Genomic DNA, 271,919 nt, shown 5'->3' with positions numbered 1-271,919 from the left:
GACTAGCAAAAGGGAAACGCAAGCTTTCTTAGGCATTGTGGGCTTTTGGAGAATGCATATTCCAGATTACAGTTAGATCTTAAGCCCCCTCTATCAAGTGACTTGGAAGAAGAACGATTTCAAATGGGGCCCTGAGCAACAACAAACCTTTGAACAAATTAAACGGGAGATAGTTCATGCAGTAGCCCTTGGGCCAGTCCGGGCAGGACAAGATGTGAAGAATGTGCTCTACACCGCAGCCGGGGAGAATGGCCCTACCTGGAGCCTCTGGCAGAAAGCACCAGGGGAGACTCGAGGTCGACCCTTAGGGTTCTGGAGTCGGGGATACAGAGGATCCGAGGCCCGCTACACTCCAACTGAGAAAGAGATATTGGCAGCATACGAAGGGATTCGAGCTGCTTCAGAAGTGGTTGGTACTGAAGCACAGCTCCTCCTGGCACCCCGACTGCCGGTGCTGGGCTGGATGTTCAAAGGGAGGGTCCCCTCTACACATCATGCAACCGATGCTACGTGGAGTAAGTGGGTCGCACTGATCACACAACGGGCCCCAATAGGAAACCCCAGTCGCCCAGGAATCTTGGAGGTGATCACGAACTGGCCAGAAGGCAAAGATTTTGGAATATCCCCAGAGGAGGAGGTGACGCATGCTGAAGAGGCCCCACTGTATAACAAACTGCCAGAAAATGAGAAGCAATATGCCCTGTTCACTGATGGGTCCTGTCGCCTTGTGGGAAAGCATCGGAGGTGGAAACTTCTGTATGGAGTCCTATACGCCAAATTGCAGAAACTGCTGAAGGAGAAGGTGAATCGAGCCAGTTTGCAGAGGTGAAAGCCATCCAGCTGGCCTTGGACATTGCCGAACGAGAAAAATGGCCAGTACTTTATCTCTATACTGACTCATGGATGGTGGCAAATGCCCTGTGGGGGTGGTTGCAGCAATGGAAGCAGAACAACTGGCAGCGCAGAGGTAAACCCATCTGGGCTGCCGCGTTGTGGCAAGATATTGCTGCCCGAGTAGAGAACCTGACTGTAAAAGTACGTCATGTAGATGCTCACGTGCCCAAGAGTCTGGCCACTGAAGAACATCAAAACAACCAGCAGGTGGACCAGGCTGCTAAGATTGAAGTGGCCCAGGTGGATCTGGACTGGCAACATAAGGGTGAATTATTTATAGCTCGGTGGGCCCATGATGCCTCAGGCCATCAAGGAAGAGATGCAACATACAGATGGGCTCGTGATCGAGGGGTGGACTTAACCATGGACGCTATTGCACAGGTTATCCATGAATGTGAAACGTGCGCTGCAATCAAACAAGCCAAGCGAGTAAAGCCTCTTTGGTATGGGGGACGATGGTTGAAATACAAGTATGGGGAGGCCTGGCAGATTGATTATATCACACTCCCACAAACCCGCCACGGCAAGCGCTATGTGCTCACCATGGTGGAAGCAACCACCGGCTGGCTGGAAACATACCCTGTGCCCCATGCCACTGCCCGGAACACCATCCTGGGCCTTGAAAAGCAAGTCCTATGGCGACATGGCACCCCAGAAAGAATTGAGTCAGACAACGGGACTCATTTCCGAAACACCCTCATAGACGCCTGGGCCAAAGAGCACGGCATTGAGTGGGTCTATCACATCCCCTACCATGCACCAGCCTCCGGGAAAATCGAACGATACAACGGGCTGCTAAAGACAACACTGAGGGCAATGGGTGGTGGGACATTCAAGCATTGGGACACACATTTAGCAAAAGCCACCTGGTTAGTCAACACTAGGGGATCTGTTAATCGAGCTGGCCCTGCCCAATCGAGACTCTTACGTACTGTAGATGGAGATAAAGTCCCTGTCGTGCACATAAGAAATATGCTGGGGAAGACAGTCTGGGTTACTCCTGCCTCTGGCAAGGGAAAACCCATCCGTGGGATTGCTTTTGCTCAAGGACCTGGGTACACTTGGTGGGTGATGCGAAAGGATGGGGAGGTCCGGTGTGTACCTCAAGGGGATTTGATTTTGGGTGAAAATAGCCAATGAACTGAATTTTATGATGTCAGTTGTTATATGATATTGTATATCATTATTTCTATGGTTGCTATCAATGGTATAGCAGTGAAAATCACCCAGATTAATGAAGAATGAGCTGACTCCGATGAAACCGAGCAAAGTGCAACGATGATAGAACTGAACGAGTGCAGCAGTACCGAAATGAGAACTGGCTTCAGGATGCAACAGCCCAACACCACACACCATCCTTCTGGCCCTGAAAGACTGTTATGACAGATGGACCCCAAAGTTGTGGACTAAAAGAACTCAATGGACATTTGTATATATTTATGTATATATATGTATGTATATGTATTATATGCATATATATGTATGTATATGTATTATATATGTATATATATATAAAAGATAGTGGTGATTAATTGAAATGTATCGAAAAATGTGAGACCTAAGCATAACGTAAATGGTATGGAATAAGGGGTGGATACTGTCCTGGTTTCGGCTGGGATAGGGTTAAATTTCTTCCTAGTGCTGTGTTTTGGATTTAGTATGAGGAGAATGTTGATAACACACTGATGTTTTCAGTTGTTGCTAAGTGCCCTCCTAGTCCAAGGACAGCTCCCGTGCCTACTGACTGAGCTAGGTACACAAGATGGGAGGGAACATAATCAGGACAGCCAGCCCAGCTGGGGGTATTCCATACCATGTGACGTCATGCTCAGTATATGAAGGGTAGGCGTGATCCAGGAAGTACCGATCGCTACTTGGTTATCGGTCAGCGCGGGTGGTGAGCAATTGCATTGTGCATCACTCATTTTGTATATTCTATCATTATTTATTATCATTATTTTCCCTTTTCTGTTCTATTAAACTGTCTTTATCTCAACCCACGAGTTTTTCTCACTCTTACCCTTCCGATTCTCTCCCCGTCCCACTGGGGGGGCGGGGGGAGTGAGTGAGCGGCTGCGTGGTATTTGGCTGCCTGCCAGGTTAAACCACGACACCAAGGAATACCAATAGATGTATCTTAACTACCCAGGGATGTTCAAGGTACTGACAAGTTATTTTAACGAAGGAGAAAACATCATAGAAGAAGGTAGCGAAGGTGCCATTCTGTATTTCCTCCATAAAAAACCTCTCAGAGGAAGAGGTATAATTGCTAATTGTCTCCATGAGGTGGTACCCAAAGTACAGTAATGGCTTCAGTGCAAAACCCAAATACCAGATAACACCCAATGCCAGTGTTTTAGTAACAAATCTCCCAGGCAAAACATCACTAATCACTGCAGAGCACAGCAGACTGCAAAACCCAACACCAATCTTTAACAGGCACAGCAAAAACAAGAGCATGGTGCAGATCAGATAAATTAATATCGGGAACAGATGAATCAATATTGTGACTGGCAACTGTTAACAGATATAAATTCCTTAATACGCTTTAGTTAATCTGTTGTTATCTCAACCCTTCGTGTCCCACGTTGGGCGCCAAAAAGGACTGTCGTGGTTTAACCCCAGCCAGCAACTAAACACCACGCAGCCGCTCGCTCACCCCACCCCTCCGGTAGGATGGGGGAGAGAATCGGGAGGGCACAAGTAGGAAAACTCACGGGTTGAGATAAAAACAGTTTCATAATTGAAATAAAACCAAGTAGAACACTAGTAATAACAACGATCACAACAACAACAACAGAATACACAAAGCAGGTGATGCACAATGCAACTGCTCACCACCTGCTGACCGACACCCAGCCTGTCCTGACCCGCTAGAGCCCCCCCCACTTCCCAGACCACCCCTCCTAGTTTATATACTGAGCATTATGTCATATGGTATGGAATACCCCGTTGGCCAGTTGGGCTAGCTGTCCTGGCTATGCTCCCTCCCAGCTTCTCATGCACCTAGTAGAGCATGGGAAGCCAAAAAGTCCTTGACCAGGGTAAGCACTACTTAACAACAACTAAAGCATCGATGTGCCATCAACATTCCTCTCATACCAAACCCAGAACACAGTGCCACACCAGCTACTAGAAAGAGAATTAACTCTATCCCAGCCGAAACCAGGACAACATATGCACTAGTAAAGTTCGTATATGAGTAATTCTTCTGGACTCAAGATGCATAAAAAAAAAAAAAAGGACATCAGAAGACCACAGCAGTAGATGAAAAGGATAAAAAGGGCACAGACAGACATGATGTCAATCTCCAGCACTTATTGGCTTATCCATTTCATAATCATGGAAAGTTTACTTTTAAAAATTAGGTCTTTGAGGAAAGGAAAAAGGCAGGAATGTGTAGGTTTCCATCTTTCAGGAGCAAGAATAAAGGAGTTTCTAAACCACGACAGAATAATACCCAATAAACTTACTTTCCCTACCTGTTATTTAATAATGATGGATTCTTCAAGAGACAGCTATCAGTTCATGAATTCATGATCATTCCCACAGACCACGAAGGGAAATTCCCTTCTGACCCAACTGGTGATCAGTATATTTGCTGAAGCATACTGACTATGAGCAATTAGCCATCTACTATGCCTTCTAAAGTCCCTTTATTTGAAAAACATCTACCTTCTTTACAACCTCTGCTGTGTGTGGACAGTTACTGTAGGGTTTACATGGGACAAAGGTCAGTATTGTTGCTGTCCCTGAGCTCACACAGCACAACCAGTGGATAACAATTCTGTGAAATTAATGTATGTGAAAATTATCTGATGAGTGTTTTCTCTGACTTTCTATTCTGAATTGATAAAGTGAAAACACTTCTCTTTTCATTTCTCCTTTTTCACTTGGACCAATACCTAGGCATCCTAATGCATTCTCACTGCTAACAATGTGAGAACAAAAATTAAATTAGAAAAGCTTGTTACATAAGGCAATTTGGGGTCATTCTTCCAATTCCAGGGCCACCTTTCTGTTATCATTTCCTGGAGACAAGAATAACAGCAGCACAAACTACCTATAAAAGATGCCTTTTCTCCCACTTTTACATCTCATTTTATTGTTATTTTGTAATTCTCACACAACTGCATCCTCTATATTCTATTAAAGTATAATTACTGCAGTGGCTTGAAAGGACAGGTCTGCTGTCCTGTTTGCCTTGTGTGAGTCAGCAGGTTCCTAGCCCTGCTCATTTTAGCTCTGTTTCTCTAACATTCAGCATATGAGATACCAGCATGCTGTAAGGTAACAAACCAATTGCTTACATAAAGGCACTAGCTGTGCCCTAACCTTCTGCTGTTCACCTCTGCATTGGCTTCTTTTGCTGAAATCCCTGCCTGCTTCCTTTACTATCAGCCAGCTTCCCCAAAGGAGCTGTTGTGATCCTTGCTACAGCTGTGGCCACTCATCTACAGGAGTTCTGGCTTGAGTGCAGACTGCATCTCCCAGCAGGGCAGTACCTTGTGCAATGTCATCAAATGTGTTCTGATTCACCATCCGCTCCATTATTTTAGCAGCCTTTGAGATCTTGGTTATATCGTCACTGTTGAAAAGAAAAACAAGGAAGAGAATATGTATATCCTATATGTTTACAAGTCCTTCAGACCTTGTGCTACTGAAAAACTTGAGTCCATTGATCTTGAATACAGGATAATTTGAAGCTCCTCACACCAGCACCTAATGATAAGGGCACTTGAATTAAGGCAAGGACTTTATTATAAGTTTAGCAAGATGCCATTCACAGCTGAGCTGCAGTAACTTCAGTGATCAATCATGTTTGATCATGTATCAGCATCCTCCTGTTTCTACCTGGAGAGCTTTAAGGTCTCATGTGTTAATTACAGATCACAGGGTTTAGGAATACTTCAGTCAATCACTGGGTAATTCCAACTTGATGCATACACAGATCCATAAGCTCATACAATATATAACAAACATGCAAAGGGCAGCTCACTGTCCGGCATAGTTTCCTAGGCAATCTTAGCCTTACATGATATTACTGATACAGTTACCTAGGGACTGCTGGCCTTGTAGAATGCCACTCCCCAAAAGGTTTCCAATACTTGCATACCTGAAGGTATGTCTGCATACCTTCACATATGCAGGCTTGCCTGCTTGTGGTGTTCCCTAGCCAGGAGGATGGGATTTTCCACAGTATCAAAGCAATTTCTACAAGAGCCGGACAGATTGCCTAGGAAACAGCTCCTTTGGGGAAGCTGGCTGATAGTAAAGGAAGCAGGCAGGGATTTCAGCAAAAGAAGCCAATGCAGAGGTGAACAGCAGAAGGTTAGGGCACAGCTAGTGCCTTTATGTAAGCAATTGGTTTGTTACCTTACAGCATGCTGGTATCTCATATGCTGAATGTTAGAGAAACAGAGCTAAAATGAGCAGGGCTAGGAACCTGCTGACTCACACAAGGCAAACAGGACAGCAGACCTGTCCTTTCAAGCCACTGCAGTAATTATACTTTAATAGAATATAGAGGATGCAGTTGTGTGAGAATTACAAAATAACAATAAAATGAGATGTAAAAGTGGGAGAAAAGGCATCTTTTATAGGTAGTTTGTGCTGCTGTTATTCTTGTCTCCAGGAAATGATAACAGAAAGGTGGCCCTGGAATTGGAAGAATGACCCCAAATTGCCTTATGTAACAAGCTTTTCTAATTTAATTTTTGTTCTCACATTGTTAGCAGTGAGAATGCATTAGGATGCCTAGGTATTGGTCCAAGTGAAAAAGGAGAAATGAAAAGAGAAGTGTTTTCACTTTATCAATTCAGAATAGAAAGTCAGAGAAAACACTCATCAGATAATTTTCACATACATTAATTTCACAGAATTGTTATCCACTGGTTGTGCTGTGTGAGCTCAGGGACAGCAACAATACTGACCTTTGTCCCATGTAAACCCTACAGTAACTGTCCACACACAGCAGAGGTTGTAAAGAAGGTAGATGTTTTTCAAATAAAGGGACTTTAGAAGGCATAGTAGATGGCTAATTGCTCATAGTCAGTATGCTTCAGCAAATATACTGATCACCAGTTGGGTCAGAAGGGAATTTCCCTTCGTGGTCTGTGGGAATGATCATGAATTCATGAACTGATAGCTGTCTCTTGAAGAATCCATCATTATTAAATAACAGGTAGGGAAAGTAAGTTTATTGGGTATTATTCTGTCGTGGTTTAGAAACTCCTTTATTCTTGCTCCTGAAAGATGGAAACCTACACATTCCTGCCTTTTTCCTTTCCTCAAAGACCTAATTTTTAAAAGTAAACTTTCCATGATTATGAAATGGATAAGCCAATAAGTGCTGGAGATTGACATCATGTCTGTCTGTGCCCTTTTTATCCTTTTCATCTACTGCTGTGGTCTTCTGATGTCCTTTTTTTTTTTTTTATGCATCTTGAGTCCAGAAGAATTACTCATATACGAACTTTACTAGTGCATATGTTGTCCTGGTTTCGGCTGGGATAGAGTTAATTCTCTTTCTAGTAGCTGGTGTGGCACTGTGTTCTGGGTTTGGTATGAGAGGAATGTTGATGGCACATCGATGCTTTAGTTGTTGTTAAGTAGTGCTTACCCTGGTCAAGGACTTTTTGGCTTCCCATGCTCTACTAGGTGCATGAGAAGCTGGGAGGGAGCATAGCCAGGACAGCTAGCCCAACTGGCCAACGGGGTATTCCATACCATATGACATAATGCTCAGTATATAAACTAGGAGGGGTGGTCTGGGAAGTGGGGGGGGCTCTAGCGGGTCAGGACAGGCTGGGTGTCGGTCAGCAGGTGGTGAGCAGTTGCATTGTGCATCACCTGCTTTGTGTATTCTGTTGTTGTTGTTGTGATCGTTGTTATTACTAGTGTTCTACTTGGTTTTATTTCAATTATGAAACTGTTTTTATCTCAACCCGTGAGTTTTCCTACTTGTGCCCTCCCGATTCTCTCCCCCATCCTACCGGAGGGGTGGGGTGAGCGAGCGGCTGCGTGGTGTTTAGTTGCTGGCTGGGGTTAAACCACGACAGTCCTTTTTGGCGCCCAACGTGGGACACGAAGGGTTGAGATAACAACAGATTAACTAAAGCGTATTAAGGAATTTATATCTGTTAACAGTTGCCAGTCACAATATTGATTCATCTGTTCCCGATATTAATTTATCTGATCTGCACCATGCTCTTGTTTTTGCTGTGCCTGTTAAAGATTGGTGTTGGGTTTTGCAGTCTGCTGTGCTCTGCAGTGATTAGTGATGTTTTGCCTGGGAGATTTGTTACTAAAACACTGGCATTGGGTGTTATCTGGTATTTGGGTTTTGCACTGAAGCCATTACTGTACTTTGGGTACCACCTCATGGAGACAATTAGCAATTATACCTCTTCCTCTGAGAGGTTTTTTATGGAGGAAATACAGAATGGCACCTTCGCTACCTTCTTCTATGATGTTTTCTCCTTCGTTAAAATAACTTGTCAGTACCTTGAACATCCCTGGGTAGTTAAGATACATCTATTGGTATTCCTTGGTGTCGTGGTTTAACCTGGCAGGCAGCCAAATACCACGCAGCCGCTCACTCACTCCCCCCGCCCCCCCAGTGGGACGGGGAGAGAATCGGAAGGGTAAGAGTGAGAAAAACTCGTGGGTTGAGATAAAGACAGTTTAATAGAACAGAAAAGGGAAAATAATGATAATAAATAATGATAGAATATACAAAATGAGTGATGCACAATGCAATTGCTCACCACCCGCGCTGACCGATAACCAAGTAGCGATCGGTACTTCCTGGATCACGCCTACCCTTCATATACTGAGCATGACGTCACATGGTATGGAATACCCCCAGCTGGGCTGGCTGTCCTGATTATGTTCCCTCCCATCTTGTGTACCTAGCTCAGTCAGTAGGCACGGGAGCTGTCCTTGGACTAGGAGGGCACTTAGCAACAACTGAAAACATCAGTGTGTTATCAACATTCTCCTCATACTAAATCCAAAACACAGCACTAGGAAGAAATTTAACCCTATCCCAGCCGAAACCAGGACAGTATCCACCCCTTATTCCATACCATTTACGTTATGCTTAGGTCTCACATTTTTCGATACATTTCAATTAATCACCACTATCTTTTATATATATATACATATATAATACATATACATACATATATATGCATATAATACATATACATACATATATATACATAAATATATACAAATGTCCATTGAGTTCTTTTAGTCCACAACTTTGGGGTCCATCTGTCATAACAGTCTTTCAGGGCCAGAAGGATGGTATGTGGTGTTGGGCTGTTGCATCCTGAAGCCAGTTCTCATTTCGGTACTGCTGCACTCGTTCAGTTCTATCATCGTTGCACTTTGCTCGGTTTCATCGGAGTCAGCTCATTCTTCATTAATCTGGGTGATTTTCACTGCTATACCATTGATAGCAACCATAGAAATAATGATATACAATATCATATAACAACTGACATCATAAAATTCAGTTCATTGGCTATTTTCACCCAAAATCAAATCCCCTTGAGGTACACACCGGACCTCCCCATCCTTTCGCATCACCCACCAAGTGTACCCAGGTCCTTGAGCAAAAGCAATCCCACGGATGGGTTTTCCCTTGCCAGAGGCAGGAGTAACCCAGACTGTCTTCCCCAGCATATTTCTTATGTGCACGACAGGGACTTTATCTCCATCTACAGTACGTAAGAGTCTCGATTGGGCAGGGCCAGCTCGATTAACAGATCCCCTAGTGTTGACTAACCAGGTGGCTTTTGCTAAATGTGTGTCCCAATGCTTGAATGTCCCACCACCCATTGCCCTCAGTGTTGTCTTTAGCAGCCCGTTGTATCGTTCGATTTTCCCGGAGGCTGGTGCATGGTAGGGGATGTGATAGACCCACTCAATGCCGTGCTCTTTGGCCCAGGCGTCTATGAGGGTGTTTCGGAAATGAGTCCCGTTGTCTGACTCAATTCTTTCTGGGGTGCCATGTCGCCATAGGACTTGCTTTTCAAGGCCCAGGATGGTGTTCCGGGCAGTGGCATGGGGCACAGGGTATGTTTCCAGCCAGCCGGTGGTTGCTTCCACCATGGTGAGCACATAGCGCTTGCCGTGGCGGGTTTGTGGGAGTGTGATATAATCAATCTGCCAGGCCTCCCCATACTTGTATTTCAACCATCGTCCCCCATACCAAAGAGGCTTTACTCGCTTGGCTTGTTTGATTGCAGCGCACGTTTCACATTCATGGATAACCTGTGCAATAGCGTCCATGGTTAAGTCCACCCCTCGATCACGAGCCCATCTGTATGTTGCATCTCTTCCTTGATGGCCTGAGGCATCATGGGCCCACCGAGCTATAAATAATTCACCCTTATGTTGCCAGTCCAGATCCACCTGGGCCACTTCAATCTTAGCAGCCTGGTCCACCTGCTGGTTGTTTTGATGTTCTTCAGTGGCCAGACTCTTGGGCACGTGAGCATCTACATGACGTACTTTTACAGTCAGGTTCTCTACTCGGGCAGCAATATCTTGCCACAACGCGGCAGCCCAGATGGGTTTACCTCTGCGCTGCCAGTTGTTCTGCTTCCATTGCTGCAACCACCCCCACAGGGCATTTGCCACCATCCATGAGTCAGTATAGAGATAAAGTACTGGCCATTTTTCTCGTTCGGCAATGTCCAAGGCCAGCTGGATGGCTTTCACCTCTGCAAACTGGCTCGATTCACCTTCTCCTTCAGCAGTTTCTGCAATTTGGCGTATAGGACTCCATACAGAAGTTTCCACCTCCGATGCTTTCCCACAAGGCGACAGGACCCATCAGTGAACAGGGCATATTGCTTCTCATTTTCTGGCAGTTTGTTATACAGTGGGGCCTCTTCAGCATGCGTCACCTCCTCCTCTGGGGATATTCCAAAATCTTTGCCTTCTGGCCAGTTCGTGATCACCTCCAAGATTCCTGGGCGACTGGGGTTTCCTATTGGGGCCCGTTGTGTGATCAGTGCGACCCACTTACTCCACGTAGCATCGGTTGCATGATGTGTAGAGGGGACCCTCCCTTTGAACATCCAGCCCAGCACCGGCAGTCGGGGTGCCAGGAGGAGCTGTGCTTCAGTACCAACCACTTCTGAAGCAGCTCGAATCCCTTCGTATGCTGCCAATATCTCTTTCTCAGTTGGAGTGTAGCGGGCCTCGGATCCTCTGTATCCCCGACTCCAGAACCCTAAGGGTCGACCTCGAGTCTCCCCTGGTGCTTTCTGCCAGAGGCTCCAGGTAGGGCCATTCTCCCCGGCTGCGGTGTAGAGCACATTCTTCACATCTTGTCCTGCCCGGACTGGCCCAAGGGCTACTGCATGAACTATCTCCCGTTTAATTTGTTCAAAGGTTTGTTGTTGCTCAGGGCCCCATTTGAAATCGTTCTTCTTCCAAGTCACTTGATAGAGGGGGCTTAAGATCTGACTGTAATCTGGAATATGCATTCTCCAAAAGCCCACAACGCCTAAGAAAGCTTGCGTTTCCCTTTTGCTAGTCGGTGGGGACATGGCTGTTATTTTGTTGATCACATCCATTGGGATCTGACGACATCCATCTTGCCATTTTATTCCTAAAAACTGGATCTCCTGTGCAGGTCCCTTGACCTTACTTTGTTTTATGGCAAAACCGGCCTTCAGAAGGATTTGAATTATTCTCTCCCCTTTCTCAAAAACTTCTTCTGCTGTGTTGCCCCATACGATGATGTCATCAATGTATTGCAGGTGTTCTGGAGCCTCACCCTGTTCCAGTGCGGTGTGGATCAGTCCATGGCAAATGGTAGGGCTGTGCTTCCACCCCTGGGGCAGTCGGTTCCAGGTGTACTGGACGCCCCGCCAAGTGAAAGCAAACTGTGGCCTGCACTCTGCCGCCAAAGGGATGGAGAAGAATGCATTAGCAATGTCAATGGTGGCGTACCACTTGGCTGCCTTTGACTCCAGTTCGTATTGAAGTTCTAGCATGTCCGGCACGGCAGCACTCAGTGGCGGCGTGACTTCGTTCAGGCCACGGTAGTCTACTGTTAGTCTCCACTCTCCATATAGACTTTCGCACTGGCCATATGGGACTGTTGAAGGGTGAGCGAGTCTTGCTGATCACTCCTTGGCACTCCAGTCGACGAATCAGCTCATGGATAGGGATCAGGGAATCTCGGTTGGTGCGATATTGTCGCCGGTGCACTGTTGTGGTAGCGATTGGTACCTGTTGTTCTTCAACCCTCAACAACCCCACAACAGAAGGGTCCTCTGAGAGACCGGGCAAGGTGGACAGCTGTTTAATTTCCTCTGTCTCCAGGGCAGCTATACCAAAAGCCCACCGGTACCCTTTTGGGTCCTTGAAATACCCTCTCCTGAGGTAGTCTATGCCAAGGATGCACGGAGCCTCTGGGCCAGTCACAATGGGGTGCTTCTGCCACTCATTCCCGGTCAGGCTCACTTCGGCCTCCAATACAGTTAACTCTTGGGATCCCCCTGTCACTCCAGAAATACAAATGGGTTCTGCCCCTTTATAGCCTGATGGCATCAGGGTGCACTGTGCACCAGTGTCTACGAGAGCCTTATACTCCTGTGGGTCTGATGTGCCAGGCCATTGAATCCACACAGTCCAGTAAACCCGGTTGTCCCTTTCCTCCACCTGGCCGGAGGCAGGGCCCCTCTAGTCCTGGTCATAGTATCTGCTTCTCACTTCTTGCAAACATGAGTCAAGAATTCCTTCATTACAGTCCAAAGTAAGATCAGCCCTTCTCCTCTGTCTGGGGAACTGTTCACTGGAAACTGGACCGTTGTGAGACAGGTTTTTCCTGAAAACTGGAGCAGCATTTTTCCTGGGAGAACCCCCTTGTGTGATTGTTTTTCCTTGCAACTCACGTACCCGTGCCTCTAGGGTCAAGGTAGGTTTTCCATCCCACTGCCTCATGTCCTCTCCGTGGTCACGCAGGTAAAACCACAGGGTGCCCCGTGGTGTGTACTTTCGATATCCTCTCTCTTGAGGAGAAAAACGCTGACTCCTAATGGCTGAGATACTGGTCCGTACAGGTGGGGAATAGGACATACCCTCTTCGAGTTGCTGGACCTTCCGGGACAGCTTCTCCACAGCCGAGACAAGGGAGGAGGAGATAGTTTCTTCAAAATCCCGAAGTCTGCTAACTAAGACATCCACTGTTGGTGCTTCTTCCTCTGCCCAGGACGGTACTGCCAACGAACTGGCATACGATGCTGGTGCGCTCCGTACCAACTTCCGCCACATGGGTCGCGTGCACTGAACGTCATCTGGATCTTTGGGCGTTTGGTTGTTGTCCAGGTCACTATAAACCACCTCCAGCACGCCTAGTTCTCTCAGGTACTGGATACCTCTCTCCATAGTGGTCCATTTGCCTGAGCGATATATAACATCTTCCTTGAAGGGATACCTTTCCTTCACACCTGATAGCAGTCGCCTCCAGAGGCTGAGGACCTGTGTCCCTTTTCCAATCGCTTTGTCAATGCCTCCTTCCCTAGCAAGGGATCCCAGCTGTTTGGCTTCCTTCCCCTCCAATTCCAGGCTACTGGCCCCATTATCCCAGCATCGGAGCAGCCAGGTAACAATATGCTCGCCTGGACGACGGCTGAAATCTTTCCGCATATCTCGCAGCTCACTCAGGGATAGGGATCGGGTGGTTTCCGTCTCGTTTATGAGTTCTTCCTCTTCCTCCTCCTCTCCTCGTGATGGCCCTGGTCTTTCATCATCCCTTTCTAAACGACCTGATCTCCGCTTCCAAGATTTCCTCTTCTGTACAGGGGCAACGGATACCAGCAAGGGTTGGTCCTCTGGTTCAGCTGTAGTGCCTGTTGCTGGGGTTTGGGTAGCTGCAGTGCCTGTCGCGGGGGCTGGAGTAACTGTAGTGCCTGTTGCCGGAGTTTGAGTGGCTGCAGTGCCTGTTGCAGGGGTTGGAGAAGCTACGGTGACTGTTGCCGGGGTTTGAGTAGCCACAGGGGTTGTCGTGGGGGTTGGAGTAGCTGCAGTGCCTGTAGTGGGGTTTTGAGTAGCCACCGTGTCTGTAGCCGCCCCCGAGACTCGCCGCTCCGCCCGCCCCAATGAGGCACCGCTGCTTGCCCTCTCTCTTTTCTTGTTCCTGAGGGTTGATCTCTGGACAGTATTCCTGAATAGTTGTTTAACCCTAAACAACACCTGAACCACATTCAGGAGACATAGTAGCAATATGAACATGCTTGTTTGAACATCCCAAGGATATTCAAAATTCTCAGGGAATATTGTGGACATCTTTGTGAAGAGGATAGAAGAAAAAGGAGTTTCTGACGATATGGAAGGGAAGATGAACAAGTGGGAGAGAGTGTCCCATCCCGTCTCCCCCTTAAATTCATTCTCCGAGGAGGAACAAGTGCAATTACCAATAATTTCTAAGAGGTGGTTCCCGAGGTACAGAAATGACGGCAGTGCCGAGTACAGATACCAGATTAGACTTACGACCAATGATTTTATCACCTCATAAAACAGCAGCAAAATGATAATCTTGGCCCAGTTCCGAATAATGATAAACAGCACAAAAGGGAACACATACTGCAAGCAAGGTATTACATGACCCAACATTGAGAGCCAGCCCCACAACTTTGACAGCCAATACATCAACATTGTGACCAATCAATATAATGGATGCTTATAACAATTTTGCCTTAACACACTTTGGTCAGATCTATCGTTATCTCAACCCTTCGAGCCCCACGTTGGGCGCCAAAAAGGACTGTCGTGGTTTAACCTGGCAGGCAGCCAAATACCACGCAGCTGCTCACTCACTCCCCCCGCCCCCCCAGTGGGACGGGGAGAGAATCGGAAGGGTAAGAGTGAGAAAAACTCATGGGTTGAGATAAAGACAGTTTAATAGAACAGAAAAGGGAAAATAATGATAATAAATAATGATAGAATATACAAAATGAGTGATGCACAATGCAATTGCTCACCACCCGCGCTGACCGATAACCAAGTAGCGATCGGTACTTCCTGGATCACGCCTACCCTTCATATACTGAGCATGACGTCACATGGTATGGAATACCCCATTGGCCAGCTGGGCTGGCTGTCCTGATTATGTTCCCTCCCATCTTGTGTACCTAGCTCAGTCAGTAGGCACGGGAGCTGTCCTTGGACTAGGAGGGCACTTAGCAACAACTGAAAACATCGGTGTGTTATCAACATTCTTCTCGTACTAAATCCAAAACACAGCACTAGGAAGAAATTTAACCCTATCCCAGCCGAAACCAGGACACTTGGGAATATTGTTTCAGTTTTGTCCAAGGTTAATAAGCAATTTCAGAATATCATCCAGAGATCTGCCCCGAGGCTGGATAGTTATGAGTGGCAGGGTGAGTGGAATAGCATGGACAAAATACCTAGGATGGTGGGCACCCCCAGTGTTTTGGAACTTCACCCCTGAACAAGTGCAGAATCCTGAAAATTTAGTAGAATATTTGGAAAAAGTATGCTGTCACCCTGGCAATTCTAGGGAGACACAAATCACTGCAATGTGCTGGGGCCTGGCCCATGGCTACCGAGCCCTGCTCAACACTATTCAGAACCCTCAAGGGAAAGAAAAGGTCTCTGGATCTGATGACAAAACAACAGGCCCGGCGGCTACCCCAACCCCCACGGCAGGCCCGGCGGCTACTCTGCCCCCTGCGACAGAGAACCAACCCGTGCCGGTATCAGTCGCCCCTATACAAAAAAGAAAATACACAAGAAAATCAGCACGTTTAGTAAGGGATGAAAATGAACCAGGGCCATCACAAGAACAGGAGGAGGAAGAGGCAGAACCCATAAATGAGATGGTAACCACCCGATCCCTATCTCTGAGTGAGCTGCGAGATAAGTGAAAAAATTTCAGTCGTCATCCAGGCGAGCACATTGTCACCTGGCTGCTCCTATGCTGGGATAACGCGGCCAGTAGCCTGGAATTAGAGGGGAGGGAAGCCAAGCAGCTGGGATCCCTTTCTAGGGAAGGGGGCATTGACAAAGCGATTGGACAAGGGGCACAAGTCCTCAGCCTCTGGAGGCGACTGCTGTCAGGCGTGAAGGAAAGGTATCCCTTCAAGGAAGATGTTACATGTCACCCAGGCAAGTGGACCACCATGGAGAGAGGTATCCAGTACCTGAGGGAATTAGCCGTGCTGGAAGTGATGTATGATGACCTGAACAACGAGCAGTTACCCAAAGATCCAGATGAAGTCCAGTGCACGCGACCCATGTGGTGGAAGTTTGTACAGAGCACACCAGCATCGTATGCAAACTCATTGGCAATAATGACCTGGAAAGATGGAGAGGAACAAACAGTGGATGAACTGGCTGGCCAACTCCGGCAATACGAAGAAAGTCTCTCTTCCTCCCTACGGGCCTGTGTCTCAGCTGTGGAGAGACTGTCTCGGGAGGTCCAGCAACTCAAAGAGGTTATGTCCTACTCCCCACCTGCACGGGCCGGTATCTCAGCCATTAGGAGTAAGCGTCCCTCTGGTCAAGAGAGAAGATATCGTGGGTACACACCCCGGGGCACCCTGTGGTTTTACCTGCGTGACCACGGAGAGGACATGAGGAAGTGGGATGGAAAACCTACCTCGACCCTAGAGGCAGGGGTACGTGAGTTGCAAGGAAAAACAATCACACAAGGGGGTTCTTCCAGGAAAACTGCTGCTCCAGTCTCCAGTGAGCAGTTCCCCAGACAGAGTAGAAGGGCTGATTCCACTTCCGATCTTAATAAAGGGACTTTTGATTCATACTTACAAGAAGTGGGTAGCGAATACTATGACCAGGACTAGAGGGGCCCCGCCTCCAGCCAGGTGGAGGAAAGGGACAACGGGGTTTACTGGACTGTGTGGATTCGATGGCCTGACACATCAGACCCACAGGAGTATAAGGCTCTCGTAGACAGCGGTGCACAGTGTACCCTGATGCCATCAGGCTATAAAGGGGCAGAACCCATTTGTATTTCTGGAGTGACAGGGGGATCCCAAGCGTTAACTGTGTTGGAGGCCAAAGTGAGCCTAACCGGGAATGAGTGGCAGAAGCACCCCATTGTGACTGGCCCAGAGGCTCCGTGCATCCTTGGCATAGACTACCTCAGGAGAGGGTATTTCAAGGACCCAAAAGGGTACCGGTGGGCTTTTGGTATAGCTGCCTTGGAGACGGAGGAAATTAAACAGCTGTCCACCTTGCCTGGTCTCTCGGAGGACCCTTCTGTTGTGGGGTTGCTGAGGGTCGAAGAACAACAGGTGCCGATCGCTACCACAACAGTGCACCGGCAGCAATACCGCACCAAACGAGACTCCCTGATTCCCATCCATGAGCTGATTCGTCGACGGGAGATCCAAGGAGTGATCAGCAAGACCCGCTCACCCTTTAACAGTCCCATATGGCCAGTGCGAAAGTCTATATGGAGAGTGGAGACTAACAGTAGACTACCGTGGCCTGAACGAAGTCACGCCGCCACTGAGTGCTGCTGTGCCGGACATGCTAGAACTCCAATACGAACTGGAGTCAAAGGCAGCCAAGTGGTATGCCACAATGGATATCGCTAATGCCTTCTTCTCAATCCCTTTGGCGGCAGAGTGCAGGCCACAGGTTGCCTTCACTTGGAGGGGCGTCCAGTACACCTGGAACCAACTGCCCCAGGGGTGGAAGCACAGCCCTACCATTTGCCATGGACTGATCCACACCGCACTGGAACAGGGTGAGGCTCCAGAACACCTACAGTACATTGATGACATCATTGTATGGGGCAACACAGCAGAAGAAGCTTTTGAGAAAGGGAAGAGAATAGTCCAAATTCTTCTGAAGGCCAGTTTTGCCATAAAACAAAGTAAGGTCAAGGGACCTGCACAGGAGATCCAGTTTTTAGGAATAAAATGGCACGATGGACGTCGTCAGATCCCAATGGATGTGATCAACAAAATAACAGCCATGTCCCCACCAACTAGCAAAAGGGAAACGCAAGCTTTCTTAGGCGTTGTGGGCTTTTGGAGAATGCATATTCCAGATTACAGTCAGATCTTAAGCCCCCTCTATCAAGTGACTCGGAAGAAGAAGGACTTCAAATGGGGCCCTGAGCAACAACAAGCCTTTGAACAAATTAAACGGGAGATAGTTCAAGCAGTAGCCCTTGGGCCAGTCCGGGCAGGACAAGATGTGAAGAATGTGCTCTACACCGCAGCCGGGGAGAATGGCCCTACCTGGAGCCTCTGGCAGAAAGCACCAGGGGAGACTCGAGGTCGACCCCTGGGGTTTTGGAGTCGGGGATACAGAGGATCCGAGGCCCGCTACACTCCAACTGAGAAGGAGATATTGGCAGCATATGAAGGGGTTTGAGCTGCTTCGGAAGTGGTTGGTACTGAAGCACAGCTCCTCCTGGCACCCCGACTGCCGGTGCTGGGCTGGATGTTCAAAGGGAGGGTCCCCTCTACACATCATGCAACCGATGCTACGTGGAGTAAGTGGGTCGCGCTGATCACACAACGGGCCCAAATAGGAAACCCCAGTCACCCAGGAATCTTGGAAGTGATCATGGACTGGCCAGAAGGCAAAGATTTTGGAATATCCCCAGAGGAGGAGGTGACGCGTGCTGAAGAGGCCCCACTATACAATAAACTACCAGAAAAATGGCCAGTACTTTATCTCTGTACTGACTCATGGACGGTGGCAAATGCCCTGTGGGGGTGGTTGCAGAAATGGAAGCAGAACAACTGGCAGCGCAGAGGTAAACCCATCTGGGCTGCCGCATTGTGGCAAGATATCGCTGCCCGGGTAGAGAACCTGGTTGTAAAAGTACGTCACGTAGATGCTCACGTACCCAAGAGTCGGGCCACTGAAGAACATCAAAACAACCAGCAGGTGGATCAGGCTGCTAAGATTGAAGTGGCTCAGGTGGATCTGGACTGGCAACATAAGGGTGAATTATTTATAGCTCGGTGGGCCCACGACACCTCAGGCCATCAAGGAAGAGATGCAACATACAGATGGGCTCGTGATCGAGGGGTGGACTTAACCGTGGACGCTATTGCACAGGTTGTCCATGAATGTGAAACATGCGCTGCAATCAAGCAAGCCAAGCGAGTAAAGCCTCTCTGGCATGGAGGACGATGGTTGAAATATAAATATGGGGAGGCCTGGCAGATGGATTACAGCACACTCCCACAAACCCACCAAGGCAAGCGCTATGTGTTCACCTTGGTGGAAGCAACCACCGGATGGCTAGAAACATATCCCGTGCCCCATGCCACCGCCCGGAACACCATCCTGGGCCTTGAAAAGCAAGTCCTATGGCGACATGGCACCCCAGAAAGAATTGAGTCAGACAACGGGGCTCATTTCCGAAACACCCTCATAGACACCCGGGCCAAAGAGCATGGCATTGAGTGGGTATATCACATCCCCTACCATGCACCAGCCTCTGGGAAAATCTAGACTCTCCATTGGATAGTGGCACTGTGTTTTGGGTTTGGTATGAGAGGAATGTTGATGGCACATCGATGCTTTAGTTGTTGTTAAGTAGTGCTTACCCTGGTCAAGGACTTTTCGGCTTCCCATGCTCTGCCAGGTGCACGGGAAGCTGGGGATGGGGGAGCGTAGCTTGGGCAGCTGACCCAGCTGGCCAACGGAGGGTATTCCATACCATATGACATCATGCTCAGTATACAAACTAGGAGGGGTGGTCTGGGAAGTGAGGGGGGCTCTAGCGGGTCAGGACAGGCTGGGCGTCGGTCGGCGGGTGGTGAGCAGTTGCACTGTGCATCATCTGCTTTGTATATTCTGTTATTGTTGTTGTTATCATTGTTATTATTACTGTTCTACTTTGTTTTATTTCAATTATGAAACTGTTTTTATCTCAACCCGCAAGTTTTCCTACTTGTGCCCTCCCGATTGTCTCCCCCATCCTACCGGAGGGGTGGGGTGAGCGAGCGGCTGCGTGGTGTTTAATTGCTGGCTAGGGTTAAACCACAACATATGTTCAAAGGGTCAAGCCCTCAGACTGTATGCAGTCCTGTGAGAACGGACTCTGATGTTAATGTGTGAAACACTGTGCATTTCTGTGGAACTATATGGTTAATAATAAATGCAATCTTATATATGTTTTCTCATTACAGGAATCCAAAGTACAAGGGCCTTTTTTCAGTGGGGTATGGCTCTTGTAAGAAAGAAATGCAAAAAAAAAAAATCATTGAGAGATTTAAAATATTAAACTGGTGCACTGAGATCAAATCATATAATACTCTGGGGCATGGATTGCATCTCATAGCAAGGACTCACCTAATTTCAAAGCAGTATATTGAGATTTAACTCAAGATAGGGATAAGGCCTTTGCATTCCATGACATAAAGATCCAGAAATGCTTAGGCGTGGGCAGCGTTAGCCAGGGCTTTTGGCTTTTGACAGTGCTGACTCTCCCTTCGGTCAGGAACTTGCCTCTAGAAGCACTGCTTAATCCTTTTTATCTTACTTGATGGGCTCTGATTTCTCTGTTCCTGCCCTTCTATTTGCTGATAGACCAGATCTGTCATGTTTTGCCAGAAGCTAATCATGAGAGACTTCTCTAAGTGTAAACTCATTGCTTTCTTGTTAGGAGACACCTTCTAGGGATGTCTCAAAGGATAAGCTCTCCATTAGGGCACATCAGGCCTGGATATTGTGAAAAGGCACTTCCCCTGCTGTAGTGTCTGGGATTGGACATGGGATAATTATGAGCAGCTATGAACATAAGGTTCAGGGGTTGCTGTGTTACTCTATATTAATCTCTATCCAGTATTACTGCTCTCATGTTCAGGAAATGGAAAAGAATTCTAACAAGTTGATGTTTTCTCACCTTTGTTGTTGTTGTTTTGCTGTGTGCGTTACATCTACCTGCTCAGTTTATCTTTTTTTTTTTTTTTTTTTACAACATGGGAATCCATATCAACAACCTTGCATTTCCTCCTGTTCAGTATCTCTTGTCGCTTACAGACAAACTGACTGCTGTATTCTGGATTCTTGTCTTCACATCTCCCCCTTTACTCCTGTGTAGACAGGATAGTAATGTCACTGCAAATAAACATTCTCTCTTCCATTCTCCTACTCTCTTCTATTTTCTAGCTCTACCTGAAGTGCTGACTATTGTGAATAGCTTCTTAGGCAGGGGGCAGCATTCTGGTAGTTTCCCCCCCCAGGACCACTGCTTCCCAGGTAAATTCCCAAAGGGAGGAGACCAGTTGTGAGACAAGTTTTCCTGGGGTCTTTCTCACCCAGGTAGCGTTGGCTCCTTGTCGTGGTTTAACCCCAGCCGGCAACTAAGCACCACACAGCCGCTCGCTCACTCCCCCACAGTGGGATGGGGAAGAGAATCAGAAGGGTAAAAGTGAGAAAACTCATGGGTTGAGATAAACACAGTTTAATAGGTAAAGCAAAAGCCGCGCACGCAAGCAAAGCAAAACAAGGAATTCATTCACTACTTCCCATCGGCAGGCAGGTGTTCAGCCGTCTCCAGGAAAGCAGGGCTTGGGTTTGGTATGAGAGGAACGTTGATGGCCCATTGATCTTTTGGTTGTTGCTGGGTGGTGCTTGCACCGGGGACTTTTTGGCCTCCCATGCTCTGCCAAGTGCAGGGGAAGCTGGCAGGGGGAGCATAGCCAGGGCGGTTGACCCAGCTGGCCAATGGGCTATTCTATACCATGTGACGTCATGCTCTGCCTAGTGCAGGGGAAGCTGGCATGGGGAGCATAGCCAGGGCGGTTGACCCAGCTGGCCAATGGGCTATTCTATACCATGTGATGTCATGCTCAGTATAAAAACTGGGGGGGGGCTCTCACGGTTCGGGACAGGCGGGGCGTCGGTCGGCGGGTGGTGAGCAGTTGCATTGTTCATCGCCTGCTTTGTATATTCTATTATTGTTGTTGTGATCATTGTTATTATTACTGTTCTACTTTGTTTTATTTCCATTATTAAACTGTTTTTATCTCAACCCGCGAGTTTTCCTACTTGTGCCCTGCCGATTCTCTCCCCCATCCTACCGGATGGTGGGGGTGAGCGAGCTGCTGCATGGTGTTTAGTTGCTGGCTGGGGTTAAACCATGACACTTACTTTACTGTGTTATTAAAGATGAATGCTAGATCCTGCATCATCTATAAAATCTTTTTTTTTTTTGTCAGTGGAAAGCAGGCTTTTAAAAAAAAAAACAAACCCTGTAAATACAGAAACAATTATTATTCAATGGAATTTTTCCTGCAGTGCAGGAAACTCTCCAGATGAATTGAAAAAGCTTTAAGCCAGCTTTCCTGTTAGGTAGCTATGCTGTTAGCAATGCAGCCATGCATAACTATATTTTTGGCATTAAACTGGATCAGAGTAAGTTATTTTCTCATTGGATCCTGTCCTATTTCAGGTTTGATTTATTCTGTATGTTACTGAAATAAATCTTCAGTGGAAGTTATAGGCCTAATTTCTCTCTTTTTAAAGATCTGTTTGAAACTCATTTTTTCTTTGTAGGCCAACTCTGGGCTAGCTAGCCAAATGTAACGAGAGCTCATCAGCTAACAAATTTGTTTTGTTTATTTCTGTGCATAAATTATTTTTAGAACAGCAATAATGTTAATGGAATCATATGTTAAGATGGATAATGGACTAGTACTTTGAAAATAAATGTCTTGGTCTTGCTCTACTATTCATTAACACTAATTGCTTCACATCTGCCTCTCAGCAGCTGGCCAGTTGCAATGTGTAACTCCACTAAACTGGAGCATGACAAAAGGCTTCTGCTGGTGTATAACTGCATATCCAGAAGACAAACCCCACCCTAAAACCAATGCAGTAACTGCTTGTATCTCTGGTAATACATATACTGTGACTAGAAGAACTCCTGACTTTCAAAGAAAAAAGCATGATACAGGTGTGTTGTCATCTGTTGCCCAGCCAACACCTCCATGCACTGCAAACACCCACTGCAAATCCCAAATAAAGTCCCCCAGGTTGAATCCTGTCAAGTAGTTATTCATTTCCAGAATTGTACTCATCTGTTCATTTTCACTATTTGCTTTTAATACCAATACGCTGTAAACAGCAGAATGAAGACGAGGGAGTTGGTAACAACTCATCCACTCCTTGAGATGACCAGGAACAGGTGAACAGGAACCAGGAACATCTGCCATAAGCAGATGGCTCAGGAACAGTAAGAGCAGGACAAGCAGATACAACACTTCTGCCTAGTTCTCTCTGCTTCCAACTATTTTCAGCTCAGAAAATTTCATATCATTCCTCTTTGGTATTCTATGTTCTCCATGCTCTGTTTGCTGCCTTTATTGAAAACTGAGGAAAAGTTTCAAATGTTGTATCACTGCTCTTGGATGTAGCACATCCTCTTCTCTCTAGATCCATTTGAATGACAGGCATATTGAGAGATTTCCAAGAGTCCCTCATCACAGTCTCCAGTCAAATACTTTCTGTCATTCTGTCTTTTATTCACTCATATTCTTCTTTACACCATTCTCATCCTTCCTTCAGCTGGAATCCCTGGTTATCTCCATTCCCTTTTCTGTTGGCTGCCTCTCTCTTCTGCTTTGCCAAACCATGTCTTCCTTGCTTCTTCTCCTCATTCTTCAGTGCAGTACATGGCTTAATTCTACTTCTTTTCCCCTAGTGAGGCCCTTCTGCTCCACTGTCAAGGCTCTTCCTCTTCTCTGCCTTTGGCCACATTCTTCCATGGATCATGTTCTTCCTCACCCAGTCATCTGTTCTCTTGACTTCTTATTCAGTACCAGTACTGTTTTCTCTTTCTTTTCATCCATTATGTTTTCAAATCCTCATCTGATCCCTACCATCATCTCCATCTGCAGCTCTAGTTCTTGGATCTTCTCTTTCATGGCCTCTTACCATGGTAAAAGCTTCCATCAGAGATCCACCTCTGGTAATATCCACTCACTTTCTTGTCTTCTTCCCTTTGGGTTGAATCCAGTACTATCACTATCGATCAGTAGCTATCACAGTCTTTTTCTTCTTAGTCCCTAGCCTGATGGAAACAATAATGGAAATCAATTGCTACTTCTAGCCATTGGATTCTTGATTTTAGCCTTTGTACAGATCAGCCACATCTCCTGCTTGATGTTCCACAGCTCCTGTTCAGCAATCATCAAAGGCAGAATGTCCTCAGAAAGTGTTTAGCTGGAAAAGCTCTGTTCCAATTACTATGTGTAGTCCAAAGTATGTAACCTATGAGTTGGAAGCTCCACAAAACCCACTTCTTCATTTGCTGACTTAGAATCATAGAATCATTAAGGTTGGAAAAGACCTCTAAGATCATCGAGTCCAACCGTCAACCCAACACCACCATGCCCACTACACCATGTCCCTAAGCGCCTCATCTACACGTCTTTTAAATACTTCCAGGGATGGTGACTCAACCACTTCCCTGGGCAGCCTGTTCCAAGGCCTGACAACTCTTTCAGTAAAGAAATTTCTCCTAATGTCCAATCTAAACCTCCCTTGGCGCAACTTGAGACCAGAGGTACAGATTCTGATGCCATCAACCTTTAATTTCTATAGACCTACACATGACCAGATGTAATGCCTATTATAAGTCTGATTCTAGCCTTGGATTACTTCAGGTTGCATGTTTCCAGTTAATGACTGGAGAATTCAGCAGGTTTTTCATACACTTCAAGCTGACCCACCAGTCTCGCAGTGGGTCTCAATTTGGGAGACTGGCTCTGCATAAAGAAGCTTTCCCTTTCACTTTTTCAGTGTATTTTTCTGGCTACCCTGCAATCCCCCTGGAAAGTGCTAAGAGTAAAAACCAAAGCACCAAAGGGAGGGATTATGGGTGCCTGGATTTCAGCTTCCCACTGTTGTCAGTGGAGCATGCAGCAGGTTTTTTTAAAATATGGTGTGCTGGTTTTGGCTGGGATAGAGTTAATTTTCTTTATAGTAGCTAGTATGGGGCTATGTTTTGGATTTGTGCTGAAAACAGTGTTGATAATACAGGGATGTTTTCCTTATTGCTGACCAGTGCTTACACAGAGTCAAGGCCTCTTCTGCTTCTCACACCACCCTGCCAACGAGTAGGCTGGGGGTGCACAAGAAGTTGGGAGGGGAGACAGCTGGGACAGCTGACCCCAACTGACCAAAGGGATATTCCAGACCATATGACGTCATGCTCAGCAATAAAAAGCTGGGGGAAGAAGAAGGAAGGGGGGGACATTCCGAGTGATGGCGTTTGTCTTCCCAAGTAACCGTTACGTGTGATGGAGCCCTGCTTTCCTGGAGATGGCCTGCCGATGGGAAGTAGTGAATGAATTCCTTATTTTGCTTTGCTTGCATGCACAGCTTTTGCTTTACCTATTGTCCTGGTTTCAGCTGGGATGGAGTTGATTTTCTTCCTATTAACTGGTATAGTGCTGTGTTTTGGATGTAGTATGAGAATAATGTTGATAACACACTGATGTTTTAGATGTTGCTAAGTAATGTTTACACTAGTCAAGGACTAGTTTACACTAGTCAAGGACTTCCCGTGCCCTGCCGGGTGCGCGGAGGGCTGGGAGGGAGTGTGGCCGGGACGGCTGGCCCAGCTGGCTGACAGGGTATTCCATACCATATGACGTCATGCTCAGCATATAAGGCTGGGGGAAGAAGAAGGAAGGGGGGGACATTCCGAGTGATGGCGTTTGTCTTCCCAAGTCACCATTACGCATGATGGAGCCCTGCTTTCCTAGAGATGGCTGAACACCTGCCTGCCGATGGGAAGTAGCGAATGAATTCCTTGGTTTGCTCTGCTTGCGCACGCAGCTTTTGCTTTACCTATTAAACTGTCTTTATCTCAACCCACAAGTTTTCTCACTTTTACCCTTCCGATTCTCTCCCCCATCCCACCGGAGGGTAGTGAGCGAGTGGCTGTGTGGGGCTTAGTTGCTGGCTGGGGTTAAACCATGACACCTATTAAACTGTCTTTATCTCAACCCACGAGTTTTCTCACTTTTACCCTTCCAATTCTCTCCCCTATCCCACTGTGGGGGGAGTGAGCGAGCAGCTGTGTGGTGCTTAGTTGCCGGCTGGGGTTAAACCATGACATATGGTTTCATTGGTAGAATTTTTATTTCATTTTCATTATCAGCTTTTAGCAGTCCACCCTTTAAGCCCATAATTGTATCATTGACTTCAGGCTTAATTCTCCGAAACATACTCAGGTGAAAGGTTTACTAGTTTCAGAAAGGATTGTGAATTTCAGTGGCACAATTCACAGGAAGAAGCCTGTCAGAACATGTTCCTGGTCTGTTTATACTATAAGGCTTTTGATGGCACAGTGCTGCTGGGGAAGTTAAACCAGCCAAATCCTCTACAGTTGAATCAGCCGTATGGTATGAAAGTGCTGAAGTCAGTTTCAGGAGCCAGCTTATATTACATAGCTATATCTTAGTTACGTTGATATATCTACACCTATTCTAGGAGCAAGCTAAGAATTGACTTTCTGTATTATAGTTCTCAGTGCATTTTGCTCCAGTCATTATAGAAATTATTTCTGTTTGCCTTCTAAATGGTTAAACTTAGACTGGGGGTGGGGGTGGAGGTGGAAAGACCCACCCACAATTCTGTATAGATCAAACTCTGTTAAACCCTAATAGAAATTTCCTGAACCCCCTGAAAACGTTCTGGAACATGAAGCAAATCTTTCAGGGTTGCTGTATTGTATTCTCAGTGCTTGAAGTGGGATCACATTTTTAAGATGGGGATATTGCCACTTTAGGGGAATGGACTGTGGCGTCCCTGCAGGGCACTCCTAGGCTACTCCTGACAGGGCAGCCTGGATTAGGAACCAGTATCACCCTCACAGCAAGATCACAGCACCAGCTCGGAGCTTGGCAGGAGTTATGATACCTGTTACTCTGAGAAGCCAGACTAATGGAGGCTACTCCAGTCCAGCAGCCCTTGCCATTCACCCCGCTACTTCATAGGACTCAGGGTGGCTGACCTCCTCTTGGGATGATCACATCACCATGACTGAGGTATCACCATGCTGTGTAATTACTGACCGTGGCATAGCACTTCAAACACTGGAGAGAGACTTCTGTCACTTTCCAACTAAATGAATAAATGATGCATCAAAGATCCCCCCACAAATCAGGTCAAGCCTCCCAGAATCATTATTCAATTTTAAGTAGGTAGGCTTCCATTTCAATTAACTATTATTGACTTTTATATAAATTATATATTATATACCATTTATATGTATATAACTATAAAATATATAAATTATAATTCTATAGCATTATCATTAAAATAATAAAAAATAGTGAAATGTGTTTCACTACAGTGCTTTAGTAACATTTTGAAAGAATCCTAAATTTCTTTGCCTTACAGATTGGAAGATTATACCTAAAACCTCTGCATCACTTAGAATTCTTTGAAAAATCACAGTGTTTCTACTTATTTCATTCTTTTATCCCTCACATGCTAATCAAAAATGAGACACAAACATGATAATGCACAAAAAAGAAAGCCATAAATCTCACTTGGAAATCAGGTTTGAAGACAAGATTATGGCTTCACACTGTTTTGTATTCCCATAAAAAGTACAGCAATTTGAAAATAGAAATCCTGTTTTGGAAATACAGTTCCTAGCAAAAACTAATTTTTGCTTTTCTTAGGGTTGTTACTTGCCAACTGAGACAACTAGCTACATAGCCAGCATGAGTTGCCAAATTTCACCTGACTTGCATTATGGATGCATCCACCACCACTCTGAGCAGGCTTCTTCCAGCATTATGAAACATACCTGTGATTCCAGAGAGGTTAACTTTCTTCCCCTCTTCTTCTCTTCTCTCTTTGCTATCTGAGCTTTTGGGTTTTCTTTCTCTTTTGACTTTTTCATTTTCTGAAGCTCCTCCACATAGGCATCATAGATCTCCCACTGAGACAGACAGAGGCAGGATTTATCAGGACCTGATTACACTCCAGAAAACAGCCATCTACACCATCACAAAAATATGATAGTCCTCACAACAGTAACACTGCCACTGGAATCAGCTGAAAGACAGCGGGCTTGTTACTTACACAAAAAGTGAAGGATTGAAGCCCAGGATTTTTAAAGCTTGATGGGGCATGCCTTACTTTTTAAGAACACAGTATTGCATTCTTAACAATTTCCTTTCCCCAACACTCTTCCTGGTGCTTTGTATCTTTTTTGTAGGACTTTCTGTTTGGCTAATTTACCAGTGTTTAATAGGAAACATGTATCAAACATCTGCTTTATGACATTTCTCATGTAGTGTTGGAAAATTAAATTGTAGCTGCTTAACACAATTTAAATCTTGGACTCCAACTCTGCAGCATATGATCAAATGGAAACTAAGAGCAGTTTTACATCTTCTGCTATGCCACATGCCAGGAATGTCTTATTTGAGTAGATCCAAAAGTAATTTTTCTACTTAAGAATTATTCATTAGCACTGGAGTGCTAGTACTGTATCCGAAGCAGGTATATTACTTTCAGGACAAAGAAAAGGTGTTCTAATTCTGACACATCAGCTTAGGAGAGGGAGTATGATTCAAACACAAAATATAGACTAGAACATTGGAATAAAGAAAGGTACCGGAAACCGTTAGCAAAAAAACTGCATTGTGTTATAAATTTGCAGGCGGAAATGAGATGGAAAGATGTTCCAAACATCAGGGAAAGGACAAAGAAGATTTTATGAGAAGAGTAGAAGAAGGAGCAGAACAGAAAACTTTGGAAGAGGAAATTGTAAGCATAAGGAAGAACAAGAAGGAAAAAGAGTTGAGGAAAAAAAGAGATTACGTTAAAATATTATTTTATATCCATTCAAATTTTCAACAGAATAAAAAGAAAACAAGGGGAAACTTTTCCTCTTAGTTTTCAAACATTTCACGCAAAACTTCAGCAACAGCCTGATTATCTTAATAGCACTGTTCTCTCTAACTCTCAGGTCATCTCACTGTCAGAAAAAATGAAAGGAAACTCCAGCTGGAGGGAGGGAAGATCTCAGGCCAATTACTCTGTGATTTCAAGTTCAGGAATAGACTGGGTTACAGTTTTCAGCTTGACAGAGACACCTTCGCTCCCCTTCCTATCACTTTCCTACAACAACATTTTTTAAGTTGCTGCCACTACCTTACACTTTTTCCTGTGTGTTCCTGTGGTACACTGGTAACAAAACAATATTTCAATACCATTTTGGTACACTGGTTTGAAACAATATTTGCATCAGTGACAAACACAAATACATTTTGTAAATATCTCTGAGAATTAATCAGCGGAATTGGCTGGATTCCCTTTCCAATGAAAGCTATAGCATATTTCATGTGTAAAATGTCATGCAAAATATTTTTTTTACATTTTTAAGAGATGGAGAAAATACCGTATAACAATTGTGGAACAGTTCTTCATCGTGAATAAACAGGCACATTCCCACTACCTAAAAGAGAGCTAAGTCTATTGCAACAGGCTTAGAGTGGGCCTTCCATGTTCCTTATGCTGTAGTTCTCATTGTGTTCAGCTTCAGGCTTTAGAAACCTGCTTTCCCATAAAGCTAAACTTAGACAAAGTAAAAACCACAATGCTGCAAATATCAAATTCTTGACAACACTCCTGAAAACTCCATGAACCCTTGTAAATTTCTGGCTGTACAAAATCTTCAGAGGTCTCTACTCTCTATGCACAGTGCTCAAAGTGGAGCTAGCATGCAGATGTGCCATAAGTGCTTTTTCATTATTTTGTTCCTGCACTTTCAGACCCCATTGAGCCTGCCTCTGATGGGATCAGCTGATGGAGATATCCTGCAGCTGACCGGGTACTGAATGCTGGATCACAGCTCCTCCTAAATGACCAGTTCATCCACCACATACTGACGGAAGACCTTAAACAACAGAGCAGTTGAGAGCTGTGTCCCTGGAGGAGTCAGTGCCTGCAAGAGGCAGTTGCAGTTGTGTCCCTGTTCCTGCAGAGTTCAGCTGCAGCCCAGCTCTTGAGCCCAGAACTATTCTCATACTGTGGTTTCCCCATTTCCACTCCTTTTAAGACTCTCTAAATGAGACTGGCCAGGGTGGCTGGCAAGCGATAGATCAATCTAAAGCAGCTAAACAGAAACACTTGACCTTAGAAATATAAACCATTAGCAAGTTCACCCATTAAGACAGAAAAGAGGGCCACAATAGTTTGCTCTCAGATTTAAACCAGAGATCAAAGCCACAGTATGGGAGTGTGGTGGGTTGACCCTGACTGGACGCCAGGTGCCCAACAAAAGCCGCTCTATCACTCCCCTCCTCAGCTGGACAGGGGAGAGAAAATATAACGAAAGGCTCGTGGGTCAAGATAAGGACTGAGAGATCACTCAGCAATTATCGTCATGGGCAAAACAGACTCGACTTGGGGAAAATTAATTTAATTTATTGCCAATCAAATCAGAGTAGGGTAATGAGAAAATAAAACCAAATCTTAAAACACCTTCCCCCCACCCCTCCCTTCTTCCTGGGCTCAACTTCACTCCCAATTTTCTCTACCTCCTCCCCCTCGAGCAGCACAGGGGGATGGGGAATGGGGGTTGCAGTCAGTTCATCACACGTCATCTCTGCCGCTCCTTCCTCCTCAGGGGGAGGACTCCTCACACTCTTCCCCTGCTCCAGTGTGGGGTCTCTCCCACGGGAGACAGTTCTCCACGAACTTCTCCAACATGGGTCCTTCTCATGGGCTGCAGTTCTTCATGAACTGCTCCAGCGTGGGTTCCTTCCATGGAGTCACAAGTCCTGCCAACAAACCTGCTCCAGCATGGGCTCCTCTCTCCATGGGTCCACAGGTCTTGCCAGGAGCCTGCTCCAGCACGGGCTTCCCATGGGGTCACAGCCTCTTTTGGGCACATCCATCTGCTCCAGCATGGGGTCCTCCACAGGCTGCAGGTGGATATCTGCTCCACCGTGGACCTCTATGGGCTGCAGGGGGACAACCTGCCTCACCATGGTCTTCACCACGGGCTGCAGGGGAATCTCTGCTCTGGCGCCTGGAGTACCTCCTCCCCCTCCTTCTTCACTGACCTTGGTGTCTGCAGAGTTGTTTCTCTCACATAGTCTCACTCCTCTCTCCAGCTGCAGTTGCTGTTGTGCAGCAACTTTTTCCCTTTCTTAAGTATGTTATCACAGAGGCGCTACCACCATCGCTGATTGGCTCAGCCTTGGCCAGCGGCGGGTCCGTCTTGGAGCTGGCTGGCATTGGCTCTATTGGACATAGGGGAAGCTTCTAGCAGCTTCTCACAGAAGCCACCCCTGTAGCCCCCCTGCAGCCCCCCTGCTACCAAAACCTTGCCACACAAACCCAATACAGGGAGTTCATTCCACTGCAAGGAATGCAAACATAACAATTTGGTTTTTCCTTTCTCATATCTCAGTTTCCTAAATATACTCTAAAAAAGCTTAAAAACTAAAAAGGATATACCTAGTTAGCAGTGGCTGAGAAATTTTTACAAGGTATAGGCTCCGATTGACATGCTCTTTCCTGAATAAAGAAAAAGCATAAAGAAGTGTAATCTTTGCATTGAAACTCTGCAGTGACATAGTCCAGCTGTGGAAACAGCCTTCTCATAGCAGGTAGTTAGAATAATATTGATTTTAGATTAATTCAACATCCAAATGACTCCCAAAGCACTGCACAAACATTATCAGTGATCAAGCAACTACAACTAGATTTTCTTGTGGACCAAAAGAAGGTTCACAAGACCTTCTGTTTTTTTCGAATATACTTAAAATATTTAATTTCAGTATTTAATTTTGAAGGAGTTGAAATGGTTTGTTTCACCTCTGCTACCAGTTATAGTATCAGTTATGATACGCTACCAGATTTGAAAAGTTTTGACCTATATTTTAAAATCCCACTTGGGAGCTGAACAGAATGATAACCTATAAACAATTCATTTGATCTTACTGAAATAATATTTTCATCACCCTTACATCAAAATTCTGAATGAAATTAATATATTTCTGTGAAACTTTCATTTCATGGAACAGCATTTTCTTTAAAAAAAAACATTGTGTCAGGACATTTTTAAGAAGCTGCCTGTAGCATTTCACTGACCTCTGAAATGAAGCAGTCTCAGAGGTAGAAACTGCACATCCTGTACAGCACACAGCAGTACTTCACAGCTATTTAAGGGTTAGATTCTGCTTTCAAAGGCAGAATCACAGAGAGGCATACAAGCCTCTCCCAGTAAAATCAATGGGAAGAGAATATGCAGATCTGGGGACAGAGAAATAACAAATTCTGTGGCCTCCAAAGGGATTTTTGAAAGATGCAGAATCTTAGCTCAGACTTTGCAGTAAGCACCCCACTGTTGGATGAACTCTCCTGAGATTCTCCATCTCTACTAGTGGGCAGAGATGGTATTCCTTTTAGGAATAGTAGCTCCAGCAACACAGTAACTCTTAGATCTCTCCAAGCCCATCAGATGTAAAGGCATCTCACTTCAGATGTAATGGCTGCAAGAAGGCAGGCAGGCTCTCTGAGGAAGCTGTATATACTCTGATTCCAGGGCAGCAAGGAAAACAAGAGAATTTTCTCTCTGAAACTTGTATCTCTGACTCAGAAAGGTCTTTTTTGAGCACTCAACTGGGGGACAACATCACCAGTACTGCTCGGTCAGGAGGCCCTGTGAAGACATGCTCACTGGGAATGGCTGCAGGCTCAGCAAAAAGCTTAGGGAAGGAACATAAGGTCTTGAGTCTGTACTGATCGGAAAGTGCATGCACAGAGTGGGAGGGAGATGTATCCTGTAGCAGCAGTAAAGATTTGTCATACTTACATGGGTCTGTTACTGTAGTACCTGTGCTTAACACAAGCGTAAATACCTTTATCCTTTTAATATAGGGGCACTTATATCCCTGCTCCATGGGTAAGAATTGAAGTACAAGGCCATAAAGGGACTCTGTGGCAAAAGGAAATTGAATTCAGGGATTCCAACCCCTCAGCTACTACCCTAGCCATTGCTCTATACTTTTTCAGATGAGAAAATAGACATGAAAAATGTTATATCTAAGTAGAGGTGTAAGGATTTACAGTAGCACCAAAACTTCTTGTAGGCTGTCCAAGAGTCCATGAGGCAAGAATTTTTCTGTCACCATTTTCATCACCCCAAATGTTTTACTATAGTAAAACACTGGGTTTTTTTCTCCTAATAGTATCTACAGAGATCACAGGATATGACACAAACACAATGCTCCACATGCCCTCCCAAAAGAAAGATCCTTCAAGTCACTGAAGGAAATGGCAGCAGCAGCATACCCGCAAAGGGTTGTTGAGTGTCCTTGAAGCTCTCTCAATGAAGTTGAACTAATTTGCAAGCTTCTGCTCCTTCACTCTTGGAGGAGGAGGCTCTTCTGCCTCTGCTGCCTCAGCTACTTCTGCTGTTCCTGCCCCCTCTGCCTCTTCCTCTCCTGCAGCCTACAAGAAAATAGAGCAGTGACTCCACCCTGAAAGAACCAGACATCTCTTTCCTTCTTCAGAAGCACTTCTTCTCAGACTGATGGATTTCTGCTGCCTAGTGAAGGAGAATTGAAGATTCAATATTTAAGATGGAAATTAGGAGACTTCCAGCTATCAGAACAAGGAGATTCTGGAACGGTATCTAAATGGGAATATGGAAGACCAGGAACTGAAGTTACTTTAAAACAGAGCCTGACATGAGTGGGATAATATAGCATGACTGCCTTTGATAAAATGAACTGGACTCAGGGACCAGAAGACTGTGTTAGAGGCCCACTACCCTGTGTTTTCATTTCCTTGCTAGACAGTCAGCTTTAACTGAAACTAGTCTGAACTTGATTCCAGGGTCTGACACTGTGTGGATAAGAACAAACTTCTCACAGCATACTCCTTTCCTGATCAGCCAACTGCCTTTAAGTCAGGCCACTGCTTATTTCAGGTAGTTAAGCCTGCTGCTTTTATCCCTCCACACTTTGTTTTTCACCAATTTCGCTTTCAGGGATGGACATGCTGTCCAGGAAGATTCCAGACCCCAGCAAATTACACTCTATCTTGATATAATATCTGGATGAAGATAGACCTGGTGTGTAAGGACCTGGCATCCCCCTGCACAGCTTCTCCAAACCGAAAAATGGCAGGAGGACCCCAGCTGTTCAGTAGAATCTGCAGAATCTCACCTACAGCAGAGACATCTCAGGCATAAAAGAATCAATCACAGAAGCTTCTCAGCAAGCCCATTTTATAATAAAGTGAATTTCAAATCTAATATTAAAAATAAAACGGACAGCTCTGAGCTGACTATGGAGAATTACCTGAGTATCCCTGTATTATCAACACTGTTTTCAGCACAAATCCAAAACATAGCCCCATACTAGCTACTATGAAGAAAATTAACTCTATCCCAGCCAAAACCAGCACAAAAGGATAAGTGAATAAGCCCAGGATAATAGGATATGTTATCCCATATTCTGCAGATCCTTCTGTCTTCTGAATCATTAATATACAGATGCATCCTTTTCTAGTGCTATCTCATTAGACAACTGTGCTGGTTTTGGCTGGGATAGAGTTAATTTTCTTCATAGCCTACTCGCTGGTGGGGTGGTGTGAGAAGCAGAAAAGGCCTTGACACTGTGTAAGCACTGCTCAGGAATAATGAAAACATCCCTGTATTATCAACACTGTTTTCAGCACAAATCCAAAACATAGCCCCATACTAGCTACTATGAAGAAAATTAACTTTATCCCAGCCAAAACCAGCACAACAACACAGTAACCAATCCACAATTTGCAGGGTAATTGTTTATTTAAAGCCACAAAAGGAGACAATGTTATTACTAGAATGAAACTGCAGTAATTCTGGCTGGACTGAAATAAAAAATCTGATTTCCACTCAAATCAAACTTCTGAAATCCACTTCTGATCTGAGTAGCTTTGTTTCTGGGTATCCTTTCAGCTCTGGACCTTTCTACCCTCCAAAAATGGCTGCAATTATGTCCAGCCATGAAGAATGCTTTCAAGGTACATAAAAGTTATAATGTGGTTTGTTCTTGATATATGGATAAAAATGAATATACTAGATGGATGTCTACATTCCAATCACAGCCTTGAGTGTGTAGTCACGCTAGCATCAAGCTGCTTCAAACTAGCTGGTTTGGAATCTATAAAAAGCACTGCCAACAACAATCCATGCTTTCATGGCACTGAAGATTCCATTTAGCACTTTGTCCTACCTCAAATCATCCTGCACATTTTGTTAAGTGTAAACTAAAAGAGGCAGTGACCCTCAGAATCCACAAGTAACAACTATTCTCAGGAACTTATGCAGTGGTATCATTGTGCCTGACAGTTACCACCTTGAAAGGACACTCTTTGTGACACAACTTCTCCTTTCACAAACAGCAGAAATATGAGAAAAATCACTAAGCAGTACATCTTTCCCTGCTGAAAATTCAAACCTAGAACTGTTTACTAACAACAGAGCTTTTCAGCCTCTGATTAAGATATCTTTGACTGAAAACCTAAGAATGGTGATACTAGCTCAGATCAAAGGTCCAACTAGCTCAATATCTTATATCGCACATTGTCCAGAAGAAGATGTCCTGGTAAGAGTGTAAGAATGGGTCAAGTATATGATAGTTTCCTGAATGCTCACCCAGCCTCCAAACATTTCTGCTTTAAGACTTTAAGACTTTAAGTCATGGCTGAAACTTTCAAAGCAGGCTAAGGAGTTTAGACATGTATATCCAACTATTTGTAGTGGAAGATGTTTAAAAGACACTAAATCGCTCTGAAAATTTCAGTGTTAGTGTCCACCTGGCTCAAAAAGCATGCACTGTTTTCTACACTGTGGCAAACATCTGGCTGATTGTTTTTTTTCTGTTTTTGTTTCCCGAGAAGGATGCAAGCCAAAATAGGAGCTGTTCAATTCTATGGTGATGAAGCATGATCGCTCCCTCATGTTGAGGTAGTGGTACCAGTGCCTAGCTGAAAATTATTGTGGTTTCAGATAATAAACCTACCTGCTGCAGTGCTTAATCTGATACTCTGCCGTCTGCCTTCATAGTTTCTTCTTAAAAATATGACTGCTTTCTGTACCAATCACAGCATAGCATCGAGCCTACTTCAGTCACTGTGGAGGATTTGAAGATATGGATCATTCATCACCTGTTTTTATTCCATAAATATGGAAAACATCAAATCCAAGTAGAAGAGAAAGTGACCTTATTTGCTTCCACAAGACTGATTTCCTTTCTCTGGTGATCTCCTGTAATGGTTGGTCAAACTAGTTACAGTAGCACAGAGATGAGACAGGCTCAGGAATATTTCACCAAGTTGTCTGTTCTCTGCCTAAGGTTGGGGATAATTCAGTGCTAGAGCTGGAAGAGTTGTCCCTGTGTCCTTTCTTTCAGGGAGTGTAACCCTTCCAAGGGAGGGGTAGGAGGCAAAGCCATCCTTCCACTCTCCCACTGTGGCAGCCTGTGTTGCTAGCTGTACATGCTAGCTGGAGGAGGCTGCTCCAGGGTAATGCAGCATATGCTCTGCACACAGAAACATGAAGGTGTGACTCTTGGATGTTTCCTGGCAGTCTTTGATGCACCCTCCCCTGCTCACTCCTGCTCATCATGAATAGAGCTCTTGTCACTGATTTCACAAAGCACATTTCTGAGCTTGCCTATAATTCAAACAACTGAATCTTGATGTGAGTATACTGAGGCATAACTGTCTTAAAGACTGAATAAAGCATTGCCTTTTGTCCTCTAACCACCACAGAATGGAAAAAGTTATCACCTGAGATTAGCTGCAATAATTATGTTTGCTGCCAGAACTAGTTGAGTAATTGTTATCTCCTACTTCTGAATAAATATGTCAATGCTTTTAGACTTTTACCCTCTGCAAAAACCCTTTAGGAACCATTGGCAGTAAGTATGTAACAAGATGAAGCCACATTAAAAGGAAATTTACCTGGTTATAAATCAAAGGAAACTACAAAACCAGCTAATTGCAAAAAATCTCATCCTGGTTTTACAGGTCATGCCACACTTACTTTAAAGCTGTATCTGACGATATTCTGGGGAGCATGGGGATTATTAGCTGTCAAGGTGCATGTAAATTCCTCTTTTAATTCCTTTGGAATGGAAACAAAATAGTATCATAAATAAAACTCCACTGTTAATACAACGTGCAGCATACAAAAATCACCAGGTTCTTTACGCTCAGTTCTGTGATGTTCAGTTTCTGATACAAGCCAGGATGCTATTGGCCTTCTTGGCCACCTGGGCACACTGCTGCCTCATATTCAGCCGGCTGTTGACCAACACCCCCAGGTCCTTTCCCACCAGGCAGCTTTCCAGCTGCTCTTCCCCAAGCCTGTAGCATTGCATGGGGTTGTTATGACCCAAGTGCAGGACCTTGTTGAATCTCATACAATTGGCCTTGGCCCATCGATCCAGCCTGTCCAGGTCCCTCTGCAGAGCCTTTCTACCCTCAAGCAGATCAACACTCCCGCCCAACTTGGTGTTGTCTGCAAACTTACTGAGGGTGCACTCAATCCCCTCATCCAGATCATTGATAAAGATATTGAACAAGACTGGCCCCGTACTTATCATCTCTGGTATTTTGTACTAAGAAAACTCCAACCGCCCCCCTCCAACCCTAACAATTATGCCTTAGGGCTATGTGGCTATCACACAGATCCTTGGCCAAGTGCTGCATAGTACGGACAGAGTTAGCCCACTCCAAAAGGGTGCTAAACCTGAGGAGGGAAGACAGGAACCAGTGTGCACTGACCAGTGTAGGCCCTGGGCTTTCTTCCACATGTGGTTCACAAAGACAGGACAGACATACCTGGAGCAAGTGAGTGCAGGTTTGTCTGGCAGGTGGTAGTAGGGACTAGGAGGACGTTGGTCCTTAGTTTGTTCCAGGGTCCTTCAGCAAAACTCTCATCTCCTGCCTACACAAACCATCCCTCACAGCACAGAGACCTACTTCAACAATGACAAAAGTTGAATATCATATTTGTTGGATATCCTGGACTCTGGCCAGTGAAGGTAAAGACTGCAACTCTACTTGACTTGATACTCTACAGAAGCCAGTATAAAAAGCAGAAGGCAGCCTTTGGGATGCAAGCATCATTCCTGCAGGGATGTGCTGTAGCCTATGCTAGCAAAGTGCCTGAGGTGACGGAAGGTTCATGCCAAAGTACCTAAAACTGTTGGAATCCAGCTCGAAGGTGACACAAACATGAAGAGATGAGATGCTAATATTTTGGCAATATTAGCACTAGGGAATACTCATCAAAACTAGTAGATCTGTTTAAAACTATTAAAAGAAGCAAGGTGGGGAACAAACATGGGTCAGTCAAGAATAACCTTTTACACCGCCTCCTAATTCAGATAATAGCACAAAGTCTACTGCTGTGCCACTTGCTGAAAAAGGCAGTCCTGACATTCCTTTTTATTGGTGTGTCTGCGCTTTGTCCTTTTGCTATTTCTTTTGCAAGCTCCTGCTCCCTGTAAATCTTTCCAAAGCCAGCACACTGTCCTTTTTCATACCTTTCCTTAAAACACCTCTGCCACATTAGCTGTAAAGAGTCCTCAACAGCACCCAGGTAGTTGGTGTCCTGCCACCACGGCTCAGAATGATGGCCACTGCTTCCTCATTCTTCTTTTTACTATATCAATGTGTTATCCATAAACTATTATTTAAGATGTAATCCTTTTGCTCTGACAGCTATTTCTTTGTTCCACATTGCACAGTGTTTGTACAACAGGGAAGGGGTCACAAATGCATCCACAATATAAATAATAAATAAACTATAACTGTGAATCAACATAATGATCGTATATTCACTAGCAAGATGCTCATGACAAGGACTGGCCTTCATACACATCTCTCAAATTCAAGCACATTTTTGCTGTTACATAATTAGCTACAGAAAAAAAAAGTTAACAGACTATTATTAGCATCTCAAAGAGAAGCATTCAGAAGTTAGGAAATGCGAGAATTAAGGTTGCTGGGGCAACCTTCAATTCATCCCATTGGGCACAGGCATTATGATACAGAGCTTAATTCCATAATCACACACCTTGTTTTTTGTAGGTTCCCTGCCTTACTTAAGCTCTCCCAGGCTTACAAGCATGGACAGGCTTCAGACAATAAGTTGTTACTAGTATTTTGGTTTATGTTGTTCAGCATCTAGAATCTTGTTTTTTTTTCCTGATTGTCCTGGTTTTGGCTGGGATGGAGTTGATTTTCTTCCTATTAACTGGTATAGTGCTGTGTTTTGGATGTAGTGTGAGAATAATGTTGATGACACACTGATGTTTTGGTTGTTGTTAGGTATTGTTTACGCTAGTCAAGGACTTTTCATCTTCCCATGCCCTGCCAGATGTGCAGGGGGCTGGGAGGGAGCGTGGCCGGGACGGCTGGCCCAGCTGGCTGACAGGGTATTCCATACCATATGACGTCATGCTCAGCATATAAGGCTGGGCGAAGAAGGAGGAGGGGGGGCGTTCGGAGTGATGGCGTTTGTCTTCCCAAGTAACCGTTACGCGTGATGGAGCCCTGCTTTCCTGGCGATGGCTGAACACCTGCCTGCCGATGGAAGTAGTGAATGAATTATCCACGGCCACATGCTTTGAGGTGTTCCAGCATGACCTCATGCACAGCCACTGACGCTTCAAGGTGTACCTGCTGCAGCATGGACTTATCCACAGCCACAGATGCTTCGAGGTGTACCTTCTCCAGCGTGGACTTATCCTTAGGCCACAATCCCTTCAGAGGTATACCTGCTGCGGCACGGACATAATCACGGCCGCAGACGCTTCGAGATGTACCTGCTTGGGCATGGGCTTATCCTCGGTCACAGACGCCTCGGGGTGTCCTGCTCCCGCGTGGACTCAGCCACAGGTCACAGTCCCTTCGACTCGAGTTCACACTGGAGTTCCAGCCTGTCCAGTGCAGCAGCACAGAAGCAGCAGTGATGCCCTGGCCATCTGCCAGCCCAGGCGCATCCCCATTGCTGTTATCAGAATGTTCCCAGGCACAGCACAGTAAGACGATAAGCAGTGCAGCAGTACAGCAAGCAGCGAGAGCAAAAAAGCAGCCACTAACGAGCACTAGACTCTAATACACATTAAGGCAAGCAAGCCCCATGGCAAGCACAAGAGCCTGCGAATTAATAGCTAAACAGCAGTAACAGCTATAAATTCAATCTAGCACATTCCAATCAAACCTGTCGTTATCTCGAACCCTTCGAGCCCCACGTTGGGCGCCAAAAAGGACTGTCGTGGTTTAACCCCAGCCGGCCACTGAGCACCACGCAGCTGCTCGCTCACCCCCCCCGCCGGGTGGGATGGGGGAGAGAATCAGAAGGGTAAAAGTGAGAAAATCTCGTGGGTTGAGATAAAGGCAGTTTAATAGGGAAAGCAAAAGCCGCGCACGCAAGCAAAGCAAAACAAGGAATTCATTCACTACTTCCCATCGGCAGGCAGGTGTTCAGCCATTGCCAGGAAAGCAGGGCTCCATCACGCGTAACGGTTACTTGGGAAGACAAACGCCATCACTCCGAACGCCCCCCCTCCTTCTTCTTCACCCAGCCTTATATGCTGAGCATGACGTCATATGGTATGGAATAGCCCATTGGCCAGCTGGGCCAGCCGTCCTGGCCACGCTCCCTCCCAGCCCCCTGCATATCTGGCAGGGCATGGGAAGATGAAAAGTCCTTGACTAGCGTAAACAATACCTAACAACAACCAAAACATCAGTGTGTCATCAACATTATTCTCACACTACATCCAAAACACAGCACTATACCAGTTAATAGGAAGAAAATCAACTCCATCCCAGCCAAAACCAGGACACTGATGTAGCCTAAGTCGCTCAGCAAAGAACATTTCAATCCAAACAGTAAAATTTTGGCAAATTCTATATAAACTGAAGATGGTCTTGCTACAGAAAGAATCAACAGTCTTTGTAAATCTTCCTAATAATGGTGCTACTGTCCCTGCCTTTAATAATAATAATTAACAAGAGGAGGAGTGTGAATAATTATGAGGAATTTATATTAGGAAAAAAGAGACATTGTTGCTAGGGAACTAAGGAATGGGTAGGAGGCATTAAAGAGTTATAAGGAGTTTCTCACCTCCAGGTCATCATCATAACTCTGACCACCCTTGGAGGTGCTCTGCTGCTACAGCAAAAAATGCCCAAGTGAGAATTTATGCATGCTAAACATGTTTTACTCTGATGGCTGTCGTACATTAAATAAATGAACAGATTATCATAATTCCCACAGTGAAAAGACATTAGAAGCCCATAACAGTCATAATACCTAAATTAAGGATATAGAAAACTCAAGTGACTGTTCTTTTCTGGACCTTTCTTCCAGGATGTGTTTATGATAGCAGCACTTAGAAATTCCTCCCTGGGCCAGGCATAGACTATGCTACAAGACAAATTGACCATTGACTACAGCAAAGATACAGTAATCCAACAGGATGATACAGATGAAGAGAGGAAACAGCTGAAAAGTGATGCTTTAAATGCCATTTAATTTTCCTTTCCCTTGCCACAGCTCCCTCTAATGCAGACAAGCCATCAGGAGATGCAAATAGTTGCAAAATCAAGTCCTTCAGCAGGAAGTTTTCCTGTTGCTGGCCTATCCAACAAGCATTTCTAATTGTATTTTTAGGTAGGATGTTTGGGTTGTCTCCAAATGAAATTCCTCTAAATATTTTTTTTTGAGTTATAAAACAGGAAAATTAAAATAAAAATAAACTACTGGCTACTTTCCAAAGTATATTGCTGTAAATGAAAAAGGCACTTCCAGGCTGGCATTAGGAATTTCTGCATCCCAGAAACATGTAACTGGAGGGCAAGCATCAGAGATGCAATGTCTGGTGGAAGTTTTGCCCTCAACACCCTAGTAATGTGCTTCCAGCTTGGCCTGAAATTAGGAAAATAAAGCATCATACTCAACCATCCATTCAAGTCTTGTCCTTCTTGCTTACTCTGATAGAGAGAGATTACTCTCTCTTTTTGTTGGCAATGTGACAGCCACTAATTGCTGATCTGAGACTCATTAACCAATTTTATACAAAATAGACAGGACTATCAGTACCTGCCTTCTTGACTAAATAGCAAAAGCTCTGAAGCTTTTTCCAAGTCTTGGAACAATCATGTCTGGTTCTTTTGTAACAGCTATTTTCTACGGCCCTACTTTTCAACTATTTCATCCTCCACTGCAGAAAACCTCTGAATTGTCAGTAGCAATGCTGACGGTACATAAATCATCCTGGTGTCCTAGGAAGCAGAGATTTACTCTCAAGAGCAAGAGTTCATTTAAGAATCAGGTCAAATCCTCAATTTGTGACTGCAGAAATCCTTCAGGAAAAAATGTGTCCATCTCTCACGTTCAGATCCAAGGCCTGCCCTGACTAATCAAGTAGTAGATGCAGTGATGCTACCACATCTGCTGTCCTGTCAGCCAGGATGAGGCTCCTCACTATAGCCTTTGCTGGATGGTACATCCTTCTCCTATACTGTCAGAATAGACTACCCCTTTGTCCTGGTTCTGGCTGGGACAGAGTTAACTTTCTTCCCAGTAGGTGGGGATGTGCTGTGTTTTGGGTTTGGTATGAGAGGAACGTTGATGGCTCATTGATGCTTTGGTTGTTGCTGGGTGGTGCTTGCACTGGGGACTTTTCGGCCTCCCGTGCTCTGCCAAGTGCAGGGGAAGCTGGCAGGGGGAGCATAGCTGGGGCGGTTGACCCAGCTGGCCAATGGGGTATTCTATACCATGTGACGTCATGCTCAGTATAAAAACTGGGGGGGGGCTCTGCCCCCCGTTCACAACATGTGGTCGGCGGGTGGTGAGCAGTTGCATTGTGCATCGCCTGCTTTGTATATTCTGTTATTGTTGTTGTTGTTGTTATCATTGTTATTATTGCTGTTCTACTTTGGTTTATTTCCATTATTAAACTGTTTTTATCTCAACCCACGAGTTTTCCTACTTGTGCCCTCCCGATTCTCTCCCCCATCCTACTGGAGTTGGGGGGTGAGCGAGCAGCTGCGTGGTGTTTAGTTGCTGGCTGGGGTTAAAACACGACACCCTTCCAGACTAGCTCTTGCAACTGGTCACTGCAAGGTGAGGAGCCAGACACACCACTATACAATAACTACTTGAGTAACGTGAAATTTCTCCCTATGCTTAAAGCATAAGGTGGGCTGAGCAGACCTGGATTTACAGATCCAGCTTAAAATACCAGAAAACCCAGAGGCAGGGATGATGCAGGTAGATTACTTTGCAAAGCTGAACTGTCAGTTCACATTAAGCAAATTTTCCAAGGGCTGAAAATCGATTACATATTAATGAAACACTCAAAGGGCAATGACAAACACAGACTATATTTTTTTAAGATCATTAAAGAGACATTCCTGCAGCCTTTCTGCTCCCCATGCTAGCTGTCACCATAAGACAATCAGACTACAAGGCTGAGCAATCACAGAATGCTCCTGCTAAGTTTATTTTATCTTCCTGAGCAGAGACATTATCATTCCCACTTCCTCTGGAGCACAGCACAGAGGTTAACACGTAATCTGAAAAAAAGAGAACAACAAAGCCGCTTGTAGGATTCTAAGGGGAAAAGGGAGAGTCATTATAAGAGCTAGGCTTGACATTTCTCTAAAACTGTTTAATAATTTCCTGCTAGCTTTTTATTCTTGTTTTGAATATTAGCAATCTCCATAGTAAACCACCATTCAGCAGAACGAGCAGAGAAGCACGGCATGGAAACAAAGCCAAAGGAAGCAAAGTGACTTCTAGCCTTGTCGCGAATGAGTGGTTTAGAGGCCGCTTAAAGAATCACCGTCAAAGAAATTAGCAGAAAGTGATTTTAATAGAGATTTATAAAAGTGCGACCTAACAGAATTCGACGGCAAGGTTCACTCTATTACTTATTACACAGATGAAACATATAAAGGGAAATCCTGTAAGGGTTTATATTTGAGGGACAGTCTAGGTTTCATTCACAATTTAGCAACACTTAATTATCAACTAATCACTAACAAACTTTAGTAACGCTTAATCATTAACTAATTCAATATTTGCAAAGTGAGTTAGTAAGTCTACTACAATCACAACTTAATTACAGATTATGCTTACTATTAGTTCACACACACAGGGAAACATATATATATATATATATAAAAAAAAATATACAGAAGGTACCTGTTAAAAATTCCCCTCGATTTCAGTGAAGAAATATTCACGTCGAATGTCTAGGCATTCCCTCTCAACGGGCAAAGGGTTGAGCTTCAAAAGAGACTCACCCAGGACCCAGCGGTCCTCCGAATATCGCAGGCCTGAAAGATCACAAGGTTTGAGAGGCGTCCCACTCAGAGGGAGATGCTGGGTGCAGCCCGCTGCGGTCCAGGAGAGCTCAAAGGGCCTCACTTAGGACCACCGTTTATAGGTTCGCATATCCTCTTCGAGTTGCTGGACCTCTCGGGACAGTTTCTCCACAGCCAAGACAAGGGAGGAGGAGACAGTTTCTTCGTATTTCCGGAGTCTGCTAACCACGTCATCCACCGTTGGTGCTTCTTCCTCTTTCCAGCACAGTACTGCCAACGAAGTGGCATACGACGCTGGTGCGCTCCGTACCAACTTCCGCCACATGGGTCGCGTGCACTGGACTTCATCTGGATCTTTGGGTACTTGCTCATTGTCCAGGTCACTATAAACCACCTCCACCACAGCTAATTCTCTCAGGTACTGGATACCTCTCTCCATGGTGGTCCATTTGCCTGGGCGATATATAACATCTTCCTTGAAGGGATACCTTTCCTTCACGCCTGACAGCAGTCACCTCCAGAGGCTGAGGGCTTGTGCCCCTTTTCCAATTGCTTTGTCAATGCCCCCTTCCCTAGCAAGGGATCCCAGCTGCTTGGCTTCCTTCCCCTCTAATTCCAGGCTACTGGCCCCATTATCCCAGCATCAGAGCAGCCAGGTAACAATATGCTTGCCTGGACGATGGCTGAAATCTTTCCACATATCTCGCAACTCACTCAAGGATAGCAATCGGGTGGTTTCCGTCTCGTGTATGAGTTCTTCCTCTTCCTCCTGTCCTCCTCATGATGGCCCTTTCTAAACGACCTGACTTACGCTTACAAGATTTCTTCTTCTGTACAGGGGTGACGGATACCAGCAAGGGTTGGTCCTCTGGTTCAGCTGTAGTACCCGTCGCAGGGGTTGGAGTAGCCGCAGTGCCTGTCATTTTGTCATCAGAACTGGACACCTTCTCTTCCCCTTGAGGGTTCTGAATAGTGTTGAACAGGGCTCGGTAGGCATGGGCCAGGCCCCATCACGTTGCAGTAATCTGGGTCTCTCTGGAATTGCCAGGGTGACAGCATACGTTTTCCAAATATTTTACTAGTTTGTCAGGATTCTGCACTTGTTCAGGGCTGAAGCTCCAAAACATTGGAGGTGACCACTGTCCTAGGCACTTGCCCATACTATCCCACACACCCTGCCACTCATAACTATCCAGCCTCGGGGCAGATCTCTGGGGGGTATTCTTAAATAGTTGTTTAACCTTAAACAAGGCCTGAAACACATTCAGGAGACATAGCAATAGGAACATGCTGGTTTGAACATCCCAAGGATATTCAAAATCCTCAAGAGCTATTGTAATCAGCCTGGAGGAGAAGGGGAAGGTGAAGGAAGCTGTCTCCCCCGTAAATTGGCTCTCTGAGGAGAAGGGGTAAAAAGTGTAATTATTAATAGTTTCCATAAGATAACTTCCGAAGAACAGGAATGACGGCAATGCTGAATACAGGCTCCTGATCAATATTTTTATCATAACATAAACCAGTGTCACACAGTATAGCAAAGCGATGACCTTAATCCATTTCCCAGAGATGACAAACCGCACATAAATACTGATAATCAGCAGTATAGACAGCCAGTAAGGTGCTACATAGCACAACTCCAAGAACAGGTCCAACAACTCTGAGAGCAAATAAACCAACATTGTGACCAGTGACTACTAAACTGATATAATGAATGCTTATAACAAATTTGTTTTAACCCGTTCAGGTCAGTTGTGTCGTTATCTCAACCCTTTGAGCCCCACGTTGGGCGCCAAAAAGGACTGTCGTGGTTTAACCTGGCAGGCAGCCAAATACCACGCAGCCGCTTGCTCACTCCCCCCACCCCCTGCAGTTGGACGGGGAGAGAATTGGAAAGGTAAGAGTTAGAAAAACTCGTGGGTTGAGATAAAGACAGTTTAATAGAACAGAAAAGGGAAAATAATAATGATGATAGAATATACAAAATGAGTGATGCACAATGCAATTGCTCACCACCCGCGCTGACCGATAACCAAGTAGCGATCGCTACTTCCTGGAACACGCCTTCTGTTGTGGGGTTGCTGTGGGTTGAAGAACAACAGGTACCAATCGCCACCACAACGGTGCACCAGCGACAATATCGCACCAACCGAGATTCCCTGTTTCCCATCCATAAGCTGACTCGTCGACTGGAGAGCCAAGGAGTGATCAGCAAGACTCGCTCACCCTTTAACAGTCCCATATGACCAGTGCGAAAGTCCAATGGAGAGTGGAGACTAACAGTAGACTACTGTGGCCTGAACGAAGTCACGCCGCCACTGAGCGCTGCCGTGCCGGACATGCTAGAACTCCAATACGAGCTGGAATCAAAGGCAGCCAAGTGGTACGCCACAATTGACATCGCTAATGCGTTCTTCTCCATCCCTTTGGCAGCAGAGTGCAGGCCACAGTTTGCTTTCACTTGGAGGGGCGTCCAGTACACCTGGAACCGACTGCCCCAGGGGTGGAAGCACAGCCCTACCATTTGCCATGGACTGATCCACACCGCACTGGAACAGGGTGAGGCTCCAGAACACCTGCAGTACATTGATGACATCATTGTGTGGGGCAGCACAGCAGAAGAAGTTTTTGAGAAAGGGGAGAGAATAGTCCAAATCCTTCTGAAGGCCGGTTTTGTCATAAAACAAAGTAAGGTCAAGGGACCTGCACAGGAGATCCAGTTTTTAGGAATAAAATGGCAAGATGGACGTCGTCAGATCCCAATGGATGTGATCAACAAAATAACAGCCATGTCCCCACCAACTAGCAAAAAGGAAACACAGGCTTTCTTAGGCATTGTGGGTTTTTGGAGAATGCATATTCCAAAGTACAGCCTGATTGTAAGCCCTCTCTATCAAGTGACTTGGAAGAAGAACGATTTCAAATGGGGCCCTGAGCAACAACAAGCCTTTGAACAAATTAAACGGGAGATAGTTCAGGCAGTAGCCCTTGGGCCAGTCCAGGCAGGACAAGATGTAAAGAATGTGCTCTACACCACAGCCGGGCAGAATGGCCCTACCTGGAGCTTCTGGCAGAAAGCACCAGGGGAGACTCGAGGTCGACCCTTAGGGTTCTGGAGTTGGGGACACAGAGGATCCGAGGCCCGCTATCCTCCAACTGAGAAAGAGATATTGGCAGCATATGAAGGGATTTGAGCTGCTTCGGAAGTGGTTGGCACTGAAGCACAGCTCCTCCTGGCACCCCGACTGCCGGTGCTGGGCAGGGATGTTCAAAGGCAGGGTGTCGTGGTTTAAGCTGGCAGGCAGACAAATACCACGCAGCCGCTCACTCACTCCCACCCAACCCCAGCGGTACGGGGAGAGAATTGGAAGGGTAAGAGTGAGAAAAACTCATGGGTTGAGATAAAGACAGTTTAATAGAACAGAAAAGGGAAAATAATAATGATAATGATAGAATATACAAAATGAGTGATGCACAATGCAATTGCTCACCACCCGCGCTGACCAATAACCAAGTAGCGATCGCTACTTCCTGGAACACGCCTACCATTCATATACTGAGCATGACGTCACATGGTATGGAATACCACATTGGCCAGCTGGACCAGCTGTCCTGGCTGTGCTCCCTCCCAACGCTTGTTTTGTTTTTTTAAGCTGAATGTCCTTAACTAGCAGGTACTTAGCAACAACTGAAAAAATCAGTGTGTTATCAACATCCTTCTCATACAGAATCCAAAACACAGCACTAGAAAGAAATTTAACTCTATCCCAGCCGAAACCAGGACCGAGGGTCTCCTCTATACATGATGCAACCGATGCTACGTGGAGTAAGTGGGTCGCACTGATCACACAACGGGCCCCAATAGGAAACCCCAGTCGCCCAGGAATCTTGGAAGTGATCACGAACTGTCCAGAAGGCAAAGATTTTGGAATATCCCCAGAGGAGGAGGTGACGCGTGCTGAAGAGGCCCCACTGTATAATAAACTACCAGAAAATGAGAAGCAATATGCCCTGTTCACTGATGGGTCCTGTTGCCTTGTGGGAAAGCATCGGAGGTGGAAAGCTGCTGTATGGAGTCCTAAACACCAAGTTGTTGAAACTGCTGAAGCAGAAGGTGAGTCGAGCCAGTTTGCTGAGGTGAAAGCGATCCAGCTGGCTTTGTATATTGCTGAATTATTGGAGTGACCATGGGTCGGAGTGGGAGTGCGTTCCCGGAGTAATGATGAGTCCCAATATGGGTATGATCATTCTCGTTTATTTCAAAATACTACGCTACTTTTATAAGCCAGCCACGTTAACACGCGCACCTACAAATCCTCTATTGGTTACAGTCAGCAAGCACACGAATCCTAATATACACAGATTGGTCAAAAGCAGGTGTCCACATGAACGCTTCCTGCGCCTGTATTCCGTTACCTAATCTACTGATAGTTACATTCCTCAGCCTGTTTTCCCTATTCTGCTATCGCTTCAAAGACTCTAAAACTACAATTGCTCTTTAGCAACCCTTTGCCTTATACTATTGCTAACAAATCTTCAGTGCTTGGAATGTTCATAGGATGTCCGTTATTTAATAAAAATCCTTCCACAATGAATGAGAAAAATGGCCAGTACTTTATCTCTATACTGACTCATGGATGGTGGCAAATGCCCTGTGGGAGTGGTTGCAGCAGTGGAAGCAGAACAACTGGCAGCGCAGAGGTAAACCCATCTGGGCTGCCGCATTGTGGCAAGATATTGCTGCCCGGGTAGAGAACCTGGTTGTAAAAGTACGTCACGTAGATGCTCACGTGCCCAAGAGTCAGGCCACTGAAGAACATCAAAACAATCAGCAGGTGGACCAGGCTGCTAAGATTGAAGTGGCTCAGGTGGATCTGGACTGGCAACATAAGGGTGAATTATTTATAGCTTGGTGGGCCCATGCCGCCTCAGGCCATCAAGGAAGAGATGCAACATATACATGGGCTCATGATCGAGGGGTGGACTTGAGTATGGACGCTATTGCACAGGTTATCCATGAATGTGAAACATGCGCTGCAATCAAGCAAGCCAAGCGAGTAAGGCCTCTTTGGTATGGAGGACGATGGTTGAAATACAAATATGGGGAGGCCTGGCAGATTGATTCTATCACACTCCCACAAACCCACCACGGCAAGCGCTATGTGCTCACCATGGTGGAAGCAACCACCGGATGGCTGGAAACATATCCTGTGCCCCATGCCACCGCCAGGAACACCATCCTGGGCCTTGAAAAGCAAGTCCTATGGCGACATGGCACCCCAGAAAGAATTGAGTCAGACAACGGGACTCATTTCCGAAACACCCTCATAGACGCCTGGGCCAAAGAGCATGGCATTGAGTGGGTCTATCACATCCCCTACCATGCACCAGCCTCTGGGAAAATTGAACGATACAATGGACTGCTAAAGACTACACTGAGGGCAATGGGTGGTGGGACATTCAAGCATTGGGATACACATTTAGCAAAAGCCACCTGGATTGTCAACACCAGGGGATCTGTCAACCGAGCTGGCCCTGCCCAATCAAGACTCTTATGTACTGTAGAAGGGGATAAAGTCCCTGTTGTGCATATAAGAATTATGCTGGGGAAGACAGTCTGGGTTACTCCTGCCTCTGGCAAGGGAAAACCCATCCGTGGGATTGCTTTTGCTCAAGGACCTGGGTGCACTTGGTGGGTAATGCGAAAGGATGGGGAAGTCCGGTGTGTACCTCAAGGGGATTTGATTTTGGGTGAAAATAGCCAATGAACTGAATCGTATGATGGTAATTGCTATATGATATTGTATATCATTATTTCTATGGTTGCTATCAATAGTATTGCAGTAAAAATCACCCAGATTAATGAAGAATGAACTGTGATGAAACCGAGCAAAGTGCAATGATGATGGAACCGGACAAGCGCAGTGATAATGGAATCAGAACTGTCTTCAGGATGCAACAGTCCAACACCACACACCATCTCTCATGCCCTGTGTCCTAGTTTCAGCTGGGATAGGGTTAAATTTCTGCCTAGTTCTGTGTTTTGGATTTAGTATGAGAAGAATGTTGATAACACACTGATGTTTTCAGTTGTTGCTAAGTACCCTCCTTGTCCAAGGACAGCTCCCGTGCCTACTGACTGAGCTAGGTACACAAGATGGGAGGGAACATAATCAGGACAGCCAGCCCAGCTGGCTAATGGGGTATTCCATACCATGTGACGTCATGCTCAGTATATGAACGGTAGGCGTGATCCAGGAAGTAGCGATTGCTACTTGGTTATCGGTCAGCGCGGGTGGTGAGCAATTGCATTGTGCATCACTCATTTTGTATATTCTATTATTACTATTATTACCATTATTATTTTTTTTTCCCCCTTCCTTTTCTGTTCCAGTAAACTGTCTTTCTCTCAACCCACGACAGACTCTCTATCTCAACCCACGAAAGACTGTTATGACAGATGGAGCCCAAAGTCGTGGACTAAATGAACTCAATGGACTTTTTAGAGGGATGGCCCATAGACTAAGGGAATGATATCTCTGTGTGTGTGTATATATATATATAAAGACAAGAAAGGTGGTGGTGATTAATTGGAATGTATTAGAAAATGTGAGACCTAGGCATGACGTAGATGGTATAGAATAAGGGGTGGATACTGTCCTGGTTTCGGCTGGGATAGAGTTAAATTTCTTTCTAGTGCTGTGTTTTGGATTCTGTATGAGAAGGATGTTGATAACACACTGATTTTTTCAGTTGTTGCTAAGTACTCTTCTAGTTAAGGACATTCAGCTTAAAAAAACAAAACAAGCGTTGGGAGGGAGCACAGCCAGGACAGCTGGTCCAGCTGGCCAATGTGGTATTCCATACCATGTGACGTCATGCTCAGTATATGAATGGTAGGCGTGTTCCAGGAAGTAGCGATCGCTACTTGGTTATTGGTCAGCGCGGGTGGTGAGCAATTGCATTGTGCATCACTCATTTTGTATATTCTATCATTATCATTATTATTTTCCCTTTTCTGTTCTATTAAACTGTCTTTATCTCAACCCATGAGTTTTTCTCACTCTTACCCTTCCAATTCTCTCCCCGTACCGCTGGGGTTGGGTGGGAGTGAGTGAGCGGCTGCGTGGTATTTGTCTGCCTGCCAGCTTAAACCACGACACCCTGCCTTTGAACATCCCTGCCCAGCACCGGCAGTCGGGGTGCCAGGAGGAGCTGTGCTTCAGTGCCAACCACTTCCGAAGCAGCTCAAATCCCTTCATATGCTGCCAATATCTCCTTCTCAGTTGGAGGATAGCGGGCCTCGGATCCTCTGTGTCCCCAACTCCAGAACCCTAAGGGTCGACCTCGAGTCTCCCCTGGTGCTTTCTGCCAGAAGCTCCAGGTAGGGCCATTCTGCCCGGCTGTGGTGTAGAGCACATTCTTTACATCTTGTCCTGCCTGGACTGGCCCAAGGGCTACTGCCTGAACTATCTCCCGTTTAATTTGTTCAAAGGCTTGTTGTTGCTCAGGGCCCCATTTGAAATCGTTCTTCTTCCAAGTCACTTGATAGAGAGGGCTTACAATCAGGCTGTACTTTGGAATATGCATTCTCCAAAAACCCACAATGCCTAAGAAAGCCTGTGTTTCCTTTTTGCTAGTTGGTGGGGACATGGCTGTTATTTTGTTGATCACATCCATTGGGATCTGACGACGTCCATCTTGCCATTTTATTCCTAAAAACTGGATCTCCTGTGCAGGTCCCTTGACCTTACTTTGTTTTATGACAAAACCGGCCTTCAGAAGGATTTGGACTATTCTCTCCCCTTTCTCAAAAACTTCTTCTGCTGTGCTGCCCCACACAATGATGTCATCAATGTACTGCAGGTGTTCTGGAGCCTCACCCTGTTCCAGTGCGGTGTGGATCAGTCCATGGCAAATGGTAGGGCTGTGCTTCCACCCCTGGGGCAGTCGGTTCCAGGTGTACTGGACGCCCCTCCAAGTGAAAGCAAACTGTGGCCTGCACTCTGCTGCCAAAGGGATGGAGAAGAACGCATTAGCGATGTCAATTGTGGCGTACCACTTGGCTGCCTTTGATTCCAGCTCGTATTGGAGTTCTAGCATGTCCGGCACGGCAGCGCTCAGTGGCGGCGTGACTTCGTTCAGGCCACAGTAGTCTACTGTTAGTCTCCACTCTCCATTGGACTTTCGCACTGGTCATATGGGACTGTTAAAGGGTGAGCGAGTCTTGCTGATCACTCCTTGGCTCTCCAGTCGACGAGTCAGCTTATGGATGGGAAACAGGGAATCTCGGTTGGTGCGATATTGTCGCTGGTGCACCGTTGTGGTGGCGATTGGTACCTGTTGTTCTTCAACCCACAGCAACCCCACAACAGAAGGCGTGTTCCAGGAAGTAGCGATCGCTACTTGGTTATCGGTCAGCGCGGGTGGTGAGCAATTGCATTGTGCATCACTCATTTTGTATATTCTATCATCATTATTATTTTCCCTTTTCTGTTCTATTAAACTGTCTTTATCTCAACCCACGAGTTTTTCTAACTCTTACCTTTCCAATTCTCTCCCCGTCCAACTGCAGGGGGTGGGGGGAGTGAGCAAGCGGCTGCGTGGTATTTGGCTGCCTGCCAGGTTAAACCACGACAGTCCTTTTTGGCGCCCAACGTGGGGCTCAAAGGGTTGAGATAACGACACAACTGACCTGAACGGGTTAAAACAAATTTGTTATAAGCATTCATTATATCAGTTTAGTAGTCACTGGTCACAATGTTGGTTTATTTGCTCTCAGAGTTGTTGGACCTGTTCTTGGAGTTGTGCTATGTAGCACCTTACTGGCTGTCTATACTGCTGATTATCAGTATTTATGTGCGGTTTGTCATCTCTGGGAAATGGATTAAGGTCATCGCTTTGCTATACTGTGTGACACTGGTTTATGTTATGATAAAAATATTGATCAGGAGCCTGTATTCAGCATTGCCGTCATTCCTGTTCTTCGGAAGTTATCTTATGGAAACTATTAATAATTACACTTTTTACCCCTTCTCCTCAGAGAGCCAATTTACGGGGGAGACAGCTTCCTTCACCTTCCCCTTCTCCTCCAGGCTGATTACAATAGCTCTTGAGGATTTTGAATATCCTTGGGATGTTCAAACCAGCATGTTCCTATTGCTATGTCTCCTGAATGTGTTTCAGGCCTTGTTTAAGGTTAAACAACTATTTAAGAATACCCCCCAGAGATCTGCCCCGAGGCTGGATAGTTATGAGTGGCAGGGTGTGTGGGATAGTATGGGCAAGTGCCTAGGACAGTGGTCACCTCCAATGTTTTGGAGCTTCAGCCCTGAACAAGTGCAGAATCCTGACAAACTAGTAAAATATTTGGAAAACGTATGCTGTCACCCTGGCAATTCCAGAGAGACCCAGATTACTGCAACGTGATGGGGCCTGGCCCATGCCTACCGAGCCCTGTTCAACACTATTCAGAACCCTCAAGGGGAAGAGAAGGTGTCCAGTTCTGATGACAAAATGACAGGCACTGCGGCTACTCCAACCCCTGCGACGGGTACTACAGCTGAACCAGAGGACCAACCCTTGCTGGTATCCGTCACCCCTGTACAGAAGAAGAAATCTTGTAAGCGTAAGTCAGGTCGTTTAGAAAGGGCCATCATGAGGAGGACAGGAGGAAGAGGAAGAACTCATACACGAGACGGAAACCACCCGATTGCTATCCTTGAGTGAGTTGCGAGATATGTGGAAAGATTTCAGCCATCGTCCAGGCAAGCATATTGTTACCTGGCTGCTCTGATGCTGGGATAATGGGGCCAGTAGCCTGGAATTAGAGGGGAAGGAAGCCAAGCAGCTGGGATCCCTTGCTAGGGAAGGGGGCATTGACAAAGCAATTGGAAAAGGGGCACAAGCCCTCAGCCTCTGGAGGTGACTGCTGTCAGGCGTGAAGGAAAGGTATCCCTTCAAGGAAGATGTTATATATCGCCCAGGCAAATGGACCACCATGGAGAGAGGTATCCAGTACCTGAGAGAATTAGCCGTGGTGGAGGTGGTTTATAGTGACCTGGACAATGAGCAAGTACCCAAAGATCCAGATGAAGTCCAGTGCACGCGACCCATGTGGCGGAAGTTGGTACGGAGCGCACCAGCGTCGTATGCCACTTCGTTGGCAGTACTGTGCTGGAAAGAGGAAGAAGCACCAACGGTGGATGACGTGGTTAGCAGACTCCGGGAATACGAAGAAACTGTCTCCTCCTCCCTTGTCTCGGCTGTGGAGAAACTGTCCCGGAAGGTCCAGCAACTCAAAGAGGATAGGTCCTATTCTCTACCTGCACAGACCAGTATCTCAGCCATGAAGAGTCAGCGTTTATCTGCTCAAGAGAGAGAATATAGAAGGTACGCACCACGGGGCACCCTGTGGTTTTACCTGCGTGACCACGGAGAGGACATGAGGCAGTGGGATGGAAAACCTACCTTGACCCTAGAGGCACGGGTACGTGAGTTGCAAGGAAAAACAGTCACACAAAGGGGGTTCTCCCAGGAAAAATGCTGCTCCAGTTGTCAGGAAAAACCTGTCTCACGACGGTCCAGTTTCCAGTGAACAGTTCCCAGACAGAGTAGAAGGGCTGATCTTAATTTGGACTGTAATGAAGGAATTCTTTACTCACGTTTGCAAGAAGTGAGAAACGGATAGTATGACCAGAACTAGAGGGGCCCTGCCTCCAGCCAGGTGGAGGGGTTTACTGGACTGTGTGGATTCAATGGCCTGGCACATCAGACCCACAGGAGTATAAGGCTCTCGTAGACACCGGTGCACAGTGCACCCTGATGCCATCAAGCTATAAAGGGGCAGAACCCATTTGTATTTCTGGAGTGACAGGGGGATCGCAAGAGTTAACTGTATTGGAGGCCGAAGTGAGCCTAACCAGGAATGAGTGGCAGAAGCACCCCATTGTGACTGGCCCAGAGGCTCCGTGCATCCTTGGCATAGACTACCTCAGGAGAGGGTATTTCAAGGACCCAAAAGGGTACCGGTGGGCTTTTGGTATAGCTGCCCTGGAGACGGAGGAAATAAAACAGCTGTCCACCTTGCCTGGTCTCTCAGAGGATCCTTCTGTTATGGGGTTGCTGCAGGTCGAAGGACAGCAGATGCCAATTGCTACCAGGACAGTGCATCGACAACAATATCGCACCAACTGAGACTCCCCGATTCCCATCCATAAGCTGACTCATCTACCGGAGAGCCAAGGAGTGATCAGCAAGACTCGCTCACCCTTTAACAGTCCCATATGGCCAGTGCGAAAGTCTAATGGAGAGTGGAGACTAACAGTAGACTACCGTGGCCTGAACGAAGTCACGCCACCACTGAGCGCTGCCGTGCCGGACATGCTAGAACTCCAATACGAGCTGGAGTCAAAGGCAGCCAAGTGGTATGCCACAAGTGATATCGCTAACGCGTTCTTCTCAATCCCTTTAGCAGCAGAGTGCAGGCCACAGGTTGCTTTCACTTGGAGGGGCGTCCAGTACACCTGGAACCGACTGCCCCAGGGGTGGAAACACAGCCCTACCATTTGCCATGGACTGATCCACACCGCACTGGAACAGGGTGAGGCTCCAGAACACCTGCCGTACATTGATGCCATCATCGTATGGGGCAACACAGCAGAAGAAGTTTATGAGAAAGGGGAGAGAATAGTCCAAATCCTTCTGAAGGCTGGTTTTGCCATAAAACAAAGTAAGGTCAAGGGACCTGCACAGGAGATCCAGTTTTTAGGAATAAAATGGCAAGATGGACGTCGTCAGATCCCAATGGATGTGATCAACAAAATAACAGCCATGTCTACATCAGCTAGCTTTCTTAGGCGTTGTGGGCTTTTGGAGAATGCATATTCTAGATTACAGCCTGATTGTAAGCCCTCTCTATCATGTGACCCGGAAGAAGAATGATTTCAAATGGGGCCCTGAGCAACAACAAGCCTTTGAACAAATTAAACGGGAGATAGTTCATGCAGTAGCCCTTGGGCCAGTCCGGGCAGGACAAGATGTAAAAAATGTGCTTGTCGTGTTTTAACTTGGCAGGCAGCCAAATACCACGCAGCCGCTCACTCACTCCCCCCACCCCCAGAGGGACTGGGAGAGAATCGGAAGGGTAAGAGTGAGAAAAAACTCGTGGGTTGAGATAAAGACAGTTTAATAGAACAGGGAAAAAAAGGGAAAAATAATAATAATGATAAAATATACAAAATGAGTGATGCACAATGCAATTGCTCACCACCCGCGCTGACCGATAACCAAGTAGTGATCGGTACTTCCTGGATCACGCCTACCCTTCATATACTGAGCATGACGTCACATGGTATGGAATACCCCATTAGCCAGCTGGGCTGGCTGTCCTGATTATGTTCCCTCCCATCTTGTGTACCTAGCTCAGTCAGTAGGCACGGGAGCTGTCCTTGGACTAGGAGGGCACTTAGCAACAACTGAAAACATCAGTGTGTTATCAACATTCTCCTCATACTAAATCCAAAACACAGCACTAGGAAGAAATTTAACCCTATCCCAGCCGAAACCAGGACAGTGCTCTACACCGCAGCTGGGGAGAATGGCCCTACCTGGAGCCTCTGGCAGAAAGTACGAGGGGAGACTCGAGATCGACCCTTAGGGTTTTGGAGTCGGGGATACAGAGGATCCGAGGCGCGCTACACTCCAACTGAGAAAGAGATATTGGCAGCATATGAAGGGGTTCAAGCTGCTTCGGAAGTGGTTGGTTCTGAAGCACAGCTCCTCCTGGCACCCCGACTGCCGGTGCTGGGATGGATGTTCAAAGGGAGGGTCCCCTCTACACATCATGCAACCAATGCTACATGGAGTAAGTGGGTCGCACTGATCACACAACGAGCCCCAATAGGAAACCCCAGTCGCCCAGGAAGCTTGGAAGTGATCACGAACTGGCCAGAAGGCAAAGATTTTGGAATATCCCCAGAGGAGGAGGTGACGCGTGCTGAAGAGGCCCCACTGTATAATAAACTACCAGAAAATGAGAAGCAATATGCCCTGTTCACTGATGGGTCCTGTCGCCTTGTGGGAAAGCATCGGAGGTGGAAAGCTGCTGTATGGAGACCTAAACACCAAGTCGCAGAAACTGCTGAAGGAGAAGGTGAGTCGAGCCAGTTTGCAGAGATGAAAGCCATTCATCTGGCCTTGGACGTTGCTGAACGAGAAAAATGGCCAGTACTCTATACTGACTCCTGGATGGTGGCAAATGCCCTGTGGGGGTGGTTGCAGAAATGGAAGCAGAACAACTGGCAGCGCAGAGGTAAACCCATCTGGGCTGCCGCATTGTGGCAAGATATTGCTGCCCGAGTAGAGAACCTGGTTGTAAAAGAACGTCACGTAGATGCTCACGTACCCAAGAGTCAGGCCACTGAAGAACACCAAAACAACCAGCAGGTGGACCAGGCTGCGAAGATTGAAGTGGCTCAGGTGGATCTGGACTGGCCACATAAGGGTGAATTATTTATAGCTTGGTGGGCCCATGATGCCTCAGGCCATCAAGGAAGAGATGCAACATATAGATGGGCTCGTGATCGAGGGCTGGACTTGACCATGGACGCTATTGCACAGGTTATCCATGAATGTGAAACATGCGCTGCAATCAAGCAAGCCAAGCGAGTAAAGCCTCTTTGGTATGGAGGACGATGGTTGAAATATAAATATGGGGAGGCCTGGCAGATTGATTATATCACACTCCCACAAACCCGACATGGCAAGCGCTATGTGCTCGCCATGGTGGAAGCAACCACCGGATGGTTAGAAACATACCCTGTGCCTCATGCCACCGCCAGGAACACCATCCTGGGCCTTGAAAAACAAGTCCTATGGCAACATGCCACCCCAGAAAGAATTGAGTCAGACAACGGGACTCATTTCCGAAACACCCTCATAGACACCTGGGCCAAAGAGCATGGCATTGAGTGGCTCTATCACATCCCCTACCACGCACCAGCCTCTGGGAAAATCGAACGATACAATGGACTGCTAAAGGCTACACTGAGAGCAATTGGTGGTGGGATATTCAAGCATTGGGACACACATTTAGCAAAAGCCACCTGGTTAGTCAACACCAGGGGATCTGTCACTCGAGCTGGCCCTGCCCAATCAAAACTTTTGCGTACTGTAGTTGGAGATAAAGTCCCTGTTGTGCACATAAGAAATATGCTGGGGAAGACAGTCTGGGTTACTCCTGCCTCTGGCAAGGGAAAACCCATCCGTGGGATTGCTTTTGCTCAAGGACCTGGGTGCACTTGGTGGGTAATGCGAAAGGATGGGTAAGTCCGGTGTGTACCTCAAGGGGATTTGATTTTGCGTGAAAATAGCCAATGAACTTAATTGTATGATGTTATTTGCTATATGATATTGTATATCATTATTTCTATGGTTGCTATCAATGGTATTGCAGTAAATATCACCTAGATTAATGAAGAATGAACTCTGATGAAACTTAGTGCAATGATGATAGAAGCAGACGAGCGCAGCAATAATGGAATCAGAACTGGCTTCAGGATGCAACAGTCCAAAACCATATTTCCTCCCTTGATAGACTGTTATGACAGATGGAGCCCAAAGTCGTGGACTAAATGAACTCAGTGGACATTTTAGAGGGATGGCCCATAGACTAAGGGAATGGTATCTCTGTGTGTGTATATAAATATATATATAAAGACAAGAAAGGTGGTGGTGATTAATTGGAATGTATTAGAAACTGTGAATCCTAAGCATGACTTAAATGGTATAGAATAAGGGGTGGATACTGTCCTGGTTTCGGCTGGGATAGGGTTAAATTTCTTCCTAGTGCTGTGTTTTGGATTTAGTATGAGAAGAATGTTGTTAACACACTGATGTTTTCAGTTGTTTCTAAGTACTCTTCTAGTCAAGGACATTCAGCTTAAAAAAACAAAACAAGCGTTGGGAGGGAACATAATCAGGATAGCTAGCCCAGCTGGCTAATGGGGTATTCCATACCATGTGACATTATGCTCAGTATATGAATGGTAGGTGTGTTCCAGGAAGTATCGATCACTACTTGGTTATTGGTCCGCGCCGGTGGTGAGCAATTGCATTGTGCATCACTCATTTTGTATATTCTATCATTATTATCATTATCATTTTCCCTTTTCTGTTCTATTAAACTGTCTTTATCTCAACCCATGATTTCTTCTCACTCTTACCCTTCCGATTCTCTCCCCGTCCCACTGTGGGGGGTGGGGAGAGTGAGCAAGCGGCTGCGTGGTATTTGGCTGCCTGCCAGGTTAAACCACGACAGCAACGCATGGTGCTGTAACGTGTGGTGGTGCTGGGAATGGTGATGTCAGTGTGGGCCTAGTGTCACACCAGTGACACTGTGGCACCCACTCAGAGCAGGACCTGAGGGCGGCAGAGCCAGAGCAAGGCCACAGAGCGACGCTCCCTCGCGTGAACCGCTATCCCTTCGCAGCACGAGGCACTGCAGTGATGCCATGCGGGGCGTGATATCACGGTGCCGGTGGTGATGTCACCACGGCGTTATCACACGGGAGGGCGCCGCCGCCCTGCTACGATGCCCGCTCGGGACAGACCCTTACCTATCGGTGCCTGTCGCCCACCTTAGCTGACATGGCGGCTGTCGCAGCGCCTCTCCGCCACCGAACGCTTCTCACGACAGTCTCGAATCCTCTCGGCTAACCACCGGCCGGAAGTTGATAGAGGCAACCATGGCAACGCCGCCGGAAGCGCCGTGCGGCTAATCCGGCCGCAGAACGCCGTCGGTGTTTGCTATTTCTTCCCCCCCCCTCTACTCGAAGTGTCCCCGCTTTTCTTGAGGGAGGGAATGGTACGTCCCAGCAGCAGTGGGGTGGAGGTCACGGGGAACTGAGCATCCGGGCCCCGGAATTATTGCCATAGGCCCCGCCCTCTTCATGATACGCAAATATAGGACGAGGCGGTGGCACCTGTAACCGGACCCGGAAGTGGCGCAGCTGAGTCATTTCGGTGGCGAGTGGCGGCGGCGATGATGAGGCAGCACTTGTGGGCGTCGGCTTCGGCTTTTGGCGTTTGAGTCGTCTGCTCGCGTTCGCTCTTCTTTCTTCTCGCCTCATCTCCACCACCATGATGGAGGAGATAGATCGGTTCCAGGTGCCCGCCGTTCACGCAGATATGCAGCTGCTGGTGAGGGGCGCGTGGGGCCGCGCTGTCCGTGGGAGCCGCCGCCTCGGTAGAAGGCTGCGGGGTGGTGTTGGTGCTGTGGGCGCGGCGGCGCTGAGGTCGACCCCCCGCGCCCCCATCGATATGTAATAGGTCTCCCCTCAGCGCCCCCACCGGGGCCGTGTCCAGCGGCGGCTGTTGTGTCATTTCGGTGCGCCCGTGGTCACGGCTGCGTGCCCGGCCTTTCCGTCGTGCTTTTCTCCTTCCCCGCCATCTCCCTGGATGCTGTCGGTAGCAGCGGTAGAAGCAGACTGCGGGGAGGGTGGGGCCAGGCGGGCGGCAGCGGCTCTGCTTCTGTCTCCGTTGAAACGTCGTTTCTCCAAACGCAGTGGCGTTCCGGAGCGCCCTGGCCTGGCTGGCGCATAGGGCGGGCGTTTCCCGCCGCCTCGGCCGGTGGGTTTCAGCGCCGGGGAGGGGATTGCCCCGGCGGGTGGGAAGCGGCGGTTAGACTGAGGAGCCTGTCCGGGGAAGGACGTGCAGCCAGAGCATCTGAGCAGCTGGAGGCGCAGAGGACTGCTGGGGTTTTAGTTGACTCTTACAATATACGTGAGATCTGGGGTAAGAATTAGGCAGTGTTTGTGCGCAGTCCGGTCTGAGAGGTGCTCCCCAGGGACGGGATACCTGCACAGGATGGATGTTAAATACGTGTGTCTGGAGTGAGTTGTGGTATGAAGCTGCAGGATGCGCTCTCCATGGCTGATTTTATAGCCATTGCTCTTAGTGCAAAATTGCTATTAGATAATCGTTGTGTGAAAAATCCAGGTGTTTTGCAAAGAAACATCTCTGTCAAACTATAGTTTTGCTTACATAAAATTCTTTATTTAAAAAAGCTATCTGTGAGGGGTTGTGTTTTGGGTTTTTTTTCCCCGTGCCAGGGCATGTGTTTTTCATTTCAGGATGTTTTTTCACTTCACAATTATACTTGGTTAATGAGCTCTGAAGAAGTTGATATAATGGTTACACTACTACATGGGACCCTGGGGAATCTTGCCAGAGAAGGAAGTATACAGGCTTGTGGGACTTCGTGGTTGCATATATGGGCAGGTAGAGTGGTCCTGGGCTTTTGGTAGCTTCTGAAATGATGCTTATGAAGGAAGGCCAGCTGGCTGGCAGCCATGGGAGATGCTAGATCATCACCAAGTAGTCCAAGATTTCTTATGAGCATGTAGCTGCTTTGCTTTGATGCTACAGGCTTGCTTGTGTGTGTTGTGCCCCAGCTGCATTCTGCAGAACGCTTGAATGTGTTTATCTGTTTATGTTTCTCGTCTGGGAAAGGTTTCCTTGTGTGTTCCTCTCTGCTTACTCCAGTCTGCCTCACTCTCTGCTTGAAGGTTTATTGTTATGTGTTACCTGGGACCTGTTGAAATACAGTTCACCTTGGTATTAAAGTGAAAGCTGGATAATGGGTTGACTCACTCAAGATGTTGATTCCCTTTGGCACCTGGAGTAAGCAAATTCCATCTCAGCATCCGATTGTGTGAGACGGTGATATGAAATATTTGGAGAAGTGGAAAGAACTTTAATGAAATACTTGTACAGATCCTTTTGACAGCAAGTGAGGATAGGTTATTAGCAGGTTCATGTTAGCACTGAAGATACTACTGAGATTTCCAGTATATCAAACTGTACATTATTTAGAGTTGATGTACCAATCCTTGGTTTCTTGTTGCAGCTAGTGTTTGCAAAAAGTTGAGAACAAAATAATTGTCTTGTGAACAGAAAGACTCTCCTATGAAGGTCTACAAACTCAAATTACCCCTCAGTGGCAAGAAAAACACTTTCCTTATGGTGGGAGTGTTGAAAAATTGTGAAAATATTTTTAGCTTCTAACCTTTGTGATGGGGAAGAAAACTGTCCATAAAAGCTGATGTAGACTTGTTGCATGCTGTACTACTTGTGTGTGTGTTTTTTGTCAAGCAGAGGCAGCAGACATGCTAAGGCTGTCCCTCTTTATTAATTTTGAGGGCAGTAGGCATGGTAGTGAGATTAGCAAGTTTGGAAAAGCTGTTGGCAGACAAAAAAATACACATAAGTATTTTCTAGAAACCCCATGATAATAGTAGAGGAGTGGAATAGGCACATGCATGCACATTTGCATGGCCATGGAGTGACCAGAACCTGAAGAGATTGTCTGGTCCAGCCCTGCTGTTGCAGGGTAGGATGGTATATTATGCAGCTGTGAAAGTAAGCTTAGGAAGTAGGTTTCCTTCCCCTCTTCAGCAGCCAAGAATTAGGAAACTTTAACAAAGGGGTTTAACACTTGCATTAAAAGAATACTCTGAACCTGTGCTTTGGGGTTTCAGTTGATTTTTAACTAATGGAGTTCATAGTGAAACCTTGTGTATGTGAGGGGCTGTTGCTGTGACTCGATGTGTGGGATTCTTCTGTGTGCCTGGAAATGCTGGCATCTGGCTCATAAATGGGACAGAACAAGTCTGGTACAGCATTTCCAGTGGCTTTGTCTGCTTTGTAGCTCCTGGTCTGTATCTTGCAAGTAGGGACTCGATGCTTGCAAGAATCCTTGCAGTTCAGAAGCCGTCTGGGGTTTATCATAGTAGTTTGCTTGGGTAACACAATTCTGCCCAATACTGCTGCTTTGTTCTATTACAGTTACCATTTGTCCCTTCCCTCTCCCCCCCATCCCACACTTTCAAGTATAGAATAACCTTAGCATCTCAGGACTTTTTTTTTTTCTCTTCTTCCCAGTGTAAAAGCTTTCAGTGCCACATGGTCTCAGGGACAGATGGGTCATCTGATGTTGAAGGCCAAAGGAGTCTGGCAGTGTTTTCCCCATCCAAAGGGCTGAGGTAGAAGTCTGTTTTCCAGGAGTAACCTGAGAGCTGTTGTGAACTGCCACTAAAGCCATCAAAAACAGTTTTGAAACATGATCCCCTGCTGAAAGCAAATAGAGAAGAGAAGGTCCCTTGCCTGGTCTGATGTGCACACACGATAAGAAATGTTTTTTCATCCTGTTTAGGCAGGAGGGTGTCCTAGGAGAGCACTGAGCACTGAGTCTGGCCAGTACCTGGCAGTGTGAGAAGGGTCCTGAAGTGAGGCTTGTGAATCTAGGCTTGTCTCAAAATCTTGAAAAACTTTGTGTTCTTGACCAGTATGCACACTTCTGAATGTCCTGTTCATCCGCGTAGATAAAGCGTCGTCTTAGCTTTTGATATCTTCATGCTGAACTCTAGGATAACTGCTGGAGAACTACCTAGAAACCGTCTGACAGACAGGCCTGCTGATCTGCTAATCTTCAAAATTAAGAGATAGGTATGGCTGTTAAATGCTGAAGGGAAGCCATTCTCAGAAAGTAGTCTGAAGCCTTTCTGAGCCCCTCAGCCTCCAAATGTGCCACTGATACTGGCACTATTGATCAGCTGTCCAAAATCCTCCTGAGCCTGTGTCTCTAGCATATACCAAGCACTGGCTAGTGTATGATGGCAAACTGACAGATGACGGTGTTGGATCACACATTGCTCCTGTACACTGATGCAGGCAGTTTCTGTTCTTAGCACAAAAATGGAAGTAGGGTAAAAGTGCTCTTGCCCACATGGCACCAGTATGACTTTTCCTAAGAAAAAGCACCTGACAAAGTGCAGCAGCTTCAGAGGACCTTTGCCACAAACTCCTGAGACTTTGGCTTGCTTTCTGAAAGTGGCAGGTGTAACACAGTATTTTAGTTTACCAATTCTCTGCCCATGTGAAAAGTGGGAGCTCTTTCTGGAGAAATTGGGTTGATGGTTCTTATATCTTGTTCTGAAGCATTGTGGCCAGGCTGGTTCCTTGCAGATGTTTGCCAGGCTGTGGGACCTTGGGCTGGTAGCTCTAGTTGTGATGAATACAGCCAACCTAAGGATTTTGCTTAGCCACATCCTACAGTGATGTTGTTGGCTTTCTAGCTGAGATGCCAAATCTACGCTGGTCCTGGAGGTGTAAAATTTCCAGAAACTTTAAAGATACAGAAGATGCATTTCTCTACAGCTTTTTTTGAATGTTAGAAAAGAAAAAACTAGACTATCTACTGAATACTTAGTTTTTAAAAAATGAACTATCATTTTAGTCAGTGGACAGTATGAGTGTCCAGCATGCTTATAAAATCTGCATTCTTTATTTTTGGAAAATATTGACTGTCTCATCCTAGGGAAGTTGTGCTATGTGTTAAGATATTTTTGTTTTGTCTGATGCATCCCTAAAATAGGGAAATACCTGAAAATAGAAAAGCAAGAGTAACTAAGAAGCAAAAAGAAAGGTTATACCTGTAGGGCTTAGAAAGAGTATGTTAATATAACATTAGGTCTCCAGTGTAGATACACAAGAAACTTATCTTTCTAGAAAGAAAAAGCTTCTAAAATGAAAATGTCATCCCTATGTATATTCATTGTAATGTAGCCCAGGGGTTACACAGCTATATGTTTTTTAAATGCCTACAGTACATGAGACTTGTAATGTCACAGTACTATGGGTTCTGAAATTGAACTAATTCAGATAGTGCTGCTTTTAGTTATACAGCCTGTTTTGATGTCCTGCTGTGTCATTTATAGCAGTAGCCTAAAAATTACCTCCCTGAATACTTCAGTTCTCTGTCATTGGGGTTGTCTTGTCCCTCCCCTGCCCCCTGTATCAGGCCTTCAGTGCAGAGGTACAGGAGCATTTTTATTATCCCCCCAGGCCAGGGAGAAACTCGAGCAGTGATTCCAGCACAGGTTCACGAACTGCTGTGGTGAGGGATGCAGCTGCTCTTGCTAGAGGATGACTTGCCAGGACATGGGAGCATGTTCTGGCTGGCACTGTCTCTGCAGGCACGCTGTTTCTTCTTCTACACTTCTTTGCACAAAATCTTATATGTAGTTGTTGTGTCAGTATGTTTGGAAATCTTGAGTCAAGAAAGGTGTTTAAAAAGGGGCATTGAACTCTACAAAGAATTAAACCTGCACATTCTCCTCTTGGGATTCTTCCATAACTCCCAGGAGCTTGTTATCTGTAGCTTGATATTAATGTCTACTCAGACACCAACTTCTGCTACAGAAATAGCCATATACTCTCTCTGCCAGTAGATAGTGGCAGGTCTGTAAGGAGTCAGACAAGGTGAGCGAAATGACGGGTGAGAGAGGAAAACAATGTGTGCCTTTTAATTCTGAAAGCTTTCATTCAAGGAAAGCCCTCTGCCTACCCACGGGACTGTAAGGCCTTTCTGGAGTTGCATCTTCCTTGCTGTGAAATTGAAGACTGAACCTGATAAGAAAAGAGGAGGGGACCCCATCACTGGTTTGATCTGTGGGGCAGGAGATTAAGAGGGGAGCTGGCTGACAGGACTGGGAGTCAGTCAGTCATGATGGTGTACCTGTTTCTTCGAGACATTTTAAGACCTTGACTGGAGTAGTTGTCTTTCGCCTTCTATGCAGATTGATTATCTGTCACTTTGCACAGACAGTCTGTAGAAATGCATCTCCACTCTCACCTTGCTCGCGCACACCATGCATCTTCAGTGAAGTCTTGTGCCATTTTGAATATAAGGTCCCTGTGAGGTTATTCTGTGTCTGGCACAATAAAACTGACATTGTAGTGATACAGCCACTTGCAACTAGTAAATCCATCAGTTCCAGCTCTAACCCTGTGTGATCACCCTGACTGTTGTTATTCTTTTTGAGGTTAAAAGTGTAGTCTTGTACAATGGATCGGTATCCATTTTGGAATATGTAATAGAAAGTAAGCATTTGCTTCTCTGCTTTGACTCTGAGGATAGCAAGTTGGAGCAAATGAAACTCTAGGTGGAAATTTTCTTCAGTTTCGAAGAGTACCTGCTTTTGGACATATCCACCATTGATCCATAGGATAACAAGGTTTATCACTTCTCTGGGAAGAAATGTTCTCCAATACGTGCAGAGTATACTGGCTATATCCAAACTGCTTTTATGAAGTGAGTTGCAAAGACTTCTTACTTAAGGACTGAGTGTCCTGGTTTCAGCTGGGGTAGAGTTAATTTTCTTCCTAGTAGCTGGTATAGTGCTGTGTTTTGGACTTAGTATGAGAAGAATGTTGATAACACACTGATGTTTTCAATTGCTGCTAAGTACCCTGCTAGTCAAGGACTTCTCAGCTTCCCATGCTCTGCCAGGTGCACAAGAAGCTGGGAGGGAGCATAGCCAGGACAGCTGACCCAAACTGGCCAATGGGGTATTCCATACTATATGACATCATACTCAGTATATAAGCTGGGGGGAGTTGGCCAGGGAGGAGTGACCGCTGCGTGGGGACTGACTGGGCATCAGTTGGTGGATGGTGAGCAATTACATTGTAAATCACTCACTTGATATATTCTATCATCGTTGTTGTTGTTATTATTTTCGCTTCCTTTTCTGTTCTATTAAACTGTCTTTATTTCAATCCACGAATTTTACTTCTTTTTTCCCCAATTCTTTCCCCCATCCTTGTGGTGGAGGGGGAGTGAGCAAGCGGCTGTGTGGTGTTTGGCTGCCTGCAGGGTTAAACCATGACAGTCGTTTCTGATGCCCAATGTGGGGCACGAAGGGTTGAGATAACGACAGATCTGACCAAAGTGTGTTAAGGCAAATTTGATATAAGCATTCATTATATTGGTTTAATAGCTGCTGGTCACAATGTTGATATATTTGCTCTAAAAACTGTCGTGCTGGCTCTCAATGTTGTGTTATGTAATACTTAACTTGCAGTATATGTTCCCTGTTGTGCTGTTTATCACCGCTCGGAACTGGGTCAAGGTTATCATTTTGCTGCATTGTGTAACACTGTTGTATGATATGGAAACGAAGAAGTTCCTGACAAACTCTAAGACTCAATTTGGAGTTTTAGAAAGCAGGTATTCTTTATTGCAGCGCTGGATGCACAGGGGATTGCTCCACCTAGTGTGCGTGCCAAATCACTTAACCATAGGGGTTAAATACAATTAGAATATACATATTCATTACATTTATGAGAAATAATCTAAATATTCATGTCATTTCCTGGAATTCATTAACATATGCAAGTATCTCTGACGCATGTGCCCTTGTGCTCTTTGGTGGTCTTTCGGGTCCTCTGGTGGTCGTCGATAGTCTTTATCACAGTGCCCTCTGGTTGAACTCAGTCTTTACGCATGCTCCGTCTATCCCTTGGCTTGGTTTACATGTTTTTCACTTGTAACAATACGATAAAATCATTGGTCGTGAGTCTAATCTGGTATCTGTACTCAGCATTGCCGTCATCTCTGTACCTTGGGAACCACCTCTCGGAAACTATTAATAACTACACTCTTTACCTTTTCTCCTTGGAGACCCAATCTATGGGGGAGACGGGGGGTAACTTTCCCCCACTCCTTTACCTTCCCTTTCTCCTTCAAGCTATTTACAATAGCTCTTGAGAATTTTGAATATCCTTGGGATGTTCAAAAAAGCATGTTCATATTGCTATGTCTCCTGAATGTGGTTCAGGTCTTGTTTAGGGTTAAACAACTATGTAGGAATACCACCCGGAGATCAACCCTGGCGAAGAAGCAGCACACGGGAAGAAGAAATGTGTGGGAAGACAACCTCGTTTAGTAAGGGATGAAGATGAACCAGGGCCATCACGAGAACAGGAGGAGGAAGCGGCAGAAGCCATAAATGAGATGGTAACCACCCAATCCCTATCCCTGGGTGAGCTGCGAGATATGCGGAAAGATTTCAGTCCTCATCCAGGCAAGCACATTGTTACCTGGCTGCTCCGATGCTGGGATAATGGGGCCAGTAGCCTGGAATTAGAGGGGAGGGAAGCCAAGCAGCTGGGATCCCTTTCTAGGGAAGGGGGTATTGACAAAGCAATTGGAAAAGGGACACAGGTCCTCAGCCTCTGGAGGCGACTGCTGTCAGGCGTGAAGGAAAGGTATCCCTTCAAGGAAGATGTTATATATCGCCTAGGCAAATGGACCACTATGGAGAGAGGTATCCAGTACCTGAGAGAACTAGGCGTGCTGGAGGTGGTTTATAGTGACCTGGACAACGACCAAGCACCCAAAGATCCAGATGAAGTCCAGTGCACGCGACCCATGTGGCGGAAGTTTGGACAGAGTGCACCAGCGTCGCATGCAAACTCCCTTGGCAATAATGACCTGGAAAGATGGAGAGGAACAAACGGTGGATGAATTGGCTGGCCAACTCAGGCAATACGAAGAAAGTCTCTCTTCCTCCCTACGGGCTTGTGTCCCTTCTGTGGAGAAACTGTCCCGGGAGGTCCAGCAACTCAGAGAGGATATGTCCTACTACCCACCTGCATGGGCCAGTATCTCAGCCATTAGGAGTAAGCGTCCCTCTGGTCAAGAGAGGAGATATCGTGGGTACACACCCCAGGGCACCCTGTGGTTTTACCTGCGTGACCACGGAGAGGACATGAGGAAGTGGGATGGAAAACCTACCTCAACCCTAGAGGCAGGGGTACGTGAGTTGCAAGGAAAAACAATCACACAAGGGGGATCTTCCAGGAAAACTGCTGCTCCAGTCTCCAGTGGGCAGTTCTCCAGAAAGAGCAGAAGGCCTGATTTTACTTCCGTTCTTAATAAAGGGACTTTTGATTCGCATCTACAAGAAGTGAGTAACGAGTACTATGACCAGGACTAGAGGGGCCCTGCCTCCGGCCAGGTGGAGGAATGGGACAACCGGGTTTACTGGACTGTGTGAATTCGATGGCCTGACACATCAGACCCACAGGAGTATAAGGCTCTAGTGGACACCAGTGCACAGTGTACCCTAATGCCATCAAGCTATGGAAGGGGCAGAACCCATTTGTATTTCTGGAGTGACAGGGGGATCCCAAGAGTTAACTGTATTGGAGGCCGAAGTGAGCCTAACTGGGAATGAGTGGCAGAAGCACCCCATTGTGACTGGCCCAGAGGCTCCGTGCATCCTTGGCATAGACTACCTCAGGAGAGGGTATTTCAAGGACCCAAAAGGGTACCGGTGGGCTTTTGGTATAGCTGCCCTGGAGATGGAGGAAATTAAACAGCTGTCCACCTTGCCTGGTCTCTCGGAGGACCCTTCTGTTATGGGGTTGCTGAGGGTTGAGGAACAACAGGTGCCGATCTCTACCACAACGGTGCACCGGCATCAATACCGCACCAACTGAGACTCCCTGATCCCCATCCATGAGGTGATTCGTCGACTGGAGAGCCAAGGAGTGATCAGCAAGACTCGCTCACCCTTTAACAGTCCCATATGGCCAGTGCGAAAGTCTAATGGAGAGTGGAGACTAACAGTAGACTACTGTGGCCTGAACGAAGTCACGCTGCCACTGAGTGCTGCCGTGCCGGACATGCTAGAACTCCAATACGAACTGGAGTCAAAGGCAGGCAAGTGGTATGCCACAAGTGATATCGCTAAAGTGTTCTCCATCCCTTTGGCGGCAGAGTGCAGGCCACAGTTTGCTTTCACTTGGAGGGGCGTCCAGTACACCTGGAACCGACTGCCCCAGGGGTGGAAACACAGCCCTACCATTTGCCATGGACTGATCCACACCGCACTGGAACAGGGTGAGGCTCCAGAACACCTGCAGTACATTGATGCCATCATTGTATGGGGCAACACAGCAGAAGAAGTTTTTGAGAAAGGGGGGAGAACAGTCCTTCGGAAGCCCGGTTTTGCCATAAAACAAAGTAAGGTCAAGGGACCTGCACAGGAGATCCAGTTTTTAGGAATAAAATGGCAAGATGGACGTCGTCAGATCCAAATGGATGTGATCAACAAAATAACAGCCATGTCCCCACCAACTAGCAAAAAGGAAACACAAGCTTTCTTAGGCATTGTGGGCTTTTGGAGAATGCATATTCCAAAGTACAGCCTGATTGTAAGCCCTCTCTATCACGTGACCAGGAAGAAGAATGACTTCAAATGGGGCCCTGAGCAACAACAAGCCTTTGAACAAATTAAACGGGAGATAGTTCATGCAGTAGCCCTTGGGGATAATGGCCCTACCTGGAGCCTCTGGCGGAAAGCACCAGGGGAGACTCGAGCTTGACCCTTAGGGTTTTGGAGTCGGGGATACAGAGGATATGAGGCCTACTCTCCTCCAACTGAGAAGGAGATATTGGCAGCATATGAAGGGATTAGAGCTGCTTCGGAAGTGGTTGGTACTGAAGCACAGCTCCTCCTGGCACCCGACTGCTGGTGCTGAGCTGGATTTCGAAAGGGAGGGGCCCCTCTACACATCGTGCAACCGATGCTACGTGGAGTAAGTGGGTCGCACTGATCACACAACGAGCCCCAATAGGAAACCCCAGTCACCCAGGAATCTTGGAAGAGATCACGAACTGTCCAGAAGGCAAAGATTTTGGAATATCCCCAGAGGAGGAGGTGACGCGTGCTGAAGAGGCCCCACTGTATAATAAACTAAAAGAAAATGAAAAGCAATATGACCTGTTCACTGATGGGTCCTGTCGCCTTGTGGGAAAGCATCGGAGGTGGAAAGCTGCTGTATGGAGTCCTAGACGCCAGGTCGCAGAAACTGCTGAAGGAGAAGGTGAATCGAGCCAGTTTGCAGAGGTGAAAGCCATCCAGCTGGCCTTGGACATTTCTGAACGAGAAAAATGGCCAGTCCTTTATCTCTGTACTGACTCCTGGATGGTGGCAAATGCCCTGTGGGGGTGGTTGCAGAAATGGAAGCAGAACAACTGGCAGCGCAGAGGTAAACCCATCTGGGCTGCCGCATTGTGGCAAGATATTGCTGCCCGAGTAGAGAACCTGACTGTAAAAGTACGTCACGTAGATGCTCACGTACCCAAGAGTCTGGCCACTGAAGAACATCAAAACAATCAGCAGGTGGACCAGGCTGCTAAGATTGAAGTGGCCCAGGTGGATCTGGACTGGCAACATAAGGGTGAATTATTTATAGCTTGGTGGGCCCATGATGCCTCAGGCCATCAAGGAAGAGATGCAACATATAGATGGGCTCATGATCAAGGGGTGGACTTGACCATGGACGCTATTGCACAGGTTATCCATGAATGTGAAACATGCGCTGGAATCAAGCAAGCCAAGCGAGTAAAGCCTCTTTGGTATGGAGGACGATGGTTGAAATACAAGTATGGGGAGGCCTGGCAGATTGATTCTATCACAGTCCCACAAACCCACCACGGCAAGTTCTATGTGCTCACCATGGTGGAAGCAACCACCGGCTGGCTAGAAACATACCCTGTACCCCATGCCACCACTCGGAACACTATCCTGGGCCTTGAAAAGCAAGTCCTATGGCGACATGGCACCCCAGGAAGAATTGAGTCAGACAACGGGACTCATTTCCGAAACACCCTCATAGACACCTGGGCCAAAGAGCATGGCATTGAGTGGTTGTATTACATCCCCTACCATGCACCAGCCTCTGGGAAAATCGAACGATACAATGGACTGCTAAAAACTATGCTGAGGGCAATTGGTGGTGGGACATTCAAGCATTGGATACACATTTAGCAAAAGCCACCTGGTTAGTCAACACCAGGGGATCTGTCAGTCGAGCTGGCCCTGCCCAATCAAGACTCTTACGTACTGTAGATGGAGATAAAGTCCCTGTTGTGCACATAAGAAATATGCTGGGGAAGACAGTCTGGGTTGCTCCTGCCTCTGGCAAGGGAAAACCCATCTGTGGGATTGCCTTTGCTGAAGGACCTGGGTGCACTTGGTGGGTAATGCGAAAGGATGGGGAAGTCCGGTGATTTTGGGTGAAAATAGCCAATGAACTGAATTTTATGATGTCAGTTGTTATATGATATTGTATATCATTTTTTCTGTGGTTGCTCTCAGTGGTATAGTAGCAGAAATCGCCCAGATTAATGAAGAATGATGTAACTCTGAGCAAAGTGCAACAGTGATAGAACTGGATGAGCGCAGCAGTACTGAAATGAGAACTGGCTTCAGGATGCAACAGCCCAACACCACACACCATCTCTCCTGCCCTGAAAGACTGTTATGACAGATGGAGCCCAAAGTCGTGGACTAAATGAACTCAATGGATCTTTTAGAGGGATGGCCCATAGACTAAGGGAATGATATCTGTGTGTATATATCAAAAGACAGGAAATGTGGTGATGATTAACTGGAATGTATTGGAAAATGTGACACCTGGCCACGATGTAGATGGTATGGAGTAAGGGGTGGATACTGTCCTGGTTTCGGCTGGGATAGAGTTAATTTTCTTCCTAGTAGTTGGTATAGTGCTGTGTTTTGGATTTAGGATGAAAAGAATGTTGATAACACACTGATGTTTTATTTGTTGCTAAGTAGTGTTTTTCCTAGTCAAAGACTTTTCAGCTTCCCATGCTCTGCCAGGTGCACAAGAAGGTGGGGGGGCATAGCCAAGACAGCTAACCCAAACTGCCCTAAGGGGTATTCCATACTATATATTGTCATGCTCAGCATATAAGCTGGGGGGAGTTGGCTGGTGGAAGTGACTGCTTCTTGGGGACTGTCTGGCATCGGTTGGCATGTTGTGAGCAATTGCATCATGCAGCACTTACTTTTTATATTCTACCATTATTATTATTGTTACTATTTTTATCATTTTTCCTTCCTTTTCTGTTCTGTTAAACTGTCTTTATCTCAATCCCTGAACTTTACTTTTTTTTTTTCGATTCTCTCCCCCATCCTTGTGGTGGAGGGGGAGTGAGTGAGTGGCTGTGTGGTGTTTGGCTGTTTGTTATTTTCAGTAGTAAAGCTGAAGTTGGGAGGGAATGATGTCTTTGTTCACTAAGTTTGCCACAGGCATTGGAGGAGCTTTTGAGCTGGGTTGAAATGGCTTGCTTTGGTCGTGGCCTTTCCTGCTTCTTGCTTTCAAACAGATTTTTCTTATGGTTGGCCAGTAGAAGATCTTTTTTCCTGGTGGACTTAGTATCTTTAGCTTCCTTAAACGTGATTATTTTTGTGTCTTTGTCAGTTCTTCATTTCACTCCTACACACAGTTGTCTAAGTTAACTTGAGATTTTTTCATGTTTCTGTGTGTACCTGTGTTGGTATTCTCAGACTTCAAGTACTGCGACTTCCTTTTTTTCCCCTTCAAGTGAGAAAGTGCTGCAGTACTCACAGAAGAACGTGCTGGCAGTGCCTTGCAGTATTTAAAAGGACTTGTTGGTTAGACCCACGTTTGTAAAATTAAGAGATTCATTTATGTTTGCCTAAGCTCTTCTGCTAGTATTGCTTAAATCATGTCCCCGTACAGTGAACTGTGTTCGTTTGGCTCTTTGGCTGATGTACTAGTTTTACACCAGACTTCGTAGCGATGGGACAAGGGAAGCAGATGAGACTGCCATGTTTGGAGCCAAGCTAGTTCTAGGAAAATAACTTCTTGGAGCAAGTCAGAGCATGCAGGTCTAATATCTATTAGAGATGAGGAGGTAAGGGGATTCAAATCCACTCTTGCTCAGCTTCCCAGTTCTGCTGAATTGCTAGCTGAGTTCCTGACTGAAATTATTATTGCTGCCTTGCTCTTAAGTGGTGTGAGATGTTCTTTAAGGTCACCATATCTTAAAAAACAAACAAACAAAAAAAAAACCCTGAGAGCCCAGTAAACCCAGTCTGATGCTTGAGGTGGTCTTGGTATTGAGAGACTGTCAAACAAACAAAATGCACAGGAACCATAGTGGTGATGTTCATTTATTCAGAAAATATTTGAATTCTGTATGAGTAGAGCAGTCCCATAAGTCAAGTCCTAATGTTTGTGGCCATGGCTAGAAACTTCTGAGTATTAAGGCTTTTACCTGCAGTAGTTAATGCAGTAGAGGAATGTACAACTTTAATACTCATAAGGTTTATCCTCATTGGTAGGGACTTGATTGTGGGACTTAACTTCTAATCTGAAACTTGTTTTGTAGTTGGTTGTTGCAAGTAGCTTGGGGTGTGGTAAAAGACAAATTTCTGAAGTCTGTGGAACCTGAACATCCAAGGAGATGTCTGAGCAGACTGACCTGAGAAACGGGAGAGAGGTGTCTGCATTCCACAGGGTGCATGTTGTTAATTGAGAAGAAAAAACAAATAGGAGTGTTCTTGACCAAAAATGGCATTGTAAAGCTTTTGTCTGGCTGGATCTTGTGACTGATGCTTCTAAAAACAATATGCTCCTTTCTATGAAAGCATGATTTTCTTCCTATCCACATGCATGTGATGCAAATGGAAAATATGTTGTCTCTGATGGCCACAGCATACTCTCCAGTTGAACACCATGTAGTCAAAGGGCTTCTACAGGCACTGCTCTGTCAATTGGGGCATGGAAACGGTTCTCTGCTGGTCATCACACAGATGGGACAGAAGTAGTGAAGATTCACCCCTGCTGGCTTGGCTTGTCATTTGGACTAGTTGTCTCAGGTGTACAGAGTAATGTATAGTGCTCTTGTGTCTGTACAGGGACCAGCTCTGTCAGCATAGCTTCCCCTCTGCAACAAGATTTCCACTATTATCTGTGGGACAGCTTTGTTCCAGTGGCAAAATTGATTTAGCATAAGTACAGCCTGGGTCATCGAAATGCTGTAGTGTCTTTTTAGTTGTAGGACTGAGCATTAATGGTTGCAAATGTGGATTTATTTTGAAAGCACAATACCTGAACCTCAGTTCTTGTGGCAGCTGGCTGTGGAATATGTGTGGAGTACGAGAAAGCTCAGCACGATATCCCTTAAGACAAGCTTGGGGAGTATATGAACAGGATAGGATGGGAATGGGAATGTGTAATGAGTTTCACAGAATCTACGTGATAGGGAAACAGCAGGAAACACTTTATTTCTAAGTTTAGGGTTCTTAAACTTCAAAGAATTTTGCATCAAAATTGTCGTGTAGTCCAGGGAAAGACGTAACTGTTCCTCTTTCCCCCTACCGACCTCTTATGGGACTGTGGGTCTGTCTAGATCTCTGTAATCTTACTTTCCCTTTATATACAAAAAAAAATGTGAATAGCAGTCCTGAGAATTGTTGTAGGAACAGCATGTTCACAGGCTTTGAAGATGGAGGTCACCTAGCCCACTGGAGCATGTAAAAGCTGCACTTCACTTTGGGTTGTTGGCAGTTGATAAGCCTAGAAGAAACTGCTAGCTAGCGATTCAATTTCTGTAAACCTGTGTGTCAAAAGTTTGATCAAAACTGGAATCTAAATCGCTGCACTAGGATAAAGGGGAATGGGTATGGTAAAGGAGTTAGAGGAAGTCCAACTCTTCTTGAAAATGTGTTATGAAACATCCGTACTGAGGTTTAACTGGCAGGAATTGGCCCTTTAATACAATAGAATCATTTAGGTTGGAAAAGACCCTTAAGAGGATCAAGTCCAACTGTTAACCTAAGCAAGTCCACACTAAACCATGTCCCTGAGCGCCTCATCTACACGTCTTTTAAATACTTCCAGGGATGGTGACTCAACCACTTCCCTGGGCAGCCTGTTCCAAGGCCTGAACAACCCTTTAGGTGAAGTAATTTTTCCTAATATCCAATCTAACCCCCCCCCGGCACAACTTGAGGCCATTTCCTATTGTCCTATCACTAGTTACTTGGGAGAAGACACCAACACCCACCTCACTACAACCTCCTTCCGGGTAGTTGTAGAGCGCGATGAGGTCTCCCCTCAGCCTCCTCTTCTCCAGGCTAAACAGTCCCAGTTCCCTCAGCTGCTCCTCATAAGGCTTGTGCTCCAGGCCCTTCACCAGCTTTGTTGCCCTCCTCTGGACATGCTCCAGCACCTCCATGTCCTTCTTGTAGTGAGGGGCCCAAAACGGAACACAGTATTCGAGGTGCGGCCTCACCAGTGCCGATTACAAAGGGATCATCGCTTCCCTGCTCCTGCTGGCCACACTATTTCTGATACAGGCCAGGATGCCGTTGGCCTTCTTGGCCACCTGGGCACACTGCCGGCTCATGTTCAGCCGGCTGTCAACCAGCACCCCCAGGTCCTTTTCCTCTGGGCAGCTTTCCAGCCACTCTTCCCCAAGCCTGTAGCGTTGCATGGGGTTGTTGTGGCCGAAGTGCAGGACCCGGCACTTGGCCTTGTTGAACCTCATACAGTTGGCCTCAGCCCATCGATCCAGCCTGTCCAGGTCCCTCTGCAGAGCCTTCCTACCCTCGAGCAGATCAACACTCCCGCCCAACTTGGTGTCGTCTGCAAACTTACTGAGGGTGCACTCGATCCCCTCATCCAGATCATTGATAAAGATATTGAACAAGACTGGCCCCAAAACTGAGCCCTGGGGAACACCGCTCGTGACCGGCCGCCAACTGGATTTAACTCCGTTGACCACAACTCTCTGGGCTTGGCCGTCCAGCCAGTTTTTTACCCAGCGAAGAGTGTACCTGTCCAAGCCGTGAGCTGCCAGCTTCTCTAGGAGAATGCTGTGGGAGACAGTGTCAAAGGCTTTACTGAAGTCCAGGTAGACCACATCCACGGCCTTTCCCACATCCACGGCCTTTCCCACATCCACGGCCTTTCCCACATCCACGGCCTTTCCCACATCCACGGCCTTTCCCACATCCACGGCGTGGGTCACCTGGTCATAGGAGGAGATCAGGTTGGTCAAGCAGGACCTGCCTTCCATGAACCCGTGCTGGCTGGGCCTGATCCCCTGGTTGTCCCGGACATACCTTGTGAGTGCCCTCAAGACGAACCGCTCCATAATCTTCCCCGGCACCGAGGTCAGGCTGACAGGCCTGTAGTTCCCTGGATCCTCCTTCTGGCCCTTCTTGTAGATGGGCGTCCCATTGGCAAGCCTCCAGTCGTCCGGGACCTCCCCAGTTAACCAGGACTGCTGGTAAATGATGGAGAGTGGCTTGGCAAGCTCCTCCGCCAGCTCCCTCAGTACCCTGGGGTGGATCCCATCCGGCCCCATAGTCTTAAGTATGTCTATATGCCAAGTACAAGTGTCGAAGTCCTAAGTCCTGTTTCAAGCCTTTAAAAAGAGGTTTCAAGAAGTGATGCACCATCAGTGTTGCACTTACGCACCTTTTCCTTTAGAAACACACTAGTGGAAATAAATCTATTACTCCAGCCATCTGTGGTGGTTTAACCTGGCAGGCAGCCAGACACCACACAGCTGCTTGCTCACTCCCCCCCACCCCCCTAGTGGGATGGGGAGAGAATCAGAAGGGTGAGAGTGGAAAAAAACCTCATGCGGTGAGATAAAGACAGTTTAACAGAAAAGGAAGGGAAAACAATAATAATCATGATAGAATATAAAAAGGAGTGATACACAATGCAATTGCTGACCCATAACCAAGTAGCGATCCTTACTTCCTGGATCATGCCTACCATTCATATGCTGAGCATGACGTCACATGGTATGGAAAACCCTGTTGGCAAGCTGGGCTAACTGTCCTGGCTATGCTCCCTCCCAGCCTCTTGTGCACTGGGCAGAGCATGGGAAGCTAAAAAGTCCTTGACTAGGAGGGTACTTAGCAACAACTAAAGCATCAGTGTGTTATCAACATTCTTCTCATACTAAATCCAAAACACAGCACTAGGAAGAAATTTAACCCTATCTCAGCCAAAACCAGGACAGTATCCACCCCTTATTCTGTACCATCTACGTCATGCCTAGGTCTCACATTTTTCCAATAGATTCCAATTAATCACGACCACCTTTCTTGTCTGTTGATATGTATATACACAGAGATATCATTCCCTTAGTCTATGGGCCACCCCTCTAAGATGTCCATTGAGTTCATTTAGTCCATGACTTTGGGCTCCATCTGTCATAACAGTCTTTCAGGGCAGGAGAGATGGTGTGTAGTGTTGGACTGTTGCATCCTGAAGCCAGTTCTGATTTCCAGTATTGCTGCACTCGTCTGGTTCTATCATCGTTGCACTTTGCTTGGTTTCATCGGAGTTCCTTCTTCATTAGTCTGGGTGATTCTTACTGCTATACCATTGATAGCAATCATAGAAATGATGATATACAATATCGTATAGCAATTAACATCATAAAATTCAGTTCATTGGCTATTTTCACCCAAAATCAAATCCTCTTGAGGTACACACCGGACTTCCCCATCCTTTCGCATTACCCACCAAGTGCACCCAGGTCCTTGTGCAAAAGCAATCCCACAAATGGGTTTTCCCTTGCCAGAGGCAGGAGTAACCCAGACTGTCTTCCCCAGCATATTTCTTATGTGCACGACAGGGACTTTATCCCCATCTATAGTACGTAAGGGTTTTGATTGGCCAGGGCCAGCTCGATTGAAATATCCCCTGGTGTTGACTAACCAGGTGGCTTTTGCTAAATGTGTACACCAATGCTTGAATGTCCCACCACCCATTGCTCTCAGTGTAGTCTTTAGCAGCCCGTTGTATCGTTCGATATTCCCAGAGGCTGGTGCATGGTAGGGGATGTGATAGACCCACTCAATGCCATGCTCTTTTGCTCAGGTGTCAATGAGGGTGTTTCGGAAAGGAGTCCTGTTGTCCGACTCAATTCTTTCTGGTAGTTTATTATACAGTAGGGCCTCTTCAGCACAGGTCACTTCCTCCTCTGGGGATATTCCAAAATCTTTGCCTTCTGGCCAGATCGTGATCACCTCCAAGATTCCTGGGCGACTGGGGTTTCCTATTCGGGCCCGTTGTGTGATCAGTGCGACCCACTTACTCCACGTAGCATCGGTTGCATGATGTGTAGAGGGGCCCCTCCTTTTGAACATCCAGCCCAGCACCGGCAGTCGGGGTGACAGAAGGAGCTGTGCTTCAGTACCAACCACTTCCGAAGCAGCTCTAATCCCTTCATACGCTGCCAATATCTCCTTCTCAGTTGGAGTGTAGTGGGCCTCGGATCCTCTGTATCCCTGACTCCAGAACCCTAAGGGTCGACCTCGAGTCTCCCCTGGTGCTTTCTGCCAGAGGCTCCAGGTAGGGCCATTCTCCCCGGCTGCGGTGTAGAGCACATTTTGAACATCTTGTCCTGCCTGGACTGGCCCAATGGCTACTGCCTGAACTATCTCCTGTTTAATTTGTTCAAAGGCTTGTTGTTGCTCAGGGCCCCATTTGAAATCGTTCTTCACTTGATAGAGAGGGCTTACGATTTAACTGTAATCTGGAATATGCATTCTCCAAAAGCCCATAATGCCTAAGACAGCTTGTGTTTCCCTTTTGCTAGTTGGTGGAGATGTGGCTGTTATTTTGTTGATCACATCGATTGGGATCTGACGACGTCCATCTTGCCATTTTATTCCTAAAAACTGGATCTCCTGTGCAGGTCCCTTGACCTTACTTTGTTTTATGGCAAAACCAGTCTTCAGAAGGATTTGGACTATTTTCTTCCCTTTCTCAAAAACTTCTTCTGTTCTGTTGCCCCACGCGATGATGTCATCAATGTATTGCAGGTGTTCTGGAGCCTCACCCTGTTCCAGTGCGGTGTGGGATCAGTCCATGGTAAGGCTGTGTTTCCACCCCTGGGGCAGTCGGTTCCAGGTATACTGGATGCCCCTCCAAGTGAAGGCAACCTGTGGCCTGCAATCTGTCGCCAAAGGGATTGAGAAGAACGCATTAGCGATATCACTTGTGGTGTACCACTTGGCTGCCTTTGACTCCAGTTCGTATTGAAGTTCTAGCATGTCCGGCATGGCACCACTCAGTGGCGGTGTGACTTCGTTCAGGCCACAATAGTCTACTGTTAGTCTCCACTCTCCATATAGACTTTCGCACTGGCCATATGGGACTGTTAAAGGGTGAGCGAGTTTTGCTGATCACTCCTTGGCTGTTTAGTCGACGAATCAGCTCATGGATGGGGATCAGGGAGTCTCGGTTGGTGCGATATTGCCGCCAGTGCACTGTTGTGGTGGCGATTGGTACCTGTTGTTCTTCATCCCTCAGCAACCCCACAACAGAAGGCGTCCTCCAAGAGACCAGGCAAGGTGGACAGCTGTTTAATTTCCTCCATCTCCAGGGAAGGTATACCAAAAGCCCACCGGTACCCTTTTGGGTCCTTGAAATACCCTCTCCTGAGGTAGTCTATGCCAAGGATGCAGGGAGCCTCTGGGCCAGTCACAATGGGGTGCTTCTGCCACTCATTCCCGGTTAGGCTCACTTCGGCCTCCAGTACAGTTAACTCTTGGGATCCCCCTGTCACTCCAGAAATACAAATGGGTTCTGCCCCTTTATAGCCTGATGGCATCAGGGTGCACTGTGCACCGGTGTCTACGAGAGCCTTATACTCCTGTGGGTCTGATGTGCCAGGCCATCGAATCCACACAGTCCAGTAAACCCGGTTGTCCCTTTCCTCCACCTGGCCGGAGGCAGGGCCCGTCTAGTTCTGGTCATAGTATCCATCTCTCACTTCTTGCAAACGCGAGTCCAGAATTTCTTCATCACAATTACAATCCAAAGTAAGATCAGCCCTTTCTACTCTGTCTGGGGAACTGTTCACTGGAAACTGGACTGTCGTGAGACAGGTTTTTCCTGAAAACTGGAGCAGCATTTTTCCTGGGAGAACCCCCTTGTGTCATTGTTTTTCCTTGCAACTCACGTACCCGTGCCTCTAGGGTGAAGGTAGGTTTTCCATCCCAGGTCCTCATGTCCTCTCCGTGGTCACGCAGGTAAAACCACAGGGTGCCCCGTGGTGTGTACCTTCTATATCATCTCTCTTGAGCAGAAGAACACGGACTCCTAATGGCTGAGATACTGGTCCGTACAGGTGGGGAATAGGACATATCTTCTTTGAATTGTTGGACCTCCCGTGAAAGGTTTCTCCACAACCGAGACAAGGGAGTAAGAGACAGTTTCTTCGTATTCCCGGAGTCTGCTAACCACGTCATCCACCGTTGGTGCTTCTTCCTCTTTCCAGTACAGTACTGCCAATGAACTTGCATACGACGCTGGTGTGCTCCGTACTAATTTCCGCCACATGGGTCGCGTGCACTGAACTTCATCTGGATCTTTGGGTGTTTGGTCGTTGTCCAGGTCACTATAAACCACCTCCAGCATGCCTAGTTCTCTCAGGTACTGGATACCTCTCTCCATAGTGGTCCATTTGCCTGGGCGATATATAACATCTTCCTTGAAGGGATACCTTTCTTTCACGCCTGACAGGAGTTCCCTCCAGAGGCTTGTGCCCCTTTTCCAATTGCTTTGTCAATGCCCCCTTCCCTAGAAAGGGATCCCAGCTGTTTGGCTTCCCTACCCTCTAATTCCAGGCTACTGGCCCCATTATCCCAGTGTCCTGGATTCGCCTGGGATAGAGTTAAGTTTCTTCCTAGTGCTGTGTTTTGGATTTAGTATCAGGAGAATGTTGATAACACACTGATGTTTTCAGTTGTTGCTAAGTATTTTGTTCAAGGATAACTACCCTCTGCTACGAAGCTAGACTGGGAGGAGGGAGCACAGCCAATACAGCTAGCCCAGCTGGCCAACGGGATATTCCATATCATGTGACGTCATGCTCAGTATATGAATGGTAGGCGTGATCCAGGAGGTACCGATCGCTACTTGGTTATTGGTCAGCGCGGGTGGTGAGCAATTGCATTGTGCATAACTCATTTTGTATAGTTTATGATTGTTATTATTATTTTCTCTTTTCTGTCCTATTGAACTATCTTTCTCTCAACCCACTATTTTTTTCTCGCTCTCACCCTTCCGATTCTCTCCCCGCTCCTCCGAGGCGGGGGGAGTGAGTGAGTGGCTGCGTGTTGTTTGGCTGCCTGCCAGGTTACACCATGACACCCAGCATCGGAGCAGCCAGGTAACAATGTGCTCGCCTGGACGACAGCTGAAATCTTTTCACATATCTCGCAGCTCACCCAGGGATAGGGATTGGGTGGTTTCCATCTCGTTTACGAGTTCTTCCTCTTCCTCCTTCCCTTCTTGTGATGGCCCTGCTTTTCCATCATCCCTTTCTAAACTTTAAAATTAGTTTTATTGTTTTACCTTGTCATAGTTGTAGCTTCAGAGGTAATTGCATGTCATTATTAGGCAGAGTCCGTATATAAATAAGCTATGGTACAGTAGGATGTTGGAATCTGCAACACCTTCAGGGGGCTCTAATGAAACTCGGTCAACTCTGTGGGAAAGATACTGTGCATATGCAAGGTAACATATTGTGCCAGTCTCTTAGATATTTGCCATTGGAGGGGACTTCCTACTAGCTGTATAGAGTTGTGGTTGTGAACTGTCAGGACTGTCCTTGCTCTGCTGTTGCAAGCCATGATGTGTCGGTGTTTTGACCAACTGTCCTTGCTGTGGTATCATTTTTTTGTTATTCCAAAGAACCTGTTTGCTTTTATCACTTTTTGCATAGCGGCCTCTCCTCTCTCGTGTTGATACAATTCTCCCTCTAGCTGTTGTATGGAAGTTTTTCTTTCAACTTCTCTCTCTGTGGTTTCCTTCACTCCTGTCCCTGAAGTCAAATTGAGAAATAAGAGATCTTTTGCTTTTGTTCCAAACTTTGGTAGATTTATGGGATGAGCAGCATCTTTCCTCGAAATCTGTATTATTGCCAGATTGGTGTGAAGGAATGGTTGAGATTCTTACAAGTGCCAGTGGAGAGAAAATTAATCTTACATGTTACTTTGGGTTTTTGAAGCCCAGTAACTTCTCCTTATAAGAAGGATATTCCTGTGATTAGTTCTTACTTTAGACGCTGAGCATCACTCCAGTTTTTACTCCGTCTCAGATACTAGATGCTGGCTTTGGTACTGCAGCAAGCTTTCATTGGTTACTAGATGTTTCCTTTCCGGTGGTAACTGTAGTGGCTGAAATATTAGAACTATAATTGCCAATGTAAGTATCAAAAGAAATGATTGCATGACATTGCTCTGATAAAACAGAAGGTGTTTCATAATGCATTGGCTAGCAGTATTAGCGCGCACGCTTTTCACTTTAAGGAAAACCTGGTTGTAAACTTGCAGTGCAATGGCCAGTCTTCAATCAAGTCCTCAGCATGTGGTTAAGCTCCATTTACACGGATGTGTGAACTTAGCTGCCTTGCATCCAATGCCACGTTGCTGCGTGCTTCTGTCACTTGTTCCACAGCAAGTTTTATGGTCACAGTTTTGAGTGTTATAGCCAGAGATGAGTTTGTGGCCATACGTTCCAGGAAACGTCACAGGACACTGACCAGCCCCAGTGTTAGGCTGTGCTTCATGCTGCATATTGAGCAACTCTTTTGCTAAAGCATTTGAAAACAAATCCAGGGTGCTGGGTTAAAAGTTGCTGGTAAAGCAACTAGCAGGGATTCTTTTTGATCTCCAGAGGAGCTGCTCTTTGAAGTTCATATCTTTTTCTCGTACTCAGAGAAGGGTTTCTACAGATTTAGCTATGCTTGTGGTGCTGGGTCAGGACTTTCCTCGCTGGAACTCAACCACAGGGTAGCCTTCATTGTGCTGAATGCCCCTTGAATGCAAAGGCTAGGTAGTAGCAAGAGGAAAGGCCAGTATAATTTGGATTGTTTTCTTCAAAAGCTTTTCCTCAGCTTTTACAGAATGCACCGATGGCTTAATGTGACACATCCTATTTTTAATGCAAACAGCTCCCTTCTGGAATCCTACTTTTGTCTAGAAAATGAGCAAGAGAAATAGCTTTCAGGACTTGATATTTAGTTCAGAGAAATTAAGCTGCATTACAAGGTCCAGTGAACAGGAGTATGGACTGTCTCGTGGTGGCTTTGTTGCAGGCTTGCCATCTGGCTAATTATCCAGTGGATGTGGGGAGGCATATGTGGTGGTTCCTTTGCTACCTGCAGGCCTCTGACAAATTTGGGTAAGCTGGAGTACTTTAGGGCTTGCAAGGTAGTCTTCCTGTAAACTATTGTTTTGCTGTTTTGGCGTAGCTGTACAAAGAAATCAAAAGATTGTGTTTTGGGCCACTCCAAAAGCACATGTGTAGGACTTGGTGTGTAGGCAGTGTGTGTCTGATCTGTAGCCACCAGCTAAGCTTATCATACTTGCTCGTGTCATCTGCTATAACCCTTTTGTCTGCATTGCTGTTTGCAGCTGGCAAATCATTTCCACCTATCTGGCCTTGCCCTGAGGAAAGGTTCTTCTCTGGTTAAGGTAAAAATTGCACCCAAGCTCCATTCACTGTGGTCTGCTGGAAGGGAGGAGTTTTAAAAATAAAATATTTCTTCTCTCCTCCAAATTGTTTTAATTTATCCTATCTGTGAACTTTTCTCTACTAAAGAACTGTTGAAGAAGGGACAAACCTGGACAACTGGCGATGGAAGGCTTTAGTTCTGTCCCAAAATATCTAGGAGGTTAAGAGTCACAGAAACCTCCTGATGAGCCAAAAGCAGTAAAATTTTCTGGTCAGTGGAAGAGACTTTGCCCAAACTTCCAGGAAAGAGGCTTATGGTCCACTTAAGGTGATGTGCCCCCATATTGTGAAAACTTTCATCATGTTCATGTATTGGGAAAGCCCTGCTGTAGCCCTCTCCAGTGGTATGCTGGGCTTCTGTGGTCCCTGCTGTCTCTTGAAAGAGCTATATGTAAGAAATTAAGTAGTGACTTCTGTTTTCCAGGGGAAGAGGTGGCAGACAGTAGAAAACCCAAATTTGAAGTCTTTTCTCCAGAGTAAATTATTGTTCTTTGTAAGGTTCAAATTTTCTATATGCAGTGTTGATTAAGAACATGATAATTTTGTGGTGCTTTACTGTATCTTTAAATATGCTCATCTAAATAACCAAGTCTGGGTGTTAGAAAAATTGCTCCTTAACCAGATAGTTGTACTTAAATGTCAGCTCTGTGTCAATGCAAAACCTCTGATTGGATGTGCACTCGGTTAATATTGATTAAAATTGCAGTCTCAATTAAGTAGAGTCTGGCGATAGTGCCCTTGTGTTGCTATAGGCAACCAACGTGTTGTAAACTTACTGAATATTAGATTTCTATTTAATGTTTCCATGGTCTTTCTGGTAGAAACAAGGTTTCTTCCCATAGATGAAGAGGACTCTGATAGCCCTGTGAGTACACAGAAGCAACGCTAACAAGATCAGGGATTTAGATTTCTTTTCTCAATTGATTATTTTTTAACATTTTTCCACTGTGGAACAGGATTTCTGTTTAAGTCTCCTTTGCTTTCTGGGTGGTCAGGGGCAAACATTAGAACTGCAAAACATTCATCCTGTATCTCTAAGGTTAAAAAGTGAATTTTGAGTTTACACTTCAGCAACGCCTCTGAGTTTCTGGCAGGTCTCCCTGTGGAGGTACTGGCCACCTTCTTGAGAAACCAACAAGGCAGGTGAGGGCGAAACAAGACTAAATGAATAGACTGTTAGTGTCAACTTTCCTTTGGAGCTCAGTAGCTCATGCCTTTCCTGGAGGTGGTGGGAATTCTCCAATGAAAACAACCCAAAGAAAAATTAATCCTATCCTGGCAATGAGTTCTAAATAAACAGTGTAGGGAACCTTACGGCTCCAGAGTGCTAGACACTTGTGTCCCACAGATGATCTCTAATGTGATCTTGCAGCATTAATTTTTGTCTTCGTACCCTCTGGTTGTTCTCGCTGAAGTCAGATGGTAGTCAACAGCTGTCTTAGGCTAGAAAGAGCCTTTCGGGATATCAGTGTGACGTCCACATCCCCTGTTCTCCCTGAATAGCCACCACTCTTGTTCCTACAGACAGGATGTTACAAGCTGACTTAATGCAGGACCTACAATTCTGAAATGGTTTCACTTTTATATAGACCAGAAGTATATGAATGTGCCTGTACCAGAAATAAAAAATATTTCTATAACAATTTTTGTGTCTTACAACTTCATGACTTGGCTGTGTCAGCTAACTGGCATGGGATGTAACTCTCTCTCCTTATGAGCAACATGTCATTATCTTCTAATGGGTTTCTTAAGTCCCTTTCATGGAAGGAACCTCCTGTCCTATATGGGGTAGGATATTACGTAGGCAGTCCTTGGCTTCACTGTGGTGATGGCTGTTACAACTGTGTGGGAAAATGAATGGGTCTGCAGTACTGTTCTCCATTCCCAGGAACATCTGAGGGTGCATTTGTGCTATAACTACATCGACGATTCCAGCATAGTGTAGAGATGCCTGAATTAATGTTAAAATAAGAATCTCTGTCCAGGCATTCCAGCATGGAGCCCAGCAGGACTGTGAGGTCTGTCCCAGAAGGCAGGTAAATTAGCCTTCAGTGAGCTTTGTGCTTTTCTGATGAAAATATACCTCAGGTAACTTGTTTAAAGCTAAGTGGAGTTGTCTTTAAGCTGCACTGCAGTAACTCAGATAGCAGTGAGTCCCTCGGAGCACTGAATTTTTTTTTTTTTAGCCACATGGAAGAGATTTGCCTCTAAGCTATGCAAGGGTGCGTGCCAGTAATGCAGAGGTTCTATTGCCTCATGGTTGCATGTGTTTGCTTACTAACATATTTGAGCTGCTTCCAGCGAGGTTACTTGTGAAGAGTGAGTCTGGAGGGGAGATTCTTTTGATGTTCACTTATTTGACTTGAGCTTTATGTGAGTCCTAAAGGATGTGTTTTGTAGATAACTCTGCAGGGGAGGCAGCGTGGAAAGCCAGACACAAGTGTCTTTGCTTAAAAAATAGGGAAGAAAACTTGATTTCTCAGTTGCTGAACTGAACTGTAACTAAATTTCCAAGCAATCTCTAAGCCCTACAGAATATTGTGTAGAGTTTCATATCTTTCAGTTTTGTGCAAGGCAATTATTACTGGGGGCAGTCTTTAGAGCTCTTGCACAGTAACGGGGGATTGCCACCCAGTTCCAATGCTGCCTTGTTCCTTCCTAAAAAACTGTCTGGAAGGTGTTCTGCGAGGAGGATTTTTTTGCATCCTGCTGCTGTTGGAAAAGTGTTTAAGAACAGGGCAAGCTGTGTGGATTGGCCTCTGGTATCTGTTCTCTTCTTGCTTGAAAGAATTTTACTCAGTAAGCCTTTTTCAAATTGTTTTGGTGATTTCTGAAGGTGACTCCTATGCTGCCATGGTGCACTAGGCTCTAGAGGCAACTGGAAACCAATGGAAGGACCTCTAGAGTGCCCCTGTGAAAGCCATCAGATAAGAGTTTTAAATTATCTGTATGCCTTGGCTGTGCCTATAAAATAAGTAAATGAATAGGTGGGCAAACGGAGACTTATGTGAAGAAGCCTCCAGATGCTTTTGGAGGGCTATGTCTAAAGGAGCAACTACGCAGGACTTATTTTTTTAATAAGTATTTGTTTCAGGACGGTCACATCAAATATAGTAAATGTGTGAGTTAAAATAGAAGCTTCTGCTAGACCATTGCTGGGTCAGCGTGTTGTGTGGAAAAAAACTGATGTAAAAAGTTGGTACTGATTGATTGTAGTATTGCTGTGCCTTGGTTCTGGCTTCGAGCTGCTATGCAGGGTTTTGTCTCTCGAGGGCAAATAGCCCCAAAGGACTGAACGTGCAGTTTTATTTCCTGGCCAATCTGTAAGGCACTCGGGGCTCTGAGCAAACTCTGAGAGACAGCCCTTTTATTCACAAACATCCATACAGTTGTGCTCAGCAGAGATTTGAGGCTTTCCTGTACAGGGAGTTGTTTTGGCTGAGACTTTTTCTTGATTAACATGTCAGTATTTTGCATGACGTAGTTGTGCAAATCGGCTAGTTTGCTTTCAAAAATATCACAAAACATGCCTTTCTTAAACAGTCTTCCTTGCTGCCAGCCCTCCTGCTGCTGTCCCCCCATGTTACTTCAGATTGCTGCGGGGTCAGATCTGACTTTAAATACTGGGGCACAGCCCAAGTATGTTTGTGTGCAATTGCAGGTTTCTGTCCTTGGTGTGAGAGCTACTGAGCTTTGTGTGTGCCTGCAAAGAGACTGCAGATAAAGCAGCTGAGGAAAGATGTCTTGCAAACTCCCAGCAGAGGCTCATAAGGTGCTTTCTGTGTGGCAAGGGGGTGACAGCAGGCACCAGCACACAGGTCATGGGACCGCCTAAGATGTGACGCAGGCTGTTGCATCTATGACAAGTTGTAGCAGAGCAGAGGAAAAGAGGCCCTGGAGAACTTCAAAACAGCAGCCCTACGCTTCCCTACAGAAGAGGAAGCCATAGGCTTGTTGGGTGTTCAGTGGGTTGGAATTTCTGCCAAGAATTAAGCTGTAATTAGGCAGCAATAGGGCTGATGAAGAAATACCAGAGGCCAGTGACCTTTAAAAAAGGCTTCTGATGGGAAGGTAGTCAAATCTTTACTGAAGTCAGAGTTTCTGAAACCTTGGTAGACACAAACCTGCCACCAAAACCTGCTGGGATGGAGGGAGCTTTTCCAGGAAATATTAAATGTAACACTTGGGTATATGCATTGGGGGTGCACTTTTTGCTGTGGCTGATGACTGCAGTGGTCCTCTCAGCACCAAACTCTCTTTCTAAACAAATCAGCATAAATTTACCTCCCTCTTCAGAATTTGCAGGGGGAGAGGCCTCTGCCTTCTGCTAGACCCCTCTTTTCCTGCCCCTGTAAAAGTGGGTTGCACAGCCAAGGGCAGCCCCTTCACAGTACAGGTATAGGAATCAACATGTCAGAGACCAAAAGCAATTGCAGCATAAAAATTACCTTGCTTTGTTTGAGCAATGCCCAGCTTTTTTGGCCACCTTATTTTAAATGGCACTTTGAGAAATTCTTGTCAATACATTCATGGGGAGATATGTAACTCAGTTTATCACTGAAAGCATTAATGACTCTGGGTTTGGGACACCTGCTTGTCAGCAGAACAGAATTCAAAAGTGGAGAGGGTTGTTTTTCCTACAAGTACTCGAGGCTGCATGTTGTTTTTATCACCTCTATAGATAAGCTGTACTGCTTTCTGCTGCTGGAAGAGAGCAGCATTCTGGTTAGGTATATATGCGTGTCCTGTACCAATCTGAACAAGATACATTTCTGCACCCTGGAGACAAGTGGCAAGGCTTCAGAGATGTCTGATTAGTTGTCAGCCTGTTCTCTGCTACTCTTCAACATTCCTTCGTCTACCAAGCTGGCGCTTACAGAGGTCCTGTGTGAAAGAGTTAAGCAGAGAAACAGTCTTATATCCAAGTTTAAAGAAAGTTTCTTGGAATATTACTGCAGAAGTAGGGAATGTAGTAGTTACTACACGCACTCTTTTTTAGCTTTAGTTGCTTTCCTGGAAGGCACAGGCTACAAGAGCTGTAAAGCTCTGAGCAGCTGCAAAATATCCATAGCAGGGAGTGGGTGGCAGGAGGTTAAATGTTTGGGGACTTAACAATGCATAATGAAAAGACAGGAAGAGATAGAGGGAGATGCTTGGGGGGTGTAGTGGAAGGGAAATTGCAGAGACACATGCAGAAACATTTTGCTGGAGAAATCTGGATTATGATATTATTGCTTATTGTTGCAATCTCAACCCAGTGATGTCTGTCAGGTGGTAACAGATAATCATATGGAACTTGCCAGGCATTTCACTGGCTAACATAACTGGATTTGATTTTAAATATGTAATCAGCTATTTTAAAGATTCAAGACAAATATTTATTTCAGAATCAACCTGTGTGAAAGAAACTTGCTACTGTATAAATAAAACATTCAGAAGAACATGCGATATCAACATTTTGTGGTCAAACTAGCGAACTGGAAAAGTCACTATCTGAACACTTGGTGCCTAGGTTTGATGTACAAAGCCCCAGCTTCTCTGGTAATCATCTCTTCAGGGGCATGAGAAAGACTTTTCAGGTTATTAAACTGAACTAGTTGAATAATTTCACAGCTGAGAAATCAGTTGGGAGTTGGAAAAAGGGAAGAAAGCTTACTTGTCTTCAAGATGTAAAAGAGGTCTGAAGCAGACAGCCGTTTGTTCTGAAATCTTGTTGGACCTGTGGTCAGAAATTTGATCAATTTTGCAACACATTGATTCAAAATGTGCATTTATAATCTTAGATGTGCAGTGCTTTTAAGACTTTTCAGTGCTTTTAAAAAGTTGGATTTGTGCACTTGACCTCCAATTTCTATTCAGATATAGTTTCAGCAGAAGAGTGGGAATTTGGGGGGAGGGAAATCAGATTAATTTATCATGACACCAGAGACTGGATAAACATAACAATGGGTGATTACTTTTGCAAAGCAAAAGTAGTAGCAAATATAGTAACTATGATGTAACACTAGATTTAATGGCAAACTGAAAGTTAACCTTGTCTAAAAAATGGAGAGACCAGTCATCAGAGTAAAAACTAATAATGCATAAATGTGAAGTTAGTCAATGACTTAAATTTATGTTCCATGCTTACTGATTTATCTTTTTTTTAAGTCACTGATGTTAATAAGGATATAAATCACTTAATTTCATTCTGCTATCTTTACCTTGCACTTCAAGGCAATGAAAACAACCAGTGCTGCAAAGGATGTACTAGCAGGAGCAAAGATGTTTTTTTCCCTTGCTAGTTCTATGTAGCAGGTCATTCTAACCTGGCGAAGCCCTGTGCCTTCATGCTCTGGGGTACAGCACAGCCCAGGTACCCACTCTAATGTTCTGTAAAACTTTATGGAGCCTTGTGTTTCAACATGTTCTGTTGGTTGAGTTTCTGTTGTTCTGGTTAATAAATGTTTATTTGCACTACTTGCTGTTCAGTAAAGTTTATTGCTAGAGATTCAACTGCTCTAATATAGTTGTGTTTTCTCTCGCCAAAGAAGAATGTCTGCTCATGAAATCACTGCAAAAAGGAAAATAAACTTTCCTCCTAGAAATATCGTTGTATTATACAGTGTCTTCATGCAATAGCTTCGGTCCTAATATTGAGGCATAAATTTCATCAGTCCTGGCTTACTGCAGCTGTGGGAGGATAGACTGGATTTTCTGGGGAGTCTGAGGCCTGAAAATCCTTCTGTTAGCATCACCATAGACACAATACAGTGCGCTATGTGGAACTGGGGGGAAAGGGCTACAGTAGTGCATAGGGCAGGCACGTTCTTCCAAGAAGCCTCCCACCTCTCTCTGGCCCTTAATGAGTCAACCAATTTTTACCACCAACGCTTTTATGATTCAGAGGCTGGTTTACTTGAGGAGATAAGGTCTTGCTGGTTTATGTTCTCTGTAAGACTGAAAAACTGGGATGAAGTGGGTAGGGTACAGAGCGAATAAGGAAAAGAATTGGGCATAAAGAGCTGGAACCCTAAACTAGAAAGGATGAACTTGGCTTTCCAAATCTTTAACCAAAGAGTGGTCCTGACTTGTTATTCTTCCACATTTGCTGGCTGGGTTAGCTCTCACCTGCCTTGGAAGGAAGATGCTCTTTTTATAAGAGCAGCTCAGTCCAGAAATGGCTGGTCGCATAAGATCATCATGCTGCTTCATGCAGCATCACTTGTGATGGAAATGGTACAGGCCAAATCATGCAGTCTCTGACACTACCGATTCTCTGTTTGGCAGAATATGGTTATGAGTCTTTAAAAGCATTTAACACTTAAATGATGGGTGAGGGAAAGGATCCTGCCACAGGGTTACATTGCACACTGCTCACCAGGAAAATGTTCCTAGAGAACTTAAGTGGAGCGTGTTTGATCTGGGCCATTGAGATTTGCTAACTTTGAATTCTGCAATGATACTTTTCAAATTGGTTTCCAAATGTGGAGCCATGCTTTAATTTCTATGCAGGACTGGAATACCATGGTGGCTGACGCTTACAAATGCTTGAGCGGGTTTGGAAGAAGCACATCTGTGTCTGTCCTGGTTTTGGCTGGGATAGAGTTAAATTTCTACCTAGTGCTGTGTTTTGGATTTAGTATGAGAAGAATGTTGATAACACACTGATGTTTTTAGTTGTTGCGAAGTAGTCTCCTAGTCAAGGACTTATCAGCTTCCCATGCTCTGCCAGGTGCACAAGAAGCTGGGAGGGAGCATAGCCAGGACAACTAGCCCAACTGGCCAACAGGGTATTCCATACCATATGATGTCACGCTCAGCATATAAGTAGGGGGTGTGGTCCAGGAAGTAGCGATCGCTACTTGGTTATCGGTCAGCGGGTGGTGAGCAATTACACTGTGCATCACTCACTTTGTATATTCTATCATTATCATTATTATTATTCTCCCTTCCTTTTCTGTTCTATTAAACTGTCTTTATCTCAGTCCACGAATTTTACTTTATTTTTTTACGATTCTCTTCCCCATCCCACTGTGGGGGGAGGGGGGAGTGAGCGAGCGGCTCTGTGGTATTTGGCTGCCTGCCAGGTTAAACCACGACAGTCCTTTTTGGCGCCCAACGTGGGGCACAAAGGGTTGAGATAACGACAGATCTGACCAAAGCGTGTTAAGGCAAAATTGGTTATAAGCATTCATTATATTGGTTTAATAGTCGCTGGTCACAATGTTGATTTACTGGCTCTCAAAGTTGTGGGGCTGGCTCTCAATGTTGGGTCATGTAATACCTTACTTGCAGTATATATTCCCTGTTGTGCTGTTTATCACTGCTCAAAACTGGGTCAAGATTATAATTTTGCTGCACTGTGTAACACTGTTTTATGATATGATAAAATCATTGGTTGGAAGTCTAATCTGGTATCTGTACTCAGCAGAGGTCCGGCAACTCAGACAAGACATGTCCTACTCCCCACCTGCACGGGCCAGTATATCAGCCATTAGGAGTCAGCGTCCCTCTGGTCAAGAGACAAGATATCGTGGGTACACACCCTGGGGCACCCTGTGGTTTTATCTGTGTGACCATGGAGAGGACATGAGGAACTGGGATGGAAAACTGTCCTGGTTTCGGCTGGGATAGAGTTAAATTTCTTCCTAGTGCTATGTTTTGGATTTAGTATGAGAAGAATGTTGATAACACACTGATGTTTTCAGTTGTTGCTAAGTACCCTCCTAGTCCAAGGACAGCTCCCATGCTCTACCAGGTGCACAAGATGGGAGGGAACATAGCCAGGACAGCTAGCCCAGCTGGCCAACAGGGTATTCCATACCATGTGACGTCATGCTCAGTATATGAATGGTAGGCGTGATCCAGGAAGTAGCGATCGCTACTTGGTTATCGGTCAGTGCGGGTGGTGAGCAATTGCATTGTGCATCACTCATTTTGTATATTCTATCATTATCATTAGTATTTTCCCTTTTCTGTTCTATTAAACTGTCTTTATCTCAACCCACGAGTTTTTCTCACTCTTACCCTTCCGATTCTCTCCCTGTCCTTCTGGGGGTGGGGGGAGTGAGCGAGAGGCTGCGTGGTATTTGGCTGCCTGCCAGGTTAAACCACGACAGTCCTTTTTGGTGCCGAACGTGGGGCATGAAGGGTTGAGATAACGATAGATCTGACCAAAGTGTGTTAAGGCAAAATTGTTATAAGCATTCATTATATTGATTGGTCACAATGTTGATTTATAGGCTTTCAAAGTTGTGGGGCTGGCTCTCAATGTTGGGTCATGTAATACCTTGCTTGCAGTATATGTTCCCAGTTGTGCTGTTTATCGCTATTCAGAACTGGGCCAAGATTATCATTTTGCTGCTGGTTTATGATGTGATAAAATCGTTGGTCGTAAGTCTAATCTGGTATCTGTACTCAGCACTGCCATCACCTCTGTACCTCGGGAACCACCTCTTAGAAACTATTACTAATTACACTTTTTTCTCTTCGGAGAATGAATCTAAGGGGGAGACAGGATGGGACACTTGCTCCCACTAGTTCATTTTCCCTTCCATATCGTCAGAAACTCCTTTTTCTTCTATCCTCTTCCTGAAGATGTCCACAATATTCCCTGAGGATTTTGAATACCCTTGGGATGTTCAAACAAGCATGTTCATATTGCTACTATGTCTCCTGAATGCGGTTAAGGCCTTATTTAGGGTTAAACAACTATTCAGGAATACTGTCCAGAGATCAACCCTGGCAACAGACATGGTGGCTACTCAAACCCCCGTGACAGACACTGCGGCTGCTTCAACCCTGACGACAACCCCTGTGGCTACTCAAACCCCGGCAACAGTCACTGCAGTTACTCCAACTCCCATGACAAGCACTGCAGCTACCCAAACCCCAGCAACAGGTACTAGAGCTGAACCAGAGGACCAACCCTTGCTGGAATCCATCGCTCCTGTACAGAAGAAAAAACTTGGAAGCGAAAGTCAGCTCATTTAGAAAGGCATGATGGAAAATCATGGCCATCACGAGGAGGGCAGGAGGAAGAGGAAGAACTCATAAACGAGACGGAAACCACCCGATCCCTATCCCTGAGTGAGTTGCGAGATATGCGGAAAGATTTCAGCCGTCGTCCAGGCGAGCATATTGTACTGGCTGCTCTGATGCTGGGATAATGGGACCAGTAGCCTGGAATTAGAGGGGAAGGAAGCCAAGCAGCTGGGATCCCTTGCTAGGGAAGGGGGCATTGACAAAGCAATTGGAAAAGGGACACAGGCCCTCAGCCTCTGGAGGTGACTGCTGTCAGGCGTGAAGGAAAGGTATCCCTTCAAGGAAGATGTTATATATCGCCTAGGCAAATGGACCACTATGGAGAGAGGTATCCAGTACCTGAGAGAACTAGGCATGCTGGAGGTGGTTTATAGTGACCTGGACAACGACCAAACGCCCAAAGATCCAGATGAAGTCCAGTGCACGCGACCCATGTGGTGGAAGTTGGTATGGACCGCACCAGCGTCATATGCCAGTTCGTTGGCAGTACTGTGCTGGAAAGAGGAAGAAGCACCAATGGTGGATGATGTTGTTAGCAGACTCCGGGAATACGAAGAAACTCTCTCCTCCTCCTTTGTCTCGGCTGTGGAGAAACTGTCCCGGGAGGTCCAGCAACTTGAAGAGGATAGGTCCTATTCTCCACCTGTACGGACCAGTATCTCAGCCATGAAGAGTCAGCGTTTTTCTGCTCAAGAGAGAGGATATAGAAGGTACACACCCTGGGGCACCCTGTGGTTTTACCTGCGTGACCACGGAGAGGACATGAGGCAGTGGGATGGAAAACCTACCTTGACCCTAGAGGCACGGGTACGTGAGTTGCAAGGAAAGACAATCACACAAGGGGGTTCTCCCAGGAAAAATGCTGCTCCAGTTGTCAGGAAAAACCTGTCTCACGACAGTCCAGTTTCCAGTGAACAGTTCCCCAGACAGAGTAGAAAGGGCTGATCTGACTTTGGATTGTAATGGAGAAATTCTGGACTCGCGTTTACAAGAAGTGAGAGATGGATACTATGACCAGAACTAGAGGGGCCCTGCCTCCGGCCAGGTGGAGGAAAGGGACAACCGGGTTTACTGGACTGTGTGGATTCGATGGCCTGGCACATCAGACCCACAGGAGTATAAGGCTCTCGTAGACACCGGTGCACAGTGTACCCTAATGCCATCAAGCTATAAAGGGGCAGAACCCATTTGTATTTCTGGAGTGACAGGGGGATCCCAAGAGTTAACTGTATTGGAGGCCGAAGTGAGCCTGACCGGGAATGAGTGGCAGAAGCACCCCATTGTGACTGGCCCAGAGGCTCCTTTGTTGTGGTTTAATCTGGCAGGCAGCCAAATACCACGCAGCCGCTCACTCACTCCCCCCGCCCCCCCAGGGGGACAGGGAGAGAATCGGAAGGGTAGGAGTGAGAAAAACTCGTGGGTTGAGATAAAGACAGTTTAATAGAACAGAAAAAGGGATAATAATAATAATAATAATAAATAATGATAGAATATACAAAATGAGTGATGCACAATGCAATTGCTCACCACCCGCGCTGACCGATAACCAAGTAGCAATCGGTACTTCCTGGATCACGCCTACCATTCATATACTGAGCATGACGTCACATGGTATGGAATACCCCCTTAGCCAGCTGGGCTGGCTGTCCTGATTATGTTCCCTCCCATCTTGTGTACCTAGTTCAGTTAGTAGGCATGGGAGCTGCCCTAGGACTAGGAGGGTACTTAGCAACAACTGAAAACATCAGTGTGTTATCAACATTCTCCTCATACTAAATCCAAAACACAGCACTAGGAAGAAATTTAACCCTATCCCAGCCGAAACCGGGACAGTATCCACCCCCTATTCTATACCATTTACGTTATGCTTAGGTCTCATATTTTTCGATACATTAACAATTAATCACCACTATCTTTCTTTTTATATATACATATATATATATATGCACACACAGATATCATTCCCTTAGTCTATGGACTATCCCTTTAAAATGTCCATTGAGTTCATTTATTCCACGACTTTGGGTTCCATCTGTCATAGCAGTCTTTCAGGGCCAGAGAGATGGTGTGTGGTGTTGGGCTGTTGCATCCTGAAGCCAGTTCTCATTTCGGTACTGCTGCGCTCATCCAGTTCTATCATCATTGCACTTTGCTTGGTTTCATCGGAGTTAGTTTCGGAGTTAGTTCATTTCTCATTAACTTGGGTGATTTTCACTGCTATACCATCGATAGCAACCATAGAAATAATATCATATAACAACTGACATCATAAAATTCAGTTCATTGGCTATTTTCACCCAAAATCAAATCCCCTTGAGGTACACACCGGACCTCCCCATCCTTTTGCATTACTCACCAAGTGCACCCAGGTTCTTGTGCAAAAGCAATCCCACGGATGGGTTTTCCCTTGCCAGAGGCAGGAGTAACCCAGACTGTCTTCCTCAGCATATTTATGTGCTCGACAGGGACTTTATCTCCATCTATAGTACGTAAGAGTCTTGATTGGGCAGGGCCATCTCGATTAACAGATCCCCTGGTGTTGACTAACCAGGTGGCCTTTGCTAAATGTGTGTCCCAATGCTTGAATGTCCCACCACCAATTGCTCTCAGCATAGTCTTTAGCAGCCCGTTGTATTGTTCGATATTCCCAGAGGCTGGTGCATGGTAGGGGATGTGATATACCCACTCAATGCCATGCTCTTTGGCCCGGGTGTCTATGAGCTTGTTTCGGAAATGAGTCCCGTTGTCTGACTCAATTCTTTCTGGGGTGCCATGTCGCCATAGGACTTGCTTTTCAAGGCCCAGGATGGTGTTCTGGGCAGTGGCATGGGGCACAGGGTATGTTTCTAGCCAGCCGGTGGTTGCTTCCACCATGGTGAGCCCATAGCACTTGCCGTGGCAGGTTTGTGGGAGTGTGATAGAATCAATCTGCCAGGCCTCCCCATATTTATATTTCAACCATTGTCCCCCATACCAAAGAGGCTTTACTTGCTTGGCTTGCTTGATTGCAGCGCATGTTTCACATTCATGGACAACCTGTGCAATAGTGTCCATGGTTAAGTCCACCCCTCGATCACGAGCCCATGTATATGTTGCATCTCTTCCTTGATGGCCTGAGGTGTCATGGGCCCACCAAGCTATAAATAACTCACCCTTATGTTGCCAGTCCAGATCCACCTGAGCCACTTCAATCTTAGCAGCCTGATCCACCTGCTGGTTGTTTTGATGTTCTTCACTGGCCCGACCCTTGGGTATGTGAGCATCTACGTGACGTACTTTTACAACCAGGTTCTCTACCCGGGCAGCAATATCTTGCCACAATGCGGCAGCCCAGATGGGTTTACCTCTGCGCTGCCAGTTGTTCTGCTTCCACTGCTGCAAGCATCCCCACAGGGCATTTGCCACCATCCATGAGTCAGTATAGAGATAAAGTACTGGCCATTTTTCTCGTTCAGAAATGTCCAAGGCCAGCTGGATGGCTTTTACCTCTGCAAACTGGCTCGATTCACCTTCTCCTTCAGCAGTTTCTGCGACTTGGTGTTTAGGTCTCCATACAGCAGCTTTCCATCTCCAATGCTTTCCCAGAAGGCGACAGGACCCATCAGTGAACAGGGCATATTGCCTCTCATTTTCTGGTAGTTTATTATACAGTGGGGCCTCTTCAGCACGCGTCACCTCCTCCTCTGGGGATATTCCAAAATCTTTGCCTTCTGGCCAGTTCGTGATCACTTCCAAGATTCCTGGGCGACTGGGGTTTCCTATTGGGGCCCGTTGTGTGATCAGTGTGACCCACTTACTCCACGTAGCATTGGTTGCACGATGTGTAGAGGGGACCCTCCCTTTGAACATCCAGCCCAGCACCGGCAGTCGGGGTGCCAGGAGGAGCTGTGCTTCAGTACCAACCACTTCCGAAGCAGCTTGAACCCCTTCATCTGCTGCCAATATCTCCTTCTCAGTTGGAGTGTAGCAGGCCTCAGATCCTCTGTATCCCCGACTCCAGAACCCTAAGGGTCGACCTCGAGTCTCCCCTGGTGCTTTCTGCCGGAGGCTCCAGGTAGGGCCATTCTCCCCGGCTGCGATGTAGAGCACATTCCTTACATCTTGTCCTGCCTGGACTGGCCCAAGGGCTACTGCCTGAACTATCTCCCGTTTAATTTGTTCAAAGGCTTGTTGTTGCTCAGGGCCCCATTTGAAGTCCTTCTTCTTATGAGTCACTTGATAGAGGGGGCTTAAGATCTGACTGTAATCTGGAACATGCATTCTCCAAAAGCCCACAACGCCTAAGAAAGCTTGTGTTTCCCTTTTGTTAGTTGGTGGGGACATGGCTGTTATTTTGTTGATCACATCCATTGGGATCTGACGACGTCCATCTTGCCATTCTATTCCTAAAAACTGGATCTCCTGTGCAGGTCCCTTGACCTTACTTTGTTTTATGGCAAAACCAGCCTTCAGAAGGATTTGGACTATTCTCTCCCCTTTCTCAAAAACAACTTCTGCTGTGTTGCCCCATACAATGATGTCATCAATGTACTGCAGGTGTTCTGGAGCCTCACCCTGTTCCCGTGCGGTGTGGATCAGTCCATGGCAAATGGTAGGGCTGTGTTTCCACCCCTGGGGCAGTCGGTTCCAGGTGTACTGGACGCCCCTCCAAGTGAAAGCAAACTGTGGCCTGCACTTTGCCACCAAACGGATTGAGAAGAACGCATTAGTGATATCCATTGTGGCGTACCACTTGGCTGCCTTTGACTCTAGTTCGCACTGGAGTTCTAGCATGTCCGGCACGGCAGGACTCAGTATGTACCTCGGGAACCACCTCTTAGAAACTATTAGTAATTGCACTTTTTTCTCCTCGGAGAATGAATCTAAGGGGGAGACAGGATGGGACACTCTCTCCCACTTGTTCTTCTTCCCTTCCATATCGTCAGAAACTCCTTTTTCTTCTGTCCTCTACACGAAGATGTCCACAATATTCCCTGAGAATTTTGAATATCCTTGGGATGTTCAAACAAGCATGTTCATATTGCTACTATGTCTCATGAACGTGGTTTAGGTCTTGTTTAGGGTTAAACATCTATTCAGGAATACTGTCCAGAGATCAACCCTCAGGAACAAGAAAAGAGTGAGGGCAAACGGCGGTGCCTCGTGGCGGCGGGTGGAGCGGCGGGTCCCGGGGGTAGCGGGCAGCAGGAGATCAACCCCGGCAACAGACACGGTGGCTACTCAACCCCCACGACACGCACTGCGGCTACTTCAACGCCCACGACAACTCCTGTGGCTACTCAAACCCCAGCAACAGTCATTGCAGTTACTGCAACCCACGCGACAGACACTGTAGCCACGCAAACCCTGGCAACAGTTACTACAGTTACTCCAACCCCCATGACAAGCACTGCAGCTACCCAAACCCCAGCAACAGGTACTAGAGCTGAACCAGAGGACCAACCCTTGCTGGTATCCATTGCCCCTGTACAGAAGAGGAAATCTTGGAAGCGGAGGTCAGGTCGTTTAGAAAAGGATGATGAAAGAGCAGGGCCATCACGAGGAGAGGAGGAGGAAGAGGAAGAACTCATAAACGAGACGGAAACCACCCGATCCCTATCCCTGAGTGAGCTGCGAGATATGCGGAAAGATTTCAGCCGTCGTCCAGGCGAGCATATTGTTACCTGGCTGTTCTGATGCTGGGATAATGGGGCCAGTAGCCTGGAATTAGAGGGGAAGGAAGCCAAACAGCTGGGATCCCTTGCTAGGGAAGTGGCTATTGACAAAGCAATTGGAAAAGGGGCACAGGCCCTCAGCCTCTGGAGGCGACTGCTGTCAGGCGTGAAGGAAAGGTATCCCTTCAAGGAAGATGTTATATATCGCCCAGGCAAATGGACCACTATGGAGAGAGGTATCCAGTACCTGAGAGAATTAGCCCTGCTGGAGGTGGCTTATAGTGACCTGGACAACGACCAAACGCCCAAAGATCCAGATGAAGTCCAGTGCACGCGACCCATGTGGTGGAAATTAGTACGGAGCGCACCAACGTCATATGCCAGTTCGTTGGCAGTACTGTGCTGGAAAGAGAAAGAAGCACCAACGGTGGATAACGTGGTTAGCAGTCTCCGGGAATATGAAGAAATTGTCTCCTTCTCCCTTGTCTCAGCTGTGGAGAAACTGTCCCAGGAGGTCCAGCAACTCAAAGACGATAGGTCCTATTCCCCACCTGTATGGACCAGTATCTCAGCCATGAAGAGTCAGCGTTCTTCTGCTCAAGAGAGAGGATATAGAAAGTACACACCACGGGGCACCCTGTGGTTTTACCTGCGTGACCAAGGAGAGGACATGAGGCAGTGGGATGGAAAACCTACCTTGACCTTAGAGGCATGGGTACGTGAATTGCAAGGAAAAACAATCAAAAAAGGGGGTTCTCCCAGGAAAAATGTTGCTCCAGTTTTCAGGAAAACCCTGTCTCACGACGGTCCAGTTTCCAGTGAACAGTTCCCCAGACAGAGTAGAAGGGCTGATCTTACTTTCGATTGTAATGAAGGAATTCTTGACTCACGTTTGGAAGAAGTGAGAAATGGATACTATGACCAGAACTAGAGGGGCCCTGCCTCCGGCCAGGTGGAGGAAAGGGACAACCGGGTTTACTGGACTGTGTGGATTCAATGGCCTGGCACATCAGACCCACAGGATTATAACACTCTCATAGACACTGGTGCACAGTGTACCCTAATGCCATCAAGCTATAAAGGGGCAGAACCCATTTGTATTTCTGGAGTGACAGGGGGATCCCAAGACCTAACTGTATTGGATGCCGACGTGAGCCTAACCGGGAATGAGTGGCAAAAGCACCCCATTGTGACTGGCCCAGAGGCTCCGTGCATCCTTGGCATAGGCTACCTCAGGAGAGGGTATTTCAAGGACCCAAAAGGGTACTGGTGGGCTTTTGGTATAGCTGCCCTGGAGACGGAGGAAATTAAACAGCTGTCCACCTTGCCTGGTCTCTCGGAGGACCCTTCTGTTGTGGGGTTGCTGAGGGTTGAAGAACAACAGGTACCAATCGCTACCACAACAGTGCACCGGCGACAATATCGCACCAACCGAGACTCCCTGATCCCCATCCATGAGGTGATTTGTCAACTGGAGAGCCAAGGAGTGATCAGCAAGACTCACTCACCCTTTAACAGTCCCATATGGCCAGTGTGAAAGTCTAATGGAGAGTGGAGACTAACAGTAGACTATCGTGGCCTGAACAAAGTCACGTGGCCACTGAGTGCTGCCGTGCTGGACATGCTAGAACTTCAATACGAACTGGAGTCAAAGGCAGCCAAGTGGTATGCCACAATGGATATCACTAATGCATTCTTCTCCATCCCTTTGGCAGCAGAGTGCAGGCCACAGTTTGCTTTCACTTGGCGGGGCGTCCAGTACACCTGGAACCGACTGCCCCAGGGGTGGAAACACAGCCCTACCATGGACTGATCCACACCGTACTGGAACAGGGTGATGTTCCGGAACACCTGCAATATATTGATGACATCATCATATGGGGCAGCACAGCAGAAGTAGTTTTTGAGAAAGGGAAGAGAGTAGTCCAAATCTTTCTGTAGGCTGGTTTTGCCATAAAATAAAGAAAGGTGAAGGGACCTGTACAGGAGATCCAGTTTTTAGGAATAGAATGGCAAGATGGACGTCGTCAGATCCCAATGGATGTGATCAACAAAATAACAGCCATGTCCCCACCAACTAGCAAAAAGGAAACACAAGCTTTCTTAGGCGTTGTGGGCTTTTGGAGAATGCATATTGCATATTAGGAGTCTGATTGTAAGCCCCCTCTATCAAGTGACCAGGAAGAAGAACGACTTCAAATGGGGCCTTGAGCAACAACAAGCCTTTCAACAAATTAAACGAGAGATAGTTCAGGCAGTAGCCCTTGGGCCAGTCTGGGCAGGACAAGATGTAAAGAATGTACTCCACATTGCAGCCGGGGAGAATGGCCCTACCTGGAGCCTCTGGCAGAAAGCACCAGGGGAGACTCGAGGTCGACCCTTAGGGTTCTGGAGTCGGGGATACAGGGGATGCGAGGCCTGCTATCCTCCAACTGAGAAGGAGATATTGGCAGCATATGCAGGGCTTCAAGCTGCTTTGGAAGTGGTTGGTACTGTAGCACAGCTCCTTCTGTCACCCTGACTGCCGGTGCTGGGCTGGATGTTCAAAAGGAGGGGCCCCTCTACACATCATGCAGCCGATGCTACGTGGAGTAAGTGGGTCGCACTGATCACACAACGGGCCCCAATAGGAAACCCCAGTCGCCCAGGAATCTTGGAAGTGATCAGGGACTGGCCAGAAGGCAAAGATTTTGGAATATCCCCAGAGGAGGAGGTGACGCGTGCTGAAGAGGCCCCACTGTATAATAAACTACCAGAAAATGAGAAGCAATATGCCCTGTTCACTGATGGGTCCTATTGCCTTGTGGGAAAGCATTGGAGGTGGAAGGCTGCTGTATGGAGTCCTAAACGCCGTCGCAGAAACTGCTCAAGGAGAAGGTGAGTCGAGCCAGTTTGCAGAGGTGAAAGCCATCCAGCTGGCCTTGGACATTTCTGAATGAGAAAAATGGCCAGTACTTTATCTCTATACTGACTCATGGATGGTGGCAAATGCCCTGTGGGGGTGGTTGCAGCAGTGGAAGCAGAACAACTGGCAGCGCAGAGGTAAACCCATCTGGGCTGCCGCACTGTGGCAAGATATTGCTGCCCAGGTAGGGAACCTGGTTGTAAAAGTACGTCACGTAGATGCTCACGTACCCAAGAGTCAGGCCACTGAAGAACATCAAAACAACCAGCAGGTGGACCAGGCTGCTAAGATTGAAGTGGCTCAGGTGGATCTGGACTGGCAACATAAGGGTGAATTATTTATAGCTTGGTGGGCCCATGATGCCTCAGGCCATCAAGGAAGAGACGCAACATATAGATGGGCTCGTGATCGAGGGGTGGACTTGACCATGGACGCTATTGCACAGGTGTCGTGGTTTAACCTGGCAGCAGCCAAATACCACGCAGCCGCTCGCTCACCTCCCCCGCCGGGTGGGATGGGGGAGAGAATCAGAAGGGTAAAAGTGAGAAAAACTCGTGGGTTGAGATAAATACAGTTTAATAGGGAAAGCAAAAGCTGCGCACGCAAGCAAAGCAAAACAAGGAATTCATTCACTACTTCCCATCGGCAGGCAGGTGTTCAGCCATCTCCAGGATAGCAGGGCTCCATCACGCGTAACGGTTACTTGGGAAGACAAACGCCATCACTCCGAACGCCCCCCCTCCTTCTTCTTCACCCAGCCTTATATGCTGAGCATGACGTCATATGGTATGGAATAGCCTATTGGCCAGCTGGGCCAGCCGTCCTGGCCACGCTCCCTCCCAGCCCCCTGCACATCTGGCAGGGCATGGGAAGATGAAAAGTCCTTGACTAGAGCAAACACTACCTAGCAACAACCAAAACATCAGTGTGTCATCAACATTATTCTCAAACTACATCCAAAACACAGCACTATACCAGTTAATAGGAAGAAAATCCACTCCATCCCAGCCAAAACCAGGACAGTATCCACCCCTTATTCCATACCATTTACATCATGCTCAGGTCCCACACTATCCAATACATTCTCATTACCCACCATCCCCCTTCTCATCTTGTGATATAATACACAGATATCATTCCCTTAGTCTATGGACCACCCCTGTAAAATGTCCATAAAATATCCATAAATGTACACAAAGTGTCCACTGCGTTCATTTAGTCCATGACTTTGGGCTCCATCTGTTATGGTGGTCACTCAGGTCAGCAGAGGTGGTGTGTTGCATGGAGTTACTGGGCACCAAAGCCAGCTCAGGTCGGGTCACTGCTGCACTTGCGCTGCTTCTTGTAAAGTTTGTCCTCCGTTGGTTCAGGTGGTTCCTGCTATAGTAATTCCTATAACATGCAAATCAAATCATGGGTTACAACAATTTAAAGGTATATCCATTACAATCTCCACCCCTGGTCCCTTTGGACCAGACCATAGGGTTTAACATTGCAATGAACTCCTCCCCTTGCCCCTGCTCCAGCTTGGACTTATCCACAGACTGCAGTCCCTTAGGGGTGTACCTGCTCCAAGTGGAGCCTTACCTATGAGCCACAGTCTCTCCAGAGGTATACCTGCTGCGGCACAGACTTGTCCACAGCCACAGTCCCTTCAGAAGTAAACCTGCTCCAACACGGCCTTACCCATGGCTGCAGTCTCTCCAGGGGTGTACCTCCCCTGTCATGGGCTTATCCACGGCCACATGCTTTGAGGTGCTCCAGCATGGCCTCATGCACAGCCACTGACACTTCAAGGTGTACCTGCTGCAGCATGGACTTATCCACAGCCACAGATGCTTCGAGGTGTACCTTCTCCAGCGTGGACTTATCCTTAGGCCACAATCCCTTCAGAGGTATACCTGCTGCAGTTTCCCTGTTCTATTAAACTGTAGGGGTGGATACTGTCCTGGTTTTGACTGGGATGGAGTTGATTTTCTTCCTATTAACTGGTATAGTGCTGTGTTTTGGATGTAGTGTGAGAATAATGTTGATGACACGCTGATGTTTTGGTTGTTGCTAGGTAGTGTTTGCGCTAGTCAAGGACTTTTCATCTTCCCATGCCCTGCCAGATGTGCAGGGGGCTGGGAGGGAGCGTGGCCAGGGCGGCTGGCCCAGCTGGCCAATGGGCTATTCCATACCATATGACGTCATGCTCAGCATATAAGGCTGGGTGAAGAAGAAGGAGGGGGGGTGTTCGGAGTGATGGCATGTGCCTTCTCAAGTAACCGTTACGCATGATGGAGCCCTGCTTTCCTGGAGATGGCTGAACACCTGCCTGCCAATGGGAAGTGGTGAATGAATTCCTTGTTTTGCTTTGCTTGCGTGCGCGGCTTTTGCTTTCCCTATTAAACTGTCTTTATCTCAACCCACGAGTTTTTCTCACTTTTACCCTTCTGATTCTCTCCCCCATCCCACCCGGCAGGGGAGGTGAGCGAGCGGCTGCGTGGTATTTGGCTGCTGCCAGGTTAAACCACGACAACAGGTTATCCATGAATGTGAAACATGCGCTGCAATCAAGCAAGCCAAGCGAGTAAAGCCTCTCTGGTATGGAGGACGATGGCTGAAATATAAATATGGGAAGGCCTGGCAGGTTGATTCTGTCACACTCCCACAAACCCACCAAGGCAAGCGCTATGTGCTTACCATGGTGGAAGCAACCACTGGATGGCTGGAAACATAACCTGTGCCCCATGCCACCGCCCGGAACACCATCCTGGGCCTTGAAAAGCAAGTCCTATGGCGACATGGCACCCCAGAAAGAATTGAGTCAGACAGCGGGACTCATTTCCGAAACACCCTCATAGACGCCTAGGCTAAAGAGCATGGCATTGAGTGGGTATATCACATTCCCTACCATGCACCAGCCTCTGGGAAAATCGAACTATACAACGGACTGCTAAAGACTACGCTGAGAGCAATGGGTGGTGGGACATTCAAGCATTGGGATACACATTTAGCAAAAGCCACCTGGTTAGTCAACACCAGGGGATCTGTCACTTGAGCTGGCCCTGCCCGATCAAAACCTTTACGTAATGTAGAAGGGGATAAAGTCTCTGTAGTGCACATAAAATATATGCTGGGGAAGACAGTCTGGGTTACTCCTGCCTCTGGCAAGGGAAAACCCATCCGTGGGATTGCTTTTGCTCAAGGACCTGGGTGCACTTGGCGAGTAATGCGAAAGGATGGGGAAGTCCGGTGTGTACCTCAAGGGGATTTGATTTTGGGTGAAAATAGCTAATGAACTGAATCGTATGATGTTAACTGCTATATGATATTGTATATCATCATTTCTATGGTTGCTATCAATGGTATAGCAGTAAGAATCACCCAGACTAATGAAGAAGGAACTCTGATGAAACCAAGCAAAGTGCAACGATGATAGAACCGGACGAGCGCAGCAATACTGCAATCAGAACTGGCTTCAGGATGCAGCAGTCCAACACCACACACCGTCTCTCTTGCCCTGAAAGACTGTTATGACAGATGGATCCCAAAGTCATGGACTAAATGAACTCAATGGACATCTTAGAGGGGTGGCCCATAGAGTAAGGGAATGATATCTCTGTGTGTATATATTAAAAGTCAAGAAAGGTGGTGGTGATTAATTGGAATGTATTGGAAAATGTGAGACCTAGGCATGACGTAGATGGTATAGAATAGGGGGTGGATACTGTCCTGGTTTCGGCTGGGATAGAGTTAAATTTCTTCCTAGTGCTGTGTTTTGGATTTAGTATGAGAAGAATGTTGATAACACACTGATGCTTTAGTTGTTGCTAAGTAGTGCTTGCATGGGTCAAGGACTTCTCAGCTTCCCATGCTCTGCCAGGTGCACAAGAAGCTGGGAGGGAGCATCGCCAGGACAGCTAGTCCAAGTGGCCAACGGGGTATTCCTTACCATATGATGTCACACTCCGCATATAAGTAGGGGGCGTGGTCCAGGAAGTAGCGATTGCTACTTGGTTATCGGTCAGTGGGTGGTGATCAATTGCATTGTGCATCACTCACTTTGTATATTCTACCATTATTATTATTATTATTATTATTATTATTATTATTGTTATTATCCCTTCCTTTGCTGTTCTATTAAACTGTCTTTGTCTCAATCCACGAATTTTACTTTATTTTTTTCTGATTCTCTTCCCCATCCCACTGCTGGGGGAGGGGGGAGTGAGCGAGCAGCTGTGTGATGTCTGGCTGCCTGCCAGGTTAAATCATAATAGTGTCTAATGAGTCTAATTGGAAATTAAAAACTTGCATTTTTACAGCTTGGGGCGAGGAGAAAATGATTCTAGTAAAGAGGCTTTGTCTTGATGTATGCATGATGGGGAGGGAAAGGAAAGCTGACCCTGGGAAACTTCTCCCTAATTTCTTCCAGTTATTGAGGCACATGCACAGAAGCCCACTATGTTTCAGTCTTTAAATACTGTTCAACTCTCTAGAGGTGAAGGCTATTACACATTTCATCATCTTCGTTAAAATGCAGGTGAAGGCCTAGAATGCCTTTGATTTGCCCTACTTCTTAGCTGTGGTAAGTGCTGCTTTGAAGCACTCCTGTGGCACACAGGAAAATGACAGCATATTTTCAGCAGCACATGGAAACATGAAGGTGTGTCATAAGATAATTCTTCAAGTGCAGATCCTGCCTCCGTAACATAGTTTGGTTTCAGAAGGACAGGAGGCTTATGCTCTTCTCCAAAGATAATTAGGATCCCTTATTTCAGGTTCACTGAAAATCAGCAGTAGGATAGAGAGACCCAAACAAGTGCCCCACTGTGGGAAGGACAGATAGAATTCAGGCAGGCTGGGGTCCACATGGCAGCTGCCCGCAAGCCAGGCAGCGCACTTTTGGCTCTCACCTGGTCCAGGTGCTGCTTTCTGCTTCCTGTCAGTGGTGATCTTGGAGGGATATTGCAGTGAGCTGGGGAGATGATGGTTAAAGGGCAAAATAAACAAATCTTTGTGGAACGAAGATGCGTTTGTTCTCCTGGTCAGGGGAACAGCCTGTTACTTTTTTATAAGGAAATCAGAAGGTTTGATTTTTAGAGGAAAAAAATCTGTCTATGGATCACTGTAATCTAACAACCAGCAGAGTAACAACTTGTAAGGTACAAAGCATGTTAATGAAGGGTGAGCTTTGACCACATGGTAGCAGAGCACTTGGGGTTAGGACTGTATGAGATTATTCAGAAAGGCCCCTCTGAGCATCATGTTTTGTTAACTTTCATTTTGTTTTTGAGGTTGTAAGCTTATTCTTTCCACCCTGTGCTTTGGCTTCTCTGTTCCTGGTTCTCTGAGGCATCTCCTATCATCCCCAGTAGCCCAATATTTCTCTGTATATTGATTGGGTTTTTGGCTGTTTTTTGTTTTTCTGGTTTGGCTTTGTGGTTTTTTTTTCAATTTAAATGATAAATTGTGATTTCCTTCAGGCAGAAGCTGAAAAAAAAAATTAAGCAACAGATTAAATTGCTCTGTGAAAGCCTCAGTTACAATAATGCTGGCTTTTCCCTCTCCCATACAGATTTAGATTGAATCGAAGCTGTGTTTGGGAGAAGAACCATATTGGAGAAACCTCCACTACTGTTCCAGACCCTTTAAATTAATTGGCTGTCCATCACATCATAACAGAGTATAGCCACTCAAGTCCTGCTGTGCTCAGTTTTCATTAGCAGAGTTCCTTCTTTTGTTTGTACGGACTCGCTTCAAAATTTAAGTCAAAATAAAAATTCATTCCTTTTTTGCAGCTCTGATGTTCTGGGGCAAAGTGCAACGACTCTGCCCTTGACAAAGTCATCTGTCACCCGACTTTGGTAGCATGTGCGCGTCCCACGGGAGAGTGGCGTCTTGGCAGCTTGGCTTTGAGAGCAGTCCCTCCTCAGGCCCCTCACCTGGTGCGGGCAGGGATGGGCATGACTAGCAGCATACCAGCCAGATTCAGTGCAAACCATCTGCTTCTCACAGCAGTGCTGGGTAATAATCTCGGTGTGTTTCACGCCCTGGGAACTTTGTGCAAACACGTTCTCATATGGTGGATAACAAGGAAGTCCTAAATGTTTCCAGCCTACAGAGCGGCTGTGAATACAGTAGCCAAAGCAGGGGTGGGTCAGATGCAGGCAGTCAGCAGCGATGGTGATACCATGGACTAAAAAGGGTCACTCCACCACACACGGCACTGATAGATTGAGCCCTGGCACACTGAGATTCACTTGCTCAGCCACTTCTGCAGGGAAGGCAGTTCACTGCACTGTGCTTGTCCCTGTGGAGACAAGCTGTTCTCTCTGCACAGCCCAGGGCGTCTCTCCCAGCCCTCTCCTGTCTCTGCCACCAGGCTGCAGCTCTAGGGATGGTTTTGCTAACCACTAATTGCTTGTTTCATTCAAACAGGGAAGGAAGGGTCTTGGTGGATGTAGCTTTTTACCCACTGTCTTAGATTTCAGAGCTGCTCTCTGTAATGTTGCAGTGCAGGGGAGGCTCATATTATTGTGCTCAGATAGAGCTATGAAACATAAGTTGTTGTGATCTGTAAACCCTCATCCTCCTGGGGTCTCTCTTGTTGGCTGTGTGCAGCCAGCGCGGGGCAGCATCCTCTGAGCTGGCTGAGAATGGTGGGAAAGGGAGAGGAGAGGAGGGACAGTGCTTGAGGACAATGGAGCAGGTTCATTCTCCCAGAAACCTGTTTCTCCTTTCTCCAAGATCACACATTGTTCTGATCTTCAAGAAAGGGTGCAAGCTTTGGGAAACTTGGACGCTTGTTTTCCATGAGGCAGAGTGCTGGAATAGGTGGAGTAGCACAGCTGTTTTGGAGCTCATATATAGGGCTCAAGAAACACACTTACGCTCCTGATATCTCAGAGCTGGGACAGAAGACTTGGGGAGAGGCATTGCATTGTGTGCCACGGCTGCTGCTGGAATTAAAAGATGTCGGGATTCCTGCTAAAGTGGTTCTGCTCTTTAGTATGCTGGAGTCCCATTTGGTCAGTACCTGCAGAAAATAAGGTATCAGAGTTGGATCTTCCAGTTGGTTTCATTGCTGGAAAGGAGGAGCATTATCTCTTTGAAGCCATGTTGATTGGGTTGTGAACAAGAGAGATTTTCCATTGTCTTTTGCCCCGTCCTTTTTTTGATCTGTCTTTTTCAATAACTGATAGCTGCTAATCAGGCTGTTCCAAAATCAGCAGAGTAAAACAGAGCTAGTTTTGTTAAGTTTTCCTGCTCACGATCCTTTTCTCCACCCTAACAGAAGTACCCAGAACATCTGTTCTCACTGTGCTGCTGGTGGGCAGAGCACAAGTCCTGTCCATCTGCAGAGTTAGGACAGCATTGCATTGCCTCACATGTGGAAGCAGAGGGCTCAGGGCTTCAGTGCTTTCACATGGAAAGTAAGCTTTTTCGGCAGGTGTGGTCATCTGTCTGTTAGGGACTGAGTCCTGGCTGCTATTTCTTTTTGTATCAGCCTACATAACTGATTGCTAATAAAATCTACAGTTTAAACCAGGGCACTGAGGTAAAAAGCTCTGTCGTCCTTCATCAGTGCCTTATGACACTGAGGCACCAGAGTTAATCTTGTGAAAGAAATTGGCAAATTGACAAGTCAATTTTTTTTTAATTTAATTGACCTTGTATTTTGATGATCAGTTGGAGCCACTGACCCTTAAATGAGTCAAAACCTTCAACCTGACCTCGGTGCCAGGGAAGATTATGGAGCGGTTCGTCTTGAGGTCGCTCACAAGCCATGTGCGGGACAACCAGGGGATCAGGCCCAGCCAGCACAGGTTCATGGAAGGCAGGTCCTGCTTGACCAACCTGATCTCCTGCTATGACCAGGTGACCCGCCTAGTAGATGAGGGAAAGGCTGTGGATGTGGTCTACCTGGACTTCAGTAAAGCCTTTGACACTGTCTCCCACAGCATTCTCCTAGAGAAGCTGGCGGCTCACGGCTTAGACAGGTACACTCTTCGCTGGGTAAAAAACTGGCTGGACGACCGAGCCCAGAGAGTTGTGGTCAACGGAGTTAAATCCAGTTGGTGGCCGGTCACGAGCGGTGTTCCCCAGGGCTCAGTTTTGGGGCCGGTCCTGTTCAATATCTTTATCAATGATCTGGATGAGGGGATCGAGTGCACCCTCAGTAAGTTTGCAGACAACACCAAGCTGGGCGGGAGTGTTGATCTGCTCGAGGGTAGGAAGGCTCTGCAGAGGGACCTGGACAGGCTGGATCGATGGGCTGAGGCCAACTGTATGAGGTTCAACAAGGCCAAGTGCCGGGTCCTGCACTTGGGTCACAACAACCCCATGCAACGCTACAGACTTGGGGGAAGAGTGGCTGGAAAGCTGCCCAGAGGAAAAGGACCTGGGGGTGCTGGTTGACAGCCGGCTGAACATGAGCCGGCAGCGTGCCCAGGTGGCCAAGAAGGCCAATGGCATCCTGGCCTGTATCAGAAACAGTGTGGCCAGCAGGAGTAGGGAGGTGATCATGCCCCTGTACTCGGCACTGGTGAGGCCGCACCTCGAATACTGTGTTCCGTTTTGGGCCCCTCACTACAAGAAGGACATTGGGGTGCTGGAGCGTGTCCAGAGAAGGGCAACGAAGCCAGTGAAGGGTCTGGAGAACAAGCCTTATGAGGAGCGGCTGAGGGAACTGGGACTGTTTAGCCTGGAGAAGAGGAGGCTGAGGGGAGACCTCATCGCGCTCTACAACTACCTGAAAGGAGGTTGTAGTGAGGTGGGTGTTGGTCTCTTCTCCCAAGTAACTAGCGATAGGACGAGAGGAAATGGCCTCAAGTTGCACCAAGGGAGGTTTAGATTGGACATTAGGAGAAATTTCTTTACTGAAAGAGTGGTCAGGCCTTGGAACAGGCTGCCCAGGGAAGTGGTTGAGTCACCATCCCTGGAAGTATTTAAAAGACGTGTAGATGAGGCGCTTAGGGACATGGTTTAGTGGGCGTGGTGGTGTTGGGTTGACGGTTGGACTCGATGATTTTAGAGGTCTTTTCCAACCTTAATGATTCTATGATTCTATGATTCTAAATCATTGTCTTGGACAGTAGACACCTTGACATAGTTCCCAAATACAATGATAGCCTACAGCTGTAAAAGCTCTTTTAATCATTAAAAAAAAAAAAGAATTCACCTTCAGCAAGTTAGATGCTTCCTCCTGAAACTTGCTATATGTGAGCTGAGACCAATAAAAAAGGAAAAGGAGTCAAATGTAAAAGAGGTAAATCTGCTGGTGTTCTTCTAATCTGGCGATTCTGGTGCAGTGTTTCAGGCTATTTTATGATTGGCAAGCTGAGTATACTGGTCCTAAAAATGTTAATAAGCCTTTTGTAAATGAGTTTTAACTTGTTAATTAAGAATTTCTAGCTATGGTTATGACCTGCAGGGAAATGTTTCATTGGCTGTTTTCCCTAGCTGGTTAAATGTCTTCTTACTAGAAAAGAAGAGTGTATGCTTATGGGATTTGAATGCCTCAGACCTAGCATAAGCCAGGGTTCCTGTGCTTAACACTGCCGCAGAAATTTTCACAGGTGGCATCTGCAAGGCAACTCTCCACTTCAGTGCAACAGAGCAAGCGCTCGCTTGCCTGCTTCGGTTTGCTCTTCCCTCAGAGATGGATGCAGGCAGTGGGAGGCAGCAGAAACATACTCTGCTCTCACGGAGCATAGGCATAGGTTTCCCACAGAGGCTGTGGTATCTCTATCCTTGGAGATATTCAAAAGCCGTCTGGTCATGGTCCTGGGCAAGCAGCTTTAGGTGGCCTTGTTTGAGCAGGGGGCGTTGGACCAGGTGATCTCCAGAGATCCCAGCAAAGCTCAGCCAGCCTGTGATTCTTCTCAGCCAGAAAAAGAGAGAGGGAAGGGATGCACCCTCACAGTCGCAGTAAGGCACGCTGTGAGTCAGCAGCTAGCAGAGGTGCAGCAGGCCACAGAGGAGCAGTGGGGTATTTGCAGCCACCAGCCTGTGTTTGGAAGAAGAATGGCCAAGTGCATTGGGTTTGCATGGCAAGGTTTTGGTAGCGGAGGGGGCTACAGGGGTGGCTTCTGTGAGAAGCTGCTAGAAGCTTCCCTGTTGTGATTTAACCTGGCAGGCAGCCAAACACCACACAGCCGCTCGCTCACTCCCCCTTCCCCCCCCACCACCCCCAGTGGGATGGGGGAGAGAATCAGGGAAAACAAAGTAAAATTCATGGGTTGAGTTAAAGACAGTTTAATAGAACAGAAAAGGAAGGGAAAATAATAATAATAATAATGGTAGAATATACAAAATGAGTGATGCACAAGGCAATTGCTCACCACCCACCGACCGATGCCCAGCCTGTCCCCAAGCAGCGATTGCCCGTCCCTCACTAACCCCCAGTTTATGTACTGAGCATGATGTCATGTGGTATGGAATACCCCGTTGGTCAGTTGGGTTAGCTGTCCTGGCTATGCTCCCTCCCAGCTTCTTGTGCACCTGGCAGAGTATGGGAAGCTGAAAAGTCCTTGACTAGGGAAAAACACTACTTAGCAATACTAAAACATCAGTGTGTTATCAACATTGTTCTCATACTAAATCCAAACCACAGCACTATACCAGCTACTAGGAAGAAAATTAACTCTATCCCAGCCGAAACCAGGACATTCCCCTATGTCTGATAGAGCCAATGCCAGCCAGCTCCAAGATGGATCTGCTGCTAGCCAAGGCCGAGCCAATCGGTGACGGTGGTAGCACCTCTGTGATAACATAGTTAAGAAGGGGGGAAAAAAACTGCGCAACAGCAATTGCAGCGGGAGAGAGAAGTGAGAATGAGAGAAACAACTCTGCAGACACCAAGGTCAGGGAAGAAGGAGGGGGAGGAGGTGCTCCAGGCGCTGGAGCAGAGATTCCCCTGCAGCCTGTGGTGAAGACCATGGTGAAGCAGGTTGTCCCCCTGCAGCCCATGGAGGTCCACAGTGGAGCAGATATCCACCTGCAGCCTGTGGAGGACCCCACGCCGGAGCAGGTGGATGCCCAAAGGAGGCTGTGACCCCGTGGAGAGCCCGTGCTGGAGCAGGCTCCTGGCAGGACCTGTGGACCCATGGATAGAGGAGCCCACGCTGGAGCAGGTTTGCTGGCAGGACTTGTGACCGTGTGGGGGACCCACGCTGGAGCAGTCTGTTCCTGAAGGACTGCACCCCATGGAAAGGACCCACGCTGGAGCAGTTTGTGAAGAACTGTAGCCCATGGGAAGGACTCATGTTGGAGAAGTTCATGGAGGACTGTCTCCCGTGGGAGGGACCCCACGCTGGAGCAGGGGAAGTGTGTGAGGAGTCCTTCCCCTGAGGAGGAAGGAGCAGCAGAGACAACATATGATGAAATGACCACGACCCCCATTCCCCGTCCCCCTGTGCTGCTCGGGGGGAGGAGGTAGAGAAGTCGGGAGTAAAGTTGAGCCTGGGAAGAAGGAAGGGGTGGGGGGAAGGTGTTTTTACGATTTGGTTTTATTTTTCATTACCCTACTCTGATTTGATTGGGAATAAATTAAATTAATTTTCCCGAAGTCGAGTCTGTTTTGCCCGTGATGGTAATTGGTGAGTGATCTCTCCCTGTCCTTATCTCAACCCATGAGCCTTTCATTATATTTTCTCTCCCCTGTCCAGCTGAGGAGGGGGAGTGATAGAGCAGCTTTGGTGGGCACCTGGTGTCTAGCTAGGGTCAACCCACCACACCAAGGCATGAAAGATGATGCTTGATGTTCCCAAATGAGATGGGGGTGACTAGAGATTGTGTGTGGAACCAAAATGTGGGCTGGGTCTGTTGCCAAATGGGAATGCCTTCACGTAACCTTGACTGGATTTCCAGCATCCAAACAGTGTTTCCTCCTAGCTGCTAGAAATCCCATTGAATTACTGGATGCTGTGCTAAATTCCACTTGTTTGTCTGCAGTTAAATGCCCATGTTACTTTGGTTAGATAGTCTGGAGAAACTGTAGAAACTCATTGAGTGCTTCTTAGTGATGCCCACTTTCCCATCTGCAGAAATGCAGCCACCTCTGGAGACAGCAGTACCCCTTGGGCGTGTGGGGCAAAGGTGGGAGAAGGCACTGTGTGGGCAGGATCATTGCCATCACTTTGTTAGTTGGGACAAGTCTTTCCTACTCAAGTGGAGAACACTTCAACACCTAGCACAGGCATGATTTCTGCAGTACTGAAGATGACAAGAAGAATATTTCTCTAAAAGTAATTTAGAACCTTTGTCCAATAATATTTTGTAGGGAGTGATTTGTCACTGCACTGCAGCTTCCTTTTCAAATACTTGGTTGTGGCTGAAAACAGTCAGAAGCTTGAAATCATATTTTGGCAGGTTAAAGCCGAAATCTGGAAATCCAGTCACGTCTGTGTACAGCCATTACTGAGTTTAATGAGAACTGTATGTCTGCAACAAATGGCACCCCGTTTGTCTTCATCTAATCGTCCGTAAAATCCTCCACTGCTAAAATCATCTCAGCAAATTTGGGATGAATCCCTGGTTGAAAGTAACTGGCTTGTAGCAGTGGCCACCTAGAAATGCCTGTTGCAGCATAGCTACGAAGGGTGAAGAAGCCCTCTTTCTCCATTCCTGCATAAAACTCTTAAGTAGAGCATCTCACATGAGAGAACAGCCACATCGTGGTTACCACTGTTGCAAACCACTGCACCAATTCAGATGTACCGAGATGAGCAGACAGTGTGAAGTGGGTAGAAAATGACTGAGGACTCTGTGTCGTGGTTTAACCCAGCAGGCGGACAAACACCACACAGCCGCTCGCTCACTCCCCCCACCCACAGTGGGACAGGGAGAGAATCAGAAGGGTAAGAGTGAGAAAACTCGTGGGTTGAGATAAAGACAGTTTAATAGAACAGAAAAGGAAGAGATAATAATATTAATAATAATTATAATAATAATAGAATATACAAAATGAATGATGCACAATGCAATTGCTCACCACCCGCGCTGACCGATAACCAAGTAGCGATCGCTACTTCCTGGACCACGCCTACCATTCATATACTGAGCATGACGTCACATGGTATGGAATACCCCATTGGCCAGCTGGGCCAGCTGTCCTGGCTATGCTCCCTCCCAACGATTGTTGTTTTTTTGTTGTTTTTTTTGTTTTGTTTTTTGGTTTTTTTTTAAAGCTGAATGTCCTTGACTAGCAGGGTACTTAGCAACAACTGAAAACATAAGTGTTATCAACGTTCTTCTCATACTAAATCCAAAACGCAGCACTAGGAAGGAATTTAACTCTATCCCAGCTGAAACCAGGACAGTGACTCAACCACTTCCCTGGGCAGCCTGTTGCAAGGCTTGACCACTCTTTCAGTAAAGAAATTTTTCCTAATATCCAATCTAAACCTCCCTTGGCGCAACTTGAGGCCATTTCCTCTTGTCCTATCGCTAGTTACTTGGCAGAAGAGACCAACACCCACCTCGCTACAACCTCCTTTCAGGTAGTTGTAGAGCGCGATGAGGTCTCCCCTCAGCCTCCTCTTCTCCAGGCTAAACAGTCCCAGTTCCCCCAGCCACTCCTCATAAGGCTTGTTCTCCAGACCCTTCACCAGCTTCGTTGCCCTTCTCTGGACACGCTCCAGCACCTCCATGTCCTTCTTGTAGTGAGCGGCCCAAAACGGAACACAGTATTCGAGGTGCGGCCTCACCAGTGCCGAGTACAGGGGCACAATCACCTCCCTGCTCCTGCTGGCCACACTGTTTCTGATACAGGCCAGGATGCCGTTGGCCTTCTTGGCCACCTGGGCACACTGCCGGCTCATGTTCAGCCGGCTGTCTACCAGCACCCCCAGGTCCTTTTCCTCTGGGCAGCTTTCCAGCCACTCTTCCCCCAAGTCTGTAGCATTGCCTGGGATTGTTGTGGCCGAAGTGCAGGACCCGGCACTTCGCCTTGTTGAACCTCATACAGTTGGCCTCGGCCCATCGATCCAGCCTGTCCAGGTCCCTCTGCAGAGCCTTCCTACCCTCGAGCACATCAACATTCCCGCCCAACTTGGTGTCGTCTGGAAACTTACTGAGGGTGCACTCGATCCCCTCATCCAGATCGTTGATAAAGATATTGAACAGGACCGGCCCCAAAACTGAGCCCTGGGGAACACCGCTCGTGACCTGCCGCCAACTGGATTTAACTCCGTTCACCACAACTCTCTGGGCTCAGCCGTCCAGCCAGTTTTTTACCCAGCGAAGAGTGTACCTGTCTAAGCCGTGAGCCGCCAGCTTCTCTAGGAGAATGCTGTGGGAGACAGTGTCAAAGGTTTTACTGAAGTCCAGGTAGACCACATCCACAGCCTTTCCCTTATCCACTAGGCGGGTCACCTGGTCATAGCAGGAGATCAGGTTGGTCAAGCAGGACCTGCCTTCCATGAACCCGTGCTGGCTGGGCCTGATCCCCTGGTTGTTCTGCGCATGCCTTGTGAGCTCCCTCAAGATGAACCGCTCCATGATCTTCCCCGGCACCGAGGTCAGGCTGACAGGCCTGTAGTTCCCCGGATCCTCCTTCCCGCCCTTCTTGTAGATGGACGTCACATTGGCAAGCCTCCAGTCGTCTGGGACCTCCCCTGTTAACCAGGACTGCTGGTAAATGATGGAGAGTGGCTTGGCAAGCTCCTCCGCCAATTCCTCAGTACCCTCGGGTGGATCCCATCCGGCCCCATAGACTTGTGAACGTCCAGGTGGCGTAGCAGGTCGCTAACTGCTTCCTCTTGTATAATGCGGAATAATCCCCTCCTCTGGGGATATTCCAAAATCTTTGCCTTCTGGCCAGTCCATGATCACTTCCAAGATTCCTGGGTGACTGGGGTTTCCTATTGGGGCCCGTTGTGTGATCAGTGCGACCCACTTACTCCACGTAGCATCGGTTGCATGATGTGTAGAGGGGACCCTCCCTTTGAACATCCAGCCCAGCACCGGCAGTCGGGGTGCCAGGAGGAGCTGTGCTTCAGTACCAACCACTTCCGAAGCAGCTCGAATCCCTTCATATGCTGCCAATATCTCCTTCTCAGTTGGAGTGTAGCGGGCCTCGGATCCTCTGTATCCCCGACTCCAAAACCCCAGGGGTCGACCTCGAGTCTCCCCTGGTGCTTTCTGCCAGAAGCTCCAGGTAGGGCCGTTCTCCTCGGCTGCGGTGTAGAGCACATTCCTCACATCTTGTCCTGCCCGGAATGGCCCAAGGGCTACTGCCTGAACTATCTCCCGTTTAATTTGTTGAAAGGCTTGTTGTTGCTCAGGGCCCCATTTGAAGTTGTTCTTCTTCCTGGTCACTTGATAGAGAGGGCTTACAATCAGACTGTAATTTGGGATATGCATTCTCCAAAAACCCACAATACCTAAGAAAGCTTGTGTTTCCTTTTTGCTAGTTGGTGGGGTCATGGCTCTTATTTTGTTGATCACATCCATTGGGATCTGATGACGCCCATCGTGCCATTGTATTCCTAAAAACTGGATCTCCTGTGTAGGTCCCTTGACCTTACTTTGTTTTATGGCAAAGCCAGCCTTCAGAAGGATTTGGACTATTCTCTCCCCTTTCTCAAAAACTTCTTCTGCTGTGTTGCCCCAGACAATGACGTCATCAATGTATTGCTGGTGTTCCAGAGCCTCACCCTGTTCCAGTGTGGTGTGGATCAGTCCATGGCAAATGGTAGGGCTGTGTTTCCACCCCTGGGGCAGTCGGTTCCAGGTGTACTGGACGCCCCTCCAAGTGAAAGCAAACTGTGGCCTACACTCTGCTGCCAAAGGGATTGAGACGAACACATTAGCGATATCCATTGTGGCATACCACTTGGCTGCCTTTGACTCCAGTTCGTATTGGAGTTCTAGCATGTCCGGCACGGCAGCACTCAGTGGCGGCGTGACTTCGTTCAGGCCATGGTAGTCTACTATTAGTCTCCACTCTCCATTGGACTTTCGCACTGGCCATATGGGACTGTTGAAGGGTGAGTGAGTCTTGCTGATCACTCCTTGGCTCTCCAGTCGCCGAGTCAGCTTATGGATGGGAATCAGGGAGTCTCGGTTGGTGCGATATTGCTGCCGGTGTACTGTTGTGGTAGCGATCGACACCTATTGTTCCTCGACCCTCAGCAGCCCCTCAACAGAAGGGTCCTCTGAGAGACCAGGCAAGGTGGACAGCTATACCGTCTCCAGGGCAGCTATACCAAAAGCCCACCGATACCCTTTTGGGTCCTTGAAATACCCTCTCCTGAGGTAGTCTATGCCAAGGATGCACGGAGCCTCTGGGCCGGTCACAATGGGGTGCTTCTGCCACTCATTCCTGGTTAGGCTCACTTCGGCCTCCAATACAGTTAAGTCTTGGGATCCCCCTGTCACTCCAGAAATACAAATGGGTTCTGCCCCTTCATAGCTTGATGGCATCAGGGTACACTGTGCACCGGTGTCTACGAGAGCCTTATACTCCTGTGGGTCTGATGTGCCAGGCCATCGAATCCACACAGTCCAGTAAACCCGGTTGTCCCTTTCCTCCACCTGGCCGGAGGCAGGGCCCCTCTAGTTCTGGTCATAGTATCCGTTTCTCACTTCTTCCAAATGCGAGTCAAGAAATTCTTCATTATAATCCAAAGTAAGATCAGCCCTTTCTACTCTGTCTGGGGAACTGTTCACTGGAAACTGGACCGTCGTGAGACAGGTTTTTCCTGACAACTGGAGCAGCATTTTTCCTGGGAGAACCCCCTTTTGTGATTGTTTTTCCTTGCAACTCACGTACACGTGCCTCTAGGGTCAAGGTAGGTTTTCTATCCCACTGCCTCATGTCCTCTCCGTGGTCACGCAGGTAAAACCACAGGGAGCCCCGTGGTGTGTACCTTCTATATCCTCTCTCTTGAGCAGAAAAACGCTGACTCCTAATGGCTGAGATACTTATCTGTGCAGGTGGTGAATAGGACATATCCTCTTCGAGTTGCTGGAACTACCGGGACAATTTCTCCACAGCCAAGAGAAGGGAGGAGGAGATATTTTCTTCATATTCCTGGAGTCTGCCAGCCACGTCATCCACCATTGGTGCTTCTTCCTCTTTCCAGCACAGTACTGCCAACAAACTGACATACGACGCTGGTGCACTCTGTACCAACTTCCGCCACATGGGTCGCGTGCACTGGACTTCATCTGGATCTTTGGGTACTTGCTTGTCGTCCAGGTCACTATAAACCACCTCCAGCACGCCTAATTCTCTCAGGTACTGGATACCTCTCTCCATGGTGGTCCATTTGCCTGGGTGATATATAACATCTTCCTTGAAGGGATACCTTTCCTTCACTCCTGACAGGAGTCGCCTCCAGAGGCTGAGGGCTTGTGCCCCTTTTGTAATCTCCTTCTCAATGCCCCCTTCCCTAGAAAGGGATCCCAGCTCTTTGGCTTCCTTCCCCTCTAATTCCAGGCTACTGGTCCCATTATCCCAGCATCGGAGCAGCCAGGTAACAATATGCTCGCCTGGACGATGGCTGAAATCTTTCCGCATATCTCGCAGCTCACTCAGGGATAGGGATCGGGTGGTTTCCGTCTCGTTTATGAGTTCTTCCTCTTCCTCCTGCCCTCCTCGTGATGGCCCTGCTTTTCCATCATCCCTTTCTAAATGATCTGACTTTCGCTTCCAAGATTTCCTGTTATTTGCAGGGGTGACTGATAACAGCAAGGGTTGGTCCTCTGGTTCATCTGTAGTACCTGTCGCGGGGTTTGGAGTAGCTGCAACCCCTGTCGCGGGGGTTGGAGTAACCGCAGTGTCTGTTCCCGGGGGTTGGAGTGGCCGTAGTGCCTGTCATTTTGTCAACAGATCTGGAGACCTTCTCTCCCCCTTGAGGGTTCTGAATAGTGTTGAACAGGGCTCGGTAGGCATGGGCCGGGCCCCAGCACGTTGCAGTATCCTGGGTCTCTCTGGAATTGCCAGGGTGACAGCATACGTTTTCCAAATATTTTACTAGTTTGTCAGGATTCTGCACTAGTTCAGGGGTGAAGTTCCAAAACATTGGAGGTGACCACTGTCCTAGGCACTTGCCCATACTATCCCACACACCCTGCCACTCATAACTATCCAGCCTCGGGGCAGATCTCTGGGGGGTATTCTTAAATAGTTGTTTAACCTTAAACAAGGCCTGAAACACATTCAGGAGACATAGCCAAACACCACACAGCCGCTTGCTCACTCCCCCCACCCCCTCAGTGGGACAGGGAGAGAATCGGAAGGGTAAGAATGAGAAAACTCGTGGGTTGAGATAAAGACGGTTTAATAGAACAGAAAAGGAATGGAAAATTATAATAATGATAATAATGATGTTGATGATGATGATGATGATGATAATGATAGAATATACAAAATGAGTGATATACAATGTAATTGCTCACCACCCGCCGAGTAATGCCCAAAAAACAGCGATCGCTACTTCCTGGACGACGCCTACCATTCATATACTGAGCATGATGTTACATGGTATGGAATACCCCGTTGGCCAGTTTGGGTCAGCTGTCCTGGCTATGCTCCCTCCCAGCTTCTTGTGCACTTGACAGAGCATGGGAAGTTGACAAGTCCTTGACTAGCAGGGTACTTAGCAACAACTGAAAACATCAGTGTGTTATCAACATTCTCCTCATACTAAATCCAAAACACAGCACTAGGAAAAAATTTAACTCTATCCCAGCCGAAACCAGGGCACTGTGTGTGCAAGAAAACCTTTAAAGCAAATGCTGTTGGAAGAGTGAAAAATATTTTGCTTGTTAATGTAGTTTGGAATTTCCTGCTAGCTGAGAATGATGAAAGGTTATTCACTAGCTGCAAGCAAACAGTGTGTGGTTGATTCTAACATTAGTTAATATCTCTAACATTTCCGTTTCTCTTCCCTGCATTTCTTGTTCTCTACATTAAGCCTCAGAATCCTATTAAAGATACCACAGGCTTGAAAGAAAATTCATTCTTTTTTTTCTTCTCTGTAAACTTCTGTAAACTGCTGCAGTTGAGATAGCTAGGTGTCTGTTGCCTAATATTATGGCCAGAGTCTTATTATGGCCCTAAAACTCTTTCCACAGGCACAGTGACATGATTTTAACTCTCGAATGGCTTAGAGTTATCCTTGCCTCCCCATCAGCTGGAGTCTGCTAGCACAACCATGTTATCTGCAACCATTTTATGCTGACTTTTTTAAAGTCGTTTCTTTTATCTCTTGGACTCAGAGATAAGCTCAGGGAGAACCTGAACAATGGCTTCAGAAAACCCTCAATTTCTTTTTGCTGATGAGCCAAGAGCCACTGGCGTGATGATGCAGCACTATGGCCAGTCTGGAGGTGGGAAAATTGTCAGAGCTTTGGACAGAAAGGAGGACAACAGCACTGCAGGCATAAAACTGCCCCTGTGTTAGCTGACATGCAAGGCAATGCTAGCTCCTGAAGAACATAACTCCAGAGAGCACCTGCTCCTGCTTTAGGGGTCTTGCAGAAAGTTTTTAACTTGACAGCTATATAAAATAAACTACTTCAGAGCAGACACACCTATCTTGGGACATGTGGCTTATCCTGCAGAGGTGATTTGTATGGCAGAGAGGTGGTGATCCTTAGGAAGACCGTGGCCAGCTGATAACGCAGGAGGAACTTGTCACATTTGAGTGAGTTTGAACGCTGAGAGCCAATTGTACTGTGTAGATATAATAAACCAAATCCTCCTCTCTGCAGAATATTACTGGGGAGATGCTAGTTAGTCTGATACACGTTGCAGGTAATGGATGGCCGGTCAGTTGCTGTTCTGAGTATATGAGTATTGTGTATCTAAGCCTAAGGTGAGATCTAGGCACCTCCATTCTGTAGGTGGATCTCACTGCTCTGCACACGCTACCAGTACCTGCTGTGGGTAGAGCTGTGTTAAAGCAGATACGAACACAGCAAGGCATATGGGACATAGTTTTCATCACACAGCTATGTCATATCATAACAAGAGAGTATTTTATAATAGATATAGTCTCATTTCTGAAAGCCCTTGTTGTTGGGAGAATGTGATCTGGAATGCCCTGCATCCAGGGAGCACTGTGGACATGGACACCGCAGGAGGGAGAGCTGACAAGACCGTTCTGTGCAAAAGCTCCAGGCATCTTCCCTTTTTCTCCAGCCTGTCCATCTGCTGTGACCTATTTAGTGGGACAGGCATTAATATGTTTAGCTTCTCTGATCCTCTTGTTTATGTTAAAACTTGAGAATTTTAATTTTAATCTTTGTTAAACATTCCTGATCAACAGAGTCACAGAATTTATCAAATAATCTAATTTCTAGCTTACTTCCTTAGGCTAGAGCTAATATTTCCTTGGGTTGCTAAGTCAGACGTTTCCTTTCTTCTCTGTAATAAATGTAAATGCTTCAGTTTTAGGATTCAGGATTTCTCATTTTCTAGGCATAAGAGCCAAGATAACTGGCTTGTGTCATCTTTTCAATTTTCTGCATGTTTAAACAGATTACCTGGCTAGGCATCCTAATGGGAATTTAATACAAAATATATTAAATGCAAACATGCCTTTTAAATGTTGATTGTATAGAGATGTTCATGTTCTTATATACTGAAAAAAGAAAAAATTATCTGTTACATTCTTTTCTCTTGTAATTTTGTTTTGACAAGGATGAGAGCGCTTAACTAGGCAGTGGGGGCTGCAGAAGCACTCTGTTATGCTAATGTAAAACTCAAGCAATGCCATTAAAATAAAAGGTTTTTATTCAAATTTCCTTAGTGGACTGCGAGCAGAGTATGGTCTGCAATCTTGTGTTGTGTCTTAAGCATGGAAATCTCTGTACTGATACAAGCTACAAACCAGGAAAACCAGCCATCAGCAATGTGTCTGCTTATACAGAACACCTGAAAAATAGCAGTGAAAGGGAAGGAGAACCCCCTCAAGCCACGTCCTTATGCTCACTGAACTTTTGTGCAGCCTGACCAGCGTGACCCACGTGCTGCTGGCATCCAGAGCTGCGCTCCCAGCGCTGTCTGCGTGTGGCTGGTTGGCAGCCGCATGTGCACGGGGTGGACAGGAGGATGTTGGTTGTTGGTATGGCTTGCAGCGATGCAGCAGGAGGATTGTGCAGCCACGCAGAACTTCTCGGAAGAGGTGGTGTCTGATCTTGTATTTATGTCCAGCTCTGCTTTCTTTTTTTAGTAGATTCCTGATCTCATTTTTGTGACTGTTCACAGGAATATTTGTGAAACATGGCCTTAAGGAGGGTTTATCTGTATTGCCCATGTCATTCAGGATGCTTGTAGCAAACCATGCTAGTAGGGGAAGAGGGAGAGAGAGTCTTTAGAAGAGTTCATGTGTGGTGGTTGCTTGAATATTCTGGAATGGCAATCATAGCCTTGTAAATTTTAAAGAAAAAATAACTTGCATTGATACAGGGCAGAAAATACAGCAGTCTGAAATGCTTGCTGCTCAGCACTGCTCCTTAACATCCAGTTTAGGGGCAACAGTAGAAAAGAGTTAAGTTTTAAAATCCATAAAGCTTAAGAAAACTCATCTTTTCATTCAACCACCTATTTATGCCCCTTCCACTAATCTTGGAACAAATGACTCTGGGCCTTTTAAATTAAAGCTTCTGTTTTCTGTGTCTTCCCTAGCATGGTTTTCATAGTCCTCCTCAAGGAGGCAAATGATGGAGTCAGAGAACTGATGAGATGGTAGAAAACCTTTCGCATTTGAACTGCCAGTTCCAGTCCAGCAAAGACAATAACTAAGAGTCATTACAATGCAATTGTTATTTGGTGAGAAAACCACAGATTTTCATGAAGACTAAATTCTGCTATACCAGAGCCCATATAAAAAACGATTTATGAAACACACTTTGTACTAATCTCGCTCTTGATCTCACCAAACTAGCTTCAAAGGAAAGCAGTGTTGGCTATCCTGTTTTCATGTTAACATTTAACTTGGAGGGACTGCGTGGCTCTTCAGGATGGCTTGCCTTGCCCCCAGCACTACAGGCTGCTATCAATCACATTTCCTAGGAGAGGTTGGGTTGTTGCCAGCAGCACTGAAGGGTCTGGAGAGTTAGGATTAACTAGGGCCGTGGAGTGGTTGGAGGAGCATCTCTAGCTGTTCCAGTGGGTAGTAGCTGCCAGGTTACACTGGGATGGTGGCTACCAATGCACAGCATTTGCATGTGCCTCTGAACTCTACTGATAAACCTATTCATACCTTATATGTGGGGAAACGGGGACCGATTTCCATTGTCACCTTGTGTTTGATGGGCCTCCTGGGAATTGAATGCAGATTCCTCTTCTATGCTCACTCCTATGGGAAAACACTTGGCTTATGAACATCCAGATACTCTGCTGTCTCAGGTTTATCCAGACTTCTCCTGCATAGTTTCTCTCTTCCCTGTTTCTTATTGTATCTGTGAATCACTCTGCAGCCTGTCATAATTTATTTTTACAACATGCTGAAAGGTATAATAGGGAACTTATAAACATGCTGGGGAGAAGCCACCTGAAATAGCAAATGTTTCTAATTATAAAGTTAAAGCTGCCTTTCTAAGCTATTTGGTTCTTTATTATACCTTGAACAACCTGAAAATGTACTTGGCTACAACTAGACTTCCAGGTACAATAGGTGAATTGTAAATGAAACCCATCCAGTGGAAAATTACACTATTAGCTTGGAGCAGTAGCCCTGATCTTTACAGTTTATGGTGCTGCACAGCCTACACATCCAGTAATGTTCTGCGAGTCCATAAAGTTGAGAGGACAGTCTCTTAAAAGCAGAACAGTTTTGTTTTTTGAAAAAATTAAAGTAATTATTACATTCTTTTATGTTTATTATTTTTTAACAGTCCCAGGCTTTTCCACATTAGCCTGGTTTAAATGGAAAGTAATTTATCTTTGCCTTACCAAGATATATTAGGCAATGTTCTTGAAAGGGCTACATTTAATTAGTTTCAGTCATGGTTTTGGTACCTGCAGGGTAAAAAAAAAAAAAAGTAAATTTCTGTCCATGGAAGAATAATAGTAATTGTAATTTAGAGTCTGTGTGTTCCACAGTTGTGCATGGATTTTAATCCCTTTCCTTATGCAGAGTTGCATGCTGATGGTCCAGGTTTGCTGCTTTATCAAAATGCTTTACTGACTGTACTAATTAAAGGCTGTGGTGCACACCTTCAGCCATCACTGATTCGTCACAGTGTTCACGGAGAAATGAGAGCGGCAATGTCACAGCTGGCACAGGAAGAAATGAGCTAAAGCTGCACAGGAGTGGGTAGGGATTGGGACCATGTGCATCTAGGCTCAAGAGAGCAGTGAACAATTCAGGGTACTTGCTGTCTAAAGCTGTCATGTCCTGGTTCCTGAAAAGAAGTCATCACACTGGCTGAGACTGACATCTGGAGCCAGCAGTCTGAATACAGCCCCTTATTCATCTGCTCGCTGCACTGGGAGCCAAGGACATTTCAGATGCCGTCAGAGATGGTTTGAGTAGGGTCTTCAGTAATTACATTAGTTGACTTGGGCACAGGACATTAAAACTGACATCTTGTCCTCCTACAGGATTTGAATAGGTGCCAGTTTGCATGAGGCTTGCCCTAGTCATTAATAAACAGAAACAGGAGAGGAGCTTTCACTTGACTAAAAAGAAGAGCTCTAGATAAGCAGTTCTTTTGCTGGGGAAGAGGTTGGAGATCCTCCTTCTGCTTCGTTTCTTTTACTTCCATCTCTGTTTGCAGGTAACAATATTCAGGGTCTTCAATTCTGAATGTATCTGTAGTTTGTTTGGGAGGTATACTTAGACAGGGGTCAATACCTTAATACAGTTCTCAAATGATCTGTTACAGGATATAATATGTGCTAAATGAAATTGCTTGGGTTATAAGATGTAGAAGACCACTGGTGTGTTTTGAATTAAACTGATGTGCTTTCCTGTTTTCTCCTGAGAAAGGAGTTTGCCAGTGGCATCTCCCTTCTTGTATTTTTTTGAAATGCAGCAAAAAGAAATAGTCTCTTTAACCATCTTCTGAAACACATGTGATTCTTTTAGATTTGTACTTTCTTTTTAATTCATGGAAAACAGCTGTGGAATTGTTACCCCAACAACATAAGTGAATCTCTTAACAGATGGCTCTCGCACTGGCTGGGACAAAAGCAGCCTCTTCCATCCTGATGTGGCTTGTATGTGGTTCTTAAATCCTGATATCTTGACAGGGCTTGAGTAAGTCTTTGCTGTTTTCACTGCAGTGCAAGTATAGTGTTGCTCCAGTAATTCTGCATTGATGGTACGAGACCTAGGCTACTTCTAGAGGCCTTTGTGAAATGATGGTCTTCAGGAGAAGCCATACAGTACAGCTGTTGCTGGATGCAGCAGGGAGTGGAGACAGTGAGGAGTTAAACTGAAGTGGGGGGAGAATGCAACTTCAGCATCTGTGTTCTCGCACGGCCATGCTTTTGTGAGATACATCTTGATTCTGTATGAACCACAATACTAGCTCCTGTTCTACTTGGTGTACTTTTTATTTCTGGATTTAAAACATGGCATGTTAATGCAATTGGATACCCACTGGTGCGATGGAAATATGGAACAATTACTGAAATGTTTATGCAGGATGAGCAGGAGTGTCTGAGTTCAAGGTGCTGGGCATGGTTGTAAATGAAAATGTTTGGCATGGCTCCTGTGTAATTAAGATGCCACACATTGTCTCTTTGTGCACGGGTCACTGTCAGCACCTCAGGATTATCGTGGGCATGATAGCAGCAGGCAGCTACCGCCATAATTTGCTTGATGCAAAAGCTGGACCTGAGGACTAGCAGCTCAAACTGGAGTTCAGCCATATAGATGTTTTTGGAAACTTCAAAAGCAGTCACAAATTCCCTGAACCCTGCCCCATTATAGCTGGGGGAGTAGTTATATCTGAAAAGCCCTTGGAGCAGTTGGAGTAAATGGCCCTAAACTGTACTGTTTGTGCAATTTAATATCCATTTCTGCTCAAAGCAATTCTGCAGAGATTTTACATAGTGTAAGAGCAGAATAATTTAATTTTGCTATGTTAAAGTCTATTATCTCTCCTGCAAACAGGAAATAGTTTACAGCTGCTTGATAACTCTGAAATGACTGAGGTGGGAAATTCGAGTGAATTACATTTCCCTGTATAAGCACAGGTGTATACTCAGTGTTGACTACATTGCTCTGCTTCAAATGTTTGCAAATACTGCAGAAGTAGAAACATAAAAAACAGAGACAGGGTAGATGTACACGAGCTATCCTGTGATTAAACATAACGCAATCTTAATGTCATTCTTCGTATATGATATTTATCCTAGTGGCTGTGCAAACTGGGTGAAACACAGATTACAATTAAATTGTTGATCTCTCTGGCATAGATGAACCACATGAGTTGTTTTGGGCATTTTCTGGCCATGACCCTATTTCTGTTTCTGTGATCCTGTTCTGTTGGGCTCAGGCCACCTCTGTGTGCTGTCTTGGGATCACCCCACATCACACCCCTCAACTAAAAACTATGGTTCTGCAGGCACTTTACACAAGCTCTTGTGATGATGCCCAATTTCCAGACATGATACTGATCACATGGTCCTGTAACTTAGATGATTGAAAATGTTGCTTTGGAGGTAAAGTAGTTACAAGATGGATTTCTACTTCAACAATTGTAGAGACAGAGAAGAGTTTAAATGGAAATGTAACCAGTTTAAAGTAAATTGAAAGCCTCCAAGTTTTGTCAGGTTAGAGCACAGGTTACAGGTAGGGTAGAGGCTGGCTGCTTCATAAGAAGTGAGATGTCTCACCCAGGAATTATTATCTTAACAGGAGACCCTCTTCAAGACTAATGGGCTCCCATCTATGGGCAATGAGCTACTTATGGGTGAAAATAAAAGGTCTGGGAATAAGGAGAAGGGAGATGGTAAGAGCAAAGGAAGGTATGTGAAAGAGCAGTAAAGAGCAAAGGAACCTAAAATCATGTCCTGAGATAGCTGCACTTAGCTTACAGGCTAATTGTTATGATTTGTGTCATCGGTACATTATGTGATTATACATTGTAATGAGCCAGGAATCTGCTGCCTCTTTTGAAGGTCATAACAACGCACTTAGATATCTTATGTTTGTACAACATGACAGCATCAGCTTAGATAGATCTGTATGCAGTAAAGTATGCTGAAGATATTCCCAGGGGTTAGGCTATATGTAGATGAGCTTTTTAAAACGCGAATTTCATCTAAAGCATCAGAAGCTCTCTCTGAGCTGTGGTGCTGGGGGCAGGGACCTAATGAGACTGCTTTAATACAGCTCTAACATACATATTAGGTAGCGGTTGGAAAGACAGCCTATCTTTCAAGGTTTAAGCAGCACTTTCTGAAAGTGCCTTCAATTAACAGCTAATGACAAGCTTTCTTCGGTGCTTCTCTCATCTTGTATAGCCAGATAATGAGAATGATCACCCAGAGAGACTCCAATTTCTTTACCATTTTTTATTTAATTGGGAGGCTTCTGGATATTTGAGCCAGTAACGTTACTGATTTGTGCCTCCATAAGTCAAGTGCTTGAGTTCAGCTTCAAGCTATCATTACTCTTAAGATTTACATTTCAGATAGCTTTTTCCACCAGCGCAGATGTTGCAAACCTTAAATTAATGCACAAAGCTGCTTCTACCCTGCAAAAGATGGAACTAATAGGTAAGGAAAACAGTATCTCTTTCCCATGCCTGTCTTCTTAATGATAATGGAATTTAAAATATCTACAAAGGACTGTTTCAGCTAAATATCTTGTATCCGCGGTATTTGAAAAGAGAATAATGAGCTGAAAAGTGTTTCTGTGCCCACCCACAGTGTTAATTGAAAGCTGTGAAGACAGAGAGGTAGAACCAGGCTCAAGGGACCTTTCTTACAGAAACTTTATGTGAACCTTCTCTCCTGTATCTGAATGTATTGTCCTCATTAAGCTAAAAGGCTTCAGTGGTAATAAGAGGTCTTCTTAATGCTTCCCCTTGTATTAATTCTATAGGCAACTTAAAAATCAAATTGAAGCCCTTGCAGACGACCCTGTTCTTAAGTTTTGTTGACTCTTTTCTAGTCTCCGCTTTTCCGTATACAGTGCGCACAGCAGAAGAAACAAACACAAACGTGGACCTAGCCTCCAAATTTACAACTGAGAAGGTACCTTAGGAGGAAAATTGTGCATTTTTTATTTGCTTTTTAAGATCATGTGTTGCTCTTCCCCTTTTAATTGTGAGCTCCTTATATAAATAAGACTCATAGGGAGAAGAAATTGTCAGATGTGACAGACTGGTAGAGAGGTGACTCTTTACATTGATCAGGGATGTGTAACATAATTGAAACATTGGGGAGCTCTGTCTGAATTACAGTAGTTTGGATGATAATGAGAAAGGAGTAAGTTCCTGAGAAAATTAACTGAGCAAAGAGCATGAAGCTGTTCACGAGGCAATTCTGGAAAAACATTTTGCTGGAAAAGGAAGATGATAGGATGATGAAACAAGCCTGAATACTGAGCCCAACCTTTAAAATGTCTGGGGAACAGTCTGGCCTGTGAGACTTGTGATTTGTTTATATAATTTTCTGCTTAATATCAAATTCTTGCAGGAAGGGACCACTTCTCAGGACTGTAATATATTCCTGGAACTACAGCTCCTGACCACTTTTTTTCCCCTGCAGGGAAACCTCCTGGTTTCGGCTGGGATAGGGTTAAATTTCTTCCTAGTGCTGTGTTTTGGATTTAGTATGAGGAGAATGTTGATAACACACTGATGTTTTCAGTTGTTGCTAAGTACCCTCCTAGTCCAAGGACAGCTCCCGTGCCTACTGACTGAGCTAGGTACACAAGATGGGAGGGAACATAATCAGGACAGCCAGTCCAGCTGGCTAATGGGGTATTCCATACCATGTGACGTCATGCTCAGTATATGAATGGTAGGCATGATCCAGGAAGTACCGATCGCTACTTGGTTATCGGTCAGCGCGGGTGGTGAGCAATTGCATTGTGCATCACTCATTTTGTATATTCTATCATTATCATTATTATTTTCCCTTTTTCTGTTCTATTAAACTGTCTTTATCTCAACCCACGAGTTTTTCTCACTCTTACCCTTCCGATTCTCTCCCTGTCCCACTGCGGGGGGTGGGGGGAGTGAGTGAGCGGCTGCGTGGTATTTCACTGCCTGCCAGGTTAAACCACGACAGTCCATTTTTGGTGCCCAACGTGGGGCACGAAGGGTTGAGATAACAACACAACTGACCCGAACGGGTTAAAACAAATTTGTTATAAGCATTCATTATATCAGTTTAGTAGTCGCTGGCCACAATGTTGGTTTATTTGCTCTCAGAGTTGTTGGATCTATTCTTGGAGGTTTGGTATGTAGCACCTTACTGGCTGTCTATACTGCTGATTATCAGTTTTTATGTGGGGTTGGTCATCTCTGGGAAATGGATTAAGGTCATTGCTTTGCTATACTGTGTGACACTGGTTTTTGTTATGATAAAATTGTTGGTCACGAGCCTGTACTCAGCACTGCCGTCATTCCTGTTCTTCGGAACTATCTTTTGGAAACTATTAAAAATTACACTTTTTACCTCTTCACCTTGGAGAAGAAATTTAGGGGGGAGACAGGATGGGACACTTTCTCCCACTTGTTCACCTTCCCTTCCATATCTTCAGAAACTCCTTTTCCTTCTATCCTCTTCATGAAGACGTCCACAATATTCCCTGAGAATTTTGAATATCCTTGGGATGTTCAAACAAGCATGTTCATATTGCTATGTCTCCTGAATGTGGTTCAGGTCTTGTTTAGGGTTAAACAACTATTCAGGAATACTGTCCAGAGATCAACCCCGGCAACAGACACGGAGACTACTCAAACGCCCACGACAGGCACTGTGGCTACTTCAACCCGCACAGCAACCACTGTGGCTATTCAAACGCCAGCAACAGTCACTGCAGTTAGTCCAACCCCCGCAACAGGCACTGTGGCTACTCAAACTCCGGCAACAGTCACTACAGTTACTCCAACCCCCGTCACAGGCACTACAGCAACTCAAACTCCGGCAACAGTAATTGCAGTTACTCCAACCCCCGCGACAGGCACTGCAGCTACCCAAACCCTCGCAACGGGTACTACAGCTGAACCAGAGGACAAACCGTCACTGGTATCTGTCGCCCCTGTACAGAAGAAGAAATCTTGGAAGCGAAAGTCAGGTCGTTTAGAAAGGGATGATGGAAAAGCAGGGCCATCACGAGGAGGGGAGGAGGAAGAGGAAGAAATCATAAACGAGACGGAAACCACCCGATCCCTATCCCTGAGTGAGCTGCGAGATATGCGGAAAGATTTCAGCCATCGTCCAGGCGAGCATATTGTTACCTGGCTGCTCCGATGCTGGGATAATGGGACCACTATGGAGAGAGGTATCCAGTACCTGAGAGAATTAGCCATGCTGGAGGTGGTTTATAGTGACCTGGACAATGACCAAAAACCCAAAGATCCAAGATGAAGTCCAGTGCACACGACCCATGTCGCGGAAGTTGGTACGGAGCGCACCAGCGTCATATGCCAGTTCATTGGCAGTACTGTGCTGGAAAGAGGAAGAAGCACCAACGGTGGATGAGGTGGTTAACAGACTTCGGGATTTCGGAGAAACTGTCTCCTCCTCCCTTGTCTCGGCTGTAGAGAAACTGTCCTGAGAGGTCCAGCAACTCAAAGACGATAGGTCCTATTCTCCACCTGTACGGACCAGTATCTCAGCCATTAGGAGTCAGCGTTTTTCTCCTCAAGAGAGAGGATATCGAAAGTACACACCACGGGGCACCCTGTGGTTTTACCTGCGTGACCACGGAGAGGACATGAGGCAGTGGGATGGAAAACCTACCTTGACCCTAGAGGCAGGGGTACGTGAGTTGCAAGGAAAAACAATCACACAAGGGGGTTCTCTCAGGAAAAATGCTGCTCCAGTTTTCAGGAAAACCCTGTCTCACGACGGTCCAGTTTCCAGTGAACAGTTCCCCAGACACAGTAGAAGGGCTGATCTTACTTTGGACTGTAATGAAGGAATTCTTGACTCACGTTTGCAAGAAGTGAGAAGCGGATACTATGACCAGAACTAGAGGGGCCCTGCCTCCGGCCAGGTGGAGGAAAGGGACAACCGGGTTTACTGGACTGTGTGGATTCGATGGCCTGGCACATCAGAGCCACAGGAGTATAAGGCTCTCGTAGACACTGGTGCACAGTGCACCCTAATGCCATCAAGCTATAAAGGGGCAGAACCCATTTGTATTTCTGGAGTGACAGGGGGATCCCAAGAGTTAACTGTATTGGAGGCCGAAGTGAGCCTAACCAGGAACGAGTGGCAGAAGCACCCCATTGTGACTGGCCCAGAGGCTCCGTGCATCCTTGGCATAGACTACCTCAGGAGAGGGTATTTTAAGGACCCAAAAGGGTATCGGTGGGCTTTTGGTATAGCTGCCCTGGAGACGGAGGAAATTAAACAGCTGTCCACCTTGCCCGGTCTCTCAGAGGACCCTTCTGTTGTGGGGTTGTTGAGGGTTGAAGAACAACAGGTACCAATCGCTACCACAACAGTGCATTGGCGACAATATCGCACCAACCGAGATTCCCTGATCCCTATCCATGAGCTGATTTGTCAACTGGAGTGCCAAGGAGTGATCAGCAAGACTCGCTCACCCTTTAACAGTCCCATATGGCCAGTGCGAAAGTCTAATGGAGAGTGGAGACTAACAGTAGACTACCGTGGCCTGAATGAAGTCACGCTGCCACTGAGTGCTGCCATGCCGGACATGCTAGAACTTCAATACGAACTGGAGTCAAAGGCAGCCAAGTGTTACGCCACAATTGACATTGCTAATGCCTTCTTCTCCATCCCTTTGGCAGCAGAGTGCAGGCCACAGTTTGCTTTCACTTGGAGGGGCGTCCAGTACACCTGGAACCGACTGCCCCAGGGGTGGAAACACAGCCGTACCATTTGCCATGGACTGATCCACACCGCACTGGAACAGGGTGATGCTCCAGAACACCTGCAATACATTGATGACATCATCGTGTGGGGCAACACAGCAGAAGAAGTTTTTGTGAAAGGGGAGAGAATAATTCAAATCCTTCTGAAAGCCGGTTTTGCCATAAAACAAAGTAAGGTCAAGGGACCTGCACAGGAGATCCAGTTTTTAGGAATAAAATGGCAAGACGGACGTCGTCAGATCCCAATGGATGTGATCAACAAAATAACAGCCATGTCCCCACCAACTAGCAAAAGGGAAACGCAAGCTTTCTTAGGCGTTGTGGGCTTTTGGAGAATGCATTTTCCAGATTACAGTCAGATCGTAAGCCCTCTCTATCACGTGACCAGGAAGAAGAACGACTTCATATGGGGCCCTGAGCAACAACAAGCCTTTGAACAAATTAAACAGGAGATAGTTCATGCAGTAGCCCTTGGGCCAGTCCAGGCAGGACAAGATGTAAGGAATGTGCTCTACATCGCAGCCGGGGAGAATGGCCCTACCTGGAGCCTCTGGCAGAAAGTACGAGGGGAGACTCGAGGTCGACCCTTAGGGTTCTGGAGTCGGGGATACAGAGGATCCGAGGCCCACTACACTCCAACTGAGAAAGAGATATTGGCAGCATATGAAGGGATTCGAGCTGCTTTGGAAGTGGTTGGTTCTGAAGCACAGCTCCTCCTGGCACCCCGACTGCCGGTGCTGGGCTGGATGTTCAAAGGGAGGATCCCCTCTACACATCATGCAACCGATGCTACGTGGAGTAAGTGGGTCGCACTGATCACACAACGGGCCCGACTAGGAAACCCCAGTCGCCCAGGAATCTTGGAGGTGATCACGAACTGGCCAGAAGGCAAAGATTTTGAAATATCCCCAGAGGAGGAGGTGACACGTGCTGAAGAAGCCCCACTATACAATAAACTACCAGAAAATGCGAAGCAATATGCCCTGTTCACTGATGGGTCCTGTCGCCTTGTGGGAAAGCATTGGGATACACATTTAGGAAAAGCCACCTGGTTAGTCAACACTAGGGGGTCTGTTAATCGAGCTGGCCCTGCCCAATCAAGACTTTTACGTACTGTAGATGGAGATAAAGTCCCTGTCGTGCACATAACAAATAAGGTGGGGAAGACAGTCTGGGTTACTCCTGCCTCTGTCAAGGGAAAACCCATCCATGGGATTGCTTTTGCTCAAGGACCTGGGTGCACTTGGTGGGTGATGCAAAAGGATGGGCAAGTCCGGTGTGTACCTCAAGTGGATTTGATTTTGGGTGAAAATAGCCAATGAACTGAATTTTATGATGTCAACTGTTATATGATATTGTATATCATTATTTCTATGGTTGCTATCAATGGTATAGCAGTAAAAATCACCCAGATTAATGAAGAATGAACTAACTCCGATGAAACCGAGCAAAGTGCAACGATGATAGAACTGAACGAGTGCAGCAGTACCGAAATGAGAACTGGCTTCAGGATGCAACAGCCCAACACCACACACCATCTTTCTGGCCCTGAAAGACTGTTATGACAGATGGAGCCCAAAGTTGTGGACTAAAAGAACTCAATGGACATTTATATATATTTATGTATATATATGTATGTATATGTATTATATGTATATATGTATGTATATGTATTATATATGTATATATATAAAAAAGATAGTGGTGATTAATTGAAAGGTATCAAAAAATGTGAGACCTAAGCATAACGTAAATGGTATGGAATAAGGGGTGGATACTGTCCTAGTTTCGGCTGGGATAGGGTTAAATTTCTTCCTAGTGCTGTGTTTTGGTTTTAGTATGAGGAGAATGTTGATAACACACTGATGTTTTCAGTTGTTGCTAAGTACCCTCCTAGTCCAAGGACAGCTCCCGTGCCTACTGACTGAGCTAGGTACACAAGATGGGAGGGAACATAATCAGGACAGCCAGCCCAGCTGGCTAATGGGGTATTCCATACCATGTGACGTCATACTCAGTATATGAAGGGTAGGCGTGATCCAGGAAGTACCGATCGCTACTTGGTTATCGGTCAGCGCGGGTGGTGAGCAATTGCATTGTGCATCACTCATTTTGTATATTTTATCATTATCATTATTATTCTCCCTTTTCTGTTTTATTAAACTGTCTTTATCTCAACCCACGAGTTTTTCTCACTCTTACCCTTCCGATTCTCTCCCCGTCCCACTGTGGGGGGTGGGGGGAGTGAGTGAGTGGCTGCGTGGTATTTGGCTGCCTGTCAGGTTAAACCACGACACCTACCATGCACCAGCCTGTGGGAAAATTGAACGATACAACGGGCTGTTATAGACAACACTGAGGGCAATGGGTGGTGGGACATTCAAGCATTGGGATACACATTTAGCAAAAGCCACCTGGTTAGTCAACACTAGGGGATGTTTCAATCGAGCTGGCCCTGCCCAGTCAAAACCTTTATGTACTGTAGAAGGGGATAAAGTCCCTGTCGTGCACATAAGAAATATGCTGGGGAAGACAGTCTGGGTTACTTCTGCCTCTGGCAAGGGAAAACCCATCCGTGGGATTGCTTTTGCTCAAGGACCTGGGTACACTTGGTGGTTAATGCGAAAGGATGGGGAGGTCCGGTGTGTACCTCAAGGGGGTTTGATTTTGGGTGAAAATAGCCAATGAACTGAATTTTATGATGTCAGTTGTTATATGATATTGTATATCATTTTTTCTATGGTTGCTATCAGTGGTATAGTAGCAGAAATCGCCCAGATTAATGAAGAATGAACTAACTCTGAGCAAAGTGCAACAGTGATAGAACTGGACGAGCGCAGCAGTACTGAAATGAGAACTGGCTTCAGGATGCAACAGCCCAACACCACACACCATCTCTTCTGCCCTGAAAGACTGTTACAACAGATGGAGCCCAAAGTCGTGGCCTAAATGAACTCAATGGACTTTTTAGAGGGATAGTCCATAGACTAAGGGAATGATATCTGTGTGTGTGTGTGTATATATATATATAAAGAAAGATAGTGGTGATTAATCGACATGTATTGAAAAAGAAATGTGAGACCTAAGCATGATGTAAATGGTATAGAATAAGGGGTGGATACTGTCCCAGTTTCGGCTGGGATAGGGTTAAATTTCTTCCTAGTGCTGTGTTTTGGATTTAGTATGAGGAGAATGTTGATAACACACTGATGTTTTCAGTTGTTGCTAAGTGCCCTCCTAGTCCAAGGACAGCTCCCGTGCCTACTGACTGAGCTAGGTACACAAGATGGGAGGGAACATAATCAGGACAGCCAGCCCAGCTGGCTAATGGGGTATTCCATACCATGTGACGTCATGCTCAGTATATGAAGGGTAGGCGTGATCCAGGAAGTACCGATCGCTACTTGGTTATCGGTCAGCGCGGGTGGTGAGCAATTGCATTGTGCATCACTCATTTTGTATATTTTATCATTATCATTATTATTTTCCCTTTTCTGTTCTATTAAACTGTCTTTATCTCAACCCACGAGTTTTTCTCACTCTTACCCTTCCGATTCTCTCCCCGTCCCACTGCGGGGGGCGGGGGGAGTGAGTGAGCGGCTGCGTGGTATTTGGCTGCCTGCCAGGTTAAACCACGACAAGTTTGAAGTGTAATATTGGTACTTATTGCTTTCTGGTGCATGCTATCAAATATATTCAGTAGAACTGCATTTATGAAAATGCTTTTATCACAGGGGACAGAACCCTCGAGGAGGACCGAGCTCTCCTGTTGATCAGCTTCACCTCTCTGGATCTCAGTTTTCCCAAATATAAAATATTTGTGCAAAAACACTTTGAAAGATGATAAGGAGGATAGAAAAGTTGAGACACAGGGAAAAGAACTTAGCGTCCCTGCAGGGAACATGAATGAAGTCATCTGTGCAGTGTGGTGACAGAGACAAAAAGGTAAGAAAGGGAGATTAAAATGCAGACAAAAAGCTGTGAGGCCATTCTAGATTAATAGTACATTGCCTGGGACATGGCTTGTGTTTGTGATCACTCATCCTAGAAAGGATATTATGGAATCAGGAAGAGTTTGGGGGTCTGTAACAAGAAAGAAAGAGACAGTGAAAATACTGAGATTGTTTCTTCTTGAAGAAGCAAATAGTAGGAGGCATACTAGGAGGAGGAAAATAAACAAGGAGCTAGAAAAAGGAGAGAAGGGGTTAGTAGATACCCAAACTCCTACATCAAAACACAAGATTTTAAGAACTTAGTGAGACTGAAAGATACCGATCCCAAAGCTGAGTCAGTGGGGTGAGGGGGAGAGGCTGGTATACGAATCCATTCCTGCAGCTTATGGACCCACTGGCACAAGACACCAGTTAATGGATAAGGAGGATGCGTAGATCTACACCAGAGTAAAAATAAACAGTCTGAGAAGGAATAGATGTTCATGTTTCAGCATCTCTGCAGTCCTCTAATTACTGGAGCTTAAAAGGGAACTTTCCCAAGCACCAGGTCATCCCAAAAGAGATTTCTTACCTCGTTTGGGGTGAATGAGTGCAGGGCTTTGGTAAGATCGAGGTAAAGATCAGGGCTGCTGCTCTGATTTGTTATAATAGTTTCTTTGTTCTTACTTCACCGAGTGCTCCTGCTCTCCCAGCTCTCGGTGGAGAACAGCTGTACAGGCAGTGGGGTGACACTGGCAAGGAACCTGGCAGGGTTGCAAACAGGGTTGCAAGACATGCCAGTGCACCAGTAAACACCAGTGCATTGGGAAGGAAGGATAGGCCTACCACTACAGAAAGACATGGCAGAGCCACACACAAGATGAAAAAAGGCATAAAACCAAAATTCCCTCTGACAACTAAGTCAGTCATTTTGTGGGCTGCTCCGTGGTGTTTGGCATGACAGATAGTGTCTGAGCACTTCACAGAGTCTTTGTTCATCTCTGCAGCGCTCCTGCTAGGTGAAGGGATAGATGATACAGCCTCACCAGATCCCCCCAGTCCTTTCAAAATCCCTTCCCTCTCCCTCATGATCTTGTGGCTGGACAGATGAGGGCTTGAGACAGAGACTGATTAAAGCCAGAATATCATTTGGGGTTTTCAGCACAACGTACCTGATTTTTTTTTTTTCCCCTCCTGATTTGTAGCTTTTCACCTACTCAAAGCGCAGCTCCCGCTCACTTTGGTAGCATTTGTAAGCACTCAGCATATCACACTCCAGGGCTGTGATCCAGGAGCCCAGCAAAGGAGGGAGACCTTATTCGTGACCCTTTGTGGGAAATCTGGTTTTAGAGACTTGGCACATTTCACGTAAGAGTGTAAAGGTCTCAGTTCTCTAGGACAGCCCCGTGTTGTATAACCACAAGATCATCTTTCCTCCTGTGCGCTATGCTCCTCTGTTCCCTACATGACTTGCAACTTCTGCAAGAAATCACGTACTTGGGCTTCTGTTCCTTCGTTGCATAACCCTGATTCATCTCCAGCATAGGTCCATGCTGGCCCCTGAATTACCAAGCAAAAGGGTTTACATGAGTATGTCATTAAAAACTGTTTTGTAGCACATAGGTTGCAGGGGCTCGAATTAGGCTGCAGTAGCTGTATTTGAGAGCTTGGCAAACCAGCTCTGCTGTTTTTTTCTAATGTCAGTTCCCTGCAGTTTTAACAGAGGAAAATGCACTATTAAGAAACCCCAGTGTGGCCTGGCACAGCAGCACCAGCATGGTTCAGGGCCCTCTGAGCACACAGCTCCATGCCACCAGCCTTAGCTACGTTCAGGCCACAGAAACAGTTAGGTTCCTAAATCCCATTGATTTCTCTTCATTGCAAGAAGGCTTCTGGAGCTTCACTCAAAGGTAGTCTGGGACCAGCTGGGGGAGTAACGGCAATGGTCAGTTGTCTTTTGTGTGCGCAAGCCCTGGAAGAGCACGGAGATGCATCATATCGCAGATGTCTGACAGCTATGTCCTCTAGTTCTTTTAACCCTGACTGCCTTTCACTGTCCCTGTCCTGTCTCTTCCTTGTCTTCTTGGATCTGTTCTTCTAGGAACATCCTTCAGCCATTCCTATTTCCCCTCCTGGCTACCCATCCAGTCTGTTTCCCTCATCCCCTTCTCCAGCCAGCTCTAGTCCTCCTGGCTGACCCTGCCTTCTCTCCCTGCTCATCCCTTGCCAGTCTCCTGCCCTCATCAGCCTCAGCCTCGGGCTGCAGTTGCTGAGAGGGATATCACTTAGAGGGGAGGGCTCAGGGTGACAAAATGTGTTCCCAGCACCCCACCCCAACAAAAAAAAATGTATTTTTTATATATATATATGTATTAAATTATATATATATTTTTTTTAAATCGGGCTGAGAGAAATGTCCAGAGTGCAAAATTTCATCCCAAAGAGTAGATATTTGGCAATTGAAAAAAAACTGTCAAAATGCAAATATTTGGGCAGTCACGCTCAGCGAGCAAAGCAGGCAAAACCTTCTGTGGCTCGCAGCAGTCTGCTTTCCAGCAAGGCCTTCGGGAGCCCCGGCACAGGGCTTTGGGGCTGGTCCATGTCTCCACGGCAGAAGGAGCAGCAGCCCGGAGGGAGCTGAATAAAGAGTAAGAGCCAACGAGCATGTGCCTGAGCCTGTCCCAGAGAGCACTGATGCTGCGGTCACCCTTTCATCTCCTTTCCCAGCTCAACCAGGGATCTGGTTTGGCTTTTTGTGCATGCAATGAGCTCCCTCGACCTCCTGTTCCCACCTCGTGTAGTGCTTCCTCCCATGCTCTGCAATCTGCTGTGGCTCCTCGAAGGGGGCCAGGGACAGATGGCTTGATTTCAGCTGATAAAGGGGCTGCCTTCAAAGGAGAAGCGAGGCAGAAGCCATCTGGTCTGGCCTGATATCTTTCTGGCGCTGTCAACGGGAGGCCGAGGAGACAAGCTGGAGCCAGATGGAGACCAGCTCCATTGCAGGGAACACAGAGGGGAAACAAATTCTCCTTTAAAAACACTCTCCTCATGCCTTTAAATGGTGTCTGCTTGCCTTTATTTCAAACAGCTTCTGCCAAGCCCAGTTTACCTCAATATTTAAGGTATGCTCTGGTCTTTGCTCAGTCCGCTGTGCTATGTGAAAGATAACAGCGCTAAATATCTTCAGACGCTCTTGAGGGACAGCTGGGAATGTGGCTGGCATTTTGTGTGCTGCTGACTTTAAGCTCAACGTGGTAAAATGCTAACCATGCTTATCACTTCCCATCCGCAGCGTCTGGCAGTGCTGCAGCTGTCGGACACCTTGCTGAGCTGAGCCCCGGCAGGCAGTGTGGGGCTGGCAGGTTCTCCAGGCCCTTTGCAGCGCATAAACCGCAGCGCTGCAATAACTGAGGGAATCGGGAGCGAGCTTAGCGAATAGGGGAGAAGACGGGAGCTGCTACTTCTGGGAATAAAAATAGTTTTTTCTTTAGGGACCTCAATTTTGCACTTTTTTTTTCAGGATCGGGAGGGGAAGAAGTGTCCCTGCCCTTTGGAGACAGAATAATTTCTAAGTCACGTTTATAAAAATAGGTGACTTTCCTTTGTCAGCTCCTGTGCCTTCGTCTCAGCTTCCCTGATTAGTCACATAATGAGGATATTTCTAATACAAACGTGTCAGGGGAGAACGGGAGCCAAACAGCGCTTTATCAGAGGAGAATCTGTATCTCCCCGGATGCTAATTAGTCATGGAGACACAGGTGTGGGGGGCAAGGCGAACTCTTATTTTTAGAAGCCGAAATGATTTGTGCCCTCACAATTCCTCACACAGGGCTGGAAAGCCGTGCCAAGGTAGAGAGCGACTTAAGAGCTCCCTCGGCTTTCGCATCCCCACCCCTCAGACATGTTTGCCGTGCTGCTGCTCTTGCTGCTGTTTGCGGGGTTATTTCTGTCACAAGCTTGGCTAAACAGAAACTCTCTCTTTATAAACATGGAAATCTGATGATTGAGCTCTCCATCTCTTGGGACAAGTTCAAAGCATTGCGCTAAAGAGAAAAGGGCTGCTGAGCACTCGGCTTGGCAGCTTTGTTTTCTCTACTAGTGGAGAAAAATCAGTAAGGTTTTAACGCTGGGATGCACCTTTGCAGGACGGGCAACTGACCTCTCAGGCCACGCTTGGGGCAACGTGCTGATGACTTTGAACTGGTGTTCAAGCCTGAGCATGGCGAGGTGAGGACAAGAGCAGTCCTGCTTGCCCGGTGCTGCCCTCTCAAAGCCATTAGTGTTGCCCACCAAAATCCTGGCTGAACCCATCGGCCTGGATTGTGGGGTCAGGAGGCAGCACTGGGTGGGTACGAAAGCATGGGCTGTGGCAGAGTCCCCTGCTCCATCCAGGCTAAGCTGGTGTCCACTGCTGAGATCCCCACCTGTCTGCAGCGTAACAAATATGCTTGGTGTGTGAGCCTTGGGCAGCTGCTCATCTTTTGGGTTGTGTTGGAAGAGTCTATATTTTTAGATTTGTTAAAGAGCTTTGAATGCCACTGGGCATCCATTATTATTCCTGAGAAATCTCTTGAAACCTGTCCTGGAGTGGTGGGCCCCCACAGTGCTCCTTCAGGGCTTTGTTTGGATCCTGCTTTACAGCCTGTCTCCTTTCCTTGGTTTTCTCTGCAACCTCCTTCCTGGGGCCAGAGGTGGCTTTGATCTTGGACAAATGCACAGGTATTTGCTTTTCCCTTAACATCCTGACTGTTTGCATTTGCAGCACTCCCAGATCTTCAACTTCCCTAGAAAGCAGGGTGCCGAGTCCTTGAGATTTCCATGCTGTTGACTTTAACTCTCCTGAGGCAGTTTTGGCTGAGTAGCTGAAGGGAGATGCGGTGATTCCCTGCTGAAAGCCCTCACAATATCCCTCCGAGCCCTTGCTTGTGAGTACAGGCTGAGTAAACTTGGAGGCGTACAAACTCAGCTTGTCTAGAGAGCAAACAGCCTGCCCAGGGTGCCTTGGGTTGAAGGGTAATAGGTCTGGCAAATGCAAAGTAGGTGTGCGATGGAGAGGGCATCCTGTGGTTTAGACATGAATCCAGAGGCTGAAAAAAAGTCTGCAGTCTTCACACATCTCATTTTCATTCCAGAAAAGCCTGACATCAAGCTGACACTTGGCAGGCGGCGTTGTCAGTTGTGTGGGTCTTGCCATTGACTTGAGACCTCAGTCAGAGAGCCTTCAGAGCCGGACACCCCTTCCCTCAGAGAGAGGGAGGATTTACTAGGTGCAGGAGAAAGGCAGGATGAAGAATGATCGATGGAGGAGTGAACAGGAGGAGCAATCAGACAATCCCCTGTACTCGGCACTGGTGAGGCCGCACCTCGAATACTGTGTTCAGTTCTGGGCCCCTCACTACAAGGACATTGAGGTGCTGGAGCATGTCCAGAGAAGGGCATCGAAGCTGGTGAAGGGTCTAGAGCACAAGTCTTATGAGGAGCGGCTGAGGGAACTGGGACTGTTTAGCCTGGAGAAGAGGAGGCTGAGGGGACACCTCATCGCGCTCTACAACTATCTGAAAGGAGGTTGTAGTGAGGTGGGTGTTGGTCTCTTCTCCCAAGTAACTAGCGATAGGACGAGAGGAAATGGCCTCAAGTTGCGCCAAGGGAGATTTAGATTGTACATTAGGAAAAATTTCTTTACTGAAAGAGTGGTCAGGCCTTGGAACAGGCTGCCCAGGGAAGTGGTTGAGTCACCATCCCTGGAAGTATTTAAAAGACGTGTAGATGAGGTGCTTAGGGACATGGTTTAGTGGGCATGGTGGTCTTGAGTTGATGGTTGGACTCGATGATCTTAGAGGTCTTTTCCAACCTTAATGATTCTATGATTCTATGATTCTATGACAGCTCAGAAAAGGATCTGAAGGATTGGATTAAAGGTGCCAGGGGTATTCCAGGAGCAAAAAGCAAGACCTAATTCATCTTACGTGTATAGGAGTTGAACATGTAAAAATCATCGGCCTTTCTTAAAAAAAGAGTCCTAACTGCTAACTGGAAAAGAACAAGTGGCCCCAGAGGTATGCTAGTAATAGCTGTGACATTGAACCACTGATTGGAGCCCTTGGTCTGTTGAAAGGTATGGATGTGGAACTGTCCCAGCTTTTCCTGCTATTGTTCTTACAGCCAGAGGCTCTGAAAGCTTAGCAATGTCATATTTGCCATGCTGGATCCAGTCCATGGCCTATGAAAGTGATTATCCAATCTCCAGGATGTTGGAGGGAACTTACATCACTGGAACAGGACTCTCTACTGTCATTTGTATTGTGCCAGGACATTTTTGTCAGAATATATAATCTCTGCAGTACTTGCTAGAACCAGCCAACATTTTTAGTGTTTCCTTCAGGCAAGCTTTGATCTCATCTTTCACGTACAGCTGGAATAGCCTAGCTGTGTGCGGAGAGGATCTGTAAACCATTCTGTATATGCCCACGACTGTGGCATTTCAGCAGTGATGGCACCACTTGTCTTGCACTTTCCCAGCCAGTTTCTCCAGGTGTTGGGGTTGTCCATGGGAAGGAAGCACAGTTCGTCTCTGCCATGCGGGAGAGTCTCTGCTTGTCTTCATTTCAGGTGGAAAACTCAACTCTCTCTTTGAAAATAGACTTTTCATCTTTGTGATGCTCCTTTAAAGCTTTGAAGGAGTAAAGATGGGACACACCTTTGAAAGAAGCTTTAAACGCTAACCCACGAGCATGAATTCAGACACTACAAGATCCTGCTGTGGTCCCTTATGAGCAGCACTAGGGCTGTGCAGAGCACTGCAATTTTCTATAGAATGCAGCTACAGCATGTAGCCAAGAGCCTGGGCTCCTGTTTCTGCCTCTGTCCTCCAAACACACCATGACCTTGGCTCTGACACGTGTCTCAATTTTTAATCATTTTGAGGATATCCTCCCTCATGAGTTGAGGTTTAAAGAGCAGTTGTAAAGTTGTTTGGGGGGTTTTGAGATCCTGGTTTGCCCAGATGCCGGTTGCTAAACTGACTCTTACAACAGCTACCAAGGAATTTGTGATGCTTTATTGCCTTAAATACTCATATGTCTCATGTTGCACCTCAGAACTGTGTGTAAAAAAGGAAAGGTGTAACACCCCCATGTATATAACCTTTACAAGGAAGGAAATGTTTTGGTATTGGAGTATCCTGAAAACATACCTCAGTTAATAGCTGGTTTTAAATAGTTATTGCATGCCAGCCGCTTGGCAAGTGCTGCAAGCAGCGGGGAGTGCAGTGTGGCATTTCTCTAATTTGCAATGTTAATGATCCAATTTAAGTCATGTAAAGTTAGCACAAGATACCAAACCTATAAATGCATGCGATAATAGTGATGGCTGGTGCTTATGTGCATGAGAAGAGCCTGAAGGGAAATAGGATGTTAAATATACTCTATCATGATTGAAAGGAAAGGACCAGGGGCTGCTTGTGCTGCTGGTTTCTCGGAGGGAAATCTTAACAGAAATCATGTAATTACTCCCATTTTTCTTCATTGTCCCTCAGTTGCTTTTCCAAAGTATTTGGTCTACTTACTGAGTTGGTGCTTCCTCTGTTACCGTAGACTCCCAGGATTAGTCATACATCATAATCTAAAAAAAGGGACTTTCTTCCTTGTGCTGCAAATGTCATTTTTGATTAGGAAAACAGACCTCTGAAACATCTTGTTCCCTTTCCACAGCTTACACCTTTCTGTTTGCTGCATTTTGTTCAGCATGAATGTGGCAGTTGGGCAGACCCTTCGTGGCCGGGGCTCCAAGAGAGCGTTTCAGCGCAATTGAACCAGTTCTGGTTCAATTTAATTAATGACTTGAGGTTTTAATCATGCAGCAATATTAACACTGCTGGCTTTTCAATTGCTGAAAAAATGGCTTCAAATACTGGTTTGTCTTACAATTATAAATGAATCGGGTTCAAAATCTGGATCCTGTAGTGGATATTGCAGGCCTAATTTGTTACTGTTAAATAAGATCTGTTCAGCATTTGCTCAGAAAAGAAAACCAGCAATGTTGTAACTGGTGCATTGACAGAGCTAGTAGAAAGTCAATAAACAGTTGTTGTTTATTGCTTTTTTGAAACTGAGACAGTAGCTATCAGAGTGTATTTCAGTGCATCAGTTGCTGTGTCACCAAAATGCCATTTATTTTCACTTTGGTACAGGGTGGCAATGCTGAGATAAGTGGTTAGTGCTTTGGATGCAGCAGCTTGCACATGTTGATGAAAAGCGCTGACCACATCTTCCTGGGGAGCCTTCTGCTCTGGTCACCATATGATTCTGGAGTTCCTTCAACATGTGAGACTTAGAAAAAAGATGGTTTTCTTCAGCTCACCCAGAGAGAAGGTGAAGGCCAGACATGGTCCTTGGAAGTGGGTAGGGGAGTTTGGAGAACCTCTCGTTCCTGGGATAAACTGGTGTTCTGCCTAAATGAGTCTGACTTAAAAGCAGGCTCCTCTCTTATTAAGACACATGGGGGAGAGGGACCTAAAAAGAACAGGGATCTTATCAGCTTGCACCAAATCCAGATCAGGCTGCCCCAAAACCAGATCAGCTCTGTTGACTTTCTGTGTGACAAATCAGTTTCTAACCCACGCTTAAAATCCTCTAGCAACAGCAATTCCATAACTTCATCAGGCAAATGCGCAGCTCCTTAGCCTTACCTCTGCAGTTTTACCTGATATTTCCTTGCAACCCTGCTACAATTTAAGGTGATTATTTCTTGTTCTGGTGATCAGAAACATGGAAAAAAAAATTAATCCCTTTTTCTCTCTGGTAGCCCTTTCTGTATCTGAAGATAGCTATTATATCCCTCCTTAGTGTTCCCCTTTCTTCTCTGAACAACCCCATTCTTCCAGTGTTCCTGGATGGTTGTAGCTTCTAGCTTTTATCTATAGGACTGCTGAGGGGATTACATCTTCCTTGAAATAATGGGCTCCAAAACTGAATGTTTAAGCTGGAGCCCAAGGGATGCGGAGGAGAGCACGAGAGAGTCTTTTGTGAGGTTTGCAGGTTCCATTCCTGCTGTACATGTGACACTTTACTTTCTCTTGCCAAACATGCCATTACTGACCATTGTTCAGCTATATGGTGGATGCTGTTTCTCACATAGAATCATAGAATCATTAAGGTTGGAAAAGACCTTTAAGATCATCGAGTCCAACTGTTAACCTAACACTGCCAAGTCCACCACTAAACCATGTCCCTAAGCGCCACATCTACACATCCTTTAAATACCTCCAGGGATGGTGACTCAAACACTTCCCTGGGCAGCCTGTTCCAAGGCCTGACCACTCTTTCAGTAAAGAAATTTTTCCTAATATTCAATCTAAACCTCCCTTGGCACAACTTGAGGCCATTTCCTATTGTTCTATCACTTGTTACTTGGGAGAAGAGACCAACACCCACCTCGCTACAACCTCCTTTCAGGTAGTTGTAGAGCGCGATGAGGTGTCCCCTCAGCCTCCTCTTCTCCAGGCTAAACAGTCCCAGTTCCCTCAGCCGCTCCTCATAAGACTTGTTCTCCAGACCCTTCACCAGCTTCCTTGTTCTTCTTTGGACTCGCTCCAGCACCTCCATGTCCTTCTTGTAGTGAGGGGCCCAAAACTGAACACAGTATTTGAGATGCGGCCTCACCAGTGCCAAGTACAAAGGGATGTTCACTTCCCTACTCCTGCTGGCCACACTATTTCTGATACACAGATAGACAGACTATGCACATCTTGGTTCCCAGTGTTTTTTTTAAGCACTCTGTGTTTATAGATATTTCATGTTTATATTGTAGTGGTACCTAGAGGCTGCAGAGGTCTGTTGTCCAAAACACTGTGAGATCGTGTTTTTACATACCCACCTGTGCACATCAGAGTCCCCTCCCCAGAAGCCTACCGCCTACAGCTGCATTTCTCAGGATAACCTAGTGCAGTACAGCTTGAGGCAGAGTGAATCTGCAAACAGCATATAATTTTCCATTCCCAGGGCAGAGAGACTGAAGGCATAAATAGTTATTAGCAGGAGCAATGTTCTAGCCCGAGAGTCTGGGATGACAACATAGGAATGACAGAAACTTCTTGGTGACCTGAATGTACCCCCTGTATTTGGGGTGCATGTGGTTTCTCACTTGTTTTTCTGCTCACTAAGTCAGTCTCTCATGCACAGAACATGTATCAAATTTTCAAACTCAATGTTTGATGTGGAAAAAAAGCAAAACACTTGGGCTTGTCCTTTCTTGTTAGCATTTGTTTGCAGCGTGTGATTCCCATGGGCAGCTTCAGAAAGCAGGAGCCTGCTGGGCTGCGAGCGCTTGCTGTAGGCTGTCACACGTGTTGGTACCGAGACTTCCAGCATCTTTAAGTTAGGCAGAAGACTGCAAGCACATCATCAGTTGGTACTGGAGAGAGACAAAGGTAGCTGGGTGATATTCCTGAGCAGTCAGCTCATAATGATTCAGCTGCTGATGATCAGACCAAAGCCTCTGAACTTTGGAGAGAAGTGGTGGGTAAAGCCCTGTATATTGGGTCTTTCCTTGAGATTGGAGGGTAAGGGCAATCTTCCTCCTCTGCTTTATCAAAAAGCAGAGCTGCTTTAATGATCGTAGAATTTCCCACAGACAGCAGAGTGGAGAACATTTTCTTAGGGCTGTAAAAATGACTGCTTTTTAGGACTGGGAAGGGTGGGCAGATAGAGACATCTCAGTTTCCAGCTATGTTTTTAAGGGGTGGCTGAAGGCCCATTCCCTTCCATGTGCACTGGGGTCCCAGAGGAGTTACGGGGTGGAAAGCGGAGGCTTGTTAAGCTTGCAAGATGTCAGAGGTGTTGGCTGTGAAGGAAGGCAAAGGAAGCTGCACTTTCCAAGGTGCTACAAGGGTGTGTTTGTACCCAGCACCCAGCTCCATTGCTCAGGGTGTAACTGCACAGTTTGCTGGCTGTTTGGGGCTATTTCCCACCATAGTGAGTGTGGGCTACTGGGAGAGGCAGGCGATAAGAGTAAAAAGACTGTTGACCTGGTGCATTATGGCAGATCTTGTGTTTCTTGCTAAGTAAGTACTGCAAAAAGGAAAGGGGGGATTTTCTCTTTTTTTTTTTTTTTAAAAAAAAAAACCAGAGAAAGACTAAAAACCCTACTGAGCATGCCATGTTCCTTAAACCCCTGATTTCAGTTTAAAGTGGTTTCAGCTTCTCTCTGTGCCCCTGCATACTGAGGATTCACAGCACTCTTGCTTCATGAAGGTTCACTGTAACTAATTTCTGATGTTCAGAAATGGCACATTGTACACACTGTAGGACACAGATGTACCTAGCAGGAGGGCAGAGTTTTCAAAGTCCATTGTGTCGAGCCTATAGAAAAAAACAAACTAATAAGGAACCGCCCCACCATTCAAATGCTGCAGTTGCCCATGCCCAATTAAGCTCTGAGCATGTGGGAAGAAAACTTTGATTAAACTCTGGCCTCAGCCAAATGTTCACACAGTGGCCTGATTGAATGTATTTTTTCCCTAGGAATAAAGACATAAGGAAGCCTCAGGAACAAAAAAAACCCTTAAATGTATTAAATTCCCAGAGCCATTTAGAGCCCCTGCAGCCACATCTCAGCACTTGCCTTTTGATTGGGAGTGTTGTGTTCCCCTCCCAGTGAACAGAGAGAAATCACAGACTACTTACTATCCATTTCTGCTCTTTCACATGGGTACAAATGATGTTTCAACAAGAAGTCTGAGGTCAATCAAAAGAGACTTCAGAGCCCTGGGAAGAATGCTAAAAAATTCAGGAGCACAGGTAGTGTTTTCCTCGATCCTCCCAGTAATGGGGGGAGACTTCAGAAGAAACAGGCGAGCCCAGGATATCAATACCTGGCTCCAGGACTGGTGCCTCCACCAGAACTTTGGGCTTTTAAACCATGGAAGAGCCTTTGAGAGACAAGGTATGCTGGGACCTGACAGGATCCATCTGTCCCAATGGGGGAAACACTTCTTTGGGCGTAAGCTGGCGGGGCTGATTGAGAGGGCTTTAAACTAGAATCGATGGGGGAAGGGGATACCAACAGGAGAGCTGAAGGTAAGCCAAGGGTTGGCATGGCATTGCCTGGGCGTGGCAATGCTAATGGGAACATTTATGCTGCTCCAGGGAGCACTGAGGGCTTAGGAGCACATCTGAAATGCTTGTACACCAACACATGCAGTATGAGAAACAAACAGGATGAACTGGAAGCGTTGGTCAGTCCCCAGAGCTATGATGTCGTTGGTATTAGTGAGACTTGGTGCGACCCAGATGGAGCCCCTACGCAAACATACATCTGTCCAGGTCTCCGGCTGCAGGGAGTGCCTGAGCCTGTCCCTTGTACAGGAGGGCAGCAGAGACGACGCCTGTGTGCGCTGAGACCAGGTGGATGATCTGCTCAGCCTGGTGGCAGAGCTGAAGGAGGAAGTGGAGAGGTTAAGGAGTATCAGGGAGTGTGAGAGGGAGAGAGATTGGTGGAGCCACACCCTACCATCCCTGAGGCAAGGGCAGCACATGGAGGCTCCACAAGAAGCGGAGGAACCCCTGCCCTCTTGCCACCAGGCAGAAGGAGGGGACCCAGGCGACAGGGGGGAATGGACACAGGTCCCTGCTCGGGGCGCCAGGTGAACCTCTGCCCGGCCTCCCTCACCTCAACCTTCCCACTTGTCCCTACACAACAGATATGGGGCTCTGGAACTTGAGGGCCAGACAAACGAGGACGCAGATGAAGGCCCATCCAGGGGGTAGCCCGAGACGAGGCAGTCAGCCCCACGCATTATGACTGCCTCCGCTAAGAAAAAAAGGAGGGTAATTGTCATAGGTGATTCCCTTCTGAGGGGGACGGAGGGCCCAATTTGCCGGCCAGACCCATCCCACAGGGAAGTCTGCTGCGTCCCTGGGGCCCGGGTTAAGGACATTGCTAGGAAGCTCCCTGGTCTGGTACAGGCCTCCGATTACTACCCACTATTGGTTATACAGGCTGGCAGTGAGGAGGTTGCAGAGAGAAGTCCCAAAGCGATCAAAAGGGACTTCAGGGCACTGGGGCAACTGGTGGAAGGATCGGGAGCACAGGTAGTGTTTTCCTCGATCCCTTTAGTGGCAGGGAAGAATACTGAAGGGAACAGGAAAACACACCGGATCAACACGTGGCTTAGGGGCTGGTGCCATCGGCAGAATTTTGGCTTCTTTGACGAGGGGGAGGTTTACACGGCACCAGGCCTGCTGGCGATGGACGGAGTTCAGCTGTCTCACAGGGGGAAAAGGATTCTTGCGTATGAGTTGGCGGGGCTCATCGAGAGGGCTTTAAACTAGGTTCGAAGGGGGAAGGGGATAAAACCAGGCTCACTAGAGAAGAGCCTAGGGACGGCACGCCATTGTCAGGGGAGAAATCGGTAGCCCAGCTCAAGTGCATCTACACCAATGCACGCAGCATGGGCAGCAAACAGGAGGAGCTGGAAGCCATTGTGCAGCAGGGTAGCTATGATTTAGTTGCCATCACGGAAACATGGTGGGATGAGTCTCACGATTGGAGTGCTGCAATGGATGGCTATAAGCTCTTCAGAAGGGACAGGCGAGGAAGGAGAGGCGGTGGGGTAGCCCTGTATGTTAGGGAGTGCTTCGACTGTCTAGAGCTCAATGATAGTGATGACGAGGTCGAGTGCTTGTGGGTAAGGATGAGGGGGAAGGCTAACAAGGCAGATATCCTGCTGGGAGTCTGTTATAGACCACCTAACCAGGACGAGGAGGCAGACGAAATATTCTACCAGAGGCTGGCAGAAGTCTCCCAGTCGCTAGCCCTTGTTCTCGTGGGGGACTTAAACTTTCCGGATGTCTGCTGGAAATACCACATGGCAGAGAGGAAACAGTCGAGGAGGTTCCTGGAGTGTGTGGAAGATAGATAACTTCCTGACGCAGCTGGTAAGCGAGCCCACTAGGGGAGGTGCGTTGCTTGACCTGCTGTTTACAAACAGAGAAGGACTGGTGGGAGATGTGGTGGTCAGAGGCCGGCTTGGTCTTAGCGACCATGAAATGGTAGAATTCTCGATACTTGGTGAAGTAAGGAGGGGGGCCAGCAAAACCGCTACCATGGACTTCCGGAGGGCGGACTTTGGCCTGCTCAGGACACTGGTCGAGAGGGTCCCTTGGGAGACAGTCCTGAAGGGCAAAGGGGTCCAGGAAGGCTGGGCGTTCTTCAAGAAGGAAGTCTTAAAGGCGCAGGAGCGGGCTGTCCCCATGTACCGCAAGAAGAACGGGCGGGGAAGGCGACCGGCCTGGCTGAATGGGGAGCTCTGGCTGAGATTCAGGAAAAAAAAGGAGAGTTTATCACCTTTGGAAGAAGGGGCAGGCAACTCAAGAAGAGTACAGGGATCTCGTTAGGTCATGCAGAGAGGAAATTAGAAGGGCAAAAGCCCAGCTAGAACTCAACCTGGCCACTGTCGTGAGAGACAACAAAAAATGCTTTTACAAGTATATTAATGACAAAAAGAGAGCCAAGGAGAATCTCCATCCTTTATTGGATGCGGGGGGGTATGTTGCCACCAAGGACGAGGATAAGGCTGAGGTACTCAACGCCTTCTTTGCCTCAGTCTTTAGTAGTCAGAGTGGTTATCCTCAGGGTACTCAGCCCCCTGAGCGGACAGGGACGGTGAGCAGGATAAACCCCCCATAATTCAAGAGGAAGAAGTTAATGACCTGCTATGCCACCTGGACGTTCACAAGTCTATGGGGCTGGATGGGATCCACCCGAGGGTACTGAGGGAGCTGGCGGAGGAGCTTGCCGAGCCACTCTCCATCATTTACCAGCAGTCCTGGTTAACTGGGGAGGTCCCGGACGACTGGAGGCTTGCCAATGTGACGCCCATCTACAAGAAGGGCCGGAAGGAGGATCCGGGGAACTACAGACCGGTCAGCCTGACCTCGGTGCCGGGGAAGATCACGGAGCGGTTGGTTTTGAGGGTGCACACGAGCCATGTGCGGGACAACCAGGGGATCAGGCCCAGCCAGCACGGGTTCATGGAAGGCAGGTCCGGTCCTGCTTGACCAACCTGATGTCCTTCTATGACCGGGTGACCCGCCTAGTGGATGAGGGAAAGGCTGTGGATGTGGTCTACCTGGACTTCAGTAAAGCCTTTGACACTGTCTCCCATAGCATTCTCCTAGAGAAGCTGGCGGCTCATGGCCTAGACAGGTACACTCTTCGCTGGGTAAAAAACTGGCTGGACGGCCAAGCCCAGAGAGTTGTGGTGAACGGAGTTAAATCCAGTTGGCGGCCGGTCATGACCGGTGTTCCCCAGGGCTCAGTACTGGGGCCGGTCCTGTTCAATATCTTTATCAACGATATGGACGAGGGGATCGAGTGCACCCTCAGTAAGTTTGCAGACGACACCAAGTTGGGCGGGAATGTTGATGTGCTCGAGGGTAGGAAGGCTCTGCAGAGGGACCTGGACAGGCTGGATCGATGGGCCGAGGCCTATTCTATGAGATTCAACAAGGCCAAGTGCCGGGTCCTGCACTTCGGCCACAACAACCCCATGCAACGCTACAGGCTTGGGGAAGAGTGGCTGGAAAGCTGCCCGGAGGAAAAGGACCTGGGAGTGCTGGTTGATAGCCGGCTGAACATGAGCCGGCAGTGTGCCCAGGTGGCCAAGAAGGCCAACGGCATCCTGGCCTGTATCAGAAACAGTGTGGCCAGCAGGAGCAGGGAGGTGATCGTGCCCCTGTACTCGGCACTGGTGAGGCCGCACCTCGAATACTGTGTTCAGTTTTGGGCCCCTCACTACAAGAAGGACATGGAGGTGCTGGAGCGTGTCCAGAGGAGGGCAATGAAGCTGGTGAAGGGCCTGGAGCACAAGTCTTATGAGGAGCAGCTGAGGGAACTGGGACTGTTTAGCCTGGAGAAGAGGAGGCTGAGGGGAGACCTCATCGCGCTCTACAACTACCTGAAAGGAGGTTGTAGCGAGGTGGGTGTTGGTCTCTTCTGCCAAGTAACTAGCGATAGGACGAGAGGAAATGGCCTCAAGTTGCGCCAAGGGAGGTTTAGATTGGACATTAGGAGAAATTTCTTTACTGAAAGAGTGGTCAGGCCTTGGAACAGGCTGCCCAGGGAAGTGGTTGAGTCACCATCCCTGGAAGTATTTAAAAGACGTGTAGATGAGGCGCTTAGGGACATGGTTTAGTGGGCGTGGTGGTGTTGGGTTGACGGTTGGACTCGATGATCTTAGAGGTCTTTTCCAACCTTAATGATTCTATGATTCTATGATTCTAAATCATTGTCTTGGACAGTAGACACCTTGACATCGATGATCTTAGAGGTCTTTTCCAACCTTAATGATTCTATAATTCTGTGATTCTATATATATATGCATGTTCAATTTAGTTTCTAGCTTCTAGGTGGGAAGAAGTGAACATATTTGAAAGCCAATTTTAATTTTCACTATGGTGCTAAATAGAGACAGTTCAACAGGTTTGAAGCATGGTGTGAAAGGACTTTAAATATTTTCATCAGTGCTGGAGCTGCCTGAATTGGTGGTTTGTCTATCTGAATCCTTTGATGTGCTGTACCATAGAGTACAACACTACCTGGATTAGCTTGTCTGCAGGTAGGCGTGATGGGGCGGACTCCATGTTTGGGGAGCTTTGGTTTTTGGAGGGATTTCAGTGACAGTGAAAGGTGCTGTGCTGACAGATACTGAAATTAAATCTTTCCAGTTAGGCACAAAATAGGCCCAGATTGGGAAGTACAGACTTCTTCATTCCTCTCCAAGAGGGACCAGAGATTGAATTCTCCTACTCATTCAGTCCTCGTTTCTTCTGAGCTGGACTTTCACACAGCTGGTCACGAGCTTTTTAGTTTTAATCATGAGGTTGACTGGTCCTCTTGGAACTCAGCTGAAACTGTAAATGTGTTTCATACAATGCCCCGAAGAGTCATCACATTGTCGTGGTTTAACCCCAGCCAGCAACTAAGCACCACACAGCCGCTCGCTCACTCCCCCACAGTGGGATGGGGAAGACAATCAGAAGGGTAAAAGTGAGAAAAACTCGTGGGTTGAGATAAAGACAGTTTAATAGGGAAAGCAAAAGCCATGCGTGCAAGCAAAGCAAAACAAGGAATTCATTCACTACTTCCCATCGGCAGGCAGGTGTTCAGCCATCTCCAGGAAAGCAGGGCTCCATCATGCATAACGGTTACTTGGGAAGACAAACGCCATCACTCCAAATGTCCCCCCCTTCCTTCTTCTTCCCCCAGCCTTATATGCTGAGCATGATGTCACATGGTATGGAATACCCCATTGGCCATTTGGGTTAGCTGTCCTGGCTATGCTCCCTCCCAATGCTGGGGTTTTTTTAAGCTGAATGTCCTTGACTAGCAGGGTACTTAGCAACAACTAAAACATCAGTGTGTTATCAACATTCTTCTCATACTAAATCCAAAACATAGCACTATACCAGCTACTAGGAAGAAAATTAACTCCATCTCAGCTGAAACCAGGACACACATGAAAATGGTTTCAGACTACTGCCAGCCCAGGCTGAATTTGAACTGATGACCTACCCTCCATATTATATTTCCAGTATCATCCGTCATATAAGTCAGATGTTGAAGTCTGGTGTTTCCAGAGGTACTTTTAGCATACTAAACGTGCTTCCAAAGTTCTGTGTTTTGCCCCTAGGTTTCAGCCGTTCAAAACACCAGCATGTTCTCTGTTCCCTCTGAATGCGGGTGGCAATGGACTCGCCTAACAGCCAGATAGAGAAGAGACTGCATAACTTTTATCTAAACCATTCTGTTTTGTTTCATTTTCTTTCTTAACAGGATCCAACAGCTGCATCTATTTTGGACAGAGATTGTGATACGAGAGAGGGAGAGACTGTAGCCATGAATTATAAGCCGTCCCCACTTCAAGTGAAAATAGGTGAGTCTTTGCTGATGGAGAGTGAAAAGGCTGAATCCAAGGTCTGAAATATGGTGAGGTGCTCGTGGGATCATATGCAGATCTCCATGCATGTGGCTGAGCATGCCAGCTCAGCTCAGACAACTCACAGAGCAGTTTATCAGTGTGATTCTGCTGCTCAGGGAACTGACCTACAAACATGCAAGGACCCTTTATCTTGGGCTGCAGTAGAGGAAGGAAGCTATGCCTTGAAAGGAAGGCATAGCTTTTTAAACCTACAGATTTTTATCAAGCTAAGATTGAGGCTTGGCCAGAAAAAGAATGAAGATAATATAGAGGGACTGTAAAAAGAAGAGAAAACAGGGTAACTGCAAACAAAAGGGAAAGGATCAGAGATTTGGACTACCAGGAAAAGATAGAGCTGTGTTACTGTGAGGTGGAGGGTTTGTAGGTTTGTAAAGGTACACACAGAAATACTCGTGCTATTTCTGAGCGATATTTTTGAAGTTCTGGGAGCAGAATCATCATATTAGCACAATACTCTGCTTCCTCACAAGGCTAATGCTTACAAGAGGACAGCAATCCACATGTGGCTGTCTTGCCTCCAAAACCTGAGCCACTATTGTTCCACACAGACTCACGAACCTGACGAGGGACAGGTCAAAGGAATAGTGTGCGTTTTGCTCAGAGCATGGATAAAAAATGGGAATCTAAGTCTGGAAAATTTCCCATAGAAGCAGGAAGCAGTCCCATGGTTGTCCTTCACATCAGAACAAATGACATCGACAGGATGCTGCTGGAGCTGGTTGAGGTTGACCTGTTGGAGTGGGTCCAGAGGAGGACCACGAAAATGATCAGGGGGATGGAACACCTCTTCCATGAGGAAAGGCTGAGAGAGTTGGGATTGTTCAGCCTGGAGAAGAGAAGGCTCCGGGGAGACCTTATTGCGGCCTTTCAATACTTAAAGGGGGCTTCTAAGAAAGATGGGGACAGACTTTTTAGCAGGGCCTGTTGCGACAGGACAAGGGGGAATGGTTTTAAACTAAAAGAGAGTAGATTTAGACTAGATATAAGGAAGAATTTTTTTTACAATGAGGGTGGTGAAACACTGGAACAGGTTGCCCAGAGAGGTTGTAGATGCCCCATCCCTGGAAACATTCAAGGTCAGGTTGGACGGGGCTCTGAGCAACCCGATCTAGTTGAAGATGTCCCTCCTCATGGCAGGGGGGTTGGTCTAGATGATCTTTAAAGGTCCCTTCCAACCCAAATCATTCTATGATTCTATGCTATGCTGGGGAAGGCTCTGAAAGAAGTGAGTGCCCAGATGTTCAGTGGAATAGCTCTGGCCCCTACAAAATGAGTGACAGAGAAGGTCAGCTGACAGTTAAGGTTTGAAGAAGATATGGGGAAGTTTGGGCATTGGTGTATAATTATGAAGGGATGTTCTCTGATAGATAGGTTTTACCCAAGGACCTGTAGTACTACTGCAAACACTGGTGTTGGCCTCATTTATAAGAGGAACCTTAAAGAAACACCAGGAAAATGCTGGGAAGCGCTTGTGCAGTCTCAAGGCTCTGCCTGAGTATGTGGTAAATTGAATAATTAGACAAATCTGGTCATGGCAGTGCAGAAAGGAATGTCACAGAGTAAACCCATGGACGGCAAAGGAAAAGAAAGTGGTTGAATAGGCAAGATCTCGCTGAAAGAGTGACTAGGGAGGAGAAGACAGAAAGTTGGATATGCAAATGTAGCAAGATTATGCAGCAAAGTGGAGGACCTTGAGCTACTGATACAGGATATGAGCAAGTGCATTGGGACAGTAGATCTGTCCTGCAATCGCAGTCATGAGCACTCTAAAACCAGTGACTGCTTTTCAGGAAAAGGCAGGGAGCAGCAGTATGTGTTAATGACAGCACAACTCACAGTTTAGTAAAAGACTATCACTGCCAGCATGCCATATGTCACCAGGATCCTTTTTCACTGCCAAGAGAGCTCTGTAATGTTATTAGAGAGGTAATTACTACTGCGATAGTTGTTTTGGATAATTTAACATCAGGAATCAGGTTGGAGAGCAATTGATATCGTTATTGGTAAGTCTGAGATATTCTTGCATTTCTAGGCAATAAAAATATCCTCCAGAGATTCACTAACGTGACAGGAAATGATGCTATTTTAGACTTGGCTTTGGTAAGTCATGAGGACGTTATAGAAGACCTGATCATAGGAAATAGATTTGGATTCAGGGATAACAAGTTCAATTCATGCAAATTAAATGAAAAGGTAATTTGAGGTAGATCTATAACAAAATTCAGTTTTATAAACTAAGTGCTTAAGCAAAGCCAGTAGATTGAGAAGCCCAGGAACTCAAAACCCATCAGGTAGTGTTGAAGGAGAAAGTATCAGAAGAAAGGAGATTGCTAATGGAGTTCTCCAACAGCCATTTCATTTATATGTTCATTAATGACTGACACAAAAAGCAAGAGTTGGCAAAGAAATTTTAATCATAACAGCAGCGATGAAGTTGCAATAAGAAGTCCAAGGGCGATCAAAAGAGACTTCAGGGCCTTCAGACGACTGGTTAAGGGATCAGGAACACAAGTAGTTTTTTCCTCTATCCTTCCAGTTGCAGGGAATGATGTTGGAAGAAACAGGAAGACCCAGCAGATCAATACCTGGCTCCGTGACTGGTGTCACTGGCAGAATTTGGGTTTTTTTGATCACGGGTCAGTCTATGCAACACCAGGTCTGCTGGCGACAGATGGGGTACACTTGTCTCAAAGGGAGAAAAGGATCTTTGCGCAGGAGTTAGCTCATTGAAAGAGCTTTAAACTAGATTTGAAGGGGGAATGGGAGAAAACCAGGCTCGCTTAGAGATAAGGGTGGGGGCGACACAACAATGTTTGAGGGATGGTGTGCTAGCGAGGTCCTTCAGTCTGCTCCACGATGTGCTGAGTACACTGGAGCACATTTGAAATGTCCCTGTACTAATGCGCACAGCACCTTAGCCATCTCAGTGGGGGTAGGGGATGGAGATCCACGTGGCAGCAAAGACGCAAGGGTTGTCGACGCGTTAGAAACCATGGAAGCACCTGAGAACAGTCACATAGGAATTAGGGCTTCTCCCCCAAAAAAGGTGGCGGTATCAATGGCCCAACTGAAGTGCATCTACACCAATGCACGCAGCATGGGCAACAAACAGGAGAAGTTGGAAGCCATTGTGCAGCTGGAAAACTATGATACAGTTGCAATCACGGAAACATGGTGGGATGACTCACACGACTGGAGTGCTGCAATGGATGGCTATAAACTCTTCCGAAGGGATAGGCAAGGAAGGAGAGGCGATGGGGTAGCCCTGTATGTCAGGGAGTGTTTTGACCATCTAGAGCTTGATGATGGTGATGAAAGGGTCAAGTGTTTATGGGTAAGAGTCAGGGGAAAGGCCAACAAGGCAGATATCCTGCTGGGAGTCTGTTATAGACCACCTAGCCAGGACGAGGAGGCAGGTGAAATATTCTATAAGCAGCTGGGAGAAGTCTCACAATCGCTAGCCCTTGTTCTCATGGGGGACTTCAACTTACCAGAAGTCTGCTGGAAATACAATACAGCAGAGAGGAAACAGTCGAGGAGGTTCCTGGAGTGTGTGGAAGGTAACTTCCTGACACAGTTGGTGAGTGAGCCAACTAGGGAAGGCGCCCCACTGGACCTGTTGTTTGCAAACAGAGAAGGACTTCTGGGTGATGTGATAGTTGGAGGCCATCTTGGGCATAGTGATCATGAAATGATAGAGTTTTCGATTCTTGTAGAAGTAAGATTTTTCGATTCTTGGAGAAGTAAGGAGGGGGGTTAGCAGAACTGCTACCTTAGACTTCCGGAGGGCAGACTTTGGCCTGTTTAGGGGCCTGGTTGACAGAGTCCCTTGGGAGGCAGTCTTCTGAAGGGCAAAGGAGTCCAGGAAGGCTGGACATTCTTCAAGAAGGAAATCTTAAAGGCACAGGAGTAGGCCATCCCCATGTGCCGAAAGACAAGCCGGCAGGGAAGATGACCGGCCTGGCTGAACAGAGAGCTTTGGCTGGAACTCAAGAAAAAAAAAAGAGTTTATGACCTTTGGAAGAAGGGGCAGGCAACTCAGGAGGACTACAAGGATGCCATAAGGTTATGCAGGGAGAAAATTAGAAGGGTCAAAGCCCAACAAGAACTTAATCTGGCTACTGCCATAAAAGACAATAATAAATGTTTCTATAAATACATTAACAACAAAAGGAGGGCTAAGGAGAATCTCCCTCCTTTATTGGATGCGGGGGGAAACATAGTGACAAAGGATGAGGAAAAGGCTGAGATACTGTTGTGATTTAACCCGGCAGGCAGCCAAACACAACACAGCCACTCACTCACTCCCCCCACCCCCCCGCAGTGGGATGGGGAAGAGAATCAGGGGGGATGGGGTGTGGAATAAAATTCGTGAACTGAGATTAAGACAGTTTAATAGAACAGAAAAAGAAGGGATAATAATAATGGTAGAATATACAAAATGAGTGATGCACAATGCAATTGCTCACCACCCACACTGACCGATAACCAAGTAGCGATCGCTACTTCCTGGACCACACCTCCCATTCATATACTAAGCATGACATCACATGGTATGGAATACCCCGTTGGCCAGCTGGGCCAGCTGACCCGGCTATGCTCCCTCCCAGCCTCTTGTGCACTTGGCAGAGAATGGAAGCTGAAAAGTCCTTGACTAGGAGACTACTTAGCAACAACTAAAAACATCAGTGTGTTATCAATATTCTTCTCATACTAAATCCAAAACACAGCACTAGGAAGAAATTTAACACTATCCCAGCTGAAACCAGGACAGATACTTAATGCCTTCTTTGCCTCAGTCTTTAATAGTAAGACCAGTTGTTCTCAGGGTACCCAGCCTGCTGAGCTGGAAGACAGGGATGGGGAGCAGAATGAAGCCCCCATAATCCAAGGGGAAATGGTTAGTGACCTGCTACACCACTTAGACACACACAAGTCTATGGGGCCAGATGGGATCCACCCAAGGGTACTGAGGGAACTGGCGGAAGTGCTCACCAAGACACTTTCAACCATTTATCAGCAGTCCTGGCTAACCAGGGAGGTCCCAGTTGACTGGAGGTTAGGAAATAGGACGCCCATCTACAAGAAGGGCCGGAAGGAGGATCCGGGGAACTACAGGCCTGTCAGCCTGACCTCAGTGCCGGGGAAGGTTATGGAGCAGCTCATCTTGAGTGCCATCACACGGCACATACAGCACAACCAGGTGATCAGGCCCAATCAGCATGGGTTTATGAAAGGCAGGTCCTGCTTGACTAACCTGATCTCCTTCTATGACAAGGTGACCTGCTTAGTGGATGAGGGAAAGGCAGTGGATGTGGTCTACCTGGACTTCAGTAAAGCCTTTGACACTGTTTCCCACAGCATTCTCCTAGAGAAACTGGCTGCTCATGGCTTAGACAGGTGTACTCTTCGCTGGGTAAAAAGCTGGCTGGACGGCCGAGCCCAGAGAGTTGTGGTCAACGGAGTTAAATCCAGTTGGCGGCCGGTCACAAGTGGTGTTCCCCAGGGCTCAGTATTGGGGCCAGTTCTGTTTAATATCTTTATCATCGATCTGGATGAGGGGATTGAGCGCACCCTCAGTAAGTTTGCAGACGACACCAAGTTGGGCGGGAGTGTTGATGTGCTCGAGGGTAGGAAGGCTCTGCAGAGGGACCTGGACAGGCTGGATCGATGGGCTGAGGCCAACTGTATGACATTCAACAAGGCTGAGTGCCAGGTCCTGCACTTGGGTCACAACAACCCCATGCAACACTACAGGCTTGGGGAAGAGTGGCTGGAAAGCTGCCCAGAGGAAAAGGACCTGGGGGTGCTGGTCAACAGCCAGCTGAATATGAGCCAGCAGTGTGCCCAGGTGGCCAAGAAGGCCAACAGCATCCTGGCCTGTATTAGGAATAGTGTGGCCAGCAGGAGTAGGGAGGTGATCGTGCCCCTCTACTCGGCACTGGTGAGGCCGCACCTCGAATACTGCGTTCCGTTTTGGGCCCCTCACTACAAGAAAGACATTGAGGTGCTAGAGCGAGTCCAAAGAAGAACAAGGAAGCTGGTGAAGGGTCTGGAGAACAAGTCTTATGAGGAGCAGCTGAGGGAACTGGGGTTGTTTAGTATGGAGAAAAGGAGGCTGAGGGGAGACCTTATCATGCTCTACAACTACCTGAAAGGAGGTTGTAGTGAGGTGGGTGTTGGTCTCTTTTTCCCTAGTGACAAGTGATAGGATGAGAGGAAATGGCCACAAGTTGCGCCAGGGGATGTTTAGATTGGATATTAGGAAAAATTACTTCACCAAAAGGGTTGTCAAGCCTTTGAACAGGCTGCCCAGGGAAGTGGTTGAGTCACCATCCCTGGAGGTATTTAAGATGTGTAGATGTGGCACTTAGGGACATGGTTTAGTGGTGGACTTGGTAGTGTTAGGTTAACGGTTGGACTTGATGATCTTAAAGGTCTTTTCTAACCTAAATAATTCTATGATTCTATATTTGGGAGACATCAGTACAACAAAGACTCAGAAATGCCATAGAGAAAAAACATGAAAACTGGAATAATAGAAATGAGAAAAATATGACAGGAGAAACTCAATCTGCTGTAAACTGGAATTTACCAACTGGAGGTGACTTAGGAAGAGGAGGCCTGTTACATAGTTGATTGTAAGGTAACTGATTATTAAAATGAACTAATACATGAAAATATGCCGTAGTAGTCACACTTCTACAGATTTTACCAGCTTTTTTCCAAGGATCAGATACAACAGAATGAGTCCTTCTGCCAGAACTTCTGCTTTTCCACATAGGGAAAATTTTATTCCACTTAGCCGCTGCTGAATGCTACTATCCACCAGTAAAGAGGCAAAGGGAGGTATTGTAAGAGTCTGTATAGTTTTTTCCAGTAGATAGAGGTGTACCATTGCCAGGACCTCCTTTCCAGCTAGTGCTCCTTCCCAGTGAATACTCAGTGCTGACCACAGTATGCTTATGAAGGTGGGTGAAATCTACCTGCTTAAAAGGAGTTGTTTGACAAGGCTGACGAGCATCTTCCTGTCTTGTCTCCAGAGAGAAGTCTGCTCAAACACCACTCTCTGCTTGTGGATACAGCATGCCTCTTAAATTAGGTGAACATATCTAGTGGCATTTGGATCAATTCTCTACTCTTAGCCATACCGAGATGAGCTCTAGGTTACCTGGGGCAAAACGAGGCTAACGGTATTGTCTGTAGCCAGTGTAACATGCCTTTAATCCACATCAGCTCCTGCTGCTGTTATTCTTAAAATCTGCCCAGCCTTTACAATTTTCAAGCAGTTTAATGGCTCGCATCTCCCAGCTCTGGCCCCCATTCCTCCAACTTGATCTTTTGTCTCTTCGCATTAAACTCATCAGGATATGGATTGTTTTTTTAATCTCTTTAAGCCTAGGCAAAGTTAAAGTAGTACATAAATGTTTAATAGCTTAACTGGCAGAGCCATTGTCGGGGATGGTAGCGACTGGGGGTTTAATCCTATTGCAGATTTTCTATATGGATAGCGGCATTTTTCACTGTTAAATCAGAATCAATTGTTCAAATGTCAGATGCTCTGCTGGAAGGTTGATAAATGTCATTTTTTACTCTGTGAAGATTCATATATAAATCTGTCATATGTGATTGCTGTAAGCTTGGTTCAAATGAGCTCAATTAAATACCAACCCAGCATGAATACAACTTTTGCTTCCAGAGTCCGCAGTTATTGAAGTGTGACAGAAAGAATGTGCTGTGCTGCATGCACTGAACACAGATTTATTCCGCTGCTTGAATGGTCTTTTTCTTGGTTGTTTCTCCCCCTCTGAATAAATACATTTCATGGCCACATGTTTGCTTGGGGGTCAGTTAGATACAAGAAAAACTAACCAGGTGGCTTATATTTCTAGTGACTTCCTAAAGGTTACACCTGGTTTGAAAGTGGAATAGTAAAACATTTAGCTTACTGCTGGGGCCACGTTAACAAAGTGGAGAACTTCACACCAAGGGGAGATAACATCTCCCGGTTTGTGTAGTTCAAAATCTTAAAACCTTATTGATATTATATCCATATTAATTATGTATTTCCTACTTTTCTAACACTCCCACTTTGTCTTTCTATCAGGAACTGCAGGGCTCAGCCATGCTTCTTTCTTTCTTGCAAATCACTTGATAAGGAGGCTCCCGACAGCACTGTGGGGGGCTGGGTGTCCATTAGCGCTTAAGAGATGTCTCCAGCACATCCTTATTAGGAGGCATATCCAGCTGGAGCAAGCCTTTTGAAAACAGAAGAGAGTTGTGATAAGGAGAGAGGGAGGAACAGAATAATCCCCAAGTGTAAATCTCAGGGGCTCTATATCCACTGGAAGGCAACAGATCTCCATGGGATCCCCAGGAGATGAGATATTATTTTAATGAAGCTTATGCCATCTGTTTTTCTATTTTGCATTTTTAATTTCCCTTCTCTATGCTGAAATCCCCATCCAGACAGTCTGTCTGTCTTACCTAGCAGTCAATGATGTGACAGTGTTAAAACAGAATGGGCAACGTGGTAATTGGTTGGACTGTTGCAGAACAGGCTACTGTGGTGATGAGGGACTGTGGCAGTGGCATCTTCATCAGCATGTCCATCGCACGGGGAGCTTGGCAATAAATCTCCTGCATCCCCGTCTGCAGAAGAACATACAGGAGAGGGGCAGAAATACAGACTCATAGCAGCCTTCATCCCTCTGACGTAAGCACCGCCTCTCCTTGGACTAGATAGAGAATAAGGCACTGGTTTTGGAAGATTGCTCAGTGGGGTGCCTAAATGTATGTGAAAAGAGACTAAGTTAGGCAAACTGGATCTCACCTTAAGACTGAGTGAACTACAGGCAGATGAGGTCTCCTGTCATATGACTGTCGTGGTTTAACCCTAGACAGCAACTAAACACCACGAAGCCGCTCACTCAGCCCCAACGTCCGGTGGGATGGGGGAGAGAATCGGGAGGGCACAAGTAGGAAAAATCGTGGGTTGAGATAAAAACAGTTTAATAACTGAAATAAAAAACAAAGTAAAACAGTAGTAATAATAATAACAACAACAACAATAATAGAATATACAAAGCAAGCGATGCATGATGCAACTGCTCAACACCCGCTGACCGATGCCCACCAGTTCCTGAGCCGCGATCATTCCTTCCCGAACCACGCCTCCTAGTTTATATACTGAGCATGACGTCATGTGGTATGGAATACCCCATTAGCCAGCTGGGTCAGCTGTCCTGGCTATGCTCCCTCCCAGCTTCTTGTGCACCTGGCAGAGCATGGGAAGCCGAAAAGTCCTTGACCAGGGAAAACACTACTTAGCAACAACTAAAGCAGCAGTGTGTTGTCAACATTCTTCTCATACTAAATCCAAAACACAGCACTATATCAGCTACTGGGAAGAAAATTAACTCTATCCCAGCCGAAACCAGGACAGTATCCACCCCTTATTCTACACCATCTACGTCATGCCTAGGTCTCACATTTTCCAATAGATTCCAATTAATCACCACCACTTGCCCTGTATTTCGATATATATACACAGATATCATTCCCTTAGTCTATGGACTATTCCTCTAAAATCTCCATTGAGTTCATTTAGTCCACGACTTTGGGCTCCATCTGTCATAACAGTCTTTCACGGCAGGAGAGGTGGTGTGTGGTGTTGGATTGTTGCATCCTGAAGCCAGTTCTGGTTCAATCACTGCTGCACTTTGCTCGGTTTCATCAGAGTTCATTCTTCATTAATCTGGGTGCTTCTTACTGCAATACCGTTGATATGACATATAGCCACCATAGAAGTGATGACATACAGTATTATATAGCAATTAACATCATGCAATTCAGTTCATTGGCTATTTTCACCCAAAATCAAATCCCCTTGAGGTACACACCGGACTTCCCCATCCTTTCGCGTTACCCACCAAGTGCACCCAGGTCCTTGAGCAAAAGCAATCCCACGGATGGGACTTCCCTTGCCCGAGGCAGGAGTAACCCAGACTGTCTTCCCCAGCATATTTCTCATATGCACGACAGGGACTTTATCCCCCTCTACAGTACGTAAGGGTTTGGATTGGGCAGGGCCAGCTCGATTGAAAGATCCCCTAGTGCTAACTAGCCAGGTGGCTTTTGCTAAATGTGTGTCCCAATGCTTGAATGTCCCACCACCCATTGCCCTCAGCGTAGTCTTTAGCAGTCCGTTGTATCGTTCGATATTCCCAGAGGCTGGTGCATGGTAGGGGATGTGATAGACCCACTCAATGCCATGCTCTTTGGCCCAGGTGTCTATGAGGGTGTTTCAGAAATGACTCCCGTTGTCTGACTCAATTCTTTCTGGGGTGCCATGTCGCCATAGGACTTGCTTTTCAAGGTCCAGGATGGTGTTCCGGGCAGTGGCATGGGGCACAGGTTATGTTTCCAGCCATCCGGTGGTTGCTTCCATCATGGTGAGCACATAGCGCTTGCCGTGGTGGGTTTGTGGGACTGTGATAGAATCAATCTGCCAGGCCTCCCCATATTTATATTTCAGCCATTGTCCTCCATACTAGAGAGGCTTTACTCGCTTGGCTTGCTTGATTGCAGCGCATGTTTCACATTCATGGATAACCTGTGCAATAGCGTCCATGGTCAAGTCCACCCCTTGATCACGAGCCCATCTATATGTTGCGTCTCTTCCTTGATGGCCTGAGGCATCATGGGCCCACCAAGCGATAAATAATTCACCCTTATGTTGCCAGTCCAGATCCACCTGAGCCACTTCAATCTTAGCAGCCTGATCCACCTGCTGATTGTTTTGATGTTCTTCAGTGGCCAGACTCTTGGGCACGTGAGCATCTACGTGACGTACTTTTACAACCAGGTTCTCTACCCGGGCAGCAATATCTTGCCATAATGTGGCAGCCCAGATGGGTTGACCTCTGCGCTGCCAGTTGTTCTGCTTCCACTGCTGCAACCACCCCCACAGGGCATTTGCCACCATCCATGAGTCAGTATAGAGATAAAGGACTGGCCATTTTTCTCGTTCAGAAATGTCCAAGGCCAGCTGGATGGCTTTCACCTCTGCAAACTGGCTCGATTCACCTTCTCCTTCAGCAGTTTCTGCAACTTGGCGTTTAGAACTCCATACAGCAGCTTTCCACCTCCGATGCTTTCCCTCAAGGCGACAGGACCCATCAGTGAACAGGGCATATTGCTTCTCGTTTTCTGGTAGTTTATTATACAGTGGGGCCTCTTCAGCACGCGTCACCTCCTCCTCTGGGGATATTCCGAAATCTTTGCCTTCTGGCCACTCCGTGATCACTTCCAAGATTCCTGGGTGACTGGGGTTTCCTATTGGGGCCCGTTGTGTGATCAGTGCGACCCACTTACTCCACGTAGCATCGGTTGCATGATGTGTAGAGGGGACCCTCCCTTTGAACATCCAGCCCAGCACCGGCAGTCGGGGTGCCAGGAGGAGCTGTGCTTCAGTACCAACCACTCCCGAAGCAGCTCGAACCCCTTCATATGCTGCCAATATCTCCTTCTCAGTTGGAGGATACCGGGCCTCAGATCCTCTGTATCCCCAACTCCAGAACCCCAGGGGTCGACCTTGAGTCTCCCCTGGTGCTTTCTGCCAGAGGCTCCAGGTAGGGCCATTCTCCTTGGCTGCGGTGTGGAGCACATTCTTTACATCTTGTCCTGCCTGGACTGGCCCAAGGGCTCCTGCATGAACTATCTCCTGTTTAATTTGTTCAAAGGCTTGTTGTTGCTCAGGGCCCCATTTGAAATCGTTCTTCTTCCAGGTCACTTGATAGAGGGGGCTTACGATCTGACTGTAATCTGGAATATGCAGTCTACAAAAGCCCACAATGCCTAAGACAGCTTGTGTTTCCTTTTTGCTAGTTGGTGGGGACAGGGCTGTTATTTTGTTGATCACATCCTTTGGGATCTGACGACGTCCATCGTGCCATTTTATTCCTAAAAACTGGATCTCCTGTGCAGGTCCCTTGACCTTACTTCGTTTTATGGCAAAGCCAGCCTTCAGAAGGATTTGGACTATTCTCTCCCCTTTCTCAAAAACTTCTTCTGCTGTGTTGCCCCATGCGATGATGTCATCAATGTATTGCAGGTGTTCGGGAGCCTCACCCTGTTCCAGTGCGGTGTGGATCAGTCCATGGCAAATGGTAGGGCTGTGTTTCCACCCCTGGGGCAGTCGGTTCCAGGTGTACTGGATGCCCTTCCAAGTGAAAGCAAACTGTCGCCTTTTTGTGGTTTAACCCAGCAGGCAGCCAAACAGCACTCAGCCACTCGCTCACTCCCCCTCCCCGCCCCGCAGTTGGATGGGGGAGACAATCACAAAAAAAAAGTAAAATTCCTGGATTGAGATAAAGACAATTTAATAGAACAGAAAAGTAAGGGACAATGATAATAATAATAATAATAACTATAATAGAATATACAAAATGAGTGATTCACAATGAAATTGCTCACCACCCACCGACCGATACGTGAAAAATGATCGGTACTTCTTGGATCACGCCTCTTATTTATATACTGAGCATTATGTCATATGTTATGGAACACCCCATTGGCCAGTTCGGCTAGCTGTCCTAGCTATGCTCCCTACAAGCTTTTTGTGCACCTGACAGAGCATGGGAAGCTGAGAAGTCCTTGACTAGCGAAAACACTACTTAGCAACAACTAAAAACATCAGTGTGTTATCAACATTCTTCTCATAGTAAATCCAAAACACAGCACTAGGAAGAATTTTAACTCTGTCCCAGCCGAAACCAGGACAGGCCTGCACTCTGCCGCCAAAGGGATTGAGAAGAACGCATTAGCGATATCACTTGTGGCATACCACTTGGCTGCCTTTGACTCCAGTTCATGTTGGAGTTCTACCATGTCCGGCACAGCAGCACTCAGTGGCAGCGTCACTTCGTTCAGGCCACGGTAGTCTACTGTTGGTCTCCACTCTCCATTAGACTTTCGCACTGGCCATATGGGACTGTTAAAGGGTGAGCGAGTCTTGCTGATCACTCCTTGGCTCTCCAGTCGACGAATCAGCTTATGGATTGGAATCAGGGAGTCTCGGTTGGTGCGATATTGCCGCCGGTGCACTGTTGTGGTAGCGATTGGTACCTGTTGTTCTTCAACCCTGAGCAACCCCAGAACAGAAGGATCCTCCGAGAGACCGGGCAAGGTGGACAGCTGTTTAATTTCCTCCGTCTCCAGGGCAGCTATACCAAAAACCCACCGGTACCCTTTTGGGTCCTTGAAATACCCTCTCCTGAGGTAGTCTATGCCAAGGATGCACGGAGCCTCTGGGCCAGTCACAATGGGGTGCTTCTGCCACTCATTCCCGGTTAGGCTCATTTTGGCCTCCAGTACAGTTAGCTCTTGGGATCCCCCTGTCACTCCAGAAATACAAATGGGTTCTGCCCCTTTATAGCCTGATGGCATTAGGGTGCACTGTGCACCAGTGTCTACGAGAGCCTTATACTCCTGTGGGTCTGATGTGTCAGGCCATCGAATCCACACAGTCCAGTAAACCCCATTGTCCCTTTCCTCCACCTGGCTGGAGGCGGGGCCCCTCTAGTTCTGGTCATAGTATTCGCTACCCACTTCTTGTAAGTATGAATCAGAAGTCCCTTTATTAAGATCGGAAGTGGAATCAGCCCTTCTACTCTGTCTGGGGAACTGCTCACTGGAGACTGGAGCAGCAGTTTTCCTGGAAGATCCCCCTTGTGTGATTGTTTTTCCTTGCAACTCACGTACCCCTGCCTCTAGGGTTGAGGTAGGTTTTCCATCCCACTTCCTCATGTCCTCTCCGTGGTCACGCAGGTAAAACCACAGGGTGCCCCGAGGTGTGTACCCACGATATCTTCTCTCTTGACCACAGGGACGCTTACTCCTAATGGCTGAGATACCAGCCCGTGCAGGTGGGGAATAGGACATAACCTCTTTGAGTTGCTGGACCTCCCAAGACAGGTTTTCGGACAGTTTCTCCACAGCAGAGACGCAGGCCCGTAGGGAGGAAGAGAGACTTTCTTCGTATTGCCAGAGTTGGCCAGCCTATTCATCCACCGTTTGTTCCTCTCCATCTTTCCAGGTCATTACTGCCAATGAGTTGGCATGCGACGCTGGTGTGCTCCGTACAAACTTCTGCCACATGGGTCGGGTGCATTTGACTTCATCTGGATCTTTGGGTAACTGCTCGTTGTTCAGGTCATCATAAATCACCTCCAGCATGGCTAATTCCCTCAGGTACTGGATACCTCTCTCCATGGTGGTCCACTTGCCTGGGTGGCATATAACATCTTCCTTGAAGGGATACCTTTCCTTCACGCCTGACAGGAGTCGCCTCCAGAGGCTGAGGACTTGTGCCCCTTGTCCAATTGCTTTGTCAATGCCCCCTTCCCTAGAAAGGGATCCCAGCTGCTTGGCTTCCCTACCCTCTAATTCCAGGCTACTGGCCCTGTTATCCCAGCATAGGAGCAGCCAGGTGACAATGTGCTCGCCTGGACGACCACTGAAATCTTTTTGCATATCTCGCAGCTCACCCAGGGATAGGGATTGGGTGGTTACCATCTCATTTATGGCTTCTGCCTCTTCCTCCTCCTGTTCTCGTGATGGCCCTGGTTCATCTTCATCCCTTACTAACTGAGCTGATTTTCTTGTGTATTTCTTCTTCTGTATAGGGGCGACTGATACCGGCACGGGTTGGTTCTCTGTTGCGGGGGTTGGAGTAGCCACAATGCCTGTCGTGGGGGTTGGGGTAGCCGCCGGGCCTCTCGTTTTGTCATCAGATCCAGAGACCTTTTCTTCCCCTTGAGGGTTCTGAATAGTGTTGAGCAGGGCTCGGTAGGCATGGGCCAGGCCCCAGCACATTGCAGTGATTTGTGTCTCCCTAGAATTGCCAGGGTGACAGCATACGTTTTCCAAATATTCTACTAAATTTTCAGGATTCTGCACTTGTTCAGGGGTGAAGTTCCAAAACACTGGGGGTGCCCACCATCCTAGGCATTTTGCCCGTGCTATTCCACTCACCCTGCCACTCATAACTATCCAGCCTCGGGGCAGATCTCTGGATGATATTCTGAAATTGCTTATTAACCTTGGACAAAACCAAAGCAATATTCCCAAGGAATACCAATAGATGTATCTTAACTACCCAGGGATGTTCAAGGTACTGACAAGTTATTTTAACGAAGGAGAAAACATCATAGAGGAAGGTAGCGAAGGTGCCATTCTGTATTTCCTCCATAAAAAACCTCTCAGAGGAAGAGGTATAATTGCTAATTGTCTCCATGAGGTGGTACCCAAAGTACAGTAATGGCTTCAGTGCAAAACCCAAATACCAGATAACACCCAATGCCAGTGTTTTAGTAACAAATCTCCCAGGCAAAACATCATTAATCACTGCAGAGCACAGCAGACTACAAAACCCAACACCAGTCTTGTAACAGGCACAGCAAAAACAAGAGCATGGTGCAGATCAGATAAATTAATATCGGGAACAGATGAATCAATATTGTGACTGGCAACTGTTAACAGATATAAATTCCTTAATACGCTTTAGTTAATCTGTTGTTATCTCAACCCTTCGTGTCCCACGTTGGGCGCCAAAAAGTACTGTCGTGGTTTAACCCCAGCCAGCAACTAAACACCACGCAGCCACTCGCTCACCCCCCGCCTCCGGTGGGATGGGGGATAGAATCGGGAGGGCAAAAGTGAGAAAACTTGTGTGGTGAGATAAAAACAGTTTAATCACTGAAATAAAAAACAAAGTAAAACAGTAGTAATAATAATAACAACAACAACAATAATAGAATATACAAAGCAAGCGATGCATGATGCAACTGCTCACCACCCGCCGACCGATGCCCAGCCAGTCCCTGAGCCACGATCATTCCTTCCCTAACCACACCTCCTAGTTTATATACTGAGCATGACATCGTATGGTATGGCATACCCCGTTGGTCAGTTGGGTTAGCTGTCCTGGCTATGCTCCCCCCTCAGCCCCTTGCACACCTGGCAGAGCATAGGAAGCTGAAAAGTCCTTGACCTGTGCAAGCACTACTTAGCAACAACTAAAACATCAGTGTGCCATCAAAATTCTTCTCATATGAAATCCAAAACACAGCACCACACCAGCTACCAGAAAGAAAATTAACTCTATCCCAGCTGAAACCAGGACAATGACCAAGAGGAAGCCTAGTTCATATTGATGCAGGCTTGGAAGTGTTTATGGTTTTTTTTTTAGATTTTCTTTGCAAAGCTTCTTGTAAAGAAATTATCTGAATTGCAAATGTAGTGGATAATTTTCCTGCTTTCGTAGCTACTGTTTTGTTCCCCTCCCAGCTTAGATCTTATGCTGGTATCTATCTTAATACCAAACAACATAGTGGCTGATACTAGTCAGCCCCATAAGGAGAAGTAAGTGTCACGAAGTTGCTTTTGGTGTAAGCTGCTGTAGGTCAATTATATAATCTACCAGCCTAACCAGAAACTTTCTTTGCTTCAAGAGGCAGGAAGCTGTCATAACACTAACAGAGCAGAGCTATTTCATTAATTAATAGGGTACTAACACTTTCCTCCTGCCAGCTGCATTGTAGGATGTTGCTTTTTTTCCTCTAGGAGACACAGCACAGATCGCTCTTAGAGCAGGTCAGCCACAGCCCAGCTACTGCTGGGAAGGAAATTCTGCTCTCTGGGAGCCTGGACCTATTGCTAGGGTAGGCATAAAAGCCTCTTGAGTCACCCCAGCCCAGCCTTTTGGCTTTCTGTGTGACAAGAAGGAGATGAGAGCAACTGAATGGCCATAGTGGGGCCTGAGCCAAGCAGATGGCTCAGGGAGAGGTGAAGGAAGTCTCGGTAGAAAAAGCTGTTCTCTGACAACTAACCATAGCATTTGCCCTTCAAGGAGAGATCTCAGATGAGACCACCAAGGCTTCTTGTCTGCTTCTGCTTCTTCCTTTATCAGTCCCACCTCTCCATGTGAGATGTTGACAGGGATTGTCCTTGAATTTTGCAAGACGCTGTTGCTGGTTCTGCGTAAGCTAAGAGGCTTGCTGTTTATCAGTAGAAGGGGAACCCTTTGGTACCCAGAGCTGGAGAGTAGCATGTGGAGACATGAATGGTGGCAGTGTAAAGCCATGCCCTGAGGGAATGGGCCCAATCCCTATCTGTTGCTCATCACTCCATCACTGTGCTCCTCCATGTACAAACACCCTAAGATTTTATGTGGTGAGAGCAGAGGAGTTCATATCTGGCTTCCGCAGTCTCTAGCTGGGGATGGGGATTCTGCTTGGGGACACCAATTAGGTGAGTCCACTTCTAAGCTCCGAATTACTTGTGCTATTGGATTAATTCCTGCTTGTTAACAAACAAGATTCTCAAAAACCTCAAGCAAGTAACTGGAATGATGTTCACTTAGAGCAAGCAACTCTGGTAGGGGTAAAACAGCAGCAGAAACCCTGTCACAAAGAAATATAGCATGTTGTTCCCTGGTGTGCTTGACTTGGACAAAACTGAGGATCTAATTTATGGCTGGGCCCCATCTTGGTGGAGACTGGAGTGAACAGAGGAGATAATCCATGTGGGGACAGAGGCTGATAACACAAGCTGTGGTGTTAGCTCCTGCCTTCCAGCCTGCTGCTGTGCATTTATGGCAGATATTAAACTGGGAGGAGTAGTACTGGGAATATCAGTCAGTGAGCTGAGAAACACAAAGTCCTCAGGGTTCAACATAACAAAATTGCTGCATTTGTGGTTGAAACTTTACAGATGGTCTCTAATCCCAGTAAAGAACAGACTGCCTTTATCTCCCCATGTTCCTCCTGAAACTGATCTTTCAATTTGTGTAGTTATTTAACCCCCCTCTCCTGGGGCTGGGTGTGGGTTCAGAGCTTGTTTTAAAGCATCTCCATCAAAGAGCCACAAAGAATGCAGCAGAGCAACCTATCTCAGTGCTGTTCAAAAGGATGCCTTGCTCAGAGATCCCCTTCCAGGGCTGCTCTTGACACGGGTCGAGATGAAAAACTGACGCTGGGACATAGAATCATAGAATCATAGAATCATTAAGGTTGGAAAAGACCTCTAAGATCATCGAGTACAACCGTCAACCCAACACCACCATACCCACTACACCATGTCCCTAAGCGCCTCATCTACACGTCTTTTAAATACTTCCAGGGATGGTGACTCAACCACTTCCCTGGGCAGCCTGTTCCAAGGCCTGACCACTCTTTCAGTAAAGAAATTTCTCCTAATGTCCAATCTAAACCTCCCTTGGCGCAACTTGAGGCCATTTCCTCTCGTCCTATCGCTAGTTACTTGGCAGAAGAGACCAACACCCACCTCTCTACAACCTCCTTTCAGGTAGTTGTAGAGTGCGATGAGGTCTCCCCTCAGCCTCCTCTTCTCCAGGCTAAACAGTCCCAGTTCCCTCAGCCGCTCCTCATAAGACTTGTGCTCCAGGCCCTTCACCAGCTTCGTTGCCCTTCTCTGGACACGCTCCAGCACCTCCATGTCCTTCTTGTAGTGAGGGGCCCAAAACAGAACACAGTATTCGAGGTGCGGCCTCACCAGTGCCGAGTACAGGGGCACGATCACCTCCCTACTCCTGCTGGCCACACTATTCCTAATACAGGCCAGGATGCCATTGGCCTTCTTGGCCACCTGGGCACACTGCCGGCTCATGTTCAGCCGGCTGTCAACCAGCACCCCCAGGTCCTTTTCCTCTGGGCAGCTTTCCAGCCACTCTTCCCCAAGCCTGTAGCATTGCATGGGGTTGTTGTGGCCGAAGTGCAGGACCCGGCACTTGGCCTTGTTGAACCTCATACAGTTGGCCTCAGCCCATCGATCCAGCCTGTCCAGGTCCCTCTGCAGAGCCTTCCTACCCTCGAGCACATCAACACTCCCGCCCAACTTGGTGTCGTCTGCAAACTTACTGAGGGTGCACTCGATCCCCTCATCCAGATCGATGATAAAGATATTGAACAAGACCGGCCCCAGTACTGAGCCCTGGGGAACATCGCTCATGACCGGCCGCCAACTGGATTTAACTCCGTTCACCACAACTCTCTGGGCTCGGTCGTCCAGCCAGTTTTTTACCCAGCGAAGAGTGTACCTGTCCAAGCCGTGAGCCGCCAGCTTCTCTAGGAGAATGCTGTGGGAGACAGTGTCAAAGGCTTTACTGAAGTCCAGGTAGACCACATCCACAGCCTTTCCCTCATCCACTAGGCGGGTCACCTGGTGTCGCGAATGAGTGGTTTAGAGGCCGCTTAAAGAATCACCGTCAAAGAAATTAGCAGAAAGTGATTTTAATAGAGATTTATAAAGGTGCGACCTAATAGAATTCGATGGCAAATTTCACTCTATTACTTATTACACGGGTGAAATATATATATAAGGAAAATCGTCTAAGGGTTTATATTTTAGGGACAGTCTAGGTTTCATTCCCAATTTAGCATCACTTAATTATCAACTAATCATTAACAAACTTTAGTAACGCTTAATCATTAACTATTCACTATTTGCAAAGTAGGTTAGTAAGTCTACTACAATCGCAACTTAATTACAGATTACGCTTACTATTAGTGCACACACAGAGAAATGTATATATATATATTATGTACAGAAGGTATACCTGTTAAAAATTCCCCTCGATTTCAGTGAAGAAATACTCACGTCGAATGTCTAGGCATTCCCTCCCAACGGGCGAACGGTTGAGCTTCGAAAGGGACTCACCCAGGACCCAACGGTCCTCCGAATATCGTAGGCCTGAAAGATCGCAAGCTCTGAGAGGCGTCCCACTCAGAGGGAGATGCTGGGTGCAGCCCGCTGCGGTCCAGGAGAGCTCAAAGGGCCTCACTTAGGACCACCGTTTATAGGCTCACAAGATGGTTGGCTTTTAGTCATCTGTAAATTTCCACTCTGGCCACAGTCCCAGGTGGTAATTACTAAAGAATTCTCAAGGTTTCAGTGTTGTTCTACTGGACACCTGGGCCGGACAGTAGGAGGATGTTCCCAGCCTCAGCTATGCAGAGCCTCTGATACAGTCAAGGAGTGCTCAACTGCCAGACTCAATACACCAAGGCCGAGGTTTCATGGAAATTTCTGAGATCAACAAGAGGCCCAGATCAACAAGTGGCCCAGGGAAGAAAAGGGGGGGTATGAATGCACCACCACACCTGGTCATAGAAGGAGATCAGGTTGGTCAAGCAGGACCTGCCTTCCATGAACCCGTGCTGGCTGGGCCTGATCCCCTGGTTGTCCCGCACATGGCTCGTGAGCACCCTCAAAACGAACCGCTCCATGATCTTCCCCGGCACCGAGGTCAGGCTGACAGGCCTGTAGTTCCCCGGATCCTTCTTCCGGCCCTTCTTGTAGATGGACGTCACATTGGCAAGCCTCCAGTCGTCCGGGACCTCCCCTGTTAACCAGGACTGCTGGTAAATGATGGAGAGTGGCGTGGCAAGCTCCTCTGCCAGCTCCCTCAGTACCCTCGGGTGGATCCCGTCCGGCCCCATAGACTTGTGCACATCCAGGTGGCATAGCAGGTCATTAACTTCTTCCTCTTGGATTATGGGGGGTTTATTCTGCTCTCTGTCCCTGTCTTCCCGCTCAGGGGGCTGAGTACCCTGAGGATAACCGCTCTGACTATTAAAGACTGAGGCAAAGAAGGCGTTAAGTACCTCAGCCTTATCCTCGTCCTTGGTGGCAACGTTCCCCCCTGCATCCAATAAAGGATGGAGATTCTCCTTGGCTCTCCTTTTGTCATTAATATACTTGTAAAAGCATTTTTTGTTGTCTCTCACGACAGTAGCCAGGTTGAGTTCTAGCTGGGCTTTTGCCTTTCTAATTTCCTCTCTGCATGACCTAACGCGATCCCTGTACTCTTCCTGAGTTGCCTGCCCCTTCTTCCACAAGTGAGAAACTCTCCTTTTTTTCCTGAGTCCCAGCAAGAGCTCCCCGTTCAGCCAGGCCGGTCGCCTTCCCCGCCCGTTCTTCTTAGGGCACATGGGGACAGCCTGCTCCTGCGCCTTTAAGACTTCCTTCTTGAAGAACGCCCAGCCTTCCTGGACCCCTTTGCCCTTCAGGACTGTCTCCCAAGGGACCCTCTCGACCAGTGTCCTGAACAGGCCAAAGTCCGCCCGCCGGAAGTCCATGGTAGCGGATTTGCTGGCCCCCCTCCTTACTTCACCAAGTATCGAGAATTCTATCATTTCATGGTCGCTAAGCCCAAGACGGCCTCCGACCACCACATCTCCCACCAGTCCTTCTCTGTTCGTGAACAGCAGGTCAAGCGAGGCACCTCCCCTAGTGGGCTCTGATGAGTTTTCCTGTTCCCTTCAGTATTCTTCCCTGCCACTGAAGGGATCGAGGAAAACACTACCTGTGCTCCCGATCCTTCCACCAGTTGCCCCAGTGCCCTGAAGTCCCTTTTGATCGCTTTGGGACTTCTCTCTGCAACCTCCTCACTGCCAGCCTGTATAACCAACAGCGGGTAGTAATCGGAGGTCTTTACGAGACTAGGGAGCTTCCTAGCAATGTCCTTAACCCGGGCCCCAGGGACGCAGCAGACTTCCCTGTGGGATGGGTCTGGCTGGCAAATTGGGCCCTCTGTCCCCCTCAGAAGGGAATCACCAATGACAATTACCCTCCTTTTTTTCTTAGCGGAGGCAGTCATAATGCGTGGGGCTGACTGCCTCGCCTCGGGCAACCCCCTGGATGGGCCTTCATCTGCGTCCTCTTTTGTCTGGCCCTCAAGATCCAGAGCCCCGTATCTGTTGCCAGACCCATCCCACAGGGAAGTCTACTGCCTCCCTGGGGCCCGGGTTAAGGACATTGCTAGGAAGCTCCCTGGTCTGGTACAGGCCTCCGATTACTACCCGCTATTGGTTATACAGGCTGGCAGTGAGGAGGTTGCAGAGAGAAGTCCCAAAGCGATCAAAAGGGACTTCAGGGCACTGGGGCGACTGGTGGAAGGATCAGGAGCACAGCTAGTGTTTTCCTCGATCCCTTTAGTGGCAGGGAAGAATACTGAAGGGAACAGGAAAACACACCGGATCAACACGTGGCTTAGGGGCTGGTGCCATCGGCAGAATTTTGGCTTCTTTGACGAGGGGGAGGTTTACACGGCACCAGGCCTGCTGGCGATGGACGGAGTTCAGCTGTCTCACAGGGGGAAAAGGATTCTTGCGTATGAGTTGGCGGGGCTCATCGAGAGGGCTTTAAACTAGGTTCGAAGGGGGAAGGGGATAAAACCAGGCTCACTAGAGAAGAGCCTAGGGACGGCACGCCATTGTCAGGGGAGAAATCGGTAGCCCAGCTCAAGTGCATCTACACCAATGCACGCAGCATGGGCAGCAAACAGGAGGAGCTGGAAGCCATTGTGCAGCAGGGTAGCTATGATTTAGTTGCCATCACGGAAACATGGTGGGATGAGTCTCACGATTGGAGTGCTGCAATGGATGGCTATAAGCTCTTCAGAAGGGACAGGCGAGGAAGGAGAGGCGGTGGGGTAGCCCTGTATGTTAGGGAGTGCTTCGACTGTCTAGAGCTCAATGATAGTGATGACGAGGTCGAGTGCTTGTGGGTAAGGATGAGGGGGAAGGCTAACAAGGCAGATATCCTGCTGGGAGTCTGTTATAGACCACCTAACCAGGACGAGGAGGCAGACGAAATATTCTACCAGAGGCTGGCAGAAGTCTCCCAGTCGCTAGCCCTTGTTCTCGTGGGGGACTTCAACTTTCCGGATGTCTGCTGGAAATACCACATGGCAGAGAGGAAACAGTCGAGGAGGTTCCTGGAGTGTGTGGAAGATAGATAACTTCCTGACGCAGCTGGTAAGCGAGCCCACTAGGGGAGGTGCGTTGCTTGACCTGCTGTTTACAAACAGAGAAGGACTGGTGGGAGATGTGGTGGTCGGAGGCCGGCTTGGTCTTAGCGACCATGAAATGGTAGAATTCTCGATACTTGGTGAAGTAAGGAGGGGGGCCAGCAAAACCGCTACCATGGACTTCCGGAGGGTGGACTTTGGCCTGTTCAGGACACTGGTCGAGAGGGTCCCTTGGGAGACAGTCCTGAAGGGCAAAGGGGTCCAGGAAGGCTGGGCGTTCTTCAAGAAGGAAGTCTTAAAGGCGCAGGAGCGGGCTGTCCCCATGTGCCCTAAGAAGAACGGGTGGGGAAGGCGACCGGCCTGGCTGAACGGGGAGCTCTGACTGGGACTCAGGAAAAAAAGGAGAGTTTCTCACTTGTGGAAGAAGGGGCAGGCAACTCAAGAAGAGTACAGGGATCGCGTTAGGTCATGCAGAGTGGAAATTAGAAGGGCAAAAGCCCAGCTAGAACTCAACCTGGCTACTGTCGTGAGAGACAACAAAAAATGTTTTTATAAGTATGTTAATGACAAAAGGAGAGCCAAGGAGAATCTCCATCCTCTATTGGATGCGGGGGGGTATGTTGCCACCAAGGATGAGGATAAGGCTGAGGTACTCAACGCCTTCTTTGCCTCAGTCTTTAATAGTCAGAGCGGTTATCCTCAGGGTACTCAGCCCCCTGAGCTGGAAGACAAGGACGACGAGCAGGATAAACCCCCCATAATTCAAGAGGATGAAGTTAATGACCTGCTACGCCACCTGGACGCTCAGAAGTCTATGGGGCCAGATGGGATCCACCCGAAGGTACTGAGGGAGCTGGTGGAGGATCTTGCCGAGCCACTCTCCATCATTTACCAGCAGTCCTGGTTAACAGGGGAAGTCCCGGACGACTGGAGGCTCGCCAATGTGACACCGATCTATAAGAAGGGCCGGAGGGAGGATCCGGGGAACTACAGGCCGGTCAGCCTGACCTCGGTGCCGGGGAAGATCATGGAGCGGTTGGTTTGAGGGTGCTCACGAGCCATGTCCGGGACAACCAGGGGATCAGGCCCAGCCAGCACGGGTTCATGGAAGGCAGGTCCTGCTTGACCAACCTGATGTCCTTCTATGACCGGGTGACCCGCCTAGTGGATGAGGGAAAGGCTGTGGATGTGGTATACCTGGACTTCAGTAAAGCCTTTGACACTGTCTCCCACAGCATTCTCCTAGAGAAGCTGGCGGCTCACGGCCTAGACAGGTTCACTCTTCGCTGGGTAAAAAGTGGCTGGACGACCGAGCCCAGAGAGTTGTGGTGAACGGAGTTAAATCCAGTTGGCGGCCGGTCATGAGCGATGTTCCCCAGGGCTCAGTACTGGGGCCGGTCTTGTTCAATATCTTTATCAATGATCTGGATGAGGGGATCGAGTGCACCCTCAGTAAGTTTGCAGACGACACCAAGTTGGGCGGGAGTGTTGATGTGCTCGAGGGTAGGAAGGCTCTGCAGAGGGACCTGGACAGGCTGGATCGATGGGCCGAGGCCAACTGTATGAGATTCAACAAGGCCAAGTGTCGGGTCCTGCACTTCGGCCACAACAACCCCATGCAATGCTACAGGCTTGGGGAAGAGTGGCTGGAAAGCTGCCCAGAGGAAAAGGACCTGGGAGTGCTGGTTGACAGCCGGCTGAACATGAGCCGGCAGTGTGCCCAGGTGGCCAAGAAGGCCAACGGCATCCTGGCCTGTATCAGAAACAGTGTGGCCAGCAGGAGTAGGGAGGTGATCGTGCCCCTGTACTCAGCACTGGTGAGGCCACACCTCGAATACTGTGTTCCGTTTTGGGCCCCTCACTACAAGAAGGACATGGAGGTGCTGGAGCATGTCCACAGGAGGGCAACGAAGCTGGTGAAGGGCCTGGAGCACAAGCCTTATGAGGAGCGGCTGAGGGAACTGGGACTGTTTAGCCTGGAGAAGAGGAGGCTGAGGGGAGACCTCATCGCGCTCTACAACTACCTGAAAGGAGGTTGTAGAGAGGTGGGTGTTGGTCTCTTCTCCCAAGTAACTAGCGATAGGACGAGAGGAAATGGCCTCAAGTTGCACCAAGGGAGGTTTAGATTGGACATTAGGAGAAATTTCTTTTCTGAAATAGTGATCAGGCCTTGGAACAGGCTGACCAGGGAAGTGGTTGAGTCACCATCCCTGGAAGTATTTAAAAGACATGTAGATGAGGCCCTTAGGGACATGGTTTACTGGACATGGTGTGTTGGGTTGACGGTTGGACACGATGATCTTAGAGGTCTTTTCCAACCTGTATGATTCTATGATTCTATGATTCTATGTTCTGTAAGGGCAACTGGGAAGGTTGAGGTGAGGGAGGCTGGGCGGGGGTTCGCCTGGCGCCCCGAGCAGGGACCTGTGTCCATTCCCCTCCGTCGCCTGGGTCTCCTCCTTCTGCCTGGTGGCAAGAGGACAGGGGATCCTCCGCTTCTTGTGGAGCCTCCATGTGCTGCCCTTGCCTCAGGGATGGTAGGGTGTGGCTCCACCAATCTATCTCCCTTTGGAGATGCAGTCCCAAACAGAGAAGGCAGCAAGCGTCTTGCATAGGCTGAATGGCTTGGTACCTGCCTGTATCCGTGGCTCCTTTTCTGCATCATCTCTTCCCAGTCTGCTTCACAGCTTGTGACTTCTAAGCGTTTCATACAGAAAACAGAATAATAAGGGAAGGTTGAAGTAAACTGGAAAAATCAATGCCATTAGTGTATCCTTTTGTTAGTACCTCAAGTACTGTACTATTCCCAGTTGCTCTTCTGTAACAAGGCAATTAATGCTAATTAGGTACAGCAACTGTTGTTTCTGGGAAGAACCTCTGTAGGTAAATTAGGGAAACATTTTATAAAAAAGCTGTAACTCTTAAGCTAGGTCCCCAGGTTCCAGCTTTATTGACAAAACTGCAGATTTCCATATCCATAACTGTCTGCATGGCAACCTCAAGTGGCATCATTACCTTAAGTGCACAAAGCCGTTTTCCTCCCCTGGGAGCACCCATTTCCTTGAACACAGTCTGTGCTTTGTACAGGTGTGATGAGTAATGTGAAAGCCAGAGCACAGTGGCAATATAGCACTGCTGTTGATTTTCTTCTTGAAGATAGAAGTGCAGCCTACCACTCGGAGGTCTCTTGGGTCTTGGGAGGAATTTATTTAAACATTATTTCATGTGTTATTACTCTTTCCATTTATAAGAGAAATTGCGTACGCAGATTTATTGTAGCATCCTTCCTGTAGGATATCTCCAGGCTCTTTTTTGGAGGGGATGAGAGATTGAACAGCTGGATCATGTTAAGGGCAGTAGGGCTGTCTGCAGACAGAGCAGCAAAGATGAGGGCAGAAAAACAGTTGTGACAGGCATATTATTGCAGATTAGTTAGAGGAGAAATAGAGGGGCAGAAGGGAAGAGGTGCGTGAAACACTGTAGCTGACACAGGCTCCAGTAAACAGTAAAGCCATTAAGAGAAACTGGAACAGAGCAATTCACTGGAGTTTAGCAGAGAGCTCTGGGCAGGAGGGAGTATCTAAGTGGGTGAGATGGAGGGAAGGGAGTGTCCTGGTTTTGGCTGGGATAGAGTTAAATTTCTTCCTAGTGCTGTGTTTTGGATTTAGTATGAGAAGAATGTTGATAATACAATGATGTTTTCAGTTGTTGCTAAGTACCCTACTAGTCAAGGACTTGTCAACTTCCCATGCTCTGCCGAGTGCACAAGAAGCTGGGAGGGAGCATAGCCGGGACAGATGGCCCAGCTGGCCAACGGGGTATTCCATACCATGTGACGTCATGCTCAGTATATGAATGGGAGGCGTGGTCCAGGAAGTAGCGATCGCTGTTTTTTGGGCATTGCTTGGTGGGTGGTGAGCAATTGCATTGTGCATCACTCATTTTGTATATTCTATCATTATTATTGTTATCATTTTCCCCTTCCTTTTCTGTTCTATTAAACTATCTTTATCTCAATCCACGAATTTTACTTTTTTTTCCTGTTCTCTCCCCCATCCCACTGCAGGGGGTGGGGGGAGTGAGCGAGCAGCTGTATGGTGTTTGGCTGCCTGCTGGGTTAAACCACAACAGAGGTACCAGTCAGCAAAGTGCAGGAGCAAAGCATGAGCACATGAATATGAGCATGATGTTCACCAGATGTGCCTAGTCTTTCTGTTGCTGCAATTTGCTTGATTTGTTATGCCACCCCACCAGGGCTTTACTGGCCTTCCCAGCCCTCCACCGTCATACGTACACCTCTCCCATGACAAGTTACTGGGTACCCACGCACCTCACAAGCTGATAGATACACACTCACTCACATCTTGTGTTGCACACACCACTTGGCTAATATGCCTTCAGATAAAAAGTCATGAAGGAGTAGGCTGTAAGGTAGCCAAATAATTTTGATGGACATTATCTGGCCATCCTTTGGCCACTCCAAATTTCTACAGTACCTACAGGTCTGATAGTCTAGGAAAGTGAGCTAATTCTGAAGATCTGCTTCTACACAAATTATTTTACTTTGTAATGAGAATGGGCCAAAGCATATGGAGTCTGAATGGGGGGGGTTGTGCCTGAAGCAGACCAGAGCTGCAAATTACAGGTTCTCTTCTTTGCAGTGCCCTGACCCACCATAATCTGTCACCTCAAATATGAGAAGCAGCTCAGATATCTCCTGCTTATTTCACTAGCAGAAGGTTGTGAGGCAAAACAAATTAAGCAAAATATTGAGATTCTCTGATAGGAGGAGGAAAAAATTCAGTAATTGAAGTAGTGATTAGAACAAAAACTACCCGGTCTAGCAAAGCCTAACCCCAGCAGGCAGCACCACAGCAGTGACAAGCTGGTCGTCTGTTCAGAGGTGTCGTTACACAGTACGTATTACTCTCATCACTGTTTTCTATGAAGTACTTAGAGAGCTGGTTTAAAAGAGAGTGATGTCCCCAAAGGTGATTTACACCTTGTTCCTGACATTTAAAAGACTAACACCAGCTGAGTTGACAAGGCTGCCTGCTCAGGTGTTGGCATCTTTGACAAAATCAACACAGAAAAGGGTAACAGTACTAAGTTTTCTGGCTTCTCAGAGCCCTGTGTACTTAAATGTAGGTTCCACCTGTTCCTCTGGCCCACCGCAGGGGAACATTTCCCCAATTCTGAATTACCCAGGTGTTATTATTTCTGTAATTCCTTCTAATATCTCCATAGGTAGATGAGTTACTGTGTATCAGTCAAGGGAAGCAAGTAGAGCCCAGTGTAATTAATGTAAACTAGCTCCAGAACAGGCCACATCATCTGCAGACAATATTGGATGATGCATTTTTTTCTGTGTTTGATTTATTAATTATGAGCCTTAAACTGTACCTGATGGTTAATTGAATTTGTTCTGACTATTCAATGATGTGGGCTCCCCCTTTGTCTTCTCTGTGCTGCACACTCAGCTCTTAACCGGGAAAGGTTACTGTCTGCTTATTGAGTGTTGGGGCTAAAATGCTCTGTCAGCAGATCAGGGCTCTATTAAAGAAATAATGTGTAGAAATAACACATGCTTCTTAAAGGGAAGGAATTTGTGCTGGTATAGGAAGTTCACTGCAATTCTTGTTTTTTAACTGCTATCCTTACGCACAGAGGATGCTCACAGCACCCTGAAAACTTCTTGTCGCTTCTCTGAGATCTTAAAGGATCCTTTGGAGACTAGAGCTCAGAAAAACACACAAACTTCGGTGTGCCACAGCAGGAGAGAAGAATAGATGAGGATGTCATCAATATCCTGTGTCCTGGCAATAGCAGGGTCCTTGTTAGGTGAGGATACCCTGGTAGTCTTGGATGCAGACCTCAGCCAAGCATGAACAGAGGAACATCCAAGGAGCCCTTTTCCTCTGAACCTGGGGACAGTCTTGGGTCCAAGTATAGCAGCCAGCATTACACCCAGCTGTGCACAGCAGAGCCCCAGTGTGCCAGGCACAGTAAGTGATGCAGCTAAAGCACCACCTGCGTAGCCAAGCTCTTAATGTGTCAGTTAGGGAGATGTATCGCATGAAATGGTGGAGAAGTAGAATAGAAGCAACAGCAGCAACAAACTAAGCACGTTTTTTTGCCCAGTTAGCACAGTCAGACTTCATCATGTCCATCAGTTTCAGTTCTGTCGCAAATCCTGATTTAGGATCCTGCCAACTATTGCCAATTTGTCGCGAATGGGTGATTTAGACCACTTAAAGAACCACTATCAAAGGTATCAGCAAAAGTGGGTTTATTGAAATATGATGTGGTAAAAGTGCAACTTAACAAAGTTCAATGGCAAGGTTCACTCTATTACTTACTGCACAAAGGATATAACAATGATTCAAAACCACCAAGACAGAATCAGGGTTTTAAGGCAATTCTACTGTAAATCCAAACCCATCGTGTTATGTTTGCTGTAACTTTGAATTTTTCTACCTTCTGCTCTAAATGCAAGATAATCCCTGCTTTTTCCGAACAACCTACATACCCTCTTCTTTGCTCTCTGCTATGAAACTGGTACAATCAAGACAGCAGGTGTTGATGTCTCTTGGAGGAATGATGCAGTTCTCCTGTCTAGCTCAATAGTCTGAAGTTCACGAGCTTAGAAGTGCTTTCTGCCATGAGTAAATGGTGAGCTGGCTATGAGAAGAGAGTTTAATCACACCAGGTATTTCAGAGCTGCAGGCTGCTGGCAGCCCCTTCACTGCAATGGAGCTCCTAAGTAACATTAGCTGCTCTGTGCCAGAAAACAGCCTCTCTCAGTTTCCCCGTCACTACCCAGCCCGAAAGTAAGAGCAGATTTTCAAAAAAGAAAGATTTGATATGATTTATTTTAAATATTGGTTGTAGGACTAGCAATTTGGGAGAAAAGATGAATAGTACAAGTGAGACAATTGTACTTTGTATAAGTTGATCTGAGAAACAGTGTTTGACATATTAAATGATGCAGTGCTAAAAATATGTCTTGAACAAGGCTAGCATATTTAATTTTTAAAGTGATGCTGTCAGGTATGGGTAGTTTGAATCCAGAACGGAGGCCACTTTTTAAAATGAAGATTTTCAGGTTTTGCTTACAATTCAAAAAACAAAAAAAACCAAAGAGGTATCTTGGGCTTAAAGTCTCTAGTAAACCCTAGCACTATTATTTTTTTAAGTTCACTAAAAGAATATGTAATTGGTTGTTCCAAAACTATTCACAAATTCATGTCTAATTTACAAGGTGGTTTTGGCTATAAAAAGTTTGGGAGGCTGTGCCTTTTTTAGCTACAGACTTTCAGCCAGAACATGGAAGACTCAAGTTCAATTCCTTTCTCTGCCTGAATGCTTTAACTACCAGGCTGAAATATGGCTTTATGCAGCCTCTGTGGGGCAGGGCATGAAGCAATTGCAAAATGTGAAAACAAAACTTTGACATAGATATTTCTGTGCAGGCAGATGTTACATTTTTAGTGCCTCCCAACTCACATAGCTGACTCACTTCTGCCTATGTGCAGAAGAGCTACGATACACGATAGTCCTTAGATTTGGCTTGAGTCCTTTGGGTTTTGCTATACTTCATTGAAAGGGGATGATCAGTAACACAAGGAGGTGATCTTAGCTCCTTTGTTGCCAATGTTCTTATTTCTAGCTGCAATTAAACATTCATGGGTACCCGGGAGTTTCCACCTCCCTAGAAAGTGGTGTCATGGCCGCATTAGAAAAGGCTATGACTGCTTTGGGTCTCATTGTCTAGATGAATTGAAGCATCTCCAAGGGGTCTCCAGGACATTCATCTGACCTAGAACCAGGATGTAATCTCCTCTGCTTCAGGGCAGGGCAGAGAGAGAAAGGGAAAAGGGCAGGAATAAAGGGGAAAAAGACAGTGCCAGCTGTCTGCATTTACCTGGTAATGACCATCAGAATGGAGATGACCAGGATAATCTGGAGAGTTATAAGAGGAGTGGAAAGGCTTCATATGAAACTTCCTCTGTGCTAGTGAGGAATGGTATCAATATGGCTGAGTTGGCAGTAAATTGCCTGTAGCATCTAGTGGGTACTTCACTCCCAACCTGTTTCTTTTCTCACCTTAATCACTTTTTTTTTTTCACCATGAGGACAGTCAAGCACTGGAAAACTTTTCCCGGGGAGGTTGTGTCATCTCCATCCTTGGAGGTTTTCAAAACCTGACTGAATAAAGCTCTAAGCAGCCCAGTCTGATCCCATAGCTGATCCTGCTTTGAGCAGGACGTTGGGCTAGAAAGCTCCTCAGGTCCCTTCCAACTTGAAGTATCCTATGATCCTATTCCTAGTTAACACTCCAGTTATTTTTTTAGATGTCATATACTTTCTACTCACTACTGAAAAAGCCTATCTAAGTCCTATCTAGTTATTCTCTTGGGATCCCAACACAAACACGGTAGGATTTGCAGAGGTAGACTTAGGTAACTTGCGTGCACTGGCACAGAGCAGTCCTCTTCCATAAGCACTTGTATATCTATTGGTAAACAAGAGAAACCCAATTGCTACTTGATTTTCACTCCGTTACAAATGTTTTCCTTTTTAAATTTTAATTATTGCTCTCTGTTCTTTCTCTTTAATTCACCAAACCTCCTCGATTGTACATTGATTGAATTTAAGAACATATTAAAACTAATTTTCTCCTTTGCTTGTACCTCTTACTGACTCCAGTGCACAGACAGGGAAATTTGTTCTTTTACAGATGTGTTTCCTGACTTGCATTTTATCCATGGTTCTCAAAGCTGAGTGATCTTTTAATACCAGCAAGCAGCTGATTTCTTGTACGCACGATGTCCTAGCAAAACAAGGGCATTCACGGAGTGTAGCAATGGAATATTACAAAGCAGAACCAAATTCAAGATGGTTGTGCAAGTGTTCATGTGAGGTGCGGCGCAGACGACAAACAAGCATCCACTAAGGCAGCTGTATAACAGCTCTATTTCGTAGACCAATTTGAGCTCTTCTTGGCATTGGTGATGTCTCAGGCAGCCATTGGAAAAGGCAGTTAAGTCTCAGATTGACAGAGGGATTTTTTCCTGCTATAATTTGGATTTTTAAGGGGACTTTGCAGGAAAAGATCATGACCCAGAGGCTGGCTGTCACACACAGATCCCTACCTGCTGCATGCCATAAATAATTAAGAGAAAGGACAGAAGAAAATAAAAAAGCGGGTGAATCCTCCCATCCCATGTTTTTTCCCATTTACATCCCATGCATTTTTTCTGTAGGACACGGGAACGGTTTTTAAGCGGAGAAAGTTAAAATCCATCCTGAAGAATGAGGTCTACTATTTTAATAACTTGAAAAACACTGTTTTGGTCGTCTTATAAGGAATTTAGTAGAGGGGTGGAGGCAGTAGGCAAATTTTCAAGACTGCTAAAAGTTGTGAAGGTTGCTTTGGGAAAAAATGAATGCTGGTCTGGAGCAAACTGATGTGTTGCCTGTAGCCCAAAAGAAAGAAATTCTCTTTCATGGTGTCGTGGTTTAACCCCAGCCGGCCACTGAGCACCACGCAGCCGCTCGCTCATCCCCCCGCCGGGTGGGATGGGGGAGAGAATCAGAAGGGTAAAAGTGAGAAAAACTCGTGGGTTGAGATAAAGACAGTTTAATAGGGAAAGCAAAAGCTGCGCACACAAGCAAAGCAAAACAAGGAATTCATTCACTACTTCCCATCGGCAGGCAGGTGTTCAGCCATCTCCAGGTAAGCAGGGCTCCATCACGCATAACGGTTACTTGGGGAGACAAACGCCATCATGCCAAACGCCCCCCCTCCTTCTTCTTCCCCCAGCCTTATATGCTGAGCATGACGTCATATGGTATGGAATAGCCCATTGGCCAGCTGGGCCAGCCATCCTGGCCACGCTCCCTCCCAGCCCCCTGCACATCTGGCAGGGCATGGGAAGATGAAAAGTCCTTGACTAGCGTAAACATTAAGTAGCAACAACCAAAACATCAGTGTGTCATCAACATTATTCTCACACTACATCCAAAACACAGCACTATACCAGTTAATAGGAAGAAAATCACCTCCATCCCAGCTGAAACCAGGACACATGGTCTTGGAGTTTGGAACAGAGAGATGCTTATGAAAAGCTGATTGTTACATCTAACAAGGTTACAGAATGATACTAAAACTTTTCAAACGCGGGATGCAACAAAAAGCAACATGTCAGACCTCACAGACCAGCTCTATAATCCAGAGGCAGAATCACAGAATTATGAAAAATTAAGGAGAGAATATTTGGGGATCTAAAAATGAAGATTACATTACAATGAAGAGTACATTTCTTGTGGTCCTTCACCTCAACAAATTATGTACTCTTGCTTCCTGAGTACTCATCATGTAGTTAGCACTCAAGAGCAGTGGTTAACAAACAGGGTTGTTGAAAGGCTGAGTACTCTGAGCTGTGCTCTGTGGAGGAAACGTGGTATTTTAGGTGGAAGAAAAGGGTAAGTAGTGATATGTCATTATCTGTAAATGGCCACTACTGTAAAACCTGTTCTTTGGGGCAGTCCTTTAAAGCCTCTAGGGTTTGCTACATATGGAACCCTCTGCCTGTCCAGCAGTGTTGAAGTCACCCAAGTCTGGTGGCCTTGATCCTCAGAGATTTCCAGAGGGAGAGTGCCCCATGGGCACCATCTGCCCAAGCACTGACTTTTGCTTTGTTCCTTTGGCCCAATAATGTTTTGAGACATTTCTAGGTACCAAAACCCACTCTGAGACACCAAGTTAGCGAGATGATTTTAGCTGGTTGATCCTAGTTGCAAATGGTAGCTTAACTTGGAGAAAGTCAGATATACCCAGTAAACACAAACTCTCAGGGTGATGCCTTCAACTGTTATTGGCAGATGTCTGTTGACCTTCTTGAGGTCTGTGCAGATGACCAGAATATGGAGCTAGCAGTGAATCCTAAGTATGTTTTTTCACAAAGTCAACCAAAGTAAGCAGAGTGCATTTAACACTGCGAGTAAAGTAAGAAAACCATATGGTTAGTGTCCCAGGCACTGAGGCCTTTCCAGTGAGCAAAGTGTGGTAGGTTTAACCCCCAAATTTACCTCTCTGTGTTAATGGAATTCGCTGTTGCAAAGCACCCTAACCAGCACAGAAAGAGCAGAAGCACTTTGTTGGGATTCCAGTTTGCTGCATTTAAGCATCAAAATGATGCAATTTACAGAAGAAAAGACATTCTGTCCCCGGTTTGCGATACCATCCTCTCCAGAGGGACGTGGAAGACCCATGGCTCTCTATGCCTTTCCCACCAGACGTTGCTGCAGAGGTGTCGTGGTTTAATCTGGCAGGCAGCCAAATACCATACAGCCGCTTGCTCATTCCCCCCGCCCCCCTCAGTGGGATGGGGAGAGAATCGGAAGGGTAAGAGTGAGAAAACCTCGTGGGTTGAGATAAAGACAGTTTAATAGAACAGAAAAGGAAAAATAATAATAATAATGATAGAATATACAAAATTAGTGATGCACAATGCAATTGCTCACCACCCGCACTGACCGATAACCAAGTAGCAATCGCTACTTCCTGGAACACGCCTACCATTTATAAACTGAGCATGACGTCACATGGTATGGAATACCCCGTTGGCCAGCTGGGCTAGCTGTCCTGGCTGTGTTCCCTCCTCCCAGTCTAGCTTAGTAGCAGAGGATAGTTGTCCTTGACAAGGTACATAGTAACAACTGAAAACATCAGTGTGTTATCAACATTCTCCTCATATTAAATCCAAAACACAGCACTAGGAAGAAATTTAACTCTATCCCAGCCAAAACCAGGACAGTATCCACCCATTATTCTATACCATCTACGTCATGCTTAGGTTTCACAATTTCTAATACATTCTAATTAATCACCATCACCTTTCTTGTCTTTATATTTATATATACACACAGATATCATTCCCTTAGTCTATGGGCCATCCCTCTAAAATGTCCACTGAGTTCATTTAGTCCATGACTTTGGGATCCATCTATCATAACAGTCTTTCAGGGCAGGAGAGATGGTGTGTGGTGTTGGACTGTTGCATCCAGAAGCCAGTTCTGATTTCCAATATTGCAGTGCTCATCCGGTTCTACCGGTCGTTGCACTTTGCTCGGTTTCATCGCAGTTAGTTCCTTCTTCATTAATCCGGGTGATTTTACTGCTATAGCAACCATAGAAATAATGATGATATACAATATCATATAATACTTAACATCATACAATTCAGTTCATTGGCTATTTTCACCCAAAAACAAATCCCCTTGAGGTACACACCGGACTTCCCCATCCTTTCGCATTACCCACCAAGTGCAACCAGGTCCTTGAGCAAAAGCAATCCCACGGATGGGTTTTCCCTTGCCAGAGGCAGGAGTAACCCAGACTGTCTTCCCCAGCATATTTCTCATGTGCACGACAGGGACTTTATCTCCATCTACAGTACGTAAGAGTCTTGATTGGGCAGGGCCAGCTCGATTAACAGATCCCCTGGTGTTGACTAACCAGGTGGCTTTTGCTAAATGTGTATCCCAATGCTTGAATGTCCCACCACCCATTGCTCTCAGCATAGTCTTTAGCAGTCCGTTGTATCGTTCGATTTTCCCAGAGGCTGGTGCATGGTAGGGGATGTGATATACCCACTCAGTGCCATGCTCTTTGGCCCAGGTGTCTATGAGGGTGTTTCGGAAATGAGTCCCGTTGTCTGACTCAATTCTTTCTGGGGTGCCATGTCGCCATAGGACTTGCTTTTCAAGGCCCAGGATAGTGTTCCAGGCAGTGGCATGGGGCACAGGATATGTTTCTAGCCATCCGGTGGTTGCTTCCACCATGGTAAGCACATAGAGCTTGCCTTGGTGGGTTTGTGGGAGTGTGATGTAATCCATCTGCCAGGCCTCCCCATATTTATATTTCAACCATCGTCCTCCATACTAGAGAGGCTTTACTCGCTTGGCTTGCTTGATTGCAGTGCATGTTTCACATTCATGGATAACCTGTGCAATAGCGTCCATGGTCAAGTCCACCCCTCGATCACGAACCCATCTATATGTTGCATCTCTTCCTTGATGGCCTGAGGCATCATGGGCCCACCAAGCTATAAATAGTTCACCCTTATGTTGCCAGTCCAGATCCACCTGAGCCACTTCAATCTTAGCAGCCTGGTCCACCTGCTGATTGTTTTGATGTTCTTCAGTGGCCTGACTCTTGGGCACGTGAGCATCTACGTGACGTACTTTTACAACCAGGTTCTCTACCTGGGCAGCAATATCTTGCCACAATGCGGCAGCCCAGATGGGTTGACCTCTGCGCTGCCAGTTGTTCTGCTTCCACTGCTGCAACCACCCCCACAGGGCATTTGCCACCATCCATGAGTCAGTATAAAGTACTGGCCATTTTTCTCGTTCAGCAATGTCCATGGCCAGCTGGATGGCTTTCACCTCTGCAAACTGGCTCGATTCACCTTCTCCTTCAGCAGTTTCTGCAACTTGTCGTATAGGACTCCATACAGCAGCTTTCCACCTCTGATGCTTTCCCACAAGGCAACAGGACCCATCAGTGAACAGGGCATATTGCTTCTCATTTTCTGGTAGTTTATTATACAGTGGGGCCTCTTCAGCACGCATCACCTCCTCCTCTGGGGATATTCCAAAATCTTTGCCTTCTGGCCAGTCCCTGATCACTTCCAAGATTCCTGGGCGACTGGGGTTTCTTATTCGGGCCCGTTGTGTGATCAGTGCGACCCACTTACTCCACGTAGCATCGGTTGCACGATGTGTAGAGGGGACCCTCCCTTTGAACATCCAGCCCAGCACCGGCAGTCGGGGTGCCAGGAGGAGCTGTGCTTCAGTACCAACCACTTCTGAAGCAGCTCGAATCCCTTCATATGCTGCCAATATCTCTTTCTCAGTTGGAGTGTAGCGGGCCTCGGATCCTCTGTATCCCCGACTCCAGAACCCTAAGGGTCGACCTCGAGTCTCCCCTGGTGCTTTCTGCCAGAGGCTCCAGGTAGGGCCATTCTCCCCGGCTGCGGTGTAGAGCACATTCTTCACATCTTGTCCTGCCCGGACTGGCCCAAGGGCTACTGCCTGAACTATCTCCCATTTAATTTTTTCAACGGCTTGTTGTTGCTCAGGGCCCCATTTGAAATCATTCTTCTTCCGAGTCACTTGATAGAGAGGGCTTAAGATCTGACTGTAATCTGGAATATGCATTCTCCAAAAGCCCGCAACGCCTAAGAAAGCTTGTGTTTCCTTTTTGCTAGTTGGTGGGGACATGGCTGTTATTTTGTTGATCACATCCATTGGGATCTGACGATGTCCATCTTGCCATTTTATCCCTAAAAACTGGATCTCCTGTGCAGGTCCCTTGACCTTACTTTGTTTTATGGCAAAACCGGCCTTCAGAAGGATTTGGACTATTCTCTCCCCTTTCTCAAAAACTTCTTCTGCTGTGTTGCCCCATGCGATGATGTCATCAATGTATTGCAGGTGTTCTGGAGCCTCACCCTGTTCCAGTGCAGTGTGGATCAGTCCATGGCAAATGGTAGGGCTGTGTTTCCACCCCTGGGGCAGTCGGTTCCAGGTGTACTGGACGCCCCTCCAAGTGAAAGCAACCTGTGGCCTGCACTCTGCTGCTAAAGGGATTGAGAAGAATGCATTAGCGATATCCATTGTGGCGTACCACTTGGCTGCCTTTGACTCCAGTTCGTATTGGAGTTCTAGCATGTCCGGCACGGCAGCACTCAGTGGCGGCGTGACTTCGTTCAGGCCACGGTAGTCTACTGTTAGTCTCCACTCTCCATTGGCCTTTCGCACTGGCCATATGGGACTGTTAAAGGGTGAGCGAGTCTTGCTGATCACTCCTTGGCTCTCCAGTAGATGAATCAGCTTATGGATGGGAATCAGGAAGTCTCGGTTGGTGCGATATTGCTGCCGGTGTACTCTTGTGGTAGCGATCGGCACTTGTTGTTCTTCGACCCTCAGCAACCCCACAACAGAAGGGTCCTCCGAGAGACCAGGCAAGGTGGACAGCTGTTTAATTTCCTTCGTGTCCAGGGCAGCTATACCAAAAGCCCACTGGTACCCTTTTGTGTCCTTGAAATACCTTCTCCTGAGGTAGTCTATGCCAAGGATGCACGGAGCCTCTGGGCCAGTCACAATGGGGTGCTTCTGCCACTCATTCCCGGTTAGGCTCACTTTGGCCTCCAATACAGTTAGGTCTTGGGATCCCCCTGTCACTCCAGAAATACAAATGGGTTCTTCCCCTTTATAGCTTGATGGCATTAGGGTACACTGTGCACCGCTGTCTACGAGAGCCTTATACTCCTGTGGGTCTGATGTGCCAGGCCATCGAATCCACACAGTCCAGTAAACCCGATTGTCCCTTTCCTCCACCTGGCCGGAGGCAGGGCCCCTCTAGTTCTGGTCATAGTATCCATCTCTCACTTCTTGCAAACGTGAGTCAAGAATTCCTTCATTACAATCCAAAGTAAGATCAGCCCTTCTACTCTGTCTGGGGAACTGTTCACTGGAAACTGGACCGTCGTGAGACAGGTTTTTCCTGAAAACTGGAGCAGCATTTTTCCTGGGAGAACCCCCTTGTGTCATTGTTTTTCCTTGCAACTCACGTACACGTGCCTCTAGGGTCAAGGTAGGTCTTCCATCCCACTGCCTCATGTCCTCTCCGTGGTCACGCAGGTAAAACCACAGGTGCCCCATGGTGTGTACTTTCTATATCATCTCTCTTGAGCAGAAGAAGGCTGACTCCTAATGGCTGAGATACTGGTCCGTACAGGTGGAGAATAGGACCTATCGTCTTTGAGTTGCTGGACCTCCCAGGACAGTTTCTCCACAGCCGAGACAAGGGAGGAGGAGACTGTTTCTTCGTATTCCCGGAGTCTGCTAACCACGTCATCCACCGTTGGTGCTTCTTCCTCTTTCCAGCACAGTACTGCCAACGAATTGGCATATGACGCTGGTGCGCTCCGTACCAACTTCCGCCACATGGGTCACGTGCTCTGGACGTCATTTGGATCTTTGGGCGTTTGGTCGTTGTCCAGGTGACTATAAACCACCTCCAGCAGGGCTAATTCTCTCAGGTACTGGATACCTCTCTCCATAGTGGTCCATTTGCCTGAGCGATATATAACATCTTCCTTGAAGGGATACCTTTCCTTCATGCCTGACAGCAGTCGCCTCCAGAGGCTGAGGGCCTGTGTCCCTTTTCCAATTGCTTTGTCAATGCCCCCTTCCCTAGCAAGGGATCCCAGCTGTTTGGCTTCCTTCCCCTCTAATTCCAGGCTGCTGGCCCCATTATCCCAGCATCAGAGCAGCCAGGTAACAATATGCTCGCCTGGACAACGGCTGAAATCTTTCCGCATATCTCGCAACTCACTCAGGGATAGGGATCAGGTGGTTTCCATCTCGTTTATGAGTTCTTCCTCTTCCTCCTCCTCTCCTCGTGATGGCCCTGCTTTTCCATCATCCCTTTCTAAACGACCTGACTTTCGCTTCCAAGATTTCTTCTTCTGTACAGGGGCGACGGATACCAGCAAGGGTTGGTCCTCTGGTTCAGCTGTAGTGCCTGTTGCTGGGGTTTGGGTAGCTGCAGTGCCTGTCGTGGGGGTTGGAGTAACTGCGGTGACTGTTGCCAGGGTTTGAGTGGCTGCAGTGTCTGTCGCGTGGGTTGGAGTAACTGCAATGACTGTTGCCGGGGTTTGAGTAGCCACAGGAGTTGTCGTGGGGGTTGAAGTAGCCGCAGTGCCTCTCGTGGGGGTTTGAGTATCCACCGTGTCTGTTGCCGGGGTTGATCTCCCGCTGCCCGCCGCCCCTGGGACCTGCCGCTCCACCTGCCCTGACGAGGCACCGCCGTTTTCCCTCCCTCCATTCTTGTTCCTGAGGGTTGATCTCTGGACAGTATTCCTGAATAGTTGTTTAACCCTAAACAAGGCCCAAACCACATTCAGGAGACATAGTAGCAATATGAACATGCTTGTTTGAACATCCCAAGGGTATTCAAAATTTTCAGGGAATATTGTGGACATCTTTGTGAAGAGGATAGAAGAAAAAGGAGTTTCTGGAAATATGGAAGGGAAGATGAACAAGTGGGAGAAAGTGTCCCATCCTGTCTCCCCCTTAGATTCATTCTCCGAAGAGAAAAAAGTGCAATTACTAATAGTTTCTAAGAGGTGGTTCCCGAGGTACAGAGGTGACGGCAGTGCCGAGTCTAGATACCAGATTAGACTTACGACCAATGATTTTATCACATCATAAAATAGCAGCAAAATGAGAATCTTGGCCCAGTTCCGAATAATGATAAACAGCACAAAAGGGAACACATACTGCAAGCAAGGTATTACATAACCCAACATTGAGAGCCAGCCCCACAACTTTGAGAGCCAGTAAATCAACATTGTGACCAATCAATATAATGAATGCTTATAACAAATTTGTTTTAACCCGTTTGGGTCAGATCTGTCGTTATCTCAACCCTTCGAGCCCCACGTTGGGCGCCAAAAAGGACTGTTGTGGTTTAACCTGGCAGGCAGCCAAATACCTCGCAGCCGCTCGCTCACTCCCCCCACCCCCCTCAGTGGGACGGGGAGAGAATCGGAAGGGTAAGAGTGAGAAAACCTCGTGGGTTGAGATAAAGACAGTTTAATAGAACAGAAAAGGAAAAATAATAATGATAGAATATACATAATGAGTGATGCACAATGCAATTGCTCACTACCCGCACTGACCGATAACCAAGTAGCGATCGGTACTTCCTGGATCACGCCTTCCATTCATATACTGAGCATGATGTCACATGGTATGGAATACCCTGTTGGCCAGCTGGGCTAGCTGTCCCAGCTGTGTTCCCTCCTCCCAGTCTAGCTTGGTAGCAGAGGATAGTTGTCCTTGACAAGGTATGTAGCAACAACTGAAAACATCAGTGTGTTATCAACATTCTTCTCATACTGAATCCAAAACACAGCACTAGGAAGAAATTTAACTCTATCCCAGCCGAAACCAGGACAATAGGTGACGCCGTCAGAGCTGCTCTGACAGCTTTGTCACAGCATGATCAGGAGAGGAGATACAGCTTGCTCTACCTTATGTTACTGGCTCCTGAATAGCTGGTAGGAAGAAACCTTTTTCCTGTCATTGGGCTGAGCCAGTGTGACTTAAGGCACCTAGGGAACAGATGCAAGGGATAGAAAAATGCCAGCTTGAGTTGTGTTTCTGGCTCTCCTCATTTTTTATCCCTGTGGGCTCCAAGTCAGGGCATGTCTCCTCGCTCAGCTGGCTTTGCTGGGTTGTGTATTGGGTGATCGGAAAATGATGATTCTTCCTCTCGTTCCCCCAATGGACATGCTGCCCGAGGAGACACTCTTGAAGACAGCTCAGCAGATCCCAGTGCCCCCAAATTTTGACTTAAGTGCCATCCCTGGAAAGGACAAGGCTGTCAGTCCCTGGGCTTCCTCCACATCTCTACTGGTGCTGACCTGGAGGTTTTTTATTCCCCAAAGCTTGGCATTGCCCTTCCATCACCTCACAAGTGCAGCTGTTAGCAGCCACAAAGGCCTGTTGAAAGCAAAGAGTATTTTCTGCCACTCTTTCGCTCTGCTCATAGCTTTTCCTGGTCCTTTTTGAGCACTGCGTGTGCCAGCATCAGTGGGGTGGAGAGACTGTCAGAAAATCTGAGTGTTAAAGCTGTTTATGTTTGGGTCTTGGCAAAAGCCAGGCTCTTTCCAACATATTGTGCATGAGAAAGATTCCAGGCTTGAAAGTGTTATTTAACGTGTGCATGTGTGTGTACACACCACGGTTCCTTCATCCTCCCTGCACTTGCTTGAACTTCTTGCCTCAGGGGAACTGGTACCTCATTCCTGCTCCCCGTCTCCTGCAGACGCCCCAGCCCGTGCATTCAGAGAGAGTTTCTGATGTTGCTTCACACTGAAGTTGTCTTCAGGACAGATAATCCCGTTACCCTTACTTTCTGTCCCTGGGGTAATTTGAGATTCAGTATGACTTAAAGTTGCTGATGCTTGTATGGAGAGAAATAATGAGGCAAAAAAGATGACAGTTGATGCTACTAGCCCTGCATGCTGTTGGTTGACAATGGTAATGTGTGTTCTTGATTCAAAACAGATTATAAACAGGAAAATTAGTTTCTTTACAAAAATGCATAGCAAAAAGAAAAACAAAGCAGGCTTGTATCTCTGCAAAGGCCCTCTGAAATCCCACCATGCCTTAAGATAACAACCCCCAGCTCCTCACATCTTTTCCTCTAAATTGCAGTCTGTAGGGTTTTATTCCTTGCACATCCTGCTGCCCGCTCCAGCAGCAGATGTGTGGTACCCAGCCAGCATCTCCTCGCTGCCGGCTCCTCTTCCCTCCCCTTCACCTCTGCCTGTCCACCTGGCAGCACCACCTGGCTGAAGGGCAGGCAGGTCATTTCTTATAAGGTCCTTTAAAAGGGATTGGAATTATCACAGACTTTGGCAAAGTTTTTATCAGGGGAAAAAAGCTGACCCTCCTTGCTCCACTTTTTCATCATTAAATTCAACCCGCTTTTGCTGTGCTTAAGTATCTGTGTGCATAAGTTAAAGCCTGTTGTAAATCTTATTGAAAGATAATTCAAACTGAAGTTGGAACCACGAGGAACTGTACATCACTGAAACACATACCATTTTAGCTGCCTGTACTCCTTATGCACAGTCTGTTTTCTGTCTTAATTTCCTCAGGCAAGGAACTACATGTCTTCTATACATACTCACTAGTCCCTTAGCGCTACTGCAATAAAGCCTTGCTTGCTGAGACCCTCAGGCTGTTTCTCTCCTTTTTTCTTCTTACAACTTCTGTTCCTCTCATCTCACCTCCAGCTCCAGTCAGGCAGCCAAACAGGTAACTATACCACAATAAACCTTATGTTTGTATGCAGTTGGTGATTTTAGCTCACAAAAATGTATGAGCCGAGTGAAGCTGAATATGCGTGCACTGTGGCCCAATACAAACCTGACCCAGGCATGCATGGGGCACAGAAATGACAATAATTCTTGTATTGCTTGCTTGTCTCCTCCCTTTTGTCTTAGAAATGCTGTAGAAAATCCTTAGCTAATGGTCTTTTGATAAGCAAATCCAAGCTAGGATTTTTCCTCCCTTCAGTGCATACAGCTGGCCATTGGGGAGGGAGGTAAAAATGTTGGTCTGCCAGAATTTCTGCCTCACTGGATCATTTAGGAGCGTGGGTCAGATAGCAGGGACTTGGCAGCTGCAGTGTTGCCAGCAATCATCTCATTTAATGCTACAGTGGTGAGAGCAGGCAGCTGGGAGGCAGAGTCGGAAACCTCCCCTGCCTGCTGTTTGGGGGAGGTAGGCTCATTTGCCAATCAGTGGGATCTCATCAGGCCTTTAGCTGTGGCAAGACAGAAAAGCACGAGTCTTCACAAAAATATTAGTAACGTGTGGAGTGAGACACACGGGGTCTGACATTCAGAGTCTAGGTTATACCTGCCTCCCCTTCACCCAGACTCCCTTTTACAGTCTCCCCAAAAGGCAGTGTTAAACCTTGCTCAGGCCAGAAGTGCTTTAGCACCCATCCTCTCTCCATCGAGGCTGCCTGTGGTCCGGCAGTGAGCAGCACTGGGATGGCACTGCCATAACCACAGCCCTGAATGGGCACACCAGCACATGACACCTTGTGTTAGCAAACTGCTTCTGAGCATCAATGCCCCATGCACTGTCCTGACAAAGGGTAAGAAAGATGTAAAATACATCAGCATTAAAATACTAAATCATGTTTCATTGACACCAGAGTTGTATATTAAGAACTGTCATCATCTTTACCTGTACGTTACTGTTGTTATCTTCAGCGTGTGTCAGGCTATTCCATGAGTCCCCTTTGAACTCTCCCTGCGACCAGAACTGCCACTCCTTTGACAGAGTGTATTGGGTTTGCATGGCAAGGTTTTGGTATTAGGGGGGCTACAGGGGTGGCTTCTGTGAGAAGCTGCTAGAAGCTTCCCCTATGTCCGATAGAGCCAATGCCAGCCGGCTCTAAGATGGACCCGCCACTGGCCAAGGCTGAGCCAATCAGCAACAGTGGTAGCGCCTCTGTGATAACATATTTAAGAAGGGGGAAAAAACTGCTGCGCAAAAAATGGCAGTGAGAGGAGAGAGGAGTGAGAGAAACAACTCTGCAGACACCAAGGTCAGTGAAGGAGGAGGGGGAGGATGTGCTCCAGGTGCCAGAGCAGAGATTCCCCTGCAGCCTATGGTGAAGACCATGGTGAGGCAGGTTGTCCCCCTGCAGCCCATGGAGGTCCACAGTGGAGCAGATATCCACCTGCAGCCCATGGAGGACCCCACGCCGGAGCAGGTGGATGTACCTGAATGAAGCTGTGACCCCATGGGAAGCCTGTGCTGGAGCAGGCTCCTGGCAGGACCTGTGGACCCATGGATAGAGGAGCCCACACTGGAGCAGGTTTTCTGGCAGGACTTGTGACCCCGTGGGGGACCCACGCCGGAGCAGTCTGTTCCTGAAGGACTGCACCCTGTGGAAAGGACCCATGCTGGAGCAGTTCTTGAAGAACTGCAGCCCATAGGAAGGACCCATGTTGGAGATGTTCGTGGAGGACTGTCTCCCATGGGTGGGACCCCATGCTGGAGCAGGGGAAGAGTGTGAGGAGTCCTCCCCCTGAGGAGGAAGGAACAGCAGAGACAATGTGTGATGAACTGACTGCAACCCCCATTCCCCGTCCCCCTGTGCTGCTCGGGGGGAGGAGGTAGAGAAAATCGGGAGTGAAGTTGAGCTCAGGAAGAAGGGAGGGGTGGAGGGAAGGTGTTTTAAGATTTAGTTTTTATTTCTCATTACCCTACTCTGATTTGATTGGTAATAAACTAATTTCCCCAAGTCGAGTCTGTTTTGCCTGTGACGGTAATTGGTGAGTGATCTCTCCCTGCCCTTATCTCAACCCATGAGCCTTTTTTTATATTTTCTCTCCCCTGTCCAGCTAAGGAGGGGAGTGATAGAGCGGCTTTGGTGGGCACCTGGCATCCAGCCAGGGTCAACCCACCACACAGAGGCTTCAGCTCAGCAGTGCACACGTGATTTCCAGCTGCAGGGCTCTGTGGTTTGGGATGACATCTCTCATCCCCCAGCCCTGCTTCTCCTCCTGCAGCACTCAAAGCAGCTGCAGCCAGCAACCTGGGGCCCAGAAAGCCTTTCAAGCCCCTTTCTCAGGGGTTTCAGCAGGGACATTAACTTTCTCTGGCCAGTCCTCTTTCCCTCTGCCATTCGAGGCAGGGCTGTGTTTTGCCACCAGTCCCCTTGAGAGGTGGAAGGAAAAGGCAGCTGCCAAACCCTCAGCACTGCATCCCATCCCTGGAAGGAGGAGGACACTAAGGAACATGAAATAGCTGGCAATGGCAGCCTACCATCCCCTCCGCCATTCCTCTACTGCCTAACGCTGCTAGATAGCAGCCCTACTGTGTAACTGAAGGCTGTGAGTATTCAGCTAAGCAAGTTTGTACTGTTATTCTCCTAAATACACATCACACTTACTACATGCCTCGGTGACCTTAATGCTTCTTCACAGAACATCAGGACCCATAACAAATGTGATGTGGGCACTAATATTAACTCTGTTTATCTGGTAGATTATGCCTTTAGCATAAGTGATGCTTTAAATGAAGAGAGCTATTTAAATGAAGAAAGTTAAATTGCATTTAATAGACTCCTTTCTTTTTCTTTTTTTTTGTCTTATACACCATACAGCAGGGTCAAGCAAATGGCTTTGTCTTAAACCTGCGTTCAGTTGAGTAGAAATGATGAGGGGGCATTTGCAGAAGTTCTTTCCAGGTGAAATAACTTAATTTTCTCTGTCCCTTTAAAATATGTTAAGGGAGAGAGTAGCTCAGTTTTATGGATTATATTTTGTAGAGTTCAGTTTATAAACTGAAACTTTTTAGCTGGGCTTCTTAGGTTGCAAACACTTCCCCAGATATCTAACTTTGTTCTTCTGGCTGGCAGGAAAAATATTCTTTGAAAAGTACATGAAAATACCAAATAAATCCCTTTCTGAAGGTAAATGTGAAAGATGAAAAAAAAACCCACATTTAAATAAAATTGATGCTGTTCATATATTCCAGTTTTGACAGTGATGAATGAAATCTTTATATTCAGTATTTTGCAGCCGTTAGGAATAAAAGTCTCAATCCTTAAAAATTAAGTGAAAAAGCACAAGCTGAATCACAACACGATGCCCTTGTGAGCTGGGAACTGTGACAATAGATGCCTTTGAAATCAGTACAGAAAGATGTTCAAAGATGAAGAGAGATGAATTGCTGCCTGCTGCTACATAGTTGCAACCTGTCTAAATAAAATGGCTGCAGAGACAGCTCAGATAGAGGACTGGGAGCTGGGAATCATGGTTCTCTCCTCCTCTGCTGCCACAGATGCTTTACGTGGCTTTAAGATAAATCATTTAAATGGTTTCTCCCATCAGTAAAATATAGCTTACTGTTTCACAAAGATGATTCACAATTATACCATGCCATAAAGAGGTAAAATGCTCTGTGTTCGAAATAGTAAATTTTTTCCCTAAAGTTTACAGCCATAAGGTTTTCTTTGCTAGCTGACTAACTACACTGGATGCCCTGCTCTCCTACACGTCAAAGCCCAATAGTGGATATAAACAGAGAAGTCGTTTCTTCCTATAATCACATGAAGGTCAGATAAATGATCTTTGGGGCTGAGACAGTGTGTCTAGGGGACGGGAACATGCTGCTGGAACATAAAGCCACTTTTGGAGACGCTTGTGGTGTAAGTGGATGATAGCTTTGGTCAGGCCCAGAGCAGTCATTTCCCTGTCCTCTTCTGTGCTAAGCTTGGCGCTTCAGTTTGGTGTGTGCTTTCTGAAGGGAAACACAAATAGTAACATCAGCCTGGCCATCAGAAACCTCTCTGTAACTTGTGCAGCCAGAACTCTTGGTGAGCATTACCCCAGAATGAGCCCTGCATTGCTCTGCATGCAATGCACTGACTGCTTGTTGCAGTAGCTCCTATACGAGAAGTTAAGAGCTGCATCCTCAGAAAAGAGATGCAAACATTGTCTTTGTACTCCCTAGGTCATTTACCAGTTCTGTGTCTGGTCAGGCCTTCAGGGGAGCTTAAAACCACTCAAAGCCTGTCAGTGTTTGTGACAGCTCTCAGCCATTACAAAGGGACAGAGCAGCAGCCAGATCAGCAAAACATAAGAAAATGCAGCTACTTGGATGCTTAAAACCTGATCTAAGAGGGACCTTGGAAGACGGATTTATACACCTGCTTTTGCTAGCCAGTTCTTACAATTAGATGTAGTTCACTAATTTCCCCAAGTTTGACTGGGTCAGCAAAAACATACTTCAGCTAAAAATACTGTCTTGCACAACTTGCTCAAGTTGGTAGTTGGATGACTTAGCTATCCGACCCTTGCTTATCTGAAGAGTCTTTTCTGAAGCTGGGTGAAACAATCCTGATTCAGATGGCCTGTCCTGAATAATCAACGCTGGCACCCAGTGCGTATTGGCTTTAAACCATATTCCCTGTGTTCAGAGCAGGGGGCTGGCCGCAGACAGATCCTTTTCATTTCTGCTACCCCTGTTTAGTAAAAATCGCTTTTCTTTTGCCTTCCTTTCTGATGCAGGGAGGCACAGCCATCAGCTGTGCTAATGCCACCTGCATGGTCGCACTTACGCTCTCCAAATCTCCCCAGGGAGCGCAGTCCTTGTCAGGATCAGCATGGCCACAGCACACAGCATTCTTATACCTCCCTTTCTATACAGCCTGCAGGCAAAGCCCCTATTGATGTATGTATCCTGAAATCTCTCCAAGAAGTGACACAGTCCTCGCTGACAAATATTCTCTGTCAGAGGTGAAAGGTAGTGAAGGTTTCAGTGTTAACTAGAAGCATGCTAATGTCCCCGAGCTAAACGACGCAAGTGAGCTGAAATTGGGACTTGGGCTCGAATTGGAAGTTGTAGTCAGCACTTTGTTCTTTCTCCCTCCGTTTGCTCAGGACTCTGTTGATCACTCAGCAGGATGTGAACAGACAGATTAATTTAAATTCTCAGCTTGCTTGAGAAGGTAGAATTCATCAGGGAATTGCTGCAGTCCTCAGCCTCTGAAACATTCTTGGCTGGCAGTGGGGGACAAAGAGGCAAATACATCCCAAAATCTCATCTCAGACCTTGAAGATGGAAAAATACAACTTTGTCACACCGGATTAATTTCTCTTTGTCTTCCCACTGCAGCAAATCCCATGGACCCACACCGCAATGTCCCCATAGCAGGAAGCTCCATCTCCTCCTAGTCAGGCAGGTTCAAAAGCAATTGAGTTAGCAAGGTTCAGCCAGTGGCTCTCAGCAAAGAGACAGGAGCAGTCAGCATCTGCATGATTCCAACCCATGGTGCAAAGCAAGCAAATTGGCCTAGTCTGCCACCAAATGGCATTTGTGCCGATCAGGCTGCCTCAAATGAGGGGGATGCATGCGGTCAAGCACAGTGGCAGTGAGAGGTGATGGCATCCTAAACCACTCTCCACCCACCACTGTCTGACCATGCCAGTCACTCACTATCTTGGGACAAATGGAGACTGTGGATTTGGGGGGCGGTCTGACACTCCAAATAGCTCTTCAGCATAGCACAGAGTGATGTTCACCAAATTCCTGGCTTGTCTGCTTTGCCTGAAATCGCAAAAGGAGCAGTTCTGCAGGAGACCAAAGCATAGGGCTACTTTTACCATTTCTGGTTTTGGGCAGCGTGTAGGCAAAACCAATGCCACACATAGCAACATGTACCAAAGCAGCTGTTCAGCATTTCATTTTTAAAAAACAGGAAAACGTTATTAAAACTGGTTATGATTTCGTTTAAAGACTGAAACCAGAGGAATAATTGTAAAGATATATTCAAATCTGATTTTTAACATAGACACATTCACGTTAAGTCCATTCTGCTTCACATGCTCCATTACTATCTTCCCTCGTCATAAAGCAACTAGACACATCCAGCCAGCTGAACAGGTAACCATTTTAAATTGCACTGAGTAATACAGTATTGCTTGAAATAATTCGTTAGGTCTGTAGCTGTTCCCAGTAGTAAGGGGGGAATTCAGCTCCTCTTGTCTTACACGTGACTTTCTCTAACTGAGGTTCCCCACGGGAGTGTGCTCTCCATTTGTCAACATGCAGTTATTTGTCCATCCTCTGACACATCCTAAATCAGGCAGGTGAAAGCACACCAGGGCAGGAATGGTTTGCTGAGTGCTTAGCATGCTGGGGCACCATCTTATTGAGGACCTTTGCATGCAGCTATAACATGAGACCATTGCCAGATGGGATGTAGGGCTGGGCCGATTATGGTCCTGATTGTGTCTGCAGCATGTATTTATTTCCTTTGCTCCTTTATACTTCAGTGTTATTCCTGCCTTCTTGAAAGCTCTGTGGGCTTCTTTGGCTGTTGTCTTGTCACCAGTAGAGCTTACCTTGAAGCAGCACTTGGAGCAGATGCTGAATGGCCCAGATGGGGTCAGCAAGCAGAACAGGCTAGTGTGAGGCTAGCACAAAGGTAGCGGCTTGCTTGTTGAGTGGATTTACCTTCTTTCTTTAAATGATTTTACTGTCATAAGGGGACAAAGTGCCTTAAAGATGGAGTGACAAGGTGGACAAGAAAGGAGGGGTGAGATGTGATGTAGTGGTTGGCAGGTCCAGACAAAGAGATGTCCCTCATGCTGTTCAGAGTAGTATAGTGGTGTCGAAAGGATCCTGGACCCCCTCCCCACATACACACACACACAAACACACACATGTGCCGCTCCACGTGTTCCTCTTCTGACACAATGTCCAGGATTAACTTAAGTGGAACTGGTGCAGCCAAATTCCCCAGTACGTCAGGCTGACAGCACAGCTGTCCGTGTTCTCTGAGCTCTCCACTGAAACAGAAGCTAATGCTGCTTGGCTCTACTCAAGCATGGAGCCAGGTAGATTACCCAACACAGCAACCCTGCTAATGACCAGACAGGATCTTCAGACTCCTAATTGAGCATACTTCTTAATGTCAAAGGCACATGCAGGCTGCTTCATGCCCTCCCAGCCTCCTCTGCTCTATCCTGCTTCTTCAAGGAAATGTCTGTCTGGAAAATTCATGAAAAGCCAGCAGGAACCTGGATTTGGGTAAAGCTGTCTTTCCCTAAACTGTACCAGCCCTGCTGGTATTGCTGATGATTGCCTGTTGGCTCTGCAAGCCATCACACCTGTACTCACAGTGTGCTCAGTCACCCATACCACTTCATGGGAAGGAGGACAACAAACCACATGGGCGTAAGTATTTTTCTAGGTACAATGATAAAAAGTAGAACGGCCAAGTGAAATGAAAGCTAAACAACTTATTTCAAATACTTGCAAATGCCATGTAAAGAGCATCACTGGAGCTCTGCTATTATACTGCCCTTTTACTGCCAGAAGTTAGTGATTTCTCTGAAGTAGCTGGAGAGCAGCCTTGTTTCATTCTGGCTTCCCCATCTCCAAGTCTCTGTCCTTCACCTTGTATCTCTGCTGTATTAGCTTTTCATTGATCATCAAACAGCAAACTCACCAGACACAAAATAACCAATGGCTGGAAATCAGAGTCTTCCATTTCTTCATTTGTTCTTGTATGTTCCCTTTTCTCTGTATTTGGCAGGAGTGCCTGTTAACAACCCTTCCTCATTCTTCTGGTGCCCGAGAGTTGCCCAGAATTAGGTAGTTTTGTAGGGTCAACATTGATTTTCCATCAAGCTGCGTTGCCTTCCTGGAAGTTCATTGCACGTACTGGAACACTGCAGGCAGCACAGGCAGTCCTGGACATGGAGAGCCTTTTCATAGCCAGCGCCAGAAACTGCCAAGTGCTGAGGACAAACTATGCCTATCCTCTCTGGTGAGACCATGCCCCCAATGTCTCAAGCTAAGCAGTGGCCTTGAGGCTGGGGGAGACATGCGGGAACACAGGTCTCATCTAAGTCCAGTGGGGAATACTTGACTACCATACTGGAGAGTCTGGGATGACTCGGAAAGAGCATCTTAGCTTTTCATGCCCTGAGAATTGCCCAGGTGCATAGTTCCCAGGTTTCACACAAAGATTAGCACAGTTGGGTCAGTGGTTGTGATCTTGGGATTCGTGCTCATTTGGGTGTAGCATCAGCCAATATGGGGCAGTCTTTAAAGAAAAATGCCATTTACTTATTGAGGCTAGGTTGTGGTTCCTTCTCTCACCTTCTCTTTACTGTGCTGGTTTATGTGTTTGATTGCAGCTTCTATGAGAACTACTTTAATTTGTGAAATTACAGATTTTTGTTAAAATGTTGGACCCCAAAAGTAACATCTTCAGGAGATTGGTACCCAAACAGCTCCTTTGGGTGATGGTGGAAGTAGCAGTAGTTCATAATACTTGTAAGGCTCAGAAAGCGGGTTTCCTTGCCTCAAAGCCTGAAGTGACTCATGCGCATCTCCACCACCTTCTAGGAGCTTGTCCTAACACCCCAGGGCTGGGTAGACTTCCCATTCTTCCTGCTAGCCCTGGCTTTTTGGCCACCAGGGACTCAGGATTCATAGCATCCAAGAGGGATCTGAACTGTTGATTCATGCTTAAGAAATTTGGCTGGGGACACAGGCATGGATGTTCCTACCGCACTTACATTGCTTTGGGAATGTTCACTCCAAGCCACTAAATAAGTGAAAGAAGGGGTTAAATAGGAAATCTTGTATTGTTCAGACCCACACATTGCAATAGCCCTCAGTAAGAGCATAGAAATAGTCATGGGGAGACCTACTGGAGGAAAAAGACAATTAGCAAAAGTCCAGATTCATCGGCCGAATGAGTAATCTGAGTTGGAGAAGAGCATTAATGCTTGTACTGAGCATTCAATAGAAAGCAGAGCGCGCCGGTCCATTTAAAAGGCTCAGGCAGGCCTTAACTGTCTTGACAGAAAATGAAACCTGTAACCTTGTTTCTGAGTCAGGTGCCTTTTGTGAATTATACAACCTCTTAAAGTATTGGCAGCTTGTCTCAGCGCTGTGTATTTGTGGTCAGCGCTGGACCTTCTGGCGTAGATGGGTGGCAGTTGGTTTGTATTTAGGGTTGTAAACATTTGCCTCCATTAAACCCCGCTTTATCCCTCTGTGTCTGAATAGCAAAATTCATGTGGCCTGCAAAATACCAGCCTTTTATTCTGGAGACAAAGATAACCAATGCATTTGCAAGTTCCAGTCCTGAGAAATTACTCTGATTTAAGGTTTTGACTTCGATCCTGTATCCGTCTCTTTGTTGCTCATGCCAGAGAGAGTTATTAGTCTGACCCTTTTCCTGCCAAGTTCAATAAGCATTTATTCACCTTTGCCATCGGCAGGAGCAGGGCTGTCAACAAGCTGCTGTGAGTCAGGGTATGTTAGCCCCTGGTGACCTTGGAGGCAATGGGACACAGCTCGTCCAGCCTTTGCAGTGTCCCTGCTTGGGAGATGGAGAGCTCATGTCCTTTGCTATTAATTCTGCTATGCCTTTTGCTGCTATCAAATCTGGGTTTCTGCAGCTGTATGATGGTCAGCCAGGCTGTTGCCCTAATTTTGCTTTTCCCCTTTGTATCCCATATGCAGAGAAGCAGAGGGAGCTGGCTCGGAAGGGCTCCCTGAAGAATGGCAACATGGGAAGCCCAGTCAATCAGCAGCCCAAGAAGAACAATGTGATGGCACGAACAAGGTAAAGGACTGGAAAAGCACTCAGCTGTGCTCTAAGCTGCGATCCCTAATGACCTTAGGATGGGCAAGGATGATGTTCATTGCTATTTGCCTACTGCCAAATCACTGTGAGAGCAGTGATGGCCCTTCCCGGAGCTGGCAGGCCTAGACACTCTGTGCTGTGTTGCATCCTGTCCCCTGGAGAGATGCAGGGACAGCTGGGCCCAGGACTGGTGACAGTGCAGCCTGAAGGAGGCAGAGGCAGCCCAGCCTGGTTGAAATCAGGGGTTTGATATGGCTGTCTTGCATGTTCTGGGTAGCCTCACGTAACATATAATCCTGCCAGCAGGAGAGTGTATGATGCTGCTTCATGTAACGCAAACTGGTTTAGAGCTTAGTTCTGCCTTGGATGCTTTTATCCCAGTAGTTCCCCTGTTCCTTTTTGATGATGACCCCTTCCCCATACTGATTGACTTAACAAAGGCTTGTGAATAATCCATCTCTGTGTGCTTTACTATATACCTCCTCTGCACTTTGAACAGCATGGTCATACTTTGCTGGAGCTGCTTTGGCACATCTCTGTATGACAGTATCAGACAGTGCTACAAACTGCCATAAAAAAAGATGTTCTTGGCTGAATACTTTCTTTTAGAGTATTTCTATTTTTTCCATGCAAGCTTCAGTACACCAGTGTATCACTCACCTGCATTCAGGAGGAAGGAACCCCCCTGAGTCCATGGGATTGCACGCTTTGCATGCTACTAGAAAGGTGGCAGTTTTTAGTGGAGGACCTCACTTAGAATGACAGCAGAATCTGCATGAATGCTGGGTGTTTACTGATGAATGAGAAAGTTGCATGGATTACCATATATTAAGTAGAACAGGAGCTGCAGGTCAGAGCCTCTCTGTATGCAACACATCTGACAGATGAGGTTCCTTGTTCACATTAATTCCCAAAACCCACAATAGTAGTCATAAATCATGCCAGGACTTTGTCAAGTTTTATTTGTAAGCCCCTGCGATGTTGTTGGAATACACTGCATTGCTCACTGCTCTGTGTTTGGTTGTTGAGACCATATAAAGGGGCCGGGTCCTTAGTGGCAGCAAGAAATTCAGCAGATGCTCTCAGCTGGCTTTTCCATGCTTCTCCTTGTCTTCCAAATACAAGCTGGAAAAACTTGGTTTCTTTTGGCAATAGGCTGCACGCTATCTTCCCAAGAGGAATGGTAGCAGATTTGCTGCTTGAGAAATTTAGAAACACTGAAATTAGTGGAGGAAGATGGTAAGGGAGAGAAGATGGGATAAGTACAGGTGCCTACCTGTAAAATTAGTGACTTCTGCTTGGAGAGGCTGCTGTTTCCGAGCTACCGATGGAAAGAAGAGTGATTTGGGTGGGGAAGGGCAGAGAAGTGACACCCATCGACAAAAGCTTTTGAACAGCCAGCTCAGTTTTATTCCATTTGTGGACACCTGAGCACTGTTCAGAGGACATGTGGACACCTCCACAGCCAAGCGAAGCCTGCTGGCAGTAGACTTGCTTTTCTTAGTTACTTTTCACACAGTTTTTAGAAGCATCCCTTGGGATCTGCAAAACAGAGGTTTGCAGCCATTGCTTTAATAGCAGATGTAGCCAAGCTCCATTGTTCCCATATGGCTGTGAGGTGTCTGGCACAGGGTCTCGCTGGCCCATGTCTCTTCATCTCCCAGCTCCCTTGGCTTTCTGGGAACCAAGAAGCACCACAAGCACAGCCCTAGTAATACCTCAGAATGGTTTGGTCTGTCTTGCCACAGACAGGGCAACCCCGGGAAGGCAGAAATGCCACAAGCTTGTTCAAGCAGCTTCTTTTCACAAGATAATGGCTGCAGTACAATGGGAGATACTCCAGGTTATGGTAGTTCTTTAAGTCTGAACTGTTGGCTTCCTCTGGTCTCTGCAGGAGGAGAATAAGCTAAAGCCATTTCCACTTTTTTGACAGTTCTGCTCTTCTCCTCATCAAATATGTTTTCCTTCATTCAGGCAAACCACATTGCCTCTCCTAGTCTCTACTCCACCTCCTCCTCCTTCCCCAAGGCTTCTGTTCTTCTGTATTATCTGTATGAATTTCTGACATCCAGCCTCTACTACCAGGTTGCCTTCACTATTTGGTCTTCTCTTGGGGCAGGGGCACAGCCAGCCTTAGAGGTGAAAGGATCTGAATCCATAACATGCTCAGTCTCCCTAAGAGCAAATAAAATGTGAACAAGGTTGGGGTGATGCTGGCATACTCGCTATGAGCACAGGCAGAGCCTACAACACCATCCACACCACTTCCACACAGCTAGATATTGTAGCCCACGCTGAGGATAACCTAAACTCAGATTTTGTCATAACATATTTCATGTTAAGTGAGCAAAAACACCAAGACAAGAAGCTCATACTAGGACACCTGCGGATGAAAGCAGCTACAACTGCAATCTGGCTTTGTTCCAAGGACAGTGGGAAGCGAAAATAAGGACAATCAGCATGCAAGGGAAAGATTTAGATCAAGGGCAAAGACATTATCACAGTTTTTGTCTGTTGCAGAAAAATTGAAGTTCTGTGTTATTAAGAAAAAAGACATTTCTCAAGAAAAAGATGTAGTGATTTTTTTTAATCAATTAAATAGCACCACAAAGGGCTCTTCTCCTAGGTCCCCTGATAGTGCTTTGTTCACTCATGATATAGTAACAACCATCAGTGAGTATATATGGAGTGCTGACTTGAAAACTGGAGAGTGAGCATGGAAGTCAGTACTTACGATATGTGTGTGAGCAAGCTGCTGCTGCCAGATCACAGCTTCAGTTTTATTTCCAGACATCTTGCTTCTTGACTTCCTTCCTACATGCTTTAGGAGCAGCGTCTCAGTGCTATGGGAAGAGGTATTGAATTTTGCAAGTGGATCCCATTTTCTCCAGTTCCCTGGTGCTGCAAGTTGGAAATTCTGCATCAGTTTTAAAATTAATTTCTTTAATCTTGCATTTCAATGAACACAATAAGAAAATACAACTAGTCATGAGCCTATACATCTGCTTTGTGATAACATTTGATATATTTTACTCTCCCTGAGCCTGCAGGCCTTTGTATTGCTAAAATTATAATGGCTTCCTGAAATTTTCTGAGCAGAAGCAGAAGAACATTGCAGGTGGTTAGAGTGCAGTTGGAGCATGGATGAGATGGATTATCATCTTTAGATTTATATTTTCTAAACTCTTAGTGAAGCATCATTGTGCATAATTGCATGTTGTTAAAGACCAGTTCTTCATTTGGGAGAAAACCTGAGTTAACCCACTGAACAAGGAGATTTTAATCACTCTTACTGTTCCCACCTGCTGAATGTAGAATCTTCTTCCATTTGCTTGGTTTGGTTGATCTTATTTTAAATATGAACCAAAGTCTTTGTGCAGTTTTGTGGATGAAAGAACTCTGTTGTGAACTGGATACCATTGAATTAATGTATTTTCCTTATCCTAGAAGCTCTGAAGCCTGTATTCCATTACACAAACTCTCTCGGGCAATTAAAGGTGCAAAGTCATCATCAGCCTTTGTAATACTTCTGATGAAGTGAAAGTCATTATAAAATAATGGGATTTAAAAAGTGCTAGTCTGACTGGGCTCTTACGCTGCACCCACCAGCTCATATTTCTCATATTACTGAATTTAGGAGTGAGACCTCAAAAGTGCTGTGTTGTGGGGGCTGCAGAAAGACCAAATCCCTGATTTCCAATAGTAGAATAGTAGGAGCACCGAGCCTCTGCCTTCCCCTAGCCTCCTTCTCCCATTTACTTATTGCTAGTGTCATGTACTCATTGCTAGGGGAAAAAAAAGCAACACAAAAATGAGCAATCTGATACAAGAAGCAGTGCTAGCTGAACAAGTTCACCAGAATGATGTGTGGAATGTCCCAACTGTTTTTTTCTTCCAGGGAGGAGTGTGTTCCCAAGGCATGTCCAGTGTTCATCCCTGTGAAACTGCTCTGAACTACCCAGAGACACAGCCCATTTAAATGCTGAATTGCACCCGTTTAAATGTCTTCACCGATAAGGGAGGACGTGCAAGGAAGTGAAACGGGGAAAGCCTAACTATCATATGGCTTTGCTCTAGACTATGTGTGGTACTGAGCTTTACTGTGTGGTTAATGGACAACATTCAATTATTTCAGGCTCGTCGTTCCCAATAAGGGCTATTCGTCATTAGATCAGAGTCCAGATGAAAAGCCACTGGTAGCCCTGGATACAGACAGGTATGCAAAGTGTTAATAAGATGATATATATTACGGTGCAAGCAAGTTTTCATGCCAGAGTGCAGCACTGAAGCTAATTCCTGCTGAAACTGCTCTTGCAGGCCACTCGCACTCTTCCTTGCTGTACCCTTCGGCATATGCTGTAACGAGTCTGTGTGTGTAAACAAGTAGGAAGAGACGTGAGTAAAGAGCACTTTGATGGAAAGGTCTGAGGGTCACAGATGAAAGTTGCTCTCCAGACTCACTACCCTGGACTTCAGGAGAGCGGACTTTGGCCTCTTCAGGGATCTGCTTGGTAGAGTGCCATGGGACAAAGCCCTGGAGGGAAGAGGGGCCCAAGCTCAGGAGCGATGCATCCCAACAAAGAGGAAATTGGGCAAAAACACCAGGAGGCCTGTGTGGGTGAACAAGGAGCTCCTGGACAAACTCAAACACAAAAAGGAAGCCTACAGAGGGTGGAAGCAAGGACAGGTAGCCTGGGAGGAATACAGAGAAATTGTCCAAGCAGTCAGGGATCAGGTTAGGAAAGCTAAAGCCCTGATAGAATTAAATCTGGCCAGGGACATCAAGGGCAACAAGAAAAGCTTCTATATGTACACTGGTGATAAAAGGAAGACTAGGGAAAATGTGGGCCCTCTCCGGAACGAAATGGGAGACCTGGTTACCCAGGATACAGAGAAGGCTGAGGTACTCAATGACTTTTTTGCCTCGGTCTTCACTGGCAAGTGCTCGAGCCTCACCGCCCAAGCCGCAGAAGGCAAAGGCAGGGACTGGGAGAATGAAGAGCCGCCCACTGTAGGAGAAGATCAGGTTCGAGACCATCTAAGGAACCTGAAGGTGCACAAGTCCATGGGACCCGATGAGATCCATCTGCGGGTCCTGAGGGAACTGGCGGATGAAGTTGCTAGGCCACTATCCATCGTATTTGAGAAGTCGTGGCAGTCCGGTGAAGTTCCCGCTGACTGGAAAAGGGAAAACATAACCCCCATTTTTAAAAAGGGAAAAAAAGGAAGACCCAGGGAACTACAGGCCTGTCAGCCTCACCTCTGTGCCTGGGAAGATCATGGAACAGATCCTCCTAGAAGCTATGCTAAGGCACATGGAGGACAGGGAGGTGATTCGAAACAGCCAGCATGGCTTCACCAAGGGCAAGTCCTGCCTGACCAACCTAGTGGCCTTCTATGATGGAGTGACTACATCAGTGGACATGGGAAGAGCTACAGATGTCATCTCTCTGGACCTCTGTAAGGCCTTTGACATGGTCCCCCACAACATCCTTCTCTCTAAACTGGAGAGGTATGGATTTGATGGGTGGACTGTCCAGTGGGTGAGGAATTGGTTGGATGGTCGCATCCAGAGGGTAGTGGTCAATGGCTCAATGTCCAGATGGAGATTGGTGATGAGTGGTGTCCCGCAGGGGTCCATATTGGGACCGGTACTGTTTAATATCTTCATCAATGACATAATGGGATCGAGCGCACCCTCAGCAAGTTTGCAGACGACACCAAGCTGAGTGGTGTGGTTGACACGCCTGAGGGACAGGATGCCATCCAGAGGGACCTGGACAAGCTCGAGAAGTGGGCCTGTGTGAACCTCAAGAGGTTCGACAAGGCCAAGTGCAGGGTCCTGCACCTGGGTCGGGGCAACCCCTGGTATCAATACAGGCTGGGGGATGAAGGGATTGAGAGCAGCCCTGCCCAGAAGGACTTGGGGGTACTGGTGGATGAAAAACTGGACATGAGCCGACAATGTGCACTCGCAGCCCAGAAGGCCAACCGTATCCTCGGCTGCATCAAAAGAAGCAAGGCCAGCAGGTCGAGGGAGGTGATTCTGCCCCTCTATTCTGCTCTGGTGAGACCCCACCTGGAGTACCGCGTCCAGCTCTGGAACCCTCAGTACAGGAAAGACATAGACCTGTTGGAGTGGGTCCAGAGGAGGGCCAGGAAAATGATCAAGGGGATGGAACACCTCTCCTATGAAGAAAGGCTGAGAGTGTTGGGGTTATTCAGCCTGGAGAAGAGAAGGCTTCAGGGAGACCTTATTGCAGCCTTTCAGTACTTAAGAAAGATGGCGGCAAACTTTTTAGCAGGGCCTGTTGCGACAGGACAAGGGGGAATGGTTTTAAACTAAAGGAGGGTAGTTTTAGACTAGATATAAGGAAGAAATGTTTTACAATGAGGGTGGTGAAACACTGGAACAGGTTGCCCAGAGAGGTGGTAGATGCCCCATCCCTGGGAACATTCAAGGTCAGGTTGGACGGGGCTCTGAGCAACCTGCTCTAGTTGAAGATGTCCCTGCCCATGGCAGGGGGGTTGGACTAGATGACCTTTAAAGGTCCCTTCCAACCCAAACTATTCTATGATTCTATGACTCCCTTGATGTAACTTCTCTGTGCCTAAAGTACAGCTTCACGGCACGAGAAAGATAGGGCTAACCAGGGAATACAGGTCTCTCTAACTGTTGTTTCCTTCTTTGCCGTATCTTGTCCTTCCCTGCAGTGATGATGACTTTGACATGTCCAGATATTCCTCCTCGGGATACTCATCAGCTGAGGTGAGTTATACTCTTTCCTGCCATCCTTGCCATGAATGCTAATAGTAGAGTAGCCAGAAACGACTTAGAGTGGCCTTGTGCTGCCAGAAACAGCTCCACAAGGAATTTACCAGTGGTGTAGACTCTGTGAGCCTGGAAGGGGCCATGGCAGAAACTGTGTCATGTTTCTTTCTTCCCCGGTGATCCAGTTGGCTCTGTCCCCACACTTCCATGGCACAGACACAGATCTGCCCATCAGCTTTTTTCACAGATACCTTTGGCTTCACTCAAGCTTTACCCAGTTCTGCTCAGTCCTGCAGTGTTGGCCCATGTGGTGCAAAAGTATCAATTTGTCTGTCACGGCAGCTCAGCAACCATCTACTTGCCAAGGACACAAATAAAGGATCTGAGGGTGTGCTGTGATTTCCAGTTCTTGTGGGGGTCAGGGTCACCCAGTGCGTGTTTACGTGGAGCACCAGAAATTCCAGGGAGGACTTGCAGATATGAACTCTTGCCCTTTCAAAGAGAAAAGGCAGGGAAGCTCAGGCTTGTTAATCCCTCTGCATTGTTTCTGAATATATTCCCAAGCGCTCTTGTGAATTAGTTGTTCAGACTCTGGCTACTGCTTCTGCAGGATCTGATTTTACATCCAGGGTGCTGAGCAGCCATTCTGCACACAAGCTGCTGGGAACTCTTCCCCCTTGTATCCCTTCCTTGGACAAAATACCTCTGAAACGCAGAGAAATGGCCAAGAGCAGGGACCAGATCAAATTATTTGGGCCATCTCTGGGCCCTGATGAAGTGTTGTTCACCCAGATCTGGCTAGACAGCACTTGAATCCGAGATTACGAAAAGTCAAGAGGCTTTACCACCTTTCAACTGCTATCGTGCCCCAGACTGAGAGGAGGGACTGCCCAGCTGCCCGTCAATTTGTTATCATTATTATTACATTACTTTAAATAAGGACTCGTCTTCATGGAAAGATTATTCCAGAATAAAATAGTGTATCGACTTGCTACTCTGGAATATCTCACTCTAGATATTCCTATTCTGGAAGAAGTTAGAACAACAGAAGGCAGCCCTCACCTGTGGTCAAAAACTGGGACTCTTTCATTGATGGGACAGCTGCTAATGATAGGGAAATATATTCCAGAATAAGGGACCTCCTTCCTCTTCCGACCATCAGAAAGAAGAAGTCTCAAGTGTTTGACTGTTTGTCTCTTTGTCTGTAGCAGATCAACCAAGACTTGAACATCCAGCTGCTAAAGGATGGGTACCGGTTAGATGAGATCCCAGATGACGAGGACCTCGACCTAATCCCCCCTAAATCGGTCAACCCTACCTGCATGTGTTGCCAAGCCACCTCCTCCACCGCCTGTCACATCCAGTAGTGAGGCCGGCAGGCTGTGATCAGTGCTTTCCACTATAACTGTAAAACTTAACAGCCATTGCTTCCTCCTATGGTAGGACGTGCACCTCTTTGTGTTCATGGAGCCAGGAGAAACCAAAAAATTCATTTTATGTTTGGTTAATAAGCTATTTTAAACTATGGTTAAACAAAAGAGAAGTTGCTCAAAGCGCCAGGCAGCGCCTGGCAGAACTGACTGGTCTGGAGAGCAAATGCAGGAGGGTCCAGAGATACCTCCTTGGTTTGTGTAGGCACTGGAGATGTTTTGTAAGGTGTCTGTTCCAGAATAGGAAGGTTCAGATGGGGCTGCAGTTACTCCTGCCCACCGAAACCAATCCATCTACAAGATCAGGGGTGAGTCTGAGGTGTCAGGGGGTTTTACCCGTGGGAGGAGGTCAGTTCTTAATTCATTCACTAAACCTGATTCGTTTGCGTAACCAAAATTATACCATAATCAGGGCACAGGAATGGGAACAGAGCAGGGCATCCTTTCTTATGGCAAGGCTAGCCAGGACTAGCATGACACAATTCATTCACTTGCGAAGAGGACAAGTAGGTGGCATTTCACTGTGAGTCAGTACTAGCTAGAGCTGTTGTGTGACATATCCAATGCAATCTATCCTTAGCTCCACATTAAATTATCACCAAACACATCAGATACGATCTGCAATCCATCCATGCTCTTCAGGGATTCAGTCCTTGCCTGAGAATGCCATACTTCTAAGTTCAGTCCAGTCATGTATACTGACTTCAGCCTATACTTCATTCCTGTGAGACCCATCTGCTTCCAAAAATCTTAAAGTTTGTTCAACTAAGAAAAAATGAGTCCTGCACAAGACAGGACTAGAGCTGTGCAGTCTGAAGGTCAGTGCCAGAAAAGCTAGTTGAAGAAAGCACATTTTTACAGAGCTTGGCTGTTGATATTCTCTTGACACTGCATCTCTTGGTGCCTGTGGGACAGATTTGTTAACGCTGAAGGCATCTCTGTGGTGGTGTCAGACTTTAGGGGGGTTTTCAGCAACAGCAGGATTATGAACAGCTTCAGATGAAAAAAACCCACGAGAGGAAACTGCTGTTTATCCCATCTCTGCCCACTTGTGAACCAGGCTTGGTCTGTGTTAGAGATGTCCCACGAAAGGAGCGATTGTGTTTATTTGGTGCTGGAATAGTCGGGAAACCTGGCGTTACATTAGGTGGCTGGACTGAATTGCCAGTTCACCAGCAGATTATTTTGAATGCAAAATTATTTCTGGAATTAGGAAACATGTCCTCTCCCTGGCCGGTCTTACACTGCTGGCTTCAGCATATGCAGGACTCAGGTGACAGATGGGCTGGCATTTTTCTCGGAGATGAAATCTTTTGCCACAGGCACGACTGTGTGTTTTCCTGCTCTGCCAGGAGGAAGGACTGCCTGCCTTGTGTCAGCTGTCATGGTTTAACCTGGCAGGCAGCCAAATACCACACAGCCGCTCGCTCATTCCCACCCACCCCCAGTGGGACGGGGAGAGAATCGGAAGGGTAAGAAAAACTCATGGGTTGAGATAAAGACAGTTTAATAGAACAGAAGAGGGAAAATAATAATAATAATGATGATGATGATAGGATATACAAAATGAGTGATGCACAATGCAATTGCTCACCACCCGCGCTGACCGATAACCAAGTAGCGATCGCTACTTCCTGGAACACACCTACCATTCATATACTGAGCATGACGTCACATGGTATGGAATACCCTGTTGGCCAGCTGGGCTAGCTGTCCTGGCTGTGCTCCCTCCCAGCCTCTGTGTTTGGTAGAGCATGGAGCTGTCCTTGACAGGGTACTTAGCAACAATTGAAAACATCAGTGTGTTATCAACATTCTCCTCATACTAAATCCAAAACACAGCACTAGGAAGAAATTTAACTCTATCCCAGCCGAAACCAGGACATCAGCACTTGCTTTAGAGCCTGGGGAAAGGAGAAAGTGAGGGCAATTCTGAGCTTCCCATCAGAATTCCCCTGAGTTGCAAGACAGAGCCTGAGCTCCACCCCAAAGGACAGATCCCCCATCTGAAATCTTCACGTTGTGAGCTGAGTCTTTAAGAAGTCCTTTTCGTGATTAGGAGGACACTTATTTAACATCGTGGGTTTTCACTCTGTGCAGTGCAAGGCACGGTGTCATCCACAGCGTGAGCAAAAGAGCAGGCACACAGGACTCCTGGGCTTTATTATTCACTAGCTGGCTGTGGGCAACCATTAAAGCTGTGTTTGCCCCCCCTCCCTAAAACAGGGCACTGCCACCCTGGCTCCAGGCCACAGAAAGAGGACTGAGCGGTGCTGTTTACTGAGCATCCCTGCCTCCTCGTGCAGAAGTGCTGGTTAACTTGCCAACTCCTCTAGGAAGAGAGTGTTTCTCAGTTGAATTCCTCTCCCCTTCTCATTGCCTGGTAATGCTGAGAGGGAATATTTCCAAAATGTTTCTAAAGCACAAAGCATCAGGTCCCCAAGTCTTTGCTTCTTCCTTCATGTGCCTGCTTTCCTCCAGTGCTAGCTCAGGTGTGAGGTTAGCAACTTGTCTGGAGTGGGGGAAGAGCTCTAACAACACTGTGTAGGGAGAAAAGATAAAAGGGAAAAAGCATTCCTTAAGGAGTCTTTTTTTTAAAATGGAGAATGTAGTCAAAACCTAACAGAAACCCCATGGTCAAACCAAATCCTATAGGACATGGCCCAGTCTCTTTAAATGTTCACTCTTCTAAAGCAGGACTTTGCAGTTCAGCATTGGTACCATGCAACATCTTCATCACATTTATCCTCCTGGGTCAGTCTCTGTGCCTTCCAGCTGGGCTGCACACGCTCAGTCTTTCCCACAGCCCTTGCTCAGGAGCTCAGAGCATTTCAGTGTGCCTGCTAGAGCAACGAGGCATCTGTTTACATGGGTCAGCCTTGGGAGACTGCAGGTCACACAGGTCTCCTTGGGAGACTGCAGGTCCCACAGGTCTCCATCATGCTGCTATCATGTTCAGTCAAAGACAGAATGAAGCTTGCTGAGACTGTATCTCCCAGGGCTAATGCCTCCCTTCTGAAGGACAGACCTTCCCTGATAACCACTGCCCCATGGCACCACGACCAAGTCCTTTTATTGCCCCTATTGCTGGTTTTTGCCTGCCATGTGCCCTGAGGCATTCCCTAACCCTACAACCCTGCAACTGCCCTCAGCCCTTTGCATTGTGTGATGTGCACCTGCTTCCAGCACAACCCTTTAGGGTCCCTGGGAGGGAAGGAGATGAATTTAAATGTTAACTACACCCAGTGCTTTCTCCAAATACAGACAGAAGCACAAGCCAAGTGTTTTTCACTGCACACAGAAGGAGTTGGTTGCACAAATAGCTGTTTTGGCATGACAGTACAGGACCATAAAATGGCAATTTTTTGGCTTCTCCTCTCTATGCTTTGTGTTCATATATTTTATTAGGGGAATAAAGTAGAAAGGGTGGGGAAAAGTAGTTACCTGTGTAGGGTCATTATCAGGAAGGCTGAATGGATTAAGGCAATGCATATGTGGCTATCACAGAAAATTGAACATTAACCCTTCTGAACCGCGGTCCCTTTAAGCAGGTTATGACCATGGGGCATGTTTGTTGGCTTGTTATGGAATATGATGGACGGCCCGGCGGTATGTATTAACCGCAGATTGGGCTGGCTCTCCCTATCTGGTCTCGTGTTCAGACCTTTGCTTCAGCCAGAAGGTTTTCCTTGTGCCCTCATTGGAGGTTATGCTGTGGTGACTTCCCAGGAAGGTGTATAGATACGTGGCCGTTCTGGCACTGCTCTCCTTAAACCAGTCTCTGCTGCCATGGCCCAGAGAAGGCAAAAGCAAAGAGCATGGACCCTGACTCTCTGTCGCAGCATTATAAAGCCCTAAAATCTGCAGAGCTGCTGGGCACTCTCCTAACTGCAGATTGCTTGCAATAAAGCAAATCGTTCCTTGTTCCAGTCTTTGCACCAAACCAGATGATCTTCTCAGGCCCCATTTTCAGTCCAAAGTCGTACAGAATACCAAGGAGCGCCACAGAGTATGAAAGGCTGCACCACTGTCCATCTAAATTACCATGCAAATAGGATAGCTTCCTTATATTGATGCTGGTGCCTCCACAAAGGAATTTGCATTTGATGCCTCCTAAAGCCAGACTGGCTTTTTGTTAGGATTTTATGTAATTTTAGTCACCAAATTACCTGAGTTTAAGTGAATCCTTTCCTTTTATCAGATGTTAATTTTGCCCTTTAATGTGAGCTGACTTTGGACTCAAGGGTCTCAGCACTCAACTCTATCTCTGCAGTTTGTCTGTGTGAGGGGGAATATCCTCCTAGTGTTGAGGAAGGTCTCTAGATAGGATGGTCTAGTCTGCTTTTCTGGTGGTTGTATAATAACCTTTGGCTGAAAGAAGGCCGATGTCCAGGTGACCATCCCAAAGGCTCATTTGATGTCTTATCAGACATATCTTGAAGTCAACCCTTGGAAGAGCCACTGGATCATATCTGACATTGCTGCATGTCTATCCCCAATGTGTACGCTTGGCCATTGGGTCTGCTATTCTGTTCTGGCTGTCTTGCCTGCAGATGCCTTGTGACTGCAAAAGCAGGCGGCCAAGCCTGCTGCACAGACTTCGAAAGGGACTTCAGGATGCTGTGCTCCCCCACAGACAGGATGGACTCAGCTGCTTCTGGTTTGGCTCTCTGGCTCCTTTCTCAAAAGGAGGCACCTGCTCTGCTCAGCTGTGTGCTGGCTGACACATTGGTCTGTGATCCTGAGCAGAATCCTTTCCTCTCCATGCAGAGTCTGTCCTTGGGCCGGCCTGCAAGCTGTACAATGGCATGCAGGAGGCTTGAAAAGTATAGTGCCCTGTATGTGACTCAACAGAAACATGAAGATGCTTTTGAAGAAAGGAAGGACCCAGCTGGGCACCAGATGGAACGACAGGAAAAGGAAAACAAGCAGTAACTAGAAAGGTTGCCAAGTGCTGTCTTGGCCTAGGGCAGATCCCAGTTGTCCGAGTTAATCTATCTCAGTACAGTGCTGATACTAGCAGGGAGCAAAGCTCGCTTTCAGATGCACACACCAGAAACACCATGTCCCCAAGCTGGCACCACAGCCAAATACTACTGCGGAGAGTCTGCTGGACTGTTAGAGCACAGAAATGAGATCTGGGGTCCCTTGCTGCTGTTGGCACATGCTACATGTTTGCTCTAACCTCAGGCAAGTCACATCCCCTCTTGATGTCCATTCCCTTCTGCAGCACAGGGGAGAAAGCTGCCTTCCCAAGATGCTACCATCACCCTGCATGGATGTTGCCAAGTGTGTGGCGGGCACCATTGATAGGATAGCTCTGCAAGCAAGATGCAAAAAGCATGCTATAGACGTTTTACGTGTATTTTCAAAGTACTAAAAAGAACAGCAACACAACTCTGCTTTCCCTCTGTTTACCACCTTCTGATGTTGCTTGCATGTGCCAGAAGGCTGCAGGGTGGAGGTTAGTAGAGAGATTAAACAGCTTTGGGGGCAATTATTTGGCAGCTGGCTCTTGCACAACTGGCTTCTCAATCTGCATGCTGCCACAGAGAATGTGTAAGAAGATTTGGTGGCACAACAGCACCATCCCCTGCTAGTGGAGTTAAGGAACTTAGGAGTGCAACTGGGATAGTGAGTGCTGATGGGAGGGAAGAGAGCATTGAAGGGCTCCTTTGGGATATTCCCATGGCAGTTTTGTGCTCTTACTTTTAGCATCCATGTAATGATCTGAGGGTATAAACTGGCACTTTTGCCTGGGCTCTTCCTTTACTTTACCATTCTCCCTTAAAGCTCACATGGGATATGGACACTCTTACCTAGAATGAAGCAGGCTTTGTCACCTGGCTGCTGCTTGGCTCAGCAAGCACAGGCTGCATGTGCCACTGTAAATATACCCTGGCTTTGACCTCTACCACCCTTCAGAGTTGACTCTTCACATCACCCTCCTATTTCTACTTCTCTCGTCTCAAAAGAAACATCTGCATAGATGGGCAGTGCCACAGGGCAAGCTGGGCTAGGTTGAGCCTAAGGGGAAGGCATGGGAAGGTGTTCATTTTAAGGTGCTTTTCACCTCTAGGAGAACATGGCATCCTTGTCACTTCCTTTCAAGGCTTTCCTGTGTGAGGGATTGCTCCAAACCTTGAACCACATCTCATCAGACAAACCCACCTCTGTTACAGAGCCACACAAGCCCTGAAGCAGAAGGGCCAGCAACTTAGCATAGAGGAAGAGTTTGTGACCTGGGATTACCTACAGAAGATTAATGCCAGACTAACCAGGTGCAGGTTTCTCACAGGGGCTGGCATCCGTATTTTAAGTCCCTGTATTGTGTGGCTGAGCTGCTGCATTGCTTCCAAAAACTTACAGCTACGTTCCCCTCCTTTGGCCCCCTTGACATTGGTGGCAATCCCAGGATCACAACAGCTAAATGCTGCCTGGCTGAGCACTCCTCTGACAGCTCACCGAGAAGGCAAAGGCCGAGGACTAATTGAGATTACATGGAGCAGAGCACCGTGGCCCACACAACCGTGCAGCAAGACACATCACAGAGTGGCATGGACACCAGCAGGACAGGTTGCAGCTTTCCCTGGTGCCTGCAGAGAGCAGCTCCCAGAGAGCTTCCCAGACCCAGTTGCCAGCAGAAACTGGTGGTGGCTCCGAGCCTTTCTCTTTCTGTAAAAAGCTGCTCCAGCAAAAGATGGATTTGCTCCTGGAAGGAGCCCATCTCACTGGTTGTGCCTGGTCTGTGGAGCCATTCTATAGTAACAAAAGGTGATACAGGTAGTAGGATTGCATCAGGGAGTGGAAGGTACAAAAGAAGCCTTATTAAAATGTGACTGTCTCAGACGTGTCACTGGAAACCAGCACAGTAGGCACCAGGAAAAGAAAAGGCCACTGAAAGGCCATGCTGAGATAAGTCCCATTATCTGCCGAGATGTTTGCCCTCCCAAAGCAGCATTTCTCCCCTAGTTGCCCATCCAGCTGCCCCAGATGAGCTCACCGGGAAGAACCGCTCTCTACCTGGGCTGCCTTCTCCCTTCTGCACTGGTCCCAAAAGAGCTGTGACTCCATTTGTTACCCACCTTCCTCAAGTCCACATGATTTGGGAGACATGAAGTTTGTTGGGAGATGTAATACAGACCCACGGAGAGAGCTGGAAAACTTGGACAAGCTCTCTTCACAACAGCCCTTCCGGTTTTTAGCACCTTCATCTCCATCCCCAGCTCACTGATTTCTCTGCTCAGTTGTTTTGCACGGAAAAGTTGGGATAGCAGCTGTGTTCGGCTTGTAGCTGCCTCTGTCCTGAGACAAACCCAAGGCAAACGTCAGACCAGCGGGTGATCCAACAACTGTGATTGTGGGTGAGACAGAGAGCAGGCTGGGATTTCTCTTCACCCACCTGAAGGCAGTGGGGCTGAGGGTTAGCCAGGCTAGTGTAAAACCTTGGTGTGATCCAGCAAGCTGAGCCAGCCGCCTTCACCCTCAGCACTGCGGGAGGTCTGGGACCCAAGCACCAGGTCCCAGGCCTGCCAGCCCATGTGCAAATAGACTGGAGACCTGCAGCAGAGGCACAGGTAGGAAGCCTGTCGGCTGTGCCCTTGCTGTGTTGGGGCAGGGCGCTGCGAGACACACTGGTAGGGCTGTAGTTGTGCAGGGAGAAAGACTCTTGCAGAGGATGAAGTCTTTGCAGGGGACAAAATTCAGAAAGTTTTTTCCTCCCCCTTTTTGCACATTTTTAACCATTTTTACTCCTTCCATGGGGGTTATTGAACCTTCAGTTTAATAAAGAAGGAAATGAGCCACCGTTAAACAGCTTTCTGAAGGGTTCTGAAAGCAGGCGTCACTTGCATGCAGAGCTGGTCTGTGCCTGACATGCGACTTCCAGACCTCATTGTATATCCTGTAGTTGAGTCACCATGTGCGCTGTGGGGACTGGGATGGGAGAGTCAGTGCTGACCATCATGTCAAACAGCCACAGCTTCCCAAACTAAAGAAGAATCAGACCAGGAAGGGGGGGAAAGCAGCAGCGACAATAGAAGGATAGCTAGTTGTCACAGGTAAACTTCCATATCTGTGTCCAGTGGCTAGTTCTAGAATTGCAAGCCTTGTTATATTGCACACGTCCTCCTTCCATTCCTCTTTTCTCAAAGCAGCTATCATCTTGCCCGCCCCCCCCCATGCACTAGTGATGAGCATCAGAGGCAGTTGCACCAAAGTGACTCTCAGCCCAGTTCTGCATCCCCCTCTCCCACCTGAACCCAAGGCAGTCTGGACACTTGTTGGCCATCACAAGTCTTAATTTTTAGTAACTCCACTTGGGTTTCTTTCCTCGTGTACCATAGCTTCCTCCCCATGCACTCTAGCAGGGCAGTACAGGAGGCTCCAACCATGTCCCAAGAAGCTTCTTTGCCCCCTGGCAGCACCTTGCAGACATGCACCTTACTGGGAATGTACTAGGTCAATGCTGGTGAGATCTGGCGCTGCCGATCTTGCATAGGTGGCAGCTGATGGGGATCCACCAGGAGAAGCTGGCAGGAAGTGGCTACTGTCCTTTTTCTTGTCTTTTTTGAAGGAGAGGGGGATTTTTTTGGCATTATGATTATTGTCCACCTTCCAGTGGCCAAGTTCAGGGCTGCATTAATAACTGGGGTTAATTGGCTGTCCAGGCAGGTACAGAGCTTCACACCAACCTTAATAGCAAACACTGTGGCTGTATCCAGAGCCTGGATACAAGCTGGGTTTCTCCTGTGCTGGCAAAGTGCTTTCAGCAGGCTCCAGATAGCCATTTCTGGCAGACAGGGAAACAGCACTCCTCAGAGTCCGGATCAAATCTGCACTTCCATTTCGTGTTCTCAGCTTGGAAAAAACTCAACCCAAGCAAATACTTCCCAGGTCTCCTTTCCCTGTGTGGTGCCTGGCGCCCCAGGGGAGGGGATGGCGGGAGGCATTTGGGGGTCACCGAAGGCGAGATCCTTTCTGGATGTATTTAATGGAAATATCTTTCAGGAGGAGAGACCTCCCGACCTTTGCATTAATCTCAGAGCAGGAGATGAATTTCAAGCTGTCCTTGCATATAGTGAAACATAGCTGAAACAGGGTTTGACCTGAATAACCTTTTAATTAGGAAGATAAATTTGTTGTAGCTTGACCTTAGTCCATGTTAGGAACCTGCTAATCATTTGACATGGAGAGCGTATTAATGCTGCACTTAACTTGACCATTGGTTTTATTATCTGGGTTTGGGAGCTTTTTCACTCCCAAAGCATCAATCTATCTGCATCTTGTATGGGGTATTTTTTCTTTCTTTTTTCCTGTTCAGAACATGTAGCACACTGTTGTACTTCTGTTCCCGTCTGCGTAGAGTATTGCCTTAAACAGATCAGTTGTGTTGTGGTTTGTTTTGGGTTTTCTTTTTTCTACCATCAGTTTTATGCATTAATTTATTTAAAAATGTGGGGTTTTTTGAAAAACATGAAACATGTATAATTTTTTTTTTAACATTTCCATTGCAGTATTTATCATTGTTACCGGTTGTGTGTAGTATAACAGAATTAAAATTAAAAAGCATACATATGAAAACCAGCCTGTCCGACTGTCATTGGAGCGAACCGTGGTGAGAGAGTATGAACCACACCATCTCCTCTGAGCCCCCAGCAATCGCAGATACTGAAATCAGGGGGTGCCAGCCTTCACGCCATGGCCAATACCAGTCTGCTTGGGCCCAGTAGAAGCAGCTGGTGTGGAGCTGTGCCGTAAAGCACGGTTAAACCCGCCAGGGCTGGCCAGCCCCCAGCCAGCATTTGGGAAGGCTTCTCCCCAAGGCAGTGGGAAGGCGCATCAGGCGGGACCCAGCCGCTGCATCTGGGCTACGCCTCTCCTCCAGACAGCCACAGAAGCAGAAGGAAGTGCTGCGTCTATAAAACATTGATGGGTGAAATAACCTTTTTCTCCAGCCTTGCAGCCATTTCTGCCCCTTGAAGCTGTTGGCACGAGAGCTGAGCACTGATTTTAGAGTCCAACATCAGCAGCTGGAAACCCCAGGGACTGCTAGGGACAGGGGACAGCCACGGGGGACCACTGGCTCATGCTGGCAACTGACCCAGTGCAGGGTGAGTCCCCCCACAACTAAGAGGCTCAGACCCCACCTCTCTGCAGAGTGGTGCTCCCCAGATCTGTGCCCTAGGATGCTCTGAGGCCACAGGGGTGGGGAGGGGGAAGCATCACTGACATCCCCATGTCCACCCTTCCCCCCCAGCCTCCCACTGGCTCCCAGGAGGGAACAGGGCTGATGGAGAGCCTGAGCCCGGCTCAACAGAGACCAGCAAGGTGTGAAAATCAACAGCAACTTGTTTTCTTCATTCCAGCAGCACATTAATCACGTTTGCCTGGATGCATTCGGGTACCCCAGGCTGCCCAGCCCCACCGTCCCTTGCAACAAAAAGAGCAGGGCTCGGCAGCCCTTCGGGGGGATGGGTTGGCATCCACCCTGCTGAGATGGACACGGGTCTTCATCAGTCATCCCCAAAAATGTGGCAGCAGAGGGGTTGGGCTTCTGAGAGCCCTCATGGGGCTGGAGCCAGGAGCACAGCGGGGCTCTGAGTCAGCACTGTGTGACAAGCCAAGCCAGAGCAGGGTTTCTGCTCAGCTCCCCATCTTGGAGAAAAGCAAACCTGGTTCATGCAAATCCCTCCCTGGCATAACCCGGCTGCCTCTGCGCTGAGATAGATGAGGATCACTCACTCCAACTGCAGAGCCCATCGCAGCACTCAGGACAGGAGAGCAAACAAGCCACACAGGGTCACCTAAATCCAGCTTTTTAATTTAAAAGGGCAGACAGAGCAGGCGGTAATTCCCCTGGCTACTCCAGCAGGCTGGGCCAACAGTGCATGGTGCTGTGCGCTGGGCACTGGCTGCACAGGTGCGGTGCTGTGTGCACACAGCTGGGTTGCTGCAAGATTTCCAAAGAAATATGGGAGAGAGGGGCTGGAAAAGCAACAATTGCTGGTCCTGCACCTCCCAAAATAAAATTATCTTGACTAGAACCAGCTGAAACTGTTTCCTACCATTGTTAAGCTAATTGCCTGCAGGAGGGGAGGAAGCCCAGAGCCAGGAAAAAGCCAGGAGGGTGCAGCTGTGCCCATGGAGCGATGCAGGCAGTAATTGCTGTGCCCTAGTCCAGGACCTACTATTCTTGGGAGTGCAGCCACAGGGCTGACAGCCACCAAATCCCCCTGCTCTTACACTATGACATCACCAATGGCATAAGCACCACCCTGGGCTGGCAGAGCAGTGGCACCAGGGTCCCGTTCCCTTTCCTGAGTGGACTAGGAGCCGCCAGCCCCACGCAGTGCTGCTGATCCAGTGGGGCACCCCGGGACCCTCCAGGACTCTGAGCGCTCCTGTCCCAGTGGGCTGCTGCACCATGTTCCTCTTTGCCCAAAAACACAAGACCCCCCGTCAGCACTTACACTGACTCCTACTGGCTGCCATGCTCTGTCAAAAAGACCATCCAAGAGCAGGCTCCACTGCGGCTCTGGAAAGAAAACAAGTTTGTGATGCATGTAAATGCCACAGGAGAAGGAAACCTTGGGGGGGTGCCTTGCTGTATGGCTGTAACGGGGGGGGGAGGAGGGGTCATGCTCCCTGGTTAGCAAAGCGTTTGACACCCCACAGCCTGTGCTCGCTGGCTTCTTGTCCCCTGGAGCTGCACTCTGCGGTGGCTTCGGGCTTGCAGGGCAGGCGGTCGTCGGTACAAGCTCTCACATGTCAGCCCTGTCCATCAGTAGGTTTCAGAGTGCTCAGGGGGCAGGATCTTGCTGAGGAAGGGGAAACTGAAGCAGTGGCAGGGCTCAGCTCAGGGCTGATGCATGACACGATGGTGATGGGGGAGCAGATCGGGTGGCTCTGAGAGCTGCTCCAACACACAGCTCGCAGGCTTCGCTCAGCTCTGACTGGGGGGGCCTCCATGCCAGGGGGACCCTGTGGGGGCCAGGGGGAGATCTGAGCACTGCAACACCTCTCCCAGCCCTGGTCCTGGAGGAATCCCTGAGCCGTGGCCTCGCTGTGGGGGGATGTCTGTGGGAAATCGCATGTATGCTGTGGAAGTGCAGCTCTCCCCACATGGGCTAACAAGCATGCAGGCTCCAATGCGAAGCACACTGCAAACCGGCTCATCTCTTGCAGCCTCGTTAGCCTGTGCATTTTAATGAGGGATCCAGCAGAGAGCATGGAGAGGGATGACACTGCTGTGCAGGGACAGAAATGGCTCATGCAACCAGGGCACCTGTCTGCCCTGCAAGACCCCAGCCCTCTTGGGCTTTGTCAGCTGTAGGAGATTGGCTTCGTCCTGTAACTCACTTCCCAACCTCTGCTGGCCCCATACCTGGCAGCCCCAGTGCACCCACCCCATCTCCCGCTCTGCAAAGTGCTTGGATGTCTACGGACACCCTGGATGCAGGGGGAAAGGAGCCAGTGATGTCTGGCCATCCTCTGTCCCCCAGTTTTGGGTGAGTGGGAAGCTTTGGTGGGGGGGAAATCACGGTGCTGCTACAACCCCCATGACCACCCACTGCAAAGAAGGGGGGCTTGGCACTTGTGGCAGGTCTCCGGCATTAGACCCTGCTCGGTAATCAGCTTCACTGTGTGCCCCAACACTCGCGAAGGCACGCACTGCCACATGGCCCGGGCATCTCTCCCCACTCACTGCTGTCTCTAGGGATTAACGATGCCCCCAGTGCAAAATCTGGCAAGCCAAGGTCAGCCCCAGCAGTGATGCAGGAGTACTACAGGAATGCCATCAACCCCACTGGCTGGCAAGGTCTGAAGGTACCTCTGAGGTCCCAACCATTCCCCTTACCCAGCATCACACAGGGCATGTCCCCATGGGCCATGGGGATGGGGGGCTGAGGATAGTGGGAGCGGCTCTGTTCATCCACCCTTTTGCATCCTGTGTTCCCCCACACAGTGGTGAAGGGACCCTCCCTCAGCATCTGCACTCGTGGATTTGCCGCGGCCGCCCGTCCCCATCCCCGCACTGAGACTGTCCCGGTCCCAGGGATGTCTGCAGCTCCCCCAGGGTCACTACCCCGGTGGCCCCTAAATACCCCCTGGTGGTAGGTGCTGCCTGGGGGACACCCTCCTGGCACACCATAGCAGGGATGAGTGGCCGACGGGCTGAAAGCGGTAGGTGTAACCTCCATCACAGATCCTTAACAAGGACTCTGGGAGCAGCAGAGCATTGGCCCCGTGGCATTGCATTTCGGGGAAAGGGGGAAAAGTCAGGATACTCCGGCTGTCCCCCCACATCCCTGGCACCACAGGACAACCCTGCCTGTCGCTTTTGTGTAGCAGATAAGTACAACACAGTTTTTGTCAAAGAGGACAGATACATCACCTGGAGAATGGGTCCCTACAACAGCACAGCCTGGAATAAGCACTCCTTCTACCTCTGTCATGGTTTAAAGCCAGTTGGCAACCAAGAACCACACAGCTGCTCACTCACCCTCCCCCGCCCCGGTGGGATGGGGGAGAGAATTGGAAGGGCAGAAGTAAAAAAACTCGAGGGCTGAGATAAAAACAGTTTAATAATTGAAATAAAACAATAATAATAATAATAACAACAACAACAACAATAATAAATTGTAATTAAGAGGAAAACAACAAGAGAGAGAAAGAAAGAGGAAAAAAACCCAAGAAAAACAAGTGGTGCAGCTGCTTACCACCTGCCGACGGAAACCCAGCCAGTCCCCAAGCAGTGATCGCTGCCCACCAGCCAACTCCCCCCAGTTTACATACGAGCATGACGTCATATGGTATGCAATACCCCTTTGGCCAGTTTGGGTCAGCTGTCTTGGCTACGCCCCCTCCCAGCTTCTGTGCACCTGGCAGAGCATGGGAAGCTGAAAAGTCCTTGACTAGAAAAAACACTACTTAGCAACAACTAAAACATCAGTGTGTTATCAACATTATCCTCATACTAAATCCAAAACACAGCACTAGGAAGAAATTTAACCCTATCCCAGCCGAAACCAGGACAGTATCCACCCCTTATTCCATACCATCTACGTCATGCCCAGCTCTCACATTTTCCAATATATTACAATTAATCACCACCACCTTTCTTGTCTTTTCATATATACACACAGATATCATTCCCTTAGTCTAAGGGCAATCCCTCTAAAATGTCCATTGAGTTCTTTTAGGCCATGACTTTGGGCTCCATCTGCCATAAAAGTCTTTCAGGGCAGAAGAGATGTTGTGTGGTGTTGGATTGTTGCATCCTGAAGCCAGCTGTGGTTCCATTATCGCTGCGCTCATCCGGTTCTATCATCGTTGCACTTTGCTCGGTTTCATCAGAGTTCATTCTTCATTAATCTGGGTGATTTTTACTACAATACTGTAGATATGACATAAAGCAACCATAGAAGTGATGACATAGAGTATTATATAGCAATTAACATCATACAATTCAGTTCATTGGCTATTTTCACCCAAAATCAAATCCCCTTGAGGTACACACCGGACTGCCCCATCCTTTTGCATTACCCGCCAAGTGCACCCAGGTCCTTCAGCAAAAGCAATCCCACGGATGGGTTTTCCCTTGCCAGAGGCAGGAGTAACCCAGACTGTCTTCCCCAGCATATTTCTTATGTGCACGACAGGGACTTTATCCCCATCTACAGTACGTAAGAGTCTTGATTGGGCAGGGCCAGCTCGATTAACAGATCCCCTGGTGTTGACTAACCAGGTGGCTTTTGCTAAATGGGTATCCCAGTGCTTGAATGTCCCACCACCCATTGCCCTCAGCATAGCCTTTAGCAGTCCATTGTATCGTTCGATTTTCCCAGAGGCTGGTTCATGGTAGGGGATGTGATATACCCACTCAGTGCCATGCTCTTTGGCTCAGGTGTCTATGAGGGTGTTTCGGAAATGAGTCCCGTTGTCTGACTCAATTCTTTCTGGGGTGCCATGTCGCCATAGGACTTGCTTTTCAAGGCCCAGGATAGTGTTCCGGGCGGTGGCATGGGGCATGGGATATGTTTCTAGCCATCCGGTGGTTGCTTCCACCATGGTGAGCACATAGCGCTTGCTGTGGCGGGTTTGTGGGAGTGTGAGTCAATCTGCCAGGCCTCCCCATATTTGTATTTCAACCATCATCCCCCATACCAGAGAGGCCTTACTCGCTTGGCTTGCTTGATTGCAGCGCATGTTTCACATTCATGGATAACCTGTGCAATAGCGTCCATGGTCAAGTCCACCCCTCGATCACGAGCCCATCTATATGTTGCGTCTCTTCCTTGATGGCCTGAGGCATCATGGGCCCACCAAGCTATAAATAATTCACCCTTATGTTGCCAGTCCAGATCCACCTGAGCCACTTCAATCTTAGCAGCCTGGTCCACCTGCTGGTTGTTTTGATGTTCTTCAGTGGCCCGACTCTTGGGTACGTGAGCATCTACGTGACGTACTTTTACAGCCAGGTTCTCTACCCGGGCAGCAATATCTTGTCACAACGCGGCAGCCCAGATGGGTTTACCTCTGTGCTGCCAGTTGTTCTGCTTCCACTGCTGCAACCACCCCCACAGGGCATTTGCCACCATCCATGAGTCAGTATAGAGATAAAGTACTGGCCATTTTTCTCATTCAGCAATGTCCAAGGCCAGCTGGATGGCTTTCACCTCTACAAACAGACTCGATTCACCTTCTCCTTCAGCAGTTTCTGCGACTTGTCGTATAGGACTCCATACAGCAGCTTTCCACCTCCGATGCTTTCCCACAAGGCAATAGGACCCATCAATGAACAGGGCATATTGCTTCTCGTTTTCTGGTAGTTTATTATACAGTGGGGCCTCTTCAGCACGTGTCACCTCCTCCTCTGGGGATATTCCAAAATCTTTGCCTTCTGGCCAGTCCGTGATCACTTCCAAGATTCCTGGGCGACTGGGGTTTCCTATTCGGGCCCGTTGTGTGATCAGTGCGACCCACTTACTCCACGTAGCATCGGTTGCATGATGTGTAGAGGGGACCCTCCCTTTGAACATCCAGCCCAGCACCGGCAGTCGGGGTGCCAGGAGGAGCTGTGCTGCAGTACCAACCACTTCCGAAGCAGCTCGAATCCCTTCATATGCTGCCAATATCTCTTTCTCAGTTGGAGTGTAGCGGGCCTCGGATCCTCTGTATCCCCGACTCCAGAACCCTAAGGGTCGACCTCGAGTCTCCCCTGGTGCTTTCTGCCAGAGGCTCCAGGTAGGGCCATTCTCCCCGGCTGCGGTGTAGAGCACATTCTTCACATCTTGTCCTGCCTGGACTGGCCCAAGGGCTACTACATGAACTCTCACTCGTTTAATTTGATCAAAGGCTTGTCGTTGCTCAGGGCCCCATTTGTAATCGTTCTTCTTCCGGGTCACTTGATAGAGAGGGCTTAAAATCAGGCTGTAATTTGGAATATGCATTCTCCAAAAGCCCACAACGCCTAAGAAAGCCTGTGTTTCCTTTTTGCTAGTTGGTGGGGACATGGCTGTTATTTTGTTGATCACATCCATTGGGATCTGACGACGTCCATCCTGCCATTTTATTCCTAAAAACTGGATCTCCTGTGCAGGTCCCTTGACCTTACTTTGTTTTATGGCAAAACCGGCCTTCAGAAGGATTTGGACTATTCTCTCCCCTTTCTCAAAAACTTCTGCTGCTGTGTTGCCCCACACGATGATGTCATCAATGTATTGCAGGTGTTCTGGAGCCTCACCCTGTTCCAGTGCAGTGTGGATCAGTCCATGGCAAATGGTAGGGCTGTGTTTCCACCCCTGGGGCAGTCGGTTCCAGGTGTACTGGACGCCCCTCCAAGTGAAAGCAAACTGTGGCCTGCACTCTGCCGCCAAAGGGATTGAGAAGAACGCATTAGCAATGTCAATTGTGGCATACCACTTGGCTGCCTTTGACTCCAGTTCGTATTGAAGATCTAGCACGTCCGGCACGGCAGCATGACTACGTTCAGGCCACGATAGTCCACTGTTAGTCTCCACTCACCATTGGACTTTCGCACTGGCCATATGGGACTGTTAAAGGGTGAGTGAGTCTTGCTGATCACCCCTTGGCTCTCCAGTCGACAAATCAGCTTATGGATGGGGATCAGGGATTCTCGGTGCGATATTGCTGCCGGTGCACCATTGTGGTAGAGATCGGCACCTGTTGTTCTTCAACCCTCAGCAACCCCACAACAGAAGGGTCCTCTGAGAGACCAGGCAAGGTGGACAGCTGTTTAATTTCCTCTGTCTCCAGGGCAGCTATACCAAAAGCCCACCGGTACCCTTTTGGGTCCTTGAAATACCCTCTCTTGAGGTAGTCTATGCCAAGGATGCACGGAGCCTCTGGGCCAGTCACAGTGGGGTGCTTCTGCCACTCATTCCTGGTTAGGCTCACTTTGGCCTCCAATACAGTTAACTCTTGGGATCCCCCTGTCACTCCAGAAATACAAATGGGTTCTGCCCCTTTATAGCTTGATGGCATTAGGGTACACTGTGCACCAGTGTCTACTAGAGCCTTATACTCCTGTGGGTCTGATGTGCCAGGCCATCAAATCCACACAGTCCAGTAAACCCGGTTGTCCCTTTCCTCCACCTGGCCGGAGGCAGGGCCCCTCTAGTCCTGGTCATAGTACTCGTTACTCACTTCTTGTAGATGCGAATCAAAAGTCCCTTTATTAAGATCGGAAGTAAAATCAGGCCTTCTACTCTGTCTGGGGAACTGCTCGCTGGAAACTGGAGCAGCATTTTGTCTGGGAGAACCCCCTTGTGTGATTGTTTTTCATTGCAACTCACGTACCCATGCCTCTAGGGTCAAGGTAGGTTTTCCATCCCACTGCCTCATGTCCTCTCCGTGGTCACGCAGGTAAAACCACAGGGTGCCCCGGGGTGTGGGACGCTGTCTCCTAATGCCTGAGATACTGGTCCGTGGAGGTGGGGAGTTGGACATATCCTCTTCGAGTTGCTGGACCTCCTGGCACAGTTTTTCCACAGCCGAGACAAGGGAGGAAGAGAGACTTTCTTCATACTGCCGGAGTTGGCCAGCCAATTCATCCACTGTTTGTTCCTCTCCGTCTTTCCAGGTCTTTACTGCCAATGAGTTTGCATACAACGCTGGTGCACTCCGTACAAACTTCCGCCACGTGGGTCGCGTGCATTTGACTTCATCTGGGTCTTTGGATAACTGCTTGTTTTTCAGGTCATCATAAATCACCTCCAGCATGGCTAATTCCCTCAGGTACTGGATACCTCTCTCCATGGTGGTCCACTTGCCTGGGTGGCATATAACATCTTCCTTGAAGGGATACCTTTCCTTCACGCCTGACAGGAGTCGCCTCCAGAGGCTGAGGGCCTCTGTCCCTTTTCCAATTGTTTTGTCAATGCCCCCTTCCCTAGAAAGGGATCGCAGCTGCCTGGCTTCCCTACCCTCTAATTCCAGGCTACTGGCCTCGTTATCCCAGCATGGGAGCAGCCACGTGATAATGTGCTCGCCTGGACGACGACTGAAATCTTTCCGCATATCTCACAGCTCACTCAGGGATAGGGATTTGGTGGTTACCACCTTGTTTATGAGTTCTTCCAATTCCTCCTTCCCGAGCAGCAGCTGCCTCTCTTCTTCCTGCTCTTCTCGTGATGGCCCTGCTATGGAGTAGACTGCCTCGTACACTTCTTCCTCCTGCTCCCTCTTAGAAGGAGCTTCTTCATCCCTTTCTTAACGAGCTGACTTTCGCTTCCAGTACTTCTTCTTGTGTATAGGGGCGACTGATATCAGCACGGGTTGGTTCTCTAGTTTAGCTTTAGTGCCTGTCACCAGGGTTGGAGTAGCCGCAGTGCCTCTCGCCAGGGTTGGAGTAGCCGCAGTGCCTGTTGGTTTGTTTTCCCTCTCTTCTCCCTGAGGGTGCTGCACAATACCGAGCAGTGTTTGGCAAATAGTAGCCAGGGCCCAGCACAATGCAATAAGTTGTGCCTCTTTGGAATAACAGTGGCATTTTTTTTTCTAGCATTCTATCACTTCATCAGAATCCTGTAGTTGTACGGGAGTGAAGTTCCAGACCATTGGGGGTGAGAAGTTCTCTAAGTACCTGCCCGTATTCTCCCACGTGCCATGCCACCCATGACCATCCAGCCTCAGGGCAGATCTCTGGGTGATTTTTTTAAATAGTTGTTTAACTCTAAACAAGACCTGAAACACATTCAGGAGACATAGCAATAGGAGCATGCTGGCTTGAACATCCCAAGGATATTCAAAATTCTCGAAAGCTGGTGTAACTAGCCTGAAGGAGAAAGGGAAGGTGAAAGAACGGGGGAAAGCATCCCCCTCTGTCTTCCCCATAGTTTGGTTCTCCGAGGAGAAAAGGTGGAGTGTTATTATTAATAATTTCCGAGAGATGGCGCCCAAGGTACAGAGATAACAGCAACACCAAATAAAGATACCAAATCAGTTTTTTTACCAATAATATTATCGTATCAGAAGCCGATGTTACACAGTACAGCAAAGTGATAATCCTGACCCATCTCCCAGAAGTGATAAACAGCATCGCAGGGAATACATACTGCAAGTAAGGATTTACATAACACAACCATGCGAACAAATAAAACAACATTGTGACCAGCGACTATTAAATGCTTGTAAGAAATTTATTTTAACATGCTCTGGTCAGATCTGTCATTATCTCAACCCTTCATGCCCCATGTTGGGCGCCAAAAAGGACTGTCGTGGTTTAACTGCAGTCGGCAACTAAGCACCACACAGCCGCTTGCTCACCCTCCCCACCCCGGTGGGATGGGGGAGACAATCGGAAGGGCAGAAGTAAGAAAACTCGTGGGTTGAGATAAGAACAGTTTAATACTTGAAATAAAATAATAATAATAATAATAACAACAACAACAATAATAATAATAAATTGTAATGAAGAGGAAAACATCAAGAGTGAGAGAGAGAGAGCGAGGAACAAAACCCAGGAAAAACAAGTGATGCAACTGCTCACTACCTGCCGACGGAAACCCAGCCAGTCCCCAAGCAGCGATCGCTGCCCCCCAACCAACTCCCCCCAGTTTATATACTGAGCATGACGTCACATGGTATGGAATACCCCGTTGGCCAGTTTGGGTCAGCTGTCTTGACTATGCTCCCTCCCAGCTTCTTGTGCACCTGGCAGAGCATGGGAAGCTGAAAAGTCCTTGACTAGGGAAAACACTACTTAGCAACAACTAAAGCATCAGTGTGTTATCAACATTCTTCTCATACTAAATCCAAAACACAGCACTATACCAGCTACTATGAAGAAAATTAACTCTATCCCAGCTGAAACCAGGACAACCTCCCCCTCCTGCTCAAGGTAGGGTCCGGCCCCTCCTGCCCCCCAAACCGGAGCCTCCAGCACCTCAGGCTCCATAGTGAAAGGGTGGCAATCCTGCAAAGGTTTGCCATCACTCCTTGCAGGAGACGAGGATGGAGACCCTCCTGCACAGCATATCTGTGATGTGCCACCCAAAACCCACCTGCCTCATTCAGTCCGGTAACTACCCTCGCCCTGCCCCTGTGCTTCGTCTGTAGCTATCCCTGTGCCGTGCCAGCAGCTGTCCAGGTGACGGGCTGGTTGCTCCTCCTCATCCTTTACCCTCGCCATCCCTTTGCTTGCAGAGGGAGGTGGCCACCGACATGCTGCGCAGGCTGTCGCGGCTCTTGCCCCTGTCCCTGCAGCCCATGTACACCATGATGGGGTGGGGACCCTTCCAGGGCTACTACAGCCCCTGCTCTGGGCACCACTACTGCCTGTGAGGGATGGACTACTACATTGATGGGGCCCCCCACCATCAGAAGGCATCTCCACACACTAGCAGAGAGGACTTTAAGGTTGGGATGGCTTGCCTTGCTTGGGGTGGCTTGCCATGGGATGGGATGGGTTGGGTTGGGATGGACATGACCCCCCTTGTCCTCGTGGCCACTGCTCACCTCCACTATCTCTTGCAGGAGTATCCTGTGCTGCAGTTACAGCCCCAGAGCAATGGTCTGTGCATCTACACATCACCCCAAGCCATCCTCCCTGTACACAAGCCCTAGGTGCAGACAGGTTCAGTGGGGGGAGCGCTCCAGGCAGGGTGCCCTGGGGGGAAAAGCCTATTATTTTTTCCTAACACCAGCCAGCCACTAGGTCTCTTTTCATTAGATTTTCATGCAAAATTGCTCAGAGGGTTATTCTGGGGGCAATGGTACGGACTGCAGACCCCAAGGGGTAACAGGTCCCATCACGGTGCCCATGCAGGCAGCGATGCAGCTGCTGCACCTCCATCTCGCAGGCTAAGTGGACATAACTGGGGAGGGCAGGATGCCATTATGATGCTGGGTTCTGGCATGTGTTGTTGCCACCCGTGGAGAAGCAGTCACCAAATTTACTCCCAGGGCTGGTGTTTCCAGCACGGGTTCATGGAAGGCAGGTCCTGCTTGACCAACCTGATCTCCTTCTATGACCAGGTGACCCGCCTAGTGGATGAGGGAAAGGCAGTGGATGTGGTCTACCTGGACTTCAGTAAAGCCTTTGACACTGTCTCCCACAGCATTCTCCTAGAGAAGCTGGCGGCTCACGGCCTAGACAGGTGCACTCTTCGCTGGGTAAAAAACTGGCTGGATGGCCGAGCCCAGAGAGTTGTGGTGAACGGAGTTAAATCCAGTTGGTGGCCGGTCACGAGCGGTGTTCCCCAGGGCTCAGTACTGGGGCCGGTCCTGTTCAATATCTTCATCAATGATCTGAATGAGGGGATCGAGTGCTCCCTCAGTAAGTTTGCAGACGACACCAAGTTGGGCGGGAGTGTTGATCTGCTGGAGGGTAGGAAGGCTCTGCAGAGGGACCTGGACAGGCTGGATCGATGGGCCGAGGCCAACTGTATGAGATTCAACAAGGCCAAGTGCCGGGTCCTGCACTTCGGCCACAACAACCCCAGGCAACGCTACAGGCTTGGGGAAGAGTGGCTGGAAAGCTGCCCAGAGGAAAAGGACCTGGGGGTGCTGGTTGACAGCCGGCTGAACATGAGCCGGCAGCGTGCTCAGGTGGCCAAGAAGGCCAACAGCATCCTGGCCTGTATCAGAAATAGTGTGGCCAGCAGGAGCAGGGAGGTGATCGTGCCCCTGTACTCGGCACTGGTGAGGCCGCACCTCGAATACTGTGTTCCGTTTTGGGCCCCTCACTACAAGAAGGACATGGAGGTGCTGGAGCGCGTTCAGAGGAGGGCAACGAAGCTGGTGAAGGGCCTGGAGCACAAGCCTTATGAGGAGCGGCTGAGGGAACTGGGACTGTTTAGCCTGGAGAAGAGGAGGCTGAGGGGAGACCTCATCGCGCTCTACAACTACCTGAAAGGAGGTTGTAGTGAGGTGGGTGTTGGTCTCTTCTCCCAAGTAACTAGCGATAGGACAAGAGGAAATGGCCTCAAGTTGCGCCAAGGGAGGTTTAGATTGAACATTAGGAAAAATTTCTTTACTGAAAGAGTGGTCAGGCCTTGGAACAGGCTGCCCAGGGAAGTGGTGGAGTCACCATCCCTGGAGGTATTTAAAAGACGTGTAGATGAGGCCCTTAGGGACATGGTGTAGTGGGCATGGTGGTGTTGGGTTGACGGTTGGACACGATGATCTTAGAGGTCTTTTCCAACCTGTATGATTCTATGATTCTATGATTCTATGATTCTATGATTCTATGCTTGGTCTTATCCTGCAGTCCTTGGGACTGTATGGCACCTGAAATCTTGCTGGCACCCCTAAGCCCGACTGCATGTAGCTTAGCATCTCTGAGATTTTGGGGCCACATCAGTTTCCTGTGCTGCTCTTGTATTTTCTGTCATTGTCGCTTGCTCTTCTTATCCAAGAACCTGTTCCCTGGTCACGCTGTTCTTCCTGCAGTAATCAGCCCTGTCCTTCACCCACTGCAGGTCCGGCAGCACCTTTTAATCCCCATGTGTTTACCTTTAAGATGTCTCCATTGCTGAGGCAGCTCTTTTCCTGGAACAGCCCTGGGGAAGCAGCGAGGGGAGAGGGGAGCCTGTTCAACAAGGTTAGTCATCACTCTGCTACTGCATCAACCCCCACGTTCCAAAATTAGGCTTCAGGCTTGCAGAAAACATGCAATTGGCTTTAAATTCCTGAGCCCAGAAACTAAAACCAAACAACAATGAGAACAAACAGGGAGCACTGGCTTCCCCATAGATGTCCCTATGCCTGAGCCTCAGTGAGATGCTTCTCAAAGTCTTCTCCGCTGAGAAACAGGCAGATTTGCTTGGACTTGAATGGCTCTGCAAATGAAGGTTTTAGGAAAATGACAGCGCAAGGGTGAGTGGGTGTTTGCAGGGTGGGAGACCTGCTGGAAGCAGCTCGCTGAGATGGCCATGCCAAGGAGCTTCAGCTCTTCTGCCTGGGCTTTGCTTTGGTCTCAGCACCCAAAGACACACCCCAAAGTGGATGGGGGCAGCTGTGTGTCTGCTGCTTGCCCCTAAGCGATGCTGGCAGCCAGAAGCAGGTTTTCTGCTCTTCCTCACCAGAGTTTCATCCTCCCATGGCTGATTGATAACTTTATCTCCTCTCTTAGGTGGGACACAAGCCACTTCAAGAAGACAGGAGGAGTCCAGAGAGGCAGCTACACCATCCACCCCGAGTTTGCCTCGGAGGCTTACTCTGCCCCCATGGCACTGGTGAAGAAAAAAAATGGGCTTTCATTAAAACTGGCTTGAGCAACCGTTCCCCTTGGATCCTTTCCTACAGGCTGGGGAAGTCCCCAGGAAAGGGGGATAAACTTTAGCGACTGCTGGCTTGGTGTGCACTTTAACAACCCTCAGGGGCTGGTGTCCTGCCACCACCCGCAAGCTGGAGACCAAGAAAGCCTGCAAGAAAAAGCTGTCAGAGCATAGTAACAGAGCCAGAAATAAAAGTAGTTGTTGATACCCGTGTTTGTCAGCTTCACTCTGGGCTGCTTAGGGTGTGCTTGCTTTTGCCGAGTTATCCAGGAAGAGCTGCCATCCATCTGGGAGGCCGAGCACTGACATGGGCTAAATAAGGAGGGGGATTTGAAAGCAGCACATAATTAATGAAGGCATGAAATACCCTTCTCAGATGAACATCTGGGAGCCCAGTGTCAGTGGGGAACACCACCCAGGGCCTCCCACACATGCTTTGGATCATAAACCCACAGGGCTGCGGTCCTCACAGGAGGGATGCTCCAGCATGGAGCCATCTGGGTCTCCACATCCCCATGGGGCAGCACAACTGCCAAGCTGTGCCCACCCCAAGCAGCACCTGAACCCCACTTGGTGCAGAGAAAGCCCCATGAAAACCTCATCCCCTGGCAGCTGGATGACTCAGGGCATCCCAGTGCAGGCCCACCACTGCCAAACCCCAAGTGTCCCCAGCATAGCCCCAGGGGTACCAACCCCCAAGTGCCCCCGGGCATCCCCAGCTGTACCAACCCCCGGAGCGGCCCCGCTGCCACCAGCCCGGGCTGGTGCTGCCGCCGCCGGGGGAGCGGCGGGGGCGGGCGGGGGCCGAACTACATCTCCCAGCGGGGAGCGCCGCGCCGGGGCGGGCCGGGGGGGCCAGGCCGGGGCGGTGGGATGTGCCCAACCCCGGAACCGCTGCGGGCCGCCGGGTGCGCTCAGCCCCGGTGCCCCCCGCCCCGTCCCCGGTGCCGCGCAGAGCACAGCCGTGGCCCGGCGTCGCCGGTAAGTTTGCCGGCTCCCGGGGCTGCCCCCCCGGGGAAGGATGCTGTAGCCTCCGGGGCAGGTTTGGGGTGTGCATCCCCCGGCATGGGGGGGATGACCGGGCTCCCGGAGGGGTGTGGGGGCTTGGAGGCGGGCAGGGGGGTGCCCTGTCCCACAGACCCCAGGCTGCAGCCGGCAGCGGTAGCCCGCAGGTGCCTGCCTGCTCGCAAAGGCCCGCGGGGAGGGGGGTGTCAGTGCAAACCTGCACCCTGACCTTTGGAGTGCAAGCCTTTCACGTTCTGTGGTGTAGGGGCCATGCAAGTTTTTCTTGTGATGGGTAGGGGTCTTGCCACCTGGAGAAGATTAACAGAGCCCGGAGATGCGTCCCTGGCTCTGCTTGCAAGGTGCAGCTTCAACTTTTACCACTAGACAGATGTTTGGCAGTGAAAACTTCAGCAGATGGGTTTACGCAATGCGTTGTGCAATGTGCCAGGTTGGGTTTGGAGTGGTTTCTGGGACAGCCCCTCCATCAGCAAGTGCCGGCGGCAGCAGCGAGTGGCCAGAGCTGTTTCAGAAGGCACAAATCCTTCTTTCTCCTTTCCCTCTCCCCCTTGGGATACTCATGATCCCCAAAGGGCAAGTACCCGGCACAGCAGGCACCCGCAGCCTGGTAGGGGGTGAGGGTGGGGGGATTGTGTCTGCATGGCCAGATCCGCACGTGGAAGAGCTGCCACCAAGCATTTTAAGGGATTGATGATTGCATTTGGCCCAAGGGTGTCCAGCATCACTGGCACTGTTGGATAGAATCATAGAATCATAGAATAGTTTGGGTTGGAAGGGACCTTTAAAGGTCATCTAGTCCAACCCCCCTGCCATGGGCAGGGACATCTTCAACTAGACCAGGTTGCTCAGAGCCCTGTCCAACCTGACCTTGAATGTTTCCAGGGATGGGGCATCTACAACCTCTCTGGGCAACCTGTTCCAGTGTTTCGCCACCCTCATGGTAAAACATTTCTTCCTTATATCTAGTCTAAATCTACCCTCCTTTAGTTTAAAACCATTCTCCCTTGTCCTGTCGCAACAGGCCCTGCTAAAAAGTCTGTCCCCATCTTTCTTAGAAGCCCCCTTTAAGTACTGAAAGGCTGCAATAAGGTCTCCCTGAAGCCTTCTCTTCTCCAGGCTGAATAACCCCAACTCTCTCAGCCTTTCTTCATAGGAGAGGTGTTCCACCCCCCTGATCTTTTTTGTGGCCCTCCTCTGGACCCGCTCCAACAGGTCCATGTCTTTCTTGTGCTGAGGGCTCCAGAGCTGGACGCAGTACTCCAGGTGGGGTCTCACCAGAGTGGAGTAGAGGGGCAGAATCACCTCCCTCGACCTGCTGACCTTGCTTCTTTTGATGCAGCCGAGGATACGGTTGGCCGCCTGGGCTGCGAGTGCACATTGTCGGCTCATGTCCAGTTTTTCATCCACCAGTACCCCCAAGTCCTTCTGGGCAGGGCTGCTCTCAATCCCTTCATCCCCCAGCCTGTATTGATACCAGGGGTTGCCCCGACCCAGGTGCAGGACCCTGCACTTGGCCTTGTTGAACCTCTTGAGGTTCACACGGGCCCACTTCTCGAGCTTGTCCAGGTCCCTCTGGATGGCATCCCGTCCCTCAGGCGTGTCGACTGCACCACTCAGCTTGGTGTCCTCTGCAAACTTGCTGAGGGTGCGCTTGATCCCAAATAGCTCACTCTTACATTCCCAGCCCAGGTCCACTTGAGCCACTTCAATTCTGGCAGCCTGGTCTACCTCCTCATTTTTTCAATGTTCTTTGGTGGCATAGCTCTTGGGCATGTGAGCATCTACATGACGTACTTTTATAACAAGGTTCTCTACACGGCAGTGATGTCTTGCCACAATGCAGCAGCCCAGATGAGTTTACCTCTGTGCTGCCAGTTAGTCTGTTTCTGTTGCTGTAGCCACCCCTATAGGACATTTGCCACCATCCATGAGTCAGTATAGAGATAGAGTACTGGCCACTTTCTCGTTCAGCAATATCTAGGGCCAGTTGGATGGCTTTCACTTCTGCAAACTGGCTCGATTCACCTTTTCCTTTGGGAGTTTCTCTAACTTGTCGTGTGGGAACCTATACAGCAGCTTTCCACTTCCAGTGGTTTCCCACAATATGACAGGGCCCATCAGTAAAAATAGAATGCGGCTACTCATTTTCTGGTAATTTATTATACAGCAGGGCCTCTTTGTCATGAGTTACCTCCTTGGGCGATGCTCCGAAATCTCTGCCTTCTGGCCAGTCCATGATCTCTTCCAGGATTCCTGGGTGGTTGGGGTTCCCCATTCAAGCCCATTGCATGATCAACGCTACCCACTTACTCCATGTAGCATCAGTTGCATGATGTGTAGAGGGGACCCTTCCACTGAACATCAATTGCAGCACCTGCAACTGTGGTGCTAAGAGAAGCTGTGCTTCTATACTGACTACTTTTGAAGCAGTTTGAACCCCCTTATATGCTGCTAGTATCTCTTTTTCAGTCAGGGTGTAGCAGACCTCAGATGCTCTATATCCCCAGCTCCAAAACTCTAGAGGTTGACCTTAAGTCTATCCTGGTGCTCTACAACTACCTGAAAGGAGGTTGTAGCGAGGTGGGTGTCAGTCTCTTCTCCCAAGTAACAAGTGATAGGACGAGAGGAAATGGCCTCAAGTTGCGCCAGGGGAGGTTTAGATTGGATATTAGGAAAAATTTCTTCACCTAAAGGGTTGTCAGGCATTGGAACAGGCTGCCCAGGGAAGTGGTTGAGTCACCATCCCTGGAGGTATTTAAAAGACGTGTAGACATGGTGCTTAGGGACATGGTTTAGTGGTGGACTTGGTAGTGTTAGGTTAACGGTTGGACTCGATGTTCTTAAGGGTCTTTTCCAACCTAAATGATTCTATGATTCTAGTGACTATGCAATGTTTTTGGTCATTCTTCATTACTTCCTTGTGCTGCTACAGAATCCCATGTAAATAAATAATAGTGATTTCTTCTTTAAGGAACCCAAGGAAGTTACAGAATAAAAGTCTGGAATAGCCCTGACTTCTCTTATAGGCATATTTTGGGATCCTTTCCCCACTCCAGCTCCACCTCACTTTCAGTAACAAAAAAAATAGCACACATGCCACACCTACATAACCACATACACTTCTATTTCTAAGCCTGCCTGTTCTGCCTTTTCCTCTCTCCACTATTTGTGGCTCTTCCATTTTGCCTTGTATTTATAATAAGATCCTGGGAAGCAAGACTGCATTGTTGTTACTGGAAGGGTGCGTCAGCATGGTTTTTTGACACTCAGCAGTAGAGACCTAGACCTCTTTCCTCAGACCTATTTCTTGGGGTTGTTTAGGCTGGAGAAAAGATGACTGAGAAGAGGCACAATTACAGTCTTCATATATGTAAAAAGGCTGTTACAAGAGGAAGTAAACTGCTGTTTTTGTCTACTGCAGATAGCATCAGAGTCACACACTCAAATTATCAGGGAGGTTTAGGTGAGGTACTAGGATTCCTCTGACCAAAAGCAAACAACTCTAATAGAATCATCTCCACCTGGGCTAGTCATCCCAGGCTCCCTTTGTAGTCAATTACAGGACAGAGGTGCTTTGAGGGGCAAATCCATCTGACCTAATTTAGGTGACTCTGCAGAATGGCATGAATTGGATCCCAGAAATGACTATTTCTTTCTACTGACTTCAAAGGTGACGAGCTCACATGTGGATATGTCCGTTGCAGACATCTACCTTTGGCCAGATTAATGCCAGACAGGAAAAGCTTTCTAACAGTGAAGATGAAGGGATGGATTTGATTGCCAAACTCCTTCACTGGAAATTTTTACAAACAAGTTTGACAAACCTCTCACAGACGTGGCTTAAGCGCTCTCCCTGGGAACAGAGAAAGGACTGTGAAACTTCTCAAAGTCCCTTTGAACCCTATCTTCTGATTTAACTCACAGCTGCCCACTAACTCAACATCTCCTCTTTGTTTGCCTCCTGGATGTCCCTGAGCTTGACTTCCTCATCAGCCCTGAGCACTCCCACTTCTAGTCTTACCTTCCAAATGTCCTGCTGGCTGTGTCTTTAATTTAGATTTGGATGATAGCATGAGATTGAGAGGAATCTGAGTTGACTCCAGTAGCTCCTGTGCTATGTTCTTTTCCTCCCTTCAAAATCACCTTTAAAATAAGTGGGACAAAATCCAAGCAAATTGTAAATAAAAACATAATCTCTCAGAAAGAATTCTTGTCCTCCTAAAATGAGGTTACATTAGGAGGAATGGTTCATTACAGCCTTGAAATTTGGTGCAAGGCAGATAAGTTAGACTGGATCCCTTCCAATGTTTCTTTCAAAACTTTGTATATGGACTTGCTTGCAGTGACACTACGGAGCTTAGAGAGCATACTGCGGGTAAGAAGTTGCTGCATCGCACATTCACTCTGATTTGCAAAATATCAAAACTGTAAAATTAAAAACAAAAGTATGGCAGAAATGAAAGAAAGGAAGACTGCAGACATAACCTAAGAGACTCATGGGATTGACTATTTGTTGTGTTCTTTTAAAATTTCACTTTCCCATGTAATAGATGGGTACTGTTATACAGAAAGTTACACACAAAATACAAAGTGCCAAAACCTCTCTCCATCTCCATAACTAAAAGAAATTATGCCAGAGTAAGGAACAAGGTTAAAAGATCAATTATACTCCATACAACAATAAAATAAGAAAACAAGGAAGAGAGGCAAGGCAGAAGGGCAAAGGCTCCTTCAAGATATAAATCTGGATAATTCTCTTCTGCAAACTTTTAAGAACTATCGCAGAAAGTATAGCAGCAACTGCAGCAGGACATTCATAAAACAGTCATTAATTTTGTTTCCGGTTGTAAGAACAAATTAAAATATTATCTAGCAAAATCAATATGTTCTCAGTTGACAGATGTGCATTATTCATGCCTTTCAGTGGCCAGTTCTCAACCAGCAACCTAACCAACTGCTGCAGATCCCAAGCATTATATTAGTGCTAAATGCAGAAAATTTCTAAACCAAAGACAACATCAATGAATATTGAATAACAAGGGATGTATTCAATACACTTCCCATAAATCTGTTGCAAACTATTCAGAAGCTCCGACTCAAGCTAGTGACATTTCTGTGTTCAAAAGGGCCTGTGGACAATATAAAATTAGTTTTTGCCGAGATACCTGTGAGAATAAAGTCATTTAATAGCTCTTCTGTGTGTAGAATGTGATAATACAGAGGAATGTGTGTCCTGGTTTCGGCTGGGATAGAGTTAATTTTCTTCCTAGTAGCTGGTATAGTGCTGTGTTTTGGATTTAGTATGAGAAGAATGTTGATAACACACTGATGTTTTAGTTGTTGCTAAGTGGTGTTTTTTTCTAGGACTTTTCAGCTTCCCATGCTCTGCCAGGTGCACAAGAAGCTGGGAGGGAGCATAGCCAGGACAGCTAACCCAACTGGCCAATGGGGTATTCCATACCATGTGACATCATGCTCAGTATATAAACTAGGAGGCGTGGTCCGGGAAGGGGTGATCGCTGCTTGGGGACTGGCTGGGCATCGGTTGGCGGATGGTGAGCAATTGCATTGTGCATCACTCATTTTGTATATTCTACCATTGTCATTATTATTACTATTATTTTCCCTTCCTTTTCTGTTCTATGAAACTGTCTTTATCTCAATCCACAAATTTTACTTTTTTTTTTTTTTATTCTCTCCCCCATCCCATTGGGGGTGGGGGGAGTGAGTGAGCAGCTGTGTGGTGTTTGGCTGCCTGCCGGGTTAAACCACAAGAGTCCTTTTTTGGAGCCCAACGTGGGGCACAAAGGGTTGAGATAACAACAGATCTGACCAAAGCGTGTTAAGGCAAAATTTGTTATAAGCATTCATTATACTGGTTTAATAGTCGCTGGTCACAATGTTAATTTATTGGCTCTCAAAGTTGTTGGGCTGGCTCTCAATGTTGTATTATGTAATACCTTACTTGCAGTATATGTTCCCTGTTGTGCTGTTTATCACACCTGGGTCAAGGTTATCATTTTACTGAGCTGTGTAACACTGTTTTATGATATGATAAAATTATTGGTCGTGAGTTTAATCTGGTATTTATACTCATCATTGCCATCACCTCTGTGCCTCGGGAGCCACCTCGCGGAAACTATTAATAATTACACTCTTTACCTTTTCTCCTCGGAGAACGAATTTATGGGGGAGACGGGGGGGACACTTTCCCCCACTCCTTCACCTTCCCTTCCATATCGTCAGAAACTCCTTTTTCTTCTATCCTCTTCATGAAGATGTCCACAATATTCCCTGAGAATTTTGAATATCCTTGGGATGTTCAAACAAGCATGTTCATATTGCTATGTCTCCTGAATGGGGTTCAGGTCTTGTTTAGGAATACCGTCCAGAGATCAGCCCCGGCAACAGACATGGTGCCTACTCAAACCCCCACGACAGGCACTGCGGCTACTTCAACCCCCGCGACAGGCACTGCAGCTACTTCAACCCCTGCGACAGGCAAGGTGGCTACTCAAACCCCCGCGACAGGCACTGTGGTTACTCAAAGCCCGGCGACAGGCACCGTGGCCACTCAAACCCCGGCAACAGTCACTGCGGCTGAACCAGAGAAGCAACCTGTGCCAGTATCAGTCGCCCCTATACAGAAGAAGAAATACACAAGAAAATCAGCACGTTTAGTAAGGGATGAAGATGAACCAGGGCCATCACGAGAACAGGAGGAGGAGGAGGCAGAAGCCATAAATGAGATGGTAACCACCCGATCCCTATCCCTGAATGAGCTGCGAGATATGTGAAAAGATTTCAGTCGTCATCCAGGTGAGCACATTGTCACCTGGCTGCTCCGATGCTGGGATAATGGGGCCAGTAGCCTGGAATTAGAGGGTAGGTAAGCCAAGCAGCTGGGTTCCCTTGCTAGGGAAGGGGGCATTGACAAAGCAATTGGACAAGGAGCACAAGCCCTCAGCCTCTGGAGGCGACTGCTGTCAGGCGTGAAGGAAAGGTATCCCTTCAAGGAAGATGTTACATGTCACCCAGGCAAGTGGACCACCATGGAGAGAGGTATCCAGTACCTGAGGGAATTAGCCATGCTGGAGGTGATTTATGATGACCTGAAAAACAAGCAATTACCCAAAGATCCAGATGAAGTCCAGTGCACGCGACCCACATGGCGGAAGTTTGTACGGAGCGCACCATCGTCGTACGCAAACTCATTGGCAGTAATGACCTGGAAAGATGGAAAGGAACAAATGGTGGATGAATTGGCTGGCCAGCTCCGGCAATATGGAGAAAGTCTCTCTTCCTCCCTACGGGCCTGCGTCTCGGCTGTAGAGAAACTGCCGGACATGATAGCTGAGAAACTGTCCCGGGAGTTCCAGCAACTCAAAGAGGATATGTCCTACTCCCCACCTGTACGGGCCAGTATCTCAGCCATTAGGATCCAGCATCCCTCTGCTCAAGAGAGAGGACATAGAAAGTACACACCCCGGGGCACCCTGTGGTTTTACCTCCGTGACCACGGAGAGGACATGAGGCAGTGGGATAGAAAATCTACCTCGACCCTAGAGGCATGGGTACGTGAGTTGCAAGGAAAAACAATCACACAAAGGGGGTTCTTACAGAAAAACTGCTGCTCCACTCTCCAGTGAGCAGTTCCCCAGACAGAGTAGAAGGCCTGATTTTACTTCCGATCTTAATAAAGGGACTTTTGATTCGCATCTACAAGAAGTGAGTAACGAGTACTATGACCAGGACTAGAGGGGCCCTGCCTCCGGCCAGGTGGAGGAAAGGGACAACCGGGTTTACTGGACTGTGTGGATTCGATAGCCTGGCACATCAGACCCACAGGAGTATAAGGCTCTAGTAGACAGCGGTGTACAGTGTACCCTGATGCCATCAAACTATAAAGGGGCAGAACCCATTTGTATTTCTGGAGTGACAGGGGGATCCCAAGAGTTAACTGTATTGGAGGCCAAAGTGAGCCTAACCAGGAATGAGTGGCAGAAGCACCCCATTGTGACTGGCCCAGAGGCTCCGTGCATCCTTGGCATAGACTACCTCAGGAGAGGGTATTTTAAGGACCCAAAAGGGTGACAGTGGGCTTTTGGTATAGCTGCCTTGGAGACGGAGGAAATTAAACAGCTGTCCACCTTGCCTGGTCTCTCGGAGGACCCTTCTGTTGTGGGGTTGCTGAGGGTTGAAGAACAACAAGTGCCAATCGCTACCACAACGGTGCACTGGCGGCAATATCGCACTGAGATTCCCTGATCCCCATCCATGAGCTGATTCGTCGACTGGAGAGCCAAGGAGTGATCAGCAAGACTCACTCACCCTTCAACAGTCCCATATGGCCAGTGCGAAAGTCCAATGGAGAGTGGAGACTAACAGTAGACTATTGTCGCCTAAACGAAGTCACGCCACTGTGGAGTGCTGCTGTGCCGGACGTGCTAGATCTTCAATATGAACTGGAGTCAAAGGCAGCCAAGTGGTACACCACAAGTGATATCGCTAATGCGTTCTTCTCAATCCCTTTGGCGGCAGAGTGCAGGCCACAGTTTGCTTTCACTTGGAGGGGCGTCCAGTACACCTGGAACCGACTGCCCCAGGGGTGGAAACACAGCCCTACCATTTGCCATGGACTGATCCACACCGCACTGGAACAGGGTGAGGCTCCAGAACACCTGCAATACATTGATGACATCATCGTGTGGGGCAGCACAGCAGAAGTTGTTTTTGAGAAAGGGGAGAGAATAGTCCAAATACTTCTGAAGGCTGGTTTTGCCATAAAACAAAGTAAGGTCAAGGGACCTGCACAGGAGATCCAGTTTTTAGGAATAAAATGGCAAGATGGACGTCGTCAGATCCCAATGGATGTGATCAACAAAATAACAGCCATGTCCCCACCAACTAGCAAAAAAGAAACACAAGCTTTCTTAGGTGTTGTGGGCTTTTGGAGAATGCATATTCCAAATTACAGCCTGATTTTAAGCCCTCTCTATCAAGTGACCCGGAAGAAGAATGATTACAAATGGGGCCCTGAGCAACAATAAGCCTTTGAACAAATTAAACGAGAGATAGTTCATGCAGTAGCCCTTGGGCCAGTCCGGGCAAGACAAGATGTAAAGAATGTGCACTACATCGCAGCCGGGGAGAATGGCCCTGCCTGGATCCTCTGGCAGAAAGCACCAGGGGAGACTCGAGGTCGCCCCTTAGGGTTCTGGAGTCGGGGATACAGAGGATCCGAGGCCCGCTATCCTCCAACTGAGGAAGAGATATTGGCAGCGTATGAAGGGGTTCAAGCTGCTTCGGAAGTGGTTGGTACTGAAGCACAGCTCCTCCTGGCACCCCGACTGCCGGTGCTGGGCTGGATGTTCAAAGGGAGGGTCCCCTCTACACATCATGCAACTGATGCTACGTGGAGTAAGTGGGTCGAACTGATCACACAACGGGCCTGACTAGGAAACCCCAGTCGCCCAGGAATCTTGGAAGTGATCTCGAACTGGCCAGAAGGCAAAGATTTCGGAATATCCCCAGAGGAGGAGGTGACGCGTGCTGAAGAGGCCCCACTGTATAATAAACTACCAGAAAATGAGAAGCAATATGCCCTGTTCACTGATGGGTCCTGTCGCCTTGTGGGAAAGCATAGGAGGTGGAAAGCTGCTGTATGGAGTCCTATAAGCCAAGTTGCAGAAACTGCTGAAGGAGAAGGTGAGTCGAGCCAGTTTGCAGAGGTGAAAGCCATCCAGCTGGCCTTGGACATTGCTGAACGAGAAAAATGGCCAGTACTTTATCTCTATACTGACTCATGGATGGTGGCAAATGCCCTGTGGGGGTGGTTGCAGCAGTGGAAGCAGAACAACTGGCAGCACAGAGGTAAACCCATCTGGGCTGCCGCACTGTGGCAAGATATTGCTGCCCGGGTAGAGAACCTTGTTGTAAAAGTACGTCACGTAGATGCTCACGTACCCAAGAGTTAGGCCACTGAAGAACATCAAAACAACCAGCAGGTGGACCAGGCTGCTAAGATTGAAGTGGCTCAGGTGGATCTGGACTGGCAACATAAGGGTGAATTATTTATAGCTTGGTGGGCCCATGATGCCTCAGGCCATCAAGGAAGAGATGCAACATATAGATGGGCTCGTGATCGAGGGGTGGACTTGACCATGGACGCTATTGCACAGGTTATCCATGAATGTGAAACATGCGCTGCAATCAAACAAGCCAAGCAAGTAAAGCCTCTCTGGTATGGAGGATGATGGTTGAAGTATAAATATGGGGAGGCCTGGCAGATTGATTATATCACACTCCCACAAACCCGCCACGGCAATCACTATGTGCTTACCATGGTGGAAGCAACCACCGGATGGCTGGAAACATATCCCGTGCCCCATGCCACCGCCCGGAACACCATCCTGGGCCTTGAAAAGCAAGTCCTATGGCGACATGGCACCCCAGAAAGAATTGAGTCAGACAATGGGACTCATTTCCGAAACACCCTCATAGACACCTGGGCCAAAGAGCATGGCATTGAGTGGGTCTATCACATCCCCTACCATGCACCAGCCTCTGGGAAAATCGAATGATACAATGGACTGCTAAAGACTACCCTGAGGGCAATGGGTGGTGGGACATTCAAGCATTGGGATACACATTTAGCAAAAGCCACCTGGTTAGTCAACACTCGGGGATCTGTTAATCGAGCTGGCCCTGCCCAATCAAGACTCTTACGTACTGTAGATGGGGATAAAGTCCCTGTCGTGCACATAAGAAATATGCTGGGGAAGACAGTCTGGGTTACTCCTGCCTCTGGCAAGGGAAAACCCATCCGTGGGATTGCTTTTACTCAAGGACCTGGGTGCACTTGGTGGGTAATGCGAAAGGATGGGGAGTTCCGGTCTGTACCTCAAGGGGATTTGATTTTGGGTGAAAATAGCCAATGAACTGAATTGTATGATGTTAATTGCTGTATAATACTGTACATCATCATTTCTGTGGTTGCTATATGTCATATCAATGGTATTGCAGTAAAAATCATCCAGATTAATGAAGAATGAACTCCGATGAAACCGAGCAAAGTGCCATGATGATAGAACCAGAACTGGCTTCAGCATGCAACAGTGCAACACCACACACCATCTCTCCTGCCCTGAAAGACTGTTATGACAGATGGAGCCCAAAGTCATGGCCTAAAAGAACTCAACGGACATTTTAGAGTGATGGCCCATAGACTAAGGGAATGATATCCATGTGTATATATCAAAAGGCAGGAAAAGCGGTGATGATTAATTGGAATGTATGGGAAAATGTGAGACCTGAGCATGACGTAGATGGTATGGAATAAGGGGTGGATACTGTCCTGGTTTTGGCTGGGATAGAATTAATTTTCTTCCTAGTCGTTGGTATAGTGCTGTGTTTTGGTTTTAGTATGAGAAGAATGTTGATAACACACTGATGTTTTAGTTGTTGCTAAGTGGTGTTTTTTCTAGTCAAGGACTTTTCAGCTTCCAAAGGTCTGCCAGGTGCACAAGAAACTGGGAGGGAGCATAGCCAGGACAGCTGACCCAAACTGGCCAACGGGGTATTCCATACCACATGACATCATGCTCTGTATATAAGCGGGGTGGAGTTGGTTGGGGGGCAGTGATCGCTGCTCGGGGACTGGCTGGGCATCGGTCGGCGCGTGGTGAGCAATTGCATCGTGCATCACTTGGTTTGTATATTCTTTTTTTATTATTATTATTGCTATTAGTATTTTACTTTATTTTATTTCAATTATTAAACTGTCTTTATCTCAGCCCACGAGTTTTCTCACTTTTACTCTCCTCATTCTCTCCCCCATCCCACCAGAGGTGGGGGGAGTGAGCGAGCGGCTGTGTGGTGTTTAGTTGCTCGCTTGGGTTAAACCATGACAGTTGCCATCCACTAAGTTCAAAGGCATGATCCAAACTGCAGCTGCTTCTGATACATCCTTCAGCTTGGGGGCTTCCCGGATCTGCAACGTGGACTTTTCTTTTTTCCCTGCTTTGGTTTAGCTATAAGCTCCTAAGATGCTTTCTTAGGATTATAAATTCTACAGGAAAAGGTAGAGGGGTAAATATCCCGGTCCGTCTGTATCTGTCAAATATACAGGACAATTTATTCTGTAAATTAAACTTTATTTTATGAGCTCATTAGGAAAGAAAGCAAACACAACAAACAAGGGCTCCATCCCCTTTGTACAGACTAGTCTAACATGTGAATTCACTAATTCATCACTTAATTTCATGAGGCCGTGAGACCATGGAAAGATGAAAGAGTTGCAGGGAGATGGTTTGGGGGGTCGTGCCAGGCAGGTACAGTGTATGCTCCTGTCTTCTGGTTATCTCACCCTCAGCTTCCTGCTGTTTAAATACAATTAAGCTTCCTTATTCCCTGCATTGCTCAGTTGTACTGTACTCATCCCCATGCTGGATTGCATAGTAGAGCAGAGCAGCACCTCTGTCTTTCCAGCACGTCAGGGTAGCCACAATTTGACTCTTCCTCTGAAAACTGGTATTTTAGAATGAGTTGGATAAAGCATAGTCAAAAGCCTGATAAGCTTGACTCATAAATGTCTCTGCACACACAGATGCTCTATTTCCTTGCTTCTTGGTTTTCTCCTTCATGACCCAGTGTATTGGGATTACATGGCAAGGTTTTGGTAGCTGAGGGTGGGGGCTGCAAAGGTGGCCTCAGTGAGAAGAGGCCAGGGGCTGCCCTGTGTCAGATACAGCTGGTTCCAGCCAACTCCACAACAGACCCACCACTGGCCAAAGCTGAGCCAATCAGTGAAGCTGGTGGAGACTCTGGGAAAATATATTTAAGAAAGGGCAAAATACTGAGTGGGAGTGAAGCAGGACGGGGGGGAAAAAAAAGTGTGAGAAACAACCCTGCAGACACTGAGGTCAGAGAAGAAGGTGGGGGAGGAGATGCTAGAGCAGATATTCACCTGCAGGTTGTGGAAGAGACCAAGGTGGAACAGGTATTTCCCTGCAGCTTGTGGAGAGGACCATGCAGGAGCAGGAGGATATTCCCTGAAGGAACTGTGGCCTATGGAGGACCCACACTGGAGCAGTTTCTCCTGACAGGAACTACAGCCCATGGAGAGGAACCATGCTGGATCAGGGGAAAAGCGTGAGGAAGAAGGAGCAACAGAGAGGAACTGTTGTGAACTAACTGTAAAGCCCCATTTCCCATCCTCCCTGCACTGCTTGGGGGAGGGGCAGGGAATGGGGTAGAGGAGTTGGGAATGAAGGAGTGAAGTTGAGCCTTAGGAAAGAAAAGGGGTGGGGAAAAGTTGTTTTAGCTTTTGCCTTTGTTTCTCACCATCCAACTCTATTTTAATTAGCAATAAATTAAATTAATTTTTCCCAAGTCTAGTCTGGTTTGCCCATAACGGTAATTGGTAAGTGATCTCCCTGTCTTTATCTCGACCCACAAGCTTTTTCATCTCATATTCTCCCCCTGTCCTGTTGAGGAAGGGGAGTGAGAGAATGGCTGGGTGGGGGTCTGGCAGCTGGCCAAGGTCAACCCACCACAGTCCTTTCTGGCACCCAATGTGGGGCCAGAGGAATTCTAGATAAGGACAGTAATTGGGCGTGGCAATGGACAAAACTTGGACTGGACGTTGCCAGGGAATGGAATAACTGTGGGGAATCTTTTATCGTTGTAATTTGGTGAAGGGACAAGGGGTGGAGTTTCATTGTGCGTGTAAATTGTCCACCTTTGTCAGCATTGTGATGATGTTATTTCGATTTTTGTGTGGGAATTTATTTTTGTTGATGTAAGTGAGGTTTGTGAAGACTATGTGATGAATGTATATTTTAACAACAGTTCTTAAAACATGTTTTACAGAGGCAAGGGGGGATGTATTGGGTTTATGTGGTAAGGTTGTGGGGAGGGGGCTGCAGGGTATGCAGCCCTTTTCTCTGTGAGAAGGGAGAATTTTCATGGATTATAGAGGGATTGAATTCCTTCTTTTAAGTGCAAAGCTTGGCTCAGCCTTAATATGGTAGGTCTATAAATTATTCCCTTTAGTCCAGTAACTGCAGACTAGCAGCTGCACTGTTAGATATGCTAAGAAGCCAAAAAGAACTTTTTTTTTTTTTAATCTTTGATAACATGAGTAGAAATGGAGTTTACACAACTTTGCCAGTAGCAAATACTTAAGGCTCTGTGTACAGGTGTAGAGTGGTTAGGTAACAAAATATTTCTGTACTTGTCAGGTTCCACTTTCTAAAGCAGTAATTTGGGAAATGGAAAAATATATAATATGGAAGATTTAACTTCTATTTATGTGCCAAAAGTCTCTTCAAATGCCCAGTTGAATCTTTCTTTTCTTCTTTTCTCTTATTTTCTCTTTTTTCCCTTTTCTTACCTTTTCTTTCTTCTGGAAATTGTAGAATTATCATCTACTATCAGCTGCATGTATGTTCATACTTGTCTGATGTTATGGAAATTTTACATGCCAGTCACCATAACAGGATTCGACTCTAGGTTTCTGCTAAATCAATAAGCCAAAAAAAAGATTGTTCTATAAAGTTCTTTTTATTAATAGCGCTACAGCTTGAGCTGGGTGCCTCTGAAGAGGTACCCCAAACAAAAAAGTCCCTGGGCAATTATACCCTTACAATCTAAGTTCCCCACCCCTCACGCAGCAGTTTGGACCAATAGTAATATTAAGGTCTGGGGTCGTCTTGCTTTTTATTGGTTTGATTTGTTTGCTGTTTCGTTACTAAGCGGTTGCTAAGTGGTCATTTTCTCATACAATATACAGTGGTTCTATATCCTGTTTCACATCCTCTTAGGTTGGTTTCAGCCAGTTCTGTGGTTAGCTTTTCGGCATGTTGTAATACGGTTGTTACAGTTCATGTACCGTGGCCTATAGGCTTTGTCTACTCTAGCTATTAATGTTTAAGCTGCTAGTGCTAAGTTTCAACTAACTTCTACAACACTGAATGTGAACCAAATGTGAATCTAACAGAAGAGTCTGTAGTTTAATTGAAGGCTACAAGATTTACATTGGGGTCGGTGCTGAGCATCTGTGTGTTATACCTGTGGCCCTGAATCAGAAAAAAAGGGGCAGAATTTTAAGTGAATGCAAAACTCTTTTATGAAATGAAGCTGATCAAGGGAAAATTAGTTGTCTTTCCTTCATCTTCACAAAGCCCTGTGTTATCAGTGGGAAGAGTTTGTACATCTTGGTTTGTCTCTATGAAAAGTCCTAAGTTTTCAGTCACTGAGACACTAATATACACTGCAAGAATTACAGAAAGTTAGGAAGCCAATGTGCTAAAGGAACTTCCACAAATGTAGTTATTCATGGACCCAAAACCACGCATTTAAGGAACTAGAAATGGCATATTGATTACCATGCAAGTATATTATGTTTCTTATCCTTTAATATCATCAAAGGAAAGGACAATAATGATTATTTAATGCTTATCATAATCCCAATTCTCTGTTTGTGTTCTTCATTGTTATACTTGTGTCCTAGTTTCGGCTGGGATAGGGTTAAATTTCTTCCTAGTGCTGTGTTTTGGATTTAGTATGAGGAGAATGTTGATAACACACTGATGTTTTCAGTTGTTGCTAAGTGCCCTCCTAGTCCAAGGACAGCTCCCGTGCCTACTGACTGAGCTAGGTACACAAGATGGGAGGGAACATAATCAGGACAGCCAGCCCAGCTGGCTAATGGGGTATTCCATACCATGTGACGTCATGCTCAGTATATGAAGGGTAGGCGTGATCCAGGAAGTACCGATCGCTACTTGGTTATCGGTCAGCGCGGGTGGTGAGCAATTGCATTGTGCATCACTCATTTTGTATATTCTATCATTATTTATTATCATTATTCTCCCTTTTCTGTTCTATTAAACTGTCTTTATCTCAACCCACGAGTTTTTCTCACTCTTACCCTTCCGATTCTCTCCCCGTCCCACTGGGGGGCGGGGGGAGTGAGTGAGCGGCTGCGTGGTATTTGGCTGCCTGCCAGGTTAAACCACGACAACTTGATATAATTTTAATACTTTCCTGGGTTTTAGCATAAATGTTGAAATGATTTACTGGATCAGCAATTGAATGTACCTGCTCATATCTCTGTGGCCAGCCAATACAGAGACAGTCAGCTACAAAAGCTTATTATACTCTAACAGTTCAATGAGATCTCCATTAATTCAGGCAACCTGATACAAAATCTTGCTGGATTTTTTGTGGTGGGTTGGGTTTAGGAATAAAGAACAACACAGTTCATTTAGAATAGGGAAGGTGGTGGGGGTTGTCCCTCCACAGAGGCACGGAATGACTCGGCCCCCAAATTCAGTGTCTTTCGATGATTTGCTATAAGATTAGAGCTACCTAGACAGAGACCCTGCTCCCATAGGGGTGCTCCTCTGAGACCCTCTCAGTTCTAAGCCTGAGCATTGGTGTGGGAGCACCCTCTAAAGAAAGCCCAAAGTACTTCCATCCAAGACTTCAGAAAGCTTTCCAGGACAGTGCTGATAGATTAGATTAATATATAAATATGAATGACTGGAAATGAACTGCCAAGAACCTCGAACTGCCAAGAACCTCGAACAACAGCTATTGAAGCAAGCTGGGACTTCAATTTCAATAATGATCACCCCTGCATGTAAAGAATCAGTCATATTGCATTAAATTCATGATATCATGGAACATGAATAAGCTACAGAAGTGCGTGCTTTCCTAAAATGTACTGGCTTTCAGGTGGCAGGCACCAAACAGTAGATACAAATCAATGTATTTATACCTTCCATGTGTTAGCACAGCTATTTTATTTCTTGGCAAAGTATTGAAACATTGTGTTTGTTATTGTGCTGGTTTTGGCTGGGATAGAGTTAATTTTCTTCATAGTAGCTAGTACGGGACTATGTTTTGGATTTGTGCTGAAAACACTGTTGATAATACAGGGACATTTTCATTATTGCTGAGCAGTGCTTACACAGAGTCAAGGCCTTTTCTGCTTCTCACACCACCCCACCAGCGAGTAGGCTGGGGATGCACAAGAAGTTGGGAGGGGACACAGCTGGGACAGCGGACCCCAACTGGCCAACGGGGTATTCCATACCATATGACGTCATGCTCAGCATATAAGGCTGGGGGAAGAAGAAGGAAGGGGGGATGTTCGGAGTGATGGCATTTGTCTTCCCAAGTAACCCTTACGCGTGATGGAGCCCTGCTTTCCTGGAGGTGGCTGAACACCTGCCTGCTGATGGGAAGTAGTGAATGAATTCCTTGTTTTGCTTTGCTTGCGTGCGCGTCTTTTGCTTTACCTATTAAACTGTCTTTATCTCAGCCCACGAGTTTTCTCACTTTTACCCTTCTGATTCTCTCCCCCATCCCACTGTGGGGGGAGTGAGCGAGCGGCTGTGTGGTGCTTAGTTGCCGGCTGGGGTTAAACAATGACACTTATTTTGGTTTTAAAATTATTTTCTAATTGCAAGCCAACACTGATGTATTTTAAGAACAATTTGCTTTGTCATTGGATTAAGGCAAGTAAAATACTTTGCTTAGAGAAAGTTAGAAATTGCTTTTTTCCTCCTGCCTTGGGAATTACAGATGTATCAGTGTTCTTTGTGCTTCTTTTACAGACACTGGCCTTCAGCATTTGAATTATTTTATTAGAGTGGCACCCAGCAACGCCACTGTAGTTAAAGGTCTGTCAGCATTTCCATTGTAAAACCCCATATTTGGGGGTCTTCGTAACTCTCCTGTTTTAAATTACATCAAGCTGAAACTTGACATTAAAATTGTCAGGAATGATTTCTTCTAATACAAAAATGTTATTTATATTTTCACTCTGTCTTTGACTTAGATCCAGAGAGGTAAAGAAAATAAAGTGAGAGCATGTCATATTATTATAAACTTATTTTTGTCATAATTAAAAAAAACAAAGCAGGGCTTGGGTTTGAAAAATGAATATTTTCAGCCCCTTGGGGATGAATTCTGCTCTTGGATACCCACTGAGGCATAAGCAAACAGTACAAAAGATGGCATTACATCCTTGCCTATCTAACTACTGTCTTGAATCTCGCCTGCAGTTTTATTTGAACCAACAAGATGGTTTCAATAAAACGCCATCTGATTATCAACATTGTTCAGTAACTATGGTGGGGGTTTTCTTTCTCTTTTTTTTTTTCTTCCCTTGTTTACATTTTAGGTATTAGAAAAGACTTTTCATTTAATTTCCTACTTGTTTTCTATCAGGGTATCAGGTAATTCGGTCTGATGTCGATATACTTAAGGAGCAATGCAGATTTGCACCACTTGACGACCTGTTCCTCAGCTGAAATTTGTCGTGGTTTAACCCGGCAGGCAGCCAAACACCATACAGCCGCTCGCTCACTCCCCCCACCCCCAGTGGGACGGGGAGAGAATCGGAAGGGTAAGAGTGAGAAAACTCGTGGGTTGAGATAAAGAAAGTTTAATAGAACACAAAAGGAAGGGAAAATAATAACAATAACAATAATAATAATGATAGAATATACAAAATGAGTGACACACAATGCAATTGCTCACGACCCGCGCTGACCGATAACCAAGTAGCAATCGCTACTTCCTGGAATGCCTACCATTCATATATTGAGCATGACGTCACATGGTATGGAATACCCCGCTGGCCAGCTGGGCTAGCTGTCCCAGCTATGCTCCTTCCCAGCCTCTCGTGCACTTCGCAGAGCATGGAAGTTGAAAAGTCCTTAACTAGCAGGGTACTTAGCAACAACTGAAAACATCAGTGTGTTATCAACATTCTTCTCATACTAAATCCAAAACACAGCACTAGGAAGAAATTTAACTCTATCCCAGCCGAAACCGGGACAGTATCCACCCCCTATTCTATACCATCTACGTCATGCCCAGGTCTCACATTTTCCAATACATTCCAATTAATCATCACCGCTTTTCCTGCCTTTTGATATATATATATGAACACAGATATCATTCCCTTAGTCTATGGGCCACCCCTCTAAGATGTCCATTGAGTTCATTTAGTCCATGACTTTGGGCTCCATCTGTCATAACAGTCTTTCAGGGCAGGAGAGACGGTGTGTGGTTTTGGATTGTTGCATCCTAAAGCCAGTTCTGGTTCCATTATCATTGCGCTCGCCGGGTTCTATCATCATTGCACCTTGCTCGGTTTCATCGGAGTTTATTCTTCATTAATCTGGGTGATTCTTCCTGCAGTACCATTGATAGCAACCATAGAAATTATGATATACAATATCATATAACAATTGACATCATAAAATTCAGTTCATTGGCTATTTTCACCCAAAATCAAATCCCCTTGAGGTACAGACCGGAACTCCCCATCCTTTCGCATTACCCGCCAAGTGCACCCAGGTCCTTGAGCAAAAGCAATCCCACGAATGAGGTTTCCCTTGCCAGAGGCAGGAGCAACCCAGACTGTCTTCCCCAGCATATTTCTTATGTGCACGACAGGGACTTTATCCCCCTCTACAGTACGCAGAAGTTTTGATTGGACAGGGCCAGCTTGAGTGACAGATCCCCTGGTGTTGACTAACCAGGTGGCTTTTGCTAAATGTGTCCCCCAATGCTTGAATGTCCCACCACCCATTGCTCTCAGGGTAGTCTTTAGCAGTCCATTGTATCATTCGATTTTCCCAGAGGCTGGTGCATGGTAGGGGATGTGATAGACCCACTCAATGCCATGCTCTTTGGCCCAGGTGTCTATGAGGGTGTTTCGGAAATGAGTCCCGTTGTCTGACTCAATTCTTTCTGGGGTGCCATGTTGCCATAGGACTTGCTTTTCAAGGCCCAGGATGGTATTGCGGGCGGTGGCATGGGGCACGGGATATGTTTCTAACCATCCGGTGGTTACTTCCAACATGGTGAGCTCATAGCACTTGCCTTGGTGGGTTTGTGGGAGTGTAATATAATCAATCTGCCAGGCCTCCCCATACTTATATTTCAACCATCGTCCTCCATACCAGAGAGGCCTTACTCGCTTGGCTTGCTTGATTGCAGCGCACGTTTCACATTCATGGACAACCTGTGCAATAGCGTCCATGGTCAAGTCCACCCCTCGATCACGAGCCCATCTATATGTTGCATCTCTTCCTTGATGGCCTGAGGCATCATGGGCCCACCAAGCTATAAATAATTCACCCTTATGTTGCCAGTCCAGATCCACCTGAGCCACTTCAATCTTAGCAGCCTGGTCCACCTGCTGGTTGTTTTGATGTTCTTCAGTGGCCTGACTCTTGGGTACGTGAGCATCTACGTGACGTACTTTTACAACCAGGTTCTCTACTCGGGCAGCAATATCTTGCCACAGTGCGGCAGCCCAGATGGGTTTACCTCTGCGCTGCCAGTTGTTCTGCTTCCACTGCTGCAACCACCCCCACAGGGCATTTGCCACCATCCATGAGTCAGTATAGAGATAGAGCACTGGCCACTTTTCTCATTCAGCAATGTCCAAGGCCAGCTGGATGGCTTTCACCTCTGCAAACTGGCTCGATTCACCTTCTCCTTCAGCAGTTTCTGCAACTTGGCGTATAGGACTCCATACAGCAGCTTTCCACCTCCGATGCTTTCCCACAAGGCGACAGGACCCATCAGTGAACAGGGCATATTGCTTCTCATTTTCTGGTAGTTTGTTATACAGTGGGGCCTCTTCAGCACGTGTCACCTCCTCCTCTGGGGATGTTCCAAAATCTTTGCCTTCTGGCCAGTTCGTGATCACCTCCAAGATTCCTGGGCGACTGGGGTTTCCTATTCGGGCCCGTTGTGTGATAAGTGCGACCCACTTACTCCACGTAGCATCAGTTGCATGATGTGTAGAGGGGACCCTCCCTTTGAACATCCAGCCCAGCACCGGCAGTCGGGGTGCCAGGAGGAGCTGTGCTTCAGTACCAACCACTTCCGAAGCAGCTCGAACCCCTTCATACGCTGCCAATTTCTCTTTCTCAGTTGGAGTGTAGCAGGCCTCGGATCCTCTGTATACCTGTCCTGGTGTTGGCTGGGATAGGGTTAAATTTCTTCCTAGTGCTGTGTTTTGGATTTAGTATGAGGAGAGTGTTGATAACACACTGATGTTTTCAGTTGTTGCTTAGTGCCCTCCTAGTCCAAGGACAGCTCCCATGCCTACTGACTGAGCCAGGTACACAAGATGGGAGGGAACATAATCAGGACAGCCAGTCCAGCTGGCTAATGGGGTATTCCATACCATGTGATGTCATGGTCAGTATATAAATGGTAGGCGTGATCCAGGAAGTAGCGATCGCTACTTGGTTATCGGTCAGCGCGGGTGGTGAGCAATTGCATTGTGCATCACTCATTTTGTATATTCTATCATCATCATTATTATTTTCCCTCTTCTGTTCTATTAAACTGTCTTTATCTCAACCCACGAGTTTTTCTCACTCTTACCCTTCCAATTCTCTCCCCGTCCCACTGGTGGTGGGGGCAGTGAGTGAGCGGCTGCGTGGTATTTGGCTGCCTGCCAGGTTAAACCACGACAGTCCATTTTTGGCATGCAACGTGGGGCTCGAAGGGTTCATATAATGATAGTTCTGACCCGAACAGGTTAAAACAAATTTTTTATAAGCATTCATTATATCAGTTTAGTACTCGCTGTTCACAATGTTGGTTTATTTGCTCTCAGAGTTGTTGGATCTGTTCTTGGAGGTTTGGTCTGTAGCACCTTACTGGCTGTCTATACTGCTGATTATCAGTTTTTATGTGGGGTTGGTCATCTCTGGGAAACGGATTAAGGTCATTGCTTTGCTATGCTGTGTGACACCGGTTTATATCATAAAATTATTGGTCACGAGCCTGTACTCAGCACTGCCGTCATTCCTGTTCTTCGGGAGCTATCTTTTGGAAACTATTAATAATTACACTTTTTACCTCTTCACCTCGGAGGATGAATTTAGTGGGGAGACAGGATGGGACACTTTCTCCCACTTCTTCATCTTCCCTTCCATATCTTCAGAAACTCCTTTTTCTTCTATCCTCTTCATGAAGACGTCCACAATATTCCCTGAGAATCTTGAATACCCTTGGGATGTTCAAACGAGCATGTTCATATTGCTATGTCTACTGAATGTGGTTCAGGCCTTGTTTAGGGTTAAACAACTACTCAGGAATACTGTCCAGAGATCAACCCCAGCAACAGACACGGTGACTACTCAAACCCCCACGACAGGCACTGTAGCTACATCAACCCGCACGACAACCACTGTGGCTACTCAAACCCCTGCGACAGGCACTGTGACTACTTCAACCCCCATGACAACCACTGTGGCTACTCCAACTCCCGTGACAGGCACTGCGGCTACTCAAACTCCGGCAACAGTCACTGCAGTTACTCCAACGCCCGCGACAGGCACTGCAGCTACCCAAACCCTCGCGACGGTTACTACAGCTGAACCAGAGGAACAATCGTCACTGGTATCCATCGCCCCTGTACAGAAGAAGAAATCTTGGAAGCGAAAGTCAGGTCATTTAGAAAGGGATGATGAAAAAGCAGGGCCATCACGAGGAGAGGAGGAGGAAGAGGAAGAACTCATAAACGAGACGGAAACCACACGATCCCTATCCCTGAGTGAGTTGCTATATATGCGGAAAGATTTCATTTGTCGTCCAGGCGAGCATAATGTTACCTGGCTGCTCCGATGCTGGGATAATGGGGCCAGTAGCCTGGAATTAGAGGGGAAGGAAGCCAAACAGCTGGGATCCCTTGCTAGGGAAGGGGGCATTGACAAAGCCACTGGACAAGAGGCACAGGCCCTCAGCCTCTGGAGGCGACCGCTGTCAGGCGTGAAGGAAAGGTATCCCTTCAAGGAAGTTGTTATATATCGGCTAGGAGGCAAATGGACCACTATGGAGAGAGGTATCCAGTACCTGAGAGAATTAGCCATGCTGGAGGTGGTTTATAGTGACCTAGACAACAACCAAACACCCAAAGATCCAGATGACGTCCAGTGCACGCGACCCATGTGGCGGAAGTTGGTACGGAGCGCACCAGCGTCATATGCCAGTTCGTTGGCAGTACTGTGCTGGAAAGAGGAAGAAGCACCAACGGTGGATGTCGTGGTTAGCAATCTCCGGGAATACGAAGAAACTGTCTCCTCCTCCCTTGTCTCGGCTGTGCAGAAACTGTCCCGGGAGGTCCAGCAACTCCAAGAGCGTATGTCCTATTCTCCACCTGTACAGACCAGTATCTCAGCCATTAGGAGTCAGCGTTTTTCTCCTCAAGAGAGAGGATATCGAAAGTACACACCACGGGGCACCCTGTGGTTTTACCTGCGTGACCACGGAGAGGACATGAGGCAGTGGGATGGAAAACCTACCTTGACCCTAGAGGCACGGGTACGTGAGTTGCAAGGAAAAACAATGACACAAGGGGGTTCTCCCAGGAAAAATGCTGCTCCAGTTTACAGAAAAAAACCTGTCTCACGACGGTCCAGTTTCCAGTGAACAGTTCCCCAGACAGAGTAGAAGGGCTGATCTTACTTTGGATTGTAATCGTCATGAAGAAATTCTTGACTCCTGTTTGCAAGAAGTGAGAGATGGATACTATGACCAGAACTAGAGGGGCCCTGCCTCCAGCCAGGTGGAGGAAAGGGACAACCGGGTTTACTGGACTGTGTGGATTCGATGGCCTGGCACATCAGAGCCACAGGAGTATAAGGCTCTCGTAGACACCGGTGCACAGTGTACCCTGATGCCATCAAGCTATAAAGGGGCAGAACCCATTTGTATTTCTGGAGTGACAGGGGGATCCCAAGAGTTAACTGTACTGGAGGCCGAAGTGAGCCTAACCGGGAATGAGTGGCAGAAGCACCCCATTGTGACTGGCCCAGAGGCTCCGTGCATCCTTGGCATAGACTACCTCAGGAGAGGGTATTTCAAGGACCCAAAAGGGTACCGGTGGGCTTTTGGTATAGCTGCCCTGGAGACGGAGGAAATTAAACAGCTGTCCACCTTGCCTGGTCTCTCGGAGGATTCTTCCGTTCTGGGGTTTTTGAAGGTCAAAGAACAACAGGTACCAATTGCTACCACAACAGTGCACTGGCGGCAATACCGCACTAACCGAGACTCCCTGATCCCCATCCATAATCTGACTCATCGACTGGAGAGCCAAGGAGTGATCAGCAAGACTCACTCACCCTTCAACAGTCCCATATGGCCAGTGCGAAAGGCCAATGGAGAGTGGAGACTAACAGTAGACTATCGTGGCCTGAACGAAGTCACGCCGCCACTGAGTGCTGCCGTGCCGGACATGCTAGAACTCCAGTACGAACTAGAGTCAAAGGCAGCCAAGTGGTACGCCACAAGTGATATCGCTAATGCGTTCTTCTCAATCTCTTTGGCGGCAGAGTGCAGGACACAGTTTGCTTTCCCTTGGAGGGGCGTCCAGCACACCTGGAACTGACTTCCCCAGGGGTGGAAACACAGCCCTACCATTTGCCATGGACTGATCCACATCGCACTGGAACAGGGTGAGGCTCCCGAACACCTGCAATACATTGATGACATCATTGCATGGGGCAACACAGCAGCAGAAGTTTTTGAGAAAGGGGAGAGAATAGTCCAAATCCTTCTGAAGGCCGGTTTTGCCATAAAACAAAGTAAGGTCAAGGGACCTGCACAGGAGATCCAGTTTTTAGGAATAAAATGGCAAGATGGAAATCGTCAGATCCCAATGGATGTGATCAACAAAATAACAGCCATGTCCCCACCAACTAGCAAAAAGGAAACACAAGCTTTCTTAGGCGTTGTGGGTTTCTGGAGGATGCATATTCTAGATTACAGACTGATCGTAAGACCTCTCTATCAAGTGACCCGGAAGAAGAACGATTACAAATGGGGCCCTGAGCAACGACAAGCCTTTGATCAAATAAAACGGGTGATAGTTCAGGCAGTAGCCCTTGGGCCAGTCCAGGCAGGACAAGATGTGAAGAATGTGCTCTACACCGCAGCCGGGGAGAATGGCCCTACCTGGAGCCTCTGGCAGAAATCACCAGGGGAGACTCAAGGTCGACCCTTAGGGTTCCGGAGTCGGGGATTGTCGTGGTTTAACCTAGCAGGCAGCCAAATACCACGCAGCCGCTCACTCACTCCCCCCAGCCCCTCAGTGGGATGGGGAGAGAATCGGAAGGGTTAGAGTGAGAAAAACTCGTGGGTTGAGATAAAGACAGTTTAATAGAACAGAAAAAGGGAAAATAATAATGATAATGATAAAATATACAAAATGAGTGATGCACAACGCAATTGCTCACCACCCACGCTGACTGATAACCAAGTAGCGATTGCTACTTCCTGGATCACGCCTACCGTTCATATACTGAGCATGACGTCACATGGTATGGAATACCCCATTAGCCAGCTGGGCTGGCTGTCCTGATTATGTTCCCTCCCATCTTGTGTACCTGGCTCAGTCAGTAGGCATGGGAGCTGTCCTTGGACTAGGAGGGCACTTAGCAACAACTGAAAACATCAGTGTGTTATCAACATTCTCCTCATACTAAATCCAAAACACAGCACTAGGAAGAAATTTAACTCTATCCCAGCCAAAACCAGGGCAATATCCACCCCTTATTCTTTACCATTTACTTTGTGCTTAGGTCTCACATTTTTTTTTCCGATACATTTCAATTAGTCACCACTATTTTTCTTTTTATATATACATATATACATATATGCACACACAGATATCATTCCCTTGGTCTATGGACTATCCCTCTAAAATGTCCATTGAGTTCATTTAGTCCCTGACTTTGGGCTCCATCTGTCATAACAGTCTTTCAGGGCAGGAGAGATGGTGTGTGGTGTGGGCTGTTGCATCCTGAAGCCAGTTCTCATTTTAGTATTGCTGCAATCGTCCAGATCTATCATCGTTGCACTTTGCTCGGTTTCATTGCAGTTAGTTCATTGGCTATTTTCACCCAAAATCAAATCCCCTTGAGGTACACACCGGACTTCCCCATCCTTTCGCATTACCCACCAAGTGCACCCAGGTCCTTCAGCAAAAGCAATCCCACGGATGGGTTTTCCCTTGCCAGAGGCAGGAGTAACCCAGACTGTCTTCCCCAGCATATTTCTTATGTGCACGACAGGGACTTTATCCCTATATACAGTACGTAAAAGTTTTGATTGGACAGGGCCAGCTCGAGTGAAAGATCCCCTGGTGTTGACTAACCAGGTGGCTTTTGCTAAATGTGTATCCCAATGCTTGAATGTCCCACCACCCATTGCTCTCAGGGTAGTCTTTAGCAGTCCATTGTATCGTTCGATTTTCCCAGAGGCTGGTGCATGGTAGGGGATGTGATAGACCCACTCAATGCCATGCTCTTTGGCCCAGGTGTCTATGAGGGTGTTTCGGAAATGAGTCCCGTTGTCTGACTCAATTCTTTCTGGGGTGCCATGTCGCCATAGGACTTGCTTTTCAAGGCCCAGGATGGTGTTCTGGGTGGTGGCATGGGGCACAGGATATGTTTCCTACCACCCGGTGGTTGCTTCCACCATGGTGAGCACATAGCGCTTGCCTTGGTGGGATTGTGGGAATGTGATATAATCAATCTGCCAGGCCTCCCCATATTTATATTTCAACCGTCGTCCTCCATACCAGAGAGGCTTTACTCGCTTGGCTTGCTTGATTGCAGCGCATGTTTCACATTCATGGACAACCTGTGCAACAGTGTCCATGGTTAAGTCCACCCCTCGATCACGAGCCCATATATATGTTGCATCTCTTCCTTGATGGCCTGAGGCATCATGGGCCCACCGAGCTATAAATAATTCACCCTTATGTTGCCAGTCCAGATCCACCTGAGCCACTTCAATCTTAGCAGCCTGGTCCACCTGCTGGTTGTTTTGATGTTCTTCAGTGGCCAGACTCTTGGGTACGTGAGCATCTACGTGACGTACTTTGACAACCAGGTTCTCTAAACAGGCAGCAATATCTTGCCACAGTGCGGCGGCCCAGATGGGTTTACCTCTGCGCTGCCAGTTGTTCTGCTTCCACTGCTGCAACCACCCCCACAGGGCATTTGCCACCATCCATGAGTCAGTATAGAGATAGAGTACTGGCCATTTTTCTCATTCAGCAACGTCCAAGGCCAGCTGGATGGCTTTCACCTCTGCAAACTGGCTCGATTCACCTTCTCCTTCAGCAGTTTCTGCAACTTGGCGTATAGGACTCCATACAGCAGCTTTCCACCTCCGATGCTTTCCCACAAGGCGACAGGACCCATCAGTGAACAGGGCATATTGCTTCTCATTTTCTGGCAGTTTGTTATACAGTGGGGCCTCTTCAGCACGTGTCACCTCCTCCTCTGGGGATATTCCAAAATCTTTGCCTTCTGGCCAGTTCGTGATCACTTCCAAGATTCCTGGGCGACTGGGGTTTCCTAGTCGGGCCCGTTGTGTGATCAGCGCGACCCACTTACTCCACGTAGCATCGGTTGCATGATGTGTAGAGGGGACCCTCCCTTTGAACATCCAGCCCAGCACCGGCAGTCGGGGTGCCAGGAGGAGCTGTGCTTCAGTACCAACCACTTCCGAAGCAGCTTGAACCCCTTCATATGCTGCCAATATCTCCTTCTCAGTTGGAGTGTCGTGGGCCTCGGATCCTCTGTGTCCCCGACTCCAAAACCCCAGGGGTCGACCTCGAGTCTCCCCTGGTGCTTTCTGTCAGAGGCTCCAGGTAGGGCCATTCTCCCCGGCTGCGGTGTAGAGCACATTCTTCACATCTTGTCCTGCCCGGACTGGCCCAAGGGCTACTGCCTGAACTATCTCCTGTTTAATTTGTTCAAAGGCTTGTCGTTGCTCAGGGCCCCATTTGAAATCATTCTTCTTCCGAGTCACTTGATAGAGGGGGCTTACGATCTGACTCTAATTTGGAATATGCATTCTCCAAAAGCCCACAATGCCTAAGAAAGCTTGTGTTTCCTTTTTGCTAGTTGGTGGGGACATGGCTGTTATTTTGTTGATCACGTCTGTTGGGATATGGTGATGTCCATCTTGCCATTTTATTCCTAAAAACTGGATCTCCTGTGCAGGTCCCTTGACCTTACTTTGTTTTATGGCAAAACCGGCCTTCAGAAGGATTTGGACTATTCTCTCCCCTTTCTCAAAAACAACTTCTGCTGTGCTGCCCCACACGATGAATTGCAGGTGTTCCGGAGCCTCACCCTGTTCCAGTGCGGTGTGGATCAGTCCATGGCAAATGGTAGGGCTGTGTTTCCGCCCCTGGGGCAGTCGGTTCCAGGTGTACTGGACGCCCCTCCAAGTGAAGGCAACCTGTGGCCTGCATTCTTCTGCCAAAGGGATGGAGAAGAACGCATTAGCGATATCACTTGTGGCATACCACTTGCCTGCCTTTGACTCCAGCTCGTATTGGAGTTCTAGCATGTCTGGCACGGCAGCACTCAGTGGCGGCGTGACTTCGTTCAGGCCACGATAGTCTACTGTTAGTCTCCACTCACCATTAGACTTTCGCACTGGCCATATGGGACTGTTAAAGGGTGAGCGAGTCTTGCTGATCACTCCTTGGCTCTCCAGTCGACGAATCAGCTTATGGATGGGAAGCAGGGAGTCTCGGTTGGTGCGATATTGTCGCCGGTGCACTGTTGTGGTAGTGATTGGTACCTGCTGTTCTTCATCCCTCAGCAACCCCACAACAGAAGGGTCCTCCGAGAGACCAGGCAAGGTGGACAGCTGTTTAATTTCCTTCGTGTCCAGGGCAGCTATACCAAAAGCCCACCAGTACCCTTTTGGGTCCTTGAAATACCCTCTCCTGAGGTAGTCTATGCCAAGGATGCACGGAGCCTCTGGGCCAGTCACAATGGGGTGCTTCTGCCACTCATTCCCGGTTAGGCTCACTTCGGCCTCCAATACAGTTAGCTCTTGGGATCCCCCTGTCACTCCAGAAATACAAATGGGTTCTGCCCCTTTATAGCTTGATGGCATCAGGGTACACTGTGCACCGGTGTCTACGAGAGCCTTATACTCCTGTGGCTCTGATGTGCCAGGCCATTGAATCCACACAGTCCAGTAAACCCGGTTGTCCCTTTCCTCCACCTGGCTGGAGGCAGGGCCCCTCTAGTTCTGGTCATCGTATTCACTACCCACTTCTTGTAAGTACGAATCAGAAGTCCCTTTATTAAGATCGGAAGTGGAATCAGGCCTTCTACTCTTTCTGGGGAACTGCTCACTGGAGACGGGAGCAGCAGTTTTTCTGGAAGAACCCCCTTGTGTCATTGTTTTTCCTTGCAACTCACGTACCCGTGCCTCTAGGGTTGAGGTAGGTTTTCCATCCCACTTCTTCATGTCCTCTCCGTGGTCACGCAGGTAAAACCACAGGGTGCCCCGGGGTGTGTACCCACGATGTCTCCTCTCTTGAGCAGAGGGACGCTTACTCCTAATGGCTGAGATACTGGCCCGTACAGGTGGGGAGTAGGACATAGCCTCTCTGAGTTGCTGGAACTCCCAGGACAGTTTCTCCACAGCAGAGACACAGGCCCGTAGGGAGGAAGAGAGACTTTCTTCGTATTGCCGGAGTTGGCCAGCCAGTTCATCCACCGTTTGTTCCTCTCCGTCTTTCCAGGTCATTATTGCCAATGAGTTTGCATGTGACGTTGGTGCTCTCCGTACAAATTTCTGCCACATGGGTCGGGTGCATTTGACTTCATCTGGGTCTTTGGATAACTGCTCGTTGTTCAGGTCATCATAAATCACTTCCAGCATGGCTAATTCCCTCAGGTACTGGATACCTCTCTCCATGGTGGTCCATTTGCCTGGGCGATATATAACATCTTCCTTGAAGGGATACCTTTCCTTCACACCTGACAGGAGTCGCCTCCAGAGGCTGAGGACTTGTGCCCCTTGTCCAATCGCTTTGTCAATGCCCCCTTCCCTAGAAAGGGATCCCAGCTGTTTGGCTTCCCTACCCTCTAATTCCAGGCTACTGGCCCTGTTATCCCAGCATTGGAGCAGCCAGGTGACAATATGCTCGCCTGGACGACGGCTGAAATCTTTCCGCATATCTCGCAGCTCACTCAGAGGTAGGGATCGGGTGGTTACCATCTCATTTATGGCTTCTGTCTCTTCCTCCTGCCCTCCTCGTGATGGCCCTGCTTTTCCATCATCCCTTTCTAAACGACCTGTGTTCCGCTTCCAAGATTTCTTCTTTTGTACAGGGGCAACGGATACCAGCAAGGATTGGTCCTCTGGTTCAGCCGCAGTGCTCGTCTCAGGGGTTGGAGTAGCCACAGTGCTCGTCGCAGGGGTTGGAGTAGCCACAGTGTCT

At 47.2% G+C, this 271,919-nt stretch overlaps 1 protein-coding gene and 1 pseudogene across 2 annotated transcripts; both read left to right on the top strand.

Moving 5' to 3' along the window:
* Positions 1 to 60,312: 60,312 nt before the first annotated feature.
* LOC142075101 (protein FAM219A-like) lies at positions 60,313 to 217,200 on the top strand. 2 transcript variants are annotated; one of them, XM_075136125.1, is made up of 6 exons: positions 60,313 to 60,471; positions 155,847 to 155,946; positions 208,514 to 208,616; positions 212,773 to 212,853; positions 215,352 to 215,406; positions 216,621 to 217,200. In XM_075136125.1, the coding sequence occupies exons 1-6, from the start codon at positions 60,412 to 60,414 to the stop codon at positions 216,774 to 216,776; spliced, it is 555 nt and encodes a 184-aa protein (XP_074992226.1). In that variant the 5' UTR covers positions 60,313 to 60,411; the 3' UTR covers positions 216,777 to 217,200. The 2 variants fall into 2 exon arrangements, with proteins under 2 accessions (XP_074992226.1, XP_074992225.1); XM_075136124.1 differs by having other exon boundaries at positions 216,618 to 217,200.
* Positions 217,201 to 228,264: 11,064 nt separating this feature from the next.
* LOC142074956 (sperm microtubule inner protein 6-like) lies at positions 228,265 to 240,577 on the top strand (annotated as a pseudogene).
* Positions 240,578 to 271,919: the final 31,342 nt, after the last annotated feature.

Source organism: Calonectris borealis, chromosome W (assembly GCF_964195595.1).
Source record: "Calonectris borealis chromosome W, bCalBor7.hap1.2, whole genome shotgun sequence".
Taxonomy (NCBI): Eukaryota; Metazoa; Chordata; class Aves; order Procellariiformes; family Procellariidae; genus Calonectris; species Calonectris borealis.
Note: the sequence above shows the minus strand (reverse complement) of the source record. Positions and strands in the feature narration are given on the sequence as shown.

What these genes read in the sequence shown, in the direction of transcription:
- LOC142075101 (XM_075136124.1), top strand. Translation starts at nt 60,412, where the DNA reads ATGATGGAGGAGATAGATCGGTTCCAGGTGCCCGCCGTTCACGCAGAT. An exon ending in ACGCAGATATGCAGCTGCTG is followed by an intron (nt 60,472 to 155,846) that starts GTGAGGGGCGCG and finishes CTTTCTTAACAG; the next exon opens with GATCCAACAGCTGCATCTAT. An exon ending in AATGTGATGGCACGAACAAG is followed by an intron (nt 208,617 to 212,772) that starts GTAAAGGACTGG and finishes CAATTATTTCAG; the next exon opens with GCTCGTCGTTCCCAATAAGG.